Source organism: Pseudorasbora parva, chromosome 14 (assembly GCF_024679245.1).
Source record: "Pseudorasbora parva isolate DD20220531a chromosome 14, ASM2467924v1, whole genome shotgun sequence".
NCBI lineage: Eukaryota > Metazoa > Chordata > Actinopteri > Cypriniformes > Gobionidae > Pseudorasbora > Pseudorasbora parva.
Window position 1 is genome coordinate 23,911,710 of NC_090185.1, and position 268,716 is coordinate 24,180,425.

The window sequence follows — 268,716 nt, forward strand, 5'->3', positions numbered from 1 at the left end:
TGTAACGGCGTCTTTAGTGCCTTTTATGGGTCTTGAGAGAGGAAATGACATTGGTGTCAATGAAGGCCTTTCTGAGCCATCGGATTTCAACACAAATATAGTCATGTGTGTTGCGAAAATGAACGGGTCTTACGGGTGTCAAACGACATTAGGGTAAGCAATTTCAAAATTTCAATTTTTGGGTGAACTAACCCTTTAACAAAGTTGTGTTTATGATTATGTTTATGATTAATTCATAGAAAACCCTGTTTTCTACCACAATTAGGTTGATTTAGAATTTAAAAACCACTCAATTTAAATCTGACTGACACCCGGACTGATGATCATTCATTGCTTTCCCCAAAAAATATTTGCATTTACCTCATTTAAAATTCAAAGAGGCTTATTGAAAGATGGTCCCTAGCCTTGCAGGAGGGTTTCAATGATGTCCACAAAGCCATGTGTAAATGTCTTTCATATCCAATATGCAAGGATGCGGTGTTCTTGTTTACCATAAACAAAGCGCATATCATCCTCCCTTCTAAGAGTGGAAGGATTGGGAACCATCCAGATATGCAACTACACATTTATATTTAAAAATTCCCTCCGGATTGGAGGAATTATAGATGTTGATTTTTCATTCTAAAGGAGGTCAAGGACCAGAAGACATGAGCTCATGAATTTCATGAGTGGGGAAATGAAGCCATGGTCATCCTTTTTCACGCAAAAAATCCAATAAGCTACAAGTCATTGCAATTCTGGAACGAGCTGCTTTCATATACTGCAGATGAGGCTGAGATGGGCTTTAATGCAAGGTTCATGTAAGACCATGTCCTCATGTGGTACATTAACTCGAAAAAAGACAAACCTGACACACTTTACTAACGCTGTGAAGTGGAAATAAGCTGACGATGCAGATAAAGGCAGCGTTGGGAATCAGTCACGCACACCTGCGCTGATACCGCTGATGCAGCCAAACACCAGAAGACGAGAAAGCTCTCAGAGAGCAACGGTAGCAAAATATGCGATGATCTGTTTAAAATGAATGAAGCATAGTAGAGCGACACTACCTTGGAGGTTAATGCAGGATTTGAGTCAATACTTTCAAACAATGAATGCTATTTCCAGCTAGCCCACAGAGCTCCAGCCCCAGAGTTAACGAATAAAAATAGACAACCCGCTTCTTCTGAAGCATGACATCACCTTTTGTTCCTCTGGACAGATCTAAGACAACACAGCCATTTAAATTCATTAGCCAGGTATCTGGTGCTGTAAATACTAATTGCCTGCTATAAGCTAAAAATACATGCTAGGGGCGACAAAAGGACTATCCAGGGACATTGTACATTCATAGGGAAGAGCTGACACGTTATATAGGCTATTTGGGAACTTTGAGAGCCTACAATATCAGAATTTTGACAATTTTACTTTAAGGTCCAATTCTCACTAGTTCCTTACTAGCATATTAATATAATGGTGGTTTATTAGAACTTATAAAGCACATATTAATGCCTTAATCTGCACGACCATATTCTACATCCAATACCTAATGTTAAAGGGGTGATTAATTGAGAAATCAACTTTCCCTTGAGCTTTTGATATATAAAAGGTCATGGTAATATAAGAATATCCTGTAAGTTTCAGAGCTAAAAACTTCCTTGTTAGTCTTGAAAAGTTTTTATAGACACCAGGCCCAGAAAACGATCATGTGTGTGTGTCTTCTATACATCATCGCGCAACGAAACACGCCTCTACAGGAATGTGTGGTTAAACTTTATTTTTAATGAAGTTCCAGCTGATGTGGGGAAGACATGTACGTGTTTTCGATTCATTTCACTGCGGAATCGTTTGTAAACAAATCTCAGGTCGAGCTGGATTTGCAGACATTGAGATTGAAACAATGCTGTGCTTCTATATTGGATCCGACAGGTATGGTGCAACACACTTATGTGAGTAAAACGTATTTTTTATATGTAATCGTATTGCATTGTTATAGCTCGTTTTGCTTATGTGTACTTGTCTAACAGAACATACCTTTAGCACGCTGGACTCAGACATGTATGGGCCAGGGCTTGCAAAGACCAATGTCCTGGGGATGTGTGTTTTCCAGACAGGCTACCAAAACATAAGCCTGTCGGCAGGCCAATGAATCTCGTAATATTCCTTGTTCTGCGCTTTTATCTCTCTATTGACTTTTGAAGGGCGCGCACATGTGTGTGTGTGTGTGTGTGTATGTTTCACGCTTATATCGACCGATCGTGCGGGCTATGTAATACAAAAATAGTCCAATCAATCACGGATGGATGAGAAATAAATCATTGTGTTTGTTTGATAAAGACGTTTACTAGCCCTGTGGTCGAGAGAATCATTCCTCCCTCATGTGAACTGAACTGGAGCTGAAGCTCATTAAATATCCCAATCTTATCCAATCCTTGCTGTGAGCGTCTCCAGTGCAGCACGCCCATCGAAACCCAGCGTTCAGACCAGTGTAGAAAATAATGTCAAAAAGGCATTGCTTGATGATGCCTTGATTTCATGGAGCTTTTATTATGCCACAGACGAGTGCTTCCGCTTCTTCCGCTCATGTATATGTGGGGTAACGCAGTGTTGTTCTATAATATTAGATGGATTATTTGAGAGTATTTAAAGTTGTATAATGCTACTCTGCGAGTTCTACTATGAGACACTTGTAGCACATTGCAGTAAACTAGATCGATATTAGGCATGGCAAAACATGGTACTCGCAGTCAGGGGCGTCAGACTGGGGGGATAAAGGGTACCGAGTAACCAGGGCCCGAGGCAGGGGTGGGGCCCTTAGAAGTCAGTTTTCTATACATACACATACATGGTACGGGGGCCCAGCATGGTTTGTACCCAGGGCCCAAAATTTGGTGCTACGCCGCTGCGTAGATCAAGAAAAAGAGATTTAAACAATGTTGATGAATGTATCCATAGATAGATTGCTCACCTGTCTAATAAAACACAACGCTATATTAAAGCATCTCTGGAGTTTCCATTGTTTCTATCCACGGAAATGGAGGGTAACGTGGCTGTGATGTAGTCGATAGACAACATATGCACATAATCTGTGCTTAAAATAGCTTATTTCTCTGAATTTAAACAATCATTCTTGGACACATATGGGATGATGTAAGTACACAAGTCAACAAAATATAACATTGTTCTAGTGGTTTTTGGATAATTTAATAAAAAATTAAATCAAATATTACGTACTGTGCCTTTAATAGTGATAATTGGCCCTTAACATAAAGTGTGAACGAATTAAGTTAGAACTCAACAAATGTGCCAAGGTTACGCTGTTTTGGAGCTGAAACTAAAACTACAGCTGCTTTTATCCAATTGCATAGCAAGGCCGAAAACCTTAAAGTTAAAGTGCATAATTTTTCAACGTCAAAATATTTTCTCTTTATTTTATCCTTGTGTAATGCACGGAGACAAATATAAGTCAATAATCTGTAGGTTATTTCCCTCAAAAAGTGTAAAATAAAAACTGGAACATACTGACCTGCCTGACGCCACACTAGAAATGACATGAATTTGGGGGTGTAACTGTCCATTCATGCGACCAATGGAAGATGAGTTTGGGGAAACCTGTATAGAAATAGTATTTTTACAATTTCGTTTGATGATTTGATGATGAAAGAATTCACGTGATCATTACTTTAGGAATAAACTTTTCTGCACTTCAATGCACACTTTAAGGAAATTGCATATTTACATTCATTATAGCCTTAATTACATAGTATACATCTGAAAAGAACCTGGCTCACGTTGCCCGATGATTATTTGGTACCACAGCTAAGATTCAGCATGATGCTGGGACTCCACGTTCTTTGGTTTCTTTTAACATCACTTCATTACAGCCTTGTTCATCCTGGGGTTCCATAGCACATGACATGCCATCTCTCTGCAGTCAAGACGAATTAATATCCTCTTGTTCACGCTCAAAAAAACCCAAACCGTTCTACTGCAGAGACAGGACTTCTGGTTAATTCGGAGACTCACTTTGATGCTTTTCTGAAAACACATTTTATTACGAATGAATGTATTGACCCCAAAATGCTGATTTATACACCAAGTGGGAACACTGCACCAAGTTATTATAACTTGTTAGTATATAAGTCATATTTATTTCAAGTTGATACATAAATATTAGATGTTCACCTGCAAAGATCATGAGCTAGTATTCATCAGATGATGCAAAGCATGTTCGTTCTGAGAATAACAGGTTTTTTGGTTCTTCAGAAGCTGGAAAAACAAAACAAAAACAAGCAGCACCACCATCAATTTGTGACGAGCACTAAGAGCCATAAAATGATACTTGAAATTTTGGTCAGTATGCACTCCCAGAAGAAGGGTTAGTTTCTGCTTCCTCAATAATTGGTTAACTTTATGTATCTCTCTCTCTCTCTCTCTCTCTCTCTCTCTCTCTCTCTCTCTCTCTCTCTCTCTCTCTCTCTCTCTCTCTATATATATATATATATATATATATATACACAGACATATATATATATATATATATATATATATACACACATACATTTTTTTTGTAGTTTTTTTTTTGTAGTTTTGATATTTACCAGTGTGCTAATTAGTGTGCTGTGCTTTAGCTGTTTGCTTCTCTGGAAAGTTGTCTCAGCAATCATTCCCTTTAAAGCACTGACACTTTTTTAAAGTAGGCGGCGATCAATATTTTTTCTATCCCATAGCTGAGGAGATGACAAATTGGAAAAAAAATCAAGGAGGAAAAATGACCTAGAACAACTAGCAGTTATATATATCCTTATATCCTTCCCTCTTCCTTGATCAAATATATAGTGCGCTATCATGAAAACTTCTTTGCACTTATCAAAAGAGCTCATTTAATTTGCACTATGCTATGTTTGTATGCTAAGCCATCAGCTTGCTAACAGCTAACAGGTCACCTTTAAAACACAAATGCCTGAGCATTAGCAGCTTCAGTAATATGACATTTTTTAACGATGATGTTCAGTTAGCGGAGCTTTAGCAGTTAGCAGAGTCTCAGTCATTCCCTTAAAAACTCTGTTGCTATGTTAAATGAGTAGGCAAGCACTATGCTGGGTTTGTATAGTAAGCCATTAGCTTAGCTGGAAGCCTAGCTGGGAAAAAAGATTACACATTAACAGCTCCACTAACGCAACTGATAATTTTTTTAATTAGCACGGTAATTAAACATTAGCACAATAGAACCCTCTTGTGAAAATCAATCTATGTAAATAGATTAAGTCTTGCTACAACCATTCAGACAAACTTTTAACCAAAACACCTAAAAACATGTCTCAAGAAACCCTTCCAGATGATTTGGAATCATAGCATGCATAGACTATGATCATCACATCCCCCGAACACTACGTCTGATTTAGGAACAAGTGAACCCAAAACCAGTCTAGTTGTAGACTACAACTTTCTTAAAACCAAAAGTACATTTTCAAAATAAGCAGTTTTGCACATTCCTACTCCCAACATACCGAATTAATAGCTTATCATCAGCAAGTGGGTCTTATGCTAGCACTGCAAGAGAAATGCAAGCAGTCACCGTGCAGTGTGTGTGTGGGGTGGGTTGGGGGGGGGGGACTCCCTGCTGTCGGCTGCGTCTGTCTTTGTTTGTATCTTTGGGTTGGCCTGTGTTCGCCTCTGGGAATGTAATGAGCAATTCAGAACACAGCCAAGCATTCTGCCCCGTGAAACATGCCAGAGTAACGCTGGGAGACTCGCCAGAAAAAATTGAAGCCATCACTATTACAGCCTCCAGACTACGGCAACAGGGTGCCATCGGCCAAAAGCACCGTGTGTTTCCGCAAGGGGCCGTCTGCTGCTTCACGACTGGCTCATATTCTGTAATCAAGCTTTAAAGATGCTCTCAGTACAACGTGACAACACAAAATCCAGCCGTCTCATAAAAGTGTCCCTTGGGTATGAGGAAATTGCAGTCTGCATTTCACAATGTGTACCTTAACTGTGCTTCTTTTGAGCTGTTGTCTTCAGAGAGCATCTAACAAGAAAACTAATCTCTTAATCATGTTCCCAGTGGCACCATGAGTGGTGTTGCATCGGTTCAAATGAAGACACACTGTGTAATATTTACAGAGGAGCTTGATGCTATCAGAGCAGGACGGAATTGCCTGGCAATGGTAAACTTTATGAAAAAGGACCCATTTCTTATATTTTCCCCCTCAGTATCACGACGGAATGAGTCAGTGTTGATGTCAATGGTTTTGTCTGACCATTCAAAATTTTAGCTGCAAGCAAAAGCACTTTCGGACGAGGCTTAGGGATTATAAATGGGGTCAAACTGTGTCACTGCATTTACACAGAACTTGATTGTGTGCAGTCGGAGTAAACAGCAAAAGCCCAGGTAGATGGGAGTCTATACCTGTTGTGGTCATGGACCCCAATTTCTTGGCTGTCACAAATAAATACATGCCCCTCTGATGAAAAGCAGATAAGGCGAATGTGGTGCACTGAACGCTGGAAAATGAAATGAAAACCAATGGTACAAAAGGAAACCCTAATTTACCCTGCAAACGTACTTCTTAACAAGAGGACCATCCCAGCTGCATAATAAACTGCCACACACACTATGGAAAAGTACCCAAGCACATTTAAAAAGAATGTCTGTAACCAGTTGATGGACCCCATTGATGTCTACAGGTGCTGGTCATAATTATAATATCGTCAAAAAGTTGATTGATTTAAATGATTCCATTCAAAAAGTGAAACTTGTATATTATATTCATTACACACATACTGATACATTTTTAAATGTTACTCTCTTTTAATTTTGATGATTATAACTGACAGCTAAGGAAAGTCCCAAATTAAGTATCTCAGAAAATGTAAAGGTCCCGTTCTTCGCGATTCCATCTTTCAAACTTTAGTTAGTGTGTAATGTTGCTATAAGAGCATAAATAATACCTGTAAAATGATAAAGCTCAAGCTCAATGAAAAAAAAAAGTTCAATGCCAAGCGAGATATTTTATTTAACAGAAGTTCCCTTTCAAAGCCTACAGCTAACGGCCGGTTTGGACTGCACCCCGCACTTCCTTGCATGAATGACGTCACTGAAACCATTTGTTGACTAACCCTCCGCCCACAAGAACACGCAAAAAAGGGGGCTTGGTCTTGTTGCTGTCCCACGTGGAGAAGAGCGCGCATTCAGCGCTTGCATCTCCGTTATGGTAAGAGACGGGACCTTTCCGGGCAAAGTGTGCTAAGCTGCTGTCCAATCACAACACGGGAAGCGCTGGCCCAATCAGAACTCGTTATGTGTTTCTGAAGGAGGGACTTCATAGAACAAGGAAATCATCAGGCCGTTTTTAGGACAGAGGAAACAGCGCTGTACAGATAAGTCAAGTGTGTGAAAAATACTGTGTTTTTTTACACACGAAACATGAACATGTTATATTGCACACTGTAAACATAATCAAAGCTTCGAAAACATGCGAAGAATGGGATCTTTAAATATTGTGAAAAGGATCAATATTGAAGATACCTGGTGTGACACTGAAATCAGCGAATTAACTCAAAACACCTGCAAAGGCTTTTAAATGGTCTCTGTAGGCTACACAATCATGGGGAAGACTGCTGACTTGACAGTTGTCCAAAAGATGATAATTGACACCTTGCACAAGGAGGGCAAGCCACAAAAGGTCATTGCAAAAGAGGCTGGACCTCAGTTCGCTGCCTCTGTTCACAGCCTCAGCCTCTGTGACAGCCAGTTCACAGAGCTCTTTGTCCAAGAACATTAATAGAGAGGCAAAAGGAAGGAAAATATGTGGTAGAAAAAAAAAGTCTACAAGCAATAGAAATAACCGCACCCTGGAGAGGATTGTGAAACAAAACCCATTCAAAAATGTGGGGCAGATACATAAAGAGTGGACTGCAGCTGGAGTCAGTGCTTCCACTAGGGGTGACCCCGAATAGTCGAAGATTCGATGCATCGATATGTGGAGCCTGATTTGACCACCGATCTCACGGTCGAATCTTCGCGGGTGTTATGAAACGAGGATCATATCATTTTGGCAATATGGGGGTGCTCAATATTTTAAAGACGTGTCGCGCGCTGAGCAGAGCTGAGCATCCGGTGGGCGACCCCTTTAAGGGCGCTGAGCTTCGCACCGCGCCTTTACAATTAGAACACGTTCAATGAGTGTACACACACCGGCGGCAGCATTCAGCGCCTGTCCGCGGCCACTCAGGAAGTTGTTTAAAATCCTGCCGCACCACAGAGCGCTTTATCAAGGTTTTATATAAAATTTATATTATATTTCCCTCAAATCTTCAATGTACATACTGATTTAACCCTGTGCTACAAGATACACTCATTGTGCAGCTCTTCTGTCAGTCAATTCAAAATTGAGCTCGCGTGTAGGCTATATAATGTGTGCGTCATGAGGCATGGGGCTAAGCTTCGAGTCCTTCACCCCTTTAGGCACAATCGGCTTAAGAACGTGCATGTAAACACACTCAAAGTGTTCTTTTCCTCTCTAGGCAGAATTTTTTTTTAGGTTTCATTATCAAAATGTTCTTTTATATATTTGTGTGATGTTCTGTATTTTGATCGCGGCTTTAACATGTTATGAGAAAACGGTTTATGAATGTTTATCCACCACATTACCTTTTATTTAAACCTAAATAAGAAAGCCATTGTCAGTTCGTCTGTAAGTTGGCAGGCAGTTTTGGTCGCTTTATTAAAAGTTGTTGCTGTGTGCAGTGTGTAAAGGAAAATAAAAATAGTTTTACCCTTTTGCTGACAAGTGTCGATTCCACTATCGATCGACCATAGAGAGATTCGACAATTCTGATTCGAATGTCTAAATCCTTAGTCGAAGACAGCCCCTAGCTTCCACTAAGAACCACTATGCACAGACTTATGCAAGACATGGCATTCCTTGTGTCAAGCCACTCTTAAACAACAGACAGCTTCAAAAGTGTCTCGCCTCTGCTAAAGACAAAAAGGACTGCTGAGTGGTCTAAAGTTATGTTCTCTGATGAAAATTTTGCATTTCCTTTGGAAATCAGGGTCCCAGCATATGGAAAAGAGAGGAGAGACAAACAACCCACTTTGCTTGAGGTCCAGTGAAAGTTTCCAAAGTCAGTGATGGTTTGGGGTGCCATGCAATCTGCTGGTGTTGGTCCACTGTGTTTTCTGAGGTCAACGCAGCCGTATAGCAGGAAGGTTTAAAGCACTTCATGCTTTATGGGGTTGCTGATTTTCCAAAAGGACTTGGCACCTGCACACTGCCAAAGCAACCAGAACCTGGTTTAAGGACCACAGTATCCCTGTTCTTAATTGGCCAGCAAACTCTCCTGACCTTATGTGAAGAGGAACATGCAATATGCCAGACCCAACAATGCAGAAGAGCTGAAGGCCACTATCAGAGCAACCTGGGCTCTCATAACACCTGAGCCATGACACAGACTGATCGACTCCATGCCGCACCGCATTGCTGCAGTAATTCAGGCAAAAGGAGCCCCGCCTAAGTATTGAGTGCTGAACATGCTCATACTTTTCATGTATATACTTTTCAGTCGGCCACAATTTCTAAAAACCCTTTCTTTGTAATTGACTTAAGTAATATTCTAATTCTCTGAGATACTTAATTTGGGATTTTCTAGTTATAATCATCAAAATTAAAAGAAACTAACATTTGAAATATATCAGTCTGTGTTTAATTTTACTTTTTGAATGGAATTAGTGAAATAAATCAACTTTTTGGTTGATATTCTAATTATATGACCAACACCTGTTTAGTATTTCTTTTCTCAATGGGGTCCATCAACTGTTTTGTTACTGACATTCTTCAAAACATCTTTTGTTTTCAGCAGAAGAGAGAAATTCATACAGGATTGGACAATCATGAGGATGAGAAAATGGCAATTTAATTTTTTGGGTGAACTTTCCCTTTATGGGCTGTTCACACTAAGAAAAATAACTATAACTACAAAGCTTTAATAATCATTTTAATTCTATGAGACTAAGGAAGTCCACCTCACAACTGTAGTGATCTGCCAATGGGGTGAGAAAGATAACCTTATTTCTGTTTGGGACGAAAACAAGAAACAAGATTTCAATCAGAAATAAGATTATTTTTCTCACCCCATTGGCAGATCATTTTGCCTGTTTTATATGACAGAGGAAAAATATTTTTGGGATCACCTTGAGGACTATTTTTTCCCACCAACAAACAATAAAAATTATAAAAACACTAAATTCGAAACAATGCCCTAGCATTAAACGTGACAGATGATGAAACTGCAGCACACCGATCTAGATGAATGATTTCTGTATAATTTATATAAGTATGTATTTATATAAGTATTTCCATTTAATTTATATAAAACACCTTGCTGCATTTTCAGTGTGAACACTACAAAACGGTGTAGAATACTGCAGAATTACGCAAAAAAAAAAATAGCTAAGCTATTAGACTTAACTGCCAACTGAAGGCTAACTGAAAACACAAAGACAGGGGATTGTGTGATTTGACCATTTAGCTCCAGTAAAATATGAAATGTAATGTATAAGACATTTTCAGGGTTGAGTATAAATCATGCAATTTTCTTCCAAGCTACCAAGAAAGTTCTTCCACAATTAACAAGTAAAGATTAAAAAGTTATACAAGGCTGATTGAATAGGCTGCTGCCATTATTAGCTAGCAGCCAGAGCCATTAAATTAAAAATGTCAAGACGGCAGATTAAGTACATCCAGGAATGCTACAAAAATCTAAGTGTGTCCCTGAACAAAATTATAAACAAACAATTTTTCATAAGCTGAACTTAAAGATCTAGATCTATTTTTCCATGTACACAAAAGGCCTATTTCTCTCAAATATTCTTCACAAATCTGTCTAAATCTGTGTTAGTGAGCACTTCTCCTTTGCCAAGATAATCCATCCACCTCACAGGTGTGGCATATCAATTAGACATGATTATTGCACAGGTGTGCCTCAGGCTGGACACAATAAAAGGCCACTCTAAAATGTGCAGTTTTACTGTATTGGGAGGGTTTGGGGGTATCTGGTGAGATCAATATTTCAAGACAATATTTCAAGATGCAACATCTCTTTCAGAGTTGATCAGGTTGTTCTGTCGTATACACCGATCCAGAGCGTCCCAAACATGCTCAATGGGTGACGTGTGGTAAGTATGCTGGCCATGCAAGAACTGGGATGTTTTCAGCTTCTAGTTATTGTGTCCAGATCCTTGCAAAATGGAGCCGTGCATCATCATGTTGGGCCTCAGGATCTAGTCATGTTATTTCTGTGCATTAAAAATGTCCTCAATAAAAAGCACCCGTACCATACCATAACCCCATCGCCACCATGGGCCAATCGATCCACAACACTGAGATCAGCAAACCGCTCACCCCCAGGAGTGATGTGCCATACACATTGTCTGCCATCTGCCCTGTACAGTGAAAACCGGGATTAATCCGTGAGCAGAACACTCTCAAAAGTGCCAGATGCCATTGAATGCAAGCATTTGCCCACTGAAGTTGGTTATGACGATGAACTACAGTCAGGTCGAGACCCTGATGTGGACGACGATAATGCTGATGAGCTTTCCTGAGATGGTTTCTGACAGTTTGTGCAGAAATTATTTGCTTATGCAAACTGATAGTTGCAGCAGCTGTCCGGGTGGCTAGTCCCAGACAATCTTGGAGGTGAAGAAGCTGGATGTGGCGGTCCTGGGCTAGTGTGGTTACATGTGGTCTGTGATTGTGAGGCCGGTTGGATGTACTGCCAAATTTTCTGAAACGCCTTTGGAGACAGCTTATGGTAGAGAAATGAACATTCAATTCACAAGCAACAGTAACAATCATCCTGTCTAATTAGCATCTTGATATGCTACACCTATGAGGTGGATGGATTATCTCGGCAAAGGAGAAGTGCTCACTAACACAGATTTAGGCCCCGTCCACACGGAGACGCGTTTAGCTGTATACTAGGGCTGGGATAAACGATTATTTTTTAAACGATTAATCTAGCGATTAATTTTCCCTGTCCGATTCGGTTACGATTCGATTCGATTATCGATTATCTCCCCATTAATTGCCTAATAGCAATTTATACATGTTGATTTAATTATCTGAATGAAAAAAACTAATTCCTTAACATTGCAATATATGTTTATTGCTCTTAAAATCCCAAAGTAAAAAACTATACAAGAACAATGCATTCAATAAAATCATAAAGTGCACGCACGCGCACGCGCGCACACACACACACACACACACACACACACACACACACACACACACACACACACACACACACACCCTATTTTGAAGTTACTGCACACTGCCTTTGTATTGTCTGCAAAAAAATGTGGAGTCATGCCAAGGCAAAAGGCAGTAACTTCCTTATTATCAATATTTGGTTGCTGATCACCATTTACAAAATCAATATAGTAACACCTGTATAAAATCTAATGATCATGGCATTTATTTTGGATGATTTACAATTAATTATAGCCATCTTCTTATTACCATCATGTGCTTTGGTTGCATTCTGATGCCATTATTAAGGACACAATACGTCTTGTAAAGAGTACCTTCATTGCTGTGCAGCAAAACTTACAGGTTGATAGGTGACACTGAATTATATGAACAAGATAAGATTATTTCTTATGAGTAAACATTTGCATATATAATGCAAAGATATAAAAAATAGAACAAATAACAAATCATGTAAAAATGCATGGGATTGGAATAAGATAAATAGCAAATAGTGTCGCTGGTTAATCAAGGGTTAAGTTTGGCTATCACACTCTAATGACAGCACTGACTGGATCGGATTGCCCATTCATAGGCTAAACAGAGTAATTATTTATTGCAATATGTTTTTAATGTTTTTATCTAGTAAAAAAAATGATACAATAGGCTACATAGCTTAATTACTTTTACATCTTTGAATGAAAATCGCCTATAGCCTAAAAGGACAACTTTTAGATTGATGTGAACGACAAGTAGGAATAATTCTCAGAATGCTTGTGGATTAAACATCCCCGATGACGTTCATTGCCATGGATTTTATCAGGTTTACAAGAAAAGGTAGGATATATGGATATAATTACGAACTGTTACTACTGATTGTATGCGTGAGCTCACGCTGTCACGGCATTCGAGTGCACACAGTCGTGGGCAGCCCCAAACTGCCTGACAGCGCGCTGAGTGAATATTCTGCATTATGAAAACATGTATGACAGTACACAGGCTACACCATAACTTAAACGCGGCAGACTTTAATAGACAGTAAAACAAAGGCGGGACACCATAACTGGATGTCGGTACCGTAACTTAATTTAAACATCTGTCTTCCTGTGTGCAGAAATTTGTTTATGTAGCAGTGACAACAAAACGCGTGCATGCGCACCTGTGCTCCGTGCGCGCCGCGCGCCAACCCGCAAGCCTTGCACTTCTGAAAGTCTGAGGAGCCACTCGTGTTGCTACCATAGATATACATAATAAATAATATACTTAATTACATAATATACTTTATTATGTATATCTATGGTTGCTACTACTCTCCGGCGCCACCATCTTTATTTTGAGTCTGACGAATCGACGCGCATATTTTGCGTCGACGTATTTTTTGCGTCGACGTCGTTGTCCCAGCCCTACTGTATACGTATACATTTTGTACCGTATCAGCATTTCGTCCACACAGATCCGGCGTTTTAGAAGCATGCATCCGATATTTTTCGAAACCGGGTCCCAAAGCGGATAAATCTGAAAACGATCATCTTCCGTTTTCGTGTGTACAGCGAATCCGTATATTTTCTGAAACGGTGATGTCATCACACTACGTCCAGCACGGTGAAAGAGGTAAGGGATACAACTACGGGCACTGGGCATGCGCACATCAATATCGCGTCATTTAATTAAAGTATCTGCATAACTGTAAGGGTATGTTTTGGGTTGGGGTAGGTGTAGGCATTAATAAAACACATCTGTTAAGTAGCAAATGCATTTATTGTTATTTTATTGTGAGATTTTTCCTCACCTCCGACCACTGCTTTACCCATAGACAGTAAAAGAAATGGACGGAGCGATCCCATTGCCTTCTACGGCGTTAAGTGATGTCAGTATAGGAGCACTCACTTCCTGATGGCTGAGCGAACTGCGCAGGCTCAGACTGAGCTTGACGACGTAGATGTGACGTGAGCCTCCTGTCTGACAGCTGTAGGTCTTCTAGTAGTTGTGGAAAGGGAAAGCTGAATCACGTTGTTTAAATATTTTCTCCCGTTGCTTTTGGCTCACTATGGGCTTCCCCCCATTCTTCCCCCTTGACTTTATCAGACTTTATGTCTCCACGTCCCCCCGACTGTCTCATAGACAGTAAAAGATTGCCTGCGAGCGTCTCCTCAGGTCTATACGGTAATTTCTCAACTGTGCGACAGAGTCGCGTTGGTTATGACGCAATAGTTAGCCTATTTTTACAAAAACAGCTTCTACGGGGCAATAGTGTAAGATACAAGGTAACGGAGCCTTTTATGCATTGTCGTGTTTCTTTAGAAATAAACAATGGACAAATGGAGTCTTTAAACGTCTCAGATGTAAAGTTATTCACTGTCAAAGTGACTCAAAAATGAATGGGAGTCAATGGGATGCTAACAGCAGGTGATGGCTTGGTTAGCAATGGCAGCCCCTAGGGGTGGAACGCTTTCCGAGCGCTAGATTACCCCCTTGGCTTTACCCCTTCTAGCCACAACTCTTCTTCTCCGTTTTTAGTGTATTTCTGTGGCAGAATTACAGCGCCACACACTGGCCTGGCATGCAAACTACATCGTTTTTAGTCCGTTTTTGTAATCTCGTGTGGACGCAGATATTTCTTGAAACGAGGGGAAAAAAAGATCGGATTGGGAAAGCGCTGGCTTCGTGTGGACAGGGCCTTAGACAGATCTGTGAAGAATATTTGAGAAAAATAGGCCTTTTGTGTACAAAGAAAATGTCTGTTTTATCCTATGGTGCTCACAGGGAAAATTCTAAAACGAAAAAGTGCACTTCAAACACATGGATGATGCACTTGTGTTGGACACTTAACACTCATCTATCGCACCTAAAAGTACATAGCAGAGGGGGAGGGGCTATCAGACTCCGACAAAACTGGATTACAAAATAACCTTATAAAATTCAAACAATAGACAGTTGCATACAGAGTACATAGTATATATTGTGTAATTTCAGACCACTTGATATTATTGCTAGCTAGCAGGCAATGCATTAAACAGAAGCATAACTATCAAAGCCAGCACATACTATGAAAGGACTACGAGTCCTTGTGTGAAAAATTTCAGGCTAAGCACAGCCCAGAAAGTTATTGCATCTTACAAACAAATCCATCAAAAACAAATGGCAGTGCGAAATCACCATTCTTGAGTCAATAAGCAACACATTTATTTGGCTGTTGGAGCCCAGCAGGAATGTAATGAGATGGGAGGTTTTTGAAAAAGGGCCTAAGCAATTTCCTTTGCCTCCGTCCCTCATGATACAGCAACATCAACAGGCCATCTCCCAATGTTTACTTATGAAATGATGGGATGATACACAATTGCGGTGAGCGCTGAAAGCAATCAGAGGGAACAATTGCCGTGGAGGAGTGTAATATCAGCTTATATAAAGAATGATACACCACAGCCTGTCCAAGAATAGCAATGGATTTATTGTTCTCAATACTCATATCAGAACAGGCTTGGGGCACTAGCCTCCTGAACGCTCAGACACAAAAATAAAATGAGCCATTTAACTCTGTACATCCAGGAAAACTAAACATTTTAAATCCAATATAAATGCATGTATTTATATTGGATTATGGAAGTATTTAAGTTACACATATTGGAGATACATTCACACTCATTGTGCAAAAGGGCTGTATAAAAGCGTAAAAAAACAGCACATCTGAGTCACTCAGTGTCAAAATGTTCTGATTTCATTAACATAAACAAGACAGTGGAGCTGTATACATTTCCTGTTGAAAGCTTTGCTGCATCTGCCATACAACTGTTCATTTTTATGCAGATGGAAAGGGCAGCGGTGAGTCTAATGCGGCTATTTAAGTGGACTGAAGAGAGGCCACACAATAGCCTCCTACGCCGTATGCAGATTCAGACAGAGGAGAGCCTGTCGTGGGTGGCTTAATGGCATGAGCATGTTCAGAACGATTGAAATGCATGGTTAGGCATTTTTGATTGTGCATATTTTCCGAGCGATACTACATCTCTTGCAGACCAACATTCAAGTAAACACACTATATGAAAATAAATAAAGTTACAAAAATAAACAAGGTTATTTTGTGAAGAAGCCTTCAGCCTACACAATTATATTATTTAATTTTTTACCCCAAGCTTATGTACTGCTTCCGTCACCCTGCTGGGAGGGTCCAGCCCACGGCACTTACATAAGGCGGTCGCTGGAGTCTGGACATGATTCATGAACACAATGTGACTGGAGGAATTACGAACCTACTGCAGACACAGAGTTATTTTTGTTTATTTTAAGGAAAAGTTCATTCAAAATAGAGAATGTTATTTTCTCAACCTCATTTTCCTCCAAACCTGAATGACTTTTTTGTATTCATGAAATACAAAAGGAGATTTTTTGCACAATGTCCAGGCTGCTCTTTTCCAGGCTTCTTTAAGCTTGAAAAGTATGCAAAAATACATTTATGGGTGAGCAATTATTTAAAGGGACAGTTCACCAAAAATAATTTAAAATCACCCTCATGTTGTTCCAAACTGTCATTGCATTATTAAATCTGCGGAGCATGAAACTTTTTTCAGCGGGTTTTAGTGGGGTCCAAACTTACATTGTATAGACCAAATGAACATTTTACAAAATATCTTTTTTTTTGTATTCCACAGAAGTCATGCAGCTTTAAGTAAAACTTAAGTAGAAATTGTATTTGTTTGAGGTAAACTATTTTTTGATTATTTTCAAGGCAAGGACCACAGTATATTATATATATATATATATATATATATATATATATATATATGCATATATATATATATGCATATATATATGTATATATATGTATATATATATATACATATATATATGTATATATATGCATATATATATATGTATATATATGCATATATATATATGTATATATATGCATATATATATATGTATATATATGCATATATATATATATATATATGCATATATATATATATATATATATATATATATATATATATATGCATATATATATATATATATATATATATATATATATATATGCATATATATATATATATATATATATATATATATATATATATATATATATATATATATATGCATATATATATATATATATATATATATATATATATATATATATATGTACATATATATATATATATATATATATATGTACATATATATATATATATATATATATATATATATATGTACATATATATATATTTATATATATCTCAAAACACATAAGAAGCAGCAGAAACAAGCGATATAAGGATTGCTTATGTGCATAATATCGAAATAACATTAAATGTCATATTACTATTGCACATATATATGATATATAGATATAGATTAGCGGTGTCTACGACTAAGGATTTACAAATTCGACATTCTTTCTATTAGGGCTGCACGATTAATCGAAATCGAACCGCAATCGCGATTTGGCTTGTGTGCCATTATGAAAGCTCAAAGGCTGCGATTTTAAATGAAATGCCCTGTGTGTTAGCCAAGAGCGGCTCTGTGATCAGGAGTAACGCTGCTTCGTCTGAAAGACTGCGAGTTAGAGTCGCTTATAACGCGTGTTTGGAAAAGCAACACGAGTCAAACATCTTCACAAACTAGTGAAGCGCTCATAAACCTGTTCAACAAAAGACAACGTTTAATAACATGCTTTACCTCACTTCATATCGTCAGTCGAGTGTTTGTGAGCTGATGTGACTCCTCATCACAGTGTGAGGCAGATGAGATATATTCTTAATATATATACACAATAGTAATAAGATATTTAATGTTATTACGATATTATGTGCATTCTATCACTTATTTCTGCTGCTTCTTCATATGCATTTTGATCCATAGATCTGGTACTCTTTCAGACGATCTGTATAGTGCCCCTACCCTATAACAGAGAAATCATGGATTTCCTGAAAATTGACAATGGCAGAGAAATAGTTAATTAAGGCTATAAAACATTTCATGTAAATATTGCTTTTTATTTAAACAAAAAGCTAGAATTCATAATCTGAACGCAAATCAGATTGTTTTCAGTCTTGTTAGAAACTGCTTACCCATGGGTTAGGAGTCCAGAGTGGTTTCAGATATAACTAATTAGTTTCCAAAACAAATTCCAACTTTGCATCCACAAGGGATACAGACACTCCTAATTAAGAAGTGCGCAAAAATTCACTGCATGCGATTCTGTCAAAAAGTGTTGGTCTCCTGCAAGTCACTTAGGGAGCCAACGGTGCCTTTATTAATTTGTCAAAACACTGTCAGAATGAAAGGAATTGGGTAGAGAACACTACGGTCTCTTGATGGGAACAGCAAGGGAGTTTTCAGTTCAACACTATATCAGGGGTTCTGGTAGTGAAAAAAAGTAATGGCTTATTTGGGAATTCCTACTCTAGATTGAAATGGTTGACTGTATTTTTTCTTTGACATGTGCAGTAAGAAAGAGATGCCAATTTATTTCTTCCAACTGAACTTTTCAACTTGGTTGTGAAACTGACTTTTCACGTGCAAGCAATTTTATGCTCTAATAAAGCGAGAAAAATATTATAGTCAGCCAGTGCAGACATTGCTGCATGGCTTGAGAAACCAGAAAATGTGGCCTAAAGTGAACCAAACAGACCAGACTAATGCATATTTAATGTGAAGTAGCAACTTTTACAAGTTATAACAGCCTGGTTAAGTGAATAGAATATTTTACCAAAATTTGCATGTCTAAAACGATCCAAAAAAATCTATAAAATGTTTGTAAAATACACTAGAGACATTTCGTATAAGTAAATAAAAAAGCACTGTAAACAGTATGTTTTGACAGATACATATTTCAGAAGATTTACATTCTTGAAATAAACGATTCTTGAAGACAACTGAAAGGGCTTCAGAAGAAAGGCAACCTGTTCATTTTAAAACACTGACGGTTTTGTGGGAAGATAAGAGATTGGACATATTAAGCACTGTTGTATTTAATTAGAAATGACTTGTGGTGAATGGACACTGATTTGAAGAGACAGCTTTGTGCTGTTTTGATTAATAAATCTTGGAGATTGACAGGTCTGATTATGACAAGCACATGCAGCAGAGGGACAAGACAGAAATTAATAATTGATTATTTTGAAGAATTTGAATGCTACGGGGGTGGAATGGGAAAGTAATTCCAGTATAATACAGCAAAAAAAGAAAAAAAAAGAAAAAGAAAGTGATTTTTAAAACACAAAAGTTTTGAACAAAAAGACTACATCTGGATGGGATACAGAACGATAATCACAACATAGATGGCATAGATTGAATCCATCAAACCCCCCAAGGCATTTCATTAAGCAATGTCAAGCAATGAACATGATAAAATAATGTTTAAAAATAAAATAAATGCTTTTTATTTACACAAAAAAACAAGCTAGAATGCCTAAACTCAAGATAAAACAGAGATCATGATTACTCAACAAAATAACATGTAGAGCTTCTAACAAAATGTCTGCCAGTATGAATGACTCACTCAAAGATTGCACTTCATCATTGGATGAATTTTTTTAAAGAATCTCTTGAATGAATGATTCAAGAGATTCATGAGTCACTCATAAAGACTTCACTTAAATGAAAATATACTGAAAGATAAAATTAAATTCAAAACATTAATTATTGGAATAAACAATCCTTCCAGAAATAAACAGTTTGTAAACCTAATTATAGCAACATATTAGAGGCAACTACTGCCTAGTCACGAAATGTAGGCCAAACTTTCACAAAGCAGCTGTTTAGTCCATCACTAAATATCTTTGTGGTGTAGAATCTTTGTTTAACAGAAAGGTCCTTTCATGTAGTGCAGTAGTAGCAGCAAGAGGATCTTTAATTAATGCTTCAGTCTGAATACTAAAAACTCAGGCACGGCATCTTTCCCTGAGCTCAAACCTATCGATTGAACAATTTGCCATAGAATTGCAGAGTACTCTCGTGGTGCTCATACAAGGTAATTACCTCTGGGAAGTGAAAGGAAAAACGCCTGTGAGAGTGATGCTGGAAAAACGAAGTGCCACGGTATCATCAAACAGCAGGGGTTAGACGCCACTGCATAGATTAAAGAAGAATGATGTGACAGCCGTGTCATCTGCGGCAAAATCTTCTGCTGCTATATGTTAAACTATGCAGCAGTTTAAAAACCCATTGTGGATGTGCACAAATTAACAATTGAAGAAATCCTTGTCTGAATGTGAAGTAACAGCTCTAATGCTGGAGGGATAGTTAAGCTAAAGACAAATTAGATCTGATAAAATACCCAGAAAAACTATATACAAACTCCTGCAACTACAACTTAGCATAGAGAAGAGATTTTTTTTTCTGCAGGATGGCACACTTTTTTTGTAGGGTGTTCCCGGTCTGCAGTATCTATTAAAGGTGGTCCAAGGAAGGAACAGTGGTGAACTGGTGACAGGTTCTTGGGTGGCCAAAGCTCATTGATGCACATGGGGAGCGAAGATGGCCCGTGTTTGTCGATCTGCCATCTATGTGGATGTTTCTTTGACACGTACCACCAACTAAGCATTGTTGCAGACCATGTACACCCTTTCATGGAAACCGTATTCCTGTGGCCTCTTTCAGCAGGATAATGCGCCCTGCCACGAAGCAAAAATGGTTCAGGAATGGTTCGAGGAGTTTGAGGTGTTGACTTGGCCTCCAAATTTCCCCAGATCTCAATCTAATCAAGCATCTATAAGATGTGCTGAACGAACAAGTCCTATCTATGGAGGCCTCAACTCCCAGCTTAAATGAAAAAAATGTATATTTATGATATTCAAGATATTTCAGATATACTGTATTTAATGTGTACCCCTAATTTAAAAAAAAAAAGAAGAAAAAAAAGGATTCCATACAAGAACTCTAAAGAGTCTCTACATATACCTAAAAAGAAACTCAAACGCTGTGTAGGTTAATACTAAATAACATTGAAACCAAATAAATATATTGAACTACTAAAGCCCTTTTTTCTAAAGGCTATTTAATGTTTTTGTCAACCACAATAATGTAATGTCTTATCGTTTGGGGGCTACTCTCAACAAATACGGCGGTATACAATTATCTGAGCTAATTACACTGCATATAATTAATTCAATTAAAATACACTGACACAGCCCTATATAAAATAAAAGGAATCACATAAGCAAAGTACAAGAGTACAAGATTATCTAGCTGTTAATAGCATTCAGGTCGGACAATGTGCTCTTGCTGACACCCGATGTCATTCAAGAAAGGTGACAATGAGCCAGTGTCAGAATGTGCCGAGGGAAGCGGTTGTGTGTGCCAAATCGCAGCAGGCCATCCATGTACCTCACACCTCGCCTGAGGTTACCCTGAGGACAAGAACGGAAACCGAAGACATGAAAGAGACATATCATCACCATAAAATTGCATCTACAGTCAATAAGTCACCATCTAAGCATAGCTTAAGGAAACAACACTTGTGAATCGAGAATAAGGCATCACATCGGCTTCGAACTCACACACAGAACCATGTACATTAAAGGCAAAAATCGAGAAGTGGGGGATAAGAGGAGCTCCTGGTGCACAAGCGCTATTTCAGGCACACTAAAAACACGATTCTCCTAAGACTCATCCGGCTCCTCTTCAAAAAACGCCCGACAGCTAAGAAATCCCAGCAGGCCATAGATCTGATGTACTCTTTGAAGGCTTTCCCCTGTTCTTTACCCCCTCAGAATCTCTGTTCTTCTCAAAGCCTCCAAGAACAATCACATTTCACCAGTTTTTCCTTCATTGCATGTTGTCAGAAAACAACGGGAAAATCTCCTAGCAAGGTCAACCAACAAGAAGCAGTTTGATGCCCCGAAACGCTCTATTCTTTCACGTGCGCACTTCCGCATTTGTGAACTTGAGAAGGGTAAGCATTTCCTCCGCCATATGCATCTTAAAAAATATTTTCTTGGTGTGCAAAGGTCCATTAAAGTCCTTAGCAACAATCCACCCCCTCTCTTTTTGAGGAGCAAGAACTCCGCTCACCTTTGGCTGAAAGCTCAACAGCGTAGGTGGCTTTGCCTTCAGGAGCGAGAGCGCATTCAGACTCAAGTGGTTTTAAGATTTGCGCATCTTTACCAATGATGAAAGGTATATAAACGATAGGTGGAGTCTGGAGTAATCAATGGGTGCTTCTCAGCACCCAAACTGATGCTTCCTCCAGCCTGTGACATGGAAACTGATAAAATAAATCAATCTTGAAGGCCATCTCAATTCACTAATCACACCCTAAGGAGTCAAGGAGCTATGAGGAAGGATGCACAGATGTATCCTATGTGAAAGTCTTTGTCAAGACTCTGATGCATATATGAATTCTCCCTCTTCACGCGCCACAATTTGAATTTACACTTTACCTTTGAAGTTTAAGTAAACCAGAAATCTCACATTTTAAAAGGGCACTGTGATATTAGCTATGAATTTCTCAAATGAACAAATTTTAAAGGGCACATACCTTGAGTGCAGCTAATGACACTGAAATGACGCTTGAGTGATCAAGAATATTTCCAATATACAAATAATCCTCCATCCTTATTTTCTTTCCTTGTATCCTAAGGGACAACAGGAGGCAAGGGAAAAAAATGAAAATGCACAAATACTGAATGAGCAGCACACTTTAAAATACTTTATTAAAAAAAAAAACTATCGGGTCAATACACAATATTACTTTCTTTCGGGGAAAGCTGGCGTCTTTCAATTAATGCTTGAGAGATTGAGGCCATTTTCAGAACGGAAAAATGGTGAGCAAAATATGCATTTGTATGCATATTTTAGCTTTTTAAACCCCAATTTTATGCAAATAATCAAAAATGCAGTCCAAAATACTTAGACAAAACACTTCAAGGATATATAAAATAAAATTAAAACATGAATCATAAATATGCAGTACAAGTCAAAAGTTTGGAAACATTACAACTTTATGTTTCTGAAAGAAGTATATGCTCATCAAGCTTGCACTGATTTAAATACAGTAATTGTGAAATATTAAAACATGAGTTTTCGATTTTAATACTTTAAAATTGTATTTCTGTAACGCAAAGCTGACAGTCTTCAGTTATTTAAAATTCTTAAATACTGATTATCAATGATGGAAACCGATGTGATGCTTAATACTTTAAAACATGATACTCTTTGAAAAATTTAAAACATTTAAATTAGGGGTCCTCAGCATGGGCGTAGATTACGCGGGGGACGCGGGGGACGTGTCCCCCTCACTTTTAATAAAATGTATTTTCGTCCCCCGCACTTTTACTGGGTCTCACCGATCCTAGTCGACCCGCTCCGAGCGGGATTCGAACCAGCGTTACCTGCGCGGGGGCGGGCAAGGTAACAGGGACGCTAAAAACAGCTTTCTTTAATCTGGGTTGATTGCGCGCTTCTTTTGGTCACGGGCAAGTGTATTTACACAGAAACCAATGTGAATACATCAAGATTTAAATTCAGAGACAAAAAATAATCTATGCATGACCTGTCATTTTATTCGCATCTAAATATGAGAAGGGCGCTCTCACAGAATGTCAAATGTGGATTCGTAGAGGTAATATCCAGTCACGCTGGAGCTGCAGCTGAAGGAAAACAATCGTTATGAGAGATGAAATGTGACGACGACAATCAGACGATTGCGACAATATATGCTTTGTGTGTTTTTCAAGCCATCTCAATGTAGGCTATTTATTGACAATAAAGTATAGGCCATCATATGAATAATTCAGTTTTTAATGTTAAGTATTCTGCTCACCACGGCTGCATTTATGTAATCAAAAATAGTTCAAACAGTAATATTTTGAAATATTATTACAAATTAAAACAGCTTTTTTCCTATGGGAATATATAGTAATTTATTCCTGTGATCAAAGATGAGTTTATCATCATTACTCCAGTCTTCAGTGTCACATAATCCTTCACTAATCATTCTCAGATGATGATTTTATAATCAAGAAACATTTATGATTATTATCTGTGTTGAAAACAGTTGTGCTGCTTAAAAATGTTGTGGAGACCATGATAGCCACGTAATACGTGTTATTTTTCAGGATTCTTTAATGAATAGAAAGTTCAATGGATAGCATTTATTTGCATTCATTAAATAAATTATCTTTTGTAATATTAAAAATATCACTTGTGATCAATTTAATGCATGTCTGATCAACAAAAGTATTAATTTCTCTCTTTTTTAATTTTACCACAAATGTTTAGATGGTTTCCACAAAAATTAAGCAGCACTATAAGCAGCAAAACTGATAATAATCCTAAATGTGTGTTGATCATCAGATCCTCATATGAGAATGATTAGTGAAGGATCATGTGACACTGAAGACTGGAGTAATGATGATAAATTCAGCTTTGATCACAGGAATAAATCTGACTTTACTATATCTTCACATAGAGAACAGCTGGTTTACATTAAAATATATATATTTTTTTTTACATTGCATAAAATCTATGGAGTCTTAATGCACAAGTGTTTGTAGGCTAGTATATAAACCAATCATAAAATTGGCACAAAAAATAGGAGAATAATATTATAAATATTAATTAGTGGTTATTGTTCAGCAGTGTATTTGATATCTTGCCCAATTAAAAGCAAGAGATGCGATAAATTATATTGGTCCAAAAAAATACAAATAATTTCTGTCCCCCTCACTTCTGAAAAGATGGCTACGCCCCTGGTCCTCAGACTTGTTCCTGGAGGGCCGCTGTCCTGCAGTTTAGGTCCAACCCCAATCAAACACACCTGAAACAGCTAATCAATGTCTTACTAGGTCCTATAAATGCTGTTTCAGGTGTTTGATTGGGGTTGGACCTAAACTCTGCAGTACAGTGGCCCTCCGGGACTGAGTTTGGGGATCCCTGATTTAAATTATAAATATTTCGTAACAAACACAAATATGCAAAGATTCAATATATTTTTTCTTTGACAAATTAAAACTTATTCAGCAAGGATGTGTTGATAAGTGATGGTTAAGATAGTTATATTGCTAGAATACATGTTCATTTGAAAAAGCTGTTCATTTTATTCAACAAACCCTTAACCTCGAAGCACAACTTCACCATTGATAAATCATTAGAATGATTTCTGACGGATCATGCAACATTGAAGACTGCAGTAATGATACTAAAAGTCGGCTTTGCAAATCACAGAAATACATTATATGCAAATATATTAAAATCAAAAACCATTACATTTTAACACCTCAATATTATCTTTCTGTAGTCAATCAAATAAGTGCAGACTTGAGCATGAGACAGGCATTAAAAGATTTAACCTTGCCAAACTTTTGACCAGCACTGTATACAGATTATGTATCTGCATAAATTAATATGTAAGTGTTTGGCATGAAACAAGAGTACATGTATAAAATGCAATTTTATATATGCACATTGGGTGCATGTAAATATTTTACAGAATATTAAGCGGTGCAAACATTAAGAGTATTTATATGGGGTGCATAAGCAAAAATGCATACACTAGAAAAATAAAAGTACAGTATTCAATTAAAAACTACAGTTAAAGCACACCTATTGCATAATTTAACGGTCACAAAAAACCTTTATGGTTAATGCACCAATACATCCAGCAGTCCAAGTAAATGAGCATCTGCCACCCACTGGCCCAACTGTGTAGGACACTTAACCAAACTAGACGTAGTACTTACAAATACTTTTATTTGGGAATTTAACATCGAAAACAAAGATATACAAAATTACTTGGAACAAGCACTAAATTGGGAAGCCATTTAAATGAGCATGCTGACAAAGCCAGAGAACATACACAATGAACACATTCTGCAACTGTTGCAATATTCTTGATTTGCATACTAGTATTAGTATACACTGCCACCATTAGGCCTCAGGAGGAACTACCTGAAACAAGAAACACAGGTGACTTGGAATCTAGAGTTCAGAAAATTAAAAACAACAGAAAGATGGTGAGGAGTGAGGAAAACTGTACCGTCTCCAAGTCTTTGATCACCACGACACCCTTCTCTATTTCCAAGTCACTCTCAGTGTCATTGTGTGACCGGTATTCCTCACTGTCCGTCTCAATCGCACTAGGCTGCAGGTGAATATTAGTACCCCAAAATTTGGCAGTGACGAAGGATTCATACCAACAGGGAAAAAGACAAGCAAACCTCATAATCTGGATCAACAGCGTGGTCTTCCTCGGCCAGTTCCTGAGTGAGCGCCTCCACCCAGGACTGCTGCTCTACCTCTTCCTCCTCATCCAAGTCATCCTGCTTTCTCTTGCTGCCTTTGCCACAAGGCTTAGTAGGGGAACAACGTACCTCTAAAACAGAAATAAAAGCTGCTGCACTTAAAGTCTCACCTGAAAGTGGTTTTAATCCAAAGTAAAGGGATAAGCTTACCCGGGGACACCCCACAGCCAATGCTGGTGCAGACTGGATAACCCAGAGCGCTCTGGAGGCGCCGGGGCAGGATGGCCAACAGCAGCCGCGTGGCCCTGTGGAGACGCTTCCGGACTGTTCTGCATTGTCTTTCTTTAGGGGAGCCGCTTTTTTCTTCACCAGCTGGAGAGATGGCCTTCACTGGAGTAGAGAACCCAACCAGCCACCACAAGCCACGGAAAGCCCGCATCTTAAGAAACGGCACAAAAGAGCAAAGCAAAAATATGAAGTTGCAGTATTTAAAGCTGCAGCCCATAACATTTTTTTTTTTTTGGTTAACAATGACCCAAAACCAATTTGAGCAAGTACAGAACCAGCCAGTGTTCAAAACAATTTCCTTACCATAGCCTGATTCACAATGGTAAGGTTGAAATAATGTGTTAGAATTTGAGTGGTACTTGTGGATTCCCACAGGAAACTCAAGCATGTCTTGGTTTCACATCTGTAAAGAAGTCCAGATAGTAGTAGAAGTGCATATGAGGATGCTGCAGATGGCAGAGCTTTTATAGCCTTTTCAAGTCTACACTGTAGTCAAAAGCAAAAGATTAGACTAAGAAACTGAAATCTACAGGTAATGCGAATACACACTAAATACACAACATCAGCATTGCGTGTCTAAGTAACAATTTGAGAACAAAGTATAACAATACTAATAATTTGCACGGTTTGATATGATGAGCTAAGTGACCTTTAGATTTACGTCACTGTTGGTAACGCAATTTGATGTGCTTGTTTCCCTCAAAACAAAAGTAGGTGACATGTCAGCCTACTTGTGCAGATGGCATTTTCCCAAGGATACTTTTTTCAGTCATACTTCCAAAACAGTGTCTGTGATAGCGAAGTATAAAATCCACACCGGTGCAGTGATTGACAGCCGCCACATAATGCTTAAAACATTAGAGTCACCCACGCTGAGGAGAAGTGAAGCAGCACAACCCACATAAAGACAATAATCATTATGCAAATTACTGCAATTCCAGGTTTATAAATTTACAGACTGCAGCTTTAAAAAGATTAAAAGTGAAACGGTTAAAGAATTGTTTACTACTACTGGTTTAGGCCAGTGTAGTGTTCAATGGTTTAGCTAGTTTCAGAGCATGTCCACCTGAAAAATGTCCACTGAAAACAGCAGACCAGCACAGTCTTGTTTTGGGTGTTTTTTTGGCACCTGTGTGTTTATTAATAAATAAAATTGATAATCCAAAATGTTTGCGGTCGTATGTTTAATAGCCTGACATTTTAAACAAGTAAACCGATCAAAACTAACAGCAGACCAGCACAGTCTTGTTTAAGGGTGTTTTTTTGGCACGTGTTTATTAATAAATAAAAATGATAATCCAAAATGTTTGCAGTCGCATGTTTAATAGCCTGACATTTTAAACAAGTAAACCGATCAAAACTTACAGGTACTCACTACCAATATGAAGCTAGTAACAACCCATTAGCCACAGTAAAGTAAATACAATTACTAAATAAATGAAAATAAAACCAAGTAAATGCAGCTTAAACTGGTTTGCTGGTCACAGTTGGTGTATGATGGTCTTGTTCAGCCTGGTGCTTAATGGTGTCCCAGGCAGCCTACACCTGAAGTGTCCAATGATACTAGCAGATCAGCTAGCTTTACCTTTTTCTTTTTTAAATAATGTATAAGAAAATAGAGTTTACAAATGTTTGTTCAGTCATACATTTTAAATGACTAAACAGACCACTAACCAATCAGGTACTCAGTACCTCACTTACTTACATCCCATTTCAGTTGCACTTATGACTGAACTTACTGTAAAACTGACTGGCCAAAACTGTGAAATCCGACAGAGGACGGCTGAAACGACTCCACCTCTCTTCGCCACAGCTTTCTTCTGTTGAGAACAAGGGCTTTATTTATTTTTTTTTAACAAACGCTCATTTTCGTCTTGAAGGCCTCGTGCGAACACCATTTGTTTCAGTGAGGGAAAAGTAATCGAATAAACTTGCCTCTTGGCCCTCAGTGTTCTCAGACTCAACGGTGTAGTTGCACTGGTTAGTCATCGCGATGCTCTCTGGATCAATCCACCGACTGTATGAAAGCGATTCCCGGCATTTTTCAAGCAGCCATGCACGTGCTAATTGAATCAGGTGAGTTTTCCCCCCAGCCCACTGCGATTTGTGCGCATGCGTGGAGACCTTGGCTTCGTACGACCTGGAATACTATCGTACTGGTGTGTTATTGATTTTAAAATATTGCAAAAGTACGGAATTACTATTCAACAATATTACCGAGGCCTAAATAAATAACGACTTATTTTTCGGAAATAAATAAACACTGATATTCTTAATTAATGTTACCTTGAAAACAAATTAATGTATTATTTTTTTAATTATTAATAATAATAATAATTTGAACATTTAAATAACATAAAGGAATAGTATAATATAAATAGACTATATATTTTAAATAATAAAAATATATATATAAGCTACATTTTCGTTTCAATTAATTAATTCCAGTGTAATCTAAATTGCCTCACAATGATTGTAGATCAAAAATTATTAACAAAAAAATGCTACAAATATATCCTTATATTCATACAAATTTTAACCTAAAATCCTGTTGTTTTGTGCACACTATAACATTGTATTATTTGAAGTAGCCTACCTTGGAGTAATACTACAATACACATAAATATGATACAGTATTAATTTATCCTGCATAGGTGCCTCGTACATTATATTTTAGTGAATTTCTCTGACACCATACACAGTTTTAGTCTAGATGTAGGCTAGGCTACTATAAAGAGCACATTCAGGGCTTTTCAGATACCATTTATTTTGACAAAAACTTCTCCTTGGTCTGAATGATACAATTTTGGAATTAACATTTAAATCTGACTACTTTAACGTTTGTTATAAACCAGCATCTCAGGAAAATGTTTCCTGTGGTTTCTAATCAAAATATGACTTTCTGTTACAAAACAATAGAGGACACTGGTAATTAAATCATGTTTATCAGGCATTTTAGGAGACACAACAAGCGATAAGGAAAGAAATTACATATCAATATTCCTATAAAATATTAGATATTATTATGAAAATGTTGCCAACTATTGCTCCCATTATGAAATTTATTTTTTTCATTACATGTTGCTCCAAGAAAGAGCACATTAATATGCCAATTAGATCCAGTGTGCACTGCATTGAATGGGAAAACCCCATTTTACCCACATATTAAATACATAATGGTATATGCCTATCAGTTAATTCCGTTACAGCCTATGGCTAATCATCTTTAAACAAATTTGTTTTTGTTTATCCTGAAACCTAAAAATGTATTGGTGAATGAAAAATAAATAATTTCATGTAATAATTTTTTTTAAACAACTGAATTCTGGTGTCCACTTAGGAGAACACAGCATAACAGTATACATAAAACATAATCCCCCCACCCAAAAAAAAAAAAAAAAAAAAAAAATCCCATTTGTTTCTTAAGCTTTAAACAATGTAATGACAAGAAAAAATACTACATTCAAAAAACTTTTTCCCCTATTTATTATTTTAACTAAAATAACAGTAACTATGGTTACTAAATTAGCGGTACATTTTCATGAGGGTTTCCTGTCATCAACTTCAGTCACTTTGGAGACTCGTCAGGCGGGAGAGATCCACATTTGGGCATGTTTCCGGACACGGCACCCTCGTCACATTTACGCACGTCTAAAACAAACAGATTTTAAGGGTCTGGAGGACTATAAATCTCCGAGGATGCTCTTCTAGTCACAACTTTCCACAAACAGGTAATAAGCTATATTTTACTATTTTATATACAGTAAGACAGAGTACAGCATGGCAGCAGCGCACAGGAACATGACGGTGACGCGCACCATCAGTGCTGGAAACTGCTCGGGCACGAGTGCCGAGAGCGAGTCGGAAATCGCGGAATTCCCTTTCGCGCGCAGGCACAGCTCCGCGGGAATACTCGCGCTCAAATGGGCCACCGCGAGAAGTTCCTCGTTCGGAAGTTTCCTGGGGTTAGAAAGCCGCGGAAGTAAAGACAGTATACACAGTATCGTCGTGACCCCGGACAGCATCCCACAATTCACCATTCCAAAACTCGCCCTGGAGGATGGCTATAGATCCAGAGCAAATGACAAAGAACCCCAGGGTGAAGAACAGGTGGACTGGGGAAGCAACGACGAAATTAGCGGATCCTATCATGCCCGGCTTTCTCTTTCTTCATCTGTGTCATCATCATCCTCTGGATTCAGCATATCTCCTGTACCTGGAAGAAAAGCTGTCTCGGATCTCAAACATTGCTCTGACCCTGCTAGCCAAGCGGCTCTCTCCTTACCTCACCTTCCCAAGGTCACCACCCCATACGGCTTCGTAACTTTGAGTAAAAGCCCACAAATGGCAGACGAAGAGGCACTCTTCTTCCAGGGACATAGACGTTGGGGTCACGATGAAGAGGTCAACACGTCTAGGCATCCTAAGCTGGAAACGAAAAGAAGCGTCCCTGTCAGGACATCCCCCATTCAGATACATGCCAGCACCCCTCCACATCGGTCTCCTGTCACTCGTCATTTCTTTAGAAGCCACAGCGTCACAGGAATCGAGATCCAGAGGCAACTGGCTCGGAACAGTGAGCCAGTAAAACAAGCACCGGTCAGCAAAAGCAAGCGAAGCCTTTGGGGAATTCTTCGCAAACAAGAAAGAAAGTCTTTCGACTTCCATTTAAACCGCAAATGAACAAACCCAGAGCGATGTTGCTCAATAACATGACAATCAAGCGCCTTCTATTGTAAATCAACAAATTTGTGTGTGTGTGTGTGTATGAATTCCTCATGTTCAGATGTTATGATCTTACGATGAAAATAAAAGTTTTTGAAAATACAAATGGTTTGTCTTTCGACATACAGTGACCCCAAAAAACCTGTAAAACCAATTAAAATATCAATCAAACTGAAATACAACAAAAACACACAGCAAACACTTATATATTTTAAAATATATAAGTTTTCACAATATATATTTTATTGTGCAAAGTGAAGACAAATTTAACTAAATCACCCTGAATCCAGTTGGAATAAATATGAAAAACCAAAAAAACAAAGTCATTTTCTGAGAAAAGAAATATAGCATAATTAATTTGATATTTTATATCTAATGCAATATAAATTTATACAGGTGTGACTTGAGAGTCTAAATACTGGCACTGCATTTAGCACACACACACACACACACACACCTGGTTCACTATCTTTGTGGGGACTCTCCATAGGCGTAATGGTTTTTATACCGTACAAACTGTACATTTTATCCCCTACACTGCCCCTTCCCCTAAACCTACCCTCACAGGAAACATTCTGTATTTTACTTTCTCAAAAAACGTCCTGTATGGTTTAAAAGCATTTTGAAAGGTGGGGACCACTGGCTGGTTACTTACCTGGATGATCCATTACTGTGTTTTATTTTGTGATGGTTGTTCTTGAGTCCTGAGCAGTTAAATTGCCTAATGTTCTTTAGACAAATCCTCCAGCTCCTGCAAATACTTCTATTTTCAGCATCTTTTGCATATTTGAACCCTCTCCAGGAGGTTCACACGAGAACAATTGAGGAACTCAAGCACAGTTATTAAAAGGTTTAAACATTCACTGATGCTCCAGAAGGAAACACGATGCAGTAAGATCCAGTGGGTGAAAACTTTGAATTTAAAGATCAAGATAAACTGTACTTAATTTGTCTTCTGGGAAACTTGTAAGAAGACCGGTTGCTTCCGAAGGGCAGTACTAAAACAAAACAAAAAGAGAACAATTTCATCCTGGTCAAAGGTTTTGTCCTTCTGGAGCATCAGTGAATGTTTGAGTGAACATACTTTACAATCATATTTCAAGCCATTCAAACCATCATGGTTATCAGTGTCTCAGCTGAAGGAAGTAATATATTATCTATAGGCTCGATAACCATAGCAAAAAAATTGCATTTATTGGCCGATAACAATATGTTGCCAATATATTGTGTGTCCCTAATATATGTTTGTGTGTGTGTGTGTGTGTGTACATGTTTTTCTAGCCTGGTGAGGACTTCAACCTGAATGCACACAGACTCATGGGGACTCGTGTCACCGTGGGGACCTAAATTGAGGTCCCCATGGGTACAAAAGCTTATAAATCATACATAATGAGTTCTTTTGAAAATGTAAAAATGTAGAAAGTTTCCTGTGATGGGTAGGTTTAGGGGCAGGCGCAGTGTAGGGGGATAGAATATATGGTTTGTATGGTATAAAAACCATTACGTCTATGGCAAGTCCCCACAAAGATAGCGCACCAGACTGTGTGTGTGTGTGTGTGTGTGTGTGTGTGTGTGTGTGTGTGTGTGTGTGTGTGTGTGTGTGTGTGTGTGTGTGTTTAAAGGGTTAGTTCACCCAAAAATTAAATTAATGTCACCCTAATGTCGTTCCACTCCCGTAACACCTCCGTGACTAGAAATCTAGACGCACCCTAGCAGCAGCAAATCTAATCTGCCGCGGGTATTGTCTAGCAACTCTCAATATACTTCTGAGCTGTAAAAAACAAACTTTGGTCAGGCCAATCACATCGTGTATAGAGTCGGTGGGCGGGGCTTAACATAATGACGGCAGAGTTGCGCTTGCGTGCTACTAGTAAACACAGAGGCTGGCGAACAGCGGTCTTTCAAATCAGCTTTGACCACGACTCTGGAAGACCTGGAGTTAAGCTTTTCTCATTCTTAAAAAGGCATGATGTGTTTGGAGTTTTGCCGACCGGATGCGGCGAAAGTTTAATCTATCAAATAGCTCCGCTTCATGTTGCTCTGGTTGGTTTTAGCGCTATACATTCGCATGCAGAGGGAGTTTGAAAGACAACCATTTATCCCGCCCCTCGGATTGAGCCCTGTCAATGGTTAGTTTCCAGACCAAACATCTTGATGTGGGTCTGGCTTGTCAGGCTAAGTTTTCGTTATTTTTGGACCAAAATATATTTACGATGCTTCCAAAGATTCTAATGAACTAACTGATGTCACATATGGACTACTTTGATGATGTTTTTATTCCCTTTCTGGGCATGGACAGTTTAGTGAGCATACACTTGGATACACTCTCAGACTAAATATAAAATATCTTAAACTGTGTTCCAAAGACGAACGGAGGTCTTACGGGTGTGGAATGACATGTGAGTCATTAATGACATCAATTTTATTTCTGGGTGAACTAACCCTTTAATGCAACTATAAAAATAAAAAAATTATTAGTCATATGGAAATGGTATTCAAAATGGTATTCACTTGGCATCTTTGCATATGGCATAGTAAGATTCCATTTAGGTTCAAGTAGGTTCAAAAGACCCCATAAGTTCATAATTTTCCATGCATTTTGTCAGCATTGACTGACTACATGACAAGGCTACTGACGTAAATCTGTGGCATAATCTGTGCGTAAGGAAGCCCCAGCCCTCAAAGCATGTGAAGAGTCTCTTTACTGAGAGCAGCATATGAGCTTAATGATGGTCCACTTCAGGGTCTCTTCAGTGCTTGCGTTGTTATTGTCCTCGCCTCAACCTCGCTTTCTTTCCTTCTTTTTTGTTTTGATGAGAGCTTCTTCTTCCCTGCACTCGAGTCTTAAATTAGAACTGGGCAATTCATCTTTTGATCTGCACTTCATGGACATGATGGACTTCATGTCCATCATGAGCATCAAAACATGCAAATCCTACATCTGGATTCTATTTGAAACATTGAAAAATGTAATGCATAAAATACATTGAGTCTAAGTTTATAGTGTACTATTTCACGATGAAGTTTATTGTATTATAATTTATATTTTCTGTGTTCATATTTTTTAATTATTGCTATCATGGAGGAAAAAATCCCATTTTGTGGGAGCAAAAAAATAAAAGAAAAATACTAAAGAAAAAAGACCTTTAAAAGGATCACAAATTTGACCCCTTTGTCAACTGTGCTGATTGCCTCATTGCAGCTAGTATTTCATAACTGTTTTCACCTTTTAAGGAATCTGTTTGTTTATCTTGTATCTGTGTTTTCAAGTCCTTTGAGCAAGATTCGGCTATACAAAATAAGGACAAAAGACTTAAGGCCCTACATTGGTCTGCCATAAGCCCTCCCTAGCGGTACACATGCTCCCTCTGCATGTGTAACTGCACGTCGAAGCAGACAACGCCGCAGAAGTATAAATGAAAATACGCGTAGCCCACAGCGTAGAGGTTACGCTACAGGTCCAACGCAGAAGTGTAAATGAATGTGATCCGACTGTACGTTCGCCATGTTTTTATTATCACCCGACCTACCACTGTTAGTTGTTCTGCTTCAATCCCATTCATAAATCCTCTCACGTGGTCTCATGGGATTGTAAAGTAGTAGGTCATCCGGGTACTTTTTGCCTACTCTTAATGAGTACTGTGAATTTGGACATACTTATTTTGTCACATACAGCATTTCACGTACTACATAGTAGGGAAGTATGTGATTTTGAATGCAGCCTATGGCAGTCTGCTGTGGCGCTCACTTTTGTGCGGGCTCCGCAAAAGTGCGCATCGAGGGTGCATATCCACCGCAAGGGGGGTGCTTGCGAGCACCTTTCTGAAACTAAAATGACAACGGTCTCATGGGCTGTATCCGAAATCACATACTTCCCTACTATATAGTATGTGAAAAACAGTGTTACAAAATAAGTATGTCCAAATTCATGGCACTCATAAAAGAGCTAGGTCATGTGATAAGGGCAACATGGCAAAGTATGCCCAGATTACATTCCTGCTATAGAGAACATACTTTTTTATTCAAAATGTACCTACTCAAGAAAGTATGCGATTTCAGAAGCAGCCATGGACTTAACAGACATTGTAAGTTGACTTGACCATAAGTGCAGATAAAGTGCACAGGGGACAGGGCCTATGTCTCAAGCCATGTTTGAGGTTGCTTATTATGTATAAAGGGACAACAGCGTCCTCTAGTGACTGAAAGAAGACAGTGTATGATGATTGCTCTATCACGGGTATCTTGCTGTGTTTTTCTCCAAGCATTTTCCAACTTCATTTTTGCAAGGAGTTTGTAACTAGTGCGCTTCAAGTTGCTTAGTTTCATGTTCTGTTGAAAACACATACAAAATATCAAAAGTATTAAATAGTTTTCCCATTTATAGAAATTCTCACTTAGATAAAAAGTCATTGGATTCATATGACACACATTTAGCTCAGTTCATGAGCACAATGCAAATAGCCATGCCATGACAGTAAGAGGTACTAATCTAGAACATACAAAAACTGTTTCCTTATTTGAAAGTACGCTGAACAGATGTGCACAAAATGTACTCAGCTTTTCCGCTGCCAACCTCAGATGCTAGATATGCTGTGGCAATGTCTGAGAGAGCGACAGAGAGAGTTAGTGAGATAACTGTGTGTGTGCTAAAGCACTAGAAGAAAACTACAGGAACTGACATTTGTAGGAGGGTAAAGCACATTCACGGACTCTCACACAGTCACGCTAAACTAAAATGGATCAAGCTACAGACTACACTCTACTGGGAGCGTCAGAAGAGGCAACGCCACCTGCACTGCCCATCAAACAGCGCAGGTAAGAAATGCTAGTGTTATGACTTGACACTTGCAAGCTGTAATACAGGAAACTTCATACCACGAAAGGAACTCGTTGCTCAGTATAATGAAATACAAATGAAACAGGTCTAGCTCAGTAACTTGTTCTGTTGTCCTGTCGCATGTGCACACGTTTAGGAGCAAGTCTTCAAGCTCCATCCAGGAACTAGATCTGAAGCTTGGAGATCTACTCTTCTCTGGACCACAGACCCCCGTGTCTCCATTTGCTGAAGTGTTCACTCCTACTTATTGTAATGCAGCCCACTGTCCAATACATCATCGCTATGGTGAGCACTTATAATGTCTGGCATTGTCTGGATGAAACGGGTGTTTTTGTAAAGTTCAATACAAAAAGGTTCATTTTGCAGTTAGTAATAAGGATCTTACAAAAATGAGAACTCGATTCTATAACATTTCACATGCAGAGCCTTCCTCATTTCTGGTTAAGTTTTTTTTTAACACTTTATTGCTTGTAAGTATTTTAAGGGAACTAACACCTGAAACCAATACAGTAAGCCAATTAACAGACAACTAAACCACACAGAGTCTGTTTTTCACGGCACTGTGAGAACTGAGACAGTTTCCATAGAATGAAATGTCATGGTTGCATAAAAAATGACAGATACGAAATCTGAAAATGCATGTGTTGTGCTCTACTGCTAGAAGTAATTTTGACCTTGTTGTGTTGCTCAGAAAATCACCAGGCAAGATTCTTCTCGGATCAAACTCCGCCTCCAGTACCCAAAAAGAGTCTGAAGAGAACCCAATCCCTCCCAGCGGAGGCTCTGGACCCACCTTACCATGATCACACAGGAGCCCACAACTATGAAAATCCATTATACATGATAACACCATTCCATGGCACACCTACACTACAAGAGGAAGAGGTACAAGAGGAGCTACTTCAAGGTCTGTCCTTGCACAAGGTGAACTTTGATACACAAGAAGAGCAACTTCAAAGAGTCTTCAAAAGCTTCCAGAGCCATGAGCAAGTTTCCATGGGTATTCAAGAGTGTTATCTTCAGTTTCTCAGGAACACGTTGCAAAACATTGAATCGAACATCTTCCCAAATGAGCAGGAAATGGAGATGGCAAAGACTTCTCAGCCTAATGACTTCATATTGTGTGGGCAGCAGTGGACTGAGAGGGATGATTTCTACTTGGTGCGTTGTTCGAAGTTTCCTGGGAGGCTGTTTTCAGCAAAGGTAAGAACACCCACACTGCAATTACAAAAGTAGACCATCGATCTACATTAGATGTAGAAGGACCATAGTAGCAATCCGCAATTGTTTGTGTATTTGCGCAGGGTTTTCAATCCAAAGCTCTAAGTAGGTCATTAACGTTTCCCAGGTTGAGCCCCTGAACCACAAGTAAAGTGCGCACCCTTATAAGGCAACCCTAGCTTGCAGAAAAAAACCCTCAAACCACACTTCCTTCATCATGCCAGGTGTTGAGCAACAGCACCGGCAGTTTGACATGTGCTAAGTAGATTTGAGGGCTAGTATTTAGTCACAATGCAACCGTTTTTGGGTAAGGGACTTTATGAATTTAAAGAATCCTACATGTTGCTTAACCGAATAAAAGAAAATGACTTGGTTCTGCAGGTTCACAGAGAAGATTTGGCATCAGATTGCACTGTATCCATTCTGCATCCTAACATCGAGCAAAGAGTGGTCCATTTCCCACAACGCATAGCTACGGATCAAACTTCCACCTCACAGCATGCTCAGATAACTTCAGAGCCTTCACATGGGGACACCACTGAAGTATGCCAGCAGCAAACCGTAGCTGATCTTCTGGAGAAGAGAAGGAGCTTTAGTGTGACTGTGGTAAGAGACTTTCCATTGGGAACACTGGAGGACTTTGTTGAGGAAGGACACTCTATGCACTCCACCCTTCCTGAGGTTTATGAGAGGAGGCTTTGTCTTCTTGCCCTCCAGTTGGTACTAGGACTACAGCAGCTGGGACATTTTAAAGTAAGTCACAGGGAACTGAAACCACAGAGTGTGACTTTGGTGTGGCCTCATATCACGAGCAAGGTGGCTGACACTAAGGAATACCCTAGTAAAACGAAGGTTAGAGACATGAATACAGACACTTCTAAAGGTACACCCGGGATCACAGTGTCCGAAGAGCAAATACACAAAAGTGAGATTTGTCAAACCTTATGGGAAAAGTGGGGCACACCTCGTTTGGTCTTGAAAAGCCATTTTGTGGACGACGTTTTTCAAGAAGCAACATCCCAAGAGTTTAGGTTGGGGACTTTGCTGAGGTACTGCCTACATCTCACTGACGGTTGCTCATCCGTGTGGAAGGTGCCACAAGACACTCCATACACTCCAGGTTTGCTGTGGCTTGTCACCCAGCTTACGTCTGAGAAACCTGGGTTACTATTGGCCGATGTGGCAGGTGTCTTCCAGGTCTTGCTTTGGGGTCCACGACAGAGACTTTTTCAGCAGAACCAACTGGAGAATTCTGCGTTTTCTAATTGGCTGCTACTTAAGCGATCTCTTTTGGTTCTCAAGCTTGCCGAAAAGGGACTCTTTCATGATCACTATGGCTTGGACTGGGAAGACTATCTCTGCATGCAATATCTATCTCTTACTGAGCCCAAGATTATGTGTAGAGTAACTGAACACATGGGCCTTCACAACTTTATTAAACCTGCTTAATATAAAAATGCTAATGTTAAAGGGATAGTTCACCCAAAAATGAAAATGTGTTGTTTATCTGCTTACCCCCAATGCATCCAACATGTAGGTGGCTTTTTTTTCTTCAGTAGAACACAAATTAAGTTTTTTAACTCCAACCGTTGCTGTGTGTCAGTCATATAATGCATGTGAATGGGTAACAATTCTATGAGAGCAAAAAAAAAAAAGCATGCTTAGACAACGTGCACAAAAGAGCCCTGTGACTCATGACGACATATTGATATCTTAAGACACAAAACGATCAGTTTGTGTGAGACATCGAGCCATATTTATATAATTTTTTACCTCAAATACAACGCTATATCCAACAGCCTGGAACGCGCTTCACTTCCAGTAAGGTCAATATACACGCTCTCGCGTCGTGTATGAGATTCACTTCTGGCGTATGGCGTAGACTACGCTAGATCGTGTATACCGGAAGTGATGTCTTTACACGTACGGTGTGTTTCATTTTTGAGTGAACTACCCTTTAATCAGTTATCAATTAGTGTGCCTCGGCTATAGACTAATGTCAAAACAACTATTTATATAGCGCTTTCTACAATGCTGATTATTTCAAAGCAGCTTGGTTAACAGGAAAATAATGCAATATAACAATATATAACCTAAATTAATTGTTGATATCTTTAAAGCACATCTTGTAGCATATTTGTAATTTATATTCATGTACTGCTGTATACTTCCCATCTTAACAAATGTACAGAGCCCACACTTACATGCAGAAAAAGATATATTGGTCATATATTAAAGGGTAAGTTGACTTTAAAATGAAAAATACCCCAAAATGTATTCACCCTCAAGCCATCCTAGGTGTATTTGACTTCGTTCAGACAACAGTTTAATAAACATTCAGGCTCTCCCAAGCTATATAATGCAAATGAATGAGTTAAGCTAAAAAAAAAAAAAAATTTTTGAAGTGTTATTTCTTCATAAGTTAAATATGGAAGGCAGTCTAGTGGAAGCTAGATACTTAACTTTGTTTTAAAAAGAATTCTTATAAAAAAAAATAAAAATCCACCTGCCACTTCAGAAGGCCTTCCTTAAATCCCCTGGAGCCATGTGGAGTACATCTACGATGGATAGTTTTTTTTTTTGAGCTTCATGGGCATTCATACAAAGCGTCAGGATATTAAATGTGTTCATCAGAAAAGTCATACTCCTAGAACAGCCCGAGGGTGAGTAAATCATAGGGTAATTTGCATTTTAAAGTGAACTTATCTTTTAAAAATCTGTTCCCATTTTACGTAAATCTTCAAAGAGGTACTCAAATGAGTGCACAAATTCTTAACTATCTTCCCTTGCATGTCATGTGCTGTACTTTGTATAGATGCATTACTATTATTTGTTTCCTAGAAGTGCTTACAAAATATCATCATGTGAAACACTTGTTACATATTAAACCATTTTATCATATTTACAGGGGTCTGATTATTCCAATGTACAGTAAAGGCCTTTCCAATATAAACGATGCATTACAAAACCATCGTATTGTTGGAGGTTGACCTTGTGGTTTACTTATTAACAATACCTGGAAAATTGAGCATTACAAAACATCAGGGGTTAGAAGGACAAGTGTTTAGAAAACCCAGTAAGACATGGTCTAATAATTTGCATTATGCATGTGGAAATGAAAAGAGGTAGCAAAACAAAGTCGGTGGGTGTAGGGTGAGCATTTATTCTGCACACTGTAGCAAACATGCAGACAGATCCTATTGAAGTCATAACTAAACTCCAAAATTCATGCACACATTTAGAAAGAAAGCACAACTTTAAGCCAACGGCAAAACGAAAATCAACATAGCAATGAAAACCATGATTCTACATACATTGTTGCTTGAGATTTTAACCATAAATATTAAGCTCTAAAAATGATCAGCGTGGGAATGGGTGAAGGGGAATCAGCAAAGAATCCAATTACATTGGCCGTTAAGCCCAGTGGTAATGGCTTAACTAATGGTCACTGTAGAAATTTGGTTTACACTAGTGCAAATACAATTGACAATACAGCACAACCCTTACAAGAACTACAACGTAGTAATTAACAGGGGGGAAGGGGGTGGGAGTCAATTTCACAATCATACCGTTTCTTTAAATGATGACAATGTTGGGCGAGATACAGCATAGTTATTAGAAGCAAAATGTGATTGATAAGCTTTATTCGTCACTATCGGTGTCTCTTTCGATGCTGTAAGCCATGAAGAAAGCGTCGGGGCGGGTTGGGACGAGGGGATGACCCGGTCTCACAATCTCAAAGCCCATGAAACTGAATGTCCTCAGCAGTGATGCTAGAGGGTAGAAGAAAGGAGGTTAAAAATGGGCCAAAATAACTAAAAAGGCACGAAGGGAGAGAAAAGCAACAAGCCTTACCTCGGTCATCTCGGCTCTTATGGAAGCAGATGAAAACGTGATCAACCTGTAACTTCTCCTCTGCAAATTCCAGCAAGAGTGAAAAACTGAAAAAAAGAAAAAAAAGGAAAAAAAAGATGGAACAACCAGTTTGAGCAAAAAATACCTTTCAGTAGGGAACAAAGAAAAAACAAGATAAATGTTAATTTGACTAACCTATCTTTGCTCCCTTCAGGGAGGACACCGGTGGGGATTTCGATGTAAAGGTTTGTCCCCTTCAGTGCCCCCCTCCAAACTATGTGCTTGCTCACAGAGCAGCGGCGCTCAAAAAGCAAAAAACGTACGCGGCTGTTCAACGCAGGGGCTTCCTCAAGAACCAGTAACCGAGCATCCTACAAAGGGTACACAAATACAGTTATATGCATTTTGCACTGTAGCAATGGATGACATTTAAATCATTAACATAATCAGGTGAGGTGGAATGTTCAACCTCACTTCCCATAGGTGAAATTAAGATATGACCCTTACACAGCGAGATAACTAATAGTATACATCATGCAAACACTATCTTAAGCAGAATACACATCTAAAGACTTAAGGCCCGGTCACACCAAGAACCTGAACTATAAAGATAACTATATCTTTATCCACACTAGGACAATATTACTGTTTATTATAAGTATGCGCTGCAGTTGTCATCTGCCACTTTAAATGTTTGAGCTCTTTAAAGCTAAATGGATTCTAATTGGCTGTCATTGTTTTTATTGTACATCAGCTGAAAAAAAAAAAAGTTTTGCAAAGTGATTATAACGATATAGTTTGTGCCGTTATGGTTACGTAGACTAACGTAATGTAGTTAGCGTTCTTGGTGAACGGGCCTTTAGTATGTACAGAATTAGAATTAAAATAATGCATTCATAATTGCATTTATTCTTTCCAAATGTACTTTATTCACAAAAATTAGCTGTCATGCAATGTGACCCAAACCTCTGCACTCACCGAATAGAATAGTTTAGCTGAAAGACTGTGATCCCGCTGATCATTCCCTCGCCCACCTGGGATCTTCAGGGGTGGGAGAGGGACATCAGGAACACCACAGAGGCCCCGGACACGGGTTACTGCAGCGATGGGAGCTGTAATCAGTAAACACAGCGACATATTTGTTAAAACTCAGAAAGCTTGACATCAGTATGTTGTTGTCTGTCGTTTTAGCTGCGAGTATAAATTATAATGACAGTTCCAGTAGCTCAACTCGTGGAAAATGAAACCAATGCCCAAGTTCAGTTTACTTTCGGTTTAGAATTAGCAATTTAAAAGCCACCAGAGGTGGTCACATGTTGATTAACCGGTGAGAAAAGTTTCTTGGCTGTAACTGATGTAAGTGATAAACTTTGTGTACAGAGATGCAGCAGCTGTCCAGGTGAGGAAGAGAAACTTGATGCCTTTAATCCATTTAAATCAGTTAAAATAAAACCTGGTAAACAGAACACTGTTACGGAATATATTAAAGGGTAACTACAGGGCCATTAATGTAGTAGAAATGTGACATTTTTGAATATGGTGCCTTCTAGACTGAGAAAAGACAGAAAATGTACATCATGTGGAAAACTCCGTGAATGCACTTGCGTCACTGCCCTACGAGGACACTCCAAAAGCCACCGCTACTGGACTACTTTCCCACCGCCTGTTCCATAACGTGCGAGTGAGCCGAGCGAGGGTCACAGCACAAACGAAGCAGGAGTTGGATTCATCACGAGAGCCGAGGCGAGCGCGGGCACAGCATACATTCACTGAACACAGCACGTGTTCAGTCTGGCCCGTTTTCAGTTCATGCCTTCGGAAGCTTAACTTTCAAAAGAAATTAATTTGAAAAGTTGAAACTGGGGCTGGGACTTGATAAAAAAAAAAAATTGTCTAATTAATTAGAGGCTTTGTAATTAATTAATCGAAATTAATCGCATTTTAACTGCATATAAATATTTGGCCTGAGAAGTAATATTTCACATGGATTTTTAATTTACCATTGAACAATGACTGAATACATAAGCTTAATCAACAAAATATTGTTTATTTATTTCAGTCCAGCAGTCCAGTGCAATGTTTGCCATTAAGTTTAGCTAAAGCATATTTAAGGCTCGATGTGCTGCGGGGATAGGCAAATTCCTTGTTGTATAGCTTGCACACAACCATGCTCTTGTCGACGCTTTCATCCTCTCGTTTTTTAAACAAATTTTCCCATCCACGGGGCCAAGCAAAGCGGTCTTGTCAGTTTCTTCGTTCATGTTCTCTATGGTTTGTTGTTGTCGTGACTCGTGAACGCTAGTTGGTGTTCCAGTATAATCGGTCCGTCTAAACTCATTCATTGAAAAACGTTCCACGGTGCAAAAATAAGTGTGGTTAAAATTATTTATTTTTTGCATAATTAACGCGTTAAAGTCCCGTAATTCATTCATCTTAATTAGTGCGTTAAGTCCATGCCCTAGCTGAAACATTCACTTTACTCCGCCGGCCACCGCTCCATCTACATGGATACCCGCAGCTGACCGAGCAGAGAGTTGCGAGTGCAATCCCAGCAAGGATCGAGAAAAGTTGTTTTCATCCCAAATGCATGCTGAAGTTGTCATCTGACTCTTTAAAAGTGAAATAGATTCTGATTGGCAGTCAGTTAAAAAAAAAAAAAAAAAAAAAAAAAAAAAAAAAAAAAAAAAAAGCTCTCTGGAAAAATAATAAATTGCTCTGAAAGTGATTCCAACAATAACATTTCTCTGTGCCGTTATTGAAGTTTGTGGTATGGACTATAGTTTAGAACCATCATTAGTTATTAGGGATGCACAATATTTATCGGACAGAAATTGGGCGATATGGGGGAAACTTTTAGATTGCGCCCATAAATAAAAAATAATCAGATAACTAGAGCCAACAAAATATGATTGCTGGTAAATCCGTCAATCAATCGGATTTATCTGAGGGTGCGACTCAATCAGCTCCTTAGTTGAGTAGCCAGGGCACTGATAAGGGAATCAGTCTATGGGCCGACTCTGACCAGTGCCCTGGCCACTGAACTCAGAGTGCAAGCGACTGTCGCGCTGCTCGCGCTCATTACGTCACCTGTGAATGTCTGGAAGCTGTTATCTGTGGCAGTGGAGGACAATGCTATTGCTATTTGCAAAGCATTTTCAGCAAGGATGCCAAGAGGAGGGAAAAAAGGCGTCAAGATAATACAACTAAGGATGTGACTGTGTGGAAATTTTTCCACCGGTTAATCAACATGTGACATTACCGGTAATGCCAGTATCACCGACTGGCCTTTTAAATCACTAATTCTATCTAACCGCAAGTACCATGCACACGGCCGCTCGGGCATTAATAATAATGGAGCGGAGCAAAGAGTGCTTTCAATTAATTCCTATTAAAGTTAAGCTTCCATATGCATGAACTGAAAACGTGCCAGTGTGCACGCACCATGAATGACAGATCTTCCGTAAATGCACGCTCTGAGAGGCCGTGCACATCTTAGTTTCAGTTTTGAATTGGCACCAATTTGGGGGCAGGTTGCTTGAATGGTGGGTCAATTAGCCTATTATTCTTAATGAAAAGCACAACAACAGTACAATAAAAACACACTTAAATAAGCTCTTACGTGAAGTTTTGAAACCAAACCTACTGCGATCATCTTTCTGTCAGCTCGAGATCTGACTCCTGCTGCCGCAATCGCTCGGATCATGCTTTAGTTAGCACTAGCAGACATTCAGTTTTTATTTGAACTTAATTTTAACTTAATGACAAGAGAAGGACTTCATTATCGGTATCTGAATCGGCCACAAAAAGGACTTAATTATCAGTAGCGGTTCATTTTTCATATCCTGCATCCCTAATAGTTATCCTTGTGAATGGGCCTTTAGTCATATATTTTATTCTACAAAAGAGTTGTATGGAACAAGGAAGAGAGACATTTGTTTGAAAGGTTTAATATTGCTCTAACAGTGGGTAGAAATAATGTCAAGACAATATTTTCCAAACTTATTTTAGGGCTGCCACGCAATTTATTTTGGCAATCAAGTAATTGGTCAATTTTGACAATTAATCAGATATTTTTGGCAAGAAAAAAAGCCTTTAAAATAACTACATACATATAATAATGAGGCAATAAATGTTTCAAATAAAGCATCTAATATTATAGATTTATAGCAAAAAAAAACCTAAAATGCATAATATATACAGTCGACTTGGTCACGTTGCATATTATAGCATGCCTGCAGAAGGCATCGACGACCTCTCGTTACACTTGACAGTAGAGCAAATCCTGGTTTATTATTGGCCAAACGATATTTAATTAAAATGTTAACTTAATATTTGGCAACTTCAAAATAATTAATACTGGAGACTTTTGAATTTTTTAAATCACGATGTACAGTTGGCATATTTCGAAACATGTATTCTGTGTTGGCATGGGTTTAAAAATAACAAGCAACCCAAAGTTCATCTGAGAACGCAAAAAAAAAAAAAACTCTGCTTATGCTGTGGGGTAAGTGATAACAGCTCAGACAGAGTAACATCTGTGAACAGACACACAATAACCTACACTCATGTAAATAATTAAAGGAACACTCCACCATTTTTAGAAATAGGGTTTATTCAACATCTTTTCTACATTTAGATATGTGGGCAAACACATTTGTCTCAGTGCATGCATTGTTTTAGTTTGGCAGGGTCCCCGCTAGCGTAGCATAATGAATGGAATCCTATGTTGCCAGCTAGCATGTCCAGAGTAAAGTGAAAAAACCATAGACAGTAAAAGAAATGGACGGAGCGTTCCCATTGACGTCTACGGCGAAAGAATGAAGTCAACCTAGGGGCACTCACTTCCTGATGGCTGAGCGAACTGCGCAGGCTCAGACTGAGCTTGACGACGTAGATGTGACGTGAGCCTCCTGTCTGACAGCTGTGAGTCTTCTAGTAGATGTGGAAAGCGAAAGCTGAATCACGTTGTTTAAATATTTTCTCCCGTTGCTTTTGGCTCACTATGGGCTTCTCCCCATTCTTCCCCCTTGACTTTATCAGACTAGTCTCCAGGACATGTCTCCACGTCCCCCTGATTGTCTCATAGACAGTAAAAGATTGCCTGCGAGCGTCTCCTCAGGTCTATACGGTAATTTCTCAACTGTGCGACAGGGTCGCGTTGGTTATGACGCAATCGTTAGCCTATTTTTACAAAAACAGCTGCTGCGGGGCGATAGTGTAAGATACAAGGTAATGGAGCCTTTTATACATTGTCATGTTTCTTTAGAAATAAACAATGGACAAATGGAGTCTTTAAACGTCTCAGATGTAAAGTTATTCACTGTCAAAGTGACTCAAAAATGAATGGGAGTCAATGGGATGCTAACAGCAGGTGATGGCTTGGTTAGCAATGGCCGCCCCTAGGGGTGGAGCGCTTTCCGAGCGCTAGATTACCCCCTTGGAAAAAACCCCCCCACCTAATTACTTCTTGTGGCCTGCGTATTCACAGCAAGTACAAATAGTGATGCAGATTAAGAGTAGGCGATTTCCTGGGCAGATATTGACTTGGGGAGTATATTATGTGGAAGCATAGGCGAAGCACTGTTACTTGGGAGCAGATATATCACGCAACACATTGCGATCGCTCAACAGCCGGAGGCCGGGAGGATGAGAGCCGTGATATCTCTGCGCATATGTAGCAGTTCTTCGCCTGTGCTGATATAGTCCCAAGCCAATATCTGCCTAGGAAATCGCCTAGCCTTAATCTGCGTTGCTATTTGTATAAATATATTAGGCTACTGCTGTACAGTAGATTTAGGTGTGCAAAGTGTTGCTTATATTTCTTCATGTGATTTATGAACAATGTTTATTTTTAAACCATGTAGCATTTATAAGTAAATAATTCCTATTAACATTTAAATGATCACCATAAACTAATTGAATTAAAGTCAATAATTTAAATTACATTTTAAAAAAAAGTTTAAAATGGTAAAATACTTCCAACTGATTTCGCTGTGGTACTGATTGGAACCGAGAACCTTAAAATTAGAATTGTATTTGGTACTGATTACTGGAATTTTGGTATTGTGACATCCCTATAGGCCACCATACCAGTATTGGCTAATATGTTAATTTTTAACGGTATCATTCTAGGCTGATAAGAAAATATGGCCGATATATTTAAGCCGCTAAGTAATGGATTATTTCCTTCAGCTGAGACACTTTAGATGGGCATGTTCACCATGATTGTTTTGATTTGCTTGAAATATTAATGGAATCACTAGAATAAAAGAGAAAGTGAAGAAAAAAAGAAGAAAAAAAAGCAAAAAGGTAAAATGCACTTAAGTGCAACGTGCAGTGCAAGTCCAAAAAAGTCTAATGAGAACAATCACTATAATTGTGTGCTTGGGCTTTTAATTGTGAGAATTTTGCAAACACACTCCCAAATGATATAAAAATCTGGATTCATCAGCTTTCAAATATAAAATTAATCCGTTCTTAGTATCTGCCAAAAATTCTCATATCGGTACATCCCTAGTTTGACTTGTATATTAATTGATGCACAGGCCAATGTGACTCCAAATCTTCAATAACCCAGCCAAAAATGAATGCGTCACAGCAAACCAGACAAAACTAATTTCAATTCAGTGCCATATGTAGCGAAGCATAGGGAGGCAGAGTTTTGGTCTTGCGTGTCCCACTGAAAACGGCCTAAATCCCTGAGGCCAGACTACCTTTACAGGACCATGCACTCCAATCACATGGGAGGTAGCGAGCCTGTTACAGATGCTGGGTTGTATGGGAGGGGGTGAGCGGTGGTTACACAACAGCCTGTAGCAAATGAATGAACACCGACATTGAGTAAAAGGGGGTTAGTGAAAGACCAGGAAACCTTTGATGAAAGCTTACATGGGGATAGACAAAAATACAGGAAGCAAAAAAAAAAATCCGCCTATAATTTTTAGCCTGGATTTCTGACGTGTTAGTGCATTAAATACATAAATTAATAATATGGTGGGTAACTTCCGACCAAAAAGGATACACGATGTAATTAGCTCATTACAAAAACTGTACCCCCCCCCCCCCCATTAAAGACAAGACATGTTTATCTAATTTTCACATTTAGAAGCCACAAACTGCTATTCTTTGAGAATGCATAAAATCATATCAAAATTAGACATGACTAAATGGTTTCTCATAATAAACTTAGAATTCATTGAGCATCTTTCAATAACATTAAAGGTAAACTAAATCGTGAACAGTTTCTGATTTAAAATATATAGAGCTTTGTACTTAATACAGATCAGCAACGACGCATGATAAAAGAACAAAAAGGGGGAGATGGGCGAGGCGTCGTTTAGCGATTAGCACATTAACGCACAATTCGCTTCAAACGGGTTTAAACAGGCACTTTGTGGAAAGTTTCTTATTTAAAATGACAGCTAACTGTTCTTACTAAATATTATTCATAAAACGTCGTTTTAGCAGTGACTCGAAAGCAATTCTCCTGGCTGTTTTCGACCTGCCAGTTAGCATTTCCACGTTAGCCACCTCGCGAACACGTTACCCGTCAATCACTTGTTGAGCTGCGCGACACCTGAATAAACGCCAGAAACTGGTGTAGGTCCATAAAATGAAATATGCTAAATAACATTTTATGTTACATTTTAGGTTTACGTTACATAGTGAGGTTTAAATGGCCTACGATTGGCTCAAAAGTCAAGCTGATACTACATCTACATCCAAAGGCATTTAAACAGACGTTGGTAATAATGAGTTCGAATGGAAGATTTGAACGTTTCTCGAATGTTCTACGGACGCGAAAAACCTGTTACCTGGCAACGAGCCTGTCAATCATTCTAATCCGTGACTGACAACACGATCCCACCTGATCTGAGAGTCTCTCACGTGATATTTAACACTAATTCTTTCAGAAATAACTTTATTCAAAGTGTTTTGACAGCTGGGTAGATTTAAGTCTAATTCTGCTCACAAAAACAAGTAAGGAGTACGTATATTACGGTGTATTTCGTCATACAATTTAAAGCTCGCTAGGCTGTACTGCTAAAACAAGGCCTCGAGCGAGCGATCTACATAAAAGTCCCACTTTACCTTTCATTCTCGGGTTTATTACGGGTCATTTCGATCACTGGCATCTTGGATCTATTACTCTCTTTTTCTCTGACAAAACAGTGGCTATTCAGGATCGTCTGGAGGTTGGATTTAACCATCCGGCCAACGTCAAGGCCCGATTCTTCTCTGTCCGTGCTCCGACTGAATGTGTTACGGCATGCAGGCCCGCGTCATTTATACTCGGAACACGAATGGGCGTGGCTTCCACGTTACGTCATGGGTTTTTAAAAAACAAATACCGTAATCCCTGACTGGAAATAAACAAATTAAAATAGAATGTAGTTTCAAAATCCCCGATGATAGGCCTAATGGATTAAGGCTAAATTCACATTTGTGCAGTAAGAACAAAATAAACATAACAACAGAGCAAAATTCTATCGGTTAGCCTACACTGCCGCCCTAATCTGTCAATAATTAAGCACAATTCTCACTCTTACGCACTTCGTCATGCGTAGAAGTGCAATATGTACTATATCTAAGAATAATTATAATTAATGTATAATTCAATCAATTATTGTCAATAGAATTGTTTCCAGAGATTTCCTGATGATGTATATGAGCATTAATAATAACATTCAATTCAAAATGTGCAAATAGGCAATGCAAAATCACATGCTTGTATTTGTAATAATGAGGTCTCAGCTGTGCCTGTCCATCAGGGCTCGGAAGAACTTGAGACACCTCGGTTTTGCATGCACTCATGCTTTGCCTGGTAAGAACTGCGCTTTTAAACTACGAACTATCACTAAAGTAGTTATTTTGGTTATTTATACTCAGTTTTATTTGCTCTTAGTCATGGTTTTGTACGTTGTGCTGCTGCTACAGATCTAACTAATGTTTTGTTATAGTGTACGTGTTAAATTCTGTAAAAAAAAAAAAAAATGGGGGGGGGGTGTATCAATAACAGAAGTTGAAATAGTTTTAGATATATATTTACAACTTCATGAACGTTTTGTGGAAAACCGTTGCATTTAATACTTTGTTTTAATCTTCAGGTCCACAGAAACCTCTAGAAAGGATCATCAAGCAAGTATGTAGGCTATCTATGACCCGTGAATGATTGTGTAAAACAAAATGTCGGTGATTCTATAATTGCAGGTAGGCTATTACATTTGGTGTCCAAAGTAAAATTTGTTATATATAATTTTTTATATTTGATATATAAATGTAGCAAATATTTCTTAAACATAATACATACATACATACATACATACATAATAATTATACACAGCAAACACATATATTACGCAAACTTTAGCTTTTAGATGCGATTAATCGATTTTATTTTATTTATAAAAGCCCTAAATATTATTTTTTCCTAATTCTACAACAGAAATTAAATTGTTTTAAAATACCTTTTATTGTATAAAAATGTGTCCATAAATATTTGAATCTAAAACTGGTCACACAGTGGGTTATTTAAAAATCTTTTAATTATGATTTTATTCATTTTTGCAAAAAAGTGTAAAATTGTCAATTCTGTTACCGTCAAACTATTTTACCAAGGTGAGTAACAATGCTAATTCTTATTTGTCTGTAAGAGTTGACAAACAATATTATAAAGAAAGTTTGTTAAAAGGGAATAAAAAAGATGGGAAAAAAGTAAGTACCTTGTGTTTGGCATTAAATTTGCCAGTTTTTAGTACGATACTGGAAAAAAACATTTGAAATGCAAAATGTATCTCCAATTATAGAATCACCCATGTGCAGTGGGGTTATATTGATTATTTTGAATGGCAGATTGTGTAGATTAAGAGTATCACACTTCATTTCTGAGTTACTCAACCATCTCCATTTGACAGTGAAATATCGCCGCATATTTCCTGTGGAATCCTTGAGCAAGGTGGAAAATCCATGGAAAGGCATCACTCTGAACCGCTGTATATTAGTGGCCATGGTCATCGTGGTGGTCAACTCAGGGGTTGAGTTAGTACAAGGTGAATTCTTGAATGTGAGTCCTGCGTTTGTTTATGTGTCCATGTAAATGTAAAGCCAGTCAATTATTATGCCAAAATAATCATCCTGAAGAGGTTTATTCTTGTCATAATCAATGACTGACTATACATTTTCCTGCTTATTTACTTAATATCATTCAAATTAACTTAATACATTTATGCAGCAAGATTAGATTTACTAGTTCACAATGCTACTTTTACTGTTTTATTGGTCATACTCAGACTTGATAAACATAAGGGACTTCTTTGACCAATCAGAACAAATATTTATGGTGTTTTATGTGTAACAGAGACAATAGAGCCATTCTTTGAAGAGACAGAAGATGAACCTGGATCAGAGCTTCAGGCCGGTGATCTGACAGCAGAGGTAAGGCTCACGTGAACCACCTTAAACAGTTTTCACCTAGTGCTTTGTTTCTGAAATTTCGCCTATTTTTGCTGTAGCCTGATTCATGGTGGGACTCCTTTGCGTTTTGGAACTGGAGATCTGAAGATGAACTCGAAGAGTTCAGAAAGAAAAGAGCAGCGAGACCGAGACCGGATGGAGAGAAGGTCGGACCACGGAAGATCCGTAACAAAGAAATGACTAAAGGATTACTCAGGGAGAGGGAATAGTTTGTAATATCTCTAAAACGGTGATTTGGATGAAATATATATAGCAAATAAATATATATATATCCCTCACCTGAAGTCATAGTGTATACATTTACATTCATTATACATAGAATTGACTCAGAGAAAAGCTTTATGAATATTTACTTCATTCAAACAGACACATTTTTCACAAGCTTAGCACAAATGTTAACAGGACATCTAATTATTTCATAAAGTGAAACAATTTTTCTTTACATCATTAAATATGCAAATGTTTCCCATCTAATAACCGCTTATGTTGCACATTTGCATATGTGCCAGGTCTATTGGCATACATTTTGTAAAAAAAAGAGCTTTATTGTGTATTTACAAGCAAAAAAAGAAAAGAAAAAGATTTTATTTATATATTGCAATATATGCATCCGTAAACACATTCCAAAGAGCAAGCGAGGCCGTCAGCGACATTCACACTTGGTCGCCACCATGTTGGTCTTGAAGGAGATGTTGGTGCCCTCGCTCTCCAGCTCGATCACACACAGGTCTTCATAGTCCACCGGTACGCAGCAGAGAGAGCGGTTGACAGGATGACCGCTCTGGATATGGCTGTTCAGGAGGACGGCGTGGTTGTTGGCGCTGTTCAGTGGGAATCCGCACGCTCCTTCGCAGTTGTTGATGTTGGCCTTAGAGGGCTCAAGAAAGAACTTCCTCAAGGACACGGTCAAGCTGTGAAGCCGGCACTGACTGGGTGTTGATGGGCCGTCCTTGTCCGCTCTGGCTGCCCTCTGGGTTCTTTCCGCCTCCCAGGTACTGAGTACCGTCTGCAGGGCCTTCAGCAGCAAAACAGACCGGTACTGGGCCTCTTTGTGGTCCTTAGTGACTATAAATAAATCAAAGTTTGAATGAATCATAGTGTTTTAGATGCAATTCAATGGTGAAATATAGGGCTGGGTGATCATTTGAATAATTATTAGCTATTCAATAAGATTTTTGCTATTAAGTTTCTGTTAACACACTATAGTTTTAAGATCTGCTATCGTCTCGAAACTCGTGAGTATGAACCCAGACAGCAACATAGTGTCGGCCCAGATCATGCGGATTCAACGTTGCTTTCTAGGAAAGCATTAATTCAGAGATGTTTTCATAGCATTTCTAAATTAAAGTTGGCAAGTCTTTTCAGTTTAAACCGTTCGGTTTAGTAAATTGACTCAAAACTGTTAAAGAATTAATTTATATGCATCTCTCAAAAACATTCGCAAATACTTTTTCATGTATTTAAAATGATAGAATACATTTTAAAACATTCAAATATATGCAAGTAAATATGGTTTAATATTATGTATTGTTGTATTTGTGCATTTAAATAAAGAACAATTTTCTGTAAGTTCAACCAGCACAAGAAAAACAACAACAGTTTTTTAAATTTATTTTTATTAACGATTATTAACGTTACTGTAGTATGAAGCAGAGCAGGACCGAATGTTGAGGGAGCTGAGGAAGGCCGCTGGAGCGATTGTTACGCGGCAGGCCTCGCGAGCAGCTGGACTTATTATGACAGACACAGTCGCCGGCGCCATTTCCGCTTTTCCGGTCATGAGTATGAGGTAATGCAGCTCTGTTTATCATATTAGATACATTTAAGTGTGTGTAAAATGATGTTATGACGTTACTCTGTGTGTTAGCTCAGCAGCTGCTGTGACACTAGTTCACACTGCAAAGAGTAAAGTGTGCAAAATAAAACCGGAAACCGAGGGTAACGCAGATATGACGCAATTGACAGGCGACTCCCTCAGACGTCCCGGCTCCTTGGTTAAAATAGCAGTTCTCACAATTAACAAATAGTTGGAAACATTTGGGATATTGTTAGAACTCAACTGAACAAAATATATAACACTGGCCTAGTGGTTATTAGATATTTTACTGAAAAAAATACTACATTTTGTCCCTTTAAAGGGACAAATCACCCCAAAATGAAAATTCTGTCATCATTTACTGACTCTTAAGTTGTTCAAAACCAGTTTAAATTTCTTTCTTCTGCTGAACATGAAGGAAGATATATGGAAGAATGTTTGTAACTAAGTAAATCTTGGCCCCCATATTAGGGGAAAAAATACTATACTATAGTAGTACAAAATCTTCCTTTGTGTACAGCAGAACAAACACAAAGAAATGTATACAACTTGATTAAATGAGAGAATCAGCATTTTTGGGTGAACGATCCCTTTATTTCTCATTAAATTCACTTTGGTTGATGTTATGGTTTGTTTGAAAAATATATTTGTGCGTCAAAAGAATATCGTCCATTTTTGGCAGCATCACCCAGCCCTAGTAACACACACATCCATTAAAAAAATATTAACACTCACCTGCATCGTCGTCCTCTCCATCTGGAAAAAAGGCACTTAGTTCACTCAGTTTCTGGAGCCTGTCAATCACCTTTTGCTCTACTTCCTGCTGTTTGACCTGAGCCATGGCTTCATCCAGTCTCATTCTGAGCACAGACAGCAGAGGAGATTCTAGGGTCACCTCCACTCGGTGAGTCTGCAGGCCTTGCTGCCTCCGGGGGAAGACAAATACAGTCGGCGTGGAGGAATTCACCAGTCCAGACAGAAGCGACTCTGTGGACGACACGCCGAGGCTGAGAGGTGGAAGAGAATGCAGCGTATCCAAAGAGACTGCATTTGCATCATCCTGAGGCGTCTGTCCCTCTTTCTGATCAAGGACGTCACTCAAGAACTTCTGCAGCTCGCAAAGGAAAAGAAAAGTTCTGGACGGGGGTCTCGCATCCAGTGGCGTTCTGGGGAAAAAATGAAACATTGGCAATGTTTTGAATGGAATATTAGCTTACTGAAGCAGTTCAACTGCCCAGCATTTCTTTTGCAGATCTGAACCCTCTCCCGCAGTGACTATGATTTTGAGATCCATCTTTTCACACTGAGAACAATTGAGGGAGTCAAACACAACTAGTAAAATGTTCAAAAGCATTCACTGATGCTCCAGAAGGAAACACAACGCATTAAGAGCGGGGGGTGAAAACTTTTGACCAGGATGTCAAAAGATTTTTTTTTTTTTTTGTAAATATAAAGTTCTCTCATTTATTTATGCCCTTTAGAAGCAACAGAAGATACTTACATGTTTCTGGAAGACAAATTAAGTACAATTGACCTTGATCTTCAAATTCAAAACGTTTTAAATCGGGTTTTCTTCTGGAGCATCAGTGAATGTTTGAACCTTGTAATACTCAGTTCCTCAATTGTCCTCCGTGTGAAAAGATGGATCTCAAAATAATACAGTCACTGCTGGAGAGGATTCAAATATGCAGAAGAACTTTCAGGACCTGGAGGATTTTTCTGAAGAACATTGGGCAGTTTAACAGGACAAATAAGGGACACAAAAACAACCATCACAAAACAAAAAAACAGCCGTGGATCATCTAGGTAACAACACCCAGTATTAAGAATCAAGGGTAGATACACTTATATACGGACTTGTCTTGTGGACTAGGTAAACATCTTTTATGTAAAATATCTTATTCAGTTCAGTACACATTTCGTATGATGTCTTATTTTGTTAAAAAATATTTTCACAGATTCTGCATAAACCTTTGAACAAGACTAACAAACAATAGGTGATCACTTAACAGCTTGGTTATCTAATCACAAAGCAGGATTAAATTGAGCTGTAAAAAACTTAAGCAAGTGAATCATTTACCCGTGATATTTTAAATCAGGCGTCCTTTGCTCATCACGGTCAGAGAGGAAAAGCAAGATCGGCTTCATTGTGGTACTGCTGCCATCCACCTTTCTCATCAACACTTCCTGAAGCTCAGACACACTGGGTTTCGACCCTAAAATGTAACTGACAGAGTTAAAATGCATCATGTGAAAGGATTCAAAGGAGTAGTCTATTTTTATAATGAAAAGCTCACCGTTTTCATCCTTCCATGTCTCAACTGTTACACTCAGCTTGAGGTGAACGTGGGCATGACTGTGTAGTCCTGTAAGGATCAGGAAACGTGTGGCCTCAGAAATGCAAACCATCTGAAAGTCAAACAACAAGAGAAAACACAAAATCATAAGCATAAAATCGAAGCCACGGTGCAGTGGGTAGCACATCCTACTTTGACAAGTTTGATTCTCATTCCAATAGGAGTTCAAATCTGTTCATTCTCTGCCATCAGTCAATAAATTGTCAGAAATATAAAAATAACCTGTGAATTTGGATGGATGGAATGACTGTTGAATCTCAATCTCAAACCGTCTCCTTTAATGGAATCCACATTGAACAGGAGCATCACAGAGTTGGTCGGTTGGGCATTCCTTGGAAACGCGAGGGTTAAAGTCACCTCTCCCTCTTTCTCAGAATCCCAAATATCTACTAAAAAAGTAACCACAACTCAACTAATGGCATCAAACGGACAAGCATCAAACTAAAACCTGGATATCAAATGTAAGGATCCAAGAAAAATCGATTTACCTTTTGATGCATACACCTTCTTGAGGCCGTTTCGGTTTTGTTGCACACTCTGAACTAGACGCGAAACCGGCAAGCCTGGAGTTCCGGGCGAACATATTCCTATGTGCTGGAACTCAATCCTCCCTAGGTCACTCTCTCTGTCGAGGGCTGACAGGAATTCATTTAGAGCACAACTGTGAGCTTGTTGCCCTTTATCACTTGGTATGTCTTCAGTGGCTTGTGCTGACTGGGAAGGTGGGCCAATTGGCTGTTCTTTGACTTCTTGCTCATCTCCATTCAATCCTGTTGGTCATTTAGACAACCATTCATGGACCGAAAAAGTGTCATCGAAAGTTATCCTTTGGAGAATTAAGCAACACCCAATCCTGCTCGTGGAGGGCCACTTTCCAGCAGCTAATCAAAGTCTTTAGGATCACTAGGATAACTTCAAGGCAAGTGTTTAGAATGTGAACTATGCAGGAATGTGGCCCTCTGGAAGCAGGACTGGACATCCTTGTGTTCCTCAAATTTGTCATATGGTTCCTACACCCCTGGAACCACTTCAAAAAATCATCAAACTATTAACACAATCACATCTAAAGGTACAAGCTATTGCTTTAGCAGGTTCATTGATCTGTCAGAAAATGCAAAACAACGCCAAAGGGACTGACCTGATAGCCGAGTGTCTTCCGGGATGTTGTCCTGCTCCTCGTGTCCCACCGTGGCACAATATGACCCAGTCGCCACAGTCAGCATCAGCCAAAATCTTGCCTGGAAAAGCATCTTCTCTCATTCATTCACAGAGAAATCCAACACTTGTTTTGGGGTGGGTCAGCAGCAGGGATGTGTTTTATACACACCTCCTCCTGCTGTCCTGAAATCAGCCAGCCTGCCAAGAAAGCGCGTCCTTGGAGCATCGGGGGGTATTCAAAGCATGCAAGTCAACGTGTGAATTTCAAGGGATAGTGAATGGACATCACATGCCTCTGAGGCTTTGATAAAATGGAGGAGGAACTTATCCAGACAATGGAATACTGTGTAGATACAGGGACAGCGGTAGTAGCGGATAGCAGTTTGATCCTCCTTGTTCACAAATTGCAACAAAGTTCTATTCTTAAATTTGTACAGCCCTTACCTTATTTAATTCCCAAGGGATGCAGTAAAACTTCCCAGAGTGACACCTTCAGGCACATTTTTGCTACCCACATTGTAAGTATCCACATTGTAAGTATGTAACGTATCAATAAACTTAAACTATGTATGGTAAACTCTCGACAGATTCACATTAACCACTTCTCCAGTGCGTGGTACGACTCAGCACAACTCGAATCTTTACTTTGGCTCGGGTTTCTTTTCCACTGCAGTTTAGAACCGCTTAAAAATATGTGGGATTATAGACTGATCGTTAGGCCGGGGACACACTGCAAGGGTGCCGTGAGCGTCTCGGCTGCGTGGCGTGTCTGTTTTTATTTCGGCTCCCATATTAACTGGTTAGAGCTTGCATACTGCCTGCGACACACGCGCGGTCCGAGCCGCGCGGAAAACGCGTGCATGCTTCAAATAGAAGAGACGCCTATTTTACACGCGAGTGTGTTGGAAGTGTTTCTAGGCAAAATAGCATAGGAAAAGATGTTTTTATGCCATTTTGACACGAATACATATTAATAAATGACATTTTCATGTTTGAAAGTCTGTAGGTTAATATAAATGCAGATATAGGCCTAATTGTAATAATAAAAAACAACATAATTATCAATTTTGAAATATTAAACCTTTCAATATAGAACGAAATATTGTGTAGCCTATTTTGCCGTCAATGCCATAGATATGTGGTCAATAGGCTACTGCCGACTTTGTCTTTGCTGTATCAATAGGCAATATATTTATATTTAACATGAAGTATAGGGCTTCCCTGTACATTAATAGCAGCAGCAGCGCCGCGTTAGACACGCTTCTGGTGTGCAAAGACAGAGAAAACGCCACGCAGCCGCCCCGCGGCACCGCCAATTTTGAAAACAAATGACACCGCTGTACTTGTTGCTGACTACTTAAATCTAGCAGGTTTGATGAATTGTGTCACAAATCCAATGGCGCTGGTAGTGATGATTCTCTCTGACCAATCAGTGATCTGCAGTGTTTACTTGTCACATTTTCTCATCATCTCGCTTGGAACCTCACTTGAGGTGGTACTAAAAAAAAGTACCAGGTACTGTACACAGTGGAAACCTATTCAAAAAAAGCGTACCTTGATGATGCTTTGATTCTGCGGACCTTTATTATGCCACAGACGACCGCTTCCGCTTCTTCCGGTCATGTGTATGTGGGGCAGCGCATCAATGTTTTATCCATTTGAGTGCGCTGAAACTTGTGTTACTACTGCGGTTACTATGAGACACGCTGCACACCGCAGTAATTTAGATCAATGGTAAAACATGGTACTTGAATTAACACTTAAACAATAAGACTGTGTTGAGCTACATAACATTAAAGCCGCACTTGGCTACTTTTGCTGTCGGGGTCCCCCTACAGTTTGGAAAAAATAATGGCCTCAACTACTGTCGTAAGATCTGTCATCCTACAACAGGGGATGCCATCGCGCGTGCATTTGTTGACATGACAACCCTGATAGCCCTAAACTAGTGATGCGTGGGTCGTCTCATAGCCCGCGGACCCCGTATGTCTATTTAATGGTCGCGGGTGCGCGGCGGGTTGTAAAAATATATACAGTGGTGCGGTGCGGGCCAAATAACTTCATAAAAGTGGCGCCGCGGGTCGGTGCAGCACTAACAGTTCCCCTGAACACTGCAAGAGGAGTTCAGAGTTCTTCTGGCGTCGCGTGTGAAATGTCTTCATCCCAGGTAACGTTACAGTCAGTGGCATGTTTCAGCATGTCATATGAATATAATTTCACGGGTTTTATTTTTTTTCAAACGCCAAATAATCACGATGCTCACGTTTACAAGCCAGCGTCATTATAGTAGTCTATTGGTTACCGTTTTACAGAATCTATATGATACTTCAGTTCAATGTTTGAGTGGTAGCTCACCGTAACAAGCATGACAGCATCGGTCGGGCACGCCTCCTTCAGCTCACGCCGACGAGCAAACGCTGGTCACATGTTGATTCTCGTCCTGCCTTTAATCCCATCACTTTTTCGTTTCCTCTTATTGCTTTCCTCCAACAAAACCTTTTCTTTCTTATTTGTCTCTGCTGCTTCGGACATGACTATATTATTCGACGAACAAAGTTGGGCTCGCACGTCCGATTTTAAGGAAGTGTGTGTTGGTGGAAGTGACGTATATGCCGTAAAGCAGTCGAATTTTGTAGTTCTTTTTGTTCTCGGGTTACTACCCGAAACCCGAAGTTTAAAAGTACGATTAAAAACGATACAGACCCCATCAGGCTATGGCAGACGTGTCATTCAACCTATTGTAAGTCGATTTATCATCACAACAGTCTTAAAAAATATATTATGAAGGTTGAAAAGTTACCTAGTGCTGCTTTAACGATTAGTTTTCTGTCAATGAATGTATCCAAACAGTTGCTCATCTATCTAAAACAATATATTAAAGCATCTTTGGTGTTTATTCTACAAAATATCAAGGGTAAAGCGGGTGTAAGGTCATTGAAAGGCGACGCACAGTCCGTGTCCTGGTAAAAATGGCTTATTTCTCTGGATTTAAACATTACTGTAAACATTTTGGATAGTGCAAGTACATAAGTCAACAAAATATATAACATTGTTCAACTGGTTTTTGGACATTTCAATCTAAAAAAATCTCATATTGTGCCTTTAAAAGCAAAAGGCTCTTTTATTAAAAAGTGCTTAAGACTGATTTGGTCAAATTAGCGATTGTCAGAGGAACAGCAACAAAAGTCCTCTTGTTACTCCTAGAAGACACAGCTGCACATGTTTTCCAGACTTTCAAGGTCCCTCTAGTGCTGGTGTGATACATGCTTGACCAGTCCCAAGAGATAAGCCAGGTATCTTTTAGCCAAAAGAATGGCTGAGAACAGGAACAAATCGCAGAGGACGAAACGCTAGATAGTTTACCATATCTGGAATTCTTGATGAAAGTACAAGGGGTATTTCTTTAATGGTTACAACCGTACTCTGTTTTTTTATTATGCGTGATAACTTTTTACAGAACTCAAACATTGTATCTTAAAATTTGTAATTTCTGATTATATACTGGAACATCAATTTGCAAGTGCTGTACCACGATGAACATTTCTTGAGACTAATTTAGGTGTTTTGCAAGCACACAAAAGAGCACAAGGTACATTTCTTTTCTTTTCTTTTATTTGAGTTCAGTAATCTTCATTGTATACCAATACCATTGCATTCTTTTCAAATTATATTCAACCAGTATCATCTTTAATTGCAACCACAGAACATTAATAAACGGTCACCTGAAATCACCTGCATTGCCTCTGATTAGTTTAAAAATGAGTTGTGATTGTTTTATTGCTAATTACCTTTGCCAGCTGGACATAAATCTTTATACACTATGCAAGCAAGGCAATGAATAAATTTTTTTTTTTTTATCAAACTTGAGCTTTTATTACACACACTTTATTAACAAAAAGTTGAGATTTAAAACCTTACCAACTGAATTAGTTTTTATTAAAAGCACCACAAATCTGACAACTCTTAAGAGTTTGCCGTGATATTTCTGCTGAACAATGAAAAAAAAAAACCTGCAAATAGGAATGCATACATTTCAAAATCCTTCTAATAACAAATTACGACCTTGACTGTGGTGGAAATTTCTATCACAGGTAACTAATGCGCAGTAAAGCAAATTTACTCTCATTTATATCCGCTAGAAAGACATTCCCTTTTAATATGCAAAACTATTAAAGCCAGAACTGACGTTCCTGAGACACTAGACAAACCTATGAGAATTTACATATTTAGACATTTAAATGTACATATTCAAAACATATTTGTTAATCTATTTATAACATGCGAAAAGACCGGAGTTGCCTTTCGCAAAGCGCAACCTCATACAAGTACCTGAGAAAAAGCAACATCAAGAATCACGATCGGTTATCCTTTTAAATAGTCTAACATCGAGTTCCCAACAGGAGACAGCGTCAAAAACGGACAAGAGTTAAAATGAGACGTCACAAAGTAAAACAAGCAAAGCTTGCATTGACGTTTATTAGATGTTTACCCCTCGCAATGCGAGGGGCACATGAATTTCATAGCTGCATTTTCCTTGTTTAAAGTGTAGGAGATCACCATACTGTTCTAAAGAGTATCCAAATGCTCAGGATTATGAAATCATAATTGATAAACAGTCGCAGATATCAAAACACAAATTGGCCAATAAAACAGGTAACATTAACATTGACTATTAATTACAACACAAAAAAAATAAAAAATACCCTCAGTGCTGGTAACAATTAATTTATTTACTGGTCAATATCCTATTTCATCAAAAAGAGAGACCATTTACACAATTTTTTTTTAATTAAAATTTTTATATTATCATACACCATAGTCTATTGAACAGCATTCTGACTAAAGCTTCTGTGAGGTTGGTTTTTCCTTGAGCACACACTTGAGCAACAAAACACACGATAAAAGGAAATAAGGACGTAAAACAATGAGAAAGTCCACTCCTGCTTTGTCTTCAAGTTAGCGATGTGGCACGCCAATGACTATTTTGAACACGCTGAAATAGCTAGTGATTGACCGATATATCGGGCAGGCGAATGTACAAAATTTCCTCCGCACGATAAAAAGTCAATGGGGTCCAAACTTTGGACCCCATTGACTTTTACAGTATGGACGAAAACACATTTTTCAAAATATCTTGTGTTCCGCAAACAAACAAAACGTTGATTTTTGTGCGAACCATTCATATTATTCACCAAATATACGTCACTATTAATCGGCCACTGGCCAGTCTGTTGTCTAGACATGCTATTAATTATTCCAAAAGTCGTTGGAAAACCCATATCGGTCGACCACTAGTACTAGGCCACTGACGATGACGAAACACTAGCCATCTCTACAATCAGTCACATCAGAACAACTTCACATCACCACGATATTTAATAGGCTCAAACTCTAGGTTACACGACACACTCTAGGACAGGCTTTGATAGTGGATTGTAAGTTTTGGTACGGGCAAAATTGGTCTGTTTGACATCCGTGTGTACAGCAGCGGCAGTTTGTGTAAGATGAAGCCGTTACATTGCGAAGAGAACAACGATTTTAAGAAACAGCACCGAGCCGTCCGGGCCCAAGTTGGTAGGCAAATAGGCTTAGCACACTTTCTCCTTACGAGAAACTAAAATCTTAAGGAAATAAACGCCATATGGCACCAGTTTGCCAAACGCTAATTCACTACCTGTCACACAGGTCGATTTCAGAGCACCATTTGAAGTAAATACTTGTCCTATAAATTATCGTCCTATAAAGTTCTGCAATGTACTTTCATGTTAGATTAAGACCAAAAGGTGTTTCTTCTATATAAAAACGACACAAGCAAGGGTTGCTTCGTGCTGGGCGCCAAATAATTATAAATATAGGAAAAATAAATGCCGCAAGGCTCGAAAACATCCCTGTGTTAAAAGAAGCACCAAAAATCTTTATTAATATCTTTTTTTGTTGTTGTTGATGATGATCTTAATATAAATAAGCAGTCTAAAGTCGTACAGATTGTAGCACCATGTTTTTTTTTTTAGACTGCGAGTCAAGTACATACACTTTTTGCACACGTCGTGCTCTGCTCTGATACAATCGAAGAGCAATCACACACCCAATTTTTTTTTTTTTAAAGATAAATGATAAATAACCCAAATTATATACACAATTATACAGGTCTTGGAGAGACCGCCATTCACAGTACAAGAAAAAACACACAAAAGAATAAAAAAGAAACATAAGGATGAGTTGAAGTTCCCCAGTAGTTTTGCTGTCGTTTTGTGTTCTTGTGTTTTCCCAGTGTGTGTACATCTTTTAATCAGTGTGTATGTTTGTTTGTATGTGCGAGCGATTGTACAGATTGCGGAAAGCACCACGACAACATCGTAATTTTGTAATCCGAAAGAAAACAACGAAATCTGCGAGGAAAAAGGTTCAGCACCGGATTCACCTGAATAAGCCTGTACCGCGCAAGACGCCGTGCCCCGATTGAACGAAATATGTGCATTTATTAAAGGTTCAGCAGTAACTGTAAGGAACGTGGAAGCTTGAATATTACAACAGGGTCCTAAACCAAACGGTAAACGTAGTGATTCAATAAGATCCGGTAGTTAAAGTAAGTCCTCGCACGTATTCGCTCGTTCTGTGGCTCCCTGCAGATCGTGTTGGAAAGTGTTTTCCTGGGAAGGTGCAACTGTGATTAATTTCTATACGTTATGATTTATTTTACACGCGAGTAAAATGAACATTTTTCTCCCTTTTGATTAATAAAAGCTTGCAAATTTTTAATTTTAAAAACATGCAGTCATAATATGTTTGTCATTAATATCTCCACAGGTAAATTATCCAGTGTAAAAATAAAAATTGAATTTTATTAGAAGTGTATCTCATGAAGCCTGTCAAGAACACGGCCATATTTTACCCCAAAAACAAAAACTAATAAGAATATTTTAAATTGAAGCCTTTTTTTTGTAGTAACTTTATTTTCATGACTCTGTGATGCAAACTAATGTTATAGTTGCAATTTTTCGCTTATTTCAGCTTTCAATATTACTCCAATATTATTTCAGTTGCTAAGATTGCTGGATTTAATATGCAAATAAAACAAGAAAATACAAATACATAATTAAGATGAATTACCACAAAAAAATGTACATAATGTTTTTTTGCATTGTTGTAATTGGAATCCTGGGGAAATGTGCTTAACGTTTATGAAAAATTAAATGTTTATATATGGCTCTAAAACTTGTGCAATGTAGAATTTTAAATTCTTCTTTTTGGGGTAAAACATCACTTGGAGACTCACTCTTATGCAGTCGGAGCTTGTGGTTTCCTACTTATTTACCTTGTGTGGCAAACAACTCAAATGCCCAATACAAGGCGGCTACATGCTACAGAACAGATCATTGGTCGAAAACATGACTCGAATTTCTGAAATTGTGACTGTAGCACAAGCTCAGGCTGGAAGAGTGAAATCCCTGCATGGGAATTGCATCCGACTCTGGAGGCTTAATGGAGTCCATCCGAATAGGAGTTGTCAATCAAAAAAGCCACATTTCTTTGATAACAGCAGCGAGGTTATAGAGATTCACAAGTCGTTTTTTTTTGTGTACGGCCCATTGAGACCGGACTGACTGAAAATCCTGACATTTAAGACACTTCCTGTGTCGTCGAGTACGAATCCATCGGGAGGCGGCTGCGAATTTAGTTAACCACCTATCAAGCGAGAACATGTTAAACTCAATTATTGATGAATGAGAGTTAGCATCAGCCCAACATGATGCAACACGCCAAAAAACAAGGAAGCTGTATACCGTGTAAATGTGAGTATGATTCAGGGTGTGTGTGTGTGTGTGTTAAGCTGCACCTGTGATAAGTTCTGATACCCATGCCAGTTTAACAGTGGCGGCTTTAGCAAATGTTTGAGCACCGGTGAGCGAGTCGAGCCCATTGGTCCACACCTGTCCATTGCATAGGTTATGTTGGGTTGAGGTAGATTTCTTCAGTTACCTGTAACCAGTCGGGGTAAAATCCAGGAATTACACATGGTGTGGACAGAGGTTTCATGAACATCAGGGCTCAACAATTTACACGTCTGGCAAACTTGCGCATTTGGATTGCGACTTTTAAACACTTTTTTTCCTTTTTTTAAATAAATTGTGTAGGAACGACTTGCTAGTAAACGTTTACAATGGGCTAAAAATGATATGCATATATTAAAACAGTAATAAATATTACATAAAAATGTTATGAAAATTTTACTAAACATTTTTGCTGGATATGATAGCTTACAGTGCAAAATATGATTTATTGAATGTATGTATATGTATATATCTCAAAATATCAAATGATTTCTTTATTATTTTTATATATATGCACACACATTATTAATGGATTCATATTTTAAATATAAAAAAATATATAATATAACAATTACATAATTGTATTTTAAGTATTATTTATGATATGATGATTATATTAAACAGTATTTTAATATTATCTATCTATCTCACTCTCTCTCTCTCTATATATATATAAATAAATAATCGTTTAATATAATTAGTTATATCATAAATAATACTTAAAATAAATAATAATAAAAAATAAATCAATTTTATTATAATAAATCAATATTTATTTATATATATATATATATATATATATATATATATATATATATATATATATATATATATATATATATACACACACACACACATATATGTATGTGTATTTTTTTGTGTGACAATTTCATAACATCAATCAATAAAACAAAATTGTATATTGTATTTGTATGTTTTGCACAATAAGCCATTATAATAATTTAGCAAAAATGTTTATAAAATTATGTCACAGACTTGCATTATATAACATTCTCAACTACTATTTAATTGAATAGTAAAATATGTAAATTAATCATTTTAAAATTCCTTTTACAAGGGGAATTTTTTTAAGGATTCCCCCACCAAAAGCTTACAAAAATAGATGTTAGTAATACATTTTGTGCATTGGTACTACATAAAATAAAACAAATTTCCGAAAAACCCATTGTTGAGCCCTGAACATGTAATATTTCCAATAGACATTAATACAGAAAAAAGGGCAATACTGACATAAATATTCTAACAGCTGGTTTCTGAAACCACAAGAACTCAGAACGCACAGGAAATGCAGCTACCAAAAAACAACAACAAAAAAACAAAAAAGCAGCAAAGCGTGTTGCCATTTCCATGCTAACACCACATACCTTGTACGGACTCATAATAATATAGTTGGCAGAATGCAGTAGCTTCCCTGTATTTGTCTAGTAAGAGTCTCTTTCAATTTCATATCCCCCCTCCCCCACCCCTGGACGCGTCCTATCTGGGGCGATTGCCGGGGATCTGCGAGGCCGTGTAGGACGCCTGCAGACCCAGAGTTCTCCAGGAGACCCCGGCCCCACCTGAACCTGTGCTGCCGGGAGGGTGCGGAGGCGGCAGATGCGGGGGATAGTGCACAGTGAAGGGCCGGGAGGAAGCGGAGGAGGTGACTGAAGCGGATGTGGTGGCCAGAGATGGAGAGGAGGTGGAGGCGGGGAGGGACGACTGTGGCCTCGAGGAATGCGGGGAGGAAGGTTGGGGAGGGACGGCGGAGGACGCGTTCAGGAGGGGAGGGGGCGGAGGAAGGGCGAGGGTGGGCGTGTGTAGGACTGTCTGTGTGCGGCTGTGCTGCGAGGGGCCAGAGGTCAAGAATGAGGCCCCTGGTTTGGGGTTCGAGTCCAGATGCCTCTGCTGGGAACTGAGGGCCCCGGGGCCCGGCAGATTGGCCCCAGACTGCTGTGAGGAGACTGAAGGCACCATATGGTGAAAAATCCCTGCAGACATACATCACAGAGAGGGGAGCAAAAGACAGAGAGACAGAAAATGGGGGCTCAGCCAGATTGTGCACAGCAGCAAGCCAGTCCAACAAAAAAGCACATAAAGCAACGAGGCACTGCACTGATGTACCATGATCACCTCAAACCAGTTAAACCATTAACATTCTGCAATTAATGACGTGTGTAGTAAAGTAATATTATAGGTATTAGAGAGGTGCAGTTAATCATATATTCCAGTTTGGCTTACAACGTTTATGAACACAAGATAATCGAGATAAAACGATTATTCTGTCCCGCACACTTTTCCTTCATAGCGGTGCCCTTTCATCCCTCCCTAAGACAAACTTAACATCCAAATCAGCCGAATTAATGAGTGATGGAAAATGCAGTCCACTGCTGCCAAACTGCGGGATGTGACTGACATTAAATGGTGTTATTAAAAGCGCATTAAGCCGTGAAAGAGATGCTGTTCCCTAGGCCGAAACGAGAAGCAAAGTATACTGGGCTTCAGATATGTACCCAAGCGGTCAAATAGCCTACACACAAATATGTTGAAATGCTATTCTGGCAAGAATTCTCGTAAACGCAGTCGGTTATGTCTAAAGTGAATGTAAACACTGAGAAAGAGTGAGTGTAACAGTATTTTGGATCTGTGCGTTAGCTCTTAAAGTGACAGCAGCCAAATAAATCTGTTGCTGTAATTATTATTATTGTTAATCAAACAAGAAAAGATAAAATCACTCACTACACTAGAATAAATAACTTAAGTTTTACATAAGCATTAGTTTGTATTTGACTACTTTATTCAATTTCTGCTGTAGGTTATTACTTATCTGAGTATCTTCCTGAAAAACCTTAAGCACTATTTCATTTGTATTTTTGTTCGGTTGCATTTTGTTGGTTTTGTTTGCAATTCATTTCTTTGTTCTTATTGTATTGCTTATTGTTTACTTGTCGTCCCGTTTTGATGAGCTTTACTTGCATTAATTTACCTAGTATTCTATAATTGTGAAATTTCACTGACATTTAAAATGACTCTTATTATGAAATAAGACTTTGATCATATCACCCACCAATAATCATGTTAAATTGAGATTTTTAATATTGACCAAAATAATCATTATCTCGATGTCAAAATCAAACAGCCCCAGTAGTTATATATAGTTTAATTTCCACATATATTTATAATGATATAAATAAACAAGTTTACATAATATACACACATTTTAGGAGACATAAATCTCTATTCACAGGTCCTGCCTCACTGATCATGTGACTAATTTCATCTTCATGGACTGCGAGGTGCAGGTAAAGAGTGCAATGCCTCAAAACCCAAAATCAACAACTGCAATTAAGACCAACACCCAGAGAAAACGTGAAGGCTGAACTACAGCCGTGAGAATTCAAGGAGTTTCTTGCCAATCCCAAACTAAAAAGAGCTTGACAGCTCTGTTTTCCACAGGCCTCTAAAATCACCAGTTTACATCAAGGCCGGTGAAAATTATTTAGAAGGCTTTAGCTTTGTAAGGTTTTGTAACCATAAATGGTTTATTGGGTGAAACCCACAAAGCTCGTCAAGAACATGTTTCACAGGAAAATCAAGAGAAAAACTAAGATTTCAGTTTATGTTTTAAGATTGCATTTTCTGTTAAACAATAAAACCAGTAATATTAAATATTACAACTTTTATAACAATTTTCTATTTGAATACATTTAAAAAATGTAATTTATTGCTGTGACGTCAAAAATAAATTTTCAGCATCATTACTCCAGTCTTCAGTGTCACATGATCCTTCAGAAATCATTCTACTATTCTGATTTGCTGCTCAAGCATTTTTTATTATCAATGATAAACTGTTTAAATGCTTAATATTTTTGTGATGCGTATGTGTAATGCGAAATAACTATTACAGTGATGTAAATAAAAATATATAAAATCAATTTCACAAAGCAGTCTTGGATAAATTAATCAAATGGATTAATAAAAAAGGACAAATAACAAATTGCTTAAAATAACATTAAACTGAAGGAGGATAATATACATTGCCATTATAGATTCATTAAGGATAATGTTAAATATAACCTAATTCCCCAACCCCTGCATTATGATAATTATGTTTAGTTTTTTCTTTTGACTCTGGTGAAACACATCCTGGACATCACCTTATTAGAACCTGTTGTCATTTCCTCTAGGTGTGCAGCTTTAGCCTTTGCACAGTCAGCACAGCAAGCAGTATGGGAGAGCCAGGCAAGGTGGCAGCGCTGGGCATTAACTTACCTTTTCTCTACACCCAAGAGACTTTTCTGACCATAAACTCACCATTTTCACCAAAAAACAGATAGAGAGACAGATGTCGTCCCACTCACCTCCTGCAGCGCCCCCTGCCAGCCCGGCGCTGGAGAAACTGCCGAGCGCCGAATGTCCGTTGACCAAACGGGGGGCTCCGCTGGTAGCTGGCCCGGGCGTCTGCGCTCCAAATAAAGACTGCAGAACTGAAGCCCCGCCCAGGGGGAAGTACTGTCCCACTGAGGAGGCAGAGGAAACTGTGGCGGCCCCGCCCACTTTCCCACTCAAGATGCCTCCACTGGCCGCGGCAGATATAAAGAGGTTCTGGCTGGCCAATCCACTAACGGATTTCAGGTCCCACTCCCGCGATTTCTGTTTCTGCAGCGGCCGCTCCGACGCGTTGACGACCGAACGACCACCACCATCCTGACTGAGGAAGAGGTTTGAGTTCCCGTAAGACTCACGCTCACGATCCCCTCTCCTCTGCGGTTTCTGGTCTGAGTCAGAGTCCGTGCTCCCTCGGGATGCCCCCACGCCGAACGGCGAACCACCTTGGCGGAGGTCCGAAGGAGTTGGCTTGGGGTCAGAGATTGGGGAGAAGGTGGATTTCCATTTGCTGGTTCCGGAAGAAGAGGATACCTCGCTGCTCACGCTGCTGGCACCTGATTTACGTCCCTGCGAGCCTGTAAAATAACATGTTACATGAAAATAGATAGAGGAGTCAGAACTTGAAATTTTCATTAGCCAAAACACATGGCACTCACCCCTTTCCATATCTCTGATGGGTCCGTCTCGGTCTAAAGAAATTGTGGCAATTTTCCTTTCAATTCTGAAAGAGAAAACAATCAAGTTACTAAATTAAACAACCATCTTTCCCCCAAAGTTTACACACCAATTTGAAAGGAAAGAGATGTTACCGGCTTGACCCAGAGGTGTCCGGGGTGTAATTGGTACCCTCTTCGTCCGAACTAGGGGCAGAGGAATAACGACCTGTGTTGTTGAGCTCCAGAGGACGCTCTCTTTTGAGCACGGGAGGCTGATCTAGATCTGGCCCACATGGGCTTCGGCCTGACTGCTCCGGGGAAGAGATGGCGGAGATCTCCAAAGGCTGGTTTATGTTGCTCACCTGGTAAATAAACAAACATTTTGGGTCTGATTTGATGCCAATCGTAAGTTTGAGCAATACTAACAGCGGCCATTTTAAGTCCGCTCACCATAGAATTGATATTAAGTGGCGATCCAGAGGAATGGCTTGGGCAGCCTAGTCCTGGAAACGCCCTTCTTTTGGGGGATCCGCTAGTGGGCATGGCCCCGGAGGAGCTGCGCTTCCGCCGGCCACGCTTCCGCCCCTCTTGGCTGTGGGAACTTGGAGAGTGGTGATGATGGTGGTGGTTGTGGTGGTGATGATGGTGCTTACTGTGATGATGGTGACCCTGCTTTACCGACCCGTGGTGGAGCCTCGAGCCTCCAGTGGAGGATGAAGACGAGGAGGAAGAAGAGGATGAAGAAAAAAAGATACGGCGACGAGCCTCGCTGTCCAAGGGTTCTGTGTCGGATTCAATGCCCAGGCGGTCATGGCCATCCTCGGGGGGAAGCCTCGGTGGGCCGTCGGCGTACTGCAGCACACCTCCGGTGCCCAATGGAGGACTGAGGCCAGAGCCGCGGTGCTGAAGCCCCATGACAGGAGTGCTGTGAGGGGGAGGGGATACGGCATCACAGTCTTGGTCTTCGGTCAACATGGCGGAGTGACAGCCGTTTACCAATCCTGAACTGGAGGAGTACCCTAAGAGGAAACAGATTTTGATTTAGTTTTGATTTAACAAAGCTGCGATACAAATAGTGACATTACAAGTATTGTGATGTAAAATTTAATGATCCAAAAAGAAAAGAAAAATGTAGAAGAGAAATTTGCTTCTATTCTTCTTGGTTGATTGTCAGCAGAGTCATCTGCGGTTTTACCGGAAGATTGAGTTTGATTGACATTTCGAATATTTAGAAATATTTAGAAATGCATGCACACCAAATCGTTCACAAGAAGAACAATATCATGAATTTACAAAATAGATAAACAGAACTTCCATTTTAGGACGACTTTAAATTTAAAACACCAAAAAGGTTTGTGTTGCAGGTAAAGACCTGCGACTGTACCTGTGCGAATACCATTCGAATACCATGCTATTTCAGTTACAACTCCTGTTAAGATCCATATTGTGGTCATTTACTGTACCCCAGGTCAATTGGGAACCTTTGTAGAGGAGCTGGATGAGCTGCTGTCCTCATTCCAAGAAAACGGCAGCCCACTTGTAGTCTTTGGTTCAACATTCACCTCGACAAACCTTATGCTACAGATTTACACTCACTCCTAACCTCATTTGATCTCAAACAGCTCGTCACTACACATACCCACTAATCTTTCAACCAAATTGACCGCATCTACACATGCAACTGCATTACACAACATTTTGGTGAAACCTCTACATCTCTTCATTACTTCAGCCCTTTTAATCTACAAACTACTTGTGCCCCACCAGTCCCTCTACCAGTTACTTTCAGATGAAACCTGCACTCACTTTCTCCTTCTCATCTGTCCTCTAGTGTCATCCTCTCTTCTCTGATCATTGCAATTCTCATCTATGGATGTAAATACTGCAACAGACACTATGTTCCACTTTAACTTCTTTTCTAGATTGCATATGTCCTCTATCTTCTAGGCCAGCAAGCGTTACAACCTCTGACCCTTTGTTATCTGATGTTCTTTGTAAACACTAGACTAAACTCAGCAGAGAAAATGGACGACTCGTCGACCTGAGTAAGTATCAATCTCTGCTTTTGTCCTTCTCAGATGAGGTCCATGCAGTTAAGTCTTCATATTTCCACAACATAACCAACAGTAGTGTTGTCAAAAGTACCGACCGCGATACCAATTCGGTACTGAAATGTTAAAAATATGACGCTTTGAGCGCTGTTGAGCGGAATCGTAAACACCTCTGACTGGCCATTGTGCTCACGCGCTCATCAAATAGGTCTATGATTGGCTACTTTGATCACCGCTTCACTAACATGTTGTAAAAATACATCAATGACGCTTTTCAGGGAGCGCTTACACAGATACACACAGAGCGTTTGAATGTAGGTGTCTATCAGCCTACGGGTCCACTGGTCGACGCCTGCTTGTGCTTTCCAACGCTCCCGTCCCGCTTTCAAAACACTTTTCAAACACTTCCGTGTTGTTTCAAACCGCTGCCGTGAGTTGATCATTGTAGCCAATTACAGGCACATCCGACGAGCGCGTGAGCACAATGACCAGTCAGAGGTGTTTACGATTACAGTTCAACAGTGCTCGAAGCGTCACATTTTTAACATTTCAGTACCGATATGGTATCGTGGTCAGTACTTTTGACAACACTAACCAACAGCACTTCAAACACACACTGTCCCCCTCTACCACCTGTTTATCTGCAAACAGATTTGCGCATTTCTTCACTGATAAAACAACAACCATAAGCAATCAGTTCTCACCTCCAAACACAGCATTTTAGATCCGCCACATCCACAGCCAGAAATCTTCTCTCCTCCTTCTCTACACTCACTGAGGCAGAAGTATCTAAACTTCTCCTCTCCAAACATCTCAACAGATCTCTCTGCACTGGCATTTCCCATACCACATTCAAGCAGGCTCAAGTAACCCTACTGCTTAAACCCACATTTAAAATCACTTGGGACCCATTATAGAATCACATGGCTTCTTATACCATTGCTATGCTGATGACACACAGCTCTACCTCTCATTTCTACCAGATGACCCCACAGTAGCTGCACAAATCTCAAGCTGTCTGGCAAACATCTCAGCATGTATGAAAGTATATCACCTGCAGCTCAGCCTGGCAAAGACTGAGCTTCTAGTCTTCCCTGGCAATCCAACTCTACAAAACGATTTCACAATCCAGCTAGGTTCATCCTTGATTACCCCTTTAAGGTCGGTCAGAAGTCTCCTTTGATGACCAGCTGTCCTTCAAATACAACATTTCCAAGACAGCTTGGTCATGTACGTTTGCACTGCACAACATCAGGAAGATCAGACCGTTCCTAACAGCATGCAACAGCTTCTTGACCAGGTCCTGGTCATTTCTAGGTTTGACTACTGCAATGAGCTTCTGGCTGGAGTTCCATCGTGTAAGATCAAGATGCTTCAAATGATTCAGAAGGCAGCGGCATGGTTTGTCTTCAACAAGCCCAAAAGGGCCCATGCCACATCTCTCTTTATCTCTCTGCAAAGGCTAACATTCTCTGCTCACATCAAGTTCAAGGTGTTGACTCTTGCTTACAGATCCTCCACAAGCTCAGCAACCGCATACTTCCGCTCGCTCCTACGAGGAGCGACGGCTCATGGTACCATCACGGAGAGGCATGAAATCCCTTTCCAGAAAACGTTCGTTCAATGTCCCTTTGATGGTGGAACGATCACCCCACCTCCATCCGGAAAGCAAAATGACTGATGAGATTCAAAAGGCAGTCGAAAACTCATCTCTCTTTCTAGAGCACTTAAACTCCTCCATTCCCTTCCTATTCTACTCTAAGCAATGTCCAAAGCTTACTATATCAAGCACTTTTTGTGATGTTTAGCCCTTCATGACAGATCGCTTCCTGTATTTAGATAAAAACGTCTGCTAAATGAATAAATGTAAATGTAGTGCAATGTTTTGAAGCATGTGTGATAACGGATAAGCAAAAAAAAGCAGGCAGCGGGACGGTACCTGAGGTTGGCGTGAGAGGTGCCTTGCCATTGCTCTGTCCAGCTGGATTTGAAACTGGACTAGGAGTGCTCCTCTGCCAAAAGAAAACAGCTTGAATTAATGTTGAATTGTGGGCAAGAAACACCCACACGATTGTGAATCATCACTGCCTCCCACATAGATTCGTACCAGTCTTTCTACACGGTTTGGCAGCACCACACTGGCCAGCGGGATGCTGACAGGAAGTTTACTAGGATGCACAGTGCTGAGGGGGATGCTTATTGGTAGACTGGTTATAGTGTCGCCGGGAGTAGCCGGGCTCTTTTCCTTATCGGCCTGCAATTGGGAAAGAGACACTTAAAATTTGCTGTATTTCCAAAAGGGGTTTGCATAAACACAAATACACATTATTTACCCTATCTGTGCTCTTGAGTGTGTTGGTCGTTTGAATATCAGATGAACTGGGTGAAGAGCAAGCCTGTTTTAATCCCAGAGTTGGAGATGAAACTGTACCAATGTCGCCCCTGAAAACACCCGTGAGTTATCAGTGACTAATCGCCAAGTACTTAGTCAACTAAACGTGTTATTTTTACTCACCTGTGGATGTTGCCAAGAGCTCGAAATTGATTGGCAGCTGAATCCTGATTGAGGTGCCTACGGAGGGCGATCTTGGCCGGAGAAAAGCGAGTGTAGTCAGGCAGGGGTTGCCCTAGCTGCCTGGTTCTCGAGTCTGGGGTGGGCGGCACAATTTCATGGTCAGGAGAAATGGGCAAGTAGCGGGTGAGGAGTTCATTTTTGCCCATTCCACTTCCACAGCCTCTCTCATAACATGGCGAGGATGTGCCATTGATGGATAGCTCGGGACTGAGGCCGTTTAGTCCTACAGAGATTTGTGGGGTATGTCTGGGGGTGTCGGAATCCATTGCGGGCCGGGTGTCTGTGCCAGGGAGAGCCTTTCGGTAGGGGGACACCTCACACGGGCTGTAAGACGACTTGAGCTGCAGGAGCTCTTGCTGCCTCTGGCTCTTCTCCAGTTCAACAATGCTGATCTGCAAATAAACACCAGGGGGAGCCGTTGATATATAAAAAGAGAGCCCATCTGTATCTCTCAATGTAAAAATATCCCTGTAGAAGACTGAACTAGCTCCTAAAGGGATATTTATACATTTATACACGCATACATACTTTTATATATAATTTTTTTTATTGATTTCTGTTGTGTACTTCACACTCAACTCTGAGCAACTTTCAAATGTCCTTTGTTGAAAATCTTAAAGGGGGGGGTGAAATGCTGTTTCATGCATACTGAGCTTTTTACACTGTTAAAGACTTGGATTCCCATCCTAAACATAGACAAAGTTTCAAACACTAAGTTGGACGTTTGATGGAGTATTTCTGTGTTAAAAATACTCCTTCCGGTTTCTCACAAGTTTCGGAGAGTTTTTTTTGAGTATGGGTCCGCTTGACGTTGACAGAGCGGAAGGTCCTTGTATGGGCCGTACGGGCTCTTCTCCCGGAAGGGTGCGCACGCGCGTGAATGAGGCAAAAGAGCAAATGCACGCCCCATAAACCCTGCTCTCAAGGTGCAGATTCACTCATCCGTGCAACACTTATGTCGCGCCGCGCTCCACTTTATTCCTATGGGTGACATCAAACGACTTTAATGCGCCGACACAGCATTCCGGGAAGGCAGCGCTTCATTTGAACCGATTTGAACGCAGAAATGACAAGAAGCGTCATCACGCTTCAGTCGTGTCGCAATAGTGGATCTCCACGGTTACATATGTCACAGGACTTCACCAAATCAACAAGTAGTGTGTTTTTGACGGAGCGGTCCCAGCGATAAAGGTTCGGTCCTGCTTTGGAAACAGGCGGTGAGTAAAACTGCTTCAAATGTCTATGTTGTTGGCTATCGTCGCGTGAGTAAACAACACGATTGTGTATAACTTCCGTTAGTTAATTTATCAATGGAGCATGCGATCTATGGTGTGTGTTTAAATACATTTGTTTAGCTGACTAATTAGTCAGTTTGTTTATTGTAAAACCACCCAAACATAAAGCTAGGCTAGGGGACGTTCTCACAAAGCATGCTTCTTCATTCAAATGCGCTAACGTTACGCCATTGTTTTTTTATACACTATCTGACGTGCAAAACCGTTTTGCTTGCTACTGCTAAGGTTGAGTCGCATACAATAGTCCATAAACCAAATCATGTCATCATAAACCACGAGTAAGCGCACACAAATGTTGACAGGCCACTAAATACAGTACATACCACAGAGACGGACGTCCTGCTGTTGCTGTTTCTCCTGTTCAATTTATCTCATCCTCCGGATCTGATTCTGGATCATATCTGTATTAGTTGAATCTGATTGATAGCCATGGTTTAATTAGGGTAACGTTTTCTTTTCCACGCTTGAGGATGACAGCTTTCAGCAATCTTTCGTGCAGTAGTTGCACGCTCGTCATTCTTTAGCTCCGCCCACACGATAAGCCTCCAGGCGCTCGTTTTTTTCCGAAAAGACTCGGTAAAGCCTATCTTTCTTTTATAAATATAATAAAACTATAGACTTTTCGGAGATATGAAGGATGCAATACTACTCTATACTCAAGATTGACGTGAGATTGACTGAAACTGAGTTTTTCACCCCCCCTTTAAGTCTGATTTAAGTCTTCTGAGTCCAGAGGGAAAATGGGATTGTGGCATGTTGCAGGCATGATTCAAACCTGTGCCACCTTCATGTGCATCAAGGACCAACAATACCCTAGCTCTGACACATGTATCAGCAGGCTTTACCTGCCTTTATCAGACAGAAATAGTGGAGAAACAGGAAATTATCAGAGGCCAAAAGGGGATTCTGGCATTTTTCAGGCAGCTTGTGTCACTTGCACAAGCACACAGTATCAGCGTGCCACAACTCAATGCAATGGCCTGTTTGCTCTGAGCTGACTGAATAAAGTGTGCATGTGAGGTACCTGGAGCTCCAGACAGTGGCGCTGTTTCTCTGAGATTTGTCTTCGTAATGCAGCTTTCTCTTTCAACAGAGTCTCCAAACACAGAGACCCCCAGTCTAGCTTGAGCTCCTCGCACCGAGCCTTCAGCTGACAAACATATGCGCAATTGTCGTTTAGTTCCACTTCTACCAAACAAACCTTTCATTTCTGATTCATAAGCATCCTTCTGCTCTGACGAGGCAGGGTGTGATGGTTTCTTTCAGATCACTCACCAGCACCAGGCTCTGATCGCGGAGCTCTGCCATGTCCCTCTCCAACTGTTTGGTCTGTTCCCTCAGCTGCATGTTGTGGGCTGTGATCTCCTTCTGAGCTTGCACCAGGTCCTCCACAGTCACTGCCTTCACACCCAGCTGTGAGAGAGGCAGCAGGGTTTTAAATTAAGCTCTGACACTTACATGTCACTGACCTAGAAGTGCTGTCTAGCTAGCCAGATCACTAGGTTGAGAAACAAGTCTTACCTCCTCCAGTTTAGACTGGAAAAGGTCTCTGATCTTCTCCTTATGAGTGTGACAAGCATTGAGCAGCTGTTGGGCTTGACCGGACAGTTCTGTGTGTCTCAGCTGTGACATAAGAACAAGGAGAAAAAACATTAGGAAAACCAAATGAAAAGCCATGTCCCAAGCATTTCAACATAAATCAAACATATACAGTAGCCAAGTTTGAATCTTTTAAAATGAATGTCACTTCTATGGCAAACTCCTTCCAAAAAACAAAAAACACAAAAGTATTCCTTACATAAATGAAATAAAAATGCCAACTAGCATCTGCCAAAAATAAAATTGAATAGCCTCTGCATGGACAATGAAATTATTTTAATTACACCATATTGTTGATAAAAACAATACGAGAAAAAGAGCATATTATTATTAATAATGCATCAATGTCATATACACTAAGAGACAGATTTACCTTCTCCTGCTCGAGAGCTTGCTGCAGGTTGGTGCGGTACTGTGGAGTCTTCATGTAGGCCATGAACTGCAGGTACTGGACTTTCACGTTATCTAGAGCACGAGCGAGAGAGAGAGTTTACGTTAACTGGGCGACTGACAGTGTAACTAGAGCAGAAACGCATGCTTCCTGAAATGGATCTCCTGTTAAATATGGAAGGAGAAGGGAGGCCGAGTGAAATTACCAAGAAGAGCCTGCAGGCCTGGTGGAGTGGGGCCCATGAGAAGCTGGCTAGATGTATAATGCTGCACTTTGGGAGGTAGCTGATAGAATGGACTCTGAGGTGACCTGTATGCATCTGTGGTTCGACCGAAAGCACAAAAGTCAGTTTCAAAGGTAATAATGCGGTTTAATTTCCGTCAAAAGAATGATGATTTCAGATCAGTGTCTCACCCTGAGGGGGGGCCGCTGAGAGGGTCTTGGCGTGTAGCAGATCGAGGGCGCTCTGGCTCTTCTTGTTCTTGCGCTCCGCTGCGGTGGTAGTGGCCGCCTTCTTAGGCCGCCCACGCTTCCTGTTGCCGAGCTTGCGGCCCCTGGAGAGCAGTTTGGCCCGGCGGGGTTTGGGCGATGGTTTTATGGGGACAAGCGAGTTCGAGCGCTCCTCCTCACCACCCGATTCATGCTGCGTCTGAGAATTTAATTCATAAAAATAAATACATTTATAGATGAATATATGAGAAATAAAGGAACAGCATATACGTGATTCCTGTAGGTCTACCTTGTGCTCCTTGGGCTTGGTTGGGGTGGTGGTGTTGCTCTTATTCTCTTTAGTGTCCTTCTGCTGCCGCCTTCTGGCTGCCTCCTGCTCCTCCTGGAAACAAAAACAGAACACCGCATTTTTAGTGGGAAGATATTTCACTGGTTATTTTCTCCAAAAACCCATTAACAAGACAATCTTACCCTGAGTTTAGGATTTTTGAGACTAGAAAAATAGTTTTCAAGCTGCAAAAAGAAAAAAAAAGTGTTTGGTTAGATATCAGTAAATATATATACATGTGAAATTAAATGCTCAAAGAAGTTTTTGGGTGCTCTGTGTGCTTATTTGTCTAAAGGCAAATGCAAATAAGACTCCCATTGTGCACTCAGAGGAACAACAAAGCCCATGTGACATGAATGAAAGGGAACTTACTATGGTGCGGTCTATTGTATGCAGATAGTACGACACTGGCTTCCCTGTCCACGACACCGATCCCCTCAGAGGGGACAGTTCAACAACTCTCATTATTGTGCCAATATCTACACAGACAAAAAATGTATTGTTTCACAAGCAGTTTTTCAATGGGAATCCCTGTGCTCATTTAAGGGCGAAAGACTTCCCCACGCAAATTTCGCTTTCTGTGTTGACTACCATAAAATCAATGATGGGGGTGATGAATTCGTTGATGCGGTTTTCAGATTCATAGTTGTATTTTTATTGGACATTGAATTGGAGCTGGGCGATAAACCGATAATTATCATAATGAAACTTTCCTGGATAAAACGATAACAAGAGTTCAATATAATGTATAGAGGCGCCAAAAGCCGAACGAAAAACCGGTATGCATTTGAACCGCAAACGTTCAAAAGGTAGAGAAGCACGAGTTTACTAGAGCAGATACGTTTACTCACGGACCGATCTTACACTAACAGCGCTGTGAGATACAGTAAGAAGTGCTTGAATTCAGCAAATTCAAATGTTTTAGCGATTTAAACTATTTGCAAAACAGATAAAATAATCTCTGATAAAAAAAGAGAAACAATTTGTGCAAGTCAGAAGGCTTTACAATTTACAAATCAACATCATTTACCATGGATTTAGTGTAGTAACACTAACTGCACCAAAGTAATGTGGCAGAAACGCGAGATTCATATAGTCTTTATCATATACATTTTATTATACTATCAATGTAGATTAAAAGACTAAAGGAAGTTAATTATAGTTTTCTTGTGATTTAAAGGAGCAGTGTGTAGTATTTATGAGGATCTATTGACAGAAATTCAATATAATATACATAATGTTTTCAGTGGTGTATAAAGACCTTACATAATAAATAGTTATATTTTTATTACCTAAGAATGAGCCATTTCTATCTACATAGATCGTGGGTCCCCTTACAGTGAAATAGCCATTTTGTGCTGCCATGTTTCTACAGTAGCCCTAAATGGACAAACTTCTCTACAGAGAGCTAGTCACTTTCTGTTCTCTCCAATGACCGACATTGTCCTGTGACTGCCCCCTAGCTTTTAGCAGTGGGTGATTGCAATTCACAACCTCACCACTAGATACCGCTAAAACTCACACACTGCGCCTTTCATCAATGGCATTTGTGCATTTATAATAAATGTATTTAAGCTACTGTTTTTCATACAAATACCACAGAAACCATAGTTAAATTTTACCATGGTAAACATATGAAGACCAAAGGTTAATTTTAATAAACCTCAAACAGTCAGAATATTTAAATTTACGATATAAAACTGAGGTTGTTACAATCTTGTAAATAAACATACATTTACATCAGCATTCTAACTCAAACTACTGTCAAATGTGCATTTATAAGAGACACAAAAATGAAATATAAAATTTCAGCCTGCGCTGCAAACTGTGCCAAAGATACATGTCAGGCAACAAAACTCTGTTTCATGACTTGAAATAACAATCTATTAGCACATGTGGAAACTAAGAAATTAATTAATAACAAAAGGTATGCATTTTGTTAAGGAAAAATGACAGGAGAAGTGTAAAGAAATCAAAACCGTGAAGTGTCATGTTCTAACAAAGAGTAGTTTAAAATGTTTATTTATGAGCAAAGATCTGCCTTTAAATTTGAAAGAAATAAAGACCATCAGTATTAAGATTATCCTGTTTTTATAATTATCATGTAGTAATATGTTTTGTTTGTTTTGTTTTTTTACCATATTGTAGGAGAATCCTGTTGTACAAAGTTTTATACTTACCACTCAAGTTTCGGCTGTTAATTCTGAAGTTAAGAGGTGCAAAAGGTTTGGAGGATACAATTTTTCCACCTACAAGAGAAGAAAATCTAAGCACATATTCATCTCCTTGACATCTGTAGGTCAATGCAAACCAAAAAAACAAGTCTAACTAGGGTCAGAGGTCAAGAATGACATGTTGACACAGGTGCCTTTGAGTTGCACTGACACAGAGCCCTTTCTTTTTCAAATGCAAGCAGCTAAGTGCAGTTTACATCAAGTTAGGACTGCACACAATGTCATTATTTCTACAAATATAGAATTAAAAAGATTTTTTTTAACATGGAAACCGATTAGCCGTGCAGGCCTACTCATTTCGTTACGAACCTTCCTTCATGTTGGCGAACCGTTCCTTCAGCTGGTGGTCCACCTCAGGACCAAAGGCAAAGTTATTCACAAAAATAACACTGCAAAAGAGCACATCACACTACAGACTTACACAAGACGTTATGTACAACATGCAAATGATTCAGAATTATGAAGAATTTGTGATGAAAATGTAGCATCATATCAAAAAGGCATCGTGTCTGAACGACGCTCTGGTTATAAGCAGTTTATAGGCTTGTTGTAAGCATCTAACCAGCCTGTATGTGATCATACCTTGTGCTGGCTATTCGTTCCTTCCATTCTTCTGACAGGAAATCTCCCCTTTCCAACTGCCACACAAAATAAAATTGGTTACAAAAGGAGTCAAGGGCAGAGCGTGATTTTCTTCAACTGAATACTCACAGATATTGACTTGCGACTATATTATGTGGAAGCACAGGCGAAGCACTGCTACTTGGGCGCAGAGATATCACACAAAACATTGCGATCGCTCAACAGCCGGAGGACGTGAGGATGAGAGCCGTAATATCTCTGTGCCCATATAGCAGTGCTTTTGTTTTGGATCACTTTTTCTCAGGACATGCAAGCTGGCGACATAGGATTCTATTCATTATGCTAAGCTAAGCTCGCAGCGACCCTGCCAAACTAAAACAATGTATGCACTGAGACAAACATGCATTTGCCCACATATCTAAATGTAGGAAAGAAGTTGAATAAGCCCTATTTCTAAAAACGGTGGAGTGTTCCTTAAAATCAAACTTTATTTTACCGCATGTCTGTGCCAGTCATTAACTCACACAGAACATTTAGGATTCATATTCCATTCATATTCACTTTTTGTTTGTCGTAAACTGAAATTAGTAAAATGATGCAATAAAGCATTATTTAAAGGGGTGATGAATTGAGAAATCAACTTTCCCTTGAGCTTTTGATATATAAAAGGTCATGATAATATAAGATTATCCTGTAAGTTTCAGAGCTGAAAACTTCCTTTTTAGTCAAAGCTTTTATAGACACCAGGCCCAGAAAACAATTGTAAGCTTCATTCTTATGTCATAGCGCTACGAAACACCGCCTCGACGGAACGTGTAAAACAGTAGCCCCGCCCACCGACTCATGGAGCTGTTCAGTCGATCACTAGACAGCAGCAATAACAATGTGGAAGAAGATAGCAAGATATTGTGGAAGAACAGTCGCTGCACAAGTTTCCTTCAGATCATAATATTAGGAATGTGCGATACTTCATTAATTTTTAATGAAGTTCCAGCTCACGGGGGGAAGAACATTTGTGTGTTCGCTTCATTTCACTGCGGAATCGTTTGTAAACAAGTCTCAAGTGCTGGATTTGCAGACACAACGTTGTGCCTTCTATATTGGATCCGACAGGAAAGGTGCAACTAGTATAACTGTATAACTAGTAGTAACATCTGTTTTAATAAACAAACCCATCAGGAATCTTCATTTTGGCGCATCACTAGAAGACACACTTACCGTGTACTCGCCATGTTTTTTGCCATACCACTTCATCCACCTCTTAAATTCTTTGTCCATTGACTGTAAACACATTCATATATAAAGATTAGCACAAAACATCCATTTTGATACAAACTCAAGATGTCAGGGTGTATAAGGAATGTTTAAATGTTGGCTTAGTACCTCTGCATAGGTTGCTGGAGTGTCTGCTTTCTCCACGCCGTAGTAGTGTTTACAGTTGGTGGCTGCAGCGACCTGCAGGACTACCTGACCAACCCCTGCAATTCAAGCAAAGACAACATTATGTCATGTACAATGAACCAATTTATTGGACTTAAAATCTTAAATTGCTACTAAAGGCCAAATTATACAATTTCCTGAAGTGAATTTAAAGGGTTAGTTCACCCAAAAATGATAATTCTATCAATAATTACTTACCCTAATGTCGTTCGACACCCGTGAGACCTCCGTTCATCTTCGGAACACAGATTTTTTTTTTTTTTTAATTTAATGGCTCAGAAAGGCCTCCAATGACACCAATATAATTTCCTCTCTCAAGACTCATAAAAGGCCCTAAAGACGCTGTTACAAAGCCCATCTCACTACAGTGGCTCTACATTTATTTTATGAAGCGATGAGAATAGTTTTTGCGCGCAAAACCCCCTCGAAATAACGACTTATAGTGATGGGCCGATTTTTTGCGCACAAGAACTATTCTCGTTGCTTCATGAAATTATTTTAGAGCCACTGTAGTGAGATGGGCTTTGTAACGGCATCTTTAGTGCCTTTTATGGGTCTTGAGAGCTGTCTGAGCCATCAGATTTCAACAAAAATATCTTCATTTGTGTTCCGAAGATGAACGGCAGTCTTACGGAGTCGAACAACATTAGGGTAAGTAATTAATCACTGAATTTTCATTTTTGGGTGAACTAAACCTTCAAGGTTGCGGCACCCATAAAACCGTAAGGCCATAAAAATAAGAGCTACTGACCACTGCCCAAATCCACAAAGGTGTCTTCTTCCATCATCTCCATCTCATCAATGATCTGGGCCACCAGGTCGAAGGAGGTCTCTCCGTATACCTCGGGAGAGAATGGCTCGTAGTTGTTCAGTTTCTCTGGGTCGGTGACGGAGTGGTTGTAGACCTGCTGCAGGATGTGACGCAGCAGGCCGTTAGAAGGCCGCTTGTTCAGTTTCATGGGTTGGGTGGTCCCTTTCCACTGCAACACACTCAAAAGTTTTAGATTTTGTTTGAGGCAAAAATCATCTATCATCAGTAAGAAAGACTTGACATACCAGTTGGTGAATGCTGTCAATGGCTCTGTTGTACTTATCACACAGTCTCTGCATACTCTCAAAGCTGCAAGAAAAAATGTGTACGTTTCTAGGCTTCGTTTTGAATGACACCTAATTGACCATAAGCTTAATATGGACTTATGAGCAAGGCTTGACATTACCACCCACCAAATGCAGGTGAATGTCAGCAGTGATGTGTAACACAGTCACTCCTACACTTTGGTGGGTTGAATTTTTTTATATACAATACATTTTTCAATTGTAGTCTTTTAAAAACGCATCTGAAATAAACCAAATGCAATGTAGGGTTGTCAAAAATATAAATTAAAAAAATATACATAGAGCAGCTGGTATTCGATTTCTCACGCTCTCATCTCTCCGGCAGCGAGTTAACACACAAACCCGCCTCCCTCATTCACTCGTTTCATTTGCTCCGCATGAATATTACAGGGTTTGAAAAGAAAGTGCGCGCACAAAGTCACCTTTCTGTACTAAATTTGTTCTTTTTCCCTGCTTATGGTGCTTCAACAGTCAAATACACACAAAATAATGCCAAAATGCCATTCTTGGCGAATATTCATGCAAACAGTCAGTTATGTTTTAAGTGAATAAAAACAGGTAAGAAAGAAAATGCTTGTGTAACAATAATGAATCCGTGCGTCAGGTCTTAAAGAGACAGCAGCCTAATATACCCGATGTCAAATTATGAGATAATAAAAAAATATATACAGCAGTTTTTCTTCATGGATTCAATGTCAAAATGGTGGCCAGTGAAAATGCCACACCCTGCTTATGAGACCATTTTGTGACAACTTCCTCACCTCTTGGTGTCGTAGTCGATAAGAACGTAGTTCTCCATGGCCAGCTTAAGATCTGGGATCTCTTCACACACCCAGCTAGACAGAGAAGAGACGGGTCAAGTTTAACTATACAGATTTTTTGTTTTATTGACAACGCAGGTAAAAACAACTACAAAAATCAAACCAAAATACCTATCACAGACTTACCGTATGGTTTCGATGATTTCATGTGCAGCATCATGATGTTTATCCTGGGGTAAAAGGAAAGAAATGTTGAATTATAATCAAGGTCCAAAATGACTGTTTACTTACTCGCTAGACTACTTATTTGGCATATGACGTGTAGTTATCCATCTACAAGAAACAAGTTTCTACAACTACAACAGAAACTTGACCTTTTGAGCAGGGTCACGGATCACAACTGTAGCACATTCCTGCACACACAGCAGCCAGTGTGCCTTCAAGCAAGTAAACAAGTCCATTGTGCGCACATGCCTGGATAAGTACATTTCGTCACTATAAGCCGTCACTGATCCCGTATGTTACATTCTATGAATGCAAAGCAAGATCTATATCTCAGCACAAAAATTGATGGTGCAAAGAAAATGGGCCGTATTAACAAAAAAGCAGAAAACATGTCATGTATATTACAGCATTTACTCATTTTTAATTTCAGCTTTTCATTTAAAAAATTTATTATATGTGCGCTGCAAAAAGATGTCTTTAGTATTTTTGTCTCGTTTCCATGGAGTAGGACAAATAATCTCATTTCTGTCCCCGTCCCAAACATAAATAAGATTCTTTTTCTTACCCCATTGGCAGATCATTTTGCTTGTTTTAACCAAAAACAGCCTGGAACGCGCTTCACTTCTGGTAAGGTCAATATACACGCTCTGTACGTGTAAAGACATCACTTCCGGTATACACGATCTGGCGTAGTTTACACCAACGCTAGAAGTGAATCTCGTACGCGACGCGAGAGCGTGTATATTGATCTTACTGGAAGTGACGGCTCGATGTCTCTCACAAACTGATCGTTTTGTGTCTAAAGATATCAATGTGTCGTCATGAGTCACAGGGCTCTTTGTGCACGTTGTCTAAGCATGCTTTTTTTTTGCTCTCATAGAATTGTTACCCATTCACATGCATTATATGACTGACAAACAGCAACTGTTGGAGTTAAAAAACTTAATTTGTGTTCTACTGAAGAAAAAAAAGACAAGCAGATAAACATCACATTTTCATTTTTGGGTGAACTATCCCTTTAAGTAAAAGCATCCGGATTTAAGAATTTTTAGACATTTGGATTAGAAATGAAGCAAAACCCCAAAGCAAGGAAAGCATTTTTTTGCAGTGTGCTTATGTAGTTTTTTTTAGATTTGTATTTAGCTTTAAATTATTATTTTTCAGTTTTAGTACTTCAACTTAAACGCATTAATTTCCGTTAGTTGCATACCATGGTTCATTACGTACACTTAAAAGGGTTAGTTTACCCAAAATATTTTTAAAAAATTCTATCATTAATTACTCACCCTCATGTCATTCCAAACCCCGTAACGCCTTCCTTCATCTTCGGAACGCAAATTAAGATAGTTTTGATGAAATCATAGACAGCAATTTAATTAGCAATTTTAAGGCCCTGAAAGTTAGTTAATGCATTAGTTGCATTAGAAAATAGTAACTGTGACTCCAGTGGTTCAACCTTAATACCATGAAGCAACAAGCATACTTTTATTCGCATAAACAAAATGACTTTATTCAACAATTTCGTTCTAGCCTTTGTCAGTCTCCTATGCAGTTTCCGTTGTAAATACAGTGCTGCTCCAGCATCATCACATGCTTGCTCACGTGAATGGCATTGACTGGCATAGAACTCGAAAGCTATGCATGGTTTACAACGGAAACTAAGAAGGAGACTGACACGGGCTCGAACAAAACTGTATTCTCGCACAAAAATACTCTTGTCGCTTCATACAATTAAGGTTGAACCACTGGAGTCTCATGGACCGTTTTACTATATCTCTACTACCTTTCAGGGCCTTTAAAGCGTTAAGCTCTTGGATTTCACCAAAAATATCTTCATTTGTGTTCCAAAGATGAACGAAGCTCTTACGGGTTTGGAACAACATGAGGGTGAGTAATTAATGACAGAATTTAAATTTTGGGGCGAACTAACCCTATAACCGGGTCATGATGTACAAAAAAGGTGAAGAGTATCCAAAACGGGTGGGTTGGGAATTATAATTCCACATATATATTCCTCATAAGTTTAAGAAACTGATAGCATAGATTTATTTTGTCATTTGTATTGTATTTGTAAATATTTCTATTTTTCTTTATTTCAGTTTTATTACTATTTCAGTCAGTTGCAACATTTCTGACGTTTACCCATCTCATAGGTTGATAGTCGATTTGTTTAACATTTTTAAGAGCTCAGAGATGTTAACGAATCATTTCTGAGGCTAATTAACCCGGGATTGTGTCTAACATGTGGATGTGACCCTTCCGAACTCGCTCAGTCCTGCCGCTGGAGCTCTGCCGCTGCCTGACCCAGTGACCCACTTTCCGTCAACAGAGTCCTGAGAAGCCCTCTGCCTGCCTGAGTGTGCCGCTGCTGGGCTCCGCTGCCTCACTAGGCTCCTCCTCATCCAGCATGGAGCCGCTTTCCCGCTCGGCTGCAAGTATGGCGGGTCTCGTGCTCTTCCGTCCACCCCTGCAGCTCTGATGCGGCGTGACGGCACTGGGAAATAATGCAGCCATAGTCTGAGGCGAACAAGGGCACTTATTTAAAGCGGGATACGCCTGGCTTGTGTTATTTCAATACTGCGTTAACTGCAAACGCTGAGACAGATGGCGGAGTGTGTACGTGCACAGGCAGACACTTCAGCTCATCGTGCTGCACGGGAGGAGGGGGGGCCGGCGCGTGCACGGGGTGTTCCGGCGCACAGCAACACCAGCGCCGCAGCTAAAAATATCCAGAGGAAAGGAGGATGACAGAGAGCAAAAAATAAAAGCACAACAGCCCACTGTTACAAAGCAGGCTTTACTCACAAGCACAAAATTGGACTGTTCGTTCGCTCACCTCACGCACACTAGACTTGACTCACGCCAGGAAATGACGCCTCGTGAACACTCGGTTCATGGTGATTACCTCACAGCACAACTGTACTTTTTGGCTGAGAAGGCAAAAACACCACACCTTGGTATGGACGCACACATTAACATGTTTAACCGGGTCTTAACGTTCAAACTGTGAGGAGTGTCCAATTGTTTCTAATACTCATTCCAAGTTCAAGTAACTGATGCCACGATCACATTCATATGGAAGCAGTTACAGCCGATTTAGGGTTTCAGACACGGGATGTAAATGTGGCCGTGTACGTAGGTTACAGGAGCGAAGGGAAGAAAGAAAACAGTGAAGCTCAGTGTTTGATAAAATAGCCTCTCCTTCCTCCCACCCCAGGTGAGTGGGATGCTTTTGTTCGGAGCACAATGTGAAGCCGTGAGGCAAAATGGCATGCTAGTGGACGAGGAGCCGACAACAGCCAATGTGACAGCGGGAGACAGGGAGCAAAAGAAATCAGTCTCTGAAAAACATGGGCATTTCGGCCTTTGTAAAACACCCCATCACCTCAAACAATAGCAAGAAATATTTCTTGAAAACATATCACGAGAATATCCCCTTTTCCATGTCTGAGGTGTTTAAAGGGTTAATTCACTTCAATTACTCTTATGCATTATGTTTCAAATCCGTATGACTGTTTGTTCCGAGGAACACAAAGGGAGAACGTTCGTAAAATGTACATGCTGCACTTTTCTGTACAATGAACACGAATGGAGACAAACTTAAAATAGAATGGAGAACTCTTTAAATGCTGCCAAATTGATAACTCGTCTATTTTTACTGGTTATTAATAGAACCTTGCCTTTGCTTTTGATTCAGTAAAAAGAATTTGCTCATAAGAGTCATTTGTTTCACGAATCAGGCTACACTGGTCAAGTTGTGTATATTTGATTTACTAAAAAGACTCGACTCATAAGAGCAATCGCTGCTGAAAAGCAGTGCAGGAAACGCTGATATAGGGAAGCTTCGGACTTGGTACTTTACACAAATTTTTTTATGTGAATAGTACAGAACAAGGCTCAAATCAAGGCTGCACAACAAATTGCATTTGACATGAAATCATGCTTATCGCGATTATGAAATCGCAAAGGCTGCGATTATCTTTTATGCGCAGTTTGTCAGTGTAGGACGGCTCTGTAATCAGTAGAAAATGCTGCTCCATCTGAAAACACTGCAAGTTTGAGTTGCTTATAACGTACATTTGATAAAGCAACAAGCCTCAAACATCTTCCCAAACATTTAGTCATGTTTAATCAATCAAAGCGTTTCAATCTGCTTATTCGGCTCACCGATAGTATGGTGTTCATAGCGATTTCCACATGGATTTCCGTGAATGACGCAAGCTATCGTACTTCTGCGGTATACACTGGAGTACCCTGTGCGAGAGCGCCCCCTGGCTTGCGGAGCAGCGTTTACAACTGATCACAGCCGTGCTGCACTGAGAAGCTGCTTATGCAATAATCGCAGCCTTTGCCAAATCTCGTGTGGTTTTATTGCGATTTATCGTGCAGCCCTAGCTCAAATTACGCATTTAGGTAAGTTCTGCAAAGCCAAACAGCATCTTCGAGACGGGAAGTAGGCTTGCTGTAGTAGTCAGTGTTACATCATGAAGCGTTTTTTTCACCGTTGGGCCGAAGGAGTCTTAAAGGTCCACTGAAATCAAAATGTAAGTTTTTTAGCTTTTAGTATGACTGTGTTAGCCTTAAAGTTATGAATACGCTGGTATGTTCCAAAACTATGACAAAATTTGCATTTAGGAGATATAAGCGTTCAAAATGTACAGTCTCCCACTTATGTTAAAACGAATCTCAGATTTTGATGACATCATCGCAGACTTCACTTTCTCTTCAAATGTTCTGTCCAATCAAAATGCTCTCTATAATCTACAGCCCGCCCCCTATGCTGCTGAAGCTGCGGCTGAAATCGGTCAGTTGTTAACACACATTTACTAATGTCTACATGGTGAAAGGCACATAGCACACTATATATGTGATAGGAAACCATTCAGTGTAAATGTGCTTTCATTTGAGGCGAATAAAACAACGCAACGCGGATCATATGTGCAAGTCCGTGCAGACAACAAACATATCGACCCATTTGAATTCTGCACAGAATGCTGCATTTTAAAGCGATATGGAAGAGATTATGGTGGTAAACAGTGTTAGAGGAAACTGGCTTTACCAAACAGAGAAAGGTCCGCTCTTGCCCTCTAGTCAAACTGTATATTAACGAAAAGCTATTGGCTGTTTCAAAAAAGGGGAGGAGCTGCTAACAGCTGGAGCCGTTTCAGGGGAAATCACGTCAACGCATTGAATAATGCGGCGCATTTCAAGGCACTTCAGTGGGCCTTTAAAATAGTTAGGAATGGTTCTACGAATACAAGCTGTTCTCAGTTGGGAATTCTCAGCACGGTTGTGTAACTGAATTGAGCTGGTAGACTCCATGAAGTGACGTTGGCACTCAGGAATGGTCCCTTGTCTGTTGCTGGGCTATATTCCCTGTAGCTGGCTAAGCTCTATTTGAGGAACGTAAATACAAATTAACAACAAAATTAAGAATTATCTAAATTTTCCTCCATAATGCGTCATTATTTACTCCTTATATCATCAGTAAACCGTTGTTTACCAAGGCAACAACTGATGCTTTTGTATTACATTCCAAAGCTCACCGGCTTGCCCACCGTTTCGCTTTATTTTATAGACATAACTATAGTTCCGTTGGACAACGGATGCAACAATTATAAGCTGAAAGCGTCTGATCTGCTTCATACAGCATGAGCTGCAGTCACAGCAGGAATCCGATTTCCCTTATCAAGTGATGAGAGTAAGGAAAGATGACTGACAGGACAATGACAGATTTGGCGCACAACAGATCCCTAGCCTCACTGACAAATACTTTTTGAAATATGTGTTCATTACATGGGATCGCGAATTTTAAAGTGAAAAGCGAACACGCAGTCAAAAGCGATTACAACATCCTGATAGCGGCTGCCTTACGTATGCAAAATAGGCTCTCTTCACACCTGGTATTAAGTAGGACAGGGTATGGTTAGGAATTTCACGATTCGATTCTGATTCTTGAGGCTTCGATTTGATTCGATATTGATTTATTAGCTTTGATATCAATCCATTAATACGTAAACACACAAGTAATTAAGTATCTGAGAATATTTTTAAATAATATGTGCAGTATTACCAATGTTTAAGAACAAATTGACCGCAGCATGTTTCCTGTCCTGGTTTATTTAGCAGAACAAACTGTACAACATTTGCATGTAACTAATGGTAGAAAGTATATTTCTTTCTTCCTATACAAGTTATAAAAGAAATGTAAACAGAAGCACAAAATATGCATACTCATAAAACAAAGTGAAACCATTGATATTATAACATTACAAAGTGTTTCCAACAGATTCGAATGCAAATAACAGTATAGTGTACTGAAGCTGTTGTCTGTTCGCTTAAGCCATTTAAGTGTATTGAGGGCGCTGGTTTGTTTACAACTATTGAGTGCCGTGATCTATGTTACCGCCCACTGTCGCGAGATGAACGCATGATTGAACAACGATCGAATGCAATGCACCGTGTGTGTGTGTGTGTGAGAGAAAGAGAGAGAGGCGCGAGAGCAGGGAAAGGAAAAACAGCTGGACGAATAGGCTGCGTGCGTGTTTTAAATAGCGTTTAAAAAAATAATGACGAAACGCAATATGTGAAGGCCGGTGTTGATTCTGTGGCGCACCACGACATATTAGTCTATGTGTGGGGAACACTGCAATAAATAACACTGAACAGCTGATCCGAAATGTGCCCAAACGTCGGCTTTTAACGTTGGTGGTGCAGGCTTGAACGGAATGCTGTTTACCATCTTGCTGTTTTGGTAAAGCGCATCTTGTACAACGCTGAACAGACTAGTGTCACCCACAGTGGTGGCCGCTGACCGGTGGGCAGGGATGGGCAGTATTTCAAATACATGTATTTAAAATACGTATTTGAAATACAAAATACTATTTTGTATTTTAAAGCCTTTGGAAAAAATCTAATGTAATTTGTATTTAAATACATTTAAGATGAGTATTTTTGTATTTTCAAAATACTCAAAATACTTTGAGCCAGGCAACCTCTTTATCAGGAGCTGTTTTCATGCATCTACTAGTTCAGACCAGACACGCCCCTCCCCCCAACATTCATTCAGGTGAGCCGCAGCTGTACAACCCTAGCCTGACAAGCCAGACCCACATCAAGATGTTTGGTCTGGAAACTCACCATTGACAGCTCAATCCGAGGGGCGGATAAACGGTTGTCTTTCAAACTCCCTCTGCACGCGATAGGATAGCGCTACAACCATCCAGAGCAACGTGAAGCGGAGCTCATTGATAGATTAAACATTCACCGTATCCGGTCGGCAAAACTCAGAACACATCTTCCCTTTTTAAGAATGACTTCAGTGCCGTTCTTTGTTCTTTTCTCAGAGAAAAGCTTAACTCAAGTCTTCCAGAGTCACGGCCAAAGCTGATTCGAAAGACCGCCGTTCGCCAGCGTCTGTGTTTACTAGAAGCACGCAAACGCAACTCTGCCGTCATTATGTTAAGCCCCACCCACCGACTCTATACACGATGTGATTGGCCCGACCAGAGTTTGGTTTTTACAGCTCAGAAGTGTATTGAGAGTTGCTAGACGGCACTCGTGGCAGATTAGATTTGCTGCCGCTAGGGTGCGTCTAGATTTCTAGGCTAGTACAACCCAGCCTTGGATCGGCAACTTTACAAAATTGTTGGAATAAGGTGAGGATGTCATGGTCAATTCTACTTGTTGATTAAAGTAGCTTGTCAAATGTGTTTGAAGTATTAACGTTACTGCATGTTAGGGATGAGTGATATCATATGACAATACATATCGTAGATTCGTAGCAATAATATAAAATGTGAATCGATGGAACTTTTTCTAAATCATTTACATAGATAGGCCTATCGGGGTAAGCACATATCTGTGCAGCTTTTAGTGGGCAGGAATAATTGGAATGTTGGAGTGGAAAAAGAAGTGAGGGCGAATGAGTTATTGACGTAATTTGTGTTATTATAACTGCCGCTAAAGGAAATTCAAATTCAAATTGAAAACGAAAGTTTCTAAGCAGTTGCACACATCTAAATGCTTTTTGGCATTCAGAATAGGCCCAGATAGATTACAGCCTAATATGGATACCTTCACTGAATTGCCAATTTCACATGTATTTGGTGTATTTTCAAAATACAAAATACTGTATATGTATTTAAATACATTTTTCCACACAGTATTTTGTATTTGTATTTAAATACATTTTTCCTCACAGTATTTTGTATTTGTATTTTAAATACATTTCCATGTATTTATGCCCATCTCTGCCGGTGGGCTGAATCGATTCATAGGATTTGAGGAATCGATATTGAATTGAGAAATAAATAATTGCAATGCATTGATTAATCGATATTTTTACCCAGCCCTAGTATTAAGATGCGTTTTGTTTGATCAGATCAAAAGTAGATGAGAGAGATGCATACCTGTTTACGCCTGGTGTTTTAATCTAGCACTTTTGTCCATTTTCAACCACTTCTGTCCAGATATTTTCAAAGGGAGGGTCAGTCTTTCAAACGGCGGTCTTTCAAACCAGCTTTGACCGTGACTCTGGAAGACTTGGACTTAAGCTTTTCTCCGAGAAAAGAACGGCACTGAAATCATTCTTAAAAAGGGAAGATGTGTTCGGAGTTTTGCCGACCGGATATGGTGAAAGTTTAATCTATCAACTAGCTCCGGTTCACGTTGCTCTGGTTGGTTGTAGCGATATCCAGTCGCGTGCAGAGGGAGTTTGAAAGAGCCATTAATCCCGCCCCTCTGATTGAGCTGTCAATGGTGAGTTTCCAGACCAAACATCTTGATGTTGGTCTGGCTTGTCAGGCTAAGGGCCTTGTATACAACATCCTTAACAGGAAGTACTTTTCTTGGAGCTTTACCACATGCCTCTGCATTCACTTTCACTGTGAAAAAGCAGCAAACATATTGTCAAACATCTCGTTTTGTGTTCCTCACAAGAAAGCAAGGAATATGAGTCTGGAACGACAAGGGTGAATAAATCATGACGACATACATTTATGGGTGAAGTTTTCCTTTAGGGGAAGTCTAAATCAACAGTGCATGTGGATAACCACCAGCCAGACTCCCTTATTAACAGAATGCACCCCTCCCTAAACAAAAACTTTCAGAGGCACTCTGCAATTCTGTTTACTTAACAGCAGGGCCGAAATATGTCTCTCAGTAGGTGGGGCACCCATCGCTTATCAGTCAAAGTCAAAGTCGGAAGTCATCTGAGGCCAAGCGAGACAGTAAAACATCTGAGGTCACAACTCTACTAGAAAGGGCAGATTGAATGACATAAATGAAAGAGACTGGAGTTTTCAGTGATGCGCCAGCTCTGAAAATAACCCGCACTTCTGAGAAACCCACATTCTCGGTTTGTGTAAAAAGAGCATGAATCGTAGTATATAACCGGCGGGAGGGACAAATGAGACAGCTGTTTCTGTGGAAACCACAGCCTTTTGATCTGCCCTCCCATTTCCGTCTGTGACAAAATAGCGTTGATGGTGTGAGAAAAGCAAAAAAAAATTCAGGTGACAAAGACTTTCCAAACAACTTTCACATTACTGTAAATGCTTTTTCATTAGTTATACCAAATTTTTAGGCACTCACCGCTTCCACTCTAAATATTACTCTCTTCTATAACAGGGTAGAACAGTGGTAAATATGCGTGTTTTATGAGGGGGTCTCGCCCACAGTCAACCGGTTCGGCAGCTCAGCATCACTGGAGTTAATCACAGCGTGGAATCTGCGTGTTATGATTACTGTACATGTGCAATGACTGTACAATGCGTTCAGAAACAACACGGACAGAAGAACGGTGTCTGACTCAGAAGGGATGATATGAACAAGCCTATTTTGCTGTAATTTAGGAAACAAATCATAGAAACTAGAAGGATAAATTTTCAAGATCAACACAACTTGCCATCATGATGCTAGGGTGTTCTGGGTGGTTGCCAGGGCATTGCTATGCTAAACCACCACCAAGTCTCTATGATATTCGCAACTTTAAACATTTGCGCCTCTGCTTTTGCCAATATACAGTTTGTTAATTTCAGCTTTATCTTCTACAAGGAAGAAACCACATATCAATTTACAAGAGTTTTGGGAATCAACTAAAACAGTTTCTGATTCACTGCAAAGCTTCAGTTTATAAAGCATTTTCTATCATAACTTTTTGATAGAAATAGTGAAATATATTGTGATATATTTGAGAATGTGATAATTAAGAATACTTTGGGCTTTACTAAAAGATAAGGTATAATCCTTGTTTTAAGTACAACTGTACAGGATGAATTGCACACTAAATACCTAATATTTATTACTTGGGAGTATGTTAGGATGCCCAATCCTGTGCAAGAGCCATAATAAGCTTAATTAATAATGCAGTAATGCAAATATGCTGGAAATCTACCTTATAAAGACACTTCAAGTCCAGCAAGTTTTACAACCCACCAGTAACCGCCACAAGTCAGTTATTGCCAAACTTCCTAAAAAATCAGGCATACTAGCTTGTTTTTCAAGAAATGTCAGACATATGGGTTTTGTTATAACACTTTGCCCCTTTTATGGTGTATGCATATGGTAACCAAAATAAAGAACTAACACAGTGCAAGGGCTGCTAAATGAACAACCCCATTGCAAGCCAGTGACAAATGTGACACTTCCAGAGCAGTATTCAATACTTTAAAAGATCCCATATGTTATGACGACCATACTTGAAACATACAACCGCCAAATATAGCGAAGCAAACAGCTAAACGGACACAAATATGAGCTGTGTCATAAAAGACACTAGGTTATGCTGTCCTCTCGCCTGAGTGCACTACTCGCCTTTTGTTTAACAACGTTCGTGCGATACGTAGCCGTCACGAAGCATATCACACCCTAAAATATCCAGTACAGTTCTCTACACACACTTCTGACACATATTTACACTGTGTAAGTTATCTTGAGTTTGACGACTGTCGGTGTTGGATAAAATGCGATAAAGTTAGCTAGCCCTGCTATCTGACTGTTAGCATGACGGCTAGCGTAAATTCCAGTCTTTATAAACATTAGTTGAATAGAGAGTCTTGCAACCCGTCGTGTTATGCTTAATATGTGTATATATGTACGTTAAAATGTGTTCGTGTACCATTTTGCGGTTCTGAGCTAAATGAATGTGTTTTATACACACTATCTGCTATGGCAGGTTTTGGTTAACGGCTCCGTCTCAAAATCTAATGAGCTGCGCTGCCTAGTTAGTGACCGAGTCTTATTTTTAAGTCACACAAGCCCATAACGCAACATTTACTTGGTTTGACCTACTAAATGAATACGCCTTCTTCAATATGTCAATTTGATTTTAATAAACAATGCGTTTCGGTATTTGTTTATCAATTTGCTTGGACAATTCAATGATAAGTTAGTTTGTTTAAAGATATTATGACCATGTGAACTAACTGGCATAGAAAGAGTCACTAACAATATCTAAAACTATACAAAATAAAAACCTAGCAAATTCAAACGATTCGAATGACAACATGGACATTTACGCTTTTAAATCGCATTTAACCTTCCATGCAAGTATAAATGATGCCTAGGTAGCCAGCTCCCTAGAATTTGAGACACAACCACTCTATGAGATGGCCAACTGGGTCAGCAGGCTACACACAAGTCAGTGTTTTTCATACGCTACAAATAGAATTGTATTCGAGGTTATACCAGATTTTGTCTTTTTGAAACACAACCGGCTGTGAAAAGACAGCCGGTTGTGTTTCAAAAAAGACAAAATCTGGTATAAACTAGTGTTTAGAGATCTTCTGAGCGCCTTTGTGAACATATAGACATTACGTGTATCCCACACTTTAGGATGTATTGACACCCTCGTGACCCAGTTGTAAAAACACATACTGAACAAGCACGCAAAAACGCCATAGCAACGATACAATTCACACAACGTAACGTTAAGTACTCGTTTTGATACACGTTGCTCTATACGTACATGACCCACTTCGCCTGCACACACGGGAATCCCGGTGTTATTTTCGGTTTAAATTGAAACAATAAGACGGTTAAGTTAGTACTTACATATACAGGTAAGGGCCACGGGTAGCCTGCAGCTTCGGCTCCGACCGGCGACTTCAGTTTTAACTCCAGCTTTTCTCCCATTCTCCCCAATACAGCTAATGGACGAGACACAAACTAGAGTAAGCGCATTTTCTGTGAAAAAATTGCCTTTTTGAAACGATATGATCTCACGTTGGATATCGCAGGGTGGGGGTGATTTCACAAAGTTGTGCCGCAAGATTTGGTCGTTTTGGATCCGATCTGCCCCGGTGATTTAGAGAAAAATGATCGATTAAGCCGAGCGGCTGCTCCGTCTCGGCAATACGGCCGCCATCTTGACCGGCTCACGAATGAAAAAAATGCGCCCGAGTGTGTATGTGTGAAAGTCCGAGTCATTTCCGCGAATCGGTTCTTTCGAACAGTTCACGTCAAGGAATCCATTCAAAGAATCTTTGACCTCATCAAATGGTCACTGAAGTAGCCTACTTTTTTTTACTTAGGTCAAGACAAATACAAGGTATTGTAGTACAGTAAAGAGTATTTAAAACATAACAACAACAACAACTAAAATTTAAATCAATATATACAAATATAACAATACTAATTAAAAATAAAAATTCTAGAAATGTAATGTGTATTTGCAGTTACATGATTTTGAAAAGCTTTAGGATTTGTACTGTTTTTATAAGCTTTCCGTTTTGTGATCTCATATTTGAAAGGGTTTCAAATTATATTGTGAGATCGGTATTATAAAATGCAATATTACGCTACAGTACAATCCGTTAACGAATCGTTCACACCGGTTTTGGAAAGCGGTTCAACTCATTCGTTGGAAAGATCCGACTCGTATGAACAATTCACGCGTGTAGTCCGCAGGTCGTACCAACACAACTAAAACGAAAGGGAGAGTGGAAGTCGGTATGTATAAAACTAGAGGGGCGAGGCGTTTGTGTGACACACAAACGGCGGGGATTTCTTTCTCCTCGACAACTCTCTCACATTGGCTGGGTAACGATGACACGGATGAACAATTAACCGGGCAGTTTGAATCAGAATGCCGGTGCCAATAACCGTTGACTGGGCGGGACATACCATTTCTCCCCATGTGCCGAATGTGAAGAACTCATGTTTACAATCAGGATCAGTTTGCTAGGCCGTTACTTTCAAAATCAGTGTGAAAAGGTGAAGTGAAACTAATATTTCGCTTTCTTTTTAGTGGTCATTTTGTTATGATTTTTTTTGTTTAGATTTGAGAACAGAGACAGTTATTATAAAGTAGCATAATTCAACAAGATTCCCACCTTTACGTGGTATTAATGCCTGAAAAAATGTTCAGAAAATATCTTTAGATAATTTGGGATCAAATCTTGGCTCTAACAATGTTACACCTTGGGTGTCAAAATGTTTTATTTTGTAATAGTAAGGAAATCATGCAATATCAAACAAGCAAAGCTATTTCACTTTGTAACCTGGAATTTAACATAATGTTAGATTTTCACATAATGTGGGATTAGTGTTTGAATCAAAATGATCTGAGTTTTCAGTCACAAAGAAATCATTAGGCTATTGTACCATGAACAATATACAGTATATCTGTGAGCTGTACAATTGTGGCATGTGTTTTAGGTAAAGTTTATGGAGGACAAATTCTGCTAAAACAATAGGCCTACAGAAATAAATAAATGAGCAAATAAATAGGCCTACAAAAAATTCACATATTCCTGCATAAATAAATAAATTATTACATGTGTGTGGAGATAAATAGTTGAATAAATAAAACAAATGTTAAAGGACATAAAAAATGTTAAAGGGAATGCTAAACTTAGTTGACATTTTTCCTTTTAACCATTTATCAATTTTTTAATGTAGCTCCATGTTTATTTTTTCATTGGTGCAACATGCTAATGGGGAAGGTTATTTGTTTATTTGTGTTTTTTTAAATTTATTTATTGTTTTTGCTAGTTTCGCCCACCATACAGGATATGTGTGTAGTGGACATTGCTTAATCTATTTTATATACATTTATTTTTCCAATTTACTGTCAGATCACAAAATAGATCAAAACTTGGGACATATTTACAGACTAAAACAACGCATAAATCTACATTAAACTAAAATCATTCACTATACTATGTTTTGTCGATAGCTACAAGTATTTAAAAAAATATTTTGTTTACTAAAATCAAATATTAAATAAACAAACTTACAAAAAAAAACTACAAATGTTTACTTTGCAACTAAAGAGTACTACATTTACTTAAATCAAAAGGTTAATATTTACAAAAAAATACTAAAAATGAAATAAAATGTAATGTATAAAAAAATGAATAAATAACAGAACACTTCTGGAAACATTTTCAAATTAATCAGATTTTTTTTGGAACTGAACTAAATGAACCATTTGCTAAAATCAATCAGATTTCCCAACATTTAGCCTACTTTGACAGTGAAAACATTCTGAGTTGCCATGTAATGTGGCCTGTTATTATTAGCCTAGGCTATATGTATATTTCTGAATCAGATTGTGGCTCTCTCAAAATGAATCAAGGCGTATTAAAGTCTTTTAAGCATTCCAACACTTCTCTGTGTGATGTTGAGATATGCTACTGAATTAGTGCATAAAGTAGTAAATAAATGTGTATAGGCTCTACCAGCACTTCACTGAACGTTGTTGTTCTACATTTAACCAGTGACAAACATGTATATTCAGCAAACCCATCCCTAACATGGGCTCGAAGCTATATTAAAAGTAGCCTACATATCCCCACAATCTTGAGGGAAATGTAAACGCGTACATTATAGTGCAATTTGCGGGCCTAAGCAAACAGGAAGGAAAGTCTTAAATCGTGAGGGCGTCTTCCATCTGTCAGGGGGTTCGGTGTGTCGTAACGGGATGAACGAGGACAGGGGCAGGCAGGGAGAGACCCGAATGAGCCAGGAACGAGAGGCTGGCGCGGTGCCAAGCTGAACTCGCTGACTCTCCTCAAGCTCTCATAAAATTGAGGCCAACATAGCGGCGCATAGCCAAACGAAGCACTACGAAGGCAGCTGAGGATTTCACACATGACATTTCACTTATACATCCATATGCGCCCTCTCCTCACAGTTTAGTGTGTGTTTATATAGCGCTAGGGGGTTGAGGACCAAATTTGGCATAAAAGCCACTAGGATACGTGCAGTACACGTTATGATAATAAGGAACTATTTCTGAACAGATGCAGTCATATATTTGCGCAGATAAACCGACCCACTGGTTGTAATAAAGGCACTACAACTGAATCAAAAATCTAACCTGTGCTACCATCTAGTGGTCAGTAATTAAACTGTCAATGCAAGAAAGAGCAATTGAGGATCATTTGTGATGTAAGAAAGATTTACGAGTTGAAAGAACGTCAATCACAAACTCGTTAATACCTACAAGTAGGAAGCTCTAGATTTTCCGAAAAAGGGGAAACAAACGTTTATCTTCTTAAATTAAAAGCAATTTACAACTTACCAAAGAACCAGGGTCTATGAACATTGATGTGCCCGGGATTTTTGTTTCCTGATACCCGATTTCGACGCATGATGGGAAATAGCCTACATTAAGCGAAAGCCTGGTGCACGCTTTATAGACAACACTAAATAATATAGGTTGATCTAAATCTGGATGATCAATTATATCCTTGTTATTATATTGTTATATCGTTATCTTCTTGTAAAAAGTTCAGTTGCCTTAGACTGAGGAAATTCTTAAGTAAACTTCATGTGTAAGCTAAAGTTTATTACTTAATTTTAAGGCAACAGTTTCTTCACTTTAAGTCTGTCCTGTCCTGTCCGTTTGTCTGTCTATATCTATCTATCCTTTAAAACAGTTGCATCATGATGGATGTTTTTTGTTGTTGTTGCAAAACAACCCTGATCCACATTGTCTGTTTTTCATTTTTTAGTTTTAAAACCTTGCTGTATTTCTGTGTAATTCATTACAGGAACACTTCACTTTTTTCCATTCTCTCTATCTGGCGCTAGGACTTTTAGCTTAACATACATCATTAAATCAGCATTGTGCTAAAAAAAAAAATGACCAAAGACTTTCAATATTTTTAAAACTTGACTCTTCTATAGTTCCATTGTGTACTAAGACCAACAGAAAATGAAAAGTTGCTAATTTTTGTAGACCAATATAGCTAGGAACTTTTTTCTGCTCAATATGATTAAGCCGCTGCACCCATGGAACGGCAACAAAGTTCCCTGATTACTTCGTAGAAATGAGAGAATAGTACCTATCTATAGCGGTCTAAAAATCTAAACGTTTCATTTTCCATTGGTCTTATTAGTACATGATGTGATTACAGAAGAATCAAGTTTTAAATGGGAAAAATATTATCTTTGAAAAAAAAAAGTCATTTTTGAGCGCAATGCTAATGGTCTAACCCGATTTAAAGATGTATGCTAAGCTATGCTAAAAGTGCTACCACCAGATACTGAGATCGGCTGAATGGCCTCAAAAATGGTAAAACTCAACTTTTTAACTCTTAGGGACTTGGAAAAATCAGCATATTTAAAAAACAAACAAAAAAACAAGTGGCATTCCTTTAAGAGAAAGTACACCATCATACAACAAAAGTGACTTGAACGTCCCAAGAGGTCTTAAATGCTCATTAAGAAAATAATTTGGACACAAAATAAAACATCAGAATAAAAACCAAGTTTTCCAAGAATTTTATTGAAATACCAAGATAAATTTCAGTCCCAGTCCCTTGTTATTTCAAAAAGCGCGCTTTGGGTTTTAGCGTTGACGTCGCAGGCCTTCGTCCCAAAGCTCCTCCCACTCCCTTTATTTTTCTTTTTTGCTAAAACAGCAACATTTTATTTGATGCAAACCTATACAACAGGTCATTTGGCACATTCCCACCCCCCCGGTTGTCTCGACATTGTTCGAAGAATCGTAGCAGTTTCAAATCCAAACAAACGTCATTCATGTTTGTCGTTGAATTGTTTGCAGCGTTTTCAGACTGTTTCTTCGGGGTAATGTAAAAGTTTAGTAGATAACCTGGTAAATTTTGATCCGAGAACGGTTTGATTTTTAGAAAAGTCAAATTTGGCTTTATTTAAATTGTTGTAATTGTGCACACCTAAAACCCGCGACAATTAAACTCATGCTGGCCAGGTAAATTTGGGGCAATTTGATAAATATTTGGCTTCAAATGCTCTTGAACATTGAACAGCAGTGTAAAACTGCTTTAAACACTGGCCTTTACCCTTTTTTGTCTTCAACAGTCAGAAAGCATGCATACACAGACAGACAAGGCAAGTGTCTCCTTGCAACAAAACCCAGGTAAGAGTAACAGCAAGAAGCTGAGCAAAGTGCTGAATTTTAATATTTAAACATAAAAAGAGTTCAGATATCAGAAGTACAGCTGATGCTTCAACAGGACCTGACAGATGAGCAACTTGAGGTGGAGCTTCCACGAGGCGGATGCCACAGTAATGTGAGGAGCACATCAGAGGTTAGTAATGGATCCTCCACGATGAGATGCCTTAATGGAATTTAACAGTCATCTCGTAATGAAAATACTGTCTGAAATGGTCAAATACTCAGTATTCAAGCAAGCATTTAATTGCTAAAGGGTTCAGACAGTGAGCGAAGGTTGTGTTTCTGCCGTTTTGCATCTTCACCAACCAGCCCAGTTTTGGAAACACCATAGGGCTACGTTAAAGGGATACAATCACAATTTTCCGGAAGAATACCAAGTGAGTTTGGCCACAAACGTAACGTTGCCGTCACACTCATAACTAGCAATACTGGATCACTGTAGATACCTGAGGGATGACACGCGGCTCACGTGAGGCACAATTTTGCAAGATTTGCCTGCCTGATTAATGATGTAATGATGAGGGTTGTGATAAAGTGATATTTTTCAGTCAAAAGCATGTAATATTGCAAAAAAGTGCCGACGTCGAAGCGCTACCCTCCCTTCTGGAATGGCAAGTTCATCCTTATGGAGCTTTACCATGGCCGCCACTTAATACTGATACTGTCAAAGCCTCTAAACAGAAGGCGATCCCCCTCGGATAGGCATCTGATTTATGTCCATTGCACGTGGTCTAGCGCATTGCACAAAATAAGGAGCCCGATAGTGCCATTTCAGACACTACAGCACTCTTTAAAAAAAAAGAAAGAAAAGAAAATGGGGAAAGGTGTACTGCATTAGGTGTTTCTTGTAATCCAAGGCAGCTTTTGCATAAAATACTGACTGAATAAGGAAAAATAACAAAAGGGACGGGACAAGATGTTTAGCACTCAATCTGAGGAGTGTGAAATCATAATCGGACTGAAGTATCCCCTATGGAAGACGAAAAAATAAATATAAAAGAAAATAAAATTTTCAATTTTTAGTACATACAGAAAAAGAAAAAAAAATCTCCACGTTTTTTTCTAAACCTTAAACTATAAGAATCTGGGAATGGGTGTTGGTTATCCTCGACCAGAAAGACAGGAAAAGAGTTTCAAGAAAGTTTCTCTTTCACACATTCTTTCAGACCTTTGAGAAGGGAAGGGAGCTGGCAACCAATCCCATAATGCATTAGGCTACACAGGTATGCCCATGTCCCAAGTCCCATAAAAATAATCATAAAAAAAATCTAATTCATGGGTCTGCACTGTCCTTAATAGAGCACTTGGCCCACTACAGAAGGGGAAAAAAGAAATCAGTTTCGTGGCATTTTACATTAGAGCAACTTGTTTTTAGAGAAAGCCAAGAAAGAAAGAAAAAACAAACAAAAAAATCCAGAGTTTCTTTCTTTTTCTCAAGGGAGACAGATTAAGAAGAAAAAAAAAACAGAGACAAAAATAATAGTTATTAGTGCCAGTTTTGAAGTTGCTGCTGATCATATTCTGCTATCAGTTTTTTTATATGTGCCAGTTTGTTGTGTAGATATTCACAGCGGTTCTTCTCTTGGCTATAGTTTGGATTAGTCTGTGGGAAAAGAGGAGAACTCGATCAGTATTCAGCACAGGCTGTTAAGTAACAAAAGGCGGAAGTGATGGTCAGCTTACCTTTTTTATTTTGCGATACTCTTCAAGTATCTGATTGTGGATTGTCTGTGAAAAAGAGAAACCGATATTTTCAGTGATGTTCCTGCTTAAATACATAGATAAGCAAAATGGTTGCAGTTGATGTAAAAATACAGGTTCACGGGAAGCTCTAGGATCAGTGAACCTGCTCAGATCATATCCAACCTTTAATTGCTAGACTAATATAGTGTGCTTGCAGTTTTCTAAGCTGATTTTAAGAGAAAAGATTGTTGAATAAATTCACTTAATGGGATCGAGAAAGGTCCACAAGCCAGGACTCAAATTTAGGTCGACCAAAGCTGCCCACAAGGCTACTGGTGCCAACAGGACAGTGCTTTTTGACTGTATAGTGTCCCTATCAATATACTGGGGCATTAGGACCCACACAGAGCACAGGGTGGCCTCACTAACACCTTACAGGAGCAACCTAGTTTTAATAATAATTTGTTACATTTATATAGCGCTTTTCTAGACACTCAAAGTGCTTTACATAGAAGGGGGGTCCACCACCACCAACCACCACCAATGTTTAACATCCACCTGGATGATGCGAAGGCAGCCATATTGCGCGCAAGAACGCTCACCACACACCAGCTGATTGGTGGAGAGGAGACAGAGTGATTAAGCCAATCATTATATGGGGATTATTAGGAGGCCATGATGGACAGAGGCCAATGGGCAAATTTGGCCAGGATGCCAGGGTTTTTAACGACCACAGAGAGTCAGGACCTCGGTTTAACGTCTCATCCGAAAGATTGTGCTCTTTGACAGTATAGTCTCCCTATCACTATACTGGGGTGTTAGGACCCACACAGACCATAGGGTGAGCGCCCCCTGCTGGCCTCACTAACACCTCTACCAGCAGCTACCTGGTTTCCCCAAGAGTCTCCCATCCAGGTATTGACCAGGCTCCACACTGCTTGGCTTCAGTGGGCAACCAGAATTAGGCTACAGGGGGATCGCTGCTGGCTATTTAATACTAATATTAAATTAACAAGCATAGTTAAATTCTTACATAAAAACTGTTTGTTAATTGTAAAAAATAATAGCTCAATATAAGTAATGTCCAGTTAAAATAATTTTATTAAGTCGTTTCTAACTCACCATTAGTCACCATTTTATATTTTATTTATTTTTTAATTTACAAATAAGTGTCCGATCCTGCTAGTGCTTAACACAAACTATGATTGACCAAGTAGTAGCTGTCAAATATTTCCACCTATTGTACAAGACACTCTAAATACATTTCCTCCCTTATTTCCCTCTCTTTTTTTGTTTTGTCATGACATGTGGCTGACTTTTTCCTAGCTAGATATGGCAACACAGTTTAACAGCTATAATGCAAATGCCAGTTGTCACCTGACCTATAACTCTCTCACTGGCCCCAAGCCAGTGGGATATCTTTATTATTGAGCCCTTTAAAGGGTTATGACTGTGTAGGAGCTTCAACATTCTGCTCCGGTTATTTAACATTATTGCCTCTAATCAGTCAAATGATTATGTTGTTTATTTCATTACTCTCTCAAACTAGATTGGGAGAGGCGAGGGAACAAAAAAAAAAAACATAGTAAGAGTTTCTAATTTATCAAGATACAAAAATTGCATTAAGGCACTGGATGAGTCAACTACACTTTATTTTCTCATTTTCTGGAGGAAGACGTGACTACTGGGATCAGGCAGAGGCCAACAGCATATTAATAAAAAATGAGTAATCATATGCGTGGATGGATGCACTGTGTTTTTGGTATGGAGTTTTCGATAAAGATACCTTGTACTTGTCTGTGCCTTGCTGGAGTTGTTTGAGCTCGGAGTCGAGTACAGTGAACTGTCGGGTGATGCCCTCTATCCGAGAGTGGAGGCCCCGGTACTCGCTGTACTCTGCGTTGAAGTCATTCTTGTAAGTCTGACGTTGCTCTTGTGAGCTTATCACTGTGTACTTTCTGTTGAGGAAACCAAGCGGAAAAAACACCAATTTTATAAACGTTATAAAAGTTTAATGTTATTTTCTTTTCGTTATATAATGCAACAAACCTAACGCAAAAGGCAAGTGATAAGACATTGTACAAAGAGGTGCTTACAATAAATAGTCTGTTGTCTCCGATGAAGATGCAGGAATACTGGAGCTGTTACATGTTCCATTCAAACCTGAAAAGAATTGGAAAAGTTGAATTGTTAAACAGACAGTTTTATCCTGCAAACTGAGGGACTGCCATGCCATGACGTCAGTCCACACTTGTACTGGGAGAGGGAAAAACACTGCTAAAAAACAATCTGAAGACGGATGTGCAAAACTGTACATTTCTTTAGTCAAAACGGACTAGTTCAAAATGTACTAGTTGGAAGGATGTCTAATTGACCCCACTGGTTGACTAGGTCAGTTGTCGAACTGTTGTTTTGGTGGACTGTCTAAATGGCTATTGAACTAACTGACCTCTCACGTAACAATTGTCAAATGTTGGACTACCAGTCAACTAGTTGGAGGGTTTGCTGAATGCCTATTAAAGGGAGGTCTAATGCTTTGCATTAATACGTGCATTCTGACGTACATTGTTAAAGAGTTGAAATCTCATGCTAAAAATGGCTACAATAAAAAAAACAGAGCGGCACCATAGCAAGAGCACGCCCAATAACAAGCGCTGTTCGGGTTACGGAAGCCATTGGCAGTGCTGTCATTTAGTTTTTAGACCCTGAAATCAACCATGTCACTAAAGAAGAAGTGTGTTTTTGCTTGTGAGGGAAAGATAACCTTGTTCAGTTTCCCAAATAACCCAGCGTGAAGGAAAGAGTGGATGCAGTTTGTTTTTCCTGGAGGAGCAGCGGAGTTGTGCAAGTGTGTTTGTTTGTTCCTGGTCATGAGTTGAAACCGCAGGCGGTAAGTGAAACTGCATCAAATGTTTTGTTGGCAATCGGGATGTAAGTGGATAAAATGTAAATGACACAAACATGGTGAATTAAAAGTTATCCATGGATAGTGCCACATATTATTGTGTATGTGTGTGCTGGTGACTATTTATCCCCACCCACTGCATGCCTCCATGAGCTCAGCTGTTTTTGGAAAGAATCAGTACAGCACATCTGTCTTTTATAAATATGATCAAACTAAAGACTCTGAGGTATGATGCAAGACTACTCTACAGGTACTCAAGATTAACATGAGATTGGCAGAAAGTGCATGTTAAACTAATCAAACAAATCATACTAGGGGCTAGAATTACTAAACAGGACAAATGTAAATTCAAGTGTAATTCCAAAACAAAAAAAACACAGATGGGAGTAGAAAGTTCAGTGCATGTTCTACTGACAATGGTCAAATTAAATAAGACGCAGCTGGATCATTTTTATAAATGACAACAATCTACCAGTTAGCGTCTGGTTTAAGACAGACAGTAATGGGCAGTAAATAATGGTGCAAACGCCAGTAAATGGACGAGCGCAAACCTCATTAAAATCATTGTAATAATTGACCCTTCTAACATACTTGTCGGTTGTTATTCAGCTAATGACCTCACTAACCCACTGTGTCAGATTTTGGGCTAGTAACTGACTACTTAAATAGACGTTCACACAGCCCACCGGATCAAATAATTGGCCTCACTAACAACTAGGTTGGTTGTTGGACTAATTGACTAGTTAATGGGTTGTCTGAATGATTCCGCCAATTACTTCAACCTTTCAGTTTAATTGATGGGTCGCCTGTACGACTACTTAAACCAACTTTTTGGTTTAGTTATTAAAACAACCCTTTCAGCCGTTTAATCAACTATACTCTTCAAAATACTCAAGATCTGAAATGGAAAATCTTTTCTGTCAGATCTAATTGAGATGATATAGTAGATTTAAACAGGACAACATTTCACCTGCAGCATTCTGACATAACCCTTGAAATTATAAATTACTCAGAGAAACTAATCCACACCTGTTCTCCTATCACTTGCGACGTCACAGGGTTTCCTCTGATCCAAGCCATGGTCTTCATCAACTCTCCTCTCCTTCTTCACGTCCCGCTCTCTGTCTTTTTCCTTAGACTTGTCTTTGTCCTTGTGTTTTTTGGACTTCTTTTTAGGCTTGCCATGCAGTGAGAGTTGAGCAGTCCGGGTCTGAGATGCATCCAGACTGCTGTGGGTTGGGGATGCGGAGTCTAGACTTTCCTCTTGCATTGTGGAGCGAGGGGCAAATGACAGGGGCTGACTCAGTCTTTCCGCCACTGCCGCCTCCTGACTTTCACAGTCTTTGCCATTGGAGTCGTTGCTGACATCCGAAAGGGGGTCGAAGGGTCGGGGGATCTCCAGCTGAGGAAATTGAGAGCTCGACGACGTCTCTGCTGCTTGAGAACTAGAAGAGTCCTTACCATTGGATGAGCTCAGCTTGCCGTTGATGAGCCCTGTAGATTTGCTAGCTAGATGCGATATTCTGGGTTTCTTATTGGCCAGGGGATCGATGAACTCTGCTGCAGGTCGTTTCTGTTGGCCACGGACAATGACAGTTCATAAAACTGGGATGGTTTAAATGCAGGTAAATATTAAACAGCGATTAAATGTTTTGCAGGTATAGTTGGCTCTGTTTGTATAGGCACAAACAGAGCCAACTATACCAGCTTTGAATGGTCTAGAACAAGGCAAAAGGCTGACCTGAGAGGGTGAGCTGCTGGCTGGCTCTTTGTGCGGGCTGACCGGGCTCTCCCCAGACACAGGGGCACTGCTCTGAGGCTTACACAGTTTCCTGTGGAGAATGAAAGACAAGGAATCATCCGTTTAAAAGAAGTCAAGGAACTGCCTAATCCAGAAAAGTGCTGCAAATGTTGTACCTTTAATTGGTTTGCATGTATAACTCAGAAAAAATAAAGTAAAAAAAAAACATTTTGATACTGCATACCTGTTAATTTTGTATTAAAAAAAAAAAAAACCTCACTGATAAAAGACCTATCTGAAACTGCCATGCATGTTTACTGATAACAAGATGTTGGTTGTGAATACTGTCTCCACAACATGTCAGCAACATTTTTATATTTTTCTGTTGTCATGAAGCAGTTTAAATGTCACTTTGGCAAATGCAAGATAACAGCAGGAAAACAAGTTTAATTGCCAAAATTAAGATAAAAAAATAAATAAGATTGACCGACTTGTGTGAAATGTATACCACCAGCCTAATAGTGGTATAAATGTAGTGTTGTTTGCCGGGGTTATGCGAAACACCACCACAGAGAATGGGCACTCCAATAACTTCAGGTTTAATTTTCCATATAAATGTGTATTCTATGTATATTTTAATATCAAACATGGTTACGGTGTTAAGTGCACTAATATGTAATGCGATCAAACAATCAGCCAGAGTTCATAATGCTGCTTGGTCAAGTGCACTTAAACTGATGCAGTTTGTGTGGATGTCAACAGGGGGCAGTATGACATGGGCCAATGCATCCCAATAGCAGGCCCCGCCTCCGTCAAGGGTGCATGGACAGGGGTCTATTCCTGAGAGTAGGTGGGTGGGCATGAGTCGCCATGGTCTCGATCAAACTGCGTGCCCATGCACGGCCAGGCCTTGGACCGGTGCCACCCACACACGGATCAGCATGTGCTGGAATTGGTTGCATCACTAACCTCCCGACTGCACACAGCCACAGCTCATACACGACAGCACATCGTTTACGACCAGATGGGAAGGTGGGCGAGAGGGGGGTGTGTGTGGACGTAAAAAGGCCCGTCAGCTAATAAGCTTTACCATCCGTCTCAAAGTGCAAGCGCGTGGAGTGTGTTCTACCTGGGTGTTGGGTTTGTTTCTGGCAAATATTTTAATTTTGTTTTGAACGGATATCACAACACTATGTTCTACCCAGTCCAGCATGTAGCATGGCCTCTCTAAATTTAGCTTCCAGGCAGGGGACAGTCTTGCACCAGAGTTCATTGGAGCTCAGACGTTTCCATGTAAAGGCTCCCATAGCTATAAAATAATCCGGCTGATTTTGGGCCCAATTCTCCCCCTCTGACAATCCTAGGTAAAGTCATGATTATCTTTTGGTTTTCCTGTGGAGCAATGCGTGTTAAGAGTGATAAAATCTGCTTGGAAGAACGTCGGCACTTCTCAAATCATAAATATCCAACATGTCCAATGGGAACCCAGAGAACAAATGTACACGCACGCTGTAGAATTGTCACATGGAATGAAGAGATACCCAATCAGAAAGCAAGCTGTTGAAAGCATAACACGACTTAATTTGCATAAGTGTGTATATTGTGCATAACATTCTGTAAAAAAACTATTTAAAAAAATAAAAGTTACCTGGTTGCCTTAAAATTGAAATTCAAAATTTGAGTTTTCCCCTCAAAGTTTGAGAACATTTGAGAAGAATCGACAACCTTTATTCAAATATTAAAAGATTTTGCAAGCATATTGGGTAATTGTGTGCATTTTATTTGTGACGATGCAGTGAAACATGCAAAATGGTGCTATTTTCATGATTTACCAATTTTTTTATGTGGTTCAGATATAATATTTAGAGTTTTGATTTATTAAACCAATTTCCTTCATTGTATCAACTCAAATTTTTAATTTTAATAAACTCAAAATTAAGGCAACCAGTTTACTTAACTATTAAACTATTATGTTTACAGTGCATAAAACTACTACCGAATACCATCTTGTTGTTTTGAGAATATAACAAATATTAAAATTCATTTAAATTACACTTATTTTAATTATAAAAAATATATATATATATAATAAAATAATCAAGTATTCCATTCTACATGGATAAGAGTCCTTAAACTACTGAATACATTTACAGACACACCTGGAGTTTAAAAAAAACTTAGTAAAAAAACCTGATTAAAGAAAAACAAAATGCCAAGAAAACAGATACGAAAGATGTGGATACAAAAGTCAATGAAGCTTACCGTACAAGAATTCTCTTCAGAATCTGCTGGTCCACCTCAGTGTAACCCGGCCAGTCCTTCTGAACTTCCTTAAACAAACAATCCTTCAATGTGAAGGTGTTGTCCTTACTATTCAGATTAGCCACCTACACCCAGCCAGGAAAAAACACAGCAAAATGAAACAAGAGGCTTAAGTCTTGGCTTTCTAAAAATAAGAGTACAAGCGCCGTATTTCAACACCAGTGCAGAAAAACAAACACTACAACAGCGTGCTGACAGCCTCTGTCTATTATATGCTTTGGCTATACGCAGGCCTGAGTGTGTCTGTATGTACTGACAAATGTGTCTAGGTTGAGTCATTATGTCTAAGTAGATGTCAAAAACATGATTTATAATGGGTCATACAAACTAAAATTGTCAATAACAAACCATAACTTTGAAAGAGGTGCCATACTCATACATACTGCATGCTGTAAAAATAAACAAGTAGTATATCTCGTGTTTTAGTGTGTGTAACTGAATAAAGTTATCAGTTAGTATTTCTTGTGCTGGTTATGAACCTGTTGCAGGAGGCTGTCCAGAGTCTCCTTGTCCTGAGGAGACAGGCCTTCTTTCGTGAGCCGCACCAGCAGTTCGGGTTTGCGGTAGGGCTTGAGGGCCAGTAAATGCACCAGCCGTTCCCTCAGTGGCCGCGGCGGGCTTTTTTTCTGACTGCTGGAGATGATAACCGGCCGCGAAATCCGCCGCGACGGAGCCACATCGGAAACACCCGTTATCGGCTTCCGGATTTGTACGCGCTTACCTGAACAGCGAAGGAAAAAAAGTTGGTCAAAAATTGATGTTAAATCTCGATTGAGCAAGTATTTTTCTCATGTGTAAACATTTTTAAATATAGTGTTATTTTTTAATTATTTATTAATTATTTATCCCTAAAATGGGTGCTTTGTTCTTTTCAGCTTCGGTGATACTATTACTTTTCAGGGGGTCTGCAGAGTTTTTAAAATCAATTGCATGTATTTTAAAAGACTTTTAAGACCTGCACAAATAAAAGTAGTACCATATAGGCAGGATAGGACAAACTGAGGATCAGTTGGAATGATTTGTGTCATTTAACCTCTTTGGTGAAAGCTTGAGTTTTGTGCAAGTTACTGGAGAACTAGAATATATTTTGTGAGCACCGGAACAGACAGCTTCATAAATTATGTAGCACGCCGCAGTTTCAGACTTGTGGAGACGAACTGGCTCTAAATCACACCCCTTCTCTGCAATCTGTCTGTGCACCATGTGTAAACAAAACGAGAGTCTTCCGCTCAAGCCTTACAGGAACAGTCGCATACATTCAAATGTGGCGGCCCGAGATGCGGCAAACCTACCCACGTATCTCCCGCCAGGCTTGATGACGATGGCTCCACGGCTACGGGTCTCCTCCTCGGCCTGAGCCATGCTTTGCCTGGCTTTCTGGTAGGAGTCGTCTGTGGCGCATACCGTGATTTTGTCCTGGATCCCTCCCAGGCAGTCCAGCTGTATGCTCCCTTCACTGGACAGAAACCAAGCCTGTCAGACACTCCAAATGCCACCGACTATGCCACCTTCTCACCAGTTAGCCATATTTCAAATGTGTTGCAATGGCTCATTCACGGCACAGGTGGTTGGATGGGCGTCCTCTTAAAGGGCAACACCTGTAGAGAGGTTCCTTACGAGCGGCTCATCCAGCCTGAAACCCTGTCAACTGCCTTTGATCTGCTTGACAATATTGGGAGTCAATACTCCTGATCACAGTTAAGGCACACTATGCCAGAGCAAAACAAGAAATTGGGTTTTCTAAAGTAGAAGGAAGGAAGACCGGCTACATAAGGATAAATGTGAAGTCACTGAGACGCATATTGTCTTAATGTTTTGTTGAAGCTAGTGAATTTGTTGCGATGCTTTGATGGCTGGTGCTACAGATACATTTAGAGAACTTCATGGAGAAGGTTTATAGTGTACTGACAATGTTAGTGGGGTTGACTAGATTAGGGCCATTCTATCTCTTTTTTTTGGTAATAAACTGCGGGTCAGCCCCATTCACCACACACATTCGTAATAGTATTTTTGCTGTTTAATATTCATAGACACTAGTCTATATCACTAGATGCGTTCTCAATCTCCGGTACCAAAATGTGGTACCGCTTGATTTAATGTGAATTGGTACTATCAACATAATTCGGTCGGCGCCCTTAAAAGTACTGTGTTTGGTACCCAACTCTAGTAAACAGTCACATTTAACTTCTTACCCACATCATGAATGACTGCCTAAAGCCTTGTTTATACTGTCGCCTGGCACTGCAGTGCGGGCCTCCGCTGACTGCGCGCACAGTAATAAATTATATTAATGTATTCAAATTAATGTTAAGTCAAGCCAAGTCATCTCGCTGGCCCACCTGGAGGATCACTGAGGCCTCCTAGTGGGCCACGGCCCACAGGTTGGGAACCACTGCACTAGTCGACCTAATAAACCAAACTAAACTGGCATCTCACAGGAGTCATGTGATCTAATAGATATAGGCTGTTACACATCACTGCTTCCAAGTCGAATTGCTCTACCAGACGCACCAAGAAAAGACAACCCGTGCTAATATACACTCACGATGCGACGAAAAATCATAATCCTAACCTTTATCTTCATACCATAATCCCAAATGGCCAAACAGTGATTCATCTTTTATAAATCATAAAATATGTTAGTCTGGAACGCCGTGAACATGGAGACTGTAGTGTACACCATTCATTTCTAAAAGGCTTAGCTTAAATATATAATACGAATAAACAGTGCTCATAAACAGCTTTTGCGACAGTATTCTCAAGTGAAGCGAGTAGAGGCCTGGACCCCGAATGGGCATTCCTTGTGCTGTGGATAGGATCAAACCCCAAAGGGGTGATCCACAATTCAAAGTCTTTGTAATCATTGTACAACTATCTCCAATGCGCCTTTGAGCGAGCACTTAACTCCAGGCTGATCCTGGGAGGCCTGTCCTTGTACTTTCAGTGGACGAAAGCTACAGCTAAAATGACAAATTAGCTAATTATGTGGTGCAACTGGCTGAAGATAGTGAAAACTGGGACTAATTATACAAGAAATCCATTCACACAAATCTGAAACAAATAGCTTTGAATTGGCCTTTTGTTCTAGATTGTTTTTTTAGAAAGAGAACAATTGTTCAGCTTCAACATAAGATTTAAAAAAAAGACTTTCATCTGACTGATGTCACAATGCTTTAATAAAGCTTGTGGAATGAGATAAAGAGAATCAGAGAGTTCACAAGAGCATGTAACGCCTGAACTTCAGCTGACCCTTTGATCTTATTGGGAAAATGGGAGGACATTAACAGCAACTATGCATTCCCAGTTTCTTCCTCATTTGGTTGGACAATTGGCCAAATTCAATTTATTCTCTCTGTTCTGGTGTTCGTCCAGAGCTGAACAGTAGCGGGAACAGAGAAAGGAACAGATGGCGCTTGTAATGATGCCACGGATGCGATCACAAGAGTTTTTTAACGTTGTCTGACAAACTCGGATGACATCAAATCAACTGTTTTCATGGCAACATTTCCTTTCCAAAGACAAATGAACTCGTACATCAGAAATCGTTACACTACCTTAAGATGGCACGAATCTGTTTGAATAAAAGATGTGGTTTATTTTCTCTTTTACCTTGTAATGTACTGCTGAATGCAGTCAAAGCTGCCCTGGGGGTTGTCCTTTCCCACATTGGACAGGTAGAACGTAAACGTTCGCAGCTCATTTGGATTCTCTGACTGCGGTATTGAGATTTTCTGTTGACAGAGGAGAAGAGCAGCCAACATAAGCATCGAGACAGACAAGAGAGAAACTCCTGTTTAAAGCAGCTGGTTAGTACAAAATGGATTACACAGATTTACTTTTATAAAAGGTTTATAAAGAAAACACTTTCACAAATAAAATAAATTAATACAAATACAAAAGCCATCCATAGAAACTGTTTGTCCAATTTCTTTGAGAACAAACCTGTGTAACCCATGAGTTTCACTTCAATCAAATGAGTTTTTCTAGATTGACCAAACTGTAAACGTACTTTGATTGCAAGAGTTGCACTTAACCTCCTAAAATAATTAAGGTTTGTGGCCCTCGGGGCCTCCTATAATCTCCTTAATGTGCAACCATACCGAGCAACCTCCGGCTCCAGCAGCCTTCACACAGGTGTCTGAGCAGCACACCTGAGAAGTCTCCCCTGCTCTTCTGTCGTGAGCCAAATTACACCCATCAACTGAGCAGCAGCAGCTGTCAAACACAGATGCAGTGATGAAAAGCATGGGCAGTAATTTTACAGCAGAGACTCGTTTTGTGTGAGTGGCAAACTATGCCTGCCTTGTTCCTACTTGTAGTTTATTTTTTAATTTCTTATTTAAAAAGAGAACTGATCCCATCCACAGAGATACACGAGAACTTGGACATTTGAGATTAAGGAGATTTTCTTTTAATTGCATAAACTCGCCAAACAGCTAAAATATAGCTTTAATACGAGGGAAGAGAGACTTAATAAAAATAAAGGGTTTAAATGCATTTAAATGATAATAATAATAATTAGAAATATAAACATTTTTATAGTATTATTATTAATTAAATAAAATGTTTTAAATATATATTTGCATTTATTATTTGTAGAAGTAATTTAAACTGTGGAATTGTATAATGTAATTTAAAATAAGTGAAATTTATTCATTACTTCAATTTAATGTAAGCTTATTTTGTATAACAATAACCAATTTTAAATATTTTTTTAAAGTACAAGTATATACATTTACCAGTTTTATCAAAATAAATAACTAGTAATAGTAGTTTATATAATTAAAATAATTTTAATTTACACAACTAAATTTTCATGATTAAATCTGTCAATTATTTATTCTATTAAATCTATTAAATACAAAAAGATTATATTTAATAAATGTTTTAATTCGTTTTAAACCATTAAGTAAATTAGTTGACTGTTTTTAGTAATTAGTTGGCGATTATGGATTAGTATATTCAGTATTATACAATTATTTTTATTTTTAAAAAAGTAGACATTTTAGTTATTTAAACATTGTAATTTAAATTAAATTACATATATTTATACACAATATCAATCAATCAATCTACATCGTGCCTGATGAAGAGTTTGATGCTCGAAATGTTGCGCAGTTTATTATTCAATGTTTTTGGAGCTGTAAACTCAGTGTGTGGACATCATCAGACGGCAATGGCGGTTGAAATTATCATAGAAGTCAAAGTGACCTGCAAAAATTGTCAAAGGTGCGGATGGAGCGAGTGGAGATGATTCAGATAACATGTTTAAGGGGCCCAGGCTAAGAAATGGAGGATCCCCGCAGAGGCCCAGTGAACAGTAACGTGACAACGTACGCTGAGCACTGGCTCTGTTTACCCAGGGTTCCTCACACGTGTGTGGCCTGCAGGTGGCTGACTATAAATAACAGCCAGTGTCCGAGGCTCACACAGCCAGCCCGAGGGCTCCCTCGGCTCAACGCTTCACTTCGCTGGCTCACACGCCATTTTTCACACTCCAACATGAGATATTCAACAAGCAAAGACGGCGGGTCCATAAGCTCTGCCACTTACAATCACTCAGTGGTGTCGCTATAAAAGCTGTTGATTTATATTAGCACGGTTACGGCTTTTATTTTGTTGCGTTCCATTATATGCCTTGGCTGAGGCATTGCAGTTTAAGATGCTTTTTAAGAACTACAAATTGCAATTCATAGCTTCCTCGTTCAGAAAACATGACACAGCTGTTAACCTCACTCAAGACGCGCTGCTCCGTCAATGACAGAGGGGGGAAAAACCCACAGAAAAAGAGAGGAAATGCTCTCGAAGGAAGAGCTTGCGTCACAGACCAAAAGCATGACGCACTTCAAAAGTACAAAATCCAATATGATTAACAGTCAGTGCAAGTAACTTTAGTGTGGGGTGGATTACAGAGAAAAAATAAAATGCATAGAAAAACTACAGCCCGAATCCACTGGAGAAACTGATTTAAGAGGCGGCATGAATTTTATTTTTTAGGATTCAGTTGTTCTGGCCTTACTGATAAACTGATCTTTGTTTTATATAAAATGTATATACTGCATAATATCACTGCGCCTGCTGCACCCATGGTATGGCAGCAAAGTTCCTTAAATATTACGCTGGAATTAGAGAATAGTTCTTAGACATGTCGCAACTTTTCATTTTCCGTCAATCCTAGTACATGTAACTATACACTTTATATTAGGTGGCCTTAACTGTACTAACATTTCAATTAATCATTTGATACAATGCACTTATTGTGTACATACATGTTTTTACATTGTACTTACATTTTGAAAATACCTGCAAGTAATTACGTCTGTAATTAATTTCTGTGGTTACATTTGTAATTACACAGTTGGCACTTCCCTTACCCCTAACCCTACCCTTAAACTGACCCACACCACCACACCTGTCCCTAATTCTACCCATATCCCACCTCAATATCAGCAAAAGCGCTTTGTTATACAATTTGAACACAGTAAGTACATAGTACTTAAGGCCACCTAATATAAAGTGGGGCCACATGTAAACAGGAAAATGTTGGCAGTCACTTATTGAGCAGTAGGCTAGATGGAGCCGTTAACCGCCAGTCTTTGTGCTAAGCTAGGCTAGCAGCGGGTGCGTGAGAGTTATGGCACGCATGGAGATGAGAATGGTATTGTTACAACCGGTGTTTTGCACTTGTATTGCCGTGCCGTGTTTTCTTTCTCTCCCTTCCTCTTCTCTATCCTTGCTCTGATAGGTTTACCAGTGATTGGGTGGATGATCGTTATTAGTCATCCAGATGAGGCGTGGATGATAAAAGGACGCCAGCCGCATTCGACGGGGAGCTCATTGTTGGGTCGGCCGCAAAAGGGGTTGAGAGCTCCTGGATCCCTCCTCCGGCCGATGATCAATGTTTAACTGTTTTGATCGATGTTTGGGCATGTAAACAAAACTATCAACAGAGCGTAGGGGTGTCCTGCTATTTATTTTGAAACTTGTTTGGGTTCTGTTTATAATAATATTAATAAATTTTATTTATAATGCACTTTATATTAAACAAAATCTCAAAGTGCTACAGAATAATAAAAAAAACAATCAACAACAATAAATAAATAAGTAAATTAATAAAATAAAATCAATAAAACTGAAAAATAAAATAAAATAAAATAAAGAAGTAACAAGCCAATTAAAAGCTCTGCTAAAAAGGTGGGTTTTAAGACCACGCTTAAAAGCATCTATAGTCTGTGGAGTCCGCAGGTGGTCAGGGAGAGCGTTCCACAGACTGGGGGCTGCAGAGCAGAAGGCCCGATCTCCCATAGTACGGAGATTGGCTGTGGGAGTTTTAAGGCGATACAGCGAAACAGAGCGGAGGTTACGAGTGGCTGTTTGTGTGGTGAGGAGTTCCTTAAGATAGGAGGGAGCATCACCATGGATGCACTGGTGGGTAAGGAGAGAAATCTTGTACTCGATCCTCAACGACACATGAAGCCAGTGGAGTGATTTTAGAATGGGGGTGATGAGGTCATATTTGCGCACCCTCATGAGGATCCTAGCAGCGCTGTTCTGAATACACTGCAGCCTCTGGAGATTTTTGCTAGGGATGCCAATAAGGAGCGCATTGCAGTAGTCCAGCCTGGAGGAGATAAAGGCATGGACAAGCTTCTCCGCATCAGCCAGTGATAGAATGGGACGAAGTTTGGCAATGTTTCTGAGGTGGAAGAAGGAGGTCTTACACAGGTGTTTGATGTGCGCTTCAAAAGTAAGCTGTGATTCCATTCTGACCCCCAGATTGGTGACTGAAGTGGAAAGTGGAATGACCTGATCAGAGAAAGCAATGCTGGTGATAACGGACTTCTGGACCTGAAGTGGAGTGCCGACTAGGATAGCTTCAGTCTTGGAGCTGTTTAGCTGCAGAAAGTTTTGCTTCATCCACGCCTTTATCTCATCCAGGCAAGTGATCAAAAAGTGGATGGTGTGAGGTCAGCAGAGGGAGATGAAATTGTCCTAAAGTAAAGTTGAGTGTCATCAGCATAGCAGTGAAAAGAAATCCCATGCCGGCTGATGAGACGGCCAAGGGGGAGCATGTAGAGTATGAACAGGGTGGGTCCGAGCACAGAGCCTTGAGGGACACCGCAGGTGACATTGTGTGACAGGGATGTAGCTTCTCCTAACGCAACATATTCAGTTCTCCCAGTGAGATAAGAAGAAAACCAGTTGTGGACCGAGTCAGAGAGACCGATGGTGGAATGTAAACGGTGAAGGAGGATGTTATGGTCAACTGTATCGAAAGCTGCAGTTAAGTCCAGGAGGATGAGAAGGGATGGGGAACCAGCATCTGCCGCAACATCTTTATGTTAGGCAGTTAGGTTAGTTAAATGCATTTTCTTTTGCTTCCATTAGGTTTTTTTAGTTTATCTCTTTCTTTTTAGGTTTTTGTTTTGTTTATGTTGGCCTTTGGACCCCCTGACGAGATGCTCGCCCTCTTATGTATGATTACTTAATACATTTATGTACTTATAGTTGGTTGTATGTTTGAGTGATTCATTGTTGGGATTCCAAACTATAACCCATTTTCTTATTATGCCCGGTTAGCGTGTTTGTTTCCTTCTCCTAGATCGCGGGCGTAATATGTATGGACATATCTAACTGGCAGCCCCTCTGCTCCTCTAAGAGGATGCTGCTTTTTCCTGGACAAGAACTTTGCCCTGCTGTTTCTGAAAGGTGTGGATGCACCTGCCTTTTGGACAAAAGGTCAAAATCTGCAGCTGTGCAAATTTCAACCCAACCAATTAAACATTACCAAAGCGAGGCTGATGGGCCTGCAAGACAAACGCATGTTGTGTCGAACATGTGAGACCGTCGTGTCCATCCTTTCTGGTGAGATGCAGCCAAAAAGCATATAAAGGTTTCACATGCTGCCTCTGCCTGCTCATATGCCACAAAAGCTCTGATAATCCAGCAAGCAAGCAGGCAGCCTTGCTCTCATCTCACATGTGACGCTGTGAACCATGGTGGAGTGTGAACATGCAGTTCCTGATGAGTCAGTAAATACACCATGAAGTGATATCCTACTGATGAAATGCTTCTCATGATTTACAGACAGACATCTGGCTGAACCACTATCTCCACCCTATAGAATAGCAAGCCTTTTTGACATGGGTTTCCATGGGCGAGCAGCTGCATCCAAACCTTACATGCAATGCAAAGCGTCAGATGCAGTGGTGTAAAGCACACCACCACTAGACTCTAGAGCAATGGAGACGTGTTCTCTGGAGTGACGAATCACGCTTTCATCTGGAAATCTGATGGATGAGTCTGGGTTTGGCAGTTGCCAGGAGAACGGTACTTGCCTGACTGCCTTGTGCCAAATGTAAAGTTTAGTGGAGGGGGGATTATGGTATGGGGTTGATTTACAGGGTTTGGGATTGGCCCCTTAGTTCCAGTGAAAGGCACTCAATGCTTCAGCATATCAAAACATTTTTGATTTCATGCTCCCAGCTTTGTAGTAAAAACTTAAGGGGCCATCCCAAAAGTTCGCACATGACTGCACACCAGTAGGGCTGGGCGATGTGGCAAAAATAAATAAATCACCCAGCCCTACACACCAGTGCACAAAGCAAGGTCCATAAAGACATGAATGAGCAAGTTGTCATGGATGAACTTGACTAGCCTGCACAGAGTCCTGACCTCAACCCAATAAAACGCCTTGTGAAATAAATTAGAGCGGAGACTGTGAGACAGGCCTTCTCGTCCAACATCAGTGCCTGACCTCACAAATGCGCTTCTAGATGAATGGTCAAAAATTGCCATAAACACACTCCAAAACCTTGTTGAAAGCCCTCCCAGAAGAGTTGAAGCGGTTATAGCTGCAAAGGGTGGGCCAACTCCATATTAAACCCTACAGACTAAAAATGGGATCTCATTACAGTTCATGTGCATGTAAAGTAGGATTCCCAAAACTTTAGCAATATAGCGCATAAATTGAAGTCAGTAGAATAACAGGATTTTGAGAGACTGTGGTGGCTGGACCTCTGTCCCTTTAAGGCTGGATCCGCAGGCTTCGCTCTGAACGGAGCCGTTCTGAGATGCGGAAAACAGTAAAGTGCACTAATGTGCAGTGTGAACAGAATTAAAGGTGGTTGACTGCCCCTTTTTACCCCACAGATCATTCTTTATAGCATGTTAAATTGTGGGTGAGCAAAAAAAAGTACTGTTTTTATGTGCGTCCCTTTAAATACAAATGAGCTGCTGCTCATGGGGCAGAGCTTCAAGAGCTCTCTAGCAGCTCTGATAACCTCATGCAGACAGGGAATGAATAAAGCCTTATGTTCAAACCAGAATCAGACAATGATGGAGAGACTCGAGCAGTGACAACATGTAGAATGCAACAGGTTATTTCTGAATAATTAGTTGAAACATTTAAAATGTAGCTGATGTGAAGTTATTGATCTGATCTTCAAGTCATTGATTAGCATATTCTGTCACGATAATCTTATCCCCTTTGTTGTGTGTTCCCAGGGACAGGGTTTATGTAAATGTCTGGGTTAGGCCCCGATCACAGAACGCGTTTTTGCAGCGTGAGATTTTGGATGACAGAGAGCTTTATGCACACCTCGCATTTTAACTGTTTGCTGCACCTCGTGTTTTTGAAGGAACGCTCCGAGCGCAAAATAAATAAATAACAATCAACTCCGAGCAGAAAAGCGCCCGACGTCATTGCGTTTATTTTCTGCTGTCCAATCAAATGAATTTAGGCGAGCCTTCCGTTGTGTTGACCGTTACCTTGATTTGACTGACAGGACAGCCGATTTGGGGGTTGGCTAAATTAAAAAAAAAAAAAAAAAAAGATGAATAATAAAAAACGCAGCACACTGCTTATTTCTAAATTAAAACACCAACCAAAAAAGGCAGTGCAGTGTGCCTCGCGTTTTCGAACCTGAAAAACGCGCTGTTTGATCGGAGCCTTAGTTATGTCACAAACCCGGGATGAAGCTTGTGTGGTCCCTACCAGCTGTTTGTTGTAGTCCTTAAAAGCAATTTCTTTAAAAGAAAATATCCCTTTGCTTTGAACATCGCAGCTTTGCAGATATTGTTTATGCTCAAACAGACATTACACTAACTAAAGTTAAAAAAGTGAAATTATAAATCAACCACCCCTAAAGTCACAGCCTTTTTCGATTTGATAAAAGGTGAAAGCAATAGTGCTTAAAAATGTAGTTTGTGTGACAGTTACTTTGCCAAAGCAATAACAAAACACAATGTTAAAACCATTTTATTGATACGTTTAAATATATTTCTGTTAATTATGAAACTGGCAGGACAAATTAGACCATAGCCGCCACAGTCTAGTTGAGTACACTTTCTGCGTTTCTCACTCAACGTACAAAAAAATTAAAATAAAATACAATTATGGCTGATACTGATAAGCCAAAAATGTTCTTGTTATAAACGATAACTGATATATGGCAAAGTCTATGGTATTTTGTCTTCATAAAACATTAAACTATATATTTATTAAGGTATGCAAACACGTGTGGTCGAAAAAGAGAGGTATTCTCCCCAAATGTGTACTCGTCGTCTTGGTATTGACCAACATTATGTAAACAAGCAGCCTGTAGATTCTACTAAACTTCTTTTGTGTTCCACAGAAGAAAGTCATATCAGTTTCAAAATAAATGAGGTTGAGTAAAAGACCGATTTGTCGGTTTATTGGCAAAATGTTTGGGAAACATACAGCAATTTAAAGTCAGCAAAAACTGGATGTTGGGTGGCTTGTTTTTTCCCTGCTGGGATTTGATTGGATCTAGAAAAGTGGTCGCCCCAGTCAGCTCGTTGTCAAAGTTCGTAGGACAGTTGGAGAGGATGTTCTACTCAAGCCGTCAAAATTACATCAGAGAAGGAAAGACATTCGAGAGGGGAAGTATGTTTTTAGATTAGCCCAGGGCTTTTAGACAAAAAAAGTTGTGAGTTTACTTGCACAGATGATTTGTTCACCACAAGACTAGTATTGTGCATTAAAGTAAATAGGGGTCCGTTTTGATGTCATGTCATCTGAAATCAGTGCAATGCAGACAAACCACATTTTTCAGCATGAGATGTAGATAAACATTTATTGGACCAGGTCTGGGTTGAGTTGGAGAGCATGAAAAAACAAAACTAGGTGTACAAAATTCACATAATATCAGCACAGGAGGATCTATTTGCTAACCGGTGAAGAGTCAAGATCCACCCCAAAGGCCAGTCCATGACATAGCATGGATTAACTGTTGATTTTGTAACAGTGAGCAGAGGATATTGTGGTTAGTGTGATGTGATGACTTCCTGCGACACAGTCATGAAACTGCTTTCGTATTACCTACACAACCAGGATACTTCACAGTAACCGGGGAGTCCCAGGTTCACACAAGGTCTGTGGCTCAATGATGGAAAATGACAATTAATGATTTAAGTGGTTTATGGCTGCAAACAAAAGGTTTTAAAGAAATTGCACACTCACCCCTTGGTTTCCTGTGAATCCTATTAGTGGTTTAGCAGTCAGGCCCTGAAAAACAAACAAGACATATTAATAATGTGAGAAACCCAAGTCAAACATAAATAAGTGAGTACATTTAATGCATACAGTACTAAAATAATACACTTTTATTTATCTAAATGGGGCCTGGTTTTGAAGCAAAAATGCATTACACTGACTGGAATTTCTATTAGTCAAAGCACAGTTTAAAATGGAATTCAAGATGGAATTAAACACCAACACAAAGACTGTTTGATCAACACTAGAAAAGCCCTACAAGTGCTACAAAATACACTACCAAAACCACATCTGGTAATTCAGATTTCAAATACAGGACGTGTAAGTGCAATAAGAGGACACTTTACAAGTAATTCCTCACTTGAGCCATGTGGTCAGTTTCCCAATATAAAGAGCTTTAGCTCAGGCTAGAGCAGTTTCAGCAGGCATTCAAAACACCGGTGTATGTGCCAAAAAAAAAAAAAGGTTGACAGATCAGACCTGTGGCACTTATGTACGGGAGTGAACTACATTGGCTGCATGTCCTCGAGTAGCGCAAATTATTTGAATATGAAGGGTTCAGCTCCGGCCATCATTGTCTAAAGCAATCATGCCACCTACAACACACTTCATAATAAATAACGCATCTTTCATAGACAAGTATTCATCGACATCAAAGCAATTTTAGTAATCATTTTGGGCTGACGGATCAATCGGAGCATGAGCCACTTATTACTCAATCAGCCAATCAGATTGTCTGAATCTCAAACAAGCTGTGTTGGTGCTAATTAGCGAGGTAGATAAGCTAGAAATGTCTGGCTGGGTAATTTAGACTGAAATTTTTTTTTTTACACGCGCAACACCAGCATCTGAGATCTCGTCTGGTTAGTTGCACCAGTCACTGAGGGCTTGTTTCTTGGAACCAAGTGTTTCTCAAACCACTGAGGGTAAACAAAAACATGTCGCACTTCCTTCCTCACAATGCCGTTGACGGGAAAAAAAGGGAAACTAAAGAAAAGTGGAAGATTATACCAGTCTAGAGAACTAGAGGTGTTTTGAAGTGATAGTAAAGATGTTAGGATGACAAAATCAGGCAGCCAATCAGATTCTACCTGATTCCAAATGCGTTTACAGTATGTTTGTGCAAATCATTTTATGACAGGATACTTTGTGAATGAGGGTCAATATACAAAGTAAGTTTTGCTAAAAGTTAGTTCTCTAGGTTGGATCTATACCAGCTCTTGATAATACTCTCAATAAACATCATAAAACGCTTCAGTAAAGTTATGGCCATCATTCGGACGGGTCCGCTGCAACAGGCTTAAACAAATAGTGGATAAAAGCAAAATGACAACAACACTAATTAGGGGTGACCCCTAATAGTCGAAGAGTCGATGCATCGATATGCAGGACCAGATTCGACCATTGATCTCATGGTCGAATATTCGCGGGTGTTAAGAAACGAGGATCATACCATTTCAGGCAATATGGGGGTGCTCAATATTAGTGTTATAAAGACGTGTCTGAGCGATCGCCCCTTTAAGGGCACTGAGCTTCGCACCAGACGCGCCGTGCCTTAAAAATTCGAACACATACACCGACGGCGGCATTCGACGCCTTTCCGCAGCGATTAAATGTATATTTCCCTCAAATCGTGAATGTACTGATTTCACCCTGTGCTACAAGATACACTCATCATTCAGCTCTTCAGTCAGAAGTCGATTCAAAATTGAGCTCACGCGTGTATATAATGTTCACGTCTGCCTGATGAGAGATAGCCTACCTGAGACACGGCGCTGAGCTTCAGTCCAGTGTGCGACCCCCTTTAGAAAGTGTTCTTTTCCTCTCTAGGCAGGTATTTTTTTAAGGTTTATTCATCAAAATGTTCTTTTATATATTTGTGTGATGTTCTGTGTTTCGATCGCGGCTTTAAAATGTTATAACGGTTAATTTACGAATGTGTAGTGTATAGTTTTGATCACTCTTTTAAAAGTGGTGGCTGTGTGCCGTGTGTAAAGTAAAATAAAAATAGTCTTAATCTCCTGCTGATTAGTGTCCTGCCCTTTCCAACTCGTTTATACCGTTTATTTTTTTCCGGTCTATGGTTTACACCCACATAGATGATTCGACGATCGGTCGACCATAGAGAGATTAGAAAATTCTGATTCGAATGTGTAAATCCTTAGTCGGGTACAACCCTAACACTAATAAACTATACCTGTTTTGACAACATGCAGCATATTTTCTCTGGCTCTGGAAGCATTACGAGCTTGTAAGCGGTTTCTGACATTTTCATGTGTGAGAGATCCGGACACAAGAATGAGCACTTGAAGCTCCACCCTCTTCTAGAAAGGGTGCCGGGTGCAGCAGCTCATTTAAAGGGACACAGTAAAACAGCGCTTTTGCTCACCCCCAAAAGTGGCAATTTTAACATGCTACAAAAATAATAATTCAAAATTCAAGGCAGCATTTAAAAACAGGCAATATAAAAATCACCAGACATGCAATAAGTGTGCTTGCTTGTTTTTGCTTGACATACAAAGTTCACTTCAAGAATGACCAAACTGCTGACATGATCTTATCGCTACAGATATTGCAGTTGCATCATGTTATCATATCGGCATCCTTTTTTAATATTGACAGATGCCGATTTTTATATTAAGTGTTTATCTTCCGATTCCGATGTTGAACCACTAACATTGCGAATTCCTAAATGAAATTAAACAAACTTTGACAAAAAGCGGTGCAAACAGAGTTTTACTCTTTAATAAATTAACTTTAAGGAATAATAAAAAAGTGAGTTTAGTTTAATGTTTTGGTTATTTTTACATTTTAAAAAAGCATCTCTACCTTGAGCTTTTTATATAGTTAACTTAAATAAGTTTAGAACACGGCGTCATGCCGGAGACACTGCAAAAGAAGTTAATGGTTAATCAAAATCACTGTCACGCAACCATATACACAAGTGCTACAGGGGTGGAATTATGAAATAAATGTGAAATAAAGATGTCCCTCTAGAGCATGTTTACTTCAAAAAACAATGGAAAACAGTGAAATAGAAAAAAATAAGTGTCCCTTAACCCTGCAGTTTTCCACAAAAATGAAAACTCAATGGCTTAATGTTTGAAATGAAGAACCAGCTAAAGTCATTCGAAGGAATAAAATATTTAAATAAAAAAAAAAAAAAATCACAGGCCGGAAAGATGCACAGATGCAAAACTGGTCACGATTCTCAACCCATCCGAGCTGAAATCATGAGACTGCAGTAGCATGTTATCATGGCTCATTTCATTCAGTTCGGCAAATTGTACAGATGCACTGAAGCACTGTGCTCGGCCCATGGGGTTCTGGCTCACATCAGGAAATGAATAAATCATCCTTTTGATTCCATCTGTGACTGAGATGCACGTGTAATGGAGACATTACACTGCAGGCACAGGGCTGTGTATGGCAAAATCCAATGCAATAGTAATTACCGGCATCTATAGAAGTCAGGACACAGGAAAAAAATGAGCTTAATGTATATTCTATATGTACAATGTCCAGTTGTATGCATGTAATACTTCATTTCCGATTCATATGAACTGCAACAAAGGATAATTAGACTCGGTTGTGAAGGCTGAAGGATTTATTACTTTAGGGCTCAACAATAAGGATGATCGCACTGCCTGGGGCCAGTGAGAGAGCATTTCTCTCAGTCAGGTCAGTTGATGGCAGGCCAAAAATGAAATATGGCATCTACTCTGAATAAGATCCATTATAAACAGATCAGTAATGATTCCCAGAAAGCGTTTATGAAGTGTAGAACTGGCATAGCAAGTTTGAACACATTATTTGCAGAATCTCAATTTCATTTATAATTATGTTTGTAATTAACTGTAATAAAATAAGGGGTCAGGGAAATGGCAAAAAAATGTTGGCAGGACATGTGAAGAGCTGAACTACAGAAAGAAAGAAAATAAATCCTTATTGTTCAGGCTCGTTTCCTTGTTCGAAAGAAAAATGTAAGAGATAAACATGATGATCAGATCTCAAAAGCTTTATAAATACAGGCATCACCCCGACTCGGTCCCTCTCAACAGACCTAAAAAGAGTGCAACCCTCAGCCTGTTCATTTGAATGGGCTGCTGACATGTCACTATTCACTGGGACACGAGCCCAGAACGTTCCACAGAGCTAACCTTGGGACAGAGGGTGGCTCCGGACCAAAACTCACAGTCGGAACCCCAGCGGATCGCACAACATGGATCTAGGCGGAGCACTGGCACTAATTTTGGACAATGCTAGATATGCACAGATATGGAAATGTTGACCTCATGAATGGATTATTAGTGATATGATGACCAGTATGATATAAACATAAAGTGGTTCAGAAAGCACACCATGCCTCAAAACAGCAAAATGAATGAAAAACTTTGTATTGTTGTTTATAATGAGCACCATTTTCAGATAAGATATATGACCTTTAATCCGCAATATGCAAGTAACATCGTAGTGAGGAGTGAAATGGTTTACAGCTATTTTAGTTTAACCATAAAAAAAAGAAAGAAAAAGGTCAAAATGATCCTCAACACAAAGTGCAGTGGTCTCATGACAGCCTGACATTTCAGAGTCATATTTGGCACTAATTCTGGTTTACCAGGCCCTAGTTTCAGCATTGAAAAATGTAGAATCAGCATTCCTTAAATATCCATGACACAGTGGCTGACCTCCACGTGAATCCAGTCACAATCTAGTCCATCTACTGCAGTCAGGTTGAGCAACAAGGTTTGCGATCAATGCTGTGAGGAATGTCTCATCAAATGGACAAAAAAAAAAAAAAAAAAAAAAAAAACCTTAAAGGGGGGGGTGAAACACTCAGTTTCAGTCAATCTTAAGCACCTATAGAGTAGTATTGCATCCTTCATATCTCCGAAAAGTCTTTAGTATTATCATATTTATAAAAGAAATATAGGCTGTACCGAGTCTTTCCGGAAAAAAACGAGCGCCTGGAGGCGTATTGTGTGGGCGGAGCTAAAGAATGACAAGCGCGCAAAGCGGTGACGTCCTCAAGCGTGGAGAAACCCATCTATCTCAGCTAATACAGATAATGATCCACAATCAAATCTGAGGGAGAAATAAATTGAACAGGAGAAACGGCAACATCAGGACGTCCGTCTCTGTGGTATGTAAGTTACTGTATTTAATGGCCTCTCCACATTTCTGTGTGTTTACTCGCAGTGTATGAGGACATGATTCGGTTTATGGACTATTGTATGCGACTAGACCTTAGAAGTAGCAAGCAAAACGGTTTTGCACGTCAGAATACTGTAACGTCATACAGAGAACAACAATGGAGTAACCGTTAGCACATTTGAATGACGAAGCACGCGATCGTGTCGTTTACTGATGTTTACTCATGTGTCTGTAGCCAAAAGTAGAGACATTTGAAGCAGTTTAAGTTAACTCACCGGCTGCTTCCAAAGCAGGACCGAAGCTTTATCGCTGGGACCGCTCCGTCAGAAACACACTTCTTTGGTATGATTTGGTGAAGTCCTGACAGCAGTGACTGTGGAGATCCACTTTGAGACGCAACTGAAACGATGTTGTGAAGCTTCCCGTCATTTCTGCGTTCAAATTGGTTCAAATGCAGCGCTGCCTTCCCGGAATGCTGTGCTGAAGCGTTGAAGTCGCTCGACGTCACCCATAGGAATATAGAGAAGCGCGGCGCCACATAAGTGTTCACGGACGACTGGATCTGCATCTGAGAGACTGTTTACGGTGTGCTCTAGTCACGCGCGCGCACCCTACCGGGAGAAGAGCCCGTACAGCCCATACAAGGACCTTCCGCTCTTATTAACGTCAAGTAGACCCATACTCGAAAAAAACTCGCCGAAACTTGTGAGAAACCGGAAGGAGTATTTTTAACACAGAAATACTCCATCAAACGTCCCACATTAGTTTTTGAAACTTTGTCTATGTTTAGTATGGGATTCCAAGTCTTTAACAGTGTAAAAAGCTCAGTATGCATGAAACAGCATTTCACCCCCCTTTAACTGGTTTGGTCTGAATTCATGTTATTGGAATGTCGTCATGGCCATGTGTCATTATAAACACATTAGTAAAGTCAGGCTCTTAAAGGGACAGTTCACACAAAGATGAAAATTGTGTCATTACAGTTCCTCTCTCAAAACCCAGGCCATCCTTAAAAATATTTTGGTTTGCAGTAACAGTAAAAAAAAATAAAAAAAGGGTCGGTAGGTAGGTCTATATTTTTTTTTCCAAATTTTAATACAAAAAAAAAGTACATTTTTGGTGATGGTGATTACGTAGGTATGAATTTAAACAAATTGGCATATCGTGACATCACTGACTGGGTGTTCAAGCCGTGCAGGCTAATTGCAGGCTATATAGACCACAAACAAATTGAAATATTTGTCAAAAACATGTTTATTGAATAAATTTCCGGTGCATTCTTAAAGAAAAGTGTCCAACCACCAGCTAGCTGTCATTGACTCAAAGCTGTCAACCCTCCCTTTTTTTCCAGGTATTTTAGCTCTTTTCCCGCTGTCTTCCCGTTTTAGTATTTTCCCGTGATAGGTTTCTTATTTTTACGCTCGATTGTGTAAAAAGGGGTCGTTTTACGCTCGATTGTGAACACGCAACTATCTGTGTCTGTCTCTGAAGTGGCTTCCACTTCTTGCCAGACCAACGCATCTGGTGATACAGACTAGTGCATTTGAATATATCAAAAGCAAAAAGTTGTTTTTATGAATTCAATTAATTAAGTCTATAACCAGCTATTTAATCAAGAGCAGTGAGTGAGTCCTTATCTTTTGTTTGACAGAGAGCAGTAAAGGCTACTGCCCCTTTAAGACCTAATACAGAGATATGCATCGTCTTTCTCAACTGTATAAAGTTCTCTTAAGGCATATACAGACTGTCTGATGGATACTCATCAAGATCGACATGTTGACATACTTTTTGTGTGAGTTTATCCGTTCAAACGCAAGACTTGAAAGAACTCAATATTTGCGCGCTGTGAGACGTGCGCGCGCTGCGCAAAGAGACAGATCTTCTCTCACTGCAGAGTTCTCATTCGCGTCTTCTGGCGAATATACTGAGTGATGATGCCGAAAATGACTGGTCATACGGCAGCACTCGCATGCATTGAACACAGTTTACAAAGATAGACCGTTTTGCCCACGTTTTCTTTTATTATCGCTGTTGTAGTGTACGTGTATCCATCGACAGAACCATACATAAAGCATTATTTTTCAAGTTACAACCAGTCCCGCCGCTCCCACCACGCGCTGGGGTTGAGCAGAACATACGCTACCCATAGCAAAGCGTTATGACAACGACATTTCAGACTGACAGAGACAAGATAAACGGCTTTTCCACCATTTGTTACTGTTTTGTACACGTTGTTATATTAATTATAATTCAAAATCTATTTTAATCGCCACAATATAGTAATGATAAATGTTGAGGGGGCACTTTTGATTCATTTTCAAAAAGGACAGGGGCTCAAAGCCCTCCCCTCTGCAGTGCACTTGCCTGGTGTGTGTAACGTGTCCATGGTCCTCCTGACTCCTATCACACAATGCGGCGAAATCTCCGACAGGGCTTTAAAACGTTACAGTGAATGAGAGTATGAGCCGAGCCGAAACCATGGCCGAAACGAACGCACGTGCTGGCCATAGTGTGACATCCGTTAACCATAGTGTAAACATAGTAGGGGTGTAAGAAAATATCGATACACGTGAATATCGCGATATCATGTTTGGCGATACTGTATCGATTCTCAAAAACGCTGTATCGATATTTATATATTTATTTATTTACATCCAAGATTCGTGGCTTTGTGTTCGGTTTAAACCACAGACTGTATAACACCCAACCGCTAGATGGCAGTGTTATCTCAGAACGTATAACGGACGCGGACCCGGAGAAGCGCAAGGTGAAAGTGCGCGCATCACTAGTGTTTACATTAGCAAACCCAGCTCTCAAGACGATAGCATTATTCCGCTCCTGCAGTATACAGAGCTGAAGTGTGGACTCATGTTGGCTTCAGCTAAAAAGAAGCCACTAAGGAAATCGACAAGAATCATTTTGTTTGCAAAATAGGCCAAGCTATAATCTAATACTCGGGAAACACATTGAAACCGAGAGCTCGCTTAACATCCTGATGTCACCCGCGCTGCTGAGAAGTGTTTCGATAGAATGTCCTGCACGCTTTCATCTCAGTAACAAAATAAACACACACCAAAACTGACAGCGGTGGCAGGAGAACGAAAGATAATAGCGATGTGGATATGGATGCACCAGCTCTGCAGCTCAGTAACGTTACTTGAAACAGCACTTTATACAATAGACTGCTTTATATAAAACAGCTTTAGGGTCCGATCACACAGAACGCGTTTTTCAGGTTCGAAAACGCGAGGCGCACTGCACTCCCTTTTTTGGTCGGCGTTTTCTCATTCAAAAATGAGCAGTGCGCTTTAATGTTTCTAGGCAACCCCCGAATCACCTGTACTGTCAGTCAAATCAATGTAATGGTCAACACAACGGAAGGCCCGTCTCTTCATTCATTCGATTGGACAACAGAACATAAGCGCGATGATGTTGGGCGCTTTTCCGCTCAGAGTTGACTTTTTTTCAACTTCATGCGGTCGGAGCGCTCCTTCAAAAAACGCGAGGCGCAGCAAGCGGTTTAAACGCGAGGCGCCCAGGGCGCATAAGCAGCGCGCATAACGCTCTCTGCCAACCGAAATCCATTCAAAAGGCGTTCTGTGTGATCGGGGCTACTGTGTTAAATATAAAACAAACAGTCATTCAGTCATGAAATGGACTGCACTTTCTGTTGTTAAATAGCCACTGCTATACTGTGAACCTTTAAAACATTTACACAAAGAATCCTGCAGTCCCTTTACATTTCCCTCAACTTAGATTGCAGATTGCATATGATTTAGTGATATAAATTATACTGTATTAATTAAATAAAATACTTTGTCTTGTGTTTTAGGCTTATGGTTGTGTTCTTTATTCTTTTAAATTATAAAAAACAAAAACACACAAAAAAGAAATATCGCAATATATTGCCTCTCTTACAATATCGCAATATATCGTATCGTAACCCCTGTATCGTGATACGTATTGTATCGCCAGAGTCTTGGCAATACACAGCCCTAAAACATAGATGACGTCACGGGTTTTTCTATAAACGAAAGAACGTAGCCTTCGTTTGTATGGCCCAGGCAATTTATACATTTATAATACTTACTAAAATATAATTCATATTATTTTATTACTGTTGTATTAGTTGTTTGAAAAGTAAAAAAAGAAATTGGTCGGTCTTAAAGCCAATTTACAACCGGCAAGTCGGTCGGACTAAAAGGAAAAAAAAATAAAAAATTGAGTCGGCCCTAAATTGACAGGGTCGGTCGGGTTACGGCAAACAAGAATATTTTTAAGGATGGCCCCATAGAAGATACTAAAGAATTCATTAAAAAGCCCATCTCACTACAGTGGTTCTACAATAATTTTCTTAAGCGACGAGAATAGTTTTTGCGCGCAAAAAACCCTGAATGACTTGTATAGTAGGGATGGCTCGATAACCACAATTTTGGCTTCGGTACGGTACCACAAACTAATACCGAAGTACCGATATTAAATCGATACCACACGGTCTGATATTAGCGCGGGTATATTGCACAAGAATGAGTACAATTATGTAAGTTTTGAGTTTATAAAGTGGAAAATCACCACAAATGTTTATTAGTAAATTAATCAGCAAAGCTTATCACATCAAATCAGTCATTTGAAAACTTTCTTGTGAGAAATAATTGCAGCAAAAATCTCTCAAAATGAGCAAATTGGTTCTGGGTTTTAAAAGACATCTCACCTACACTAAAGCAATCTGCATAATCCGATTCAACATTTCACGTTCATCTCGGGATGGATAACGGAAATAATTTGAACATGCAAGAGATTTTATAGCATTTCGTAATAACAGTTACAGGAGATATGAGCTCATAACAACGACACACACACTCCTGTAACGTAGAGCTCGCACATTACAAATTAAATTTCCTTAAACAGTCAAATACACAGAATTATGTAAAAATGTCCGTCTTAAGTGAGTATTCACATAAACACAGTCGGCTGTGTCTAACACGAATGTAAATAGCGCAATAGTACGCATGCAAATATTAAGAGATCTAAATGTCATTGGTTGAAACGAAAGCTGGAGATTGTGATATTCGATCTTATGTTAGGCTATGTATGTGCGTTGATCAGTGTAAAAAGAAAATAAACGTCTAACGTTAAATGAGATGGTTTGATTCACTAACCTGTCGATCTCTTCAGAAGTCAGGATAGTGACAGATGCTTCTTCATCAGTTTTATAAGCAAAGTATTTACAAATTCCACTTCTACTCCTCTCTTTATTAATTCGTTTTGGGCATCTTGAGTGAGTTTGGGTAGCGCGCTGCCATCTAGCGGTGAACTTCGGAACAGCAGCATATACCGAAATGTGCAAAATCGTGATATCGTACGGTTTGAAATAAAATATATACCGGTATTTTACCAGTACCGGTATACCGCGCATCCCTATTGTATAGTGATGGGCCGATTTCAAAACACTGCTTCCTGAAGCTTTGGCGCATTATGAAACCGCGTATCGATTCATGATTCGGATCACCAAAGTCATGTGATTTCAGCAATTTGACAAATTTATGAATTGATACGATAATTCATAATTCTCCAAAGCTTCAGAAAGATGTGCTTCTAAATCGGCCCATCACTATACAAGTCATTATTTAGATTTTTTTGCTCACAAAAACTAATTCTCGTCGCTTCATAAAATTATTTTAGAGCCACTGTAGTGAGATGTGCTTTGTAACGACGTTTTTAGTGTCTTTTATGGGTCTTGAGAGAAGAAATGACATTGGTGTCAATGGAGGCCTTTCTGAGCCATCAAATTTCAACAAAAATAACTATTTGGGTTCCGAATATGAACAGAAGTCTTACGGTTTTCGAATGACATTAGGGTAAGTAATTAATGACAATTTTTGGGTGAACTAACCCTTTAAAATGTTACAAAGCGACAAGAATACTTTTACACAAAAAAAAAAAAAAAAAAAGTTTTTAAAATAAACAACAAATTATTCTCGCCTGTGTCAGTCTCCTACGACGTAGTAAACACAGCAGCTTGTTCAAGTTATGTAAGAATGCCGGCTCTGTATTGGCCAACACGTGCACGTGAGCACCACAACATGCGTTTGATGCTGACACAGGAGCTGGCCAATACAAAGTCGGCATTCTGACGTAGAACCCATAAACGCTGGGCCTTGGAATTAAATTTCTGTCTTTGGAGGGGTCAGCGAGCTCTCGGATGTCATCAAAAAGATCTTCATTTGTGTTCTTAAGATGAACGAATGTCTTACGGGTTTTTAATGACAAGAAGGTGAGTAGCTCCTGTGAAAAAGTACCATGCGCCAAAGTTACTAAAAAAAAACTTTAAAAAAAAAACTAAATAAGTACTTGTAAATACTTAATCCTAAAGTGTGTAATTTTGCTACTTTTCTTAGCAAAATAAGTAAAGGAGGTTACTCCTTACAGTAAATCTGTTGTAGGATTGCAAGATTTCCTGCTACAACTAGCAAAGACAATATATGGATGAGCAAACTTAAATGAACATTAATACAACTCATAAAACACTGAACCAAAAAGATGAATAAACAGCAGAATTTTAATTAATGACACGCTCAAGAAAGTAAAGTGACACAGAGACTTTAGTGAACTCTAATGAGCAATGAATCAGCAAAACTATGTTTGGACTACCCAATTAAAATAAGTTAACTTAGCAAAGTGATTCACAAACTGATTAATGAAATGATTCAGATTTCCCAAAGCCATCTGTCTGAAATTCTCATTACTGGAAAAGCTACATTTAAATAGTTAGTTAAAAGTTAGGTTGCTACTTAGTTACTAGTAATAATTCTTAAAATAAGTTCCCCCACCCGTAATCATTTACTTACCCTCATGTCTTTCAAAAACTAAAAAAAACTAAAGTCATTTATAACAATGTCCAAGCTGCTCTTCTCCCCTTATAAAAGAAAGTTTAATGATGGCTACAGCGACTGCAAAGAAAGCGCAGAATAAGACCACTTTGATAGTTCCTTTCTGGATCTTCATAGCCCATTACCTTGGTAGTCGCCATTGACCTTGTATGTTTTGATTATTTCATTTATTAAACAAATTACATTTAAGTCACACTACATGAGGGTGAGTAAATTTCATTTGAGGAAAACTATTCCTGCAAACTTGTAGCACCAGGCCTGGAATCAGTCAAATAAGGCTATCACTTGAGCGACAACAAAACAAATTGATGGCAGTCACCTGTGGTACTACAAAAAAAAAAAAAAAAAAAAGTGCAAACGCTGCAGTTTGCCCTTCCCCTCTAGTGTCACTCAAGTCATTACGTTGGTCGATAACACCGGTCACCAAACACAGAGGCAAAACACGCACCGTGTAATGTAGTTTATCCATGAAGCAGTAGATAAACAGTATCTGAAGATCATTATGTCCCTTTAATGACCATTTCTGCAGCCTGCTGACCGAAGCCATCTGTACAGGCTACTCTCCAGAGGACCGGCGTGAGCTCAGAAGAACAATGTAGAAATTCACACGGCCAACCTGTGCGCCATGAACAACCTCTGAATTACTTCACCTACTGACACCTTAATACCCTGTGCCAAGACTCCTAACTTCCTTTTGATGGCAAATAGAGCCCAATTTGAATCTCTCATCATGTCAGTTTGATAGCAAAGGGGCTATTCTGATTGCCTTGTAAATAAAACCACTGTTTATTAGGGCTGGGTGTTGACACAAATTTCACAATTGAAATCGATTTCGATTCAACATGGCAAATGCTCAAGGAAAATCCTGTCTTGTTGTACAAGTGCCACCTACTGACAGAGAGTGAATTTGCATTTTCATTCAGTCCATCTGCCGTTTTTGTTTTGTGCTAGTGTCTCTAGCACAATTTTACAAATCTAAAGTAAGACCGCTCTGTTTTTGCTTTTTTTGTGCGCGTATTTCAAGTGACAGTTCACACAAAAAAATAAGCTCCGTCTCATGTCATTCCAAACTCTAGAAAAATGTTTTGCTTTCTGTGTGATAACTCCTTGTTGGATAAAACAACCGTTGGAATCAATTACAACAACAGAAAAAGCAACAGCGTGATAAAATTAACCAAAATACCACAATGCATTTCCCTATTGACATACAAACAGGCCGGGTGGCCCAATAAAATAGCTGACCCATTTATTTGCCAAGGCAAATCATTTTGATTATCACTTTTTCTCCATCAAGCACCAAAGATGTAAAGCCCAGCTCTCATCCTAATACAATATCCAAACGATGACCAAGCGACAGACACAATCTACTTTTCCAGCTGGAAATGAAGATATAGAAATGATACAATCTGGCCATCATTGACAGGTGAAAAATGTATCATTTTATGGTTACCTAACCAACACAAAATAGGTGTCGATTTAAACGCATATTACATATTAGAAGTTTTTTTTTTTTTCAAAGCGTGAAATAAGTGCTTTACATGAAAATGTGATCTGTAAAATCATAGCACATATTAGGGATGTGATGGTGAGGAAATTGCCACTGGTTAATCAATGCGTGACAACGCCGGTATCACCAGGGAGGACGTTAGCATTTCCCCCTCTTTTGCACCTTACTAATTTGAGCAAACCTTGAAGCTAAATTTCCATAGGAAAGCACTGATAATTATGACTGCTGTTAATGCTGCCTCTAATGCTGCGTTCACACCGCATGCGAATGACGCGAATAAATCACGCTATTCGCGTGAAGTTGGACGCGTGAACAATTTGAATCCATTCGCTTCATTCGCATGTAACATTCACTACACAACAGAAGCGAATTTGTGTCATGGGAGGGGGTTCTGCCAGGCACCGGCAGTCGGCAGAAGGACTATCCGAGTTAAGGCTGCTCTCACCGGGGTTGATGAGCGCTGAGCTCCGGTGATCGCCTGGGTCTCACACCTCCGAAAACACCAGATCAAATTTTCAAATAGGAGCTCTCTTAATAAATAAATCACATATTTGAGCTTTAAACAACTACATTCTCGCCTGAAAAACTATTAAAAGTACATTTTGTCACAATACAGTAGTATTTTTAAATTACTCTGGCCTCGGGGTTCCCCTATGGGTTTCCCATCCGTCACTTCACGTGACAGCAGTAAGCAGGCTCCTCATTGGTTAACGCGGTGCGAATATCCGCCAAAGTTCAGATTTTTCAACTTGAGCGGTTCACGCGAATCACGCGTTCAAAACACTCAATTCGCGTGATCATTGCCGCCTCATTCGCGCGAATCGTGCCGCAGAATGCCTATTCGCGTCTCTGCATTGACTTAACATGTAAATCACTCGCGCGAATCGCGTCATTCGCGTGCGGTGTGAACGCAGCATTAGGCTGCGCACATTTTACTTTTGCTTTGAAATTAGCGCAAACTCCAACGGGGGATTTAGCCATTGCTTGCATGGTGGGTTCATTATTATTATACTTATGAAAAACAAGTACAAAAACACAAACCCTTGCAAGATCCCTATTAGGTTTAAAATCAAAATATTGCCAAATAGGCACTTTTACGTCACCACAGTGGGGGCCGATAATGTAACCGTTGTGGCGGCTGAACACCACGTAACAGACTAATCGCAAAAAGCCTAGAACATACCATAGTCATATGGTCGAAACCATCTCACCCAGCAGAATTCAAGAATATTTGACGTCATAAACAATCGGTCGGCACAGCGCCACTGCAAGTCAAACACACCTAGTAATATACTTAGAACACACAACTATGGTGCGCTTCGTTTTTCCACGTGCCTGCTGAATGCGTTTTACGCTTGAGCTGCCCTCACACTGATGATGACCATGCTCATTGACCACCACAAAATTGTATTGATTACATTTTTTTAAAAACGATTAATCATTAGCATCCAAGGCATCCAATCGTTAGAATACAGGGCTAGACATTAAAGGAACTGTATGTAAGAAATTTGTTAATTAATCATAAAATGGCCTTGATTTGTCACTAGACAAAGAAATCATGTTCATTTCAAATACTTATATCACTGACAACAGTAGTCCGGCCAGGATACTGTCATTTAAAAGTTGTTGTATGTGTTTTGGCCTGAAGCTCCGCCCTCCACCCATCTACCAATCACGAAGTCAGTAGTGTTTGGGCATCCGGGTTGCCAGCTCTGCTCTACTCTAGTTACCACAGCTGCTGCCACAAACATTCCTGCTGGATCCTGCAGCCTATCTGGCAACCTCGAGTCAGGGGGAGGGGAGAGGGGATAGTGACTGCAGTACCAGTTGGCCACAATCTTGCATACACTTCCTTTAATGCTCGTCCGGGACAAGTGGATTTTTTTTAAAAGTGAAATATTTGCTCAACCAGAAAAATAGCCTGATTAAAATGTAAAAAATAACTAGGGAATCACCAAAACGTGAGAATGATTTAATTTAATTTAGTGTGACAGATAGTAGATAATAGATAATTATGAGAAACAAATGAGCTAGCTCACACTGTTAAAAAAAAAAAAAAAAAAGGCTCCAATTGAAAAATTTCAAGTGAGTGATCACATCTAAATTTTTCAGTTGGCCGATTTGAAATTCTGTGAATTGATCCAATTTAATTAAGAGAAATTCAATTCGGCTAACTGAAAAATTTAGATGTGATCAGTCACTTGAAAATTTTCAGTTGGAGACCTGAATTTTTTTTACAGTGCACAAAAAAAAACTCAGTTAACATACTATGGTAAAAATTACAATTGTAAAGTTTACACATAACATATGATATCACACGACCAAGATGGCCGTTTCCTAAACCATCACAATTGAAAATGTGTAGGGCTGCAAAAAAAAATTGATAAATCGATTAGATGGCTGATTATCTTTGATTAATTAGATACAAATAACTAACAGCAGATAGCAAATGCTCAACACACAATCATCTTCATTGAAAGTAAAGAAACTACATGATCTTAGTGCTGTTGCCGCCTCTCTCCTATTGCAGTCTTTGATTTTGAAAATAGCTGATCAATGAATTGTTTTCAGTGAAGTGAACTCCATCAAATCTGCATATAGTGTGCGGGAATTGAAAATCCGATTTATATCCGTTTTGCAGAGATGCATTTATGTGCCCAAGTGCAAATTGAAAAGTAGTTGGAGCATTTTTAATTACTCGCATCTCACCTCCCTCTGCCATTGTATGCGACAAAGAAGATAGGCGACAAATGACATCAGAAAATAATCAGATCCAGTACATTATAATCGGTTATGGTCTATTACTGAACCGATACCAAATCATCTGCATTGTTGAAACTAGGGGTGTGCACAAATATTCGAATATTTGATCTGTAATTAACATTTGAAAAGTAAAAATACTATTCAAATTTTATTGCGTTGATTTGCTGGCTGTAAATGCAGTGAACCCATGAGAAATCCCTCTAAATCTTGCAGTTATAACTAAATCCGCAGGGTGGCGCTGTGGAGCAGGTTAAGTTAAGTGCATTTGATCACATTGGCCCTCATTTATCAATCTTGCGTAGAAACTGGTGTATATGTTGGCGTAAGATTATGCTTACACTCCTCTCACCGCCTGATTTATGAAACTATGCGTACCTCTGCAATACAGGTGTACACAATACTTGCCCTTGATAAATGTGGCGGCTGAAAACGATCGTCATTAGAATAACACGCCCCTATATATTCAAGTCTCCGCCTCTCCCACGCCCTCATTTTACGTCATGGACAAACAGAAGACAGCAAAGAAGCGAAATTTCTCCGACGTGGAGATCGGGCTCGCTCAATCATCTCATTAGTCCACTAGTCAGGGCACTGATTAGGACATAAGTCAATGGGCTGACTCCCTGATCAGTGCTCTGACTACTGAACTAGTGAGATGATTGAGACGCGCCCATCGAGACCATCACCAGGGAAGTGAAAAAAAAAAAAAAAAAAACGAAATTGTTTTATTTGGGAGTTTAAAGAGTGGGATTAAAGGCACCTACAAAAACAAAATATGGACCCAAATTACGAGTACTCTTAGGAGGTTGAGAAGCGCACTCCAGCAGTTTAAATAGCTGTTTGGATGATAAATTACCATCACAATGCATTATTTTACAGCACGTTTTGAAACAATTAGCATTTAATTTCGTATCACGGCACATGTATTGGGGTGTACAATAGTGATGATGTGATGTGGAGTATCATTCATTCACATTAATAACTACATGACAATTTGTAAGATTCTTATTATTCTTATTATTATGATTATTATTCTTAATGACGCTTGTTATTCAGAAGAAGAATGTCATTTTTATTGATTTTATTATTATTTAAAAGAAGAAGCTCATTTTTATTATTTTGTCAGTCTGAATTATTTTAGTCCCAGTCCGTGCGCAGCTGCCGGGCCAGGCGGGCCTGAAACGTCAGATAAAGAGCACAGGCTCGCGACTGGAGGAATACATATGCCTAAAAATCAAACGCTTTGGTAAAGTCACACAAATTAAACATTGACGTTCATGTTGCACAAAAATAAACACTGAATGTTGTTGTTGTGGTTTTTAACAGTGGGTCATAATATAGCATATCTTGTAAGTGCGTTTTGTGGTGTTAGGAATTGTTTTTCTGCGCATTTTCACACTAACTCAAACGTGCGTACACCACCTCCTGAGCTGGCGTAGGATTTGAGCGTGCCGTACGCCAAAGTCCATATTGATAAATCTCAAAGTCACTGTGGGTTTGGGTGTACGCTGGAAATTTGGTGTACGCACTTTTGATAAATGAGGGCCAATGTCATTGTCTGCCTCCCGATGTTTGGAATTACTTAGATGAAAATTGAAAATTATGTGTTAATTAAAATGGAGTAATTTTTGATGAAATCAATTACTGAAACGGAGTTATAATAATATCACCACCACAAACAAGAAATCACATGACATCCAAAGACCAGTGGAATGAGCAAACACTGCGTTCAGGAGTGCTGGTAAGCCTATCTGTACCGAGCGAGATAACTTACGATAGCAAAATGATCTCGAGACAAATACTTCCTTTAAAGTTCTTTAAGGGTTTATGAGCAAAAAACACAAAGTGCTTCTCTCAAACTTCACTTAACCGTTATCTTTGTCTCCGCAACGCCTGTCAGTGGCGCATTCTCTCCCGGGGCCGAGAATAATATCATAATCCAATAATATTATAGTTTCTCTCTATATGAAAATGTGAAAATACAAACATGACAGCCATATAGCCTACCGACGTGTGTGTGTTTATGTGTACATTCACACACGCTAACTGACGTTTGCTCTGCATTATAAGGGTTTCTTTCCCTTATAATGCTTTTGTTCTTTAGGCATTTTTACACAACGTTTAATGTTTTAAAAACCTTATAGATATAACGTAAGCGTGTTGTGTACATTGCCTAATCATAAGCTTGTTCAGAAATGGTGACAACATCTCTCTCATATTCTCAAAATACCTAATTTAAATAAACGAATATTCGATTTTTATGAGCCCAAATATTTTAATACAATATTTATTGAAAATGCCCATCTCTAGTTGAAACTATTAATTTCGACACCACTATTTTTGCTTCTAATCCATAGCTTAACTATGGTATTTGTGTGATTATACAAATGGTAATCAATGCACCAAAAAACATGATTTTACTATAATAAAACCATGGTCTGTGCTATACATTGTGCAAAAAAGTACCAAGCAAAAGGAGTTTAAATCCCTACATTAAAATGATAAACTAAATTTAAAAAATAAAAACACACACACAGTAACCTGTTACTGTTATTTCTTTATCCTGTTATCATCCTGTATTCAAAGACACGCCGTTATTCCTTTAAAGTTACTACTCATAAAATATTTGAATTACATGTTCACTTAATTTAGCGTCCAACAGCAGATTTCAGCTAAATTAATGTTTTTTGCACTGATTATTAATAGTCTCCCTCTCTCCTGCGTTCTGCCTGTTTGACGCCCCTGCCCCACCAGCACTCGTTCAGTGAAGTTTAACACAGACTGTCAGGACAAGCTTTCATGTAAAATGGAAATACTCACATGAATTAGTAACATTTACAGATGAGGACATAACTTGTAAAATAAACATTTTGCAGGGTACACCACACGCTAATGTATTCGCTTGAAGCTTGTAAAAATAACAAAAGAATTTTCATGTACATTTCCTGCAGCTCACTCGGTTTCCTCCACTATTTTGAGATGCATTTTGTCCATAGAAATGCGTTATTCAGTGCTGTAATTTGACGCGACTGGTAGAAGTATTCCTGTGCACAGAGGGCAGACACGACCAATCGTCAATGATGAAAATCATCGTCAACGATTCTCATCGATTAGTTGCTGCAGCCCTAAAAATGTGACACTAATGTCATATGACTAGCGATTAACTTTAAGTCATATTTTAAACTCAATATCGACTTTGTTTCAGCAGCAAAAAGAGTTCCAAACTAAGATCACAGTATTATGAACGAATCATTTGAGTCAGAGTCAATGACCCATTTATGAAAGAATCAACCGTGTTAATGAATGACTCAATGACTCACTCATTAATACGGTCACTCTCTTTAAAAAAAAGAATGATCAAGCCTATGTTATATTATAATAATAATATTGGGGGAAAATATCCTTTATATTTTTTTTGTAAACAATTTTTTTTACTGTGAAAGACCGATATACGTGTCAGAAGGACATGCATGAGACAAGGCTTAATGTTGAGTGAGTCCTACATGTATGCGTGCATTCATGTTCAGACACACAGTAAACAACAGAACAATAACTGGAATTATTATTTAAAGTGTGCACGAATAGTCAAATATTCAATCTGCAATTACATTCAGAAACAAAAATACTATTCGTATTTTACTGCATTGATTTGTCGTCAGAATGCAGTGAATCCATGATAAATCTCTATAAAGCTCGCATTTATAAGTAAATCCACTGGGTGGCGCTGTGGAGCGTATTAATAAGTCGATGGTATTTTATTACAATGTTGTATGCCTTGCAAAAAAATGAAAATAATCTTACAAAATGATGTTATGTTTTGTACGCGAGGTGTGTGTTACGTAAAAAAAAAACGCTCCAGCGGCCTTGCTCAGCTCCCTCAACACTCGGTCCTGCTCTGCTTCATACTACAGTAACGTTAATAATCAGATGCATGAACATGATTTCTGCACGAGTCTGATTCCGATTTTTCCCCACCGGCTGAGGTGAAAACCACGTCCCAAGATTCTGAACTCAAACTTGGCATCGTCAAGCTATGCCTTTTTTTTTTAATAGGCTCCCTCTAGCGGACGGAAAAGTTACATAGTGCAGCTTTAACAGTTATCTTGGTGTCTCTGCAATGTCTGTCAGTGCCGTGTTCTCACCCGAGAATAATATCATCCAATAATATTATTGTTTCTCTGAACATGAAAATATAAACACAATAACCATATACCTACTCATGTGTGTATATGTACGTTTTGCATGATAACTGGCATGCTCTGCTTTATTAAATGACACGAAGAAGAAATAAAATTATCATATATATATATATATATATATATATATATATATATATATATATATATATATATATATATATATATATATATATATATATATATATATATATATATATATATATATATATACACACACATTTTTATTTTTTTCTCAAAATACATAATTTAAATATTCGAACATTCGCTTTTATGAGCCCAAATATTCAGGTATAGTATTTTGTGAAAATGCCCATCCCTAATTTAAAGCTACACAATTTAGAGGTTCACATTACCTTCATGTATTACTCATAATGGTCCATTTAAAGGTTATGCTTTTAATTAGCAGATAGGATTCGTAGAGTTTGTGAAATCCAGTAAGTACATATGTATGGTCAAAGTATGTGCACGTTACACGACACCGGTCACGCAAGTAGCCAACATGCTTCAAAACACGAGATGAAGGACATACCAAATGAATTTAAACTACTTTAAAGAATGTTGCAACATTTCAAAATCAACAAGCTCTTTAGTGAGTCAAACATATAAAAGTGTGATAGCTGAAAAAAAGTAAAAGATTAATAAAATAAACATCAAGACATTTCTCATAAGCAACCAAATTACCCCAAGCAATAAAAGCAAATGAACATAGGCCCATGCAAATATACCAAACCAAGACTATTCTACTCTAAACTTACAAGTAGCATTTATGCACTCTGCCTGAAAGCTAAAAATACTCAAGCAAAGCTTCAGCCTCCCTCACAGTGTCACATGCAGCCAGTCGACTTGAGTTTCACATATCACGTCTAAAGAATATGCCATACTAATCACTGCATAAGAGAGCAACACAAACCAGACATTCACCATTTCATACAACTGTTGCAACCAGCTTGGGTGTAAACCCGAAAGTTGTAATTTTATTCCCATCATCCAATTTACTGACATCATCAGAAGCGTGACTCAACTTCCACTCTGGTTTGAATACAAAGATTCGTGGCCTTTGTTGAAACTCAGATCGAGTTGCATTTGCTTCATTATACCAAACATGAACCACACAAGGGTCTTTCTTAGATCTGAAACTCCTCAGACAAATCAATGTTTTTAACAATTTTCATCCACCCAACCAACCTGTTGTGTCTGCAACGGTTCACGATCCTTTAATCCAAAAGTTAAGAAGTCATTCAACTCATAACATGCCATAAAATATTTACTTTTCAGATGAGCGGACACTCACCCGGGCTTTTTGAAGATGTGGCAACCATGTTTACGCTCATTCATGATAGATTGCAATGGCATTAACAGCTTACAATCTCTGACATTTGCTATGTGGAAAACAGCATCCACCTCAAACCAGGGAGTTCAAATTACACCTAAAACTGGTGAATACAAATTAGTAGCAGGGCTGGTTTAAAACCGAAACAATTGGTCCAGGTTCATAGGCTGGAAGCAGCATCTTTCTTTTCATATCCAAACTTCTAAAGCCGTTTTAAACGGGAACTTTTATAGTCAACAAACAGATGTTATCAATGCAACGTCATAGATTCGGTAAAACCCTGACTACCTTGCAATACTTTATCTGTCTTTTTTCCCTCTAGTAGATAAGCTTGTTGGCCTGTAAAACTGGACAACAGACACGTTTAAAAAAAAAATGGTATGCTATTTATGAGTTTAATTTCACTGTTAAAAATGTGGGAAAAGGCCTTATTTTATTTACTAATGAATATAAATAAAAAAAATTGTTAAGTTGATAATAAATCAGCATATTACGATTTCTGAAGAATTGTGAGACACTGAACTGGTGTAATGGCTGATAAATTCAGCATTGCATCACAGAAATAAATTATATTTTAAAGTACATTAAAATAGAAAACCATACTTTTAAAATGGAAATTATATCTCACAATACTGATATTTTTTCTGTATTTTTTGATCAAATATATTCAGACTTGAGGAGCATAAGAAACTTTGCTCAAAAACAAATCTTAAAAATATTAGTTTCCAAACTTTTGACCGATACGTATATACATGTGTGTTTATGTGTATACATAAAATCAGTCTAAAAAAAACCTTACATACTCTATAAAAAATTACATTGAAGATGTCATTATTGAAAAATTAAGTGGCCAAATAATAATAATTCAAAATCAGTGGTTCTAAACCTTTTCGATTCCTTTTTCATTATCTTTAACTCAGCAATTAAGTCATCTTGTGGTCCCTTGCTGGGCCCCTGGTTGAGAGACAACAGAACTAGAAAAATGTCTACTCATTACTGGAATTTCCATGACTTTCCCAGACCTGTAAATCGCAATTCTCAGAGTCAGACATTTCCAGGTTTTCCAAGATCCTGGGACCCAGTTACTTTAAACCAAACTACACTGTCTGCCACCAAACCAACACACATGTAACAAGTTAATATTTGTTTTATTACATGCTGAGGGTTTAATTAACGCCTTCATTAGTGTAGGAAGTGCTAAATAATAAGGAAGGCAACGATATCAAATGACAGGGATGGTTTAGAAACACCGAAGTTCCTGGTCGCTTTGAGGGGAATTTCTACAGCTGAGTGGGTGATTTGCTGTCAGGCAGGGAAATAACTGTCGCCTGCTGCTGTTAGCCTGTTAGCAATGTTTATCCAGCCTGGCGTTGCGCTCGACGCGCGTCTTACCTTGTTGCTCTGGTAGTCTTCAAATGCTCGCAGCGCGCTGTCAGTCAGCTTGACGTGATAGACGGAGATGTTGCTGCCATTGCTCACTCTTCCACAGGACAGTCCGTAGCACTGCTCCTCCTTCAACGCCGCCATCTTGCTCGCATTTCCCACCACGCTCACGCGCCTCTGCCGTGAACGCAACAAGCAGCTCGAGTGAGCGAAGGGTATGATTATTCATGAGGCGTGAATTACGTACAGGCGGGAGGGGGCGTGGCATCGGGGTAATCATAAGAGGGATGGCCAGTGATGGGAAGTCTGGCTCGTTTCATCGAATCGGTTCTTTCGAGCAGCTCCTTACAAAAGAACCGCTTCGAAAACGGTTCTGTTGTTCTCATATAGTGCATATAGTGCACAATATTTTTTTATTTATATATATATATATATATATATATATATATATATATATATATATATATATATATATATATATATATATATATATATATATATATATATATAATGCTTTTAATAATAATTTATAAGTGCTACCCCGTAAGTCACTACTGGTCACTACCAAAAAAAGGATATTTGCCAGTTTACCTTTTTGTGACAAATTTGATGAAACCGTAGTTAATCTTTTTAGGCATTGTCCCTTTACTAAAATGTTTTGGCAAGATTTATTAGGAATTACATTTTTAAAGAATGTGTGTTGTATTGGAAGGATGGGGTACCAGGCTTTGTTGATTATGATCCATCTAAAAAAGATACAATTTTATGTAATTAATCAGATATTTTTACTCGCTAAATTTTCACATTCAAAAATCTAATGCTAATGCTAAACCTCTCTTTCTTATATTTGTAAAAGAACTCGTAAATTACCTCTTTTCACTTAAATTATCAGAAAATGAAAAAGCCATAAAAACATTTAAATTATTCCCCCCAGTTGCTTTTTTGATTTTGATTTTTGTTTTGTTTCTTTGTTTTTTGTGTTCTGTTATTATTTGTTATTACTTGTATATTGTCTTGAGCATCAATAAAAAAAAAACTATAAAAAAAATAATACAGGGCAAAAATACTTTAGACTGCTGTAAAGCCTTGAAATGTTATTGTTTTTAAGGACCTCTGCATTTATTTTGTAATTTGATATGGATTTGATTTCAATACCCTGTGTGTACTTCATGCTTGTCAATAGGCTATGTTGCTTATTTTATTTATCTTATTCATATTTTTTTCACAGATTGTTACTGTTTATTATTACTGTTATTTTGTACTTAATTTTGTGTAATTTGTTACTAAATAAATTGCAGTAATAAGGGTGTTTATATATATATATAATTATATATAATTATATATATATATATATATATATATATATATATATATATATATATAATTATATATATATATATATATATATATATATATATATATATATATAATTATATATATATATATATATATATATATATATATATATATATATATATATATATATATATATAATAAAACAGACAATCGTGTCATAATTATCTTTTTTTTTTCTTTTTCTTTTTTTGCCATTTAGCTACTGTAGTTTGAGCGAGTGGATTTGAGTAAAAATTATCGACTCGAGATCCACTAGAGACCGATTCAGTCCAATTAATGAACAAATCACTGCGAGCCGTTTCACGGAAAAGATCCGACTCGAAAGAACAATTCTTTCACGAACTGGACATCGCTAGAAACGCCAGATTAATCAATTGCCGTAGAATGTCATTAGGAAGAGCTTTGAAGCACTATATTGTTATTTTTCCCCGAATATATTTTAACAATAAAACAAACGTATATGTTTTGCAATTTTAATTTGACCATGTTTGGTATTGTTGTTGTACACTGAAAACTCTTGGCTGGGGGTGGGGGAATTAAGGTTTTGGTTTGATCTCTTCTCACTCAGAATTGCGTCAGAAAAACGTCAATGTTTGAGAGAGAAAAAAGATGAATAGGGAATGCCCCACAGGACTACAACGATATGGATGAGGATACTCGACATGTACTTCAAATACATTCATTTAATTAGAACGCACGTGTTAAATAGAATGTTCGTTACACAGAATCCATACATCATGTTATCGCAGTTAATGATGGCACGTACAAAGAACCCTTCTATTGTTATTAACACTTCACTTTTTTACCTTTCAACCAAAAATATCTTCAGTAGATGCAAATATAGAATTCATAGAGGCTCTGACATCTAAACATTGTCAAGAAATCACTTTATTTTCAACCATATGAACAGAAAATGCAAAAGTATAGGATATACAAAACAACTTTAAAGGGAATGCTGGAAGTTACCAAACCTACAAAAACAATTTGAATGGGAAACTGAGACAATTAACCTAAGGATCACTGAAAAAAGTTATGACAACACACATCTGTTCATCTTAAATAAATAATTAAATGCACAGAATTCTTGTAAGAGCTTCAAATATATAAATGGAAAAGGTCTGTGTGACCTTCCTTGCAGTGTTTGGTCATGGAAACATCAAATTCTGGGAACATTATTGAGAATTAGACAGCTGATTTTACTTCTTTAACACATTGGTCCTGGTATATTTTGAAGCCTTTGAAAGCATACCACATTGAAAGGACTTGAAATAGTGTTTTCGTTCTTAAGCATCAGAAGCTAAATATGCCTGTAGCTACTGCCAAAGAAAAAGCATACAATCATATTCTTGAGCGTTCAAGACTGTTCTCAAGCCAGTTTCAGTTCACTAAAATAAGATCACGGAACTTCACAAATGTTTTATGCAGTCGAAGAGTTCTAAAGCTGAACACAACTGTGTCCAGCCACCTGAAGAGCATCATTCTGTACATCAATAAATTTCTTCATTATAACTAGGAATCTTTCTGTACATAAATAGGAATAATATAATATTTCTCACATCTATTTCTTCCCAGCGGATCTTTCATGCATTGAAAGTAAAAAGTGAACACTATTTAAAACCTCTATAGCACAATGGTGGGCAACAGAACTTACAACCAGTTCACTTTCAATTACATTTTAAAGGTCAGTAAGGTGTTTTGAGGGCTTGGCATGCTCAATGTCGAGCACCACGTTGTCCATCTTGTCACAGTGAATTTTGGTTAATTCCTAGCTGCGATGACAACTGACAAAGCTACACCTCCAATCGCGACAGCTGTAGCCCCAAAAAGCCACTTCCAGCTGAGACTCTGTGAAAAGATAAATACCTGATTAGAATAAATACAACATAAAAATGGTCATTATTTAATCACCCCCTGGTTTAAAACCTGTAGGCCTATAGTCCTTTTCTCTGTCCCTTCTCAAGTCATTTGAAAGCTTTGTGTGATAAACAAATCAAAATGTTATATATAACTGGTTTCCGCTTCAGTGAGGTTTGAGTCATTGAGGTAAACTGGAGAATCAGATTAGTTTGATTCATCAAAAAAACATTCAGGCCAATTTGTGAACCATATTAGGAAGTACAGAAAGTATGGAAAAATTATTTGTACGGAGCCCCTAAGAGGACATGATGATTGGAAAAAATTTGACGGAAGAAAAATTTATATTTTAATGCTTTTGCATCCCCTCGAAAATGTATTGCGTTTCTCCGTTAAACTGTGATAGAAAGGTGGCAGGGAAACAACTTTCTCTGAGGAACGTGACATTTTTGCTAGAGAACGCAAAGTTTCTCTGGGGAACCAAACACTTTTGCTGGAGAACGCAAAGTTTCTCTGGGGAACCCAACACTTTTGCTGGAGAACGCAAAGTTTCTCTGGGGAACCCAACACTTTTGCTGGAGAACGCAAAGTTTATCTGAGGAACCCAACACTTTAGCTGGAAAACGCAGTTTCTCTGAGGAACCCAACACTTTTGAACACTTTTGCTAGAGAACACAAAGTTTCTCTGAGGAACCCAACACTTTTGCGAGAGAAAGCAAAGCTTCTCTGGGGAACCCAACACTTTTGCTGGAGAACGCAAAGTTTCTCTGGGGAACGTAACACTTTTGCTGGAGAACGCAAAGTTTCTCTGGGGAACGTAACACTTTTGCTGGAGAACGCAAAGTTTCTCTGGGGAACCCAACACTTTTGCTAGAGAACGCAAAGTTTCTCTGGGGAACGTAACACTTTTGCTGGAGAACGCAAAGTTTCTCTGGAGAACCCAACACTTTAGCTGGAAAACGCAAAGTTTCTCTGGGGAACCGAACACTTTAGCTGGAAAACGCAGTTTCTCTGGGGAACCCAACACTTTTGAACACTTTTGCTAGAGAATGCAGAGTTTCTCTGAGGAACGTAACGATTTTGCTAGAGAACGCAAAGTTTCTCTGGGGAACCCAACACTTTTGCTAGAGAACGCAAAGTTTCTCTGAGGAACCCAACACTTTAGCAGGAAAACGCAGTTTCTCTGAGGAACCCAACACTTTTGAACACTTTTGCTAGAGAACACAAAGTTTCTCTGAGGAACGTAACACTTGTGCTGGAGAAAACAAAGTTTCTCTGGGGAACCAAACACTTTTGAACACTTTTGCTGGAGAACCCAAAGTCTCTCTGGGGAACGTAACACTTGTTCTGGAGAACACAACGTTTCTCTGGGGAACCCAACACTTTTGCTAGAGAACGCAAAGTTTCTCTGAGGACCCCAACACTTTTGCTGGAGAACGCAAAGTTTCTCTGAGGAACCCAACACTTTTGCTGGAGAACGCAAAGTTTCTCTGAGGAACCCAACACTTTTGCTGGAGAACGCAAAGTTTCTCTGGGGAACGTAACACTTGTTCTGGAGAACCCAAAGTTTCTCTGGGGAACGTAACACTTGTTCTGGAGAACACAAAGTTTCTCTGGGGAACGTAACACTTGTTCTGGAGAACACAAAGTTTCTCTGGGGAACGTAACACTTGTTCTGGAGAACACAAAGTTTCTCTGGGGAACGTAACACTTTTGCTAGAGAACGCAAAGTTTCTCTGGGGAACCCAACACTTTTGCTAGAGAACGCAAAGTTTCTATGGGGAACGCAATACCTTTGCAAGAACACAAAAGTTATGTGACCAAACGCAACGACATTCAAACCTAATGTTTTTGTCCCATCTCATACATTTCTATCATCATGTCCCCTTATGAGCTGGTAAATTAATAAATAATTCTGACTGATCCAGTTTAACTCACTCAACCCCAATGATCCATTTGCAGTGTGAAGTTTATCAAATTTGCCTTACATGTTCAATGTTAAAAATAGTCACATACAAGTATGGACCAACAATGAAGGTGATAAAACATTTTTTAAAACAATTTATGAACTATCCCTTTAACAGATTAACGCATATCCTGCACTTTGCAATTTGTAAGCCCCACTTCCTGTTGACAGTAAACACAGATATGCAACCTCATAACCAAATAAACAAACAGTGCATAGTGTTAAATAGTTTAAAAAGGGCAGATCATGCTCTCACCCATGAGGACTTGGCACGGTGTTTCTGCACACTGGCATTTGCCGGGTTACCCAGCATCTTTTTATACATGGCCTGTTCCGCTCCTTTCTGCTCAGAGTGTTTTTTCACAAGCTTCGACAGTTCAGCGTGGATGGTCTGCCGAGGAAAGGGCACAGAGAATGAGAAGTGTGTGTGTTTTGGGGTATTGTCAGGCTGATGAAACTGTTGCTCACTGCAGAACACCAACACTTTTGGGCAGCACGAAAATGATTCAACATGACAGTGCAGTCGGAAATTAAGTGAAAGCCTACGCAAAAGACAAGACACAAAACAATTCAAGATTAAAACCGCATTCACGTTTCCCAACATCAGCTGCAATGCCACAGAAGACAAAAGCAGAAGTGAAAGCATCTTTTACCGAAGAAACGTGTCTTTGTATCGGTCACACATTGCATGATCAGTTTTCACTTATATAACCTTAAAATCAATACCACTAAGTTTCATTCATTCCATACCCGAGTGAAAAGGTTTAGATCTGCTCTGGTTTTAGCCGATGACTGTGCAGGCCTTTGTGAAAAGGATTTATGACTGTTTTTAAAAAAAGTTTATCAATTTGTTTAAAAGAATGATTCATTTGCAAACTAAATCGTTTAATCCCTGATCCACACTTAAAAAGTGGCATTATGATAAAGAAACAGCTAAATCAAAGCAGTAACCTACAAACATGTTAAACAATTAATTGCTAATTGCACAGTCTGTCATTATTGTTAATAAGCAAGGACTGTGAATGGCACCTTAAATGTAGACTTTCAGGAGCCGTCTGAGTCAAACTATATCATGACATCCTGCCATTTAGTTTAATTAGTGCTAAAGTTGAATTACTGGCTAATGACTAAAGCAAGTAGGGTAAAGGCAAACCGACGAGATGGGATCAGAGTGGATTAAGGAATTCTGTACACTGCTGGAGCCTCTGTAAAGGCCAGACACATGAGAAGAGAGGGGTGTAAATGTGCAGACGTAGGTGGCTTGGCAGTGGCAGGCTGGTCCTACAGCAGAAAGCCGTGGCAGTCAGGAGCTGTCAGATGGTGGGACACAGGGAACCTCATCCGTCCGCCTGTGTAAGCAGAGCCAACGCTGCTTTAGATATGGAAAGTGTGCAGAGGGACCCGGTTATTTATAGACGCGTAAAGAAATGTGATCCTAGGAGTTTTGAACACTCTGTTCTGTCTGCAGACAAACTGTATTTGGGGGCCTGTGGCTCCACCTGCAGGTTATAATGAGAAACGCATGTTTCTGGACCTGTTATAAAAGTAGTTCTCAACAGATTCCAATTTTCAATACAACTGAATTTACCATAATATATTTAATGAAAAATAAAATGAAATAACAATAAGTAAAAAAAAAAAAAGCAGTTCTCAACAGATAACAAATTTCAATAACACTATAAAGTTAATGTGTAAAATACAAAACAAAATAAGATAAAATAAAATCAATTAAATAAATAAAACTTATATATTAAATACAAAATAATAAAATAAAAATAACATTAAAAAAACTTTTACTAAATACAAAACAATAAAATGAAATAAAAATAAAGATAATATAAAATAAAAAACTTTTACTTAATACAACTGAATTTTTTAGCGCTTTGAGTTTGAGAAAGGTGCATTACAGATGTATTATTATTGTTGCTTTATTTAATACACTTAAATAAAACATGCATTGTTAAAAGGATACCAATTTTCAATAAAACATTCAAATAGATTTAATACAAAATGAAATAAGCTAAATCAAAGAAAAAATGCATAAGATATAAAATAAAATATGAAATAAAACAAATTAAAAATAAGATCAAGTGAAATAAGAAAAAAATTAAATAAACAAGATATAAAGTAGTAGTTCTCAAAAAAATCCTAATTTTCATACATTTTAATTTTGATAAAATAAATAAAATATAATTTATGTATATTATTTAATTATTATTATTTTACTATTATTAACTGTGATAGATTAACGGAAATCGGTTCTGTTAAATTGTCACTTGTGTTACCTTGTTACTTGGCTCCAACTTCAAGGCCCCTTTTAGAGTTTTAATGGCTTCCGCATACTCGCCCTGCAGAGCCAGTACCTGCAGACACACACGCGTCACGTCAGCTCTTTTTAATCTCAACACATCTCAAGCTGTTCTTTTTTTCTTCTCTGCAGTGGCCAGAAACCTGAATGGAACCAAATGACCGAACAACTCTCTTTTTGCTGCGTCCAAAACCAGGAGAGCATTACTATTTAATGAGAGCGAGCGAAAATGATATGGATCTGAACTCAGGAAACCAACCTTGCCTTTGCGGAACACAGCTTTGACATTGTCCGGCTGGTGCGCCAGGACGGAGACGCAGGAGCGCAGTGCGGCTTCATAGTGGTCTAGTTTGAGTTGAGCAGCGGCCATATTGTTGAGACATCTCACTTTCATGTCCAAAAGTTCTTCCTCTTCTTGTTGACTGATATCAACTAAAAGATAACAAATGATTTCAGACCTAACCATCAAATTAATAATTCAGAAATAAACGGAATGAATCAAGAATGAAGCAGCATCACCTCTGGAACTGGCTTCAGTTATCTGTAGTGCGATTCCATACGAGTTGACGGCAAAGGCGTAGTCGCCGCGCTGGTAATGGACGTTTCCTCGCTCTCGCTTTCTGTTGGCCAAACTGATTCTCTCCGGGGGTGGCAGGAGCTCCAGGTCTGGGGCATCTTCTGCCGACAGCAGCTGTACCTCCAGGGTGAGATCAGCATCAGGAGGCACAGCAGGAGTAGAGCTGACAGAACAGAGTTTAACAAGAAAAATATTGCTGCAATGTCTCATGTATCAAAGTCCCTTTTCAAGGAAAGTCTTTTCACTCGGCAAACATTTTTGCAACCTCTCCGGGCAGCTATTTCAGGCATCCAAGACCAAGTCCTATCTATTTGAATGGGGGAATCCTGAAATCTCAATAACTGCTAGTCGAACTTATTTTTAAAATCAGCAACAAAATCTGACATGAATTGTCCCATAAATGTTTTTTCTTATGCTTAAATAGTGTTAAAAAAGCTTATTTTTCAGGCTAGACCAGGCAATGTGCATGTGCAGTCCTAAGAGCGAGTCTCAAGTTGACTTTACCAATCAGCGATTGGCTCTTTTATTGAGAAGGCGGGACTAATTCTGCCATTTTGCACAATTAATAGTAATAGGAACCATCTTTCCATACCTAGTCTTTGCATGTATATAAACTACTGTTACCGTTTCTGAAAGAAGTCTCTTATGCTCACCAAGGCTGCATTTATTTGATCAAAAAATACAGAAAAAAAATAATATTGTGAAATATTACTACACCTGTTTTCTATTTGAATATATTTTAAAATCAAATGTATTCCTGTGAGCCAAAGCTACATTTTGAGCATCATTACTCCAGTCTTCAGTGTCACATGATCCTTTAGAAATCATTCTAATATATGATTTGATGCTCAAGAAACATTTATCATTATTATCAATTCTTTGATGAAGTTAAAAAAAACTGCATTTATTTGTAAATTTAACAGTTTAAACGCAATAAGCAACAAAAACTAAATCAATTTAGTACAGCGAGGCTATTTAAAATGTATATTGGGTGTGAGCACAAAATCTGCAGGAATGAATAAGATTATGCACAATAAGTTCAATCGAGAACTATAACACCAAAATTATTCATCTGGAGCAAATGAAACGAGTGAGTGAGGAGAACGGGTTTGTGTGTCAACTCACTGCCAGAGAGATGAGACAGAGAGAGAAAACGCAGCTAGTATATATTTTTGACAATGTTACATTGCTCTTAGTTTATTATTTCAGATGCGTTTTTAAAAAAGAGAGAATTTTCTTGTGGTGCCCTACGGGCAGCGCGTGATGCGCATGGTGGGAGCGGCGGCACTGACTGTAAGTGGTGATGGTGTTAATGATTTACCTCGGATATGAACGAGAGTGATATTGCAGTGCATCGTGCTCGGACTACAGAGAATGTGCTTAGCCTCAGTGTAAAAACACACTTTTCTTTCGACCTGGAGTCAAATAAACGTTAAACAGAAAATATAGTAACTTGTAGAAAATAACTGCACTTCTGGTTTAGAATAGTAATATAAATGGTAACCCTTTTCTTTCCCTATTAATGTTTGCTGCTGCATCCTTTATGTCTATGGCTTATCACAATTTCTCCAACTACGGGCTACGCCATGGATCAAAAAGAAAACGCTATATATATATATATATATATATATATATATAGAGAGAGAGAGAGAGAGAGAGAGAGAGAGAGAGAGAGAGAGAGAAAATATAATATAAATATATTGAATCTAACCTGCCAAGAGCACCATACATGTATTTAGCACCTGCTTCAATCAAGGCCTTTTCGCCCATTTCCATCAGCTGTACAGTGAGATCCAGCCCCTAATTAAAACAGGAAAAACAAAACATGTTTTTAATTATTTATTTTGGGTATCTAAAAATAAGAAAATGTATTATATAAATGCAGGTAATATTTAAAAAAATAATATAATACAATAATAAAAAAAATAATAGTGCTGGGTGATCGATTAATCGCATCCAAAATAAAAGTTTGTGTTTACATAATATGTGTGTGTATACAGTGTATAATTATTATGTATATATAAATACACACCAGTGCATGTATATATATATATATATATTTAAGAAAAATATGTTGTTTATATATTACATTTTCATATTTATATATCAGATAAATTATATAAAATACAGTATATACAAGCAAATATTTCTTAAATGCATACATACATACATGAATGAGCGTGTATTTATAATAATTATACACAGTTAGGGCTGGGCGATATTGTCCAATTTTTTTTCCATATCAGTCGATATCGATAAATATCACAATATATGTAAAATCTTTATTTCTTTAAAGTTTAAAGGCATATTTTTGCTCCTGAGTGAAAGATGTAGAAAACAGACAGTTAACTGTGCTTTTAAACTATCCTTTATTGTCAAAACATGACAAACACTTCCCAAACAGGTGAACAATTTATTACAACTTAGCTAGATTTATTTATTAAAATCTTAAATGTGGTCAGCATTTTTTTTTACTCTACACTATATATCAATAATAGCATTATATATACTTAATTGTGTAAGTATTAAAACACTAAAAAACGCAAACGGGCAAAAAAAAAAAGTGTTTTAAGTTAAGAAACATTTTGTTTCCCCCCCCTCTTGCCTCACAGTGGATTGGTCCACCGATCTCACACACACACACAGGCGCACGCATCCCACTGACACACACCTCACCGACAGTGGGCTGGTCGGGAGAGAGCAAAGTTCAGTTGTGAAGCTCCAGTAAGGGCTGTCTATTTTATTCTTAAACATCGAGAAGCAATAAACAATATATTGAGAATTTATCGAACTGTTGTTATTGTTTTATCGAGGAAAATTATATTGTGATAATTACCGTTATCGTTTTATCGCCCAGCCCTATACACAGTACACACACATATATTATGTAACACAAACTTTTAATTTGGATGCGATTAATTGATTGCCCAGCACTAAATATAATATAATACCTGAAGTACATCCCCATCACCCAGAGTAAAAGATAAGTTTGGCAGCTCTTCTACCACAGTTCCATTAGTAAGACTGGTTTTAAGATGAATTGTGACATTTTGGCCTCTCTGGGGTCTGCTGTCTGGACCAGCTCCAGGTTCCAGAACTTTCTTTCTAAGCTGTCCATTTCCTGTGCATTCAAACAATTTTTTTTATTAAAACAAGCTAAAAATCGCCATCATATTTCACTCTGCCACTACAACATCCAGACATGGATATGCTGTGAACAATGTGCTTAACTAAACTATCAGCCAGGATATTTGCTTTATTTCATCTCCATTAACTAATGAATTATTGCAGCCAAAACTACTTGCCAAAAAAATATACCTAAAACATCCAGCCACTCTTCCGGTTCTGCAGAAGGGGTTTGACTGGCAACTGCGTCAGCTTTTGTAGCGTCTTTAGCTAGATTGTTTTTCTTCTTTCCTCCACCTGCATCTTCTAAAGGTGGGAGGTCGTCATCCACATCCTCTTCCACATCTTCCAACATTTCAAAGTCTTCACCACTATCGAGCAGTGAGGCTCGTCCAGATTTCTTACCCGACGGCGCCACCTCCTGGTTATCAGCAGAGCCATTAACAACCTCACCGTCGGCCATCTGGAGCAAAATAACAAGTTTCCTTAAAGGTAGGGTAGGTAAGAATTGGTAAAAAAAAAAAAAAAATTCCACATTTGTTTAAACATTCTTTATATATCAATACATAATTAAAATTTAAGTACTCTAAAAAAAGAAAGTATAACATTTGAGTGTCTGTAGACCTCTCACGACTGTTTTAAAGAAAGCTCATTATTTCCATTCACTCCACCTTCTTCCTTCTGGGCTCTTTCCAAAGCCACGCCCCCAAAATACATGAACGCGCTTAGCATTGATAAAAAAAATTTCCCAATAACATCATTTATACTGTGATGAAGATGAATTTCGTGTAAGATTCATAACATATACTGTGTTTTGCATGTAAGAGTTTCCATGATGAAAGCATTGTTGATTAGTAGTAGCTAAAGCTAACTTAGTTCTAAAAAAAAGTTCCTGGATGCGGTGTACTAGCTTTTACACATACATTTTGTTATCTAAAGTTAAATTTTGCGAAATTCAACACGACAGCGATCAACTTGAGCTAAGCATATTGAGTATTTATCATCTCTACTAATGGCTAAGTGTATAATATTGTAACGTTATGCTAAGTAATGTTATGCTATATTAGGCAGCTAGGTGTGCTAGTGATACATGCATCATGAAAACACAAACCAAAATAATTTATAATCAAAATGAAAGATTACTTGTCCAGCAGAAATACAGCCATCAAGAAGTCGTTTTTCAGCCCCTTGAGATCCCTCAGTTCTCCATCGTTGGAAAGCCACACCGATATTTACTCGCGTTTGATATCTTTGTTTATCCAAAGACTTTTTGTGCATTGCCTTTACATGTAGGCCTACTGTCTTCCTTTTTTTTTCATTGTTTGTCTTCGCTGACTGCAAAAGCCGGCACAGTGCATTTTGAATGCTTTTGCTCTTCCTAGGGGTGCGCGCATGTGTAGGCAGAACCTGTAGCGAAAGCGGTGGTTGCCATGGTAGCGAGAGAGAGCTACAGTCGCCCAAGCCAATCATTTGTTTCGTCCCGAACAAAAATAATGAGCGGTGTTTATTGCAGATTAAACAGTCTAGAGTTACTTGTTTTTTATACTCTCTTTTTCAGAGTACTTACATTTTAATTATGTATTGCCATATAAAGAAAGTTTAAACAAATTTGGACAAAGGTGTTTTAGATCATTCTTACCAACCCTACCTTTAATGTCGTTACAAACCCCGTAGAACACAAAAGCAGATGTTTAGCAGAAAGTCCAAGCTGTTCTTTTCAATAAAATGAAAGTGAATGGTCAAGTCACCTTTATTTATATAGCGTTATAGCTTTATACAATACAAATAGTTTCAAAGCAGCTTTACAGTGATAACATGCATTTCAGCTATTACTCAGCTGAAGCCAGTTCAACTGAAAATGAGTTCATTTAATCTATAAAGCAGTTCTGACAGAAATTGTGTATTTGTCAAGCTCAGTTCAGTTCTCATACAACAGCATACATGCAGTCAGATCAATAATACTGTTGAATGGTGACAAAAAGAGAAAAAAATACTGCAGTTTTAATTTACTTTCATTGTATGGAAAAGAGCAGATTCATCTCTTTTTGTGTTTCACAGTTAAACATGTTTCCTCCCACCTAATGTTTAATATATACACAATAAACATATGTATGCATTACTTTACATGACCTTACACATAAAACGAAAATCTAGATGAATCAGACAGATATACAGGCAACACTCTGTAAATAATAAACCAACAGTGGTTGAGCTTTAACTACAAATTTCACAAGCATTTCTGCTTGTGCACAATATTATATAAGCCACTATAAACCTTTGTTTATCATAATTCCATTGGTATTCAACTCCCGAGACCGAAGCCCATTCAAAGATATTGTTGTAGAAACTGCCTAACTAGATTTAATTTTTGGTAACAAATAACAAATTGTCTATTTAAATACCAATTCCATCAAAGCAACTCCAGAATCTCCTTTCAATATAATGTATATTGTGTATATTCAATATAATATAATGTATATTGTGTATATACAATATAATACAATATAATGTATTATAATGTATATACAATATAATTTATATTGTGTATATTCAATATAATGTATAATACAATCACATTTAAACTAATTACAATCAAATGTAAAATGCCATAACAGCCCAATTGAATCCTTATAATACTGGAATAATTCAATCAATAATTGACATTGTATTTATTTTACATGACACTCCATATATTCACCATATGTAACAATCAAGATTTACCATGGTGCTTTTTGGGAAATAAACCTTAATCATCATAGAATACGAATAATATAATCCAATAAACATTTGTTTTAATGAAATTATATATTAATGCGCAACTTATAAGTGTGAATAGTCTAATTAAACGCTACAGGAACTATGCTAAACAATTACCGCATTGACATTCCGTGTCGTGTAACGTTATATGATATTCTAAGTACTCATCAAATTACTACGGTACACGTGCAAAACAATAACAACAACAACACTGTATTAACACGGTAATTGTAAAAGCTAAAACTTTATTAGTAAAAATATATTTTCATTATCTTATAAGTGTGAATTTCCTAATGTAACGTAAATATACGTTAGTGCAATTTAATCCTGCAATTTAAAACAGCAATTCACCGTTTTTTTAATTAAGTCATGGAGGTTTTGTATTTAATTATGAGTGGGAGAGCATGCATTCATAAATTATTTTTAAAAAACAGCCGTTATTTGCAGAAATTTCAGCTTTTCCAGAACATTCCAGCAACTTTGATAACGAGCTCGCGCTCTGCACGCGATTCAACTCACTGCGTTACGTACAGTGTGAAGACAACACTTTCGTTTAAAGGTTTGCGTGCTTTAAAATGTTTTAAAAGTGTGGTGAACATGAAAAGAAATGAGCATACTTACCGCAATGTGCTTGGAGCTGCGCAGCCACAACTTTGACAACAAAACAAGATCAATCTGTGCAACTTCCGGGTAAAGGTCAACGGTCAATCCCGAAGAGTACAAAATAAAAGTCATATAGTCAAGGTCGCTGCAATGACTGCAGGGGACTTTTATATTTAAAAATGTGTGTGCGTATTTGATATATATATATATATATATATATATATATATATATATATATATATATATATATATATTCCTATACACATTTTTATATACATATAAAATCATATAAATGCATATATTATTTAATATATTTGGGGGTTATTTCATTTAAATAACAAAACTGAAACGCATAAAAATATCAAATTACATTTATTATTGATGCAATCATTTCTTTTTGATAAGCAAATTTTCAGGGTTTTTTTTCTCAGTCTAAAGAAACTTTACAATATAAAGAAACATACAAAGGACATATTTACCTACACAAGACACCTAAGGCCCTAGGACAAAGATCGTAGCTACCCTACTATAAAATACAAAGCAAACCCAAAGGGACAGACTGCTTCATATTAAATACTGTCATGTCGCAAGAAAGGACAATGAAAATTACAGGAGAAATTTCTGTCATTCCCTCCCATGACCCTTCCTGCTCCAAAATACACATTTTCCTCTCAAACGTCTTTCTAATGTTACAATATTATACATCACAACAGAAGTGCAGAGATGGCCAACGGTTGGACATTGAAGAACTGAAAGCGGATCAGTGAGCAACTAAACAATTCAGCCTTCAGAACCCTTATAACTGGACGTAAACCCACTCAATATTCTGTTCAGTATCAAAAGCCATTTTCGTCACACAAACGAAATGTATGAGGAATTTAAGCTTTGATTGTTATTTACGAAGAAATAAATGCATAAACCTGTTGCAGACTTGATTTACAATATGGGTGAGCGTCGCCCTGCAGTTTTTTTACAGCAAAAGCATCTCTTTAAAATACAAAAACACAAACAGATTCTTTATAACTTATTTTCAGCTGTACTCATTGGTTGTGACTGACATATCAAAACATGTCAATGATATCAAAATGCATTTTACAGTATTTACAGTAAACCAAAGGTCAGGGGTGAGGGTCAAGAAAAGGTTGTGGGCTGCGTATCAGACAAACCAAAGACAAGCATGAAAATCCCTTCAAAACTTACCAGGAGGCTGAGCCTGGTTCTCTCAGACGGGCAAAAAACCTAAATGTCCTTAAAACAGTCACTGGACAAAAGCATTTTAAACTGGGCTGACAGGGTCGACCTAACCATCAAGAAATGTGCGATTTTGAATGTCCCACGATGGTCGATTCATGTATCCTGGGATGAAGCACTGATTCAGTAATTGTTTGAATGAAATGGCTGGTTTCATGAGTTTACAAATCTTTCAATGGGAATAAGTGTCAATGATATACAAAGGAGAATCTCACCAAACCTGTCCAGTCACATTTCACCCCAAATTCAGAATAAATTAGTATTATTACTAATAAAACTATATAATTGTTACAATTATTTATATACAATTATTTTTAGAAAAAATAATAATATAGTAATTTATATTTTAACAAAAACCATTGATCTTATTACTATATTAAATAATTTAAACAATAGTTAAAAACAGTTTTTAACAAATCATTTTTAAATAACTATCGTTTTAACAATATTATTTCGTTAAAATTAATTATTTTCATAATTTCATTCTTCCCTCTGGTCATGTAGACCCTTTTTTTTTCATTGAGTGTTTGTCAGATTGGTCGAAGACCTTATGACTTTTGTCACACTTGAAGCACGAATACACAAAAATTACTGGATTAAAGGAGTTTATGTGATTGTAATAAAAAAGAAAACAAATCCTTCCCCCACATGTCAATTTCACCCCCCAGGAATGAATGGCATGCGAGGAATGCTTCAGTATACATTGAAAAACCTAAAAAAAAATTTAAAAAAGTTGCTACAACTTCAACAAAAAGTGACTTTATAATATCTACTTGTGTCTGAATGCATTCTGAAGAGAAATACTCGAGAATTACTTTAGGATCCAGCGGAACAGCTCATTTGCTCCATATAGGGCCAAGAGTCATGAAATATATTTTTCAGCAGAGATATTTTGAGCTGGTTATTCCATGTATTGGAGTTATTTTGAATTTAAGTTGAAAGAATGTTAAGAATGTGCTTAAATTAGTTAATTTATTGACCAAATCTAGTCATTTAAAGGTTAAAAAACAAAACAAAAAAAGCATACATTTTTAAAAACATGTACATACATAACCCGTGAGGGAAGGATTTGTTACAGGATGCGAGGGAGGGATGAAGGTTATACACTTTCCATTCCAATTATGTACTGTAAAGAAATTAAAGCTTTTTATTTTGCACAAAATTACGATAACGCAAAACATACACTGAACATAGTTTTGTTGTACTCACTAATATTTATGCTGATTTATAAAAATAAATTCAGAAATGTGAATCATAAAAAACAAATGCATAACTGTAATGCAAAAATTGGGAAAATAGTCTAAAATAGTCAATTCAATTAATTGTTTTATTACAATTATTATTGAGGGGTAAAATGTGACCAAGACATTTTTCCATGCGATTTTCTCTCTTTTGCCATGATCCAATACCTCTTACTGTACCACAAATATGTTGAGCTTAAGCTCTGAGCTTGAAGAACCTCATTTGAAGAAAGAGATGGGACCACACATGAGCTTCACAGACAAGTAGTGTATTGAAAATATCAATAAGGTCCATGACCCACAAAAAAAAAAAAGTTATATTTACAGACATGGGACTATAGAGCACAAGGAAACTCGTGCTTGTAAGAGCAGCCTGCGTCCAACTACTTTTACAAACACGTGGGTAATATTTCTAAAAAGACTTGCAAAACAACGTGGCAAACACGTAGTGGCAAAATTACAATGATCGGCGGAAAATCATCAAGAATGGATGGTAAAATGTATTCGTTATTGGCCGCTCGTGACCAAGCCAAGGATGGAGCAACACGCAATGGCAGTGAATGTGAAAATGTCACCCTTTTAGACTTTGAAACGTACCCCAATCTTTAAATACAGTGCCGACGGGTGCATTAAACCAGTGATTGCAGCCACTTTGTTGACAGACACAAAACTGAGGTTGCACATCTTGGTAGTGATGACATCCGTTCGATGAAGAACACAGGAAGAGGTATATGCAAAGACAAATTCAAACAAAAGAGACGAACAAATACCTAAAATCATGTAAACAGAAGTGTCATTGTGCATTTGAATGTGTGCTTATTCTGTCATTGATGTTGTTGAGATACAAATGTGCCCTTTACAGGAAAATCCATAAAATTATGAGTACATCATCATCATAGCAATTATGAAAATTATAACAATAATATTATCAATAATATACAAATATATTGTAATGAGACCATTCCTGCCCCTAGCGTCACCAGTTTAGCTTTTTCCATTTCAAAATGTACACAGCAATCAAACAACCGCTAGTTTCAGTGTTTCATTGCCGAAAAAAAGGAGAAAAAAAACGATCAAACGGGGCTGAAATAAAGCCACCAGCCTCAATGCTGATGAGCAGCTAGTTATGAAGTGTCTTCCTGGCACAGTCCCACACACACACGCACATGTACAAACACACACACGGTGGTTCGATCCAGATACGAAGCCCGGCAGGCAGGTTGAGTCCGTCAGAAGGCTCTTCCTGTGACCTGAGGCCTGCTTCCTTTCGGCTTTGTACTGGGCGTCCTTCGCTCCGTGGCCACACCGACCGGCTGAAGGGCGCCAACCCAGAGTGTTCGAGGGAGTTGTAGGGAGTTGAAGATCGAGCAAATAAAAAAAATTAAAAAACAACAACATGCCGAACGCAGCAGAGACGAGGAGAACAGGATGTGGGATGGGGTGCGGGGTAAAAAAAAATGAAAATAAAATTAAATCAAAATTTAAAAAGAAGAAGAAAATCACACACTCATCGTCATGTTGGGTGAATACTGCAACGAGAAGAGAGGAAGGGGAAAGTGGAGGGACAAAATGAGTTACTGAAGTTGCAAGTTGCCAAAAAGACTGAATTACGTTTTGACAAACTACCGCATGAACTGATTTTAAGCATTGCCACATTATAATGCACACGTGAATCAGGTAGAGGTGCAACGGGTCGCAAATCTCACGGTTCGGATCATATTACGGTTTTTGAATCGGAACTGATCATTTTTCAGGTCAGCAAAAAAGAAAAATGGGGCAAACCTTTGATACCTTTGATAGCCTAACTAATAAAGTTCAAACATTATTAAAGATAAAGAACAAACATACTAATTACAAGCATATGTAAGTAGCCTGACAAGCCAGACCCACATCAAGATGTTTGGTCTGGAAACTCACCATTGACAGCTCAATCTGAGAGGCGGGATAAACGGCTGTCTTTCAAACTCCCTCTGCACACGATCGGATAGAGCTACAACCAACCAGAGCAACGCAAAGCAGAGCTCGTTGACAGATTAAACATTCACCGTATCCGGTCGGCTAATCTCCGAACACATCTTCCCTTTTTAAGAATGACTTCAGTGCCGTTCTTTGTTCTTTTCTCAGAGAAAAGCTTAACTCCAAGTCTTCCAGAGTCGCGCTCAAAGCTGATTTGAAAGACCGCCGCCGTTCGCCAGTTTCTGTGTTTACTAGAAGCACGCAAACGCAACTCGGACGTTATTATGTTAAGCCCGCCCACCGACTCTAAACACGATGTGATTGGCCCGACCAGAGTTTGGTTTTTCCAGCTCAGCAGTCTATTGTGAGTTGCTGGACTACACTCACGGCAAAATAGATTTGCTTCCGCTAGGGTGTGTCTAGATTTCTAGGCTAAAATGTAAATTCAATATAACAGTTACAAATAAAGTAAGGTCTAACAATAATATTCTGGTACAAAAATGTAATATGTACAAAAAAAAAAACTATAGTGATCACTATAAATTAAATAAAGATAAATAAAATATTTGTTAAAGCTTTTGTTATTTGTTTAACATTAATATAATATAACGATGAACATACGATTTCTTTCTCAACTATTTTGAGTTCACTTTAAGAGGTCTTATTATGCCCTTTTTTACGAAGACTTGATTTTGTTTTTGGTGTGAATTAGAATATGCTTTTATGCTTGATTGTTTAAAAACATATTTTACATCAGCAGCACCTCTCTACTATTTAAATCCTGTTTAAATATAGCCCCTCCTTCCGGTCCTGTGATTGGTTCGCTGGACCAGTGTATTGTGACTGTCACCGCTTAGCGCGTTCGGGAAATTTCCCGCCCCTTTCCATAACCGCAAGCTCTACTCAAATAGTAAAAGGATGGCATCAATTTCAAACCAATTCAAGCCTGATTCGGACTTTATTTTAACTAACAAGAGGATCGTCCAGAACGGATTTCACAGGATATTCCTGAGTGGTATGTTTGTTTTCTTTGGTAATTTTCTTACATTTAGATACAATGTTATACCCCATTTAATCATGATATTTGTCAGAAAACTAACACAAATAGCAATCGATCACAAAACCATGGTTAATTTTCCTAAGGGGCGGTGAACAGCCTTACATTACAATAAACACTAGATCAACACTAATGTTGACTAGCAGGCGAGCAGAGAAAGCTTTGGCCTTTGTTTACATTGTAGCAACAACATAAAACTTATAATTGCATCTGTAAATAGAAAACGCAACTTTATAAATAAAAAACCGTCAACCATAGGAAGGTCAAACAAATTAGTTTTGGAAACGGGGTGAAAAAAATTGTCTCTCTGACATCGTGACAGCACTGTCTTGTCTAATGCAGTTCAACCAGGCCTCATTCCTTTTTTTTTTAATATTAATCAACATTATGACTTTCACAAAGCCCAGAAAAAAACGCATTGTAGTCTAAACGGGTCGTTTGTAGTTTTGTTTTTGGAAAGTGGATTCTGTTCAATAAATCTCAACCTTTGGAGTGGACTTTGAGCTTTGTAACCGTGCCAATCTTTTTTATGCTCAAACAGCAACATTACACACTAACTAAAGTTGAAAAAATAATAAAGCATAATAGGAGCCTTTTAAGACATAACCGACCGTGTTTACTAAAATACTTGCCGAGGTGGGTATTTTGACAATTTTGTGTGTCCAAAAGAGGCGCAAAAGAGGAATCAATTTGGTGTTCTCTTTCGCCTCTTCTTACACTTGATTGAAAAATTGCCTGAATGTGTAGACTTCATCTCTGTGATGCTTAAACTATGCAATTAATCTGCGAATCAAGTGCATGCCGAACCGTGGGGCCTGGTCCGTACGGATCACCAATCAACTACGATCCATTGCACCCCTAGAAACAGGAAAGCAGGGGAGGAGAGATATAGAGCGGGCCGGTGTGACGTGAACTTACACTTTCACTTTGGAATGGGTTTAAGAAGTTGCCTGCCATCTCCCCGTCGTCCCGCGGAGTCCCTGGGGGATTGTTCATACCTGCCATATTGTTCGGAGAGTTCTAGAAATCCAGACGTATGATGATTAGTGACAAAAATATTCACAAAATGGAGTAAATGGCATTCAACAATGAACGGCCGATAACAATTAGCCAAAAATTATCTTTAAGTAATCGACAATAACTGAAAAATGCCAATATAAAAATGCTCAACTATTTTGCAAACTATTACTATTTATTTACTACTATTGCTATTTCTCTACTTTTTTTTCTTTTCTTTTTTTTTTACAAAAAGTAGAAATAAAATACTAAAAACTAAAATAATTAAAATGCTAATAGTGATTTAGGCACCACAACATTATGTACGGTATGAAAAATGGATATTGATTCTGAGATTTGCTAAAGATCACATTTAATAGTGTTATCAAATGAGGTAATCTGAACATAAACATGGCAAATACTACACTGAACAATATAAATATCCAATATCAGTCGATAACCATTATTGAATGATATATTGTGCATCCCTAAAAAAATTAACATCAGTGTTGTTATTGAAATCAAAAGGTAAACTTAAGAAAACTAATATGAAAATTAGAAATGGTCAACAAAACTTGAGTTTGAAGTACAAAAATTATAAAAATAAAAAAAATAAAAAATAAAAAGCTAAATAGAAATATTTGTAACAATGAATTAATATGACAATATCAAAATTACTAATATTTTTAAATTAAAACTTAAAAAATAAAAATAGAGTTAAAATGTACTTAATAAATATTACGTTAGTATATAAATAATACATGTATCCAGGCATTAAGTTCTCACCTTTGGCAACCCATCCATATCACCCGAGCCTGTAAGCAGATAAAAGTGAAAACCATTAGAAAATGTCAAAAATGTTCTGCATTTTGTACGTATTGGCCGTTTGTACAGTAAGTCTTACCTAAAGACCCGTTCATATGATGAGGCTCCATCGATCCCATTCCACCCATTGGACCGTCGGGCCCCGGCCCCATTGGGAACTGAAGAAACACATACTATTAGCCTCATCCAGTAAATCAGCAACAATACTAAAGCGACAAAACCCTTTTTACACACTGCATTAAGACATCATCTTACGTTCGGTCTGTTGCCACCAGGGCCGATTGGATTCATCATCGTGTAAATGTTTTCACTGGAATTCGTTGAGTCTATGAGAAAACGATATTTATATAGATGATATTTCGAAGCATTTCACTGGGGAATTCTCCTCAATAAGCTGATGCATTTACACAGCGTTTCCCAAAACAAGAGCTTTCAAGTTGAAGATATTTTCCGGTCACTGAGGTAATTTCTCAACTATTGTTATGAACTTTCAACAAAAAAAGACTGATATGAAATTCCAGATAAAATCCTATGGATTAGATGAAAGCAAACTGACCTCCTGGGCTTGGCATGATGGGAGTTCCTGGAGGTCCGCCACCTCCTGGAGGCCCCTGAGAGATGAGCATGGAAAACAATTACTCACAAAGAACATTTCGGACAAACACACAGAGAGAGACTCGGACAAAATCATGTGCGTTTGACTCACCACATAGTTTCCTGGTGATGAAGATGAGTATGCTATCTGCAAAGAAAAGATAGTTAGAAGTGGTTTCTTTGAATAACTGCGATATTGAAATGTTTGTAAGTGGCACTTACTGAGTTTGCGTTAGGGTTAGGCCACGGCCCTCGACCTCCCGGACCCCTGAAAACACAAGAGGAAATGTCAGTGTGTGTATAAGCGCAGCAGAGACAGTTTAAGTGTGTTATACTGTGGCATAGACTCACATGTTCATGCCAGGCATTCCAGGACCGCCGAGAGAGTTCGGAGGAGGCCTCATTCCACCGCCATAGTTCTACAAATGAAGAGAGAGCAAAGGTTAACCTACATATGAAACATGTTACGGTATTGTAACAGTAAACTTTTCTTTCAATTAAATTAAATTTTATATATATATATATGAATATAAAAACAACACGAATTTAATTATTTACTATACCAATTTCAATGGCTTTTTATTGCTTATTTACATCATATATAATAAGACATTTTCTATTAAAATTTCTATGCATTTAAATTCTATATTATATTTAAAAAAATAATAAAAAAATAACATTAACTATAAAAATATGCAATGGTCTCATTTATTTTTAAATAGACTATTTTATTTATACTTATATAATAATGTACAACAAATAATAAATAAACTATTTTATTTATTTTAATTATAACTTTTATTTATATAATAATATTTATAAATATATTATATAAATAAAAGGTATTTATCTAATAATATACAACAACAAAACAAATTCTAATAAAATGTCCATGGATTAAATTCTAAGTAATGCTATATAATATAAATTTAAAAAAAAATCATAGTTTATTTTCTTAGATTGTTTTACTTATATTCATATCAAATATACAATATATAATAAATAAAATATAAATATATTATCTATAATATAAAACTTTTTATTCCCATGTATTTAAATTAGACTGATTATTTAGACTCATTTTCAATTTCCTGATTTCCAGGTTCCCCAATCTAAGCATGACATGTTTTATTGAAAGGAACGTCAGCCAACCTGTGGGCCCATGCCTCCCATTCCTCTGGGTGGATTCATCCTCATTGGGCCACCCATGTTTGGATGTCCTGACGGGGAAGAGGAACCACAACCATTTTACAAATGCCATAGTAAAATTCTCAAACAGTCAAACAGTTGGCTTTAAATGTCTATGGTGCGGTGTGGTACCTTGCGGTCTGGTGGGGTCCAAACTGTTTGGCAGGAGCGGCTGTGACCCGGGGACTCCAACGGGAGGCTGAAACCAAGAAAGCGAGAATGAAACAAGGGCCAAGTAGAGAAAACGGCAATAGCTGCATGCAAAATTGAGGGGTTGTGGGTGGGATCAGTACCTGATTTGGCATGCGGAGTGATGGGCGGGGTCCACCTGGGTACCGTGGAGACATGAAAGGCTATGGGGAGAGAGCATATGGTCAGTCAGTCAAAAGACAGGATGTAATACACCACAGTTAGCATGGCATTAGGATAGACCTTTTAAACCTTGGGTTATTATAAACCCTAAATAGAATCATGGGTTATTGTTCACATTTTACACTTTTCATAATTTATCAAGTGTTAACAATTAATCCTGGATGCTCTTATACTGACATTTCACACTGTACATCCCTAAACCCTGGGATAACATTCTTATTTGCACATTTACAGTGTCAGTGTCGAATATAACACAGGGTAAAGCGTAGAGTGAAAAGCCCTTTTGTTTTAAATACAGTATTCCGCTGTGAATTCCAATATTCCTAAACTTTTGCTGGACTTGATAGAAATCACATGCTCTATATCTCTGATGAGTATACTCAAATGTCCAAAATCTATTTATAGTATAAACATCTTATGCATTTATAACTATTTTACAGTGTTATTGTTCCATGTTGTATGTCTGTTACTATAGTTATAACTATAAATTATGCATAATTGCATGCACCTAACCCCAAACCCAACCCTAATCCTAACCCATAGTAAGTACATGTAGTTATTATTACTCTGCATTTAAATCTATAATTATGCTGTAACACAGACGCCTTAAAATAAAGTGTAACTGTTTATATAGTATGTAGTATTTGAAATGCACAGTACAACAGTTACCAGCAGGGGGCACAATCACACTACCTAAAAGACGTGAGTTTGAGCCTAAAGAGAAGACCTCATAAACATTGGTTCTCTCTACACTGACAAGGTGAGGCTGCTGCTATCAGATTGTTTAACAGAGGAAACCTACAGTATTTTAAACAAGACTGCAGCGAGAACAAATATAGAAAGAGCCGAAGAGCAGAAAGACAAAATGACCCTTTGCATGCAAAGATATCCCAAACCCCATATCCTAATCAGGCAGGAAGCGACAAGTTATAGCAACAATAAATTGTCTATCCATACTAGAAGCAGAAATACTGCCGGATGCTACACAACCTGGCCGACAAGTACATTTTTGAGGTTTCATATACAGCGATACATTTAACCAATGAGATTTCACTGTGGGTGAAGTCACCCAGCATAATGTCACAGAAAAGAAGCAACCGATAAAATGATCTATCGATCAAAACTTTATTACATCACAGGGTAATAAGTAATTTCACCGGGTTTAATCCAACAACCATTAGGAATGACCATGTTCAAACTAGGTTCCAGCTCCATCTACCTGGGTTCGCTCCAAGTTGCAGCAAGTTTGTGTACTCGGGAGGGTGTGTTGGTGTTTGCGTATTTGTGTTTGAGTGCCTGGGTTTATGCTTGCATGTGTAAACGCAAGAGCATGTTTGTGTGTGTGTGCATGTGTGCATGCTGCATTATTAATAGGATATTGATGGACTATGAAGAACTGAGTGCAGGGTGTAGGGAGGGACCAAGTCTGCAGAGTCCCAGGCTAGATGAACTTCCACTCCTGATGGGCTGGGCCTCAGCCTGCATTATTTATCTGGCAACATCGTCACTGTCAGTGAGGAATATATATATATGTGTGTGTGTGTGTGTGTGTGTGTGTTTTCAGAGAGAACAGAGAATGAGGTAATGTAATGATTTGTGCTCTATCTAGGGAAGTATCTCAATGGTGACCAGTTCTCCAAAAACTGGACTAGATTTGAGTTTTACTTTATTCTTTATAATAATATAATATTATATAACTGTATACTTCAGTGTGGATATTAGCGCAAGTCTAAGAGTATATTTATGTACTAAAAATCCTGTAGCTCAAACAGAAGAGCATGGCGCTAGCAACACCAAGGTCGTGGGTTCAATTCCCAGGGAATGTGTAAACCGATAAACTGTATAACTTAAAGTCACTTCGGATAAAGGCATCAGCCAAATGTGTAAAATAAAAATAAAGGGTTTACAGATAAGTCAGATTAGTCAACTAGCCATTTAGGAACCCCTCCAACTAGTTGACTTTCACAGTTTTGCACACTACTAGATCTACCTAGTGAGGAAATTAAAGAAGGCAAGAAAAAAAAGAATGGAGGGGTCAAGACAGAAAGGGTGAATTGAAAGTTGTGCCATAGGCACTCCTGAAATTTGACACTACACCCAACATGTGTCTATTTCTCAAGTTATGTGCAAGAAAGTACAAGAAAACAGGGAAGAGTCTTACCTGGCCGTGCGGCCCCATCATGGGGTTGTTGGGGTTGTGTGGAGGGGGCTGTGCGTGAGGTGATGGTTGTGACCCAGGTGGGCCCTGAGAAAGAGAGGAAAAAACAAACAATTTAAGATATTACACTCGAAAAACTATGCACAAATTATTAAATTTGTCTTTGCTTGGGTAGGTTGACCAACAAAATATTGCCGGTTAAGATCAGGGTAAGTTGAAAGAGTTGATGATTCTGATGGTCTCTAATAACAATGCAGCTCCTAGATTGTTAATAAATCCACCATTTACTAGCGAAGGGCATGTCCAACAGGGCTGGGCAGCTGCTAAACCCCCATAACAGAGCTTCACCACAAGCCCTCCTCCATGACTCTCAATGGAGTACATTATTGGTAACAGAGAGAGGCATATGGCCTTCACCGAGATGCCTGTTCCTGCGCCACATCCCTGTAGAGAGTGACTGAGGAATAACTTAGGCTGGATTGCGTGCGTTTCTTGGGTGAGGAGGGGGGTATGTGTGTTAAATGAAGCAATTAATAAAATCATTTTCTACCCAGCTAAGGAGATAACGGCTTGGCACCAAACTACAAACCCATCAAGACTAGCCCCTCCCGCCAAGAAAGGGAACGGCACATAGTATTCCTAGCGGGACAGTGGCATAGAGGACAGCAGCAACCACAGAGTCCAAGTGTTTCAGGGAATCAGTGTCACTTCCCAACCAAAAGGGGGCAGTGTGTAGCCACTTGCCGAGTGACTGCCAGGACACAAAGTACCAAGCAAAACAAAGCATGGAACAGCAACACAATGCATATTTCATTGTTGTTTCTGTGTATATTACAAAAAAATTACTAATACTTTTTTTGGCAAACGGCATGGGATTGAGCAATTTGTGTGGATGAGGATGCTTCAGAAGGATGGTTTTCAATGGTCATGTAAGTAATTATTCTGATAAATTCAGCTTTAACAGATAGAGATGATAAATGCAATGTGATGTACCATACAGGATGTAAATGTTGTCAAAAAGATCTAGTTGTCGAAAACGTCAAGAAACCTCACAAACCTGTGCGCACCACAAAAGGTACTCCCAAAGTCACCCCAAATGAAGCAAACAATTAACTATTTTAGTTTTTGTGCAAAACGTGCAACTCAGACGCAATAAATATATTCTGTACCAAAAATGTCAGTAATCCTCAAACCTGTGTACGTTGACTTCAACTGAACCTTAAAATGATGCAAACAAGGAATTCATCCAAGGAACTCAATCAAAACCATCCATAAGGCTACATCCTAGGAAGGTAGAAAACGCGACAAGGTATAGTGAGATTTGCTTATATATTTTGACGTCTACATCAACAGGACTACAGGACTACTATTTCAATGTCCCAAGACTCCTGCACCTTGCAGCAAGTCAGAACAAGATCCTCCAGTCCTTTTAACCTTGATGGAACTCTCCCTCTCTAGAGTCTGCCAGTCTTTCACTTTCTCAGTGTTCTGTTGGGTTTCAAGAGTTTTTTTTTTTTTTGTGGGAGAAGGGCTGATGAAATTCTCCCACCACCTTCCCTCAAAACAAACTCATCCATTTCAGATGTTTCCAGCTAAAGTTGAAAACTATTTCTCTCTCTGCTTGCTCCCTCCCTGCCTCCCTCTTGCTAGGCTGTCCTCCCAAGAAGAGCTGGTGCAGTGGAGTTTCGACGTGAAGATTATTGCAGAGGCCGACCCATGCAATGGGGGAATAAAAAAAGGAAAAAATCATACAAAATTTCTAAGATCCGGGCCAGACGCCAGCATGCAAGCTTTGTGTTTCTCTCCCTAAACTCTCTTCCTTCGCTCTCAGTTTCTCTGCAGGAGGTTACTGGGAGTCTGGGCCTGAGAGGTACAGATTAGGAGAGTCTGGAGAGGGTGTAGAGGAGGGTTTAGCCCTCTCCACCTTAGTCCCTGTCTCGCAGGACCAGGCTGATCACACGGCAGCTACTGTGTTAATTATCGCTGCCACATCTGGAGCCGAGCTGGAGACACAAACAGAGGCTCGAGCGTGCATGTTTTGGTTGCATAGCTCCACTACAAAAATGCTTTTTTAACTTAATTGAAACGTACTGCTCACTAGAGTAACAGTATTTCTTAAAAGATTTTGTCTGCCAATTTTTGTTGAACATGACATGTATAAATAATATATAGTTCTGCAAGTTAGTCAAATGTTTATTCAATAACCGTTTTTGACCTAATAATAATAATAATAATAATAATAATTAGTTACATTTATTTAGCACTTTTCTAGACACTCAAAGCCATTTACATATAGAAGGGGGTAATCTCCTTAACCACCACCAATGTGCAGCATCCACCTGGACGATGCGACGGCAGCCATATTGCGCCAGAATGCTCACCACACACCAGCTGATTGGTGGAGAGGAGAACGAGTGATTAAGCCAATCAGGAGAGGGGGATGATTAGGAGGCCATGATGGACAGAGGCCAATAAGCAAATTTGGCCAGGATGCCGGGGTGGGATTTTTAAAGACCACAGAGAGTCAGGACCTCGGTGTAACGTCTCATCCGAAGGACGGTGCTCTTTGACAGTACAGTCTCCCTATCACTATACTGGGGTGTTAGGACCCACACAGACCACAGGGTGAGCGCCCCCTGCTGGCCTCACTAACACCTCTACCAGCAGCTACCTAGTTTTTCCCAGTTGGTCTCCTATCCAGGTACTGACCAGGCTCAACCCTGCTTAGCTTTAGTGGGAAACCAGTCTTGGGGTAAAGAGTGATATTCAGTGAGTTATTCATAGAATGTTTTAAACTGATAACTCAAAAGTTTGTGAGACCTTTTCACCGAATCATTAAAAGAGACGTTTCATGAATAGGACTACACTCATGAACAACACAAGATTGGTCATCAAAGTTGAAAAATAATAAGATGATCAACAAACTGAAAGACATGGAGGTGACAGAGCACAAATGTCCACTTTCTGAAACGAGCAGTTTTGATTATGATTGCAGAATCAGCATGGATCACAACCTGTTCCAATCACAATTCTATTAAAAAACACTAGAAAAAGAGCAGCTCCAATTATTAGCACAACTGTGTCCAGCAGCCGTGGCCGACAAGAGTGGGAGGGAGCAGTAGTTAGCTCTTGAGAGGTGTGAAAGAGTGATATACTGGCCACTAGGATATATGCCAAGATATAATTTGTGTCACCAGATCACAGCAACTGGTCGCGTGGACTGGGGGAAGCGTACAAGGAACACACGTGGGTCTGGAGGAGCCTGTCTTTTTTTTGCAATTGTTGCCTCATTGCCATCTCTCTCTTCCTTCTTTCAGTCTTTCATTTTGTGTCTTCACTCTCTCCATGCCTCTCTTTTGCCATGCCCTGGGCTGCTACCAAGAGGGAATTACTGCAGTGGAGCACAAAGTCCTCCCTCTTCTTCCCTTTCTTAGTTCTCTCTCTCTTTCGCTCTTATGCACACAGGCGCTATTTATAGAATGCAATGTCACTCACGCAACAGTCAGATCGCTCCCTGCTCTGAACACGGCTCATACAACATTAACACTCTCCTCCTCAATACAAAGACCATGTCCATGTTATATTTTCTAATCCATGTGATGCTCTACCTGATGCTCATCTCAGCATCTTCTGCTTTATGAGATGCTCTCAGCTATACTACCAGATAATCTCCAACATTGTGAATGTTTTATTGTCTCTGCCAGTCCACCTGAAGTTATACTTGATGTTCTTGATCAATTCTATTGGATGTTCTATCAGATGATGTATCTGCCACTCTATCTTATCTTGTCATTCTATCAACTCTGTTGGATGCTCAATCTAACCTAATCTGATGTTCTACTAGATGTTCAATTTGCTCTACCGATCTTCTATCTCTCTTGGGATTTGATTTGTAGCTCTACCTGATCTTCTATTTACGCCATTGGATGTTTTATCTTATCTGAAGTTCGACAAGATGTTAAATACACAGTTCAGACTGAAGATCAAATCGAGAATCCCATAAAATGAAGATTCATTAGATAGAAATCTGAACTGTGTATTTAACATCTTGATCTTATCAGACTTTCTATCCGATGAATCTTATGTTATGTATACTCTTTGGGAGACTCTATCTGCCACTCCATCTGATCTTCTATCTGATGTTATCTTGCATTATCTTCCATTGATTCCATTGGATCCTCTATCTGCTGTTCTATCAGGTGGATCTATCTGATCTTCTATCTACTCCATCCAATGTTGTTAATCCACTGTGTAAGATTTGTATCTAATGAATGTTATATATTCTCAATGAGTTGCTCTATCTGACCTTCTAGCTACTCTTCCTGATGCTCCAAGCTATCTGATGTTCTACTAGATGTTAAATCTACTGATTCAGATGCCCTATGTGATATATTTTATGTTGTATCCATAGATTATCTGATGTTCAACTAGATGTTTTATCAGTTACTTTGTCGGCTGTATCTCTATATTTGATGAGAACTAGGTATACTATCTGCCATATACATAGATGCAACATAAGACACATCAAAAAGAAAATGTGATATAATAATTAATTACATCTAACATACACGTTTTTTATATATATGTGCGTACATATACTGTACATACTGTATGTGAATGTGCTTGTGCTTGTGTTGGTGGCAACACAAGTTGGACCCAGAGATACAATGAAAATTATTCTTGACTATGATCATTTTTCTTAGGTAGTGTGTGAGAGTGTGAGTGTGTGGGTGTTTGTTTAGGAAGATGACTAGCTTGTGTTTGCCTATAAATAGCACAATAAAGATCACTATGGCAAAGGAACTCCCACAGGCACCTTGACTTTGGGAACTATGCCCCTAAGCATTCCCCCAAATCCCAGCCCTGAATTTAAAATACACAGATATGCTGTTAGATAAGTGTTGCCAAAGAGCTACAACCAAGCACGCATGTTTTTACCCATTTTGGCCTTAGGGATTAAACTGTCGAGGCATTCACACTGATCTCAGATCAGGGGCTGCAACTCTGTGTGTGTGTCAGTGTGAGTTGCTACTGTACTGAACAACTAATTTAGACACAAAATAAAAATGAATGGAAATTCGGAGAGGGCGAGATAGCGGGAAAGAAACATCTGGACGGGGATTAGAAGAACTAAAGGGGGCTAGAAAAAGGAGGGGTGGGGTGAGGGACAGAAAAATGGTAAAAGCTTAACGCACGGGGTTAAAGGAGGAGGTTGAACAGGAAGGTGGGGGATGGAAAGAGCAGCTCTTACTTGAAAGAAGCCGGGAGGCATGGGTCCACCTGGCATGCCATCGTTGGGCGGCATGTTACCCATCACAGGACTGGGAGCTGCTGCTGCACTCTGAAACAGAGAGACATGCAAAGCCTGGTTAAAAAATAGATTCCAAAAAATTATAATTTTATAAATAAAATTCTTACTTTTAGCAATTCAAACTATTCTTTTAAAAGTTTGTAAACAATTCCATGTCTTTCAATAACAATTCCATTATTCCAAATCGACAAGATTTGGGTTTAAATACGCCAACATACAAATTGAATCTTCTGTCAAATATGTAAGCAGTTCTTTAGGTTGAAGCCTGGGCCCCCCCATACCCCAGACAAAGCTAAACTCAGCAGTGTCTTTCCCATGATGGTAAAGAAGGGGTAGACAGGGATTACACACGACCTAGCGCCCCCTCCTCCACCCTGTAATCAGATCCCTCACACTCTCGTCTAGGTGGAGGAGGGTAAATCGCCTCAGTGCCGCTGACCTTAATAGTCCAGACACTCACCGCTGACCCCAAGAGGGCAAAGAGCACCATTCCATACACCAACATACACAGTCATAGGCACACCATTAACTACCTTTTGCTCGAACACATATGTAGTAGCAAATCACCCCATAAAGCCACACGTAAACATACAAGTATATTCAAGATCACATATAGTCTCTCACACACCAACAGTACAGACAGGTCAACTTGACTAAAATTCCTCTGGGCTTCATCCCAACAGCACCTAAGAAGGTTACCACATAAGAAGGAACTGGTTCAATGTTTTTCATGATCTTCGGTTCTGGTAACGATTCTAAAATGTCTCAAACCTTTTCAGAGAATAAAGGCTCTTTCACAGCAAGAATGAGAACTATATTAGCATCTACGCCAATGGACAATGCTGCAATTATGTTGTTTGCTGCTTTAAATGCTCAAGCTCTTTAAATTCTGCTGCTGTCATATGTTTTTATCGTTTATCAGCTGGAAAATAATTCAGTGATATACATCTCTGTGTCGCTATTGTTGCAGAAGTATCGTCCTTGGTGTGGCCAGTTCAAATTTCATCTGTTTTTTTCACTTTCATATAGCTTTAGAAGAAACTGTCAAGTAGTGTACTTAAGCACTTATACAGCTTATATCATAGCTCCAGTGTCTTCAACAGGTGGCAAAAAGGTTATCCACCACAGAATAAGGCCATATATCCTTCGCTATGAAAGCTGCCGCAGATTTAGTTATTCTCTTCCCTTTCTCCGAGTTAGGCGGCAAAGTTGATAATATCATTTGATCTATTTTTGTCTGAACTGGGTCCACCTTGACACTGGCAAGTGTTAGCATCTCAGGGTGAAAACAGATAATGTGGTTTCTTAAAGCTGCTGTCCGTAACTCTTTTTGTGTTCAATATTTACAAAAATGATATAATGAGAATGTACAACATGAATCCATTTTCCAAACCGTGTTTTTGTCTTACCCTGAATCATTATGGTACACTTATAATAAGTGTTTATATTGGTACTATTTCAGGCCAGACTGGTAGGTACCGCTGCAGAGGAGCACAGTGTTCATAAAAGCTGAAATATGCCAAGACGTCGGATTTTAAAATAGTGAGTGCATTTTTTTATTACTCACTTTTGTGTTTCGCCTCCTTTCGCCATTTTACATATTTTTTTTACAAAATTGTAAAAAAAAAAAAAAAAACACATTAATGTACACACAGCACCGCCTCCTCCCGCCATTTTACATATATGTTTTATAAAATGTTACCATTTTTTCTCATTATTGTACACACAGCAACACAGAATTGTTGACATTTTTGCAGATTTATTAAAAAAGAAAAACTGAAATATCACACGGTCCTAAGTATTCAGACCCTTTGCTGCGACACTCATATATTTTACTTCGGTGCTGTCCATTTCTTCTGATCATCCTTGAGATGGTTCTACACCTTCATTTGAGTCCAGCTGTTTAATTATACTGATTGGACTTGATTAGGAAAGCCGCACACCTGTCTATATAAGACCTTACAGTTTACAGTGCATTTCAGAGCAAATGAGTATGTGAGGTCAAAGGTACTGCCTGAAGAGCTCAGAGAAAGAATTGTGGCCAGGCACAGATTTGGCCACAGTTATAAAAAAATTCTGCTGCACTTAAGGTTCCTAAGAGCACAGTGGCCTCCATAATCCTTAAATGGAAGATGTTTGGGATGACCAGACCCCTTCCTAGAGCTGGTTGTCCAGCCAAACTGAGCTATCGGGGGAGAAGAGCCTTGGTGAGAGAGGTAAAGAAGAACCTAAAGATCCCTGTGGCTGAGCTCCAGAGATGCATTCGGGAGATGGGAAAAAGTTGTAGAAAGTCAACCATCACTGCAGCCCTCCACCAGTCGGGGCTTTATGGCAGAGTGGCCCGACTGAAGTCTCTTCTCAGTGCAAGACACATAAAGGTTTGCTAAAAAAAACACCTGAAGGACTCCCAGATGGTGAGAAATAAGATTCTCTAGTTTGATGAGACCAATATAGAACTTTTTGGCCTTAATTCTAAGCAGTATGTGTGAAGAAAAATATCACGTCCAATACAGTCCCAACAGTGAAGCATGGTGGTGGCAGCATCACGCTGTGGGGTGTTTTTGAGCTGCAGGGACAGGACGACTGGTTGCATGCCGGCCAAGATGAATGCGGCCAAGTACAGGGATATCCTGGACAAAAACCTTCTCCAGAGTGCTCAAGACCTCAGACTGGGCCCAAGGTTCACCTTCCAACAAGATAATGACCCTAAGCACACCGCTAAAATAACGAAGGAGTGGCTTCACAAAAACTCTGTGACGGTTCTTGAAGGGCGCAGGCAGAGCCCTGACTTAAACCCAATTGAGCACCTCTGGAGAGACCTGAAAATGGCTGTCCACCAACGTTTACTATCCAAACTGACAGAACTGGAGAAGATCTGCAAGGAGGAATGGCAGAAGTTCCCCAAATTCAGGTGTGAAAAACTTGTTGCATCTTTCCCAAAAAGACTCTTGGCTGTATTAGATCAAAAGGGTGCTTCTACTAAATACTGAGCAAAGAGTCTGAATACTTAGGACCATGTGATATTTCAGTTTTTCTTTTTTAATAAATCTGCAAAAATGTCAAAAATTCTGTGTTTCTGTTTTTCTGTCAACATGAGGTGCTGTGTGTACATTAATGAGAAAGAAAATGAACTTAGCAATTGCCTGCAAAATAACAGAGTGAAAAAATTAAGGGGGTCTGAATAGTTTCCGTACCCACTGTAGTTCTAGATTTCCCTATTTCTATTTCATTGAACTAAATGAAGTTGAGTGATTGACAGAATTTTATTTTTTTTAGATGAACTATCCCTTTAAGACATTGACCAATCAAAAGTGCCAGCCACAACTACCACAGAAGCTCCACAGATTTACATATAATTTATATACAAGCACGCTCTTATAAACGAGGGAAGAAAACGGGTCCGGAGGCTGGTGCTGGGCAGATAACAGGTGAGGTACGGCCAGGCGATGTGTTTGCATGCAGTGGAGGGATTGGCGAGTGTGTTTGGTTAAGGAGAGGGAGGGGCTGAGTGACAGATCGGGCCGGAGAGATTTTGTTTACACAGTGACTGGTGTAGGTTTAACCAGAACAATGGCTCCGACTCTATTGCCACAGCATATGAATGAGTAAAAACGCAGGAGGAGGGTGGTTAAATACTTTCATTAACACGCAGAGATGAACTAAAAGAAAAATCACTGGCCAGAATGACCAGCGGCCCATCAGCAGTAGCAGAAGTCGTCGATAGCTCACACACACACACGCAACTCCACTGCACTCAGGTAGAGCGGCAGAGGGCCCAATCGGCTTGTTGCCATGACAACTTAGACCTTGGCTCTCCCGCTCTCTGGTGCCCATTAAAACCCTCAGGCCGTCAATCACTCGCCCGGCCAGGGAGCGAAAGAGAGGGAGCGCGAGAGAAACCGAGAGAAGAGAATGAAGATAGAGTTTAAAGGAGCCTGTGGCTTTTGATAGGCCTGGCTGTTTGCTACTGCTATCTCTCTCCCTCTCCACCACATAAACAGACACATTCCAGTTCCTGTTAACGCTTCTTGTGCCGTGCTTTGCATGCTCGTCCAGCTCTCTTCCCTTAAAGCAAGAACATTACACATGAACTGATTTTCCATTGGTTTTACCCCTTAAGGTGCGGTCACATTTAGTATTGTTGGGGAATTTTCACGGGCGAAATCCCGTCATTTCAACAGGAATACATGCAAGTGAGAATTTCGCATGAGGGCGAAAGATTTTCCCACACGACTTTGGCAACGAGTTCAAATTAGTCACACAAGTTTGCCGTGCAGAAAAACAGAAAACTGCTTGGTTTGAAAGTGACAATGAAACATGATTCCAATTTGAACAAAAAAGCTGTATCAGCCAGTCATTTTAGCTTTGATATAAATTTTCCAGGAAATTTGAACAAAACTGTCTTTTGCCATCAGATCACAGTTTTGCTTTGAAATTCAAAGTTTCATAAAATTATTTATTACAGGGCTCTGTGGAATACTTGATTCTGATTGGTCAATTGTGCCATCCAGCGATACGTTATCCCCAGATAAGCACATGTTAATCCGGGTAACTGAAGTCAGCGCTTTACGCTTGCTAGAAAAATGTCTTCTTTGCATTTAGTCAGCTAATAAAATATTCAAACTCAAATCAATATTTTGTGTAGAGTTATTTATTTAATTATGTCATCCGGGTATCGCGGACTCGCAGTAACCATTCTGCCACGATTGTTTTGTACACTGTAATGGATTATTAGATAAACAAGTAAGATTTTAAAAGTTTCATCTCAAATCAATATCTCTTCTCCTCATAATTATTTATTTGGCTGAATGCTGTGTAATAAGTGGTATGACTGTACCGTATCCCTTAAATGTCCGTCTAGTTTGAACTTCAACTGCTTTCTCGGCGGAAGCTTTGCGTTTAAAAAACCTAATAAAATATTTCAACCCAAGTCAATATTATGTCTCTAATTATTTTCTTACATGTCAAGTAGCCGTGTAATAACCGGGATAATGTACATCCAGCCGGTTATCGCAGAATAAGGGGTTTATTCAGTGATAACAACTGACTGGGTGTACATTATCCCATTATAATAAATAAATGTGTGTGTGTGTGTGTGTTGTTTAAAATCAAACATACATTTTTCATTGTATTTTTTCACTGCCAACAACATGTACATGCTTGTGCATATTTCACTATTTTGGGTACATTATTGATTGCATTACAGCAGAAAGAAAGCTCATCATAGATGCTGCAATAAATGTACCTAATTAATTATTAATAAACCATGAATGATATTGGTGACCTATACGTTCACCTAGCATCCACACGCACATACACAGTCCAAAGTCTCTGAAGTAATTAGCCAATGCTGTTTTAATTATCAGTATCAATCGTAGGGCTCGGCTGGGCAGCAGACAGCGGGGGAAAGGCTTAATCTGGGCATCGATCTGGAGCAGGGATCCAGGATGAGGCATGGATCCTGCCTTATCTGTGTTCAGACGAGCAGGGTAACCCAGATCACCGCCCGACAAACGCATGCACATGTACTCTGGTAACAAGCAGTCACTGGCAATTCAGCATATGCTGAATGAGCGATACAGTGGCTCAGAAATGGACATGCAAGCACGGAAGTCATCTTGATGCACTAACACCATTGGCGAGTAGTTATGAGATTATTATTGCTCATACTAAGGCTTTTCTGAACTCCCAAAAGGTTACAGCTAGGTGTGCATGAATGTTGATGAGGAAAAAAATCTAGAACATACTAGAAACCACCAAGCAATAGCCTAGCGAGTAGTCAGCACCTTAGCAACCACACAACACCATGGCAACACCATAAAATTATTTTAAAAAACTTGGATGGAATATTAATAAATGTATTCCAATGCATTTTTTAATATATATATATATATATATATATATATATATATATATTATATATATATATATATATATATATATATATATATATATATATATATATATATATATATATATATATATATATTAAAAAATGCATTGGAATACATTTATTAATATTCCATTTATAAAATATAAATAAATAAATATATATATAAATATAAATAAATATAAATAAATAAATATAAATTAAATATATATATATATATATATAGGGCTTGACATTAACTTTTTTGCTCACTAGCCACTCAGCATTTTCACTGGCCACAATTTTGTTTTTTGAGAGAGTAAAAATGCAGAATGTTTCCTGTGATGGGTAGGTTTAGGGGCAGTGCTGGGGGTAGAAAATAAGTTTTTTACAGTATAAAAACCATTACGTCTATGGAGAGTCCCCACAAAGATAGTGAACCAGATGTGCGTGCTGCAAGTTGATCGATAAAGAATTGTAATAAAATTGTAATTTTGTGATACGACGGTCTTGGCATTTCATTTGGCTGTAGGCTGAAATTATATTCAACCCGCCAAAGTGGCTAGTGGGAGTGGCTGCCGTACCCGCCACAGCTGAAATCTACCCGCATTAGGCGGGTTGTCGGGTGTTAATGTCAAGCCCTGTATATATATATATATATATATTTTAAACACCATATATTTACTATAACAATTTCAATGGCGTTTTACTTGGCTTTTAGAAATTAAATCGTTGTATTTTATTAATGTAAATATACAGTCAAACCAAAAATTATTCAGACACCAGATATAAACTCACCGAAAGGATTATCAGGAACACGTGTTCAATTTCTCATTAATGCAGTTATCTAATCAACCAATCACATGGCAATTGCTTCAATGCATTTAGGGGTGTGGTCCTGGTCAAGACAATCTCCTGAACTCCAAACTGAATATCAGAATGGGAAAGAAAGGTGATTTAAGCCATTTTTAGCTTTGCATGGTTGTAGGTGCCAGACTGGCCAGTCTGAGTATTTCACAATCTGCTCAGTTACTGGGATTTTCTTGACCAACCATTTCTTGGGTCTACAAAAAATGGGGTGAAAAGGAAAAACATCCAGTATGCGGCAGTCCTGTGGGCGAAAAAGCCTTGTTGATGCTAGAGGTCAGAGGAGAATGGTCTGACTGATTAAAGCTGACAGAAGAGCAACTTTGACTGAAATAACCACTCGTTACAACCAAGGTATGCAGCAAAGCATTTGTGAAGCCACAACACTGACAACCTTGAGGAGGATGGGCTACAACAGCACCGGGTTCCACTCATCTCCACTACAAATAGGAAAAAGAGGCTACAATTTGCACAAGCTCACCAAAATTGGACAGTCGTAGACTGGAAAAATGATTGGAAAATGTCTCGATTTCTGTTGAGACATTCAGATGGTAGAGTCAGAATTTGGCATAAACAGAATGAAAGCATGGATCCATCATGCCTTGGCTAAAGTTCTCACAGTTCAAAACACTTAGCCTACATCTGACATCATTGTCACACCAGTTATGATTTTTTTGTAAGTTGAATACAGAAGGTGGTCTTGTCAAACCTCTAGATATTTTACTTTGTGTGTTAAAATTTAGAGATCCACGATATTATCGGCACAAACATCGGAATCGGCCGATAAACGCTTAAAATATAAAAATCGGTATCTGCCGATATGAAAAAATTATGCCGATATGCCTTGCCGATATGATAATGTGTTGATATGCGCCTGCAATAACTCACGTGTGCAAGGAGTGCTACAGCGATGAGACAATGTCAGCACTGCAGTCATTCTTCAAGTAAAAACAAGCAAATACATTGCATGTAAAGTGATTTATATTGACTGTTTTTTGCGCAAACAGAAGGACGTGACCGTCAGCAAGCAGATTTTCCACGTTTTCACAACAAAACTAGCCCAAAACACGTCTCTCCACACTCTAGCGTGTGCAGCAGCCTCCACAGCAGCAGAAGCTCCTCCAGGTCCTAGTGCCCGCCCGCCAGACCGCTATGTATTTATACATGTAATGGGGGCGCTGTTGTTACAATGAAACAATGAACAGTAGTATTCATTTTCATGAATACAATGAAAAGTAGAATACACAAAATAAATTGAAGTTACTTCTTGTTCAGAATAAACAAATCAGTAATGATGTCATAAATCACAAGCATGACACTTGTAAATTAAATACTTTTATAAATAGTGTATTAATCTGTAATCAAATTTTAGGAAATGGATGTTAAAAAATAATCTAAGGAGCTCTACAATAATTGTACCATTGAAAGACAGCATCAACGGATGTCATGCCACCCCTACCCTAAAACATTTTTGCTCAAAATGATGTTGTTTCCAAACAAAGGAAAATAAGACATATCGGCATCGGCCAAAATGAGCTGAAAGAAAATCGGCATGTCGGCAAAAATCCAATATCGTGCAGCTTATTAAATATTAATTTTTTAATATTTGGATATTTTTCTTAGACGAACCCATCGCTTCGCTTCAGAAGGCCTTTATTAATCTAAGTAATTTTCTTTTTGGGGTGAATTATCCCTTTAAAAGCAAATTAAAAATCTTCTGTGATGATGTAACACTATCTTAATTGGGCATGTGACCAACCTGTCCCAAAACACGAGCAAAAATCTTGAAATCACAGCTTGCCGCAATGTGCTGATGTGAAACCATTGGTGTGTCGTCAGAGAGAGTGAGAGAGTGAGAGAGTGAGAGAGAGAGAGAGAGAGAGAGAGAGAGAGAGAGAGAGAGAGAGAGAGAGAGAGAGAGAGAGAGAGAGAGAGACTACACATGGTAGACGCGTTACAGCTGAATCACTCACAGTCTTAAAATTATTGATTTGATCTGATATTCTGACTGTGTGGATTCAAGCAACATGTAGCAAAACAGTTTATTTATTTTTCGAGTAATTATTAAAGATTAAATATTTGACTATTCAAGCACTACCTTATCCTCTTGCTATGCTATTGATTTTATTTGACAGAAATATTATCGTCATATTGTGAGGTTTTTTTTAAAAACATGCCCCAAATAAACATCCAAGATACCAGCATTTTTCCCACTTACTGCATTTCAACACACTCACTGCCTCCTCTGCCCTTTCTACCAACATCCCCCATTTCCAATAACTCTGTCAGTGAAGTTGACTCCATAAAGATTAGCCAGTGAGGACCGGCAGTCATAATCAGCCATGCTGGCTGACAGATGTGCCTTTTAATCAATGGGGCGCTGGGACGGCATTCTACACTGTGTAACATAGGGAAGCCACTATGACGAGGGGTCCCTCTCTCTCTCCATTGCTCTCACTTTCCCTCCCATGGCGTCAACAGCTGTTGTATCAATCAGGTGAATTAATTACCAGTAAACAAATCTGCTGAGGAAACCCCTCATGTACACCCTCACCCCGCAAACACACACATACTGTATTCCCAGAACCCCTAGCTTTCTCAATCTCAGTGGCCCACAATTATGCTTGCTCAAGGGCCTAATCATAAGCCATGTACGAAGACAAGTGAGTTAATGTGTGTGTGGACAGGTAGAGAGAAAGTTTCCAGTCCGGAACACCTGAAATGCTGACGCAGCAGTATAACTCTGAAACATGAAAAAGCAGACAAAGAGACAAAAGCAGTAGCCCCACTCCACCTGTTATTTACATTAGTTGTTAAACTGCCACAAATGTTCCTACTAGGGCTGGGCAAAAAAATAGATTTTTCGATGAACCATTTTTTTTAAATGTGGTCGATTCAAAACCGATTCTCAAAGGCTACGAATCTATTTTTTCCCATATTTATTTCCGCTAACATTGAACATCAAATTAACATAATCGAATTACTAGTCTTCTCCACAAGATGTCACCCATTTGTGCGATGTTACAAAGGACCGCGAGGCGTGCCTGTCATCCTGTCATTCATTCATTCAGTGCTTAAATGGTGGCTTCCGGTGCATTGTCGGCTTTTATAATGCTGAGGTGGATTCGGTTTTAAATGTACCCAGGTGTACCTTAAAAAAAAAAGTACAGGTTTGTGGCTCTTAATTTTTTTTTTTTTAATTACCCACTTGTAAACTTATGTTCACTGTTCTTTTTTATAAACGGCTATAGTATTTGTAATAAATCTCTGTTCAGTTGAATCAAGAATCGAAATCAAATCGAACTGGAACATCTGAATCGATACCCAGCCCTGTACTGGGTACAACACTGAGGCAAAAAGCTAATGTGGCTTTGAAATTTTACTAGAAAGTTTAAAAATTGTAACTCTGAAGGGATTTGCTTGGAATATTGCGGTTATCATTATTGTGCTGCTACAGAATGATGGGAAATGTAATTTTTAAGTGTTAGTGTTAGTGTTAGTGTATTTGTTAGTACAATAAAATAGCTAAATGCTCTATTGTTCATTAACAGTACCTAAACTCTGTAAATTAAACTGTACAATCAGCATTCATAAAGTATATTGAGGGACTGAAGACTTAATGGACCAATGAGGAACGTAAACAGCTTTTGAGAAATTAGCTTCATTGAGGAGTGTTAAACATATCATTGCACTTCATGGCAAAATATCTCCAACAACAAAAAAGGGTCCAAGTAGTTTATTAAAGCCTAGTTATTTAAAACCATTTTACACAAAAACGTTTGGGGAAGATGGAACCTTGTACAGAGGACACAAACATACAAGTATTAAAAATATAGTTGTATAACTGTATATTGCATGTTATTACTATTTTAATTAATTTCTATGTGAAGCACTTTGAATTGCCATTGGGTATGAAATGTGCTATACAAATAAACTTGCCTTGCCTATTCTAAATTTAATAAAGAAATGCCAATTTACTCGACCCCTCTTTGTAACATCTTAAGGAAGCTACTTTCTATAGGTAACATCTTCAACATGTCAGTTATTTCCATGTCAACTTGAACCCAATGCACGGTGCTAAACACCCAGAGATAAGGACCAGCTCATTCTAAGTGCCGACACGTTTGTAAATGTCTAAAAGCGAGAGACTGATAAAGGTAAGAGGGGCAGGAAGGTTGGATACGACGAAGAAACGTTTTAATGTCAGTGTTGCCATCCTATAGCTAATGTGAAACATGTACGGCAGTTATATTACAATCCATACATTGCAAGAATGGTTGGCGGGAAGGGCGTTCCCATTGGGACCATTGATGCCGGCTGAAAAGGGGAGTTTCCCATCTCTCCCTCTCTTTCTTTCTCTCTCTCTGCTTTTCTTTCTCTTAAGTACGCCCTCTAAGCAGGCAGAAATCATTCCTCTTTGGAAAGAGTCTCTGGAGTTCCTGCTACGGGGTTAAGGAGCTTAGCGTACTATAGTTAACATTCACAGAGTCTGAACGCTGGGAAAGTGTAGGAGACCTAGCAGGCTGTGGGTACCCAAGAGGAGCTGGAAGCACAAGGAAAAAGAGAGGGCCTTGTTCCTGCCAGACAGGGGCTTGGAGAAGGGAAAACAAACGGCATTCCTTAGACAATGAAGGGTCTGTAGCACTGGACCTTTACGCTTGAGGCGCCAACAAAAAAAAAAAAACACAATGAAGGAGAAAACCTATGGGCAGGTTGAATTCCTAGATGAAAAATGATAAGAAGAAACTGAGAAGAATTAAGTTGTGTTGGCAGAAATAACCTAGTTAACAAGAACAAGAACCAAGTCTAGGCAAAAAACAAACAAAAAGCAGACAACACATCAAGATTTCAAACAAGTTTCCCTGTTCTTCAAGCTTCAGCCTGGTTAAAGTGGCTTTGAGTTCGCTCTGATGTCCAAATCCACAATCCCTTTATGCAGATTGTGAGTGAAACCACTGAAACGGAGTCAGCCAACTCATAACCGGCTGTGGCGGACAGTGGTCAGCCCACCCAGTGGTCAAATTCATTTTCCATCTACAACAAGTTCTTTACTTCCACAGAAAGTTTTAAACTGTTAATAGATGCAGTAGCATTAGTGGCAACCTAAGTTCATGGAGGAGACAAAAAACTGTTGAAATCAAAAGCATCTGAACACTCACAAATCACAATCGCTGAAGAATAAGAGGCATCCTGGAGCTCGAAAGAGCACAGTGCTTTTCTCCAAAGAGCAGCATATGCATGTCATGCTAACCTGTGCTAGCATTCCCATCAATAAATAAACAGCCTGACAGAAATATCTCTCCCCAGTCTCATGCCCCAGCACATGCTAGGCTAGTCTCCATCTTTTTCTATTGAGAACAAAACAAATGTTATGATAAAAGGTCTTGTAGCTCAGGAATGCAAAACAAAACACCTTAATTTGAGTAGAAGATAACATGCACACGTTGCACAGATAACACGCATTCAATTATTTCATTATCTTGTCTAACGTTATACACTAATGTGCATCTAAAGCTTGATCATCCCCATATATGTAGATAATTTCTACCTGGAAAGCACTTTTGCTTCCACTCTACAGGCTCCAGGCTAACATTCAGGCTCCAGCTGACCATAATGCATTGCAAATCACCACGTTTATAGGAAGTGTACACAAAAGCCATGACACTGCACCGAGTCAACAGTTCCACTTGATTGTGATGGTTTCTGTCAGAGGAACTACAATACTACTGTAAAATCAGCCGAATTAACAATCCGTTTAGTTGGAGCTCAGCTTAACTGCATTAGCCATGTAGGAAGATGAAATCCAACTTTGCTTGTGTTGTAATTTGATTAAAGTGACACGTGAAACCAAATATTTGGTGTCAAAGTTAGAGATGCTCGATCAGGATGTTTGCAGCTGATACAAACTACCAATTTTCTTGTCACCATGATAGTTCGATACCGATCCCGGTCAGTTTTATATAAAGTGGTATGTAAGCTCTCTGCAAACAGTCACACTTAACCTCTTATACATTTTAATGATTTCACATAGGGCTGGGTGATATGGCCCAAAACAATTATCACAATATAATTTTCCATATTAGTCGATATCAATAAATATCATGATAAATGTAAAATCTTTATTTCTTTAAAATGTAAAGGCATATTTTTGCTCCAGAGTGAAAGATGTAGAAAACAGACAGTTAACTGTGGTTTTAAACGATCTTTTATTGTCAAAACATGACAAACACTTCCCAAACACGTGAACAATTTATTAAAACTAAGGTAGATTTATTTATTAAAATCTTAAATGTGGTCAGCATTTTTTTTTACTATACACTGTATATCAATAATATCATTACTTAATCGTGTAAGTAGTAAACCACTAAAAACGCAAACGGGCAAAAAAATAAAATAGGTCCACTGTGCATCTCACACACACACACACACACACACACACACACACACACACACACACACACAAACACACACACCTCACCAACAGTGGGCTGGTTGCGAGAGGAGGGAGAGAGCAAAGTTCAGTATTTGTAGATCTCCAGTAAGGGCTGTCTAGTCTATTTTATTCATTTTAAACATCGGATGACATTATTTCTCTTATGATACAGGCGATGCGGAGTCATTAATACATCACCAAAGACAAACAATTATGATAGAGATGTACAAGTCTGATGTTTTAGTGATTATAGTTTGGTAGTGTTAGCTTGTTGTAAGTCACCCACCGCAACTAACAAGGTGATAAGCCTGTGCTGCTGTGCGTGAATGTAGTTAATGTAGATTTATCGCTGTGTTGGGCTCAATGTTATATGGAAGAACTTCGAAGAAGCACGATAATTTAATAATCAAATCCCTTGTGGTGAACGTGAACCTATGATAAGCAGTCCAGTCCACGCACGTCGCTCTGGTTTATGTCGGATGGGATTGCCAAAATATCTCCAAAACACTGAAGTTGAGCGAACTAACTTGTCACGGATATCTGTGTCCTCCGAGCTGGTGGTGAGCTCTGAGTTTTCTTCACTATCGCTCATTTTTATCGCTCCACTTAACTCCGATCCTCCAATCCTGTCAGACACTGACTGTAAACAGCAGCGCGTGCAGAACCCAGAAGCCCGGTCTGCAATGCGCATGCGCAGCATTAAGCATAGCGCGTAAGCATTATATCGACAATTTATCAAACTATTGTTATCGTTTTATCGTGATAATTATTGTTTTATCGCCCAGCCCTAATTTCACGTGGCATACTTAAAAGTAATCGCTTATAACTCTACAAAAAAATGTAAACAAGGTACCATCAAGCACATGGTCTTTTTTTAAACAAATAGATTTTTGGATGTTCTTATGTTACAACTGCTGTAACCCTAAAAAAAAAAAAAACCTAGAAGATGTAATGCAATTTATGATTTATTCAGTTATTATTCATGCTTGACATGAATATTGATGACGGGTCATAAAAATCATATTCACAATTCACAATCAATTCAACTGCATCTGGGAAAATTTGTGTGTTAATATCTCAAAGCAATCAAAAGTTATGTAATTTGAAACCATGGTAGATGGCACATGGCACTTTTGTGTTTTACTGAACATTTTAGATGTGTGAATGGTACAAAGGATGAAAATATAATTAGAGTAAATAAGTAACAAGTAATAACCAAGCTCCTGGTTGATGATCTTCAAGTGTTTCAGCTGTGCAGTCCTATTCTTTGGCGCACAGTAAATCAAGACCTGTCAATCTGAGAGATCAGCCAATCCGAGCATGCTCCAGCGGTAAAACGGAGTACGATTGGTCTCTACAAAACATTCCTACCCACCATACCAGAGATCCAGTTTCCATTGGTTGGAAAACACTGCGTCATGATCGAGATGCAATCGGATCCCTAAAGTCAAATTGCTTTAGCCAAGAAGCATGACATGTCAGTCCATGAGGATTTTCTCAAGATCTACGCATCAAATTATGTTCTACCATGGTTTCACATTAAATGAATGTGATTATTGGCCAATACCAATCGCCGGACAATCGATCGGAGCATCCCTAGTTTGGCACTAAAATGTTAAAAAATTATGTGGGTTTGACACTGATCTCAAACAGTAAAGGGGCACTTGGACCCCGGGGACACCATGAGGACACGTGTCCAGCAAACTTCCAGCACACAGTGTCTGTCTCTTGCTCTAATCTCGGTCTTGATATAGCATTCTGTCTCTCTCACATTCTCTGTCTTTATGCTAATTCTACATGTGAACACGAGCGAACCGCAAAGTCCCAGGGGGTAAAAATGGGGTTGTCTGATTCCACACCCTCCCTTTCTCTCTTCTCTCTCTTTCTGTCTCTCTCTCACCACCCCCTCCCACAATAGAGTCTGGGTGTCAGGCAGCTCACAGAAGCCGTTGTCATGGTGACAGGTCCTGTCTGTGTTCCGTCCCTCAGGCATCTCAAATCCAGAGAATGCTGTATTTTTGAGAGGTAGAACGAGAGTCAAAGAGTGATGGAGAGAGGGGAAGAAACCAATATACATAGACATTGACAAAATTAGTCCACACAAAAAACATTTTGAAAATTTTGTAAGGAAAGATGTAGCACGTAAAGGAAAGGGACAAGGATAAGAGGAGAAAAGGACCGTTGCCTTTTCTTTAACACGCTATTGTTCATCTGATGAGACCATGAGGTCAGGGGTGGCATTGACTGGCCTATCAACAGAACGCCTTTCCAGAGCCAGCAAATAGAGTAGGCATCTAACACCCTATTCCTGGCACCCTACGCCCTCCACCTGACCTTTCAGATACCCTCCACCGGTCCACTCCAACCCATCTGACCCTGCATCCTGCCCTATTTCAACGAGAGACTGCACGCAGATCCCCTCTGCATTCGCTCCGTATCATGTAACACGCCTAAAACATGGTGCACCTGGTGCTGGCTAAAATAAGGTCTTCTGTAGGGACCTTGTCAAGAAGGCCATGGGCCTCTTTAAAAGGATGTCAACAAGGTAAAAAACATGAGGTGAAAGCAAGTAATGCCAAACCAAGATGCAAGACAAAGCAAACACTGAATATTGCACCTTGCCCTACCTTTTCCTACATCCGTTTCCAACCTACTACCAAGAGTCCCTGGGACCTTGGCTTCAAATTGCTTTGCTCAAAACTTGCAGACTTCTTTCTCCACACTGCATGTTGTTGAAAAGTAAGTTGTTACCACTGGTGGTGTCATCTGGCGTCTTGTCCATAGCTCCAGATGACAACAAAATCGCCACATTCAAAGGACTAAAGAATCAGCATTGCTCTGCAAGTGACACTTGGGAATGCTAATTGAAGTAAACCTATCATTTAAAAATGGCACACAAATAATTCATGAATAAGAAGCCTCTTACGTTAAAGAACTGCTTAGCAGGACCTCCCTTCATATACTCAAGATGCTGTCTACTGGAGCTAAATGCATCCAGAAGTGCAGTTGCATAAAGTCTTGTTTCTTACTTATTACAGCTCTTGACTTCCCCCTTTAGGGCTATCCAGCATGTTAATTGCAAGGCAAACAATCCGAGAGCCCACATTAACCTCTAGAAGTCTCCCATGAGTGGAGGTTAGTTAAGCCTTTTTCAAAAACCTTAACGCCACTGGACAAGTACCAGTTTGAAGCTAATCCCACTGGAGGAGGGACCCCTTCCCTCTAAATTTGCACAGCAGGGGAGAGCTGATGAAAGTACCAGTGATATGAGCCACATCAAAGAAGGTGCGGAGTGAGACAAGCGCTACCGCTTTGTTTGGCCACTATTCTGTTAGTGACGGTTAGCAAGCTGGATAGATTTGTCAGTGGAACAATATGGCTTCACTCATTACATTGAAACGGCCCTTGTATTCAAGGCTTTGAGTATTTTCATGCGGTAATACTATAGAAGTAGTTTTATGGCTGTTTAATCTTTTGAGACAAACTGGAATGGTAATAGTTTAAGGCCCAATCCCATTTCTACCCCTTAGCCCAACCCTTTCCCCTACCCCCTCGTTTTGCGCGTTTACGTGAAGGGGTAGAGGTGTTTCTTTTGCCTGAAGTGTTAGGGGTAAGGGGAAGGGCCAGATAGCCCTTCAAACTAAGATTTTTCAGGAACACCCTTCGAACGAAGAGGTATGAGGACTTTCCCTGGATACACAGATTACCACTCAGGATCGATTACTTGTGTGTCGCCTGGCTACCACTTTCTCTGTAGTTTGCTAAACGTGCTAACTGAGTAATGTGAACACAAATAAATAATACAGTTGAAAGAAATATCTGGTCACAACTGTAAACAACCGCACGCGCAGAACCCAGAAGCCCGGTCTGCAATACGCATGCGCAGCATTACGCATAGTGCGTAAGCATTATATAGAGAATTTATCGTGATAATTACCGTTATCGTTTTATCACCCAGCCCTAATTTCACGTGATTTCATGTGGCATACTTAAAAGTAATCGCTTATAACTCTATACAAAATTTTAAAAAGGTACCATCAAGCACATGGTCTTTTTTTAAACAAATAGATTTTTGGATGTTCTTATGTTACAACTGCTGTAACCCTAAAAATAAAAAAACCTAGAAGATGTAATGCAATTAATGATTTATTCAGTTATTATTTATGCTTGACATGAATATTGATGACGGGTCATAAAAATCATATTCGTACTTTACAATCAATTCAACTGCATCCGGGAAAAATTGTGTGTTAATATCTCAAAGCAATAAAAAGTTATGTCATTTGAAACCATGGTAGCCTTTTTATCAAAAAGGCCCGAAAACACTTTTGTGTTTTACTGAACATTTTAGATGTGTAAATGGTACAAAGGATGAAAATATGATTAGAGTAAATAAGTAACAAGTAATAACCAAGCTCCTGGTTGATGATCTTCAAGTGTTTCAGCTGTGCAGTCCTATTCTTTGGCGCACAGTAAATCAAGACCTGTCAATCTGAGAGATCAGCCAATCCGAGCATGCTCCAGCGGTAAAACGGAGTACAATTGGTCTCTACAAACCATTCCTACCCACCATACCAGAGATCCAGTTTCCATTGGTTGGAAAACACTGCGTCATGATCGAGATGCAATCGGATCCCTAAAGTCAAATTGCTTTAGCCAAGAAGCATGTCATGTCAGTCCATGAGGATTTTCTCAAGATCTACACATCAAAGAAATATCTGGTCACAACTGCCATATCAGGCAACAACTGACTCATTTGTATTACATTGCAAAGCGCTACGTTATTGCAGCACCACGGTAGAAAACGAAACCATATCAGTACCAGCTGGCTTGGCATGGTCCGGAAATGGAACGGTTAATAAACTAAAAGAACAGTTTGCCCTGATGGAAATGCGGCTCCACCAGTCTTGTATGTTCCGTATCATTCTGTATCGTCTTAGGAAATTGGAATGCTTGTATGTTTTCGAACTGAAAACAAGCGCCGTACAAAAGTCTAAACAAAGCACAAAACAACATAGGTAGTGAGTAATCTGTTAAACGTGCTCATGCCTGATTTCTGTTAGATTGTCTATTTCATTGCTGTTCATACTGGTTAAAAGAAACAAAATAAATGGGTGTATGATGAAGTATGATGACGTGTAATGGTTTAGTAGTAGTGTCCCATTTCTTATGGGAATATTTTCACCCCTACGTCTTGAGATTGGACATGAATTGGTGTCAAGATTCGTTATTTAAAGGGTCAGATTGTGCCTTTACTAGTTAGCATGTAACTAATAAGGATGTGCAAAAGTAAAATTTATTGAATATCAATTGCATTTATTAATTAGGTTGAGTTGACTTGACCTGAACAGGTGTATTTCTTAGGAATGTGTTCATATAGGACATATTCTTGCGTGTGTTCGAAAAACAGCTGGACAAAGTACCAAAAAAAACTATGGAAAGGCAAGGTCAATATCCAAGGTCAAGATTTTAAAAAGTTGAGGTCGAGGTTGAGCCAAAAATTTGACCAAGATCCAATGATTCTTCTTGGTACTCTGGGAATGCACAGCCGCAAATGCAATATGCCTGGACAGATGGAAACAAATGAGTAACAAAACAGTAACAGCATCCCTTGCTTGCTCACCAACAGTCTACTGTCAACCCCTACCCCTACCATCGTCATCTGGTGTAGATCTAGGTTAAGACTGACACAGGCTCCTAGACCAACTATGTTAAATTTCCACACTCTTCGGACCCCTTGTCCCCCCGCACCCATCGGCCACATAAGCTTGCAGGAAAGTGCAAAAAAAAAAAATCCTTTGGTAGGTCGGCCAGATTAAACTGCCACTGTAATCCGCTTGGCTTTCACCTCCTTGTCCTCAAACGAGAGAGAGAGAGAGAGAGAGAGAGAGAGAGAGAGAGAGAGAGAGAGAGAGAGAGAGAGAGAGAGAGAGAGAGAGAGAGAGAGAGAGAGAGAGAGAGAGAGAGAGAGAGAGAGAGAGAGAGAGAGAGAGAGAGAGAGAGAGAGAGAGAGAGAGAGAGCGCAAGGTTAAAAAAAACAAGGGCAAAGAGAGCATTAGGAAAACAAAGGCTACAAGTAAAGAAAAGAAAGGGAAGGGAAGTAAATACACATGAAAAAAGAAAGAAAGCAAACATAAAAAGCTATTGGGAAAATGTACAGAAGGGAATAAGAAAAGAAAAAAGTACCAGGGAAGGTATACTCAACATCGCTACAGCCTTCCAGAGGTACATCACCTCAACTGACCAAAACTATCAACCAAGGGGCTATAAACAACTCAAACACACAGTAAAGATATCATGGCTGAAGACCGGTGTGGGTGTTTGGAAGTGTGTTTAAGTGTGACTGGAGAAATAGAGTGTGGAGAAACCGCGGTCACAGTCAGGTGCTCACACACACAAAAAATCTTGGGAGAACCCTGCAGGAAGTGGGAGGACATCCAGTGAGAAAGGGTGGTGATATACGACAGGAGCACTTCAAACAGCGAGAGCGGTGATGGACAACTCCTAAGACCAATAAAACTCAGCAGGGGAGGAGGGTGCGAGGGAGCAGGGCAAAGGGAAAAGGAAGTAACTTTATCTTTCAGACAAAACAGGAGGGGGGAGAACAAGGGTAGTAGATTGAAGGACCACTTCCTAAAGATGTTAACAGCTTTTCCATTTCCAAAAAAAACATATCAGACACTGTTGTAGCTCAGTGTTGAAAACCGGCAGCTTTAGAGGTGCAAGCTTGATGTAAAGAGTGTAATTTGGAGGTCTTAGGATCTATTGTAAAACGCAACCTCTACTGACCATTTCCAGACAATGAAACACTTAAGCACACAGTCATCTAAATAAAAAAGCTGTCCATCATTGTGGAAGTTAATGGAATCCATAAAGTGCTTTCATTCTCGGGATGTCCGCTAGCATTCATTGAGGAAAAATGACTGAAAGATTGTCCTCTGGCAACCCATTATATGCAAACTCAGTTTCTTCACAAAGACTAAACTTTAGTTAAACTAAGTTTAAACTTTATTATGCCAAGGACCCCCAAATATCATAATCTCCTTTGTGAAGGAAACACTTTTTTTTTTTTAAATATCAAGACATCATTAAGCCAACAAGGTGTTTTACACCGATCCTCTTAGAAGATCCTTGTATCCTCATGGAAGTCCCTGGACCCCAGTTTGAAAACCTCTTGTTTAGAGAACTCAGGCGCGTGCACAAATAGAGCCCAAGTGTGCTCAAGCACCTGCCCTTTTGGTCTCTGACTAGATAAGACATTCTTTTATTTTATATTTTAGTTTTTATTTAAATTTGGCGAACAACAATTCTCAACCAAGTGCCCTCCATTCAGCACAACAACAAGCAAGCGAGTCTGGCGTTGGCGTAAAATTGTGTTTTGCAGGTCTGGAAATGCCACCAAAATGAATAATGCAGGTAAATTCAAGACAAGAATTGTCCCCGTTCTAGGTTGTCTTTTATATCATATGATATAGTTAAGCAATATCACACGAGAAAAGTGCCATTTTTTTCCAAATATTAGCCAGGTTGCAAGTGTGATATATTCATTTTAATACAACAGTTCATAAAAAAATTAAACACAATAATGTCAATTTTAACAGTTTAAAACTATTTCACCAATGATAATAGTTCATAAAGCAGAAGTGGCAAATTTGGCAAATTCGTGAATTTATGATTTTTTGACTCACTTAAGACTTGACACTACCTAGTGGTGGTTTTAGTTTCATTGTATATTATATAAAAGTATCATTCCAATTTTTATTAACATTTAAAAAAAATGCTATATACATAAAATTATTTATTTACAGAAACATTCATGCAACTGTAATTGCAATGTAAATACATCTAAATAATAATAGTATAACAATAAATGGTAATTTATTTTATGCACAATGATTTTGCTTGTTTACCAATTCCAGCATAACGCCAACAAAGGACATATTTATTTATTTAAATATGCAAGCAATTTAAAGATTGTTCTAAGATCCCAGCTAATTGAAAACGGAGAACTGATACAAATTATTTTGGAAAACCAGTAGAGTAGCACGCATGCGTCAAGAATGATGAATGTGAATGCTTCATAATCTCGGACACTTCATGTCTGTGGTCCTTTCAGCTAGGTGTGTTAACCTTTTCCTTCTGATGAAGCCCATTACAGAGAATAATCGCATGCCAAATGAAGACAAATGATGTGACCGCACGGTGCATGGAGTAGGAAATCCCTGATCACTGAGGCCCCCATTCAACAGCATTGATTAGCTTCCCAACCAAAGTAGCCAGCCAGAGGAACTAAACGCTCCGAATCAATGCTACTTAGCAGATTATTGACCAATCGCTGCCTCTCTCTGACATTAAAGCCAAATTCAAATTTGAAGGAAGCGATGGACAACCAGCAACATGGTTTTCAAACATACAGCTATAACGTGCTGGAAACTGTATTACACCAATACGGACCTCATTTTAGTTCAAAACATTGATTGAGGCGTTAAAAAAGCAAATGAATTGAAGGCGCTAATACCACAGCTCAACAATAACATCTAGGTACAGCGTCTGTGTGTTGGGGGTGGGCAGGGGGAGGGTGATTTAACACCCTCCAACGGTCCCAAAGCACTGTAGTATTTTGCATACACTGCACAATGTTACCATGGTGACAGGACCCGATTCTAGGCCCTGACCCACGAGGCACATCCAGCCAGTTCGTGTACCCTTGTGTTAATCGAAGCTGTGCCAATTAGAATTTATATTGACTAGTGTCTGTGTGAAAATTCCACAACTAACTCTTTCAAAATGGTTGCCATATTTATTAGCAATTTGTTTACATATACATCCACACAAAAAAATAGTCATCTTATACAAACCCGATAATGAAAGGAAAAACACATTAAATGAGAGCGAAAATATTTTTTGACATCTTAATGTAAGCGTATATCTATAAGATATGCAGTGCTTTTTTATCTGTTTGAGGCATTGTTGGCTCATTAAGCATAACTGGTTTAAGACTGTACATATACGCACACTGAATTCTGCTCAAACGTGCGACTTTCCAGTTTTCCCCCCAATACGAGATAAATGTTTGCTTCGGTTGTATACATATCTGAAATTGTATACATATCTGCAGACGGTATGTAATGTTGATACTGACAAAGTATGCAACCGCCAGTGCGTATTTGTGCAGGAACCTGTGATGGAGGGGAGGGGGGTTTAGGGGTGGAGAGAAAGAGATTTTGGTTCAGCTGAACCTCATTAATTCAGAAATGGAAATCATTTCTGCATGGAGCACAGGAGAAACGAGAGATGGAAAGAGAGAAAGCAACGGAGAAGGAAAAATCTGAGAGAACAAACAGGAGAGAGAGCAGAGGGACAGTCGGGGAAAGTCGATATTTTTCTCTTTTTCTCTTATCAAGAGTGTCAACCCTCACAGTTTGCCAAAATATCTGATATTAGAGCTTATTTTTATTTGCTGCATGCTTTTTTTAAAAATTGAAATTAATACTAGGGGTGGGGGGTGTTCCCCAAAACTTCATGGTGTGACAGTCATCTCTCGCAATTCCATCCAACCCTAATAAATATACATTTTTATCCATGCATATTAATTCAAAGAATATTTGTGGGGTTATAACACCCCATAAAAATAGACTAGACACATATAATATAGAGCTTTTGCAATATCACATTATCATTATGATATATCAGATCTGTCATGCACATCACAGCATGTTTTTAAAACCATTATAACATCATAAACTATGAACAGCAACAGATGTCAAAACTATTCATTTGTATCACAACCAAGCCAAGAAATAATTATAAACCGGAGTCATTTCAGTCAACTATAATAATGCCAAAGCCAAATAATTACATTTGCGAAGTAAAAGCCACAACAGAAAACATAGTATTAATATCAGAATTACATTAATGTTTTGACGGCGAGCCTGGCGCATATCGTTGGTGAAAAATCAGATTTGGCAGTCACAGGCTCAAATTAATTAGTGCAATTAAACACAATTTGCAGCAGTGTCAAACCCTTTATTTTGGGTGGGCATTTACGACACATTGGGACGCTTATTACCAACAACCATTTACTTTGCAGCATGCACTAATAACCTTTCGTGATAAATCAGTGAACAAATTAAAGAGACAAGGAGTTGAAAATGTGCCACACGACAGGAAAATTAATATTTTGCATATGAAGAAGATATGCAACTAGTTTATGAATGAAATAATGTAAACACTAAAGCTGTACAGGTAAAAAAAACACTAAGAGTTATCTCAAATAATAAAATATGTTAATCAGCGCTGGGAGTACTTTATTCTTATTGATAGCTGTGAACATTACATAAATTAAAATATATAATGAATATACAAGCAGCATAAGATGTGTACAGCTTTTTGAATGACGGGCAAGCAAATTCTTGAAATATCTATGGATCCTTCTCTAGTAAAATAAATGTGTGATACGTATAATAATAAATAATAGCAATAAAGCAGTGCTGTCAAAATGATTAATCGCATCTAACATAAGTTTGTTTTTTCAGAATATATGTGTGTGTTTGTATATATTACACATACATTTATACACATATATACACAGTATATGTGTTTATGTGTACACATACACAGACATGAACAAACAAAACACACAGACATATATATTATAAATTAAATATAGATTAATCCTTAATAAAGCTAGAAAAGTTTATTCAAGAGCAGTGAGTGATTTTCTCTGTCTTTTGTTCTTTGATCTACATTAGTGACAGACTTCATAGCAGCAGGTTTATTAGGCTGCTGTCACTTTAAAACCTGGTACAAGACACGGATCCGTATCTGACACGCGTCAAATATCCTCAACTCTTTACGTTCACTGAAGACTTCGTTTAACTTATTTAAGACTGTGCTTGCGAGGGTACTCTACAACGCAGGCATTTTGGCATACTTCTGTGAGTTTTATCCGCTCAAGCGCAAAAGAGATCTCAACACTGCAGTCCGCTGTCTGAAGCGGCATTCTGCGCGCAGGAGTCCTGTGTGTGTGTGTGTGTCACACTGGAGACTTGCAGATAGCACGCCAGAACACATTTAAGTTCTTATTTTTTGAGTCTCATCACGCTTGAATGGTTTAATAGCAGTTAAATGAATGATAGTATGATCATATTATGTAATGCTTGCTAAAGGATTACCAAAAAAAACAGATGCTGAGTTAATTGCATTAAATATTTTTAATGCATTAAACTGAAGGAATTTTTTTTTATAATAATCGCATGCGTAAAACACGCTTATTTTGTCAGCCCTAGTAAAATTAAATATATTATTATTTTAAAAAACCTTTACATAGAGACATAATAAAAATGAACATGCTAATAAATAATAGCAGAAGAGATATAAATAAGTGAAAAGCTATCCTCCCCAGCGGTTGATCTGTCCTGAGCCTTTTAGTGACTTTCCCGCCCTCCCCTCTCTCGGCTCTTGTAATATGGGGCAGCCTCTAATCTGACCGTGCATCCCTTGGATTACAAACCCCTTCGACAACACCACTATCAGCCTTCGCTGCCCCCAAAATCAGGTCAACTGCCCCTCCCCCGGCCTCTTCATCACCCTCCTCTTCCTCAATGGCATCATGAAAAACATGCCAAACCCTCAGTCCATGCAAATGTCAGATATCAAATTTTCTAAATGAAGACGTGTCACAATCTTTACAAGAGTTAATATAGCTTGATGCTTAAAAAAAAATATATAGCGAATGCAATTCAGGTGACAAAAATCTGATCGGATTGTTCTCAAATGGACATTAACAGAGCAAATTATTATTTATCACTACAAACCAGACTGTGGGAAAACCAATGCAGCTTGTTTGGTAAACAACTCAAGGTCAGATTTTAGGGGCAAGGTGTGATTTAACATTTCAGACAGCAGCCGTTCAAGATTTGTGATTGGCAGCCGAAGAGCCGGTGACCTTTGTTTGAACCGTAGCCTTTATAAACTGCAGCAGTTATTAAACCCTCGATCATGCGCGGAGAGTCTGACAAAGCAGGTAGCAGAAGTATGAGACCAAAAAAAAGAGTGAGAAAATGAAACAAAATATTGAAAACAAAGCAGCATAAACAGTTTCATAAAAGCCACCTATACGCAACAAAACTAAGATCTATGCAAGGTTTCCCCATCTAGAACAATATGCTAATAAGCATAATGCATGAGGTTAAAATAACAATCCAGTAATCAAACCTGAATGAAAGTAAAGATAAAGAAGCCATACTGAGTGTTTAACAAAGAAAAAAAAACACAGAGGAGAGCATAATATCTCGACAATGCAGCTGGGGCTGGAACATGTGCGCACGCACACACGCACACACACGCACACACACACACACACACACACACACACACACACACACACACACGCGCACAGCGGCGAAAACAGAAAGCTTTAGCACACCTGATCAGCTCAGAGACAGATGCATCTTTAGCTCTGTGAACAGAGCCGTCACAGCTGGTCTCTCATAGGATTAAAAGTTCATTTTTCAGATTCTGCATTCAAGAATTTAAATCAATCAAAAAACAAACAGTATTGAATGATTACAATAGTCCTACACCATGGTATTAACATTGTACACATAAATACCACGGTATTACCATGGTACATGTCAAATAAGCATGGTAATATAGTAACATAATACTGGCATTTGATAGTTAACAAATGTAAGCAACAGAGCAAGAATGAAAGATAAAAAGCAGGATGGTACCATGGTACTCATGGTGTCAGATGGAAACTTACTGGCAAAAGCTGCAAGCAAACAATAAATGAATGGAATGGAATGGAATGGAAGGGGATGGTGTGTAGAGGAAGTAGAAGGGGTAGAGGAAGAGGAAAATTAAAGAGGAAGGAGAAGAGGAAGGGGAATGGAAGAGGAAGAGGGAATGAAAGGAAAGGAAAAGATGAAGATGAAGGCAAAGAGGAAGGGGGAAGGAAAGGGGATGGTGTAGAGGAAGAGGGAAATTAAAGGGGAAGGAGAGGGGGAAGGGAAGAGGAAGAGGGAAGGAGAAGGTAGAGGAAAGAAGAAAGGAAAATATGAAGAGGAAGGCAAAGAGGAAGGAAATGGGATTGTGTAGAGGAAGTAGAAGGGGAACAGGAAGAGAAAAGGGGAAGGGGAAGAGGAAGAGGAAGAGGAAGAGGAAAGGTACAGATGAAGAGGACAGGGGAAGGTGAAGAGGAAAGGTAAAGATGAAGAGGACAGGGGAAGGTGAAGAGGAAAGGTAAAGATGAAGAGGAAAGGAAAAGAGATGGTGTAGAGGCAATAGAAGGGGTAGGGGAAGAGGGAAAGGTAAGAAGAAAGTAATAGGAAGAGGAAGATGGAATGGGAAAGGAAAAAAAGGAAGAGGAACAGTACAGTACATTACCATTGTTCAAAGCCCACATATCCATAGTATCACCACTGTCATCTTAGTTAGTATGACTTCTGTTAGTGAAACCAGAAAACAATCAGGCATACAAAAAACAGGTATCATGGTGCATTTTAGTATCAGATAGTAATACTTTGGAGACCTATATCCAAATGTCAACGAATATAAAGGTATTACAATGGTATATTTTTGTGCAAGCAAGCAAGAAAGGATCTTGTGAAATGTTGAGAAAGTGAAAGCATGTGGCAATTCAAGACATGTATAGAACCATCCCAGTTAAGCCCCGTCATTCTGTCGCTAGGGCAGCAGGGTACAGCTCTGCCAAGGTATGACTGAAGGCAGGTGTGGGCATGGCCTCAGAGGTAATCAGACGGTCAGTGGGGAGCCATTTTGACTTCTAGTGAAAGCCTCAGGAAGCACTGGGTATAAAAATAATAATTACTCTGCATTACGCTCACTGTCTGAGAATAGACCCATGGCAGCCGTTACAGCAACACAAGACAGAGACGATACGAGCCGTAGCATCTTTCACCACACTGCCGTAGTGTGCGTGCGCAGAGGTGAAAAGTGGGGGGGGGGAAACACTCCACCCAAATCAAATAACGTAATCTCCAGTTATAAATGCGGTCTGCGTGAGTAAATCCAATCTACAGGAACCTAAAGACTGTTTTGAGGGATTCATGCTAGTTTTGTGGGGGGTTTTCCTCACAATCTCTGGAAGCCTGTTGAAACTTGATCCCGAAAACACCATCGCATTATAAATTGACGGTTTTATTTTATTGCACCAAACCGGCACTTGAGAGCAGAGTGGACGGTGTGCCAGCGGTGCCAGATGTGGTAAATGCCAGCTGTGGGACCTGCTAACCTTGCAACCACCAGCACTGCCCATCGCTAGCACAACAAAGAGGGATGAAATGAAATACAGAGACTTGGAATAACTGTGGTATCCCTTGATTCACACCCCCTTGCAAGGTTATGAGAAAAACACACCACTGCGGTCCCTGTATTGACACTCGCAGAAGAACCAGATGGTTTATTCGGACAAAACTCACAGTAGTGCAAACAGGAATCTGAAGCATGGTGCAGAGAGCAAGCAAACACCTCCCGCTTCTGAAGAATCAGGATCAGGACGGTAGGACGAGTCGGTCAATGGAGAATTACTTCATTTTATTGTTTGCGACTCCTTAGTTCACTGTGATAACCTTTAACATGAAGGCCACTAAGAAAGAATTGGCCATGGATGTTTTCAAAATCAAAAACGAAATACAGAGATTAGAAGATTATTGGAAATTGAAGCTGCCTTTTCACAGTCTCCAACTAACGACAAACCAGAAGTCCACATCCATTTCGGAAAAAAATTCAGATCCGATTGTAGCTTTGGTTGCGTTGAAATATTGTAACTTGATTCTTGATTAGCAACTTTTGACTTCTGATTAGCCCTAGAAAACATACTATGCTTTTTCTTTCAAACAGATTGGCAGTCATTTCTGTGTGAATATTCATACATTCATTATTCATTCATATTACCACATAGGGATGGCGAAAACTAAACATTTTCTTGACCGACCACCGAGCCTCATTAGTTGGTTGAAACCGGTTAACCGATTAGTTTAAAATATGTTGTGCTTTTTGAAATAACAGCCACGAGCTGCGCCTGCTATTTCGCATCTCTGTCGCATCTCTCCATGATCTATCTGCCGCTCTGCCTCCCGCTCTCACACACACACACACTGTCCCGGCGCCGCCACTTCCGCTCACGTCACTTTTTGTAAATCCTCTACAGCGCGTAACACGAGTCCCGCAAACGCGGCGCCGAGGAGCTTCTTTGTAATCGGAGGACAAATGGCTCCTTGGTTTCGAAATGGTTTGGGTACAAGGTGATCGCGTTGAAAATAAAGGCATTTGTCTAGCGCAAGAAGCTCATTTGAAACATTGCCGGAGCTCATTTAAGAAAATGACAGCTCCGAAGACACTATTTACAATAATAAAGAAAGATGATGATCAACACCTTATGTGTTACCACTGAAATGTAGATGTAATATATTTCCAAATGTAAGCCCATCTTATGTGGAATGACGCTTTATACTGTCGTCTGCCCTGGCTCTAACCTCGAGTGTTTTAGCCTGTTTACTTTTTACTAACCTTGTGAGTGCGCAAACCCAAACGCTGTGACCTCGCGCCAAAGGTTTTTATTGGTTTGATAACTACAAACTGGCGAGTTTAAAAAAATTGAGTGAGAGATTTGTTCACTTCACACAAAAAGATTTTGGAAAGAGATGGCTAACTGTAGTAGCGTTTAGTCCACTGTCTATAATAGCCTAATTTAGAGATCACCTTTTTTTTTTTTAACCGACAACTTTGATCGGTTAACGTTGATATGGTCAACCATTGGTCAAATGGTCATTGGTCAGACTTGGCACAGAGTCTGCGCAGTAGTACACGTCGGACAGGTGTCTGCACCGTAGAGAGTCGCAATATCAAAAGCCCGCCCACACTCTCGGTTTCATGAATAACAATCCATGTGATCGGCACTAGTGGGTGAAATGTGACAATCAAACAAATATCAGAGAAAATTGATCGTAATTTATGCCAGTATCACTTTTATTGGTTGTCAGCCAATCTGATTTAATCAATGGGGCTTTCCACTTAATTGATAACCATTTTTAAAAACTTTACATTGATGCAACATTAACCAGAAAGCCAAATTATACAACAACGGTGATGCAGCAACACAATTTGCTACCTGTGGGGAGTCACCAGTGTTCACTTTATTTGTTGCCTGAAATTTCTTACATTTTGTATGGGAAGAGAATATCTGTGAACCTAATTCACGGTTGGGCGGCCATCTTTAAAGTAACATCAGAGTTTAAAATGAAAACAGCTCTAGGGAGGGAGGCTTGCAATTGTGGGAATTCAGACGGAGTTCAGGTCACACCTCCTCCAGACAGATGACATTTAAATTCCATTTATTTTCTTGGCAAATGGCGCCTCACCAGAGCAACTTACAAGAAAGTGCATGTACTGTATTGTGAAGACTGCTTCAACACAGAAAAAAACAAAGTGGTACCAACAAGCCAAGGGACAATATGAATGCTGTGCTAATAAGACAAGCAACCGTGATATAAGTGATATATAGGGATAGCATACAGGATCCAGGTAGAAGATCCTACCTGGATGCTTCCATTACTTAATCCTCAGACATCAGTTAATTTATAGCAAGACGTGGCAGAAGTTCAAAATAAATAAATGACCCTTTGGTCACACCTGCCCTCTACATCTAGATGCAGATGTATTTTATGGCTAGACAAAATAAAGAAGACCCACTTCACACACGTTTAAACACAACATGCTCAGGAAAGTCATAAAACCTTGATTTTGAGGATAGAAAGGGGTGTCAAAAAGAGTAAAAAAAACATTTTGCCATTTGGTGGAACTGCATAACTATGCAAAAAATGACCAAGAAAGTCTTGTTAAGAAGCTAGTTGAGAAGCTTGGAGGGGACACTAGCATGCTAGCATCTAATACATCCAAAATAAAACATGCTTTTCTCCTGTTGTTTTTCCAACCGGGAAATCTACAGAAAGGAAGATGAAGGTGAACAACAGCAAATCCCTTTGAGTGAAAACCTTTGTGAGTCACTGATCGTTGCTTTAAGGTTTATTCCTGTTTGTCATTTTCCAAAAAGCTGGTAAATCTCTCAGAGAGAGAGAAAATGAGAATGAGACAAACATTATTTGAGAGGTTTCAAATGAAAAAGGGCAGAAACTGAGAACACGAAAGTAAAAAAAAAAAAGACAGGTGAACGGCGGGGCAGATGATGCAGTGAGAACAGCTCAGATTGAGAAGAGAAAAGCAGCACGTAGCTCACATTCAAAAATCACAGCCACACATTAGTCATCGGGACCACCTGGAAGCTCATGAAAAAAGAAAGACGAAGACAATGACCAATGCTTATTCACTTTCCGCTTTTGAAACGCTCTGATATTTTAAACCACCTGTTCCCCACTCGTCTTTTCAATGACGCAAAATGCTGCCAAAGGATGCGGCAATGAAAAACATGTTCGTCTGTCGCCCTCCTGTCCTCTCCAAGTTTGCCACCCCGTAAGTGTGTCATTGAGGTACGCTTATGTCTGCCGTGTAGGCATATGTGACGGCTGAAATTGGTGTTAGTTATGTTCCAATTTTAAGTGGTGTAACAGAGCAACTCAACAGTGCTGAGGGTCAAGAAAAGGGCCTCCATTATGTACTGACAGTACGTTTCTGTTAATATGGGATGGGATGGGGAAAGCCATCTTCTAGAGTGTGACGCTTGATGTAGCAAGTGGGTGACGTTAGGAACATCCAAAATTATGCATTTTCAAAATGTACTAGTTGGTGGGTTGCCTGAAATACTAATAAGTCTTAATTTACCAACGGGATAGTTCACTCAAAATGATCACACCAAACTTGCATAACTTTTTCTTTTGTGGATCACAAAGAACATTTTAGCCCCGTTTCCAGCAACTTTTAACTTTTCCCGCTAGACCTGTTGGTGTCTGCATTTCTATTGCGGCCTAAAGTACTATTAGTCCGGTGATGTAGGACTGCACACGAATCAAGTTCCTGCTGGGTTTCGTCCTCCACATATAAGCTTGATAAAGCCTGAACCTCATTGTCTGTCCATCTGTCGTATTTTTTTAAACTTGATTGTTGATTCGAATAGCAAATGACTCTCACTGCATGCACCTAGACTTTTAAAAAGGGTGGTAAAATAAAAAGGTGAAATAAAAAGCTGCATAGAGTCAACCAATCACCATGTTTAGCACCCAAGTTACACCCCCAAAAGTTCATGAACTTAAAAAAAAATAAAAAATACTACTTCACGAGCAGAGACTTTTTAAGGGGGACATTTTTACCCGGAACTTCATTTAGACCCTGATCCCTGCCGTTGGAACACCCCCCAAATTCACTAGCTCCTGGGGAAAGTTCCTGCGGTAGAAATGCGGCTTTTGATAAATATTCTGTTTTATTTAACATACAATAAAAGTCACTAGTGTTTTTAGGACAACAATGATTTTTGGAAGTTGGAAAAATAGATTAAATATTCTTTAAAATAACTTCTTTTGTGTTTTGCCTAAGACAAACTCACACAGATATGGAAAGACAAGACTGAGTAAATTAAAAATCAAAAATCAAAATAAAACAATTTAAGGATGACATTTTGGTTGAGTTTGCATAGGAACTCGTTTCTTTTAGGATTTTACGTTTGTTTGTGCCATTTTGATACAGCTACATTTATATTAGAACAACTCTACTAAAAGGTAAAGCTTGTTTTGTGAAAAATAGAGCTCCTAAAGAACTCCAAATAACAAATGTGTAAATGTGGCTTGTGAACATAACTAGACTTTTCACAGAACCAATGTTACCATTTAGATGAAACTGGAAAGGCACTATCTGAACTTTCTTATCTATTACAGAATAAGCTGACTACTAGGCCACAGCTTGGACTGCAAAAAGATTCTGAAAATAAGAAATACAATCTTTTAAATCACTGATCAGAACAATGTGTTTTGAAGTCATCAGTTTACAAGCAACTCCACATGCAAAATTACATGACAAATAGGCAAATCTTTCTGCTGGTGTAACTATATACAGAGGTTTAGACAAAGGCTCTGAGAGGAGACCGGCTTCTATGGGAGATTTAGGAAGTGTGCGCAGCAAGCAGGTACACATCATTACGACAAAACTTGCATACCACTAAACGCTGCTTTCAATTTTACCTTGTTTCTGTGACCATCATATTGGACTAAATTATGATTTCGGATCTATAACTGGGAGTAGCAATCAATAGCTTGTCTATAAGTGCACTGAAGTACTTCCAGATGACCCTTCCTGTTTAGAAGGGGGATGGTAAAAATGTGGCATTGAGAGTTTCTTGGTGGCACTAGGGCCTGCCTGGTTTTGGGGAACTGGCTTTCCGCTTCTGGGACCTCAGCCAGAGTCACAATCCTATAGCAATCCTCGGATTAGTTATGAACCAGATTCCACAGATCTCAAGATTTGCATGTTATATCCCATTATCTTTCCACCCAACTGGAGGACGAACTTGCACAACCTCCATCACTGGCCACTTGAGAAAAAAAAGAGGGTAGAAAAAAAAAAGGGAGGAAGACTCTCAGTCTCCCCAAATTCCACCATCAGAAAGTTTACAATCAAATAAAAAGGTTTAATTTTACAACTGCAAAAACCTAGTCACTGACTTGGAGAAGCCAATATAACTCCAGTGCTGACAGTGAGCAGGATTTGACTCATGGGACCCTGCTTGTTTTTCTGCCCCTGATCCACTGACACGCTAGGGAATGGGCACTGTTATCAGCCTTGCCTGAGATAGCAGGCTTGATGGGGCGGCCGGTCCATAGGGATCCCAGAGCTGAAGTTAATCAGACGGAGACAGGTCTGGAGCTACCCATGGGACTGACGCCGCCGCCTCCTCCTCGTCCTCGATCTCTACCACCCCCATCACCACCAAAACTCGTCACGACCTCCACCGTAAGACTCTTCACACAACATTAGCCTGGTGTCTACAAGGGTCTCAAAAATAGACTCACGTATTCTAGGAAGCAGCCAGCCAGTGGCTCGAGAGTTGACGGCCAAGGGAAATCTCTCAGGGAGATCAATGCCGCTGAGAAACCCTCGAGGAACAAACTTGATGTGTTCGCTTCATCCAAGCCCAATTAATAAAAACTCCAAACCTAAAATTGGTCAGCTGGATGCAACATTCTAAAGCCAAAAGGAGATAAATAGCCTGATGAAAATGTTCTTGGTAAACATTCAAAACGGGACACAACACAGGCCGGATACACTCTGACCTCCTGAACTTTGCAGAGGGTTAAAGGGCAGGGGAAACCGGTCATTAATCCTCAGACTAGAACTCGGGGGCAGGACATCTGAGCTTTTCAACCTCGCCTTGAGTCCCCGAGGTCCAGTAGCAAAGCTCTGAGACAGAGCCGGAGTTTACTTAGAAAAGGCCACCGAGCATTTCAAACAGTCAATCTGAGCAGACAGCCTGTTTCACAACAGCCACATCAACTTCGAGCACGGGTGGTCAGTCGTGCGGAGGAGGGGGTCATCAGAACACTCATTTCAACAATCCCAGGTGTCCATTGGGTGTTAGAAATGATTAGGCGTATAGATTAATTGAACACACGTCAGACTTAATTAAGCATGGCGTTTAATTAACCATGTAATTAATCTTATAGAGGCCGTACACACGCGCACATATTCCAATTGGTTGAAACTTCGGCAGGCAGCTGACATGGACTTGTTACAGTTCTCTGCTAGTAAGTCCAGCAAATTAAATGTCTGAAGTAAGAATAGACGCATAATCCCTTTCATGACTCAAGCCCCAAGATTTGGCCCAGGTGAAAGTCTGGTGCTAGCAGTTAGCAGTAAATTATAGCTACTTTCATATAATCTTTGACATATTATCCTCCTCTGGAGTATATTCACAAGGTTTTAAAACTGCTAATGTGGCGGGTAAAAGATATTTGCACAATTTATATTTGATGTTAAATTTCTGCCAAAGAAAACATGCAGAGTGGGAAATGGGTCCCTGTGTACTCTGCGAGTTGTAGAGACAGGCGCTAACACTCAAAGATTGAGTCCAAGGGTTGAGCAAGGGTCAGTGTTTGTGGTCACATTAACGTAGCCATTTGCAGTTGGAAAGCGGCATCAACAAAGAGCTACCCTTTTTGGTCGAGCTCAGGAGTTCTTCACACATGCTACTCCGGTTCTCCATTACTAAAATAAAGATCTTCTACAGATCATGGGGTCAAAAGGGTCAGCCTGCAAACCTTCAAGAGTGACCCACAATACCCCAGCAAACCCCAAATCCCACAGCTTTAAAGGTATAGTTCACCCGAAAATTAAGCTTCTGTCACTCCTCTTCTTGTTTCAAACCTGTATGACTTACTTCTGCAGAACACAAAAGAAGAACTTTTGACATTGTGGTCCAAGCTAAATTGGACCCCACTGACTTTCACTGTATTGACTGAAAAGACATACAGGTTTGGAACAGAACACATCTATCAGATATAACAAATGTAATAACGATCCAAAGCTTAAGATGAACAGCACTGCTAACTGTAAACAGACGGTAAACTTCAGGTTTATCCCAACCCCACGGTGGATAAAAAAGGAACTCACATAGTCGTGGAAAGCCTTGGCCTCGCTGGAATGTTCACATGTCTCCCGTCGATCTGGAGCTGCGCAGTACAGATCCCAGAATACACTGCAAAATAAGGCAGAATAAACAAAGCTGAGTATCAAATACATGGGTGAACTTTACCAAACGAAACAGCTGCCGAACTAAACACCAACAGGCTGTGGTTCTCTTTACAACATCAAGGCCATGAAAATGGTACTGAATGGCATAGTTTGTTCGAGGCCCAGTTGTCCTAATTTTTCCAATTATCCTAATCTTAACTGAAAACAAGTTTTTGCCTAAATGCTTGTGCTCAAATGTGATGCATCTGACCTACTCACAAATATAAACACCACATTGCAGCAGTTGTCATTTAGAAACCGTAAGGGTTTATTTTAACATGCAAAGCAATTTAAATCAGTTCCTTTTCACCATTATGAGCTTTTTTGATGCACCACAGGGACGGACTGGGACACAATATCATACTGTGATATCGAACACTCATCTAGGCTATCCCATACACCCACAACAAATTTTGAAACCACATATAACCCTATTATTTGTATGGCCATCACATAAAAAAGGTCTAAATCTTTAGGCTGGGGCAGTGCAAAATAATTAAAGGTTCTCTCTTGAACTGCACCTTCACTTTCCTTTTTTTCATTTTCCCTAATATCGCTCCATCTCTCCTTTGTGTTTGGAAGAACTTTTTTGGTGCTATTTTTTTTCACATCCCACAGATGCTCGATTGGATTGAGATCTGGGGAATTTGGAGGCCAAGTCAACACCTCAAATTCGGTGTTGTGCTCCTCAAACCATTCCTGAACAATTTTTGCTTTGTGGCAGGGCATTATCCTGCTGAAAGAGGCCACAGCCACCAGGGAATACCGTTTCCATGGTCTGCAACAATGCTTAGGTAGGTGGTACGTGTCAAAGTACCATCCACATTAGGCTTGCTGCAATAGTCGGTATTGCCAGTGTTACCGGTGTTCAGGTGAAACACAGGTTACACCACTGCCCACCATGGCACCACCCCCAACGTTTTGAATTTTTTTAAATAGTAATAAGATCATTTAGTTTAGTTAGAGAACAGACACCACAATTAAAAAATAAACGTGACTACTTAATAAAGCGTGAGCCAAACGAGAGTCGCAGGCTCACAGCACAGACCAGCAGCAGAAGTCAGATTTTATTTATCAGAGAATGAGGAACAGAATGACATGATCACTGAAAATTTGGTTTCAAAGCAAAATGTAAAAGCGCCTATTTAAGTGAGTTATTGTACATTTTTCATTAAGAATAATAGGCTACTAAATTTGCCAATTCTACACCAAAAGTAAAATTTGCAAGGCTGTAGTCATTAATTCATGGGCACACAGTGTGCTCGATTTCACAGCCGCAGTGTCATTCATGGTGCATGTCCACTGGTCTATTTTCAGTTGATTTAATACACTCGCTTTGCTCCACACCGTTATGAGTGGCCGTGCGCATTTTACTTTTGGTTTAGAATTAGCTATTTAAAAGCCCCTGCTGTGGTATTACCGGTGTTGTCACGGATCGATTTCATCAGAATATTTCCTCACTGTCACATCCCTAATCCACATAGATGGCAGGACCCAAGGTTTCCCAGCAAAACGTTGCCCAGAGTATCACACTGCCTCCGCCAGCTTGCCTCTAACGCGTCCCCAGCTAGCCACGTGATGTAAAAGAAAACGTGATTCATCAGACCAGAGCACCTTCTTTCACTGATCCGTGGTTCAGTTCTGATACTCTAGTGCCCACTGTTGCCACTTACTGCGATGGACAGGGGTCACCATTCGCAACAAACTGCAATCCACTGTGTATTCAGACCCCTTTCTATCAGATCTAACATTAACTTCATGAGAAATTTGAGCTACAGTAGCTCTTCTGTTTGATCGGCCCACACGGGGCAGCCTTCGCTCCCCAAGTGCATCAATGAGCCTTGGCCGCCCATGAACCTGTCACCAGTTCAACACTGTTCCTATACCACCCACTAACAGGTGCTGTGATAAAGAGAGAATCAGTGTTATTCACTTCACCTGTCAGTGGTTGTAATGTTATGCCTGATCAGTGTATATATATGCATTATATCAAAAGAATGAACATACCCTCTTCTTTTAAACAAAAATTTACTTGAATGTGGGTATCATAAAAAGCTACATTTTGAGCATAAGCTGAGAAAAATAAAGTTGGTGTCAAAGACTAAATTCAGATCAGATTCAAAGTAGAATGAGTTCATCAACACCCCCCAAGCTTCAGTCCTATAGCTCGTCCTTGTTTGACATTTCATTTGAAGCTTGCATTATTTTACATATATAATCATATTTCTGCTTACATATGATACTGCTTGTTTCTGCTTCTTCAGAATCAGTCTTTTGATTAGGAGATTCAGTACTCTTTCAGAAGATACCTAATAGCACCCCCTACCGTATAACAGTGAAAACATTGAAAGCCAGAAAATTCAGTAAATAGCGGGGAAAAGAGTTAATACTTTGCTAACTAAGTTAATGAAGACAAAACAGTAACCTACAGATAGCCCCAAAAAGATCAGTCATTTTGCTGCTTCTTTGTGGAGACCTTCTCTGCTCCACCTGAACGCTTTTCTCCATCCTCGAGTCCCTCTCATCAATTACTTAGTTCAAACTGTTTGATTGACAGAGGTCTGGATCAGACGTGAACTGAATCATTGCCAGTCATCATTCATCATTGAACACCAAATTGAGGTTCGTCGTGTCGATTTTTGTGTTTTGGAAATGTGTGAAATGTTTCCAGATCAGGCTTCAGCTCCAGTACACTACACTATCAGTGTAAAAGCCACATCAGAGGAATAACAGAAAACTGATCTTCTTCAGTATCACACCCAGTAGAACTTGACAGCTTCTATCAAAGCAGGGTCACTGCAATCATAACCCCCTGGATAGCTTCCCACTTTATGAGGTGCGACCTGCGAGTGGCTAATCAATTAGGCTTGATATTTGTTAATTAAGGAAATAAAGTCCTTAAGGGCTGTTAGGGGGGAGCAGGTTGCACTCCAAATGGTCCCTTAATTACTTCATTGAAAATAAGTACCTGTTAAACAGGTCGGCATTAAACCGCTCGCACTCTTTAGATATTGATTTAATGGACGCTTCATAAAAGCTGCTGAACCAGGGCTTAAGAAAACGAACGCAAGTTGTTCCATCTTCCGAGGCAGCACTTTTTTCCACTGTGCATTATTTCTGCTGATGTAACAAAATTAGACTTCTGTTCTGAATGTGGGGAAAAAGCTAAAGTTTGATGTGACAGATTGCAAAAAGGACAAAATAGGCCACTCACGGCACAGCGACAGGTCAATGGGGCTAATCAGTTTCCACCCATTTCATATATCTTGCCGTGGAGTGGAAACCATTTGACGGATTTGTGTTCGTGACCATAACGCAAAGGATGGCTTATGACAGCTTTCATAAATCACTCACTGTTTATGGCTGGAATAAGAGAGCAAGGTTAAACAACGTTCAGCTCATCAGACTACAAAAGTAGAGGAACTGCAGTAAAAATTGTTTAGATTTATATGCAGATTGAGCTTATACTTCGGCCAACTAAAATTTCATATGTTCATAAAGTCATATGACTATCTCTATCACAAAATTTGTCGGGATGCACTGATATGAAAATTTTGCACAATACTAATAACCGATAAATCTTTACGCGTGAAAGCTGATAACCAATATATTGTCCAAAATATCTAAATCCAGATTTTTTTATATAACTTTTGAAAGACCATTAAAAGCCATGTCCCAATCACACAATTATGTAACCTATATCAATGGTTTTCAAACCTGTCCTAGAGGACCCAGATTGAGCTTAAACTGTTTTTCATTTGTATGTTTGTTCTGTTGTATTTACGTACAATTTATGTAAATTTTTTATAGACTATTATAAACCGTACAGGTCAAACGTTTGGACACCAATGGGAAAGCGTCCAAACTTTTGACTGGTCCTGTACTATAATATAGACATAAATAATGTAAGCTGATTTATCGATATTGGACCATATCAGTCGGGCTTAAACTCAAAAGAACAATTAATTCAAGAAATCAGAGCTCTCTCATGAACTACAGAGATGTCAGGATTTTCAATTTTCTTTGAGCAAATTTCGGTGTGATCATCATACAAAGCCATTATACAGCTTTACAAAAACTTCAATAGTATTCAGCGGACCACGTTTATGTTGCTTTTTGTCAGTTTTGAGCTTGATAGTCCCAGCTCTCTTTCACTGTGGGATATTCTTCAAAAATTACAGTCCTACTACTCCTTTTTTTTTTTAAGCTGAGACACAAAAGAGAAAAAAAAGGAAGTAGACAACAAAAGACTATATACAAGATCCATAGATAAGTGAGTAAATACGTTCTCAGTAGGAGGCACTATACATTAACACCTCACATCCTATAGAAGCCATAAACCAGGAAACAAATAAACCAGGTGAAAGGATGGGGAAAGAAAAAAGCAAGAAAGGCACTTTGACACGGGAACGTCATGCCTGTTCTGTGCCCTTCAGTCAGTTCACAAAGCCGGGCAGCATTATCATATCTATCAGCCACCGTTAAAGAGATTGCAGCTTTGTCGGAAAGCTGCTGGAGGGAGACAGCAGGACCATCTCAAATCCAATCAGGGTACAGGGGAAATGAAATAAGACGCCAGTTACACTTTGTTACTGAAAAGCGCTTCCTAAAAAAAAGAAAAAGTGTTTGATTACCCTGATTTCAGCAAGAAAACTTGCTTAATGCTTGTGTACTTTGCAAAAACAGACAGGAAATGTTGTAAAGTTTCTGGTGTGATGACATGCATTACACACCTGAGTGGCTTTTAAGACATGAGGAAGTGTGACAGTGTGCTATTACAAGTGTGAAATTATCCATCATCTTGTTATGTGAAAAATAAAACTATACTGAAGCTAAATAAAGCAATACAAATTGTAACTTATGAAAAAAAAAAAAAAAAAAAAATTATATATATATATATAAAATACAAAAGTAAATTTTAGAATTTAAAAAAAAATTATAAATCACTATTATACTATACTAAGTTCTAACTATAAATAGGTATAGGAAACGATTAGGAGAAATGGGGGGATAGGATGGGAAAATGACCCAAAACGAAGGATTCAAACTTGCCCGCACATTAGTGCACAATGCAACAGGTCTGTACACGTCGACTTCCTGCCATACTATGTCTCCAACATTTTGCTCCTTTAGATTTTATAAAACAACATACACATCAGAATCTCTCTCTCTCTCTCTCAAAAAAAAAAAACCCTTCCATGTACTTTCACCAATAACTCATTGTGACGTATTTTCGAGTAAAGCAGGATATTCAGCAAGAAACAAAAAAGTAGGACGAAGTGGTAAATGCTGTGGGAGTCTACATATTAAACTACAAAGAGGTTGAATGAGAGTTTGACAAAAATAATTTGACTTTTTTACTTCTTGGAATGACATACCCAGATTAATTATTCACTATAAGACCAGAAACATGAGTTCATTCAGGGTCAGATTTGATTTTGTCTTTACTTTAAACACATGCTGCTATCTATCAGAAGTACGACACAGAAAACACTTGTTAGAAAATTATATAAATGTTCTCATCATCTAAAGCAATATTGTACAACATGACCTGACCTAAGAGTGTATCAGTATAACGTGTTAATCAGCCTTCTTTTAATTTGCATTAAGTCTTATTAGACTGCAATGCCAGATAAGAAAATAGTTTAAAAAAAGATGCAGTAAGACTGATTAAAGACATTGTTTTGTATATCCAGGTCAACTTTAAGGCATACACAACACCATTTCTTTCTCTTTTTGTTTTATTTACACAGTTGTGTTTAAATGAAAGTGTATTGAGGTAAACACTTCTGTGTGGCTTCTCAATCATTTCTACCATTCACAAAGAAGTATGTCAGCCAAAGGCCATCTGAAAGCAAATCCATGTAAGATTTCTACGGCTTGACTTTATCCTTTCTTACCAGAAATCGATTAAACAAATCAATGGTACGATTAATCACAAACGGCCAACCTTTTTTGTAATCCACACCTGCACCCCAACTAAAACCACCACCCCCAACCCCTTGCTCGCCTTACAACAGATGTGGATGACTGCCCCTCTCACCAAACTTTGCCTCCACCCCCTTCTGCCCCACCTCAGAGCCTGGTGCTACCATTCAAACCCCCTTACAACAGGAAACTGCCTTAGACAGAAGGGAAGAAAATGCAGAAAGGGGGTAGAGTGGAGAAAGAGATTTGGCTGTTTAACACAAAGAAGACTGGAATGCAAGGAGTTAATCCGTTTGAGGGTTCTTCCGCAAACAAAGGACAGGCCTCCAGACAAAGGTTGGTGGGGGTACGCACAGGGGGGAGGGGTTGGCTTTCCCTTACCATCTGGCCCTTTTGTTTGGGGGAGGGGGGTTGGTGAAGAGGGCGGTACTCCATGGCCCCTCCGAGTCCCTAAAACCCTGACACGACCCCCCCTCCCTCTATGTACTATAGCTCCAGACAGACGCCCCCTCCAATAGTGTCAACAGCAAACAGGGACCCTCCAAAAACTACTAGACTCCCAATAATCTCACAGAGGGGAGCCAGTAATCCAAGATGGAGAATAAGTTGAGTGTGATAAATGAACACACTGCTCTGTGTGAACCTGATCTGATCGCATTGATCTTATTTTTGAGTAAGCTTAGAACATAACGCGAATTCCAGACCAACATAAGAGTCTCTAATGGACACAAGTCAAGATGAATGCCAGATTTCGTTCGGTTCCAATACAATAAGGCTGTTAAGGAAAGACTGTTCAATAGGTTTTACTGTTGCGTACCTTGGGCTCGATAGTTCGCCAGACAAAACACTGAAAATGTGTCTTTCGGAAAAATGACCAGAGAACATCATAACTCCAGGAAAATATGGTTCGCTCTGTTTACACCTGGTCTTAAGATGTGTTTTGGTTGATCGGATCACAAGTGGACGGAGCTAAATACAGGCGTAAACGGGGTCTAAAATGTTTTGAGTTTGCCCACTTTCAACCACTTCCACTTCAGAGGTAGTCGCAAACACATTTGTCCAGATTGCTTTCACCTGTAAATAGCGCAAGCTAATTTGTCCATTAGATTCAAAGATCTGAAAAAAACCTCACCTTAAGGAAAATCAGGATAGAAGTGGTCAAAGGTGGACAAAAGAGATGGGTATGTGTCTCCCTCATCTACTTGTGATCTGATCGACCAAAATGCACGTTAATACAAGGTGTTGAACGGGGCCTAATTAGTTTAAGGCAGCTTCTTGCTAAACAGCTAGTCCACTAGCTTAGCCATATTTTTCACTAGCAAAAAGATGCTTTGTTCTTGGTACTCTGCTGGTTGACCAAGAGAGGCTTGCTGGTTAAGCAAAGCTAAGAAGCCTTTGTAGGCACAATGTTGGTCATTTCAACAGGATTGTGGATGTAAGACCCTATTGAATAGACTGTACATCTAGCCCTCACGGCCTCATTTTAATTTGCGTAATAAATTAAATATGGCCTCTACCCTGGCTAAGGTTCACAGAGTGAATGCCAACAAAGAGGAATACAAGAACCTGTCTTTAAACCCGCCAACAGTCATCCTCTGTTGAGTTCTTCAAATCCATCCACAGCAATCAAATCAAAGATCATCTCTGCTGGTCGTATTCCTCTAACGTCTGCACGTGAAACAGGCCTAATGCTGTATGGCAAAATACAAATATATATGTAATAAGGAGACACCAACTTCCAAGAATAATGGACTGTCGTTTATTAAGGCTCCTCTACTGCTGCTAATGGCTAGCATGGGCATACCGTCAGAGAATGTTAGGGGTTTTGAGTTACAAGATCGATACATACCACCACCATGAGTGCAGGAATCCAGGAGGCTCTCCTAATGTGATATTCTTCTCCCATCGGATCTAAAGAGGTAGAAACAGACAGAGAGAGACAGAGAAAAAGAGGTCAAGTATGAATAGAGCAGATTCAGAAAGCATGAACTACAGTTAAAAAGCCATGTTATAATAGCAAAACGATGTAAAACAAATTAAACATCTAGTTCTCTTGGTTCGGTAGACCAATGGCAAGCTGGTTCCAGTCTAGGGATGTACAAAAATACTTCCAAAACAGACCAAAATAAATATTCAACCCTAATGTATAATTTATCCAATATATGTGTCCATAACACACCATTTCAATTATTAGCTAATGGTGATTTATGCAACAAATCAAGTCATGTTCACTCTATCTTTAAAGATTGCATCTACTCAGCCTACCACTGTAACAGATGCTTCTTTTCCAAACAGACGTATTGATTTTAGAACATGCCCTGTCCATAACTATGCACCCAAAAAGCTGATGTGCATTATTTTGCGTCTCCCTGATGTAAGGGACTGATTAACAATGTTTTAAAATTGTGTGTGTGAGTGTGTGCTGATCTGTGCAGAGTTGTGTAGCCCCTTGAGGTCCAAGGTGTAAGTAGAGGGAGTTTCAGCAGTAATTGTGAGGTGGCAAAGGGAACAAGCAGGTGACTGCTCCCTCATTAAGCTTCAATGCACAGGTGCGTCCTCCTGCTGTGTACCTGCCCGGGCCGAAAGACCTCCCCTGTGGTGTACGAGTGTGCCTGAGCTAAGGTCTTGAGATCTGACGAGCGTTCGGCTAATTGAATAGCAACGGCGGTAATGACGACTGTCGACGGCACACATGTTGACGCCCTACTGCCGTTACAAAAACACTGAAACATTGGTAAACACAGCCATCTGTTTACTTGTTGACTCTTTAATATTTATTAACAGAATACGGTCTTATTTTGCATGCATAAATTGTAGAATTCGCCTTTCTAAGACTATGCTACTGATGATATCAATACCTGAGGCAACAAATCAACAGCATTAGGCAACTAATGCATTTAAACTATGACAGATAGTCGATTTTAGCAAAAACAATTAGTAGGTCGGACCAGATAACTGATAAATCAACCAATAGTTGATAACACAGTAACACAAAATAGTGCTGAACTTTATTACAAAAATCAAAAAACAATACTGAACCATAAAAAAGTACTGAACATTAAAAAAAAAAACGATTATACCTTGATCATCCACGTTACAACAGATCATAGTGCATTAACTTATGTTAAGAGATACAACTTTAAAATGTTAAAATGTAACCGTAAATGTTAAAAATTAAAGATGAACAATACTTTTATTCACCTTAGTTAATATTACAAATGGACTCATTGTAAACAGTTTTCAGCGTATCGATTCAGAATCCGGATCGCCAATGTCACTTGATTTCAGCAGTTTGACACACGATCCGAATCATGAATCAATCTGCTGATTCATAACCGTTCAAATCTTTGTTTGCGGATTGAAAACAAAAACGGAAGAGAAGACAAAGCTGAACTAACGGAGGTCACATATGGACTACTCTGATGATGTTTTTATACCCTTTCTGGACAGGGACAGTATACCGTACATACATTCAATAGAGGAACAGAAAGCTCTCGGTCTAAATATAAAATATCTTAAACTGTGTTCCGAAGATGAACGGAGGTCTTACGGGTGTCAAACGACAATAGGGTGAGTCATTACTGAGAGAATTTTTGGGTGAACTAACCCTTTAAAGATGGCCATCTTTAGATATCTACGCAAAGGCCATCATATTAGCCTCCATTCCATTACAGATTTGTGCAAAAGGTTTATTTTCTACATGTTGATAAAAAAAAACTATTGCCAAATGTATATCCATTATTTATGGATCTTAATAGGTATGAATCCAAGCATTAATGGCAAGGAAAGCCCCTTATACTTGGGAGCTGCCATGTATGAGGTGTTTCTGGGTGTTTCTCGCTTAGTGGTCTTAATAAATTGAGGCATTTATTTGTGGTTTAGAATCCAGTATTGTCTTTTATGAGTTTAAAAAATAATTCTGCCTTGTCTTCTGTCCCAAAATACTGGATCATCTTTAAAGAATGATGGATATTTATTTATTTATTTATTGTACGTACAGACTGCGAAAAAACTGTTTCCTGTTTTTTTTCTTTCAGTTTTACAAAATTTTCCTTTTTCAAATTGCCTGAAAAACCACCTCATTTGAGCATACAAACATTGTGATATATGAGAGCGAAATGTAGGTGTTTCCATTGGGTGTATTTTCAAATGCACAATTTACAGCACTAGTGTTGTCATGATACCAAAATTATGACTTCGATACGATACCAGACTAAAATATCGATATAGCGATACTAAATCGATACCACAGTAAAAAAAAAAAAAAAAAAAAAAGATAAGATGCTTAATATGACAACAGAACTTGTTATTATTCATTGTTATTTTTACTAAAAATTCATGTGGCCACCAGCATGTTCCTTAGGGTTGGGCATCGTTTTGATTTGAACAATTATTGATCAATTGCTATTAAAATTCTCTCACAAATTTTTGCTATCTCAATGTATTTTTTACAATGGGGTACTTGTGTTGCAATAGCTTACACACAGCACAAGGAAGCTTGATTTCGAATGGTAAATTGAATTTAAAAAGACGAGTAATCAGTAATAAAATAAGAACAAATAAACAGATTACAAACAATAGCACAAATAAATGCAATAGAATAGAAGATACAAATGAAATAGACTGCTTTATTTTTTCAGGTAGGTCTAACATTCAGATAAGAAACTGAATAAAAAAATGCATAGTAATTACATTTAAAACAACATTGGATAATGTTCTTTGTAAAAAAAATTAAATAGTCTACAGATGAAACCATTAAAGTTACACAAGTTGATCAGTCAAGAGCAGTGGGATCGTTTGTCTTTTTGTAGTTTGAATAACAAATGACTGCGGTCCCTTTAAGACTAACGGGCGCATGGATCCTAAACACTGTTCCTGTTACTCGTTCTTCCTGAACTGTTTGCGACTGTGTTTACGTTAATACTCTTCCAGATGTGCACTGATAATTCTTTGAGGGTATTTGACCAATAATAAGCTGGAAAAAGAAGCAAATGTTTGCACTTGTATCATGTCAGATGCGGCTTTAGGTAGGCTATGTGTGTGCGCTTCAGATGTGAGCACGAAATCTGCAGGGATTAGTAGAATTAATTTATGTGCAATCCCGCGCGAAATTAAGACCGAACACACACTAACACACTGTGATGAGGAAAAAGTCCAGCAGAACGCGTGTTCGCCGTGCTCAGAGGTTAACCGGGCTGAGTGAGAATATGCCGGTGTATGTCAACTCGCTTTCGGTCGGAGAGGAGAGCGCAGCTGGTATCGATACTGTAAAAACTGAGAATCGTATCGTTTCAAATATTCCAGTATCGATACATATCAAAATATCGATATTTTTGACAACACTATACAGCACATGTATACTGTATGTAAAATCTCCCACTCTATTTCCTTCTATTTTAGAACACTTGATTATCTAATCAAATAGATCATAATATGTATTACAGTGATAAAAAAGGAACTGAAATTAGATGCATTTGTGATTTGTTTATTTGCTTCTGTCTGCTGCATAAACATATCACTTTGCTTTCTCATGTCTGTAGCATAAAATATATACCAGCTGTATATAAAGTAATGAAATGAAAATAAATTAGGGATGCACCGATATGAAAATTTTGGTCGATACGATAACTGATCATTTTTTATATTTGACCACTGATAACCAATATATTGGCAGATTTTTGAGAGCCTGATTACAAAAACAAGTGTCTCACCCAATTATAATGTTCGCATTATAAGACTTGCACGTAACTGTATTTAAATTTTTAAAGCATATTTCAAGCGATTCAAAACCATCATGATGAACAGTGCACATCTGAAATGTCTCAGCTGAAAGAAAGAATCCATTATCGGCTTATCTGCAAAATGTTCTTATGTTTTCTAATGTTCTACGTGAATGCAGCATCTAGTCAACAAATGAATTACTTCATAATGATATGAAATCAAGTATGGTAGTGTACGGATTACATACCATTGTATTGTCTGTTTTAAATCCGCATCTGAAGTGTTCCTCTCTATTGAGTGTGCAGTCTCACGTGTCAAAACAAACTCCAAGAGCTGTCAGTGAATTTGCCCCTCTAGAGGCCAATCTCATACTGTATAACGACAGCGGACTCTTCTCAGCCACTCCAGCAATGGACGCAGTATCCATTGTAATACTGCAGTACAGTATTACTGTACTTTAGTAATACTGTACTAAAGTACAGTATTCGATACTGATACTGTACTTTAGCTGCAGTTCACAAAATACAAGAACTGCAGCTAAAAACACTAAATAACATTAAAATGACTTGGATGTTTTTGCTACTGAACCGATTATTTGGGATGCACAATATAATCACCACCATATATGTTCATTTTTAATGTTAATAATCATTATCAGCCTGAAAAGAAAATGCGTCCTATATCTCAAAGCCGATAAGTAATGGATTATTTCCTTCAGCTTAGATGCGTAACGTTCGCAATGATTTTAAATTGCCTGAAATATGATTGGAATCACTTCAAAAAGGAAAATCATTTTAACACTGGTTCAAACTAGGCTACTGTACTTTATAAGTTTGATTTATGTTAAAGGGTTTGGAACATGGCTTTTAATGGTGAGACTTGTTTTTGTAATCAGCCTAGTACATATACTGAATGTATTTAGATTTAACGGCCAATATACCGGTATCGGCCAAAATGTTCATATCTGTGCATCCCTACTGATTATGATCAAATTTCACCATAAGAAAAGGGGAAATTACTGAAGTTTGATTAAACATCTCATCTGTATTTGATTTACAGATACATAATTGAAAGAAATTATATTCTGGAAATGCATTAAAAGCCCATTTTAAAAGAATCTTACTTGTACTGATTTGTCCAGGAATTGAAATGTAAAATCATGATATCACACTGTGGTACATTTTTAAATATCCATGCCAAACACTTGCTAAAATTCAGAGACAACACCTCACCAGTCTCACCAAGGTCCCAGGAGGTTACAAGCACAAGGCCAGACTTTGGCATAGTGCTTCATCTTTGTCAAAATTTGTCTGAGCAAAACATTTAAAAACACTGGGAGCTTTTGGAAGTGCACTTAATGATATCCACACAAACAAACGCAGCAGGTACCAGAGGGCCGCGGCAAATGCAATAAGATGGATGATAACATTTGAAAAGTTCACAATCTGTAAAGGTCCTGAAGCACTAAAGAAGAGTTACACAATCTCGTTAATGTCTTATAATGTCAAACAATTAACATTTACACATCTTTATAAGTACAAAAACATATCTTGTCAAAAACAGCTTCCATATTCATTCAAATTACCAATTGAAAAGATGAACGGTAGGGCTGGGACGGTTTGGATTTTTTCTTACCGCGGTTGAAAAGCAAGAAATTCCCGCGGTTCAGTGGTAAACCGCTTTTAAACCTGTGATATTTAAAAATATTTAAATTCTTTTCCTATAGTTTGCTCTGTAAACTCAATTGAGAGTATAACTAATGCATATATGCCATTTTAAATACTGTAGTCTATTCCAGATATATATAGCCTACATTTTAAAATAATAAATGCTCAAACATCCATTTCATAAGCATGCATAAACAACGCTTTCTGCTTCACCCCTGTGGTAAAAATCACGTAAAACAGCATTCACATACAAAACACTGGGTCAATATTATAGTTTGAAATTATAGTTAAGTAGAAAATAGTATGAAAGGAGATATTAAAATAAAAAGTGCACAACTCCTTCTAGGTGGAAGCAAGCTACTTTTTCCCCTGATGTGCAACCTTTTTTCCCCTCACGTGAGTCCTTATTCCTTTGTAAAATAAAGTTAAGTTTTTAAGTAGAAAATAGTATTTATGTAAAGAGATAAAACCCAGACTAGCCTATAGTAAATTATATCTTTTTATACAAATAAAACAAATCACAATTAAGTGAACATGCTAGATTTTTTTAGCAAAAAATATGAAGGCTGGAATGTAATTTTTTTTTTTGATGGCGGAGACGAACTCAGACCCGCGGTAGGCATCGAGTGACTGCGGTATTGCGGTAACCGTCCCAGTCCTACTGAACGGACATCACCTGCCTCCAACAAAGCACAATAAAACGCACTGTGTAACAAATTTCAGCAAAACCTTCAAAAATGGAACTAAATTCAGTTCCACACGAACCGACTTCTTGATTAAATTAAAGAATAGGCTATCAAAGCCCATATAACTTTTTAAAGAAACGAAAAACCAATAGAAGTCTTTGATCGGCCTTAAAAGAGAGCATTACAGCAGATCAGGAGATCGAGAGTGTATTACAAACCAATTGCACCTGTTCTCACAAAGGCCAACATTAAATCAGACTTTTAACATGCAGTCGTGTTTAAGAGCGGTTCTGAACAGAAGTGGTGGCATCACCTCCACTCCAGACATGTAGTGTACTCAAGCTCCATATAATGTTCATATAGTGAGAACGGCACTGACACCATCTACAGCAGAAGCTCCACCGCTCCATAAAAACCATACCGACAATCCACTTTACTGCGCCAGCAGTAGCCGTGCGGATGTTAATGCTCTGATCGCGCCCCCTCAGTGGCGCTCAAACTGATTTTTAGAAACGCAATCGCTGGTGACATGTTGCATAATATCATAGCAACCACACTTCCATTTATTGATAAAGACCTTCCAATGTTTTAGCAGGTAAAAGGAGGTCGTTTTTGGAGGGAAAAATCTTGCTAAATAAGTTGTTTAGTTAATAAGTAGCAGGGCACAAATGCTGATTGACACTTGTCAGAGTTCAGAGATGACGATGTATGTTATGCAAAAAAATATACAGTCTAGAACCGGTGTTAAACTAAGATCTGCAAATATCTCTGTATATTACAAAAATACATTAGCTCTAAAACTAACAGCTCACACTTGCTGAAACAAAGCAATTGGAATTGATTGGTTGATTGATTGATTGGACAGTTTCAGAGTATTCAATACATATTTCTAGACTACTCAATAAGTGTTTGCTTGGGAAAACTGAGTGTGCGATTCCACTTACCTCTGACAGGAAGGTCTGTGCCGATTTCTGTGCGCCAACATGCAGCAAGTACTCATACACATATAAAGCTAACCTGCAAAACAAAAGAGGAAATGGGCATTGTAAGTCTCAGGCGACTTGAAGGTTTCTCTTCAATCGTTCATTTTGGGTTGGTCCCAAACCAAGTTAGAAAAATGCAGTTCCACTGGCTTTCCCATTCTAGATGGACAAGCAAACACATTACAGCAATTAACTTGGGTGCATGTTGAAACCTTGCAGGTGCTCAATCGCAAAACATTCTTAGAAATGCAGACTTTTTGAGGTGAAGGCCACTCATTTCTGACACTAAAGAGTGACCAAGTCAATGACAACAAGTGTAATTTCATATTTCTTTATAACAAAACCACTGCAAAAAGTATCAGCACTGCGATTTAAAAGGTTAAATTGGGGTCAGAAAGATTTTCATGCAGCAAGGACGTATTTAAAGGTTCACTTTCACCGTACATCGATGCGTACGGCCGTCTGTCAGAAGCTGGTTATTTTAGCTTATAAAGTTTTAAATATTCATATATTTATTACAAAAACCCATCTATTTGCTTCAGAAGTCCCTGGAGTCATGTGGATTACTTTTTTGATGGATGGATTGATGGATGGACGCAATTTTTTTTGAAGCTTCAAAAACTGTATTCAATGCCATTACAAAGATTGGAAGAGCCATGATGTTCTTTAATGTAACTCAGACTGTGTTCGTCTAAGGGAAGATAGTCATATTCAACTAGGATGACTTGAGGGCGAGTAAACTGTCATAATTTTCATTCATGGGTGCCCTTAAGTGATCAAAAGTGACAGAAAAGACATAAAGGATGTTACAAAAATAGACAATATGTCTATTTCAAATAAATGCTAAACTTTTGAACAGTCAATTTATCCAAAATCCTGGGGGGGAAAACGATCACAGTTTTTACAAAAATATTACAGCACAACTACTATCAAAACTGATAAATGATAATAATAAAAATAAGTTTCTTGAGCAGCAATTCATTATATTAGAATGATTTCTGAAAGGATCGTGTGACATCGAACACTGGAGTAATGATGCTGAAAATTCAGCTCTGTATCAGAGGAATAAATTACACTTTAAATGTATATTAAATGTAAATTTCACAATATTACTGTTTTGATGTATTTTTATAAAATAAATGCAAGAGACTTCTTTCAAAAAATACAACAACAACAAAAATTTAAACAAATACCACCAACTTTTGAAGTGAGGCAAGTAAGATGCAAGTTTATTTGGCATATCACTAATTTAAAAAGTTAAATATAAACAAAAATAATACAAATGCAGCCTTCAATTATTTCAGAATTAAATACATTTCTTTAAGTTTTTCCAATAAATTATTAAAGTAAATACCATTAAAGGACATGAATTAATATAGAACATGTATTCTTACAGTGCATTTTTAAATGTAGCTGTTGAGCCTTCATTAAACAAATAAAAAGTAGTGTTTTCAATTATGATTAAATGCAGTAATTTGCTGCATTAATTGCATTACAAACATAACCAACAAAATCATGCAATAACTAAATACTAAATGCAATTCAATCAATTTTTTGAGAGCTCCTTTATAATGTATATCAAACCAATCTAATTCTTAATGTAACGAAATGTTGAATTATCTTCTATTGGGGCTTTTGTTAGGAAATATTAACATGTGATTAATTCAATGAATTGCATGAAACTAATTTGATTTAAAATTATAAAGAATTTAAAGGCCTAATAAAAATGCATTATCTGTCCACGAAATACACTCCCCATTACTATTTAAAGAGCATCTCCAGAAGAACAGCTTCAAGGATCAAATACCAAGGACTCATTATCCCCTCAAACGTCTGAATTATTTCTTGGGGTTTCATCAGACGTACTCATTTTAGGAGCTACCCTCAAGTATACATACAGCTGTCAACAAAGTTGTACTTTTGTGCAATGCGAGGAGAAGATTTCAGAGTTTTGCTTCTAATTCAATTACAGTCATTTTAACATTTTGAAAAATGGAAATTCATCATCTTAAGTATTTCACGGAACTCATGTCACGCTTCATTTTCTCAAAAGCACAGCACATCTGCGCAGGTTCTTCCAGCAATGTGATGAGTTTACGAACGCCAAAGTCCTTCAACTGTCTGACACACTGACCTTAGAAGAGCATAAAAGACCAACCCTTTCATTCGTCCCATCATTCCCAACAAGATGGATTTCCACAACTTGATTTGATCATCTAGATTTTCTTACATCTTTATTAGTTTAGAGATTTCTAACAGTGAACTACCATTTAGACAAACATATTAGGCTGCAACATTTTTTGGACTTCCATCCACACTGAGATGCCATTTTTGTCCCATGAAAACAGCTTTTTGAAGACAACATCCCATATCTGAAAATGCCATTTTTGCATCGTAGTGTGGACTGTGAAAAGTGAGGTTTTTGAAAATGATGACACATATTTAGCCATGTGATACATATTGAACCGATAAGAAATGGTTTTACCAGTATGTGCCAGCTATGAGCTATTGACTTTCACAGTATTGCTAAAGATATATGTTATTTTGTTCAATTACATTCCTGCAAAGATGACAGAAAAACGTATCTGTAATTGCTGTCCTGTGCAAAACATGAGGGCAATTGCTTTTTCAACCGGAAATGGAACAGTGACTGAGTGGACACAACAGTAAGTCATGCCAGAAGAACAGCTTGAGATCTTTATTAAAACAGGTCAGTCTCATTTCAGTGAACTCATTACAATTTACGTAGTGCCGTAAGATGACTTTAGCTTTTTTTCTGGCATTATGGTGTGGATGAGAAAAAAAAACTAGTGTGGACAATTTAGTTTTGAAACGAAAATGTCATTTTCAAACGTATCCAGATTAATGCCTTAGAAAACTCTGGTTTAAATTTGTCAACTACACTGTAAACCCTATCGCTCAAAATAATGAATTGGTGTGAGTAGAGCCAACTCAAATTAAACATTTAATTTAGAGCATTTAGACTTTTTATTTTTTTGAGTCCTCAAAACTGACACATTTTAAGTAATCTGAATTGTTTCATTTTTTTGAGTTTTATAAACTGGTTTCTTTTCAACTAACTTAAATTTACCCGAAACTAGGATGGGATTTCTATCTCCCAGCATTCTTTGCCATGACACTCAAAAGGGACAGTAAATGCCAAAATTAAGTGTTTTATAATTATTATTATTTTTGGCAAGATTAACGTAGTTTAATAGTTTAGTTAAAGTAGTTGATTTAGAATGTAATGTTTTGTTATTCTGGTTTAAAAAAGTTTCTGTTATGTCGTTTTTTTTTTTTTAAGGTTACTATTAGGACTGGGCGATTAAAAGACGATAACGATAATTTTCACGATATAATAGTTTGATAAATTGTCGATATAATGCTTACACGCCATGCGTAATGCTGCGCATGCGCATTGCAGACCGGGCTTCTGGGTTCTGCACGCGTTGCTGTTTACAGTCAGTGTCTGACAGGATTGGAGGATCGGAGTTAAGTGGAGCGATAAAAATGAGCGATAGTGAAGAAAACTCAGAGCTCACCACCAGCTCGGAGGACACAAATATCCTTGACAAGTTAGTTCGCTCAACTTCAGTGGTTTGGAGATATTTTGGCAATCCCATCCGACATAAAACAGAGCGACATGCGTGGGCTGCTTATCATAGGTTCACGTTCACCACAAGGGATTTGATTATTAAATTATCGTGCTTCTTCGAAGTTCTTCCATATAACATTGAGCCCAACACAGCGATAAATCTACATTAACTACATTCACGCACAGCAGCACAGGCTTATCACCTTGTTAGTTGCGGTGGGTGACTTACAACAAGCTAACACTACCAAACTATAATCACTAAAACATCAGACTTGTACATCGTTATCATAATTATTTGTCTTTGGTGATGTATTAATGACTCCGCATGGCCTCCAATGTGAGGCAAGAGAGGGGGGACTCAAAATGTTTCTTAACTTAAAACACTTTTTTTTTTGCCCGTTTGCGTTTTTAGTGGTTTACTACTTACACGATTAAGTAATGATATTATTGATATCCAGTGTATAGTAAAAAAAAATGCTTACCACAATTAATATTTTAATAATTAAATCTACCTCAGTTTTAATACATTCTTCACGTGTTTGGGAAGTGTTTGTCATGTTTTGACAATAAAAGATAGTTTAAAAGCACAGTTAACTGTCTGTTTTCTGCATCTTTCACTCAGGAGCAAAAATATGCCTTGAAATTTTAAAGAAATAAAGATTTTACATTTATCATGATATTTAATATTTAAACGGCTGTCTTTCAAACTTCCTCTGCACGCAATTGGATATCGCTACAACCAACCAGAGCAACATGAAGCGGAGCTAGTTAATAGATTAAACTTTCACCGTATCCCGTCGCCAAAACTCTGAACACTGTATGAATTTCTTTCTTCAGCTGAACACAAGGGAAGATATTTTGAAGAATGTCAGTTACCAAACAGTTAACTGGAACAACTGACTTCCATAGTAGGGAAAAAAATACTATGGAAGTCAATGGCTCCAGTTAACTGACATTCTTCAAAATATCTTCCCTTGTGTTCAGCTGAAGAAAGAAATTCATACATTAAAGGATGACAGAATTTTCATTTTAAAGTGAACTATCAATCAACTTTTTTTATATAGCGCTTTTACAATCGCGATTGTGTCAAAGCAGCTTCACAGTGTCCCTATCCCTTTAAGAATAACTTAAGTGCCATTCTTTGTTCTTTTCTCAGAGAAAAGCTTAACTCCAAGGCGGTCAAAGCTGATTTGAAAGACCGCCGTTCACCAGCCTCTGTGTTTACTAGTAGCACGCAAGGGCAACTCTGCTGTCATTATGTTAAGCCCCTCCTCCCCACACACACACACACACACACACACATACAAACCACCGACTCTATACACGATGTGATTGGCCCAACCAGAGTTTGTTTTTTCCAGCTCAGACGTGTATTGACAGTTGCTAGAAAATACTCGCTGCAGATTAGATTTGCTGACGCTAGGGTGCGTCTAGATTTCTAGGCTAGGAATTTTCTGTTATTTGTGAATAAAAACTTTTTTTCAATGTTTTTTTTCAAACTTTTTTCTTTGTTTCCATGTTTTCACTGTTAGACGCTAGGGGACACTTTTACGCATCTTCTGAATGAGTACTGAATCTCCTGATCAAAATGCACGCAAGTAAGACGCAGTAAAATGAGCGATTGTACGTAATCATCATCATTAAACAGCATATAAATCAAAACTGCCTAATGTTAGTGAATGAAATGTGGACACAGGACAAGCGACAGTACTGTGTAAGCATTAGGAGTGTTGATGGACTTGCATCACTCTGAATCTGATCTGGATACAGTCTTTCACAAAAACGTGATTTTCTCAGCTTCTTGTTAAAATGTTGCTTTTTTTATGAAACTTACCCATATTCAAGTGTTGATAAAAAATGAATGCATGAGGCTAGAATAAAACTTTTATTTGTTTGTTTAAAGGGGTGATGAATTGAGAAATCAACTTTCCCTTGAGCTTTTGATATATAAAAGGTCATGGTAATATAAGAATATCCTGTAAGTTTCAGAGCTGAAAACATCCTTGTTAGTCAAAGAAAAGCTTTTATAGACACCAGGCCCACCAAATGATCGTGTGCTTCATCCTTACATAATCACGCGACGAAACACCTCTACAGCATGTCTAAATCAGTAGCCCCGCCCACCGACTCATGGAGGTGATTGGCTTGCGCTAGCCAACAACAATAAACATGCCTAGGAAGATAGCAAGATATTGAGCTATTCCTAGCTATTGAGCTATTGGAACCGACAGGAATGGTGCAATACACTTATGTGAGTAAAACAAGTTTTATATGTAATAGTATTGCATTGATATAGATCGTTTAGCTGATGTGTACATGTCTAACAGAACATACCTTTAGCACACTGGACTCAGACATGAATGGGCCAGGACTCACAAAGCACAACGTCCTGGGGCTGTTTTTTTCAGACCTGCTACCAAAACATAAGCCTGTCGGCAGGCCAATGAATCTCGTAATATTCCTATCTTGATCTGCGCTAGGGCTGGGCAATATGACGAAATATATCGTCTGGACGATAGAAAATGTCTATTGTTTTATATAAGGCTCTATCGCTTACGCCACGATAAGGCATTTACGGCAGAATTTTACGTCAAGATGCACCTCACGCCACGGCATGCCCATGCACGCTGCAATACATAAACAAACATGGAGGAAGACGGTAGTAGACGCGGTTCAGACCAGGGTAATTCTCAGAGTAATTATGCCAGATGTGGTGGCATAAGCGCTCAAAACAAACTTCAGACACAGACACTGCAACGGGCTTTTACGCGTGGCACACCATATATTGAAATATTTTAATGGCATGGCGAAAACGAAACATTTTCTTGACCGACCACCGAGCCTCATTAGCCGGTTGAAACCGGTTAACCGATTAGTTTAAAATATGTTGCGCTATTTGAAATAACAGCCGCGAGTCTGTCTGTCTCTCTCTCTCTCTCTCTCACACACACACACACACACACACACAGTCCTAGCGCTGCCGCCTCCCTTCCACTCACTTCACTTTTTTTAAATCCCCCAAAGCGCGAAACACGAGTCCCGCAAACGCGCCACCGAGGAGCTTGTTTGTAATCGGAGGACAAATGGCTCCTTAGTTCGAAATGGTTTGGTCAAGGTGATCGCGTTGAAAATAAAGGCATTTGTCTAGTGCAAGAAGCTCATTTGAAACTTTGCCGTGGCTAATTTAAGAAAATGACAGCTCCGAAGAGACGCCGCTTTAGTTTGAGGTAGTGCTAACAATAATAAAGAAAGACGATGATCAACACCTTATGTGTTACCACTGAAATGTAGATGTAATATATTTCCGAATGTAAGCCCATCTTATTCGGAATAACGCTTCATACGGTCGTCTGCCCTGACTTTAACCTCGAGTGTTTTAGCCTGTTTACTTTTTGCAAACCTTGTGAGCGCGCAAACCCAAACGCTGTGACCTCGCGCCAAATGTTTTTATTGGTTTATTAACTACAAACAGGCGAGTTATGAAAAATTGAGTGCGAGGGATATGTTCACTTCACACAAAAAGATTTTGGAATGAGACAGCTAATTGTAGTAGCGTTTAGTCCACTGTATAATAGCCTAATTTGGAAATCACTTTTTTTTTTGTTTAACCGACAACTTTGATCGGTTAACGTTGATACGGTCAACCATCGGTCAAATGGTCATCGGTTAACATCCCTAGGCAGGTGTTAACTTTACCAACAGTCTTGCTTGAAAAAAGGTTCTAAATAAAATTAAAATGTAGTCCATACTACCTTTATTTGTTTTGTATATCATTTCAAACAGCATTTCCACATTGCAATTTTGTATAGACTATTCATAAACTGAATTAACAGAAAAATTGCTATATCGTTATGTATATCGTTATCGGGATATCAAATGAGCTATATCGGGATATGAAATTTTGGCCATATCGCCCAGCCCTAATCTGTGCTATTCACTCTCTCTTGACTTGACATTTGAAGGGTGCGTGTCGCGCTTATATTGACCGATCGTGCAGGCCATGTAATATAAAAACATTTTTATATTACAGATTGAACTATTATTTATAAAATAATAGTTCAATCAATGGCGGGTGGATGAGAAGTAAATCATTGATTTTGTTTGATAAAGACGTTTATGAGCCCTGTGATAGAGAGAATTCCGGTTGGCACTTTCAAAACAATCCCTCCCTCCCCCGTGAAATGACAGGGGAGCTGAAGCTCATTAAATATCCAAATCTTATCCAATCCTAGCTGTGGGCGTTTACTTCCAAGTCTCCAGTGCGTCACGCCCATCGAAACCCAGCGTTCAGAAGACAGACTCAAAACCAGTGTAGGAAATAGCCTATTACTTATTGGTTATGGTGTTTTTGAATGTAAAAACCACATGAACATCATTAGTTGATATAGTATAAAATAGTATACAACAGTATAAAAAAAGCTAGTTCATGACACATTTAAAAGAAGAGGGTCAGCTCTTTCTTTTTATATATTCATGCTCAGATATTCATTAAAAAATATATATATTCCAGGGGCTATTAAATTTTGGTGAAAATGGTCAAAAAACCCTAGCGGTGGCTGGCAACTTTTTTTTAAACGCTGGCTGTGAAAGAGTTAATGTAGAAATAATTCCCGGACTCCCGGTAAAAACTAGTCAACTAATCATTTAGGCATTCCACTGGCTTAAAGATGTAGTTTTGCTTCCAGAGCTCTATGGTCAATAGTTTGTTAAAAAAAACGGACCTCCAGACTGAATCATGTACTCAACAGTATGAGTCTGCTCGACTGAATGGCATTGAGATGGATCAAATGGAGATTCCCACAAGTGGCCGGATGAAATTTTCACCATAAGCTCTAGATGATCTGAGGATCTTCTGCAGGCTGAAGATGGGTTCCTGCTCTTGGCCTGAGGCATTACTGAGAAGGACTTCATGGGCTTTAGGAAGCGCTTTTTGTCATACTGTCAGAGGAACATATCGGTATTTCGACTAATAGCGAGACCGCAGGAGGATCAACAGGCTGAGACGCTCAGTGTGCGTTCGACTAATCCTCATGCAACACAACTGCTCGGGGTGCAATAGGAAGGCGGACCTATTGACTTAATATTTAGATTAATGACTCTGTAAGACCGGTCGAGAGCTATCGTTTTCACACGCCTGCTTCTGAGCCACGCAGCAGGGATAATTTAGACCTTGACAGCGGAGTACGGACGTCTGCATGGATGCCGATACGGCGGTGATGGACAGGAATATCTGACGAGGTTCTGCTTTTGCTCTGCCATTCAGGCATGCCGGCTCACTGTGTGTCCGGTCTCATCATGATGAGCTCTCCTGACTTAACCTGAGAACACATTTTGACATCTCGCCCGAGGCTCCCAGTCAAGACTCCGTTTATACATAAAAGAGGCAGAGCCAAGTTTAGCTAGCTTAAGCGCAGACAGTTAACAAATGAACTTAGCTGTCTCCATTTCAATAATTCAGCTGCAGGGTCTCGTGTGAAGACGAAGAGCATGTGAGGAGAACTAGAAAGTTGGCTCAAGTTTATAAGTGAAGTTAAGGGATATCATTTTTTTTTAAAGTCCAATAATCAGTTTATTTAACTATGTTTTACTAGAAAATACAATTTCAGTATTTCAAAATTAATGTTACATTTCTGAGTGGAAATTGTTTCAATACCAAAAAAAATTCAGTGCATGTCAAACAACTCCATGCTGGCATTTGCTTGAATTTGCACAATTTCTTAAGGAATTTTGTAAGGAATAAGGATGTATCCATTTTAAAGTTCTGGATGATATAAGGCGATAATTATTTATTGGTTGATGAATGATGAATACAAATAAATGAAAGATAAACACTAAAACTAGCGTTCATTTTGTCAGCATTTTTTTTTATTATTTAGTCTTAGTCCTGATTTAAATTGTATATTTTAGTTATCATATTTAGTCAGCCTTGTCATGTCTTTAGGTTGTCATAAATCTCTTTAAGGTTTTCATTGACTAAAACTGCAAAAATATTGCATGCATTTTCGCCATGCTGCATAACGAAAAATGTGATTATTTTGCTCAAAATTATAAAATCGCAACGATTGTTGTTGTTTGAGAAATTTATTTTTTCCCATTTTAATCAGAATTATTGTACTTTCACCTATAAGCAGATATCATATGCATGGTTTCTTTTACCTCATCTAGTTTCCTGATTTACAATAGGCCATTTATCATATAAATTAATACATTTTAACAAAAATTAAAACCTAATAGTAAAACCTAATAGTAAAACCTAATAGTAATTCCAATAATTCCAAATGGCTTTTTATTTTTTTTATTAAAACAACAGCATAAAAAACTTTGTATTGTCGCACAGAAGTTGCGCAACTCACAAAAGCAAGTCGAGATCCATGTTTGGATTTATTACAAGTCATCACTGAGGTGGTTTAATCGCAGATATAGTCACAGCAAAAACCACAAGTGGCTCGAGACCGACTCCAGTTTTACCTGTTTGTTGGTTTTCACAAATCATCTGTGCTTCTTTCACAGCGTAGAGAGAGCACATGCGCATGGTTGCCAGATTGCAAAGATTAAGTAAAACAAAAGGAAAATGTATCCTTTTAAGGCACCCACACACTACAAAGATAACCGGGCAGATTTAAGGCCTGATCCTCCCCTTCCAAAAATAGAGGCTTTTTATACTTGGTAGTTCTAGGAACTTAGTTATAGGAAATAGCCATCCGGCTGGATCCCCGAGAACCAAATATTCTCCTAGGGCTGTTTTCCTGGAAGTGACGCAGGCCACGCTCGTAAGCTGCGCTTGTTGTGACTTTTATTTTTTACAGCGTGGCAGACATTTTGACGGCGATGAGAACGCCAGTCTTTTCTATGAAGAACATAAAAAATAGAGTATATGAAAAAGTATTAGAGTTTGCCATGTGGTTGATTCATGTCGCTAGCTGAGCAGAAATACATAATCATGTTTTGCTTGGTCCCCCTCAAAGTTGCGTTCTCATTTTCTCAGTGTAAAGGTTCATCTATCACGGTTTTCCATGTTCGTAGAGTTAGTTTGTTGAGTAAGTAAATATATAGGCTAAACTGTGTGTTTACAATTTTTTTCTTTTTAAACGGCCGGTTCTGGTGTTTCTCATGTGTTCTGTCAATCAGCGTACTCATACGTCACTGGTGGTTCACATTGTGCTGGGTTAGACCCTACTGTGAAGTAGGAACTAAATTAGTTTCCCCAAAAGGAGTTACTAAAACTAGAACTAAAATCGTTCCCAGTTCCTGTGGTGCGAACGCTGCAAAAAGCCGGTACTTCCGCCATTAGTTCTAGGAACTATGAAAAGGTTCCTGCAGTGCAAAATCACTAGTCATGATCATCTTGATGGTTCTACAGATTAGCTTATCAGATTTTCCGGTGGTAATGTGTGTTAAGAGTGACTGAATCTGCTTGGAAGACCCCGACCAATTTTAAATCATAAATATCCAAGGGTAATGTGTGTTAAGAGTGACTGAATCTGCTTGGAAGACCCCCACAAATTTTAAATCATAAATATCCAATATGTTGAATATTTATGGTCAGAAATTCTGTTGTGTGGCGGTAACCCAGAGGACAAACGCGCCACGTGGAACAACACGATACCCAATCTAAAAGCGCTGATGGAAGATAGAAGCATAACACGACTTCATCCAAACCTTTTTCATTTTTCCGTGAAATTTTTCTAAAAAGCAGTCCAAACACCATCACCATTTCTTCTTGCATGCCGTCCGCCATGTTTGACCACAAGTGATTTTGCGAGATTTCCCATGTTCACAGTCAGGATGTTTTTGAATGGAATCTTTTAGTGCATGGTGTGTGGTCTTTTAATCAAGAATAAAGAGAGATTTTGATAATGTTTATTTTTTAAATACATTTTAGTGTCGTTTCGTTGTAAACGATATTGCAGGTTAATACAGTAATCGATTAAGGACCTTGGTGTCACCTCGTCTCATCATCGACTCATTTTAAACCCCCGATATACCACAAAGTAAAACTGAAGAACAAACTGATGTAATGTAATTTCAAACAAAATAAGGCCGAAAATAATAATATTTTTTGGGGGAGTTTGGAATAGCTTGCCAAATCGAACTTTCCGGAAAAGTGGCTTTGGCCTGTGGCGATTACATCAAGGTATTTAGTCATGGAAAAAAAGGTTCTTGGCAAGCATTTCGTGTCACAGTTTTTTTGGGTGTCTCAATGATTTTAAACCCTACAAGTGACTTTAGGAATCACAATATTATAATGTACAGTTTGAAAATTAGATTAAAAATTTGATTTGTTAAGGGTTAGCATTAGCATTGGTACATTTGTGCTTTTAAAGATTAACTTTAAGTGAAAGTTAGACGACAGAAAACGGTAATTTAAATGTAATGTGATGTTAAATGAACATGTACAACTAAATATACAATCTGCAGATACCAATAAATAATATTGTTTTGATTCTGTCACAGGTAAACATTTAACCAGGGTTGCACAGATATGAAAATTTTGGATGATACAATAACCGATCATTTTTTATATTTGAAAGCTGATAACCGAAACATTGGGCGATACATCTAAATCTTTGTATATTTTTTGAGAGCTTGATTACAAAAACAAAAGTCTCACCTTGTCCCAAGCATGTAATTATGTTTTTATTATAATTTTATGTAGCTTATATGACAGACTTGTGCTGCACATGTTGCACTTAACTGTTCTTTTTTTTTTTAAGTGATTCCAATCATATTTCACACAGTTCAAACCATCTGAACAGCTGAAGGAAATAATCTATTGTTTATCAGCTTTAATATGTTGGGGGGGGGGGGGGGGGATTCTTACTAGGCCAATAATAATAACATTAAAATTGAACATACATTGACCAATACCGATATGGTTACCCATATATTGTGCATCCCTACATTTAACTAGGTATTTATCAGAAATAAAAAACTAAGCACTTGATGGTGGAATAAGGGACATTCTTAGTGCACTTATAATACAACATGCCACCTTAGATGCAACTTATAAACTGAAAACTCAATTTTAGAACAAATGGTTTGCAAACCAATCAAGTGGCCAGATTGTTCTATTGACATCCTGAAAAGTGCTGTCATTATATTGTTGGTGTGGCCTGGTTCCACATCCTTGTACTTTGTGACAACTCAGCTGATCTCTCATTCATAATAACCAAAGATTGGTAGAAAAATTCATGAATGCAACAGTGCTAAATAAAAAATGTTGATAAACTTTCATAAGGCAATCCATCTCAATTATTCTGATGAAAGCGGGCCGAGCGCTCTTTTAAAAAAGATTTCCAAACACGCACGCACAAAACAGATATTTCCGCGTTACAACTGAGAGCGATCATTAAATATGCCCTGAAATAATTACAGAGAACATCTCTTCAAAGTAAACTTGAAAAGCCATACATCCAGCTATCCAAGATGGGAAATTAATTGATTCTCATCTATGTCTGAGAGCAACGTTTATCCAAAACAGAGCAAATCAGACGCTCTTCATAAGAACAACGTCCTGTTTCTGTGTGCATGCCTGATTCCCTTTATATGTAGCTGAAAACACCTCTATGGAGGAGGCTGAACCATCTGGATGAAATCAAAACCATGCATTCAGACCTACTCGCTGCCTCTTAGACACACCAATAAACTAAGGGAACCCAGAGAAGTGCTCAAGATGTTGGGGGGAAAATAGGAGATGGAGACCCAGACCAGGATCTGTTTTCATTAATTTCCCCTCCAAAGAACACAATGCGCAATTTCATGTAGCATTCCAGCCAATTTGTGGAATCTGATCAAATCTTCCGAACCTGTGGACACTAAACTTTGATGAACCGGAGCTTTGAAAGTAATTAAAGTCAAGAATGACGCAATAAACTTGACATTGCTGATTCGCTGAGTCCTTATAGCTCACTTTTTCATGTGGTTTCTCTATGCAAACTTGGCAAGGATGCCAATGAATGATGTTTAAACTTCATTAGTCCATTCTAAAAACCTACGCTGAGTATGAAATCAGTTCCTTGAGGATTACAGCACCTTTGCTTGACTAGTGCCGACAAATTTCATGAAACAAAGCCTGTGTGGTCACTACACCGCATCTTTGAATACAACATGAGAAATGGTAACCTGCAGTGTTAATGCGGTGCCCGTGGCACCAACACTTAAGGGGACGTCTACATCCTTTCACAAATCCTGATGGACCCACACAACTTCACATTATTATAAGAGACTAAATGAAAATGTCAGGATAAGTGAAAGTTTCTTGGAAAGATAAGGACTCTGAGGTACAGCACAAACTTTTAGGAAGCTTTTCACACAAAAACAACATCACATATCTTCAAAGTGGTAAACAACATCTGAATGATGAAATAACTCCAAACAGGTTTGAAAAACCTCACCAGTTACACTTTCTTCCAGAATTTTCACTCAAAAACGATCTTGTTAGCAACTTTTCTCGCCTTGACAAAGGATGCTGCTCTCTTAGCCTACACAATATTCACAGTATAAGCGGTTTAACCTAATATTTTCCCTTCTAAGTGAGTTATATGTCCACAACAGCTGAAAATCATCTCAGACTCCTCACATAGCCTACTAAAGGTCCTATAGCAGTCTCCAAGTCTGACACAGTAGCCTATGACCCCCCATATGACAGATTTATGAATATTATAGGTCACTTTATAGCTTTTAAGGTTTGTAAGGTTGTTTCTATGGCAACAGATTGTACACAACAGTTGAAAGATCACATGGTGGTGATGTAGTGCCATAAAATATTACAATATGCAGTGTGGAAAAGTCACCAAAACTCGTGTTGCTTCAAGTTTTCAAAAACACTTCACTCTTCAACAAAACATGAAAGATGAAAAATAATCATAAACACGCGTAGAACAACTAAATGTTAGAATTGCTCAAATAAATTGGCTTTAAAACGCAAATACAAACATGATAAGATACCATTGAGTTCAACCAAACACGATCCCGTAGGCTACTAAACATCTCCAAAACTTTAATACATGCCCGACACACAGGAGAAAAAGATTCGGGTATATTTATCCACCAATTTAACTCATAAACAACAGATGCAAGGCTAATGTTGATGCAAAAGATGCACTCAAAATGAGAGATGCAAGCGTGCAACATCACTCAGATTGGATGCTTTGGACAGTTCAAGTGTTCACGTGCGCACCCAAACTTAAATAAAACCGAAATGCATGGACAACTGAAAGCATTAAAGTGCTACAACCGGCTGTAAAGTTAGAAAGATCCAGGGACGATCACTCCAGAGCGCGAATTCACACTAAATACACCTTCAAACAATAGTACGCACAGTTTTAGAAAGTTCCGAGTCCGCAATAAGCAAAGCGAGACTCTTTAAAGCGCGCGCAATTCACTTACTTTTCTCTCGCTTGACTATCAGAAGGGACGACAGCTCCTTTACCTTTGGCGTACATGCTGGATTCTGTTTTAAGACTTTTACCCCACTCAACACCTGTCAAAGAAAGCAGCCAGGAAAACGTTCTATCTCCATAGCTACCCCCTTTAGTGTTTTCCCTCTCCCCCACCTCCTCCTCCTCTTCTCTCCCTTTTTTTTTTTTTTTACATCTCCAACATTGGCCACAAATCAGGCACAGTTTCTATTGGGGGGACTTGAAACAGGTCGCTGGTGATTTTTTTCTCTCTCTCGCGCGCTGTTCCAGGAATGTGCTCTGCCTCCCGCCGGGCCAGGAGAGGTGGGGGCCTCTTAAAGGGGAACGCACACTCTTCCCGTGTTTACTTGGCACAGGGACTGATATGGAAAAGACGCTAACATTGCCTCAGGCCTTCGTGTATGACTTTGAGGGGTTTAAAAGTAAGAATTAACGCTTGTGTTTCAAGATTGGAATCTGAGGCGTTTTATTTTTCATACATTATTTGAATGTCCAGTATATTAGTTAAAGGCTTGTTTGAGATATAATGCCGTTTTAAATATTTAAGATGACTAACATTCCTCGCTATCTGAAATCCATTTTGTTTTTGATTTTGGATTGTGTTTGTAGGTGTGATATATGAATAACACACAATTTTTAAAAGGATAGTTCACACACACAAAAAATACCCCATTATTTACTCACCCTCAAGCCATCCTAGATGTAGTATATGACATTCTTCTTTCAGACGAATATATTCGGAGCTATATTAAAAATGGCCTGGCTCTTCCAAGCATTATAATCAGTGGCGGGGTTTCACAAAAACCTAGGGTAGGCTATGGCATGAGTCCTTTTGGTCAAATAACAATGTCAACGACATTCCCAAATAATCACATAATATCTAAACAAAATGTGGACAAAAATCCACTAAAAGAACTTAACAACAGACTTAACAAAAATAAAGAATCAATGCAAATACTGAAACATCCTTATAATTAATGTCCTAACCATGTGAGAAAAATAATTCATGTTAATCATAGTTTTTTGTAGGTTTAATAAAAAATTATTTTGGCTTGTCCAACCAGAGGTTTATTAAACAAGGCGGGCTATTTGCACTTAACATATTTGTCATCCACTCCAGTAAAATATTTATATGGGAAGACCCCCCTAAAATTGTTTTGCTTCCAACATGATGATATTGTGTTCTTATGAATGTTACTGAAAATAGGCAAAGAGGCGGGATGTGGGTGGAGCTGAGGTGCCTGCTCCACACCCGCCTAGCTCGACCTTTAAGGCTTTATATACTTGGCCGCTCGCACCGGCCCGCTACTACTTTATGAAGAACGGAACCCAGAGCAGAGCACCATTAATTTCAAATACCAAAATAAACATTGTTATCGCTTTCAAGGTAGTAACATATGTCAGACACAGACGAGGACACAGATGGATTAGTGCAAGTGCAAAGTATTTATTCAGAGGTAACGGACACAGGTGATACTTAGATGGATGGTGACACTCAGGCAAAGGACGATGGAGGTGAAGACGATGATGGTGAAGATGATGAATACGATGACGATGGTTAGAGGTGAGGTCTTCTAGGAAGGACAGGTAGTCAATGGTGGGATCGGTGCAAGACCAGACGGTGAGTGTGAAGGTGAGGAGTGCTTATGTAGTGGTGATTGGTGATGGTGCCCAGGTGTTCAGAATTTCGGTGATGGTGAACGAGTGGGCGTGGCAGTGACTGATGGCTGTGAGGGCGTGACAGTACCCCCTCCTCCACGGGCAGCTCCTGACGGATGGGACGGGTGGCACCGAGGTCTACTACGGCCCCGAGGAGTGGGTCGGTCTTGGTGGTCTTGGTGAAACTGAGTGAGAAGGTTAGGGTCCAGCAGATCAGTCCTGGAGATCCAGCTCCGCTCCTCAGGAACGTAGTCCTCCCAATCCACCAGGTATTTCATCCAGGAACCCCGTCGCCGCGAGTCGAGGATGGCTCTCATCCGGTAGACTGATGGGTCCTTGTCGATGGTAGGAGGAGGAGGCACGGCACCATCACCAGGATCTGTGGGTGAAGAAGGGACAGGTTCAGTGAAGGGCTTGAGCAGTGAAACATGAAATGAAGGTGATATTCTGTAGGTGGGAGGAAGGTGAAGGCGGTAGGTGACTTTGTTCAGCTGCCTGTCTACCGTGAACGTTCCGATGTACCGGGGACTCTGCTTACGGCAGGGCAGTCCAGGACAGAGACTTGGGCCGGTTTTGGAAAAGAAAGGTGAGTGAGGAGCTGAGCAGGCTGTAATTCTTTATGAAGCGGTGGTAGAAGTTGGCGAATCCCAGGAAGCACTGCAGCTCTTTGACGGTGTTGGGCTGTGGCCAATGGGTGAGGGTGTCCACCTTCCTCTGGTCCATCTTGACTCCATGGTTGTCTATGATGTACCCAAGAAACTGAACAGTGGAGACGTGGAACTCGCACTTCTCAAACTTGAGATAAAGGTGATGGTCTCGAAGCTTTTGCAGGACTTGACAGACATGCTCTTCATGCTCCCTCAGGTCACTATAATAGATGAGGATATCGTCGATATAGACGATGACAATCTTGTTTAAGAATTCACGAAATACCTCATTCATGTAATTTTGAAAGACGGAGGGTGAGATGGACAGCCCATACGGCATCACCCGATATTCATAGTGACCTGAGGGAGTGATGAAGGCTGTCTTCCACTCGTCTCCCTTGCGAATGCAAATGAGGTTGTAGGCACTTCTGAGATCGAGCTTGGAGAAGATGGTGGCCCCACGGAGCTGTTCTAGGGTGGATGGGACCAGAGGAAGGGGATAACTAAACTTTGAACCCTTGCTGTAGCGCTTCGTGCACATACTCCTCCATGGCCTTCTGTTCCGGGATGGACAGAGGATAGATGCGGCCCTTTGGTAGAGTAGCCCCAGGCAGGAGGTCGATGGCGTAGTCCCATGGCCGATGGGGTGGTAGTTTGAATGAATGAATGAATGAATGAATGAATGAATGAATAAGGCATTTATATAGCGCTTTCATATGTAGTACTGTACACCCAAAACGCTTCACAATCATGTCAGGGGTCTCTCCTCAACCACCACCAGTGTGCAGCATCCACTTGAATGATGCGACAGCAGCCACAGTACAATGGCGCCAGTGCGCTCACCACACACCAGCGATAGGTGGAGAGGAGAGAGGGCGATAGAGCCAATTCAGTGGATGGGGATTATTAGGAGACCATGATTGGTAAGGGCCAATCGAGGGAATTTGGCCCTATTTTGACCCCATTGCAGTATCTCTCTGGTGGGCCAGTGGATATGCGGCTGGTGTAATATTAACCAGGGGCATCCCAGGAGGATGTCCGCAGTTAACTCCTTCAGTACCATGAACGTGATGGTTTCCTCATGCAGATGACCAACGCGTAGTGTAAGTGTGGGGGAGAAATGGTGGACACGACCTCGGCCCAGTGGTTTTCCCTGAATGGTGGTGATTCCGAGGTCGACGGGGCATGGTTGACGTTGGGCGGTTAGCTTTTCGAGGGTTTGCTGACTGATGAAGTTTCCCGCCGACCCGGAGTCGATAAGGGCTTGTGCTGCAACAGATGAGTGAGAATTACAAACAAATACTGGCGTCTTGGTAAGGTTTGCCGTTAAAGGGGGTAATTGGATGGTACTCACCGCTGGCCGAGTGGGTCGCACGGGGCAGGTCGTGATGCCATGTCCATCTCCCCCACAATACAGGCACAGATGTTGTGATATCCTGCATTGGCGTTCGGTGGTAGTGAGATGGTATGAGTCGATCTGCATTGGTTTCAGGTGCTGGAGGTGAGACAGATGTTTGAGCAGGCGGAGGATCGGCAGCGGGTGAGGAGAGGCCACAGGCAGATAACCGTTGAGACATGCGGATGGTTTTATGGTTTTATGAGGGCCTCCAAGCCCATGGCGTCCTCGTAGTCCACAATGAGTTGCTTGATTTCAGCGAGGAGGCTGTGGCGAAAGCCGGTGACGAGGGCTGATTCATTCCATCCGCTCATACAGGCCAGCGTGCGGAAACGCAATGCATAGGAACTTGTTGTCTCTTGTTTGCCTTGGCGAATAGAAAACAGTTGATCATGGACAGATAATTCGACAGTTTGTTGACCAAATACCTCTTTTAGATGAGTGCAGAAGGCGGTGGTTGAGCCGATGACGGGGGTATTCGCTTCCCATAGCGACTAGCGATGAACCAGTGAGGACTGTACAGCGTGAACCAGCGTGGTGAAGTGGTCTGCGGTGCGGTCCCTGCCTGTGTCCGAAGAGCTCTGCATTTGGTCTGGTCTTCTGTCAGACACAGATGAGGACACAGATGGATTAGTGCAAGTGCAAAGTATTTATTCAAAGGTAACGGACACAGGTGATACTTAGATGGATGGTGACACTCAGGCAAAGGACGATGGAAGTGAAGACGATGATGGTGAAGACAAATAAGACGAAGATGGTTACAGGTGAGGGCTTCTAGGAAGGACAGGTAGTCAATGGTGGAATCGGTGCAAGACCAGATGGTGAGTGTGAAGGTGAGGAGTGCTTATGTAGTGGTGATTGGTGATGGTGCCCAGGTGTTCAGAATTCCGGTGATGGTGAACGAGTGGCCGTGGCAGTGACAGATGGCTGTGAGGGCGTGACACATACTAACTATTCATGTTAAATTAAAATAACACTGTTGTATGTGCTTTATAACAGGGCCTCAACAGGGTGCTGAATTGTTTTGCACAATTTTAAACCAATTTTAAACCCCAAAAGTCAAATGTAACAAAAAAAACTGAAGTAAAAAATGTTTAATTTATACAGTAGCCTATAAACTTGTAAAAATATAAATATTAAATACAATTATAAAATGTTAAAATATTGTATCATAGCATATTTATGTTGTTTTATTCTTTTAATGTGTTTTTGTAATGTCATAATTTTGTTATAATATTTATGAATTTACAACAGTTACTATTTTGTTTGTTTTTTGCAGTGAATTAAAATCAGACAAAAAATTCTAAAAATTACACTAAATCATAAAAATGATTAATGTTAATAATAATAATATAATGAACCCACAACAATTTAATAAAAAATATATATATTGTGCCCATTTTTTTAAATTAATTGTTAATAACAAAAGAAATTTCAGTGATATCTTGACTGCTCAAATAGAAAATGTCCCAGAAATCTGTTCTTAATCTTCAAATAATCTTATACTTAACCTTAGCCTGGATGCCAGTCGAACTAAGCCCCGCCCACAACTTTTAAAGTCAGGAAGTTCGGTCTGGACTTGATCTGTCATAGAGCAACTATATGCTCGAACCAGAGCTGTTCGATCAAATTAAATCAAGCCAGGGTAGGCTTTATACAATGATGGACAGATGATTAACAGTAGCTAACGTTAGCATCCACGTCACCAAAGAGCACTTGGGTTGAATATGTTCAGCCTACTAAATGGAGAACTTGTTCATATGTGCATTCACCTTTAATATTTTTCACAAAAATGATGGTCGTGCTGATAAGTAGGCTACTCCGTGTATCCTGAAATTCTGTTCACAACTCCGGGAAAGATCGTTTACACTCATCTTCTTCTTCTACTTCTTTTCTAGAGTGTGTGTAGTTGAGTTCTGTTGGCAACTATGCGTCACTTACTCCATTGTTCTGATTGGTTGTGGGTCTATTCAATTAAGTGCAGAGGCATTTTCTTTCCTGGTTCGGTTGAAACTGTTGAAACACGCCTCATAATCAGAGCCCAATGGAGCAGACACATCAGGCTCATCAGGTTAGCTTAACCTAACATTAAAGGTATTTAATTTTTTTTTTAATGTTGCAAGAAATCTAAATCGACCCTATTTACTTTGTTAGCACACATTACTAATTGTGTGGTTAAAAACGAATACATTTTCAGTTAATCCACAGAATTTTTTTCTTTGTGTAGGACTATTATTTACTGAAAACTTATGTTCTGGAGTGATCCTGACATAATACTTTTAGTGTCCATGAATTTTAGATTTTATTTAAGCTTGGGTGCCCACATGAACACTTCCGCTATATGCTGATGATGAAATTTACTGCACATCATATGCACTGTATGCATACCCTAGCATACGCATGAAACTGTGTATATTTTAGGCTTTAGGGGGAAAATATATGGAGTTGAGGAGCAAGCCTATGTATCATCCTAAGAATTAGCTCTGGGACTCATAATAAAGCTTAATGGTTACAAACATATGGAAAGAGTCAAAATGCAGGTGTGTTTGAATGCTCACACATCCTGCATAGTGTACATTTAAGGAGCATACATAAGATATTGGGGCCAGCACAACTGGTGAATCATTTTCAATAAAAAGCAAATAAGCAAATAAGAATGAAATGCATCATCTGAAAGTTATGCCTCTGTTTTATCATCTTCATAAAGTCTCATTTACTGAAGGAAAATGCTTGGGGTAATGACACCAGCGGGTGAACCAAGGCATAAAGCATGATTATATGCTGTTGCTAGCATTTGGTGTCCATGGTAGCTGATGTTTCGCCATTTTTGAAATTTTACTGTAAATATTCAAATTATGACACTAAATGAGAACTGACACGTCCCAAACGGTTGATTTCCATGAGGTTATGGAACATCTCACGGCAGAGACTACTTTAGTGTCTCGTCATGACAGCTGGATCTCTATCAAAACTCTAGATGTGCTTTAGAGACATTCAGCTTTTCCTGAGCAGCTCACATTTCTGTAGAGCTGTTTTGGTGTGTTTTTTAACCCAATGTTGATATGTGCACATAAATGTGGCCTCAATTCTTACACGTCACAGTTGTTTAGCTGGAAATTTAGCTCTAAATTTCTTGAAAATGAAAATTGTTATTAACATAGTTCACTCAAAATATTCCCTTCTGGTCATGACATGAGAATTTGTCTTGATCCTTTGACATATAAGAGGTCTTTGACCCTATAAAGCATCCTGCAAGTAGCTTAAAATGTTCTCATTATGAACAAAACATTTATTTAATCAAGCTCTAAAAACAGCTCGTTTTGATATTATAGGATCTGTGACGTCACACAATCAAATACATTTGCATATGACTGGCTCCGGTTGAAGACATCTACTCTGCTCTGATTGGTCAGATGGCCAGGTCTGTTGTGATTGGTCTACTCTGCTCTGATTGGTCAGATGGACAGGTCTGTTGTGATTGGTCTACTCTGCTCTGATTGGTTAGATGGGTAAGTCTGTTGTGATTGGTCTACTCTGCTCTGATTGGTTAGATGACCAAGTCTGTCGTGATTGGTCTACTCTGCTCTGATTGGTTAGATGGCTAAGTCTGTTGTGATTGGTCTACTCTGCTCTGATTGGTCAGATAGCCCAGTCTGTTGTGATTGATCTACTCTGTTCTGATTGGTTAGATAGCTCAGTCTGTTGTGATTGATCTACTCTGTTCTGATTGGTCAGATAGCCCAGTCTGTTGTGATTGATCTACTCTGCTCTGATTGGTCAGATGACCCAGTTTGTTATGATTGGTCTATTGTCTTACAGCATATTGTCTTAAATGCCAATTAGTATATCTGACTTTCAATGTTTACACATTGATACAAACAATAAAGATGCCGTTGGTGTTGGTTTTTTTCCCATTATTTCTAACGTGAGTGCTCATCCAAGTAAATTTGCCACGCTGAAAACAGTGTCTTCTCAACATGTCGACACAAACCAAACTCTTCCAGACCTCAGCTACAACTGCAGTGTTTGAGTTCAATGTAGACGTTGATTGCGGACAGCCAATGAAAACCACAGGCGTGCAATATGCACATTTTTACATAGGTTTGTAACAGGAAGTGACACCGGAATTCGTTTCGGCAGTTCAGAGTCTATTTTTCCTTTTATGAGCCAATAATTGTTGTGCACTTTGATCTTTAGAACTTTGCAGACCATTAGCTTCCCCTGGGAGCAAATCAAAATACAGATTTATCAAAACTTTTGATTTTTGATCACACTTTTGATAATTTAACTAAGAAATCAAGCTGTGGAAATCTAAATTCAACCATTCTTTCTGAGTCAAAACTAGAAGCTGATCTAAGGCCAGAACTGTAGATCCAGGAGAATGTCAAGACTGGCATGTAGCGCTGCAGTCTGTGTGAGGCCCCCAGAGAGGAAAGACAACCCAAAACACCCACAGAACTGACCACTCCTGTGACTCAACCCTGACTCACGCAAACCCTCTGATCTTTCACACTTCTTCTTCGGTCCCTTAGAAGTCTGACAGACTTTATTTATTGCCATGAAGTAAGACGCTTAAAAAGGATTCTTTAAGAAAGACCATGCAACTAAACACAGGGATTCAGCCAATAGCCCGGGGTGACAGAGTTACTGTTGTTTGTTACTGTGGCAAGGCAAGGAATTTGCTTTATGTGTAATGCACAGATTCCACAATTAAGTTTTTTTATTAATTAAATTCATTTTATAATTTTTAAATAATTGCAAATAAATAAAAATTATAATAATTTTGTAATACATTTTATATTTGGAATTTTATAATAAATATAATTCACTAAAAAATATTGATAACACTTTATTTTATAGTGTCCATGTTATATTATATTACTGTAGTAATAACTATAAATTATTCATAATGACATGAAGCTAACCCTAACCCTAAACCAAACCCTAATCCTAACCCTATAGTGAGTACATTACACAGTAATAATTATTAAAGAGTAATTATAAAAAAAAAAAATAAAAAAAAACTTTCAGCACGAATGCATTAAATTAATCAAAAGGGACAGTAAAGACATTTATAATGTTACAAAAAAATTATTCTATTTCAAATGCATGCTGTTCTTTAAAAACTCAGAGTTAAAAACTTTAAACTTTAAAAAGAGAATAATACTCCACAATGTTTTCGACATTAATAATAATAGTATTTTTTTTCCTTGAGCATCAAATCAGCATATTGAATGGTACTGAAAGATCATGTGACACTGAAGACTATAATGATGCTGAAAATCCAGCTTTGCATCGGAGGAATAAATTTCATTTTAAAATGTATTTAAATAGAAAACAGTTATTGTAAAATGTAATAATATTTCACAATATTTCTGTTTTTACTGTGTTTTTGATCAAATACATGAAGCCTGTGTGAGCATAAGAGTCTTCTTTCAAAAACATTACAAAATCTTACCAACCCCAAACTTTTGACGGCAGTGTAACATTAAATTAGTGTCAAATGGAGAGACTTTATATATAGGTACACGCACACAAAACCGATTCCAAAAAAGTTGGGACACTGTATAAATTGTGAATAAAAAAGGAATGCAATAATTTACAAATCTCATTAACTTATCTATATTCTATTGTGAATAAAATATAACATATCAAATGTTGAAAGTGAGAGATTTTGAAATGTCATGACAAATATTGGCTCATTTCGGATTTCATGAGAGCTACACATTCCAAAAAAATTGGGACAGGTAGCAATAAGAGGCCGGAAAAGTTAAATATACATATAAGGAACAGCTGGAGGACCAATTTGCAACTTATTAGGTCCATTGGCAACATGATTGGTTATAAAAAGAGGCTCACAGAGTGGCAGTGTCTCTCAGAAGTCAAGATGGGCAGAGGATCACCAATTCCCCCAATGCTGTGGCAAAAAATAGTGGCGCAATATCAGAAAGGAGTTTCTCAGAGAAAAATTGCAAATAGTTTGAAGTTATCATCATTTACAGTGCATAATATCATCCAAAGATTTAGAGAAATCTGGAACAATCTGTGGAATCTGTGCGTAAGAGTAAAGGCCGGAAAATATACTGGATGCCTGTGATCTTCGGGCCCTTAGACGGCACTGCATCACATACAGGAATGCTACTGTAATGGAAATCACAATATGGGCTCAGGAATACTTCCAGAAAACATTGTCGGTGAACACAATCCACCGTGCCATTCGCCGTTGCCGGCTAAAACTCTATAGATCAAAAAAATAAAAGCCATATCTAAACATGATCCAGAAGCGCAGGCGTTTTCTCTGGGCCAAGGCTCATTTAAAATGGACTGTGGCAAAGTGAAAAACTGTTCTGTGGTCAGATGAATCAAAATGTGAAGTCCTTTTTGGAAAACTGGGACGCCATGTCATCTTGACTAAAGAGGACAAGGACAACCCAAGTTGTTATCAGCGCTCAGTTCAGAAGCCTGCATCAATTGATGGTATGGGGTTGCATAAGTGTGTGTGGCATGGGCAGCTTACACACCTGGAAAGGCACCATCAATGCTGAAAGGTTATATCCAAGTTCTAGAACAACATATACTCCCGTCCAGACGTTGTCTCTTTCAGGGAGGACCTTGGATTTTCCAACATGACAATGCCAGACCAAATACTGCATCAATTACAACATCATGGCTGTGTAGAAAAAGGATCTGGGTACTGAAATGGCCAGCCTGCTGTCCAGATCTTTCACCTATAGAAAACATTTAGTGCATCATAAAGAGGAAGATGCGATAAAGAAGACCTAAGACAGTTGAGCAACTAGAAGCCTGTATTAGACAAGAATGGCAATACATTCCTATTTCTAAACTTGAGAAACTTGTCTCCTCAGTCCCCAGACGTTTGCAGACTGTTATAAAAAGAAGAGGGGATGCCACACAGTGGTAAACATGGCCTTGTCCCAAGTTTTTTGAGATGTGTTGATGCCATGACATTTAAAATCAACTTAAAATTTTATATAATTTTTCCCTTAAAATTATTGTGTGTGTGTGTGTATATATATATATATATATATGTGTGTGTGTGTGTGTGTGTGTGTGTGTGTGTGTGTGTGTGTGTGTGTGTGTATGTGTGTGTGTAATGTGGTTGATTGTCATGGAATTGTGCACAAAAATACTTTAAAAATTTCAATATTCAACACACCTTGGTAAACAAGTGCATGCACGAATATTGCTAAGGAGCTTTCTTGTCAGATTCAGTGCAGGTTACTGTTCTCAGCCAGATTTAGCAGTGGAAGCCACAGTCTTGTTGTGTTCTGGCGGATTTGATGGAGGGCCTCCGTCACCATGCTAACTAGCCGCATGTGCACGGGCCTTTCCCTTTAAGAGCGAGCTTGAGCGCTGCACAGACTCACGCTCGCATGTGTGTCTGTGAGCTGATGTACGGTCCCATCACAGCACACTGGATGTGTGGGTGAGAATGTGTGCAAAAGAAATAAAAAATTAAAAGAGAAATACATGGGTTGCACTTGTCTCCTGAAAAGTAAGTGAGTGAATCTCACAAAAGACACACTGTGGTCTCGTTTCAACAAAAATCAAAAGAAATCCTGCCCCAAATCCTAATTACAATAATGTGTTCATGTTTACTTGGACTTTTTGGTAATTCCCATTCTCATTACTGTAATTCATTACTGTATATTAAATGAAAATATCATTATTACTATGTTGGCGTTGCCAAAGTGAAATTAAGGTTTATTTGCATTATGGTAAGGTCTTTAGCGGGAAATGTGCTTAATTGTCACCCTACAAAATGGAAATGGTCCTAAAAATAGGCATCTTGAAGCTAAATATAATTTTTAGCACTGTTTTTAATTAAATTACTTATAAGATATGCATATTAATTAAATAGATTAGTATGTTTCAATATTTGCTAAAAAAGCCAAAAATATAATTTAATATATTTTTAATAACACCCTAACTAATCATTTTTTAAATAATTAATCACACTAGTTTAACATGTTAAATTGATAGGCCTAATCTTTCATTTATTTATTTGCATTACGGTAATGAGAATTGTTGTTATTCAAAATGTTAATAAAATTATTAACAAGAATATGCATTAATTCATTGCATTAGTACATTTAATCTAGCCTGACGTCGTCATACTTAATTCTAGTCAGAATATGAGTCTGATATTGCTCCACTGGGCTGTAATTATGGGGTGTTTCAACCGAACCAGGAAAGACCTCAATTGGATAGACCTACAACCAATCAGAGCAATGTGGCAACGCATAACGTTAGTTGTCAAATGTCAACAGAACTCAACTGCACTGTGTTGCCAAGTCTGTGGTTTTCCCGTGGGTTGTTTTCCATGTCCGCGAGTTGAAGCGACCTCAATTATTTAAAATATATAGACCCAGGGATGCTAATTTTAGCAGGCAACCTTGCCAAAATAACAGACATTTTACCTCCAAATGCAAATGTTTTTCTGGAGAGGTTATTTAGTATGTTAAATTAACAGGCCTTTAAATTGATAAGCATTATAATTTTTTTTATTTTATTGTAATCTTTTTTATTTTAATGATTTGCATTGCAGTAATGAGAATTTGGGAGGAAAAATATTCTTAATTGTCATGCAAATAAACAAGCCACTTACTGATCCATAGGGTTTATAGTGTAAGACAAATATATACTCCTTTTGATGTTGAGGTGAAATGTGACCTGGACATGTTTGTGACAGATTTCGTGACATTCACCCAAGCGGTAGACACAGTTGAGAAGAGCTGAATGAAAGCTAACTGACATGTTGTTGACTCGAGGCCAAGTATTATGACATCACAAAACACAACAGAGTGATGTACATCATCTCCGGTATGAGACCTCCCAGTATTCACTGTTCACTGGTGCAAAAAAAATCTGAATGGTTCCCATTATTTCTCTCTCTCTCCTTTCTTCTCGAGCTCCCTCTTTCTGTCTCACACAAAACCACCCACGTGTGTGCGCTTGCCAATCCTGCTTGCCCACACAGACGTGTGTTAAGTCTGAACCCCCCTAACAATCCCATGATCCTGTGTGCTTACAACCCTCTAGCGATGCTGCTGCCTGACCTCGCTGTGCCTAGAGGGATGTGTGTGTGTGTGGGGTGGGGTAAGCAGACGGTAATGGAGGCTGTCACGTCAGGGATCAGACAGTCTGGTCTGATACGGATGAAGCTACAACCTTAAGTGGAATGGAACCCTTCATTTTCAGAACTTTATTGTACGTGCATTGTGTTCGCATTTACAATATAACATACACTGTTTAAAAAAAATTAAGAGAACACTTAAATCACACATTGGATCTTAATGAACTGTATACGCCTCATCTTTCTCAGCGAGGCAGCGGGAAACGCAAACACCGTACCACACCAGGATTGTCTGAGATGCAAAAAAAAAAAAAAAAAAGACTCAGTTCTATCCATTGGTTGTTGATTGGATGAAGGAAGATCTAAATGTGAGCCTGCGCAGAACGATCCACATATGATATCAAATACCGCATGAGCGATTCAAAAGCATAAGGAGACGTATGCTCCCGCTGTATTTTTATGTCAAGTTGATCGGTCTGCACAGCGCTGATGCATCTCGAACAAGCCTTCAATCAGCAATGGTGAACGTTGTGTTACTATTCAATTCAAGTCTATTGATGCACATGGCTTTACGATCCTACATCGGCATCAAAACGCAGCGAATCTAACGCATTCGTGCAGCTCGCCGTAATTTGTATAGATGGAGATAATCAAGCAGCTGTTAGCTCGATTAGCTGATATTTAAAAAATGGGGGTCACAAGTTTGTGTTCATTTTACGGTAACCCCGTTCCCAGCCCCTGACACAGCCTTTCTTACTTCTAGCCCAGCAATGTTTTGGTGCTACTTAAGAACCACTTTTCCTGGTTCAGAGCTGAGTTAGGTGTGAAAAGACAAAGAACCGATTTGAAACTAGGCTCTGACTCTGAACCAGCACTGCCTTGGTGGAAACGGGGTAGAAAAAGAGCAGATACTGGAACGGTCCTGCTGCTGAGTTTTTGCCCTTTTACGCCCTTGTCCAGCTCTCCTCAAGTAACAGTCTGTTTCCCGGTAAACCCTCCATGCTCTTGAAACTGTGCTGGGAGACGCACTAAACTTCCTTGCAATGGCATGTATGGATGTGTCATCCTGGAGATTCAGACTGTACCATGTTTCCAGTTCACCACTGTTCCTTCCTTAGATCGCTTTTGATAGATACTGACCACTGCAGTCCGAGAACATCCCTTCTAGAGCTGCAGTTTTGGAGATTTTTTTGGAGAGATTTTTGGAGCTCTGACCCAGTCGTCTAGCCATCACAATTTGTCCCTTGTCAAACTCGCTCAAGTCCTATACGCTTGGCTATTTTTCCTCTTCTAACTTTGAGGACAAAATGTTCACTTGCTGCTTAATATATCCCACCCACTAACAGGTGCTGTGATGAAGAGATAATCAGTTTAAGTCACTTCACCTGGTCATAATGTTATGCCTAATCGGTGTATACTATTAACTAGTTGCTTATTAGCATGTATGCAGAATAATGGCTGTTTATTAGTACTTATAATATTGTCTTATTCTGCATTGCCATATTCTACATCCCTTTTTTTATCCCCAATTACTTAAAGTTAAGAAGAGAGGTTCAGATAAAGAGGGAGTGACTCATAATCAACATTTAACCTGATAAAAAATATATATGTTATACGTGTTATATTTCATCTGCAACAAGGATGTGAACTTTTATAAAGATATGTTTGGCCATTAATGTTTAAATGCATCATTATGCAAAAATATGAGGTGGGTTCTCCGCATGAAAGACCCATGACTGACAGATCAACGTGGTACGTCTTTCCTCTCCAATAAATTAAATGAATTGTGGAGGATGTTAACTGTGCCAAGATGATTGACATGCCATTTTACAGTGGCAGGATGCGCGTAATTATGCGACAGAGCATCTGTTAAAGACGCAATTTTATGACGCTATAGTATGCCCCAAAGCTTGTTGACTCTCTTCCGCTACACACTCAAAAATATGTACTTTATTTTCACAAAACTTTTAGGGCATAGTTAAAGTAGGTGAATCGGAAAGCAGCTGAGTAGTTGAGAATAACATGTAGGAAGCCATTTTGTTGTCACGTGACAGCCAACCATAAACAGGAAATGATGTCACAGAGAGGACACCCATTATGAAAGTGTTAAGTAAATCTCGTATAATATTACATATTGTTATGTTTTTATGATATAAAAAAGGTCAGGTTGTGAGATGATCAAACTTCAAAAATATTATATTTATGTGACAATTGTAAAAGTACTGTTTACCCTGAAGATGTTTTTGATAATGATTGAGATAAGGAGCCAGATTTAGCATGTGTCAAATGCTTAAAATTGCTCTGAAAAGGCGTGGACTGGATTTTTGCGGCTGACCGTATTGCATATGCATTTGTAGAAGTTTTCCTTTCAGACGCAAAACTTATGGGAGGAGCTAATTTGCCCTGTATAGTAAATCTGGCCCATAGATTGTTCTGAATGTCAGCTTGCTTATTTTGCTCAAGATAAGGATTTATTACAAGGACAACTCCGGTGAGAAATGACCCTAGGGGTAATTAACAGATGGTTAGCGAGTAGATCGTTCTCTGGGATGCGTTTTCATGAAAATCGAATGTAAAGAGTTATATCTCTAAAAACAGATTAGTTTATAACGCTTGTCTATGGGGCACAGGATAAGTGAAATGAAATGGCTAGTTAATATCACTAACAAGGCTCAAAATAGCCTCACACTAACACGGTAGCATAATGAGGGTCCCTACATGCAAACCGAAGAATTGAGAACTTTGTAAGTGTACAAACAGTTTAATAAGAAGATACTTTATGAAGACAGTGCCTTACGCGTTCACGGTCAGGCGCCATCTTGGAAAACAGTCTCGACGTATCGATCCACGAGCGCTGTGCTAAGTGAGCTGGTCGATAGGAATTAAGTTTGTGAAATGTAATAACATGGACATTTTTATTTGTATTTATTTATTTTCCCTGTTGTGTTCAGTGTTTTCTTCCGGAAACAATGGACCATATGAGATTCCAAGTCGAGACTGTTTTCCAAGATGGCGCCTGTCCGTGAACTCGTAAGGCACTGTCTTTATAAAGTATCTTCTTATTAAACTGTTTGTACACTTACAAAGTTCTCAATGCTTCGGTTTGCATGTAGGGACCCTCATTATGCTGCCGTGTTAGTGTGAGGCTATTTTGAGCCTTGTTAGTGGTATTAACTAGCCATTTCATTTTACTACTCTGTGCCCCATAGACTAGTGTTATAAGCTAATCTGTTTTTAGAGATAAAACTCTTTACATTCAATTTCCATGAAAACGCATCCCAGAGAACGATCTACTCGCTAACCATCTGTTAATTACCCCTAGGGTCATTTCTCACCGGAGTTGTCCTTTAAGTCATTAAAACAAGAAACTATGTTTGTAACCACAGGTTGAGAGCTGTCGTTCCAACCACACAATTTTCCGAATTTTTCCGGTTCGTTGGAACTATGGTTTCAGATTCATTGAACTATGCTAATAACGACTGTCATTGGGACCATAGTTGGCTAAAGATGCTTCAGGGAAACACACCCCTTGATCTGAACTTCACACAAAACAACACCTCCTGCAACCCCCTCCTCCCCATCCTGCTATTCAACCTGCGCTTTAGGTTTGCGTTGAAGATGTGAGCTGGGTTTTCAGGGGAAAAAAACAAACAAAAAAACAGAAGACTAGGATAGCTCCAGGCTCAGACAGTGTTTCACCTGCCTTTTTAAAAGTCTGTGCTGACCAGCAGGCCCCTAACTTCAAGCAGATCTTCAACAGATTACTGGAGCAGTGTGAAGTTCCCTGCTGCTTCAAATGCTCCACTATCATTCCGGTCCCCAAAATCACTGGAGTTAATGATTACAGACCTGACACGTTTCATGTCTGTGGTCATGAAGTTGTTTGAAAGACTGGTGTTGGCCTACTTGAAGGACATCACTGGACCTCTACTGGATCTCCTTCAGTTTGCATAAAGAGCAAACAGGTCTGTGGATAATGCAGTTAACATGGGACTGCATTATATCCTGCAACATCTCGGCAGACCTGGGACTTTAGCAAGGATCTTATTTGTGGTCTTTAAAGGATCTTCAGTTCTGCTTTCAGCACCATCAGATATTCTATCATACAAACTGACCCAACTTCGTGCACCCACCCCAAAGTGTCAGTGGATAATCAGCTTTCTGACGGATAGTGATACTGAGGAAACTCACATCCAGGACTCTCACTATTAGCACTGGTGCTCCTCAAGGTTGTGTCCACTCCCCATTGCTATTTTCCCACTTTGCAAATGACTACATCTCTAAAGACCTCTCAGTCGAGATTCTGAAGATTGCAGATGACACCACAGTCATTGGCCTCATCCAGGATGGTGACAAGTCTGCATACAGACAAGAGTTCTAACAACTGGCTGTCTGATGCAGTCATATTAACCTGGAACTAAACATGCTGAAAATAGTGGTGATGATAGTGGACTTCAGGAGGAACATCCCAGGACTCCCCCATTTTCCATCATGAACAGCACTGTGGAAGCAGCGGCATTCAGGTTCCTAGGCAGTACCATCTCTCAGGACCTGAAGTGGGACAATCACATTGACTCCATTGTGAAAAAGACCCAGCAGAGACTGTACTTCCTTCACCAGCTGAGGAAGTTCAACTAGCCACAGGAGCTGCTGACACAGTTTTCCTCAGCCGTCATTGAGTCTGTCCTGTGCTCATCTATAACTGTCTGGTTTGGTTCAGCCAACAAATCAAACATCAGGAGACCAGAGAACATACAGTCCAGCCTGCAGAGAGGATAATATGTGCCCCCTTGCCCACCCTCCAGGACCTGTACTCTTCCAAAGTAAGAAAAAAGGCAGGTAAAACCATCCCAGACTAACCCTGGCCACACAAATGTGTTGCTGTCCGGATGGCGCCTCAAATCACTATAGGCACTAGAACATAGCTTCTTCTCAGTCTATATATATATATATATATATATATATATATATATATATATATATATATATACAGTCTTGTTCAAAATAATAGCAGTACAATGTGACTAACCAGAATAATCAAGGTTTTTCTTATTTTTTTTATTGCTACGTGGCAAACAAGTTACCAGTAGGTTCAGTAGATTGTCAGAAAACAAACAAGACCCAGCATTCATGATATGCACGCTCTTAAGGCTGTGCAATTGGGCAATTAGTTGAATTAGTTGAAAGGGGTGTGTTCAAAAAAATAGCAGTGTGGCATTCAATCACTGAGGTCATCAATTTTGTGAAGAAACAGGTGTGAATCAGGTGGCCCCTATTTAAGGATGAAGCCAACACTTGTTGAACATGCATTTGAAAGCTGAGGAAAATGGGTCGTTCAAGACATTGTTCAGAAGAACAGCGTACTTTGATTAAAAAGTTGATTAGAGAGGGGAAAACCTATAAAGAGGTGCAAAAAATGATAGGCTGTTCAGCTAAAATGATCTCCAATGCCTTAAAATGGAGAGCAAAACCAGAGAGACGTGGAAGAAAACGGAAGACAACCATCAAAATGGATAGAAGAATAACCAGAATGGCAAAGGCTCAGCCAATGATCACCTCCAGGATGATCAAAGACAGTCTGGAGTTACCTGTAAGTACTGTGACAGTTAGAAGACGTCTGTGTGAAGCTAATCTATTTTCAAGAATCCCCCGCAAAGTCCCTCTGTTAAAAAAAAGGCATGTGCAGAAGAGGTTACAATTTGCCAAAGAACACATCAACTGGCCTAAAGAGAAATGGAGGAACATTTTGTGGACTGATGAGAGTAAAATTGTTCTTTTTGGGTCCAAGGGCCACAGGCAGTTTGTGAGACGACCCCCAAACTCTTAATTCAAGCCACAGTACACAGTGAAGACAGTGAAGCATGGAGGTGCAAGCATCATGATATGGGCATGTTTCTCCTACTATGGTGTTGGGCCTATTTATCGCATACCAGGGATCATGGATCAGTTTGCATATGTTAAAATACTTGAAGAGGTCATGTTGCCCTATGCTGAAGAGGACATGCCCTTGAAATGGTTGTTTCAACAAGACAATGACCCAAAACACACTAGTAAACGGGCAAAGTCTTGGTTCCAAACCAACAAAATTAATGTTATGGAGTGGCCAGCCCAATCTCCAGACCTTAATCCAATTGAGAACTTGTGGGGTGATATCAAAAATGCTGTTTCTGAAGCAAAACCAAGAAATGTGAATGAATTGTGGAATGTTGTTAAAGAATCATGGAGTGGAATAACAGCTGAGAGGTGCCACAAGTTGGTTGACTCCATGCCACACAGATGTCAAGCAGTTTTAAAAAACTGTGGTCATACAACTAAATATTAGTTTAGTGATTCACAGGAAAAAAAATGTTTGTACAAAATAGTTTTGAGTTTGTACAGTCAAAGGTAGACACTGCTATTTTTTTGAACACACCCCTTTCAACTAATTGCCCAATTGCACAGCCTTAAGAGCGTGCATATCATGAATGCTGGGTCTTGTTTGTTTTCTGAGAATCTACTGAACCTACTGGTAACTTGTTTGCCACGTAGCAATAAAAAATATACTAAAAACCTTGATTATTCTGGTTAGTCACATTATACTGCTATTATTTTGAACAAGACTGTATATATATATATATAGTGCTTGTGCACAATCACTATTGGCAATAGAGCTCTTTCTGATTCTGATTGATGTAATTCCAGTATTTAAAGGTGCTAGCCAGTGATTTTATCGTCATCCCAATCGGAAATTCATGTTTTGCTTACATTTCAAAAAAAATCTTGGCGGAATTCCATACTGTTCTTTGACAAACACCAGCTTCATGTTGTACTAATTCTCATCCAAATCAAACAAGTTTACATGAAGCAACTGGCGAAAAATATCTATTTTCGACCGCAGCTAATTTAATGCAAGAAATGTCATTCATTTGCAATTAAAATTAATAGGAATACTAACAGATAGCTTTCTTCAGATATAACAGACCTCCCTATAAGCTACATTAGCCCCTTTCACACTTCATGTCGGACCCCCAATATTCCCGGAACGTTGCCGGGTCGCCTTCTGTGTGAAAGCAAACACGTCCCGGAATTGATTACCGAATTGAACCCGGGTCGGGGACCTAGTAATATTGCAGGGTTCGACCCGGGACGAGCGCTGTGTGAACAAAAGCCGAAACTAATGCCGTAACGTGTACGTAGTTATCGTGCGACTCCTAGAGCTTGTTTTTTCAATAATACAACCCTGCAGTGCCAGAAGAGCTAGTCGATGTTTTAAACGCAGAGAGTGTTCGTATACAAAAGAAACTCAAATTAAACAAGCAGAAATGTGCGCAAACTGGACACAAGTCGAGACCACAGAGCTCCTTACTATCCGCGCTGAAGCTGAGATCGCTCGCCATTATACGTCACATCAAGATGTCACGTGTCAACTCGATCCGGTACCATTACGGGTTTTGTGTGAAAGCGCACATATTACGGTATTTCGCTGGCAGTGTGAATGGACCAAATCTAGCGGCCCGGGAACAAATGCCGGGTCGCATTATCCGTGTATTTGCCGGAATCGCGGTGTGAAAGGGGCTATTGTGTGTTGTTGCCTATATAATTAAAGTTGCATCACAACTGAATTGATTGAGGTCGAAATGCATGACTTATGGAGAAGAAGACATGCAAATGTTCTTTTGCAGACCTCACCATGAGAAACAAATCCCATCCAAATAATGCTTTTGTCAGCTGTATGCTTGTGGAAGGGGATCAACTTAGCAAAGGACTATGCAGTGTTTCTGCAAAATACTGGGGTCAACAAAGGGACAGAGTGAGGGAGAGAAAGAGAAAAACAGAGCTGGGCGGTAGATGGGCAGCATTATGTTCCGCCCCCTGGCTTTCTGAAAATGACTAATGCTTCAGAAAGCAAACAGTAGTTCTTCTCCAACACCTACGCCAGCAGATGACAGATGACAATACTCAAGAAAATAAAAAAAAATTGTGTATAAATATAGCTCAGGAGCACGGCTAGCTGTTTTGACATGGCATGCCTGGTGTGCATTGCTCTGAATGGAAAAATTAAGTGGTTTGGCAGATTATTCCTCATGCTCTGATAGGGATGGTGATGTGTGGTAAACTGAAGTACAACAAATGAACTAGATTTTTACATTTTCTGAATAAAATGTAAGTGGTACTTGCTTGCGCAAAACTAGTCGTGATGCTAGATGTTTTGACTGTTGGGTGATTTTGGTGGTTGCTAGGAGGCCCTGATATTGTCACAAATGTGTGTTTAGTGTTCAGTTACCTGTTTCCTGTTTTCTTTGTTCCTTGTTTCCCGCCAGATTTTATTTGTCATGGTCACTCATTAATCATCACACCTGTCATTGTCTCATTATCATATTTAAGTTTTTGTTCTTTGTGCTCACTTCAGTTGTCCGGTATTGTCGTTGTTAAAAGGTGTACGTTATCTTTGGATTACTTACGTTTGTTTTAGGCTATTTAATAAATACTTTTGTTAAATTTCTTATTTCATCTTTCTCTTCATCATCTGGACCGAAACATTACAGAATGACAGAACAACCAAACAAAGTGTGAATATTGTAATGAATTTTTTCATGAGATTGCAAAATATGGAGATTGTCTCCATAAACACACCTCAGATGGGGAGCTTTAACATTCCCAACAGGGTCATGATTTGTGTTTTAGGAGGAAGGATCTTGGAAGTATGTAGATGAGTTCATCGGCACCAGCCACCTCGCTGTGTGCAGTGACATCACACTCATGGAGGGGTTTTGGATCAGACTCGACGACGAGATCCGGCTGGTGATGCCCTAAGGAAACTCCTGCTGGACGGTCCCGCATCAGAGCCGGAACCACCGCCCACGCCCACCGCAGATAGGGAGCCAGAACCTACCGAAGAACGAGAAACCCAGCCATTACCCACCAAGTACATTAAGCCTGAGCCAAAGCTTACAATGGAGCCAAAGTCAGCTGCCAAGTCCAAACCCTGAGGTCCCAGCTGACCAAGTGTGTGAGCCTGCATGATGACAAATCTTCTCTGCCGCTGGTCCCTTCCTGTATTATTGTATGTTCATCTCCTCTGTATTCATTATCGTCACTGATCCTGCCCAGACCTAGTTTGTCATTTCCACCAGTCCTGTCCTTCACAGAGTGTCCATTGCCTAACCTGCTTCCTCATCCAGTCTTCCTCCGCTGGACGCTTCACTGAAGCCAGCCATTCCCTCATTTCTATCTCCACTGGCTACTGGCTACATTTAACCCATCAGTCCTGCCATGCAGCCCTGATCCTTGGGGCTTCCATTCCCCTGCCCTGGCGTGAGGACTCCTAAGCTCTGCCTTTTCCCTTAGAGTCCTGAGTTCCAACTCAGCCCATCGACCAATCAGCTCTGCCCTCCTTGGCTTCACCCGGGACCACCGTCCCTCCGACTTCACCAGGCTCCCTCATCCCACCGGCTATGCCCTGGTCAGTCATCGCTCCACCATCACCACAGTCGTCTGGAATGTCTGCTGCTCTCCATCCCTCTGGCTCCTTTGGGCTACTCCATCCCTCAGGGTCCACCAGAGTCACTTCAGTCCTTTGGCCCCTTGGCTCTGCCGGGACTGCGCCCTTGGTCTCCCAGTTTGAAAGTTTTCCTCAGGTCTCTCTGTCCACCTTGCCTGGGCCTCAGTCAGTCAGGCTTGAAGGATCACTCTAGCTCCTCCCTCCATCACTGCCACCTCCATCATGGCCATGTCCTCGGTCGCTCTGGGATTTCGTTGGCCATCCATTCCTCCCTGGACCTTACCACCATCCACTCTTCCATGGACCCTTACTCCTATCAGCTTCTCCATGGCTTCTTATACCATCTACTCTGCCTTTTTTCGCCCTATCAGCCCCCCAATGGGTTTCCAGCACTTTCCTGTTCACACATCCACCTCCTGAACCTCCACACTTCTTCTTTTCAAGCCATCCATCACAGCGCGAGACCAAACAAAAAAATATGTTAGATTTCATCCCACTTGAAACTTTCAAAAACTCATAAGAAGAGGTCTATGCTGATTTTTCAGTCCCGGACCGGTGTCTAGGCGGTTTTTTCCAGTTTACACACACACACACAATGCTCATATCTCCAGTTACAGACCTCTGCATGCTGTATTAGTTAATTATATTTTGCGGGTGCACACGGGTAATATTATTTTCTTCTGCTTTCCACATACATATCAGTATCTTCCCTCCCGCACTCAAAATTCAAAACTTGTCTTATCAGATTGATTCCCTTTAATTACAACTTTAATTTCTACTAAAATCTCTCTCCAGTGTGTTTTTACTCACATTTGATCACAACTAAGTGAAGAGAAGAAATTAACTGGAGAAGATTTCAAAGAAGAAGGTGGAGCCTCAGAGTCACACATAGATCACCATGGACCAATGGTAGTCTAGTTTGAAAGTTTTTACCAGATGGAATTGATTTTTATAGGAAGTTCGCTTTGGCAAGCTTTTTCGAACTCCTGAAATAAACCCCAATCAAACTTAATTTTGGCCTGATTTGATACGAAATGATGTCACACCCGCAGTACATTAACTGCTATCATTCAAAAGAGCACAAAAAAGTGTTCTTTGTAAATGTTCCCTAAAATTATTCCCTGCATTGGTATTATTCTTATTAACATTTTCTTTTAGTGAATCAAAACATACGTTGCATCAAAAAATTTAATACTTCCCTACTATAGTATGAAAAAAACGCCAAAAGAGTAGTATGTCCAATACATATGCCTGAAAAACAGTAGGCGTAAGTCCCCGGATGACCTACTACTATCAATGAGATTCTGAACTGTACATTCGATGGACACTTTACTATTCCATGAAGTTACAGGAGGGGATTTATGAATGGAAGTGAAACTGACGTAACTGACATTGGTAGGTCACGTCACGTGACCGTGACTACATGGCGAGAATTTAATTCAAAATTTCCCTCATACTGTATATAGAACATACAGTACATTTTTAAAGGTGCCCTAGAATGAAAAATTTAATTAACCTTGCCATAGTGAAATAATAAGAGTTCAGTACATGGAAATCACATACAGTGAGTCAAACACCATTGCCTCCTCCTTCATATGTAAACCTCGTGAATCAAAAACACCACAGAAAAATAAGTGCTTCTCAACATAAACCCAACCGTGACACAAGCGTTGGTGATCATTTATATGCACGCCCCCGACATTTGCATCTGTCCAAACATGTTCATTGTCAGGCGGAACTGAAGGTAACCGGGACTGCAGGTAAACAAAAAACTGAAGCATAGCAAAAACGGCAACTCTCATGACACACGTCATGTTCAGGCTGTGCAGGGGACATGAGGACTTTTCATATGTCAACAGTCATGGTTGAGGTTTATTATAATTGGATACCACAAAACTTTATTTCAAAATCGTTCGTTTGTTCTGCCCATTTCAAGCAAGCTTCGCTCTGTGTCTTAAACTGAAGAAAGGGGCAACTACAGTATATTCCTGCAAGCAGTAAGTAGTGATTTATCCACTTATTGACTAGCTGTTTAAACAATTTCTGATTAAATTGAAAGTGTCTTAGAGAGACAGCATTGTCTAGATAACCCAAGATGCTAGTACGGTAACAATAGGAAACTCCAAGTACCATACAAAACTAAATAGTGTATCTAATGACAAAGGTTAATATTATTTTGTATTACAAAATACAACCGTAGATACGTTGCTTACAGATCGTTCACTCGATCCTTTTAGCAACCATCACCTTTTCCACCATATAAGTTAAAACGACTCATTTGACAAGGCTATTTATTTTGTAAAAATATATGTTATATATTTATATTTTTTAAAACTGAAGTAGGCCTATGATGTTTTTTACATGATTTCGGAGTACATCACAGTCACTGCTTAACATTAGCCTACATTATATAAACATGCAGTATCGTTGACGAAAAAGGACAAGTCTAAAATGTAGACTGAATGACACTTTAAGCAGAACATCTCAAATGGAGATTGCTGAAATGCAGCTTACTTGTTTATTGGTGTTTTCAGATCATCCGTGTGCGTGAGAGAGCTCGCGTGCATATGGTTACCAGATTGGACATGTTTAGGTAAAACACCGGATAGTATACCTGTTCTTTTCACAGAAAAGCTCTGTTTGGGGGATTTAAATGACTGAAATCTGGCAACCGCACAAGCGCGAGCTCTTTCTCGCGCACGGATGATCTGAAAACACCAATAAACAAGTAGGCTGCATTTTAGCAATCTCCATTTGAGATGTTCTGCTTAAAGTGTCATTCAGTCGGTCTGTGTTCTGTCAGGACTCATGAGCCGCTTCGCTTAACAGCTGAACTGCTGTGAGCTGCTGAAATAAGCCAATCAGAGCAGAGCTCAACATTAATATTCATGACTCTTCAAAATAAGGCAAAAACAGAGCATTACATCCAAGGGACAATTTATAGGGTTGTAAATGGACCTGTAAAACTGTATCTGGACAATTTTTGCCCTTAAATAAGCCACATACCCTCAATGTAGATATCAAAGAACAATTTAACATTGTTTCAACTCATTCTAGGGCACCTTTAACCGTCACAAAGTAAATTCAAATGTCGCACCTACGCGATTTTGGATGCATCGATAAAGTGCTACCAGTAAACTCTAATTCTTTGATGACTCTTATGACTCAATTATTTTTAGTTAATTAAAACACATACAGCTCAACCAGTGAAGTTTGATT

At 39.0% G+C, this 268,716-nt stretch overlaps 8 protein-coding genes and 2 long non-coding RNA genes across 15 annotated transcripts in view; 1 reads left to right on the forward strand and 9 right to left on the reverse strand.

Moving 5' to 3' along the window:
- Positions 1 to 3,798: 3,798 nt before the first annotated feature.
- On the reverse strand, positions 3,799 to 22,801 carry LOC137040394 (uncharacterized). Its single transcript, XR_010897891.1, has 3 exons — positions 22,717 to 22,801; positions 4,165 to 4,248; positions 3,799 to 4,017 (listed from the first exon to the last, which is right to left on the reverse strand). It is a non-coding gene; the product is annotated as an uncharacterized lncRNA (long non-coding RNA).
- A 3,109-nt stretch (positions 22,802 to 25,910) lies between these two features.
- On the reverse strand, positions 25,911 to 28,803 carry org (oogenesis-related gene). Its single transcript, XM_067414834.1, has 6 exons — positions 28,643 to 28,803; positions 28,447 to 28,527; positions 26,630 to 26,858; positions 26,396 to 26,550; positions 26,215 to 26,319; positions 25,911 to 26,126 (listed from the first exon to the last, which is right to left on the reverse strand). The coding sequence occupies exons 1-6, from the start codon at positions 28,694 to 28,696 to the stop codon at positions 26,106 to 26,108; spliced, it is 645 nt and encodes a 214-aa protein (XP_067270935.1). The 5' UTR covers positions 28,697 to 28,803; the 3' UTR covers positions 25,911 to 26,105.
- A 7,208-nt stretch (positions 28,804 to 36,011) lies between these two features.
- peak3 (PEAK family member 3) lies at positions 36,012 to 39,136 on the forward strand. The gene is made up of 4 exons (XM_067414835.1): positions 36,012 to 36,247; positions 36,406 to 36,554; positions 36,961 to 37,472; positions 37,872 to 39,136. Exons 1-4 carry the CDS (start codon positions 36,168 to 36,170, stop codon positions 38,937 to 38,939), a joined length of 1,809 nt encoding a protein of 602 aa, XP_067270936.1. The 5' UTR covers positions 36,012 to 36,167; the 3' UTR covers positions 38,940 to 39,136.
- A 1,496-nt stretch (positions 39,137 to 40,632) lies between these two features.
- oaz1a (ornithine decarboxylase antizyme 1a) lies at positions 40,633 to 49,615 on the reverse strand. The gene is given in 6 exon segments (XM_067415962.1): positions 40,633 to 41,263; positions 41,346 to 41,431; positions 41,541 to 41,716; positions 42,324 to 42,410; positions 42,412 to 42,457; positions 49,437 to 49,615. Coding segments are annotated over 6 exon segments (645 nt in total). The 5' UTR covers positions 49,556 to 49,615; the 3' UTR covers positions 40,633 to 41,132.
- A 2,536-nt stretch (positions 49,616 to 52,151) lies between these two features.
- On the reverse strand, positions 52,152 to 58,580 carry amh (anti-Mullerian hormone). The gene is made up of 7 exons (XM_067415963.1): positions 57,130 to 58,580; positions 56,480 to 56,761; positions 56,214 to 56,380; positions 55,932 to 56,043; positions 55,715 to 55,850; positions 54,370 to 54,800; positions 52,152 to 52,883 (listed from the first exon to the last, which is right to left on the reverse strand). Exons 1-7 carry the CDS (start codon positions 57,239 to 57,241, stop codon positions 52,462 to 52,464), a joined length of 1,662 nt encoding a protein of 553 aa, XP_067272064.1. The 5' UTR covers positions 57,242 to 58,580; the 3' UTR covers positions 52,152 to 52,461.
- Positions 58,581 to 61,606: 3,026 nt separating this feature from the next.
- Positions 61,607 to 97,448, reverse strand: dot1l (DOT1-like histone H3K79 methyltransferase). Of its 5 annotated transcripts, XM_067415965.1 has the most exons (30): positions 97,299 to 97,448; positions 97,128 to 97,222; positions 85,035 to 85,078; positions 84,849 to 84,923; positions 84,028 to 84,091; positions 83,723 to 83,951; positions 82,915 to 83,009; positions 82,750 to 82,812; positions 81,532 to 81,587; positions 81,259 to 81,338; positions 80,896 to 80,964; positions 79,088 to 79,194; positions 78,859 to 78,900; positions 78,677 to 78,769; positions 78,352 to 78,586; positions 78,143 to 78,256; positions 77,920 to 78,011; positions 77,469 to 77,570; positions 77,223 to 77,360; positions 76,972 to 77,097; positions 74,593 to 75,044; positions 74,411 to 74,519; positions 74,185 to 74,331; positions 74,017 to 74,089; positions 70,477 to 71,045; positions 70,180 to 70,388; positions 70,027 to 70,091; positions 69,343 to 69,945; positions 66,367 to 66,972; positions 61,607 to 65,129 (listed from the first exon to the last, which is right to left on the reverse strand). In XM_067415965.1, exons 2-29 carry the CDS (start codon positions 97,206 to 97,208, stop codon positions 66,479 to 66,481), a joined length of 4,626 nt encoding a protein of 1,541 aa, XP_067272066.1. In that variant the 5' UTR covers positions 97,209 to 97,222; positions 97,299 to 97,448; the 3' UTR covers positions 61,607 to 65,129; positions 66,367 to 66,478. The 5 variants fall into 5 exon arrangements, with proteins under 5 accessions (XP_067272066.1, XP_067272067.1, XP_067272071.1 ...); XM_067415966.1 differs by lacking the exon at positions 66,367 to 66,972 and having other exon boundaries at positions 97,128 to 97,448; XM_067415970.1 differs by lacking the exons at positions 83,723 to 83,951; positions 84,028 to 84,091; positions 84,849 to 84,923; ... (1 more) ...; positions 97,128 to 97,222; positions 97,299 to 97,448 and having other exon boundaries at positions 81,259 to 81,289; positions 82,915 to 82,991.
- Positions 97,449 to 103,800: 6,352 nt separating this feature from the next.
- ell (elongation factor RNA polymerase II) lies at positions 103,801 to 147,057 on the reverse strand. Its single transcript, XM_067415973.1, has 12 exons — positions 146,866 to 147,057; positions 123,598 to 123,642; positions 114,723 to 114,844; positions 112,406 to 112,569; positions 111,593 to 111,834; positions 111,054 to 111,178; positions 108,792 to 108,882; positions 108,080 to 108,623; positions 106,242 to 106,308; positions 105,932 to 106,103; positions 104,146 to 104,190; positions 103,801 to 104,065 (listed from the first exon to the last, which is right to left on the reverse strand). The coding sequence occupies exons 1-12, from the start codon at positions 146,998 to 147,000 to the stop codon at positions 103,949 to 103,951; spliced, it is 1,869 nt and encodes a 622-aa protein (XP_067272074.1). The 5' UTR covers positions 147,001 to 147,057; the 3' UTR covers positions 103,801 to 103,948.
- Positions 147,058 to 149,082: 2,025 nt separating this feature from the next.
- Positions 149,083 to 158,530, reverse strand: fkbp8 (FKBP prolyl isomerase 8). Of its 2 annotated transcripts, XM_067415971.1 has the most exons (8): positions 158,236 to 158,528; positions 157,869 to 158,038; positions 156,629 to 156,717; positions 154,860 to 155,080; positions 154,600 to 154,772; positions 154,318 to 154,395; positions 152,289 to 152,423; positions 149,083 to 150,057 (listed from the first exon to the last, which is right to left on the reverse strand). In XM_067415971.1, the coding sequence occupies exons 1-8, from the start codon at positions 158,504 to 158,506 to the stop codon at positions 149,971 to 149,973; spliced, it is 1,224 nt and encodes a 407-aa protein (XP_067272072.1). In that variant the 5' UTR covers positions 158,507 to 158,528; the 3' UTR covers positions 149,083 to 149,970. The 2 variants fall into 2 exon arrangements, with proteins under 2 accessions (XP_067272072.1, XP_067272073.1); XM_067415972.1 differs by lacking the exons at positions 149,083 to 150,057; positions 152,289 to 152,423 and adding an exon at positions 152,866 to 153,531 and having other exon boundaries at positions 158,236 to 158,530.
- A 6,729-nt stretch (positions 158,531 to 165,259) lies between these two features.
- ssbp4 (single stranded DNA binding protein 4) lies at positions 165,260 to 243,346 on the reverse strand. Its single transcript, XM_067415976.1, has 18 exons — positions 243,186 to 243,346; positions 228,164 to 228,236; positions 220,995 to 221,056; positions 213,098 to 213,182; positions 178,293 to 178,382; positions 173,045 to 173,128; positions 170,805 to 170,864; positions 170,644 to 170,710; positions 170,476 to 170,543; positions 169,675 to 169,742; positions 169,546 to 169,591; positions 169,436 to 169,471; positions 169,286 to 169,340; positions 168,985 to 169,055; positions 168,809 to 168,887; positions 168,691 to 168,719; positions 167,827 to 167,928; positions 165,260 to 165,424 (listed from the first exon to the last, which is right to left on the reverse strand). The coding sequence occupies exons 1-18, from the start codon at positions 243,239 to 243,241 to the stop codon at positions 165,395 to 165,397; spliced, it is 1,161 nt and encodes a 386-aa protein (XP_067272077.1). The 5' UTR covers positions 243,242 to 243,346; the 3' UTR covers positions 165,260 to 165,394.
- A 4,021-nt stretch (positions 243,347 to 247,367) lies between these two features.
- The window catches only part of LOC137040408 (uncharacterized), a 54,792-nt gene continuing 33,443 nt past the window's right edge, over positions 247,368 to 268,716 (reverse strand). Inside the window, exon 3 of the long non-coding RNA XR_010897893.1 lies at positions 247,368 to 247,519. This is a non-coding gene — a long non-coding RNA (uncharacterized lncRNA). The remainder of the gene's footprint in view (positions 247,520 to 268,716) is intronic.

Coding starts and splice junctions, on each gene's coding strand:
- org (XM_067414834.1), bottom strand. CDS start 28,696: ATGACTAACCAGTGCAACTACACCGTTGAGTCTGAGAACACTGAGGGC. Junction 26,859..28,446: donor TTTGGCCAGTCAGTTTTACA/GTAAGTTCAGTC, acceptor CCGTTTCTTAAG/ATGCGGGCTTTCCGTGGCTT. Junction 26,320..26,395: donor CTGTTGATCCAGATTATGAG/GTTTGCTTGTCT, acceptor ATTCACCTGCAG/CCTAGTGCGATTGAGACGGA.
- peak3 (XM_067414835.1), top strand. CDS start 36,168: ATGGATCAAGCTACAGACTACACTCTACTGGGAGCGTCAGAAGAGGCA. Junction 36,555..36,960: donor TCCAATACATCATCGCTATG/GTGAGCACTTAT, acceptor TGTGTTGCTCAG/AAAATCACCAGGCAAGATTC. Junction 37,473..37,871: donor GGAGGCTGTTTTCAGCAAAG/GTAAGAACACCC, acceptor TTGGTTCTGCAG/GTTCACAGAGAAGATTTGGC.
- amh (XM_067415963.1), bottom strand. CDS start 57,241: ATGCTTTTCCAGGCAAGATTTTGGCTGATGCTGACTGTGGCGACTGGG. Junction 56,762..57,129: donor GGAAGACACTCGGCTATCAG/GTCAGTCCCTTT, acceptor AATGACCAACAG/GATTGAATGGAGATGAGCAA. Junction 56,044..56,213: donor CCATCCATCCAAATTCACAG/GTTATTTTTATA, acceptor TTTGACTTTCAG/ATGGTTTGCATTTCTGAGGC.
- dot1l (XM_067415965.1), bottom strand. CDS start 97,208: ATGGGAGAAAAGCTGGAGTTAAAACTGAAGTCGCCGGTCGGAGCCGAA. Junction 78,901..79,087: donor ATACAATAGACCGCACCATA/GTAAGTTCCCTT, acceptor TTCTTTTTGCAG/CTTGAAAACTATTTTTCTAG. Junction 78,012..78,142: donor AGGCCTGCAGGCTCTTCTTG/GTAATTTCACTC, acceptor CTCGTGCTCTAG/ATAACGTGAAAGTCCAGTAC.
- ell (XM_067415973.1), bottom strand. CDS start 147,000: ATGGCGGCGTTGAAGGAGGAGCAGTGCTACGGACTGTCCTGTGGAAGA. Junction 108,624..108,791: donor CCAGCAGCTCACCCTCTCAG/GTCAGCCTTTTG, acceptor CGTGGCCAACAG/AAACGACCTGCAGCAGAGTT. Junction 104,191..105,931: donor AAGGCACAGACAAGTACAAG/GTATCTTTATCG, acceptor TCTTTTTCACAG/ACAATCCACAATCAGATACT.
- fkbp8 (XM_067415971.1), bottom strand. CDS start 158,506: ATGGCCGACGGTGAGGTTGTTAATGGCTCTGCTGATAACCAGGAGGTG. Junction 154,396..154,599: donor CTGTGTTCCGCAAAGGCAAG/GTTGGTTTCCTG, acceptor GTGTGTCTGCAG/GTACTGGCTCTGCAGGGCGA. Junction 150,058..152,288: donor ACCGTGCCAAGTCCTCATGG/GTGAGAGCATGA, acceptor ATCTTTTCACAG/AGTCTCAGCTGGAAGTGGCT.
- ssbp4 (XM_067415976.1), bottom strand. CDS start 243,241: ATGTACGCCAAAGGTAAAGGAGCTGTCGTCCCTTCTGATAGTCAAGCG. Junction 170,865..173,044: donor TGATGGGGCCGCACGGCCAG/GTAAGACTCTTC, acceptor CTCTCCCCATAG/CCTTTCATGTCTCCACGGTA. Junction 168,888..168,984: donor CTGGTGGCAACAGACCGAAC/GTAAGATGATGT, acceptor GTGTTTCTTCAG/TTCCCAATGGGGCCGGGGCC.